General features: G+C 45.2%; 1 protein-coding gene across 7 annotated transcripts; it reads left to right on the forward strand.

The window, feature by feature from the left end:
* Positions 1–114,238: 114,238 nt before the first annotated feature.
* Positions 114,239–238,963, forward strand: SVIL (supervillin). Of its 7 annotated transcripts, XM_040434242.1 has the most exons (42): positions 114,239–114,371; positions 126,336–126,399; positions 131,028–131,119; positions 132,478–132,535; positions 132,629–132,759; positions 134,081–134,708; positions 151,791–151,871; positions 155,131–155,976; positions 156,255–156,425; positions 156,808–156,848; positions 158,404–158,465; positions 160,974–161,110; positions 163,354–163,449; positions 166,955–167,210; positions 171,275–171,869; positions 177,130–177,343; positions 179,175–179,313; positions 189,351–189,398; positions 190,017–190,030; positions 190,501–190,582; positions 191,199–191,267; positions 200,361–200,508; positions 200,960–201,049; positions 205,611–205,697; positions 206,236–206,413; positions 210,441–210,613; positions 211,116–211,271; positions 212,645–212,781; positions 213,543–213,690; positions 214,580–214,725; positions 215,545–215,720; positions 215,949–216,096; positions 217,161–217,437; positions 220,320–220,468; positions 221,499–221,604; positions 222,341–222,548; positions 223,197–223,330; positions 225,495–225,650; positions 226,991–227,134; positions 228,383–228,504; positions 229,509–229,664; positions 237,885–238,963. In XM_040434242.1, the coding sequence occupies exons 1-42, from the start codon at positions 114,311–114,313 to the stop codon at positions 237,969–237,971; spliced, it is 7,011 nt and encodes a 2,336-aa protein (XP_040290176.1). In that variant the 5' UTR covers positions 114,239–114,310; the 3' UTR covers positions 237,972–238,963. The 7 variants fall into 7 exon arrangements, with proteins under 7 accessions (XP_040290176.1, XP_040290178.1, XP_040290180.1 ...); XM_040434244.1 differs by lacking the exons at positions 190,017–190,030; positions 190,501–190,582 and adding an exon at positions 189,939–190,016; XM_040434246.1 differs by lacking the exons at positions 190,017–190,030; positions 190,501–190,582.
* The last annotated feature ends 49,395 nt before the right edge of the window (positions 238,964–288,358 follow it).

Genomic DNA, 288,358 nt, shown 5'->3' on the forward strand with positions numbered 1-288,358 from the left:
GGCCAGACCTGAGAAGGGAAGTATACTTGCTTCCCAACTCCTGCCCACTCCAGCCTCGGCTGCTCTGCTCGGGTCCCTGGATGTAAACTTCTGGTTTGAAGGCGCTCCTGCTGAAGCGGTGAGCAGCTCCTCTTTGTGCCGCGTCACCATCTGTCAGGCCGCAAGGGGAGCAGGTCACCGCTGCGGCCATATCAAAACGGAAGGTTACCTCCAGAGACCTGAGCGGAGAATTGGAGGCCGGAGAGCACAGGAGCCAGCATCAGGAAACAGGTAAGTATCCGTCCTTTCTGCAGGTCTGTCCAGGAGGGGGAGAGTTGGTTTAAAAAACAAAACAAAAAAAAAACCATATGTGCACAGCCCCTTTAAAGAGAAATCTAATATCTCAAACATGGGGGGGAGATTTATCAAAACTGGTGGAGAAATGGCTTAGTTGCCTATAGAAACCAATCAGATTCCACCTAAGACAGGGAATCAACATGCAGTCAATGGGGTCTGAGAATGAACGGACTGAGCTGCAGCACCAAGCAAGGGGGTCCCATGTGTCGAACCCCCGATGAGGACAAATTGATGGCTTATCAATGTACATAACCAGAACCCCCTTGAATCATCAGAAAATTGTTGCAAAAATGTTTCAGATTGTTCTAACTATTCGGTTATTAGGGTCATGTTGACTAAATGCAATAGACCAGGGATCAGCAACCGTCGGCTCTCCAGCTGTTGTGAAACTACAATTCCCAGCATGCTCCATTCATTTCTGTGAGAGTTCTGAGAAGAGCAGAGGAAGTATGCATGCTGGGAGTTGTAGTGCCGGAGGTTGCCTACCCCTGCAATAGACCAAGAAAAACAGAACATAGCACCAAAACGTTAGATCTTACTATTGCTATCCTCCATGCAGGATAATTACCGTGAGGGACCTCAGACAACTTCTTATCATGTGTAATACATGGTGTGTGGTCAGATCTAGTTGAAAACCCAGGTTTCTGTCTTGTTGATGTACATTTTTATTTTGGCAGATCTTGTCGGAAGATAAAACCTACCATCTCCTATCCCACTACCAGGAATATGTATGTCCACATGGGGCAACACAGGAATCGATTACCGTATATCAGGTTTAGGCCTCATGCACGCGACAATATCCTTTTTACCAGCCCACAAATTGCAGATCCGCAGAAACACGGATACTGGCTGTGTGCTTTACTCAATTTCCCGTTCCACTTATCCCGACTTTTGTTGGAAATGACAATTCTTGTCCGCAAAATGGGATGGCAGAACGGAAACACAGTGTGCTGTCCACATTTTTTGCAGCCCCTTTGAAATCAATGGTCCACATCTAATCTGCAAGTAATGCGAATTGGATACGGAGCAAAAGTACGGCAATGTGCATGGGGCCTAAACTGCATGAAGCTCATAAAAGTAGGATCTCAGTCATTCAGACTATTTGGGGCAACATGACATGGCCTCCAAACACCAGCACCAGTAAGAATGATTATTCCATGTGGATTCAGGATGATGCACCCAAAAAACACAGCAGAGTTCACATCAGCGTTCAGCCTTTCCGTTCTCCTGCGCCGTTATAGGAGCAGGAGAATAGAAAGGATGGATTCGGCACATAACGGAGCCTACAGGCCCCATAGACTATAGTGGGGTCCGTTAGGTTTTCGCTCAGAGAAAGATTTTTTAAGCAGAGACAAAAGTCCTGCATGCACTACTTTTGTCTCCTCTTCAAAAATCTTCCACTGAGGAAACCTAACGGATCTCCTTATAGTCTATGGGGCCCCGTAGGCTCCGTTATGTGCCGAATCCGTCCTTTCCATGAGGACAAATGACACACTTTAATACTAACTAGATCGTTAAATAAATAATTGACACTAACAACATAGTGGAAGAAATGGCCGCTGTGCTTTATTAAGGGTCACTTAAAATATTTTACAACCATAAATAAATAAATAAATTAATTTAAAATACCATAATAACCAATACCAGAAGACCAATGATAAATTAACCATATAAGTACCAAGATCCACTCAGCATGAGCTGAGCGACACTACTCCTCTAATAAAGCCCAGCGACAGATGTTACAGCGAAAAAATAAGGGAAGGGGGGGGGGGGTGGGACGCTGGTCAGCTCTTCAGGCACTTCTGAGCCAGCTCCGCCGAACCTGGGAATATAAAGGGGAACAGATTCCCGCCGCTGAACAAACAACAAATCAGGGAGCTGGAAATCTCCCCCAGCAACCAGCAGCAACCAATCAGCTGCCCTCTTGACTCTCAGCAGCTGGAATCTTCTAGAATGCAGGTAAGACGATTTCTGAGGTGATTTTACCTGAAATAGAAAAAAGGGCGGGAAAAGAGATACAGGGAAGAGAAACCAGGCCCCTAAACAACCCCAACTTTAAGCCTACCTAAGGTGTCATAGCCCCATGTCTCCCCCCAAGCTAAACGCTCTGGAGGGGTTAATTCATTCTCCTGCTCCTATAAAGGCGCAGGAAAACGGAAAGGCTGAACGCTGATGTGAACTCTGCCTAAGGCCTTCTGCACACAACCGTATGCCCTCCGAGATATGCGGTCCGTGAGCGGCATTGATCGTGTGCATGGGAGCGCACAGCATCATAGGTTACAATATGATCATAAGAGTGCAGGACAATAGCCCCGCGGGCGGCCCGACGTGCACAGCATCATTGTAATCTATGATGCCGTGTTCTCCCGTGCACACGATCAATGCCGCTCCGGGACATATGGCCGTTCACGGACCGCATATCTCGGAGGGCATACGGTTGCGTGCAAGAGGCCTAAGGGTGCATTCACATCACTGTTTAGCTTTCCATTCTTCTGATCCATCAGAAGAACATAAAAATGTAAAAAAAAAAAAGATCCGTTATTTTGAGCATCAGTTATGACCATTTGTGTCACTTCCGTCAGAGATCAGTTATTATCGGATTCGGCACATAACGGAGCCTACGGGGCCCCATAGACTATAAGCAGGACTTCTTCTCCTGTCAAAAATAACGGATCTGTGACGGAAATCACACAAACGGTTCATAACTGATGCCCAAAATAACGGATGTTTTTCTCTTTATTTTTATGTTCTTCTGATGGATCGTTGTTCGGCCGTGTCCGTATTGCGGCCCGGAAACAGCACAGATGCGGATCCTTTCACTTGAATGGGTCCGCAATCCGGAAGCGCTTCTATGGGGTTTCTCTCCGTGCCTCCGCAGCGCAAAAAAATAGAACATGTTCTATTTTTTTGCAGTGTGGACGGATAATGGACCCATTCAAGTTGCGAACAACGGCCGTGTGAATGAGGGTACATCTCCAATAAAGTCTTTTGAGACAATCTCCTGGAATAATTGTCTATTATGTTTTTAGGGCTTTACAGCCACAGCCAATTGTCTGGGTTCTTGGTGTAAAACCGCAAATACAAGGTCAACTCAATGTTTCCATCTGAAATTTCACAGGATAAGATTGAGGTTGCAGCGATCTCCTGACTTTCTTGTAACTTGGGCGTAATGTTGTGTTGTCTTGGAGCACTTGTCTTCAAGTAAGAAAAACAGTGACACAACAGCGTAGAATGGCCGCGCTGTCTGATCTACTATTGTGTGGTAAGGGTCACACACCTGTTATAGGGAGTGGTAGTTCCTTAAATCCTTTGTTACATCCAGGCCATCGTGCACACTTACATACCTTTGCTTTGATTCAGAGACTACTTGTCACAATAATTAACTGAAGCTGTTTTCCTGAAACAGAATAACAATGGATAAATATGTGGCTTCTGATATTAGGGCGATGGGGGCATCCCATTGTAATCATTCCAATGGTGGGTGCAACTCCTCAAAGAAAGAGCCCCAGTCTAAATTCTAAGGTAATGCCCGGCTCTAGTACACTGTATGTTGCAGCCTGTCAGTATTCTCATACATTGCAGGCTGCTCAGTCCCATTCAGTGTGAAATCCATCTGCCAGCCCAGTCAGTTTCTCTCCTCTCCTGAGCACAAATCTAAGCCGACATCTTTACAATGAAATACAATAGATTTAAAGGGGTTCATTGATGACCTATACTCACCATAGGTCATCAATATGACTTAGTGAGGGTCTTGCACTTGGCACCCTCACCAGTCAGCTGTTTTTGGCAGCTGCGGCACCAGAGACTAACAGTGTATAGCAGAAGCAAAAGGCTCTGTACATTGTGTAGTTTCCAGCACCGCTGTACTGACGTTCAGCTCCCGTTCCCATGAAAGAGAGTTATGCCTCATTCACACGTCAGTATTTGGTCAGTGATTTCCATCAGGGATTCTGAGTCAAAACCAATTGCGGCTCTAAACACAGAACAGGAGCAGATCTTTCCCTTAGGCCTTATGCACACGACCATTGCTTTGGTCCGCATCCGAGCCGCAGTTTTTGCGGCTCGGATGAGGACCCGTTCACTTCAATGGGGCCGCAAAAGATGCGGACAGCAATCCGTGTGCTGTCCGCATCCGTTGCTCCGTTCCGTGGCCCCGCAAAAAAAATATAACATGTCCTATTCTTGTCCGTTTTGCGGACAAGAATAGGCATTTCTACAATAAGCAGCCCATTCCGTTCCGCAAATTGCGGAAGGCACACGGACGGCTTCCGTTTTTTGCGGATCCGCGGACCACAAAAAACAGAACGGTCGTGTGCATGAGGCCTCATACCTTATGTCTGTGGAGGCTCCAATCCTTGCTTTGGCTCACAATCACTGATGGAAATCACTGATGTGTGAATGAGGCTTTAAGCTGCATACCCCAAAACGGCCACTACACAGTGTACGGAGCCGTCTGCTTCCACTCAGTATCCATGTAATACGCAGGTCTTAATAAATGTACCCCCCCCCCGTGTATCAATTCATTCTTCACAGAAACATGCATGCTGTCAGGGAATGAAAACATCCATTGCTTACATTCAGTAGCTGATATCCTGTTCTCTTTGAACTTGACCCAAGCAACTCTGAGCACAGTGGTCAAAATTGGTTTTCAGTCACTGAATGCAAACAGTGTATGAATAATTGGCAGGCAGGAGCAGCAGAAGAGCCAGTAGAGGGATCCCCGCCGATCTAACATTTACCACCTGGATAGGTGTTAAATGCTTTAGGCTGGAATATCCCTTTAAATGGTTTTCCAGGAGTAAGATATTGATGACCCATCTATAAAATAGGCCATCAATGGGGTTTAAACCCCCTTCACCCCACCGATCAGCTGCTCGCGATTCCAGGTAGTAAGTGAGCCAAAACACTACAGCTCCGTACACTGTGTAGTGGCCGTTTTCAGGTACTGCAGCTCAGCTCATATTCACTGCAGTACATGAGAACAACCATTAAGGAGCTGTGGAGTTCTGGTTCTGTAAACCGTTTACTTCCTGGAGATGCGGCTGCAACTCCCACAATCCTGCAAGAACTGCCAGGCAAGTGTGTCTGCTGGGAGTTGTAGTTTCACAGCAGCTGGAGTGCTGAAGGTTGCTGATCTTACATTATGATGAATGGGATCCCTATATCCATGCTTTCCCTCATATCAGAAGATTCTCCGACACCTGAGATATGAGCAGTGCTCCCAGTAATCCTCCGGCAGACACCTCAGTCACCGGGGACTGTAAGCAGCACAGAAGGACTCCTGGGAGCGCCATTCTCAGAAGTGGTTAGCTACTAGTGACTCAGCCGCTATAACTGGAGGCATCCTATCACTATATCAGTATATAGGTGTGTAATCACAGCAGGAATATCTCCAGATGTGCATACAGGCTTTTCAGTGACTCCTCAAGTGCCATTAAATGCAGGTAAATTAAAGGGGTTGTCTGACTTCAGCAAATGGCATTTATCGTGTAGAGAAAGTTAATACAAGGCACTTACTAATGTATTGTGATTGTCCATATTGCCTCCTTTGCTGGCTGGATTCTTTTTTCCATCACATTATACACTGCTCGTATCCAGGGGTTATGACCATCACTGTGCATGCGTGCCTATGGGCGCTCCCCTGGTCCTACTGGATTGCAGGGTGGTCGTAACCATGGAAACGAGCAGTGTATAATGTGGTGGAAAAAAGAATTTAGCCAGCAAAGGAGGCAATATGGACAATCACAATATATTAGTAAGAGCCTTGTATTAACTTTCTCTACATGATAAATGCCATTTGCTGAAGTGACCCTCCAGTTCTAGAATTTTTTTTTTACATTAAGGGCTCTTTCAGACGAGCGGTCCTGTGCGGGGGATTCGATGTTTAGCTATGTTTTAGGCGGAGTTACAGGCGTGGCCTAGTGCAGAAAATATTTGCCGCGGATCGCTTTGCCACTGGGAGGTATGTTATAAATCAGTATAATGTCGTGCACTCCTGCAAAACCATCAGTGTACATAATGGGGAACCCCGCTCACATGCAGAACGTGATTCCCCAGCACTAACTGGGGAACGAACAGGACACTTACGTGGATCCCTCTTTTTCATTTTTTTAGTTCCGGACCCTCTAAGGCTACTTTCACACTAGTGTTTTTACCGGATCCGGCATGGTTCAGCAAAAAGGCTTCCGTTACTGATAATCCAACCGTCTGCATCCGTTCTGAACGGATCCGGTTGTATTATCTTTAAAGGGGTTTTCCCATCTCAGACAATGGGGGCATATCGCTAGGATATGCCCCCATTGTCTAATAGGTGCGGGTCCCAAACCTACAATGAGAACAGAACCGGGAAATGAATGGAGGGCGCCCTCCATTCATTTCTATGGGGCCGTCGAAAATAGCCGAGCGCTGGCTCGGCTATTGCCATCTGCCCCATAGAAAATGATGGGAGCATGGGCCGCGCATGTGCGGTGTGCTCCCATTTACTTATATGGGAGCAGCGCTTGGTGTTGGACGGACCACTGGAAATCCAGGGTCCTCCAGCCACAGCGCTCTCCGCTTCGTTGTAGGTGCGGGTCCCAGCACCTATCAGACAATGGGGGCATATCCTAGCAATATGCCCCCATTGTCTGAGATGGGAATACCCCTTTAACATAGCCAGGATGGTTCAGTCATGAACTCCACTGAAAGTCAATGGGGGAAGGATCAGTTTTCTATTGTGTCAGAGAAAACGGATCTGTCCCCATTGACTTGCATTGTATTCATGACAGATTCGTCTTGCTCCACATTCCCAGGACGGAAAGCATGCTGCGGTTTGCTCTCCGGAATGAGAACGGAATGCATTTCCGTTCTGTTCAGTTACGTTTTGTCCCCATTGACAATGAATTAGGCCAAACGGATTATTAACGCTAGTGTGAAAGTAGCCTAATTCTGGGGCTTCTTTTTTGCCATCCAAGATGGCCTCCGTACTTCCCAGACTCTGTGACCCTTTCTGCTGCCGTTGTATTGGCCAGCACTGCTCATGTGAAGAGGACAGGTCATCAATATCAGATCTTGTGGTTCACCACCCAGCACCTCCACCAATCTGCTGTTTCGGGAGGCCACGGCGGCAATGTCTGCTTCCAGCGCCACAGCTGCTGAGGATACGTCCTCGATATCCGTAGACCGGACAAGCCCTCCAACTTCTGCTTATTTCACACAGATAAATACATTATTATTTTGAGATAAAGGATAAGATTTTATTAGTTGAGATTGTAAACTCCTATCACAGGATATTCCTTATATCTGTCATATTCTAGAACCGATATTATTTCATTCTAAGATTATCAGCGTTAATTGAAAGAATTCCTTATTAGCTGTAAGCTCTCAGGACCAGGATCTATCTCGTCAGTTATATTACAGCGTAAACCTAAAATCTGACTGTACATGACACAGTCTAGTCAACATGTCTGGTGCTCTCCATTCCTCCCATGCCGCCCCGCATTGGACTCCTTTTAAGATAGTCTCTACGGTCTCAAACCCATGAAGAGTTCTGTAGGAGAGTGTATAACCCCAAGTGCTTCCCGGTCTGGATCATGGGGCTGTGTTTCTTAAAGGGTTTGTCCAGGCTACAGATATTGATGCACTATTCTCATGACAGGTCTGACACCTGACAACCCTACTAATCAGGTAATTTTGGCAGCTAAGGATGCCAAAAACTATACAGTGGATGGAGCTGGAAGGAACCAGCAGCTAGAATTGACGTATATGGAAACGGCAAGTTTTCCCATTGAAAAGGCTAGTGAATGGGCAGTCTGAGTCATCTCCTGGGCCCCAAAGTGGAAAGAAGCAAATGGAGCAACATTGAACAACGGCATAGGATTAGTGGAGGGGAGTAATAATTATTTTTATTTTAACCCATTCTAGCCCTTTTATTAATGTATATCTATGGCTTGTTCACATGGCGACAAGATTGCCATCAGTATGCAGAGCTATATTTCCAGTCCAGTTGAAGACCTGGTCAATGAAGCTGGTATCAGTCATCATGGGATGGAGCCTCTATAAAATGTATATGTATATATATATATAATATATAAGTCGTAAGGTTATGGAAATAGAGGAAGTAGCAGGTGTCGCTAAGCTCTGCAAATGATCACATTTTCAAGCACCTAGCTCTAATCTGTGGCGTGTGGGAGGGGCATAAAGGCCAGATTGAAAACAAAGTTTTGTAGCCACATGAAACCTCAAACATTGTGGGATGATTGTGGGATGCCTCCTGTTCATAAACGTGACAGTTATTACCACTTGTTGCAAACTGAGAAGGACAGAATCCTTGAACTGAGAGGCCTTGGTGTCACTCTGGCAGGTCACTACGCGTCTAGGCCGAGGTTTCAGCACTGTTCAACATTGTATGTCCTGAATGATAGCAAAGAGGAGAACCTTTGCATGGACAGATCATCTGATTAGAAGAATGGCACATAGTATTTGCAAGACATTGGGCTACTAGCCAGGTGCTCAACTACAGGTGGTCCATTGACCTCACGCCACTGCTCTCAAAGGCTATCATGGTGCACAACAAGGGAGCAATGGGGGCTGGAATGGAGCTTTTTTTTAACGAGCACTAGGAACAAAATTGACGCTTTTCATCACTACCACTGGAGTGCTGTAATCTACTTTATACTCTATGGGGATCAATTATTAAACAGAAATACACCTAAATTAGGCGCATTTCTGGTGCAGATTATGGTGCGAAGGTCTTTTGTGCCGCAATCTGCGACTTTTCCCCGCTCATGTCAGGTCTAAAAAAGTGGGTGGGGAAGGAGACAGGCTGGCAGGCCCATCTCATTTAACATTTTCTACGCTTGGTTTAGGCCTCCTGCACATGACCGTATGGCTTTTTCAGTGTTTTGCAGTCCGTTTTTCCCGGATCCGTTGTTCCGTTTTTTGTTTCTGTTCGGTTTTTCCGTATGGCATATACAGTATACAGTAATTACATAGATAAAATTGGGCTGGGCATAACATTTTCAATAGATGGTTCAGCAAAAAACGGAACAAAAACGTTTTTTTTGCGGACCCATTGACTTGAATGGAGCCACGGAACGTGATTTGCGGGCAATAATAGGACATGTTCTATGTTAGAACGGAAAAACGGAAATGGAATGCATACGGAGTACATTCCGTTTTTTTTGCGGAACCATTGAAATGAATGGTTCCGTATACGGAACTCAAAAAACGGCCAGTAAACGAAAAAAAAAAACGGCCGTGTGCAGGAGGCCTTAGGCATAGAAAATGGTCTAAAGGAAGGAAGCTGACTTACATTTAGAAGCGGCAGTGGATCCATCGAAGTTATGTAGAGGCCTGTGCCTCTACATAACTGCGGCGGATCCACCACCAGTGCAGGGCTTTATTCAGACCGGCGTCTAAAACGCTGGTTTTAATAAATGGGCATATATATATATCTAGAGAGAGAGAGAAACAAAATATAACGTCCCACTATATATTGTACTTATGTATAATGCACATGTTAGGAAGGCTGAAGCCTCAGCCTGCATTTCTGGGAGGGGCTTGAGCCTATATCAGCCCAACTCACCGCTACCAGGCTGGCGATCCGGTCATCGCTTCCGGGTAGGAGGAGTCGCACCTCTGCTCCCCTCTGACATCCCGTCCACTTCTTCACGCAGCAGCTTCTGCATTTCACGAGGGTAAGTTGGGGCTCCCCCCTCTGATCCTTGCTTGCGGGTTCCCCCGCTGGTCGCGTCCACGGCGGCACCCCAGCTATCGCAGGAAACGCACCGCCGAACCACCAATGCCACGGCCGGCTGAGTGCGTTCCACCGTGGAACGCACACGGCGCTCCGCCTTCACTAAGGAGGGATTCAGGGGCGGGCAGCAGCACTGCCTCCTGACCCCTGTAGTTCTCCTTGTCGAGATGACTCCCAGGGGGGCTCAGGTACCGCGCACCACATTTTGTGCCTGCCGACTTTTCACGGTGGCTGGTGGAACGCATTGCCTCCTTCGGGGGTCATGTTGCGCTGGGTTCTGGGTTGCCACTTTCAGACGTCTGCTGCACGTATCTTGTCAGCAGGTGGCGGCATTGGGCATGTCATTACGCTTATTCACCCTGCTGTCCTGCCTGCTGACAACCCATCATAGGTCAGGGGCAGCAGGTACGAGCTAGTATGCTCCTAGGAGCAATAGCAGCTGCAAGCCATGTAAGCCCGTGTAAGTCATAAAAATAAAATATAATAATTTTGGGGCCAGTTCCGGTAACATTAGCATACCTGCACTCCTCAGGGCCCGGGATGACTCGGCCAGAGGACCGCATTGGGCGTCCCCTTTTTCCTGCCGGATGATATATGGTCTAGCCATGCGGCCTTACTGCCGCTGGTTCCTGAAAAAAACCAAAAAAAGAACTGATACGCTCAGGCCGGCTTTTTTCTACGCCTTTTCTCTCCTCCTGGTCACGCCCAGGCCTGTCATTGTCTGCCTGGTATGCCCAGGTCACTGTTTTCCTTGTGTCCTCAGCCACTTCCTGGGCCCCGGATTGTTCACCAGGCACGGTCGCTTGTCTTGTCATTGTCGTCCCCTGGTTCGCCCAGGGCACAGTTTCGTTCCTGGTACGCCCAGGTCCTCCATGCCTACTCACCTTCAATTGGTACTTGGGTCTCCTCGCACTTCCCCACCTTTCTGCCAGCTGGCAGTCGTGCTTTCTGGTCTAGCACAGCCCACGGGGCCACTTTCCTGCCTGGTCCTCAGGTTCATCCACACTCTTTGTCCGCCTGGCTCACAGGTCCGTTATGTAATGTTGTCCGGCCCTCCGCTACGCGCAGCCTCTGTCTCGTCACATGGCAACGCGCCATCTCTCTCTCCGACCACCTGGTACGCTCAGGTTGCCTTCTTCCGTCAATAGCCAATCTGATGCGCTCAGATCGTTTATTTGGCTCCAGGGGTGTGCCCCATCCTGGCCAGTACGCCTGGCTCAACAGGTCTGGGGTCATTCCTCATACAGCACTCTCATGTTTTCGCTTGTTTCTTAAAAAAAAAAAAAGCTGTCAGCCATCGGGGATTCAGCAGCAGCGGGGGAGTTAATACAGTCCGAAGTAGATAAAGGTTTTCTTATAGGTCCCTTTCCATCCATACCCTTTCATTCGTGGCGCTATCAGTCCTATCGGACTGGTCTCTAAGAAAAACACTAATATAAAAAGGTTGATCTACGACCTGTCTGCCCCTCATGTTTCTGCAATTCCTAGCCTTCATTCACTCATTCCTTCGGAGGAGTTTTCCATGAAATATTCCTCCATAAACGAGGGCATACGAGCCATTCTGTTGTATGGCAGAGGTGCTTGGTTGGCAAAAGCGGATATCGCGGATGCATTCAAGCTCCTCCCCATCCAACCTCAGTTGTGGCAGTACTATGGCATTAAGTGGGCCGGCCGATATTACTTAAAGGGATTCTGTCACCTCCCCTAACCCAAAATCAGATTTTAAAGCAGTCATGCAGCACAGCTTACCTTGAATCGGCTGTGTTCTTCTATCTTGTAATCCGTCCAGTAGTTTATGATAAAAACGACTTTTATGATTATGTAAATTAGCCCTGAAGGTGCCCAGAGGGGCGTTTTATTCCTCTTAGTGTGCCCAGTAACGCCCCTCTTACAGTGCCCAGAACGCCTTCCTTCCGACTGCCTAACCGCCCACAGCCTCTCCTCCCTCTCCTCCCCCTCCCTCACGGCCGAACGAACTCTCGCGCAGGCGCAGTACCCACTGAGGGCTGCGCCAGTGCGATCTGCAGGAGACTGAGGGCAGGAGCTTCATCCTCGTCACTGGGCATGCGCCGAGCCCAGTGACGTCCGATGCTCGCTCTTCCCTCAGTCTCCAGCAAATCGCACTGGCGCAGCCCTCAGTGGGTACTGCGCCTGCGCGAGAGTTCGTTCGGCCGTGAGAGGAGAGGGAGGAGAGGCTGTAGGCGGTTAGGCAGTCGGAAGGAAGGCGTTCTGGGCACTGTAAGAGGGGCGTTACTGGGCACACTAAGAGGAATAAAACGCCCCTCTGGGCACCTTCATGGCTAATTAGCATAATCATAAAAGTCGTTTTTTAATATAAACTACTGGACGGATTACAAGATAGAAGAGCACAGCCGATTCAAGGTAAGCTGTGCTGCATGACTGCTTTAAAATCCGATTTTGGGTTAGGGGAGGTGACAGAATCCCTTTAAACAACATGCTCACTTTCGGCTCTAAAAGCAGCCCTTGGTTGTTCGACCAGTTCGCCAAGGCACTACACTGGATCCTGGTCTATTAAGGTGGACTGCAGACGGTCATCCATTACCTGGATGATTTTCAGATCATTGAGGGCCCACAGGACAGATCAGGCAATCTCGCCACCCTCCTAAAGATATTCGCCAGTCTAGAGGTTCCGGTCGCCCAGGCCAAGACTGAAGGTCCCGCCACTAGGGTCACATTCCTGGGCATTGTTCTAGATCCCATGAGAATGGAAGCCAGCCTCCCAGAAGAGAAGAGCGCCCAATGCAGAGAGGTTATTGCCCACGCTGCCTCCTCCGGGTGCCTCACCAAAATCGAGTTGCAATCTCTTCTGGGCCGGCTCAATTTTGCCTCTAGGATCATGCCCCAGGACAGGATGTTCGTATCGAGGCTACTCCAGCTTCTTCCCTCGGCGCCCGACCAGGACAGCGTCATCCGATTGGACAGCCACGCAATGGCAGACCTGGCCATGTGGGAGTTGTTCCTCTCCCGATGGAACGGCATCTCCCTCTTCGTTCCTCCGTGGTCGCCCTCCTTCCCTACTATCTTATCGGATGCTGGCGCTTCCTGCGGCTACGCAGCCATTTGCGGTCGCCAATTTGCTGGTTGACCATTGGCCCACGTCCGTCCTGGCGGATGCCGAATCCATCAGCACCTCCTCCCTGTTGGAATTGTACTCCATTATCGCAGCCGCACAGGCCTAGGGTCATCAGTGGGCCAACTCGCCCGGTGATGTTCGTCACCAACAATCAGGCCCTAGTGGACATCATAACCAAAGGTAGGGCTAAGTCCCAAAAAATAATGTCACTTTTACGCCGGCTTGTCTGGCTTTCCCTTTCTTACAACTTCCACCTACACTGCAGCCACGTTCCGGGCCAGCAAAACATCGCGGCAGACGCATTGTCCCGATTTAATTTTCCCCTCTTTTTCCAGGTCATGCCCAAAGCCGATCCTCTCAGATGTCCCACCCCTGCATTCAGTTCCCTGACCATGGTCTGAGTGCTCTCGTCTCCTCAGCAAGGGGCCTGGCACTGCAGTCCCTCGCCCCAAATACGGCCAGGAACTACCAATCTGGCCTAAGAACCTACCAGAATTTTTCCAGGCTCCACCCGCAGGGCGATCTAGCTGATATCTCGTACATCATGGCCTTCATCGCTCATTGTCATCATCACCTAAATCTCTCACACAACACCATCAAGTTGTACCTTGTGGGCGTCCAACACCACGCCATGCTCCATAACCCGGGAGGGGGCTCCATTTTTTCAGCGCATGCAGTTAGGGCCACCTTGCGTGGGGTCCAGAAAAGCAGGGTCAACCCCCCTTCCCGCAGACAGGCGGTTGCAGGTGAGATGTTTCGAAGGATTTCATCAGCCCTTGATGGCAACCCTTTTGGGCCCTTCTCCAGCTTGGTCATCAAAGCTGCCATGTACCTGGGCTTCTACGGGTTCCTTAGGCCAGGTGAATTCACTTGCAGCTCAGCCGGGCTCGGCGGCCGGTTAAAGGAACAACTAGTGTGGTACCAGGACCACTATACGCTCAGGTTATTGTCCACTAAGACAAGCCAGTCTGGTCCCCCAGTCGAGGTGAAATTCTTCGAAACTAGCAATAATTGGTGCCCGGTACAAGTCCTCAGGCAGCTCATGAACGCTATCCGTGAAGCTCCTCCTGACAGCCCACTGCTACCTCATCTCAATGGCCCTCTCACCTCTGCACAATTCATATTCCACATCCGTACACTAGCATCAGATATAGGCTTCGACCCTAGCACAATTTCTGGCCATTCCTTCTGTATCGGAGCAGCATCCGCAGCCTCCAAGCACAAGGTCCCCGCACATGTCATCCGGAGAATGGGACGCAGGCGTTCGTCATGCTTCGCCAGGTACATACCAAACCCACAGATAGAAATTTTGCAAGCTTTTCGTTCTCTGGTATTGTGATTCAATAAGTCCTTGCATTAACTGCCTTGGTTTCCTTTTCGCCCCATTATAGGCTGCCCTCGTACCCGGCTCCAGGCACAACTCAGCCGATTAGGTGTCGAGACGGGCACGCCTGCCCGGGCCCAACTTTTAGCCACGACTACAAATATACATTATGAGGCATATTTACTAAGACTGATGTTTTAGACGCCGGTCTTAATAAACCCCATACCCATCGGAGTTATGAAGAGGCACTGGCCTGTACATAACTTCGGTGGATCCTCAGCCACTTCTAAATGTAAGAAAGCCTCCTAGTTGTTTTATATTTAACCATTTTGTACACATAAAACATGGGAGAAGTCGCAGATTGCGGCGCAAAGGACCTTTCCAGTGTAATCTGCGGCAGAAACATGCCTCATTTATATAATGTACGTCTGTATAATGCACACATACATATATGAAGCAAGTCTATAATGTCCATTATACAATGTACTTCTCTATAATACTTATATATAAAATAAATTGAAAGTCTATATAATGTTCCTTTGTATACTGCACATCTATATATTTATAATGCATATCTTGTCCCTTTGTATAATGTAAGACTGTATAATGATCCTCTATACAACGTAATTCTGTATAATGCACATACATAGATTGCAAGCCTATATCTCTCTGTCTATATTGTGTCCTCTTGTATACTGTACATCTATATCATGTCCTCCTGTATACTGTACATCTATATCATGTCCTCCTGTATACTGTACATCTATATCATGTCCTGTATACTGTACATCTATATCATGTCCTCCTGTATACTGTACATCTATATCCTGTCCTCCTATATACTGTACATCTATATCATGTCCTCCTGTATACTGTACATCTATATCATGTCCCCTGTATACTGTACATCTATATCATGTCCTCTGTATACTGTACATCTATATCATGTCCTCCTGTATACTGTACATCTATATCATGTCCCCTGTATACTGTACATCTATATCATGTCCTCCTGTATACTGTACATCTATATCATGTCCTCCTGTATACTGTACATCTATATAATGTCCTCTGTATACTGTACATCTATATCATGTCCTCTGTATACTGTACATCTATATCATGTCCCCTGTATACTGTACATCTATATCGTGTCCTGTATACTGTACATCTATATCATGTCCTCTGTATACTGTACATCTATATCGTGCCCTGTATACTGTACATCTATATCCTGTCCTCCTGTATACTGTACATCTAGATCATGTCCTGTATACTGTACATCTATATCATGTCCTCCTGTATACTGTACATCTATATCATGTCCCCTGTATACTGTACATCTATATCACGTCCTCCTGTATACTGTACATCTATATCATGTCCTGTATACTGTACATCTATATCATGTCCCCCTGTATACTGTACATCTATATCATGTCCTCCTGTATAGTGTACATCTATATCATGTCCTCCTATATACTGTACATCTATATCATGTCCCCCTGTATACTGTACATCTATATCATGTCCCCTGTATACTGTACATCTATATCATGTCCTCCTGTATACTGTACATCTATATAATGTCCTCTGTATACTGTACATCTATATCATGTCCTCCTGTATACTGTACATCTATATAATGTCCTCTGTATACTGTACATCTATATCATGTCCTCCTGTATACTGTACATCTATATAATGTCCTCTGTATACTGTACATCTATATCATGTCCTCTGTATACTGTACATCTATATCATGTCCCCTGTATACTGTACATCTATATCGTGTCCTGTATACTGTACATCTATATCATGTCCTCTGTATACTGTACATCTATATCGTGCCCTGTATACTGTACATCTATATCCTGTCCTCCTGTATACTGTACATCTATATCATGTCCTGTATACTGTACATCTATATCATGTCCTCCTGTATACTGTACATCTATATCATGTCCTGTATACTGTACATCTATATCATGTCCTCCTGTATACTGTACATCTATATCATGTCCTCCTGTATACTGTACATCTATATCATGTCCTGTATACTGTACATCTATATCATGTCCTCTGTATACTGTACATCTATATCATGTCCCCTGTATACTGTACATCTATATCATGTCCTCCTGTATACTGTACATCTATATCATGTCCTCCTGTATACTGTACATCTATATAATGTCCTCTGTATACTGTACATCTATATCATGTCCTCTGTATACTGTACATCTATATCATGTCCCCTGTATACTGTACATCTATATCGTGTCCTGTATACTGTACATCTATATCATGTCCTCTGTATACTGTACATCTATATCATGTCCCCTGTATACTGTACATCTATATCATGTCCCCCTGTATACCGTACATCTATATCATGTCCTGTATACCGTACATCTATATCATGTCCTGTATACTGTACATCTATATCATGTCCCCCTGTATACTGTACATCTATATCATGTCCCCTGTATACTGTACATCTATATCATGTCCTGTATACTGTACATCTATATCATGTCCTCCTGTATACTGTACATCTATATCATGTCCTGTATACTGTACATCTATATCATGTCCCCCTGTATACTGTACATCTATATCATGTCCTGTATACCGTACATCTATATCATGTCCTGTATACTGTACATCTATATCATGTCCCCCTATATACTGTACATCTATATCCTGTCCTCCTGTATACCGTACATCTATATCATGTCCTCCTATATACTGTACATCTATATCATGTCCCCTGTATACTGTACATCTATATCATGTCCTCCTGTATACTGTACATCTATATCATGTCCTCCTATATACTGTACATCTATATCATGTCCCCCTATATACTGTACATCTATATCCTGTCCTCCTGTATACTGTACATCTATATCATGTCCTCCTATATACTGTACATCTATATCATGTCCCCCTGTATACTGTACATCTATATCATGTCCCCTGTATACTGTACATCTATATCATGTCCTCCTGTATACTGTACATCTATATCATGTCCCCTGTATACTGCTCATCTATATCATGTCCCCTGTATACTGTACATCTATATCATGTCCCCCTGTATACTGTACATCTATATCATGTCCCCTGTATACTGTACATCTATATCATGTCCCCCTGTATACTGTACATCTATATCATGTCCTCCTGTATACTGTACATCTATATCATGTCCTCCTGTATACTGTACATCTATATCATGTCCTCCTATATACTGTACATCTATATCATGTCCCCCTGTATACTGTACATCTATATCATGTCCCCTTATATACCGCACATCTTTATCATGTCCTCCTGTATACTGTACATCTATATCATGTCCTCCTGTATACTGTACATCTTTATCATGTCCTCCTGTATACTGTACATCTATATCATGTCCCCCTGTATACTGTACATCTATATCATGTCCTCCTATATACTGTACATCTTTATCATGTCCTCTATATACTGTACATCTATATCATGTCCTCCTGTATACTGTACATCTATATCATGTCCTGTATACTGTACATCTATATCATGTCCTCCTGTATACTGTACATCTTTATCATGTCCTCCTGTATACTGTACATCTATATCCTGTCCTCCTATATACTGTACATCTATATCATGTCCTCCTGTATACTGTACATCTATATCATGTCCTGTATACTGTACATCTATATCATGTCCTGTATACTGTACATCTATATCGTGTCCTGTATACTGTACATCTATATCATGTCCTGTATACTGTACATCTATATCATGTCCTCCTGTATACTGTACATCTATATCATGTCCCCCTGTATACTGTACATCTATATCATGTCCTCCTGTATACTGTACATCTATATCATGTCCTCTGTATACTGTACATCTATATCATGTCCCCCTGTATACTGTACATCTATATAATGTCCTCCTGTATACTGTACATCTATATCATGTCCTCCTGTATACTGTACATCTATATCATGTCCCCTGTATACTGTACATCTATATCATGTCCCCTGTATACTGTACATCTATATCATGTCCTCCTATATACTGTACATCTATATCATGTCCTGTATACTGTACATCTATATCATGTCCTGTATACTGTACATCTATATCATGTCCTCTGTATACTGTACATCTATATCATGTCCCCCTATATACTGTACATCTATATCATGTCCTCCTGTATACTGTACATCTATATCATGTCCTCCTATATACTGTACATCTATATCATGTCCTCTGTATACTGTACATCTATATCCTGTCCTCCTGTATACTGTACATCTATATCATGTCCCCCTGTATACTGTACATCTATATCATGTCCTCCTGTATAGTGTACATCTATATCATGTCCTCCTGTATACTGTACATCTATATCATGTCCTCCTGTATACTGTACATCTATATCATGTCCTGTATACTGTACATCTATATCATGTCCTCCTGTATACTGTACATCTATATCATGTCCCCTGTATACTGTACATCTATATCATGTCCTGTATACTGTACATCTATATCATGTCCTCCTGTATACTGTACATCTATATCATGTCCCCTGTATACTGTACATCTATATCATGTCCTCCTATATACTGTACATCTATATCCTGTCCTCCTGTATACTGTACATCTATATCATGTCCCCCTATATACTGTACATCTATATCCTGTCCTCCTGTATACTGTACATCTATATCCTGTCCTCCTGTATACTGTACATCTATATCATGTCCTGTATACTGTACATCTATATCATGTCCTCTGTATACTGTACATCTATATCATGTCCCCTGTATACTGTACATCTATATCATGTCCTGTATACTGTACATCTATATCATGTCCTGTATACTGTACATCTATATCATGTCCTCCTGTATACTGTACATCTATATCCTGTCCTCCTGTATACTGTACATCTTTATCATGTCCTCCTGTATACTGTACATCTATATCATGTCCCCTGTATACTGTACATCTATATCCTGTCCTCCTGTATACTGTACATCTTTATCATGTCCTCCTGTATACTGTACATCTATATCATGTCCTCTGTATACTGTACATCTATATCATGTCCTGTATACTGTACATCTATATCATGTCCTATATACTGTACATCTATATCCTGTCCTCCTGTATACTGTACATCTATATCATGTCCTCTGTATACTGTACATCTATATCATGTCCTCTGTATACTGTACATCTATATCATGTCCTATATACTGTACATCTATATCCTGTCCTCCTGTATACTGTACATCTATATCATGTCCTCCTGTATACTGTACATCTATATCATGTCCTATATACTGTACATCTATATCCTGTCCTCCTGTATACTGTACATCTATATCATGTCCTCCTGTATACTGTACATCTATATCATGTCCTCCTATATACTGTACATCTATATCATGTCCTCCTGTATACTGTACATCTATATCATGTCCTGTATACTGTACATCTATATCATGTCCTCCTGTATACTGTACATCTATATCATGTCCCCTGTATACTGTACATCTATATCATGTCCTCCTGTATACTGTACATCTATATCATGTCCTCCTATATACCGCACATCTTGCCCCCTGTTCACACACGGCACACTTGCTGTGTATACGGTGGCGGCTCTACGTTACAGGTAATATCACCCTTCAGCCGCTGAACTTGACCTCACCCCGTGACTTTCCCATCATTCGCCCCCCCGCTCTGGTACATGGTTCGCCCCGCCCGCTCTCAGCCTTCACTGGCGGCCCGGAAGCTTCATGGCTCGGGGGCGCGCATGTGAGGACTCCGGCATTACTGCTGCGCGGGCACGGCGTCCGGGAGGATCAGGGGAGGAGGACGGAGCCACAAGTGGGGAGGCAGCGGTGTCACAACGGGGGCAGAGCCGCGGGCAGCATCCAGTCTCCGCCTACAGCCAGTGTGGTGAGTGACGCTACAGACCGGGCAGCATGGGCGCCCGGCAAACTTTCTAGTTGTGGAGTGAGAGGGAGCCCGGTGCAGGTGTGTCCCCAGCAGGTAAGTGCGCGGCGTGCACCCCGCTGACTGCACTGAGGGCTGACGTTTGGGTTCACCTTGCAGCCAGGCTGTTCTTCTAATGTGGTGACATGCTTGGCTGAAGTGGGGGACACCCCACCCTCTGATAGAGGCGGGGCAGTGTGGGGGACCCCCAAAGTCCTGATAGAGGGGCAGTGTGGGGGACCCCCAAAGTCCTGATAGAGGGGCAGTGTGGGGGACCCCCAAAGTCCTGATAGAGGGGCAGTGTGGGGGACCCCCAAAGTCCTGATAGAGGGGCAGTGTGGGGGACCCCCAAAGTCCTGATAGAGGGGCAGTGTGGGGGACCCCCAAAGTCCTGATAGAGGGGCAGTGTGGGGGACCCCCAAAGTCCTGATAGAGGGGGCAGAGTGGGCTTGTCTGGTCCTGAAGCTACATGCCATGAAAGTTGGGTGGTACTTGGGTCTGGTGCTAAAGTGACCTCTAAGTATGCACCCTGGACCTGGGTGGGCATGGTTAGAAGAAGTTGTGGGGGTTTCTTTATTTTCAGTAATGAGGAGCTCTATGCAATTCTTTTGCAGCCTTGTAGACTGACCTACCTTCTTCTTTGCACCATGGAGTGATTGTACAGGGTGTTGGGGTGCAGTAATGGGAATCCAGGCGATAGTAGTAAAGAGGAACCCCTCAACTCCAAGATGTATGGAGTGGGAGCAGCTTTGGTAGCCCTCTTTTCGGTAAGAGGTGCTGTTGGACACCCAATGCTATAAAGAGGTCTGAGGGTCATCATGCTTCACCCAGAAACATGGAAGAGGAGTAGGCTGGTGGACATTTATATTGCAGTACATGTGAGGTAGGTCCCCTTCCCCCGCAAAGTGGGATCAATCATGGGTTTTCTTGGAGCAGGGTTGAGGGCCTATATCTACTCATGACCTAGAACTGTAGTTTTTCTTCACATGTATGGATATACTAATCATACATGGTGATTAGGAGATTCTACTCTAGGGGCTAATAATTGTCCACTTGTCTGACCCATATAGTGTCTAATATACATCTGAAGATCTAAAGGAGCTTTTGACTTTACTTATGGTGTGGGTTTTACTGGTTAACCATGTTTCACGCAGCATGTTTCTGGTTTGTTTGCATTGATGGTGGTCCAATCTTCTTCTATAAGATGACCTACACTACAGATAGATGTTCCTGATGTGTTTGGTGTGCATGTCATGGATGAGGGGGTCCATTTTTCTCCAAGCTTCAAAGTCCTTTCATCCTGTAGCTATGGTAGAACAATCTCTCTCAGGAAGACCTTCTTAAAGGACATCTCTAACCCTATGTGACTTCAGTAGAGTACCTGCACTTTACCCTAAAGGCCCACAAAAATAACAGCCTTGATCCTTCTTCCGGAGCGGATCTCAAAAGTACAGCTGGGACACAATGCCGAATAATAGTGTGTGTGTAATCTGAGTTGTCTGGTCATTTGTAGGTAAGCTTGTTGTCCATGGACATAGAAGGTGGCACTCCCTAGAGATCGTGCTACCTGATGATGTCATGTAAGACAAATCCTGAATGATACCTAATCCTCTGATGTCACTGAAGGTAATACATCTCACCTGGAAGAGTTTCTGGACTGGCAGGACTACAATATGTGCATTGTGCAGGTCCTGAGATAACAATAAAGTCCTTGTGGTTCTCGGCTCGGTGATTGCAGGTTCCTAGATTTACAGTGGATAATTTTCATCAGATGATCCCTTCCTGTCAGGTTATGTGGGTGTTATGGTGGCCATACTCATTAGATGAATGTGGGCTGAAGCTGTGAAATGTGGAGGTGTCCTGACTCTGCCCCTCCCCCCTCTGGTGAGCCTAAGGTTCACGTCTATCAGGGTTGGGGGGGGTCAGGAGGAATAGATTTCTGCACAGCAATGTGACCGCTCTCTTTGGTCTATTGGGCAGATTCATCAATCAGATTCCACCTTTCATTTTTCACAGCTCCTTTGGAAAATGAAAGGTGGAATCTGATTGGTTGCTATGGTCAACTAAGCCAGTTCTTCTTTACACCAATTTGATAAATCTCCCCCTATGTATCCGAGTTCCCATAATAAAACTATTGAGCTTCTTCAGTCTGAATAGAGCTTGCCTCTGTTATTCCTCCTGGAAATCTATGATTATATTACAGTTCCCCTTGTCAGTGGGGCTTCTCCCTATACAGCCGGCCACTGTGTGTTCTAACACTGTTTAGGGCCGAACATCCATACAGGAGCCATTACTGCTCCTCGGTGAGAGATGGCCGCAGTAGTTTCCTGTGCGAGCTGCGGTATGTGTTCCCTAGGGGGCTTCTTGGGTCTCAATCACACTGACTATTTCCAGGGTTGTCTGGTGCTGTTAGGGCTCATGCACACGACCAGGCCTGGTGCGGGAAACACGGTCCGTATGTCATCTGCATCTACCGGATCGGCCATGGCTCCCCTGACCCCACCTGACTGCATCATAGTGATTTATAATGGTTAATTGCTGTCTAATGTCCCCATGTGAGCACAGTACAATAGACCCACAATCAGATAGGAACGGACTATCCTAAACCCCTACGATGCATTCAGTTCTGGTCCAGGAGATGCGGCCGACACACGGACCATGTTTCCCAGGCTGAGCGCGATCGTGTGAATCGGCCCTCTCCTCTCTGGATAGGCCATCGATATATATTTGGTGGAGGTCCAACGCCCCCGCTCCCCTACCAGGCAGCTTTTCTACACTACCTCAGGTGCTGGGACCACCCAGCTTTGTCCATTGTGTAGCGGACATTGCTGGTTACTGCAGCGCTGCTCCCCTTCACCCCAATGAGCTGCAGTAACCAGCGCCATCCACTGCACAACGGACAGAACGGTCTGGTTCAGAAAGCTACTTCTGGTGCTACTGCGGAACGGCTGATCGGCGGGTGTCTCCTGAGGATAGGCTGTCAGTATGAACGGCATTTTATTCCCATAGATATCAGTTAAATGAAAAAAAACAAAAAAACTGTCAGTATGTTTTTTATTTTATTTTTTATTTTTTTGGCACTTTTTGTGCTGGTGTATTTTTCCCCATACTGATCCACAGAGAAATTGAACACTGGTTACAAAGCACGCAAAAAATGTAGTAACATGCCAGGTGATATGTGCGCCCCTGTCCTTGGGCTGCGTTCACATCTCCATCAGAGATGATCCGGCACAAATGCCAGCTGTCGGCGTGACTAAGGGTACTTTCACACTAGCGTTATTCTTTTCCGGCATAGAGTTCCGTCCCAGGGGCTCAATACCGGAAAAGAACAGATCAGTTTATCCCCATGCATTCTGAATGGAGAATAATCCGTTCAGGATGTCTTCAGTTCAGTCGTTTTGACTGATCAGGATGGAGATAATACCGCAGCATGGTGCAGTTTTATCTCCCTCCAAAATTCCGGAACACTTGCCTAAATGCCGGATCCGGCTTTTTTTTCCCATTGACATGCATTAATGCCGGATCCGGCCCGAGTGTTCCGGCGAAACGGATCTGCTCATGCTCAGACCTCATAAAATGTGAAAAAAATAAATGCCGGATGCGTTTTTTTTCCGGATGACACTGGAGAGACTGATCTGGCATTTCAATGCATTTGTCATACAGATCAGGATCCTGATTCCATAAGTTTGCATGCGTTTTTTTACGGATCCGGCAGGCAGTTCCAGCGACGGAACTGCCTGCCGGAATCCTCTGCCGCAAGTGTGAAAGTACCCTTAGGCTGGGTTCACACTTGCGCGTTTTTGTGCGCGTTTGTGTCCATAGTCGTTTGTGTGATTAACAGCAGTGTCCTATGGCTGCAAACGCGCGACAAAACGCCCCAAAGAAGCTCAAGAACTTGTTTGAGCGTAGGGCGTTTTTCAGCGCGTTCAAACGCGCTGTAAAACGCTCAAGTGAGAACCAGGGCCATAGGGAAGCATTGGTTTTCATGTGTTGAGCGTTTTACAGCGCGTTTGAACGCGCTGTAAAACGCTCAAGTGTGAACCCAGCCTTAAGCTGCTGCATGCAGGGGCTGGATCACTACCTGATCCCATTATAGTCAATAGGGATCCCTCGGTGATATGTTAAATCCGGCAGTTCTCTTCCGGATCAGCCTGCTGGAAACGCTCACCGCAGATGGCAGAACGGGGGCCCCTCAAAGTGAAGGGAGAGCGGCTGCACATGCGCGACCACCATCCATTCACAGCTATCGGAGTTAGGGCTCATGCACACCGGCCGTGTGCACCCTGCATCATGCGAACTGTTCACTTGAATGGGTCCGCAAACCTGGAGATGTGGTGCGGAAGCACGGATTGGAACCCTACGGAAGCACTACGGAGTGCTTCCGCACCGCAAAAAAGTAGTGCATGCACTACTTTATTGCGGTGCAGACCGTCTGATGCAGATTGCGGACCCCATTCAAGTGAACTGGTTCTCAATCCACATGCGGCTGCCCCACAGCACGGATCCAGCCAGCACATGGTCGTGTGCATGAGTCCTTATGAAAATATCATCCGTGTACAGGGAGAAGCGGCAGTGCAGGGACCAGGACCGACGCAGGGAGTGGGGTAAGTATATTACCGGAGAGGGGCCCGGCCCATGGGGGGGGGGGATGTTATATGATGTTGGATAACCCCTTTAAGGGTGTGTTCATATGGAGGATTTTGCAGGGGCAGTCTGCACCCCATAAGTCACGGCTTCAGGCCTCATGCACACGACTATCCATTTTGCTGTCCCCAAACCGCGGATCCCGGTTGTGTGCATGGCACATTTTTCTACTAGAACTAGTTATTCTTGGCTGCGAAATGGACAAGTATAGAGCATGGTCTTTAATAATCTGCGGACAGCGAGCGGAGGACATCCATCTGCTGTCCACATTTGTTTTGGACCCATAGAAATGAACAGGTCTGCAAAAATGCGGAATAGACGCAGACCAAAACTACGCTCGTGTTCATGAGACCCTAAACTGCCAAGCGTGACAATGAGAGGAGGCCACCATTCCCTAACCTAAAATTCCTGCATACCATTGACTATAATGGGGACCAGCGGCAGGAGGCTCTTTCTGGCTATGCCATATTCGGAAAACTCTGCCGGAGCAGTGAAGCGAACGCTGGTGTAAAGCTAGCCCTATTATGATGTGTTTTAAGTTTTCTCGAGAATTCAGAAGGATCGTCTTGTGCTTTGATGTTGACCTGGGGTGAACTATGGGGGGGTCTTCTTCTATTCCGTAGCAGTTGCTGGGACGGATGCTTCTGTGTCGTCTTGTGCTCTTCCGTTATTGTACTGAATTGGACAAGTAGGGGATCAAATTCTTTGGAGGCTGATTCACAGCACAAGTATTCGGCAGCGTGGCCTGGTTACTGCTGTAGTCTGTACATGGCACGATTAGCACACCAGGCTGTCCGCGCGCTCTGCAGCCCATTTCATAATAAGGTGTTGCGACATGGCGTCGTCCTACTGCGTGCACATCGGATATCTTTCTGTTTATTTTGTATAAAGTGAGTTTAACTTATTTCCTGAATCCCTTCGTGCTGCAGCAGCTTTCTGGGCTTGTTTTTTTTCTCCCTGTCTTCCTGGATATATATGCTTAAATTTTTCGGGAGGTAGTAGTGACCAAAAAAGTGGCAAATCGGCTTGAATCCCCCCCCCCCATTACGATGTTCATAGTACATGATGAATGAATTTATAGTTTAATAGTTTGGGCATTTTGGGATGCAGCAGTACCAATGATCTTTATTTCTGTTTATTTTTAAAATGGGGAAAGGGGGGGGGGTCATTTAAATTTTTATATATTTAAGACTTTTTTTTAATACTTTTTATATATTTTGTCCGCCTGGTGGACTATAACATGCGATCATATGATGGCTTATGCCATAGACTGCAATGGCTTACCATTGCTGTCTATGGGAAAATCAGTATGTTCCTATTGTGGTCTACCACAGGCTGAGCTTGATAGGAACGTTGTTATGACAGGCCTTAGAGCAGGCATCCTCAAACTGCGGCCCTCCAGCTGTTGTAAAACTACAACTTCCACAATGCCCTGCTGTAGGCTGATACCTGTAGACTGTTCGGGCATGCTGGGAGTTGTAGTTTTGCAACAGCTGGAGGGCCGCAGTTTGAGGATGCCTGCCTTAGAGCCTTCAGAAGTCCTGAGGCTGTCATGACAACTAAACAGCTTCCGGCTCAGGATCTGTGGTCACAGTTGACCGTGACATCTGAGATATTAAGTCTATGATTGCCATTATCGCGGTCTGCTGTGCATGCGGTGCCAGCTCTAAGGACCCATCATCAGGCGTACATGGACTCCTGATGTCACAAATGGCTAAAAGCGTTGACCTATCTATATGGAAAATGTACCTTGTATATTTGTACCTTTTTTTTAAAGGGGTTTCCTGGGAGTTCAATGTTGATATCCCCCCCCCCCCCCCCCCCATTATGGCCTAGTAGGGCATATGGCAAAGATTGTCTCGCTGAGAAAAACCTTTTAGGATGTCACGTCTGCTCCTTAGAGCAAGTAATGTGGTAGAAGATGAGTATAATGATCTAGTGGAACACGTGCACGATGAATAATAGATTAACGCCAATGTAAGGAGGCAGCCTTCATGTATGCGCATGGTTTTATTGTGCTGTGGCTACATCCGGTGTCTACGCTGCTGGCTGATTCTAGAGAACTGGGAAACAATAGAAGTGCCGTTTATTGCTTTTATTATGAATATAGAGCTTTGTTGGCAGCTATTAATATATACTATCAAATAGGTGTTCACGACACGTTTTGAGCTTAGCTTTGGCATGTATGCGTGGAAAAGCTCCCGCCATATGTGCCAAATGTATCCCTTGCTGTCCTATGGATTTAGGCCTGTACAGTGGGATACGTCTGGGGAAATATTTTCCAATGTGAGATCAGTCACTTTAATTAATCTGGTTCCGCTGCGGGGCTGGATCATCTCTGCGGCCGCCTGCTGCGGGGCTGGATCATCTCTGCGGCCGCCTGCTGCGGGGCTGGATCATCTCTGCGGCCGCCTGCTGCGGGGCTGGATCATCTCTGCGGCCGCCTGCTGCGGGGCTGGATCATCTCTGCGGCCGCCTGCTGCGGGGCTGGATCATCTCTGCGGCCGCCTGCTGCGGGGCTGGATCATCTCTGCGGCCGCCTGCTGCGGGGCTGGATCATCTCTGCGGCCGCCTGCTGCGGGGCTGGATCATCTCTGCGGCCGCCTGCTGCGGGGCTGGATCATCTCTGCGGCCGCCTGCTGCGGGGCTGGATCATCTCTGCGGCCGCCTGCTGCGGGGCTGGATCATCTCTGCGGCCGCCTGCTGCGGGGCTGGATCATCTCTGCGGCCGCCTGCTGCGGGGCTGGATCATCTCTGCGGCCGCCTGCTGCGGGGCTGGATCATCTCTGCGGCCGCCTGCTGCGGGGCTGGATCATCTCTGCGGCCGCCTGCTGCGGGGCTGGATCATCTCTGCGGCCGCCTGCTGCGGGGCTGGATCATCTCTGCAGCACACAGAGGATCCGCTGCAGAAATCGGAGCGTGCCGCCCTGGGTTTCTGTATCGTTATTATTATTTATTTAGAATATGTATTATTTCTGTTGCAGGCGTACACATCGGATTTCGGTCCGACGTGAATATTTCTTTAGGCTGCGTCATTTTTCATTAAATAAATAAATAATCTGCTCCAACAGTGTGGACTGGTCCCTACAATACATCTATTGCATAGTACGTGCAGTGGGTTGCTTAGCTCAGCTATACCATGGACCTGTGTGCTCCAAGGGCCACAGTTCTGACGTCTGAACCTTAGGGCCTGTTCACATCTCGTTTTTTTCTGTGCGTCAAGTAAGACTACTTTCACACTAGCGGCAGCCTCTGCGGGTGAACAGTCTGTCGGATCCGTGCTGCCGCTAGTGCACGCGTGCCCCTGGAGTACCGCTCCATTGACTATAATGGGGGCGGCCGGAATAAAACTACGACATAATGAGATGTGATAAATATTCACAATCCCGGCTGAACCTCAAGCCTCTCGTCCAAATCTCAGGCTGCGTCATAGCCGTGCACACGTCTGTCAGCTCCCCGTGTTCCTGGACTGATTATCGGGAGCAGAAATAGAACAGCCTGGGCAATGCTGATAACGCGGAGCCCCTAACGAGACTAGAACCGCTGTCAGTAGTGCCGGGGCCGGCTGCACCCTCCTGGGGAAGAGCATATCCCCTGAAATCTAGAAAATCTGGAACTGTTGGGTGACGACCAGTATAGCTTTTATTGCAGCATCCATAGAGACTGTCCACCAGATATGTGAATGGAAAATCTGTCTATAGTTATTAGGATGTTCTCTTGGTATGGAGGGGGCGCAGAAGGCACCCAGGCATCTACTGGATGTCTTAGTTTTGCTTACATAGGTCTACCTGAAGCGCACACTAAAGGGACGATTTCGTTCACAATTAAAGGGGTTTTCTCACTTCAGCAAATGGCATTTATTATGTAGAGGAAGTTAATACAAGGCACTTACTAATGTATTGTGATTGTCCATATTGCTTCCTTTGCTGGCTTGATACATCTTTCCATCACATTATACAATGCTTGTATTCAGGGGTTACGACCACCCTGTAATCCATCAGTGGTGGTCGTGCTTGTACACTATAGGAAAAAGCACTTTAAAACACCCTAGGGCAGCGCTAAAGACTGCCCATCAGTGCTGTTGACGTCACCGGTGCATTGCTAGGTGGAAGCCTGCGCATAGCAGTGTAAGGCTACATGCACACGACCGTGCGGAAGGGGCGGCCCATTGTAGAAATGCCTATTCTTGTCCGCGAAACGGACAAGAATAGGACATGCTATTTTTTTTTTTTTGCGGGGCCACGGAACGGAGCAACGGATGCGGACAGCACACGGAGTGCTGTCCGCATCTTTTGCGGCCCCGTTGAAATGGATGGGTCCTCACCCAAGCCGCAAAAAATGCGGCTCGGATGTGGACCACAAGAACGGTCGCGTGCATGAGGCCTAAAACTGTAGACAAACAGCCCTTGTCCTGTGCGATGCAGGGCAAGGGAAACCATTGGAGCATGAAATGCGCCGCTGCACCACTCAGAGGTGGCCTACCCTTAGGGCTTTTTCACAAGAGCTGCTCCCGTGCATGGAATCCGCTGCGTGAAAGAGCGCCAAGCCCCGTTCGACAGCAGAGACACGGAGTATTAACACGATTGATAATCCTCCGTGCCACTCTGTGATCTTTTTACTACAAAATCACGGTGACCACTTTATCTCGCCATGAGATCACAGAGAGGCACGGAGGATTATCAATCAGGTTAATGCTCCGCGTCTCTGCGGTCCGGAGTGGGGCTTGGCGCTCTTTCACGCAGCGGATTCCACGCACGGCATCTGCTTGTGTGAAAGAGCCCTTAGACTGGTTGTCTAGCTCTGATTCAGATTGATAACAGGGGCTCAGGCCGGATGATACGTGTGGTGCAGGGATGGACACCTTTCTCCGACTCTCACTATTGGTTGGCTTACTTTTGTACCAGAATTGTGCTGAAATTTGAGAGCAAAATGGCGCTTCTTGGGGCCCGATCCTTTCCTGTGAAGCTCCTCTCCTTTTCCGCTAAGCCCTGCCAACTTGTTGAGCATGTCAGAAAAAAAATGTAGAAACCCTAGATTTGGCAATTTGCAACCCCTTTCTTTGTTTTGTTTTTTTTACATATTTTTTTTGGGGTAGATCATGGGGGTTTAGCAGTACTTGGCCTTGGATACTTCACACGCAGAGATGAATGGGGGATTTAAGGCGGGAGGTGGTTCTAGTGGAAGCAAGTGTAAGACCTCCTTGAGATGAGATGAAAGGACATGAGGCGATTACTAGAAAATTAGCAGAAGTCTCGGAAGTCCATTAACTGCTGTGAGATGATCGTCTTCTTTTCTCCTCTGTTCCTGAGACTTTGGCTTCGTGCACACGACCGTTGTTCTAGTCCGCGTCCGAGCCGCAGTTTTTGCGACTTGGATGCGGACTCATTCACTTCAATGGGACTGCAAAAGATGCGGACAGCACTCCGTGTGCTGTCCGCATCCATTGCTCCGTTCCGTGGTCCGCAAAAAAAATATAACCTGTCCTATTCTTGTCCGTTTTGCTGAGAAGAATAGGCAGTTATATTAATGGCTGTCCGTGCCATTATGCAAATTGCAGAACGCACACGGACGCCATCCGTGTTTTGCGGATCTTCGATTTGCGCACCGCAAAACACACAACGGTCGTGTGCATGTAGCCTTTAGTAACACATGATCAGTCTGTATTCTCGGTTGATGTGGTGTGTAGCTTTTATTATCTTTCGGCAAACCCTATATCTGATGTCCCCAACCTTGTAGCCTATAGTTGGGAGCCACAAAAATGGAGGAGAGACTTTTTAAAGGGGTTGTCTGCAGGGTAGGGGATACGTGAAGATCACTAGAACGGAGGCCATGTTCAACCCCCCCTATTGCAATGAAGCGGCAGACATGCGTGTACACTGCCCGTCCATTCAACTCTATGGGACTGATGGACGCAGCCCAACACAAGCGCTCTGCTGTCTCTGGCGGTCCCATAACATTGAATGGAGGGGCAGCGTGCGTGCGTGCGTGCGTTTCTGGCCTCCGTTCTAGTGATCGGTGGAGGTCTTACCCCTGCTGATCAGACACTTATGCCCTATCCTGTGGATAGGGGGTGAGTTATTTTAATGGGACAACCCCTTTAACTGTGGGGAAACCAGAAAACATGAGATTGCAGACATTAGCAGGTAAGCATGTTGGCGTGAAATTGGGCACTTGGTGCATGTGCCGGCCCAAGGAGCGCCAGGCGTTCAGACCGTATCTTTCCAATCACAAACTGGCTGAAGTGAAGAAAATAATAGAAGCATAAAGTGGGACAAAACTGGTAATTACCATCCAAATGTAACACTATATGGGAGTGGGGGATAGTCTGCAATATGGTTTATGTAGAAGCGGCCATCATGCGCAGTCCATGTCTGATCCACATTCTTTGCAGATCGCACACCGACCCATTATATTCTATGGGTCCAAATAAAAAGGACGGCAAACGGATGTCATCTGTGTGTGGCCGCATCTGTGGAGACGTGCCACTAATTACAGAACCTGTCCTATTCTTGTCCATACAGTGGGAGTGCGGGATGCACACGAATCACATCCGTATTTTGTGGATCCGCAATTTGCGGACTACAAAACGGATACGGTCGTGTGCAGGACGCCCTACATTAAAGTCTGGCAAAACCGATCTAGTGTGTAAGGTGGTGACTAGGGATGAGCGAATAGACTTCGGATGTTTCCTAAAACGTAGTTTCAATGCCAATGGTACCTTGGACCCGAACCAGAGTTCGGGAAGTGTTTTTTCACAGTAGAAATAACCGGCTCATCGGAGCCAATACATTCTAATAGTGTACGGAGTCCTGCTCTGTACAGTATTGAAACAAAGTGTTATGTGAATCAACTGATGTTTCATCCGAAGTCGATTTGCTCATCCCTAGCGGTGACCTGACATCCCCCGAAGTGAGGGGGAAATAAAGATTGGGCACTTTGATTTCAACGAGCCTGATCCTTCTGTTCTCAGGAGATATAAGCTGGGAGCACATGCATGCTCGACCAATTGTGATGGTCTTCGGGATGGTCAGGAGGGATAACGGTCGTCCGAAGGAGCGTTTGACCTCCTCTATGTACAGTGTGGGGGGTGGCCCGTACATATGATCAGATTGTGGGTAGTCAGTCTTGGCTGTATGGCGAGGGCCCGTGTCATGCGTTACATATGACCAGATCTTTGCTGTGACCCATCCCATATTAGGCCTGTGCGGGTTATCAGTTAGTTATTTTCGGCTGGGGGTGCACACAGCCTTTTGCGGTGTGATAGCAGTGATCGACAACCCTTATACAATCGGCGCCCATAGAATACAGCGAGTCCTATGTACAGTCAGGTCTTGCACACAGTATACTCCAGTCATGCAGGGCGCCCAATTATTAAAGGGGCTCTCCAGCCCGGAAGCTAAAATAGCAATAGAAGTTACCAATCTCCTTACCAAACCGGTTGTACCCAGGGCCAGTCTCTGATTCCTCATCCCTCTTTTTCATTTTAACACTTTCCCTGCTTTTAGTGCATTTTAATTTTTTTTATTTTTTTTGCACAGCTTATTTTGTAGTAAGTAGGAGCCACCATTAGACACTTGAATATTTCTTGACTGCTCCTTGGGGCCGGACTGAAGCCTGTCTGTAGACGGCCATTCGTGAAGGATCGACTACATCAGAACAAGGCGGCTTTTGTCTGTCATATTTTCTTTATTGCCTATAAAATTTAACAGCCCCGGACCCCGTGACACAAGTTCATTCTTTAGTTAGCGGTGAGGGGCCCCCGGTACACAACTGCCCATCAGCAGAGAAGAAAACCCCCAGCCTTGTGCCGCCTCTTTGCTTTCTTTAGTTTAACTTTAGCATTGAAAGGATTTGCATGTGTGACATTTGAATACTCGGTGCTGGTGCCGCTCCTTGCAGTGACAAAGTACACATACTGCCTTGTATATTGCTGTCTAGCCCATGAATACTGCATGTGCGGGGGTTGGGTGGCACAGTCCAGGACTTAAAGGGATGCTTCCATCAGAAAGGATTTTCTTTTAAAAGCTCAAATATTTATGGAACTTTTTTTTTTTTTTTTTTTGTATATATAATTTTTGGGCTAGTTTTCTCCATTTCTCGGCAATGCCAAGCCATTGAAAATTACATACAAGTTATTGCCCTCCACTAGCAGTCGGCACCAATGATAAGACCTCCTTTATAGTGAGAAGATGTTATCTGAAGGGTAATCCTTGTGATAATAGTAGGTGTAGAATTGGGATAACAGTATGACAGCTCTATTGTTCTCTTGATAGAACTAGATAAAGATGTCCACAGAAGGGCAGTGCATTGATTGGTGTGATGCTGTCATTGAGTCACTGCAGGGGGGCTCTCTGGTCACAGTGATGGTCTGACTGAGAGAGTTAAGTGAGACTGCTGTCACCCGTGATGCTAGGGAGGCTCGTTCCAGTACAATCTGTGTGAGGGGCCCGCGTTTGGGGGGCTGTTATAGGTCTTGGATAATCCCTTCGGGGTAAATGCTCACGTTTAGGATTTGTGTGCGGACAGTCCGCAGGGAAATATGTGCGGTCAATCCGCATCAATTGGTGTGGATTTGGTGCAGATTTTCTGCTTGCGGATTTTACTCTCCCCATTGAAGTGAATGGAGAAAATCCAGTCAGGAAAAATAAAATAAATTTGATATGCTGCGGATTTTAAAATCCGCGCTGAAAAAATCTATTGTTTTCTCATAGAATACAACATACATGACCTACGCATGTGCATTTAGCCTTAAGAGCCAGGACCGGACGAATACATGGAGTGACTTGGGCTACTTTCACACATGCGATTTCCTTTCCGGTTTTGAGATCCAGCATCCCGAAGATCTTGAAATCTGAGAAAAACACTTCAGTTTGATTTAATACAACCGGCTGCATCCGTTCCGTTCGGATGCAGTTGTATTAAATCGAAAGTGAACAAACCGGATCCGTTTTTGTTTTTTTTCCTGTCTAAAAAAAAAAAAACGGATTCGGCTCCATGGACTTAAATTACTTCTAGTGCCGGATCCGGCTTGTTCAGTTTCGCACAAATCCGCAGTTTGCAGGTTCTCAAAACTGGAAAAGAAAACGCAGATGTGAAAGTAGCCTTAAGAAAACTGATGTCCAGAAAACCATCTGAACATTTCTCATAAAGAAAAAGGCTGTTAATATGTGATTAAAAAAGAATGGCGGAAGTATCCCTTTAAGGGCTCATGCACACAACCGTATGTATTTTGCGGTCTGCAAAAAATGGATCCGCAAAAATTGCGGATGATGTCCGTGTGCATTCCGTATTTTGCGGAACGGAACAGCTGGCCTCTAATAGAGCAGCTCTATCCTTGTCATATTACGGACAAGTTCTATTTTTTTTGCGGAAAGCAAATGCGGACATACGGAAACGGAATGCGCCCTAAAGTTGATGTTTCATCTTTTTTTCTTGTGTATGCCCAATCATCTGTTCCCTCAGGAGATAGGCCGCTGCCCGGCGCCACTTTCCAACGTGAAGAGAAGAAGTCTGAGCAGAATAGATTTCCTGAATACAAATCCTAAACCAGGGTAATGGAGGCAGCAATTCTCTGATCAGTCGGCATAAATTCCTGGCAGCCTGCGGACAATCCCCGTTGGCAGGTCCCACCGGTTTTAATGAGATCTGCCAACCATCTTCGAAAACTGTGCGTCTGCCGACCAGTCATAGGGATGAAATCGTATGTGTACCGTCCGTTTATAGTCTTGCTGGTTTACAAGTCAGATTTTATTTCCTTGTAAACCTATGGGTAAAAATGCTTTTATCTCACTGGATGAAAAGCTGAAGGGGAGATTTTTCCCCGTGTTTGCGACTTCTTTAAGAACCACTGACTAAAGTCAGTAAATGGGGCCATCTATGGGCTGGCGTAGATTTAGTTTTAGATGCATGGACCGCCGGAGGATGCGCTTAATTACAAGGAGGGGCGGATTATGTGTATCATAGGCACAGGGCTGTGTACTCATCTTGGGCCCCGTCCGTTTGCCCGGCCATCCCCTCTTCGTGTTGTGCCCCGGCTCTATAAACATATCACATGACCTAACCCCTCAGATGAACACCGTAAAAAATAAACTCTGCTAAATAAACCATTTTTTTTTGTCACCTTACATCACAAAAAGTACAACAGCAAGCGATCAAAAAGTCATATGCACCCCAAAATAGTGCCAATCAAACGTCATCTCATCCCGCAAAAAATGAGACCCTACCTAAGATAATCGCCCAAAAACTGAAAAAACTATTTCTCTCAGACTATGGAGACACTAAAACATGATTTTTTTATTTTTATTTTCAAAAATATTATTGTGTAAAACTTACATAAATAAAAAAAGTATGCATATTGGGTATCGCTGCGTCCGTATCGACAGGCTCTATAAAAAGATCACATGACCTAACCCCTCAGATGAACACCGTAAAAAATGTAAAATAAAAACTGTGCTAAATAAACCATTTTTTTGTCACCTTACATCACAAAAAGTGCAATAGCAAGCGACCAAAAAGTCACACGCACCCCAAAATAGTGCCAATAAAACAGTCATCTCATCCCACAAAAATCATACCCTACCCAAGGTAATCGCCCAAAAACTGAAAAAATTATGGCTCTCAGAATATGGAGACACTAAAACATGATTTTTTTTTTTGTTTCAAAAAAGAAATCATTGTGTAAAACTTACATAAATAAAAAAAGTATACATATTAGGTATCGCCACATCCGTGACAACCTGGTCTATAAAAATATCACATGATCTAACCTGTCAGATGAACGTTGTAAATAACAAAAAAAAAATCTGTGCCAAAACAGCTATTTCTTGTTACCTTGCCTCACAAAAAGTGTAATATAGAGCAACCAAAAATCATATGTACCCTAAACTAGTACCAACAATACTGCCAACCTATCCCGTAGTTTCTAAAATGGGGTCACTTTTTTGGAGTTTGTACTGTAGGGGTGCATCAGGGGGGCTTCAAATGGGACATGGTGTAAAAAATAAACAGTCCCAGCAAAATCTGCCTTCCAAAAACCGTATGGCATTCCTTTCCTTCTGCGCCCCCCCTGCCGTGTGCCCGTACAGCGGTTTACGACCACATATAGGGTTTTCTGTAAACTACAGAATCAGGGCCATAAATATTGAGTTTGGTTTGGCTGTTAATTGTTAACCCTTGCTTTGTAACTGGAAAAAAATTATTAAAATTGAAAATCTGCCAAAAAAGTGAAATTTTGAAATTGTATCTCTATTTTCCATTAATTCTTGTGGAACACCTAAAGGCCTCTTTCAGACGGGCGTTGCAGGAACACGCGCGATTTTTCCGCTCGAGTGCAAAACATTGTAATGCGTTTTGCACTCGCGTGAGAAAAATCGCGCATGTTTGGTACCCGAACTTCTTCACAGAAGTTCGGGCTTGGGATCGGTGTTCTGTAGATTGTATTTTTTTTCCCCTTATAACATGGTTATAAGGGAAAATAATAGCATTCTGAATACAGAATGCATAGTAAAATAGCGCTGGAGGGGTTAAAAAAAAATAAAAAAATTATTTAACTCACCTTAATCCACTTGATCGCAGAGCCGGCATCTCCTTCTCTCTTCATCTTAGCTGTGTGGAGGAACAGGACCTGTGGTGACGTCACTCCGGTCATCACATGGTCCATCACATGATTTTTTACCATTGTGATGGATCATGTGATGACCGGAGTGACTTCACCACAGGTCCTGTTGCTCCACACAGCTAAGATGAAGACAGAAGGAGATGCCGGCTCCACGATCAAGTGGATTAAGGTGAGTTAAATAAAAAAAATATTTTTAACCCCTTCAGTGCTGTTTTACTATGCATTCTGTATTCAGGATGCTATTATTTTCCCTTATAACCATGTTATAAGGGAAAATAATAATGATCGGGTCTCCATCCCGATGGTCTCCTAGCAACCGTGCGTGATAATCGCACCGCATCCGCACTTGCTTGCGATTTTCACGCAACCCCATTCACTTCTATGGGGCCTGCGTTGCGTGAAAAACGCAGAATATAGAGCATGCTGCGATTTTCACGCAACGCACAAGTGATGCGTGAAAATCACCGCTCATGTGAACAGCCCCATAGAAATGAATGGGTCCGGATTCAGTGCGGGTGCAATGCGTTCACCTCACGCATCGCATCCGCGTGGAATACTCGCCCGTGTGATAGGGGCCAAAGGGTTAACAAAGTTTGTAAAATCAGTTTTGAATACCTGGAGGGGTGTAGTTTATAGAATGGGGTCATTTTTGGGTGGTATCTATTATGTAAGCCTCGCAAAGTGACTTCAGACCTGAACTGGTCCCTAAAAATTGGCTTTTTGAAAATTTCTGAAAAATTTCAAGATTTGCTTCTAAACTTCTAAGCCTTGTAACATCCCCAAAAAATAAAATCATTCCCAAAATGATCCAAACATGAAGTCAACATATGGGGAATGTAAAGTAATAACTATTTTTGGAGGTATTACTATGTATTATAGAAGTAGAGAAATTGAAACTTGGAAATTTGCAATTTTTTACAAATTTTTGGTAATATATATTCGGCGCATGCGCAGTGAATGTCTGACCGCTCCCTGCTCAGACATCTCCACTGCGCCTGCGCCGATGACCTCATAGTGCTGTTCCTCATAGAGGAACAGGCGCAGTGGAGATGTCTGTGCAGAAAGCGGTCAGACATTAACTGCGCCTGTGCCGAATACAGATGCGCACGGCGCATGCACGAGAATTTGTCCGCTGGCTCACAGGGAGGATCGCATTCCGGAGGAGATGGGCGGGCTGAAGGGACGCGCTGGGCGGCGGCATTTTGTGAAGGTAGACCGAGCCTCTGGGTGCTAATGACGCCCCCATAGCACCTAGAGGCTCATTAGCATATCAATATAAGTTAGTTTTTTAGCGAAACGGCAGGACAATAAGCTGTTATATTAGGATTGTTTGGTAGAGCAGACACTAGCGGATCGCTAGTGTCTGAAAGCTAATTATGTGAAAACGAAGTGATAGAAACCCTTTAAAGTTATCAGCACTTAAAGTGACACTGGTCAGATTTGCAAAAAAAGGCTAAGTCCTTAAGGGGTTAAAGGGGTAGTGTCACTTCAGCAAGTGGAATTTATCATGTAGAGGAAGTGAATACAAGGCACTTACTAATGTATTGTGATTAACCATTTTGCCTCCTTTGCTGTCTAGATTAATTTTTCCATCACATGATACACTGCTCGTTTCCATGGTTATGACCACCTCGCAATCCAGCAGCGGTGGTTGTGCTTGTACACTGTAGGAAAAAGCGCCGGCCTCTCTAGTGGCTGGGACCGTGGGAGCTCACAGAGGCTAGTGCTTTTTCCTGTAGTGTGCAAGCACGGCCACCACTGATGGAGTGCAGGGTGGTCTGTAACCATTGAAACGAGCAGTGTATAATGTGATAGAAAACGAATCCAGCCAGCAAAGGAAGCAATAGGGAGAATCACAATACATTAGTAAGAGCCCTGTATTAACTTCCTATACATGATAAATGTCATTTTACTGAACTGAGACGACCCCTTTAATGAAATAGAGGGGTTTTATTATTACAGGATATAGGATAATGTACGGTAAATTGGCGCCTACCGGCCATAAGGTGCACAGTTTTTGCCTACTTAAAGGGGTTATCCTTTGATTAATGTAAAAAAAAAATCAGAAATCAAATACTCCTTTCTGCTGCATCTCTTTCTATCTCGGCTCGGGAGACAGTTGACCTGTGAAACTGAGCATGTGCGTCCATCTCAGTGAGCCGGACAAAGAAATGAGAAAAAAGAAACCAAACAGCAGGTGGCGCTGTACAGATTTCACTGAGCAACTCACTGGCTATGCTACATTTTTAATTACATGCAATTACAAAAGTATTCAGATCCATTTGCTGGATTGAAAACTGTAGAATTTTTATTATTATAATATATATATATATATATATATTTCTATGAAACCCATGACCTAGATCCCCCGTGTGTGGAGGTCTTTCCCTACGGCCTTTTGTAGGTGAAGAATGGATGTGTATGTTGGGAATTAGTTGTGTCCGTGTCCTGTTCAGGGAAGGATTCTTGAAATGCGCTCGTGTGATGTTTCGTAATAAACGTGGAACATAAAATATATATATATATATATATACACACGTGTGCCACACGTAGTACATTGTGCAGCCCTATGTAAATGACTGTGGGGTCAGGTTATCTACAGTGACATGAGAGCTGCACCCCCCTGCTCTTCATTCTTCTCTATGTACCTGTGATGGAACGAGCCAAAAATGTCAGCGATCAGTCATCTCATGTCTCGTGGTTGTTGGTACAAGATCATGACAAGAGATAAAAATTTACCTTTGAGGACCTGTCTCCTCTCATGACCTCTCTGTTGTAGCAACTACCTGCATTCCTCATGTAATAACAATTCTGGAACATCTGTTGTCCCGTTCCTCTGTTATTCCTGCTAGAATGCGTTGGCATCTGGGTGTTACCTGTTGGAGGCGAGTCCCTGTGCAGGCCGAGACTGGCAGTACTGATTGAATAGTGCCAGACTGCGCAGGGACAGGCCCCCAACTGGCAATTCATTCCTAAACTTCTAGTAGGATTAACAGAGAATGGCACAACGTGGTCATAAGAATAGATGCTCCAGAATGGCCACTTAATGTGGAATGCAATTATTTACCATAACGGACATGTCCGGAGAGGTGACCGGTCGTCTTTAAAGGGGTTCACCCATAAGCTACGGTAAGTGATGCCGGCCCCTGGCAGTTTTCCAAGCACAGCGCCGTACATCCTATAGTGGCAGTGCTTGGTATTGCACCTCAGACCTATTCACTTTAATGGGACTGAGCTGCCACCAGACTAATGTATGGTGACGTCATCACGGCCTAGGAAGAGGCTGCAGACCTCCCATGACCAGGACCCCCGCCGATCTGATATTGAGGACCTATCCTGAGAATAGATCATCAATATTAATTACCGGATAACCCTTTTTAAGACAATTTATCCCTTATCCACAGGACAGGGGAGAAGTGCCTGATTGGTGGGGGTCCAACTGCTGGGCCAGTCACGCAAAGGGGTCCCGTGTTCCTCTATTTGAATGGTGTGGCGGTCACATATGTACGCACCGCAGAAGACAGCCGAGCACTTGTACTACAGCTGCAATTTGGCCACGTCCCCACCGCAGCTTGTCTGTGCCACGTGGGCGTCCCCTTACCACCAGGTTTCTTCACGGATCACAGCTGATTGTTGGGGTTCCCAGCAGGGGGACACTTTAGGATCGGCTCATCCCCCACTTGCAGACTATAGCGTGAACCCTGCTGATGACCATCTGCCGAGATGCAGAATTTGTACCCTGGCAGTAAATGTGGATCTTGCAGCTAGTCAGCGCTGTCACTAGCATTATATTCCGGAGAGTAGATCTTAAGACGGTGAAGTGTCACTTTTTCCTTCAGTCGTGGAATGTACTTGCACTTTGCAGCCAAATCTGGGCTCCCGTTATTGGGGCATTGTAAGGTCTCTCTGGGACGGCGACCTGTCCACTTGGGACATCGATCTCCGCGTCGCGCTGATCTGCAACATACAAAGCAGTTATGTGCCAGACAGAATGGGGTGTGCGGCCCTGCCTGCTGACACCCTCCCAGCAGAGCTCCACCAACCAGGATTCGGCCCCCGCTGCTCTGTGATGATACAAGTCGGCAGCTGTGGGTGTCATGTGAGGAATGGCCGCTCCAAGTTGACTGAGCACAAAGTGGAGCGAGCACTTCACAGGAATAGCTCAGCGCGTGAAGGTCACCGGCAAGAATGCGCTCGTCCCTCTAGGTTTGTGCTCTTTATTTTCCAATGGCTTGTGTTTTATTTGTACCTTTTTTATTTTAAATCGGCCGTTGTGGGACTAAAAGTCTCAGCATCTCCTGCAGGCTGCGGGCATGTCCCCGCAGAGAATACTGGAACTTGTAGTTCCACAGTAGCAGGAAAACCAAGCGATGTTTAGTATGTGATGTATTGTGTGCAGCGGTGGGAATCTTTTTTTTTTAGCAGCGTGCTTTTTGTGTAGGAATAATTACTCCCATCGTCCTGTTTTATAGGAATAATTACACCCATCGTCCCATTTTATTTGTAGTAAGAGATACAAATATAAGTGACTCGCATCTTTGCGGAATTTAATGAGATGATAGGTTGTCTGTTCCTGCAGTAAGTAGCGTTTCGATTGCTGCTTCATGCGATGGATTAGTCTGTAATTCGGAATATTTGGGGGCAATAACGCCGTTCGTAAGAACATGGCCGCTAAGATAGGGTTAGAAATAAGTGTGTGTTTTGTGTCTCAGAAAATGTAATATTTGCAAACGCCCTGCAGATCCTCCGATTTATTCTGAGCGGGATCGACCTCAAGTCCTGATTCATGCGTCTGCATTCCGGATATATGTCCATATTAGTAGGAAGTGTCATGGCCGAACTCGCAGCATCATAGGGATCTCTGATAATGTGAGTTCGGGTCAGGCCGTATTCACAAAAACATAGAGCTCATCTTTCGTCTTCAGTTTTTACAATGGATCGCGCACGGACTGATACAAGTCAATGGGGCTTTCCTCACGTCCGTGTCTGTGGCAAGAAACTCGCTGCACGCCCTATTCTGATCAATTTCTGCAGACCAGATTTAAAGTCTATGGGAATGTGGAAAAAATGGGCAGCCCATGGACGTCAGTCATCCTTGGGCTATGCGATTTTCGTGCATTCTTTGCTAAACAATGCTGAACAAAAATTAAGAAACTGGGAAACCGTTTTTTGTGCAAACAAGAAACAAAACCATTGACAAATGGACGTAAAACACAGATATGTGGAAGCCACATGGACAGTAATAGTAATATGGATACCAAGTGGTCGGTTTTCTGGGACGCTAATCGGATGAGTTGGCGTGAATGAGGCTTCAGTTAAAACCTAGGTTGCGATTTGCGGACAAGAATAGGCAGTTATATTAAAGGCTGTCTGTGCCGTTCCGCAAATTGTGGAACGCACGCGGACGCCATCCGTGTTTTGCGGATCCGAGGTTTGCGGACCGCAAAAAATGGAAGGGTCGTGTGCATGTAGCCTAATATAAACATATAATATGTCTGGAAAACGTGGTACTCCAGCCTCACCCCAATCCAGCATGTTAAAATTCTATAAAAACCGATGTATTTAAGTAGAAAAGTGTGATTGGTTATAGTACCCTATCCTCTCCAGAAGAACGGCGCCCCCTGTGGACAGAGCATGGTAATGAAATCTTCCGTTATACTCAGTCCCCAGGTGTTTTTTTGGTAGGTCCCTGTATTTCTGCATGCACTTATGAGTAGGACTAGTCCCTCGGTCTCCGGTCCGGGGTTGGCATGGCGCGTTCAGTGTGACGCGCCTGTTTATCTGCAGACATTTCCCCTATGTGCGCTGTTCTGGGGATTTTCAGCCCGATCAGGAAAGTGATTTTTCTACCTGCTGTACAATAGACTCCACTGGGAAAGGTTTAATTTAGCCCTCAGCTGTTGAGCCCCTGCTGTTTACTCAGCTGCCGGGACGGCTCCTCTCAGTCCTGGCCCTTCTGCATCATCCGAAAACGCTGGAGCTCGTCGTCTACTGCCGACTGGACCATGCCTTCCCCAGGTTGTCAGCCAGTTCTCGCCATTAAAACCAGAACTTTGGTTCTGAAAATCACTTAATTCGTCACCTGTTGCCCCACCTGTAGTATGCCACGACCTGATTCAGAACCTCACTCGGGCTCCACAATTCTATCCACATAATCCACTCGGTCATATTAGTCTTATTCCTGAGGTATTAATACTACTCACTCTTATAAAGCATTACTTGTATTTTTCAGTTCTTTTATTTTTCATATAAATAAATCGCTATAATGCATAGTAACCCTGAGAGCGCTGAACTGATTGCTACCCCACGCTGTGCGCCGTTTCAGGGGTAACGCCCCCTTAATCATGACGCATGGGGTAGCAATCAGTTTGGCGCTCTCAGGATTACTATGCATTATAGCGATTTATTTAGATGAAAAATACAAGCAAAGCATTAAAAAAGCAAGTATTATTTATACCTCAGGAATAACCTTTTAAATAAGACTAATACGACTGAGTGGATTATGTGGATATGATTATGAAAATCACATTCTTGTAAAAATCAAGAAATCGTCTGTGCACAGCTGTCCTGTAGCTGAGGTCCTGGTCGTCAGTGGTCATATGTGCCGCCACCTACTTTCTCCTGGTCCTGAATGCCATGGAATTAGGCTTCACTGCCAGGGATGGACTGGTCCAACAAATGATGCTTTGGCAGTCCCAAATAATGGGCTCTTTAAAGAGGACCTGTCCCCTCTCCTGACATGTCTAATTTAGTAATTACTTGCATTCCCAATGTAATTCTGGAGCATCTATTCTATGACTGTGTTGTGCCATCCCTTATATTTTTTTCTGCTGGAAGTTCTGAAATGCTAGCAGTTTGCAGTAAAGGTCCAGCTCGGTGTTACCAGTTGGAGTTTGTACCTACGCAGTCTGATGTTATCAATCTGTGGGACACACCCCCTAACTGGTAACACGCAGCTGGACCTTTAATGCAAATTGCTAGCATTTCGAAATTTCTAGCGGGAATATTAAAGGAATGGCACATTACAGAGCCAGAAGGGTAGATACTCCAGAATTGTTAATAAATGGGGGATGCAACTAGTTATTAAGGTGGCCGGTAGTGTTGATCGAGCATGCTCGGCAGAACATCAGTTCGCCTCTAGCATCTCGATGCTCGGCACATGGCGGTATTCGGCCGAATACCGCATATGCTCGAGTCTCCTCCCCGCGTGTTTTTTGCCTGCTACGCAGCCAATAAACCTGCAGGTAAGTACTTCCCTTCACTGTAATGCCGTAGCCATGTTGGTTACTGGCATTACAGTGATTAGCTGGCTGGAGCGCGTCATCGGGTGTACCCGATGACTCTTGTTCGGCTCAGTGTTAGGCCTCATGCACACGACCGTGCCTTTATTGCGGTCCGCAAACCGCGGATCCGCAAAAAACGGAAGCCGCCCATGTGCCTTCCGCAATTTGTCGTCAATATAAATGCCTATTCTTGTCCGCAAAGCGACAAGTGAATGGATCCGCATCCGATGCGGACCCAAACAACGGCTGTGTGCATGAGGCCTTAGTCAGGTATAGGGAGTGAAAATTATTTTTTTTAGGTTGAAAAACTTGTGAGAGACCCAAAAGTCCTTTTAAGGACTATTGTGTGTGGCAGCAATATCTATTTTTAGCACATCCTGCGCTAAATAGCGTGCAATAGATGGGCCGCTGCAGATGGCGACATTATCTGCGCCACATCTCCTGTGTAAAGTGTGCGCATCCCAAAAATATCTGTGACATCCAGTGTACTTTTTCCGTAGACGGTGTCTGCTGCAGACAGTGACATTAGCTGCGCTACATCTCCTGTGTAACGTTTCCACATTCCCTGTAATTTTTTATTAGCTGCTGGTGACATCAGCGACATTATCTGTGGGATATCTCATGTGTGACGTTTCCACATCCCAAATACCTTTTTTTATTTTTTTTGCGCATACACTTACAAATCCTACGCTACTGTACGTGTGACATACTTTCAAGCATATATAACATTTAATATAAAGAAGGCGAGCTGTAAGGGACAGGAAAGTGGCCATGCTGCTGATGGTGCATGCAGAGGCCGTGGCCCTGGGCTCGTTGAAACTGTGCCTGCTGCCAGAGCACAAGAAAAACAATCATCCACGATACCTAGCTTCATGTCCCAGTTTGCAGGGCGGCTCAGGACAACGGTCTCGAAGTTAGACCAGTGCGACCAGGTGGTCAGTTGTATTGCAGCAGATAATGCTTCCAGTCGGTTAAGCACCACCCTGTCTTCCACAAAGTCCAGTCTCAGTAGCCAAGAGTCTGGTCAACACAATCCTCACCCTGATCTTCCTTCCTCCTACCATAGAGAGTCTTGCCAAGCAAGTGATCCCACACTCGGATATTCCGAGGAGCTCTTTTCAGCGCCATTCCTTCATTTGGGCCTCTCGACAAGCCCGCTTGAAGAGGGACATGAGATATTGTGCACGGATTCCCAAACTCTTGAGCATCCAGTCACAAGAAGGTGATGGTGGGGAACGGAAATTAGTGTTTCACGAGGTGGATGATATTGGCAACTGTGTCTTATCATTAAGTCAACGGCAATTAGTGTCTCATCCTCATCATCAACCTCTTGAGACACAGTTGTCAATAACTGAGGTTGTTGTTAGGTCAACAAGTCAGGAGGATGAGCAGAAGAGGAAGAGGATGTGGTGGACGGTGAAGTCACTGACCCAACCTGGGATGGTGGCAAGCTGAGCGAGGACAGCAGTACAGAGGGGGAGGGATCCGCAGCACCGCAACAGGCTGGAAGAGGCAGTGGGTTGGCAAAAGGGAGAAGGTAGGCCACACCAAACAGGCCTGCAAATGTTCCCCGGGGCACACCCTTGCGGCAATCTCCCTTGCCAAGGGGTAGGTGTTCCGCAGTCTGGCCCTTTTTTGAGGAAAGTGCGGATGACAAAAGAATTGCAATTTGCAACCTGTGCCATACAAAAATGAGCAGGGGCGTGAACACTAGCAACCTCACCACCACCAGCATGATCCGCCACATGGCATCAAAGCACCATAATAGGTGGGCCGAACGCCTGGATCCACAATCTGACAGCGCTGGTGGCAGAGTACGTAGTTCCTTGGGCAACCAAGGAGGGGATACGAGGGGAACACACAGCAGTTCCAACAGAGGCAGGGCAACACTCTCCAAAGCCTGGGCCAGTTTCATGACACCCCGCCAGCACCCTCACCCTGATGCGTGGCCTAGTGTCACAAGTAGGGGAAAATTTTGGAAGATGGTGAAGGAGTACGTAGCAGACCGTGTCAGCTTCCTCAATGATCCCACTGTGCCTTAAACTATTGGGTGTCCAAGCTGGACACGTGCCACGAACTGGCGCTCTATGCCTTGGAGGTGCTGGCCTGCCTTGCCGCCAGGGTTTTGTCAGAGCGGGTATTTAGTGCTGCTGGGGGCAGAATAACTGATAAGCGCATCCGCCTGTCAACTGAAAATGCTGACAGGTTGACTCTTATCAAAATGAACAAAGCCTGGATTGCCCCTGACTTCTCTACTCCACCAGAGGAAAGCGGCTGAACATAAAGGCACTCTAAATGTGTTTTTTATAATGTACTGAATACACTGTCTTCCCATGCACCCCTTCCACCACAAAAAGGGTATATGGTTCAATCTTCCTTTTCTCTTCCTCCCTCTCCATCATATCAACATGCTTATTACTCTGCCCTCGCTCCTAATGTTGTAGAGGGTCAGCTCACTAGCAGGCCCTCGCCCATAATTTATTTTAATGGTTAGCTAAGCAGCAGGCACTCGCCCATAATTTTTTCAATGGTCAGCTTAGCAGCAGGCCCTCGCCCCTAATGTTTTAGATGGTCAGATCAGCAGCAGGCCCTCGCCCCTAATGTTTTCTAGGGTCACCAGCTGGCCATCAATCATAATTTTTCAAGGGTGTGTATGATGCCCTCCTTTATGTGTAATAAAGGGTGTATTGGAGTGCCAGCCCTTTCACTTAGTGCATAGGCTTTATGAGTGTAGGAGTCCCACTACCTGAACAATTGTACCACAATGTGAATGAGGCCCTCCTTTATGTGATATACAGGTTGTATCGGAGTGCCTCTTCCTTGTAATTTTTGGCAGCACTTGCACTTTATATACAAGTAAATATACAGGAAAGAATGTTTCCTAACCATTTTTCCTCAAATCGATTTTATCTTCGGTTTTGTGCGTATTATTGTACTACTACTCGGACAACATCGTTCACAGCAGCGACTTGGGAGTCCAAGATGCATCCAGACATCCTCCCCATGCTGTCCCCGAACCATTTCAGTGGTGTTTCCATCAATTTCTGACCTTTACCTGTGAACCAGACACACTCCCCTCTTCAGAGCAGGGGGTGCCTGGTTTAATGCTTGGGTTCTCCCATTGACTTCCATTGTGCTCGGGTGCTTGGTAGAGCACCCAAGCATCCCGAGGTGTTCAACACTAGTGACTGGTCATTTTTAATGGGTACAAAAGGTCCAGCACCAGACCCAAATGACCTATTAGACCTTATTGGTTATATGTCCTGTGTGCTCAACTACAGTGTTTAATTATAAAATTAAGTGAATATGTGCACTCTGTATAGACGGAGGGGGCCCTTGCAGCCTCGGTCCAACCCGGTTCCCTACCCGCATCCTCTGTACTACAGGTTTGGATTATTTGGTTGTGTGCGGGGTACAGGCTGACACTTGTATGCAGGTTGTGACTAGGGGAAGCATGTGACAGGTCTGTTGTCACAGCTGATGTAGTCAATCTCGCCAGCGTGTTGCAGCAATGTCTTCCCCGGTAGGGCCGTGTTAACAGCGGCTCATGTTCAGCTTGTTCCTGGATTGCAGTCATTCCTTGCCTGCACGTTAGTATCTGTTTGTTTGAAGAACTGGTCCTGCACTGGACGCATACTGTACATGCTTGAATTAAAGGAACCCTAAAGTGCCTGAAGAGGATGCAAAGTCCTAAAAATGTGCGCCCCCATTGAAGTGAATGTGACTGCAATACTGGGTCCTGTCAGATGTGGTCCTTAATCTAAAAAACAGAACTTTTTTCTTCTAATCTTATGCATTCCCTTTTTAAGGGAGTTCTCCACCTTAGAGTCCCTTGATAATGAGCTGGTTATATAGTGTTCTGCTCATTGATCAGCTCTAATCTGTCAGGGAAACCAAGCGATATATGTTCTGTTTCCCTACAGCGCCACCACAGGGCAAACCAAGTATTACACGGTGTCCTTTCAAGTCAATAGATTGTCTGAGTATTACAGGACTGGTCCTCCAGAGCCTGGTCAAGAGATGAGGCTCCTGAATAGAGGACTCCATGCTAGATTCACCAGGGGGTAAGGAGATCTGACTGTCTTTTCTCCTTACCCACACGTGGATTGTGAATTCTCCTCCCCCCCCCCCCCCCCCCCCCCCCCCCCCAATATGCTGCACCCACCCCCCGGATGGCTGATAGTGCTGGGAGCAAAAGGGGATTTCACAATCCACGCGTGCGCAGTGTGAGGGTAAGGAGGAAAGACCGTCAGATCTCCTTACCCCTGAGGGTGCATGCGCTGTGTCCGTGAGTCAGCGCTCCCTGTAATTTTACCTCACCCGTGCCGTGGTAGTGCGCTTGCGCTGAGGCGCACACCCTCGGAAGTCACGAGGAGTACGTCCCTTTTTTTTGATAGAACACTGGCTTTGCACTGGTATATTTCATCTATTTTCATTTGTGTATGTCATTAAAAGATATCTACAGTATCCCCTATAACAGTGTCATCCCAAGCGCCCCCAGAAACACATTGCCGGCACCCTGCCTCTGACAGGGAGCTGCGATCAGTGGCAGTTAACACCTCAGGGGTTAATTGCCGCGGATCGCAGCCCCGGGTCAGAGGTCGGATGCCGGCAATCTGTTTCTGCCGCTAGCTGTATTTGTATTAAACGTTAATTATCATTGGTGCGCAGTGCGCCCTCCCCCCAGTCCCCCCCCCTCTCCCCAGTAATAAAAACATTAGCTACATTGGCCACAGAGTCCCCTCACCTCCTCTCATTGGTGGCAGCTTCTGATCGGAGCCCCAGCAGTGTAATTTCGGGGCTCCGATCGGTTACCATGGCAGCCAGGACGCTACTTAAGCCCTGGCTGCCATGGTCAGCTCCCTGCTGCTGTGTGTACTATGCACAGGGCAGCAGGGAGAGTGTGAGGTCCTATTCACCCTAATAGAGCTCTATTAGGGTAAATATAAACTGTAAAAAAAAAAAAAAACACCAAAATATTACCGTAAGTATAAATAACCCCCTTTCCCAATTTTACATATAAAATATATAAGCAATAAATAAATAAAATATTACATATCGCCACGTCCAAAAAGTCCAAACTATTAAAATATTAAATATCTCCTATGCGGTAAAAGAAAATAAACTGTGCGATTCGCCATTTTTATTATTCTTTATTTATTTTTTGTCACCTTGTCCCCCCAAAAAATAGGATAGGACTGTTGGATTATGGACCAGACGTTCCATAAAATGCGGAATGCACGCAGCTTTCTTTTGGCATTTCATTTTTTTCGCATGGTATCAAGTATCATACTTTTTTATGGTATCGAAACCGAATCAAAATTTTGGTATCGAGACAACCCTAGTGCCATATTTGCATTTTTTGTGACCCCCCCCCCCACAAGATTTCTTTCCAGGTAGCAACGATACTAAAAACGTGCATGATATTCGGGCAAGGTTGACGTGAGGTGTCAGAGGGTGCTTGGGTGGAGGGCATTACTGCTGTGTATTAGGCCTGATGCGCACGAACATATTTTCTTTCCGTGTCCGTTCCGTTTTTTGCGCACCGTATACGGAACCATTCATTTCAATGGGTCCGCAAAAAAAGCATTCCGTTTCCGTATGTCCATATTTCTGTTCCGCAAAAAAAAAAGAACATGTCCTATTATTGTCAGCGTTACGAACAAGGATAGTACTGTTCTATTAGGGGCCAGCTGTTCCGTTCCGCAAAATCCGTAGTGCACATGGACGTTATCTGTATTTTTTGCAGATCCGTTTTTTGCGGACCGCAAAATTACATACGGTCGTGTGCATGAGGCATTAGAAATAGGACTACTTATTCTGTGTCACCTGTTGGGGTGTCCTACTTTTCCCAACACATTTGGCTGTATATGACTGTTAACTTGCATCTGGATAATTATTCTGTGTACTTTTACAATTTGTACAGTACTTTCAGCAGAAGCCAAAAACGCAGCACCCTCCATTGAATGCAGTATTATGTACGTATTCTTCTTTAGAAACCTTATCTTTGAAGGGTTTGCACTCAGAAAATCTTTGTCTCTTTCCTCCAGAAATAGCACCGTGTCTGGCCTTTTGCAGCTGACCGCTATTGAAAGGGAATGGGCTGAGCTGCAATATCAAACATAACGTGTGGACAGAAGCCATGGTTGTGTTTGGTAGAAAGCATCCCCCCTCCCCCCCTCCTAATTCTTGACAACTCTATAAAGCCTTTGCACAGAATCTATTTTTAATTGCTTCCTATATGCAAAATTAAAGAACTTTCTAAATAAGTTTCATTAAAAATGTCTGACAGTTTAGTTGTAGAGTCTGTGTAACTGCTTCACATAGCTAGCTGTCCTGTTGCTTCTGACATGGCTCTCCCCCTGGCTGTTTCAGCTCTCTGCGTTACCCTTCTCGCAGCGTTAGAGATTACAGCAGGTAGGGGGATAAGATGTGGATGGAGGGGAGGGGGGGACAAAAGTGAGAGGAGATTCTTTGTGCTGTAGAAGCAGAAATCAAAATAATGACGTTGTGTTGATGTAAGAGCTAGTAAAGGCAAGCAGCATCCTGGACAGACTGATCCATGCATTACTGGGATGGACGTGTCCAAGTGAGAAAAGTTTGAAACCAAGAACGGGTTACAAACTGCATTTCATGAATTTGAAAACAAATGATTTACAGACTGAGGCTACATGCACACGACCGTATGTGTTTTGCGGTCCGCCATCCGTTTTTTTTTTTTTTTTTTTTTTGCGGATCCATTGTAACAATGCCTAAAACAGACAATAATAGAACATGTTCTATTTTTTTTTTTTTTTTTTGTGGGGTTACGGATTGGACATAATGATGCGGACAGCACAAATGAATGGGTCCGCATCCTATCCTCAAAAAAAAAAAACTAAAAACTGAACGGACACTGAAACAAACAACGTTCGTGTGCATGTAGCCTGAATCTAAGTGCAACTTTTTAGCTCAAAGTAACTACTAATGTCAAAATAAATATATATCATATTTTTTTTTTTTTTTTTTTTTATACGTCAAAGATGTCCATAGCCTTGTACTGACATGAAACATTTGAGATGTTCATTTCCCCCTGATAGATATCATTATGTTGATTAGGTTTATTTTATATGATTAGACTGAGAGTTATTATTCACATAACCCGCAAAGAAGAATCTTTAGAGCGTTCAACCTTAGATGATTGCTAGAACGTGGAATTTCTAATGGCCGCCAAACAGCGTTCTTCTGTGGAGGGCCTTCTGGAATGACTGTAGACAGCTGGTATAACTAATGAGACTTTTTGTCCTGGATCAGTGGGAATACTCCCATCATTTATCATTGATTACATATACAGGTCCTGCACTATTGAAATATCCCATGTCTTTTGTGCATCGGGCATGTCCAGGGCTGATTCTGGCAGGCACATGCCATCACGTCTCCAATACATAATGACTAGTCCTATTTGGAGACACTTAGTTTATTTTGATATTCAGAGGTTAAGCTCATGCTTTGGATAGAGAAGACAGCCCTGAAGTGTGCGCGCCTGGTCCGCAGCCACTTGTGGGTGGTTGGATGGATGAAGCGCTGAACAGCTGCTCTGCAGGCTGCCGGGAAGACTTACTCAGTCCCTGCCATTGTGCTGGGTATCAACATGTAGCACAATTTGGGATAAAATAGCAGCTTGTTCATACAAGGACCTGCGTTTGCCAGATGTCCCTGTTGGCCGGCCGGCCAGCTGCTCCACACTGTGAGAGGCTGTGAAAGTTGTCTAGAAAGTTGTTCAATGTTCTGGTCTTTTTTGTTATTTGGATACTTTTTTTTTTTTTTTAGTATCCATCATTTAAAAAATAATTAAATGATGGATACTTGATGGGTCCCATTAGACCTCATGCTCATGGCAAAATATGAGCCTTTACAGAAGAAAACATGGTACCTATGGCTCCCTACTGCTGCCTGATGGGGAATACAGTATGTATCCTATTCTCCACTGAAGATGCTGTTAGGAGAGAGCTCCACCTTAATACGGCATCTGATGCCACCACCGTAATCCATATGAATGGAGATTATGGACCAGCCTCTAGACTTCTGTTAGGTCGGGTTCACATCACCGCAATTTTTTTTCCATTCTGCACCATTGGAGGAGCAGAACAATGGAGATAAGTGCTGGACAGGGAATATATCTGACCATCATGGAGGTGAGCAGACTCCATTGACTACAACAGACTCCGTTCAGTCTCCAGTCAGAATCCTGTTTTTTACCGGACAAAAAAAGCCCTGTGTGCAGGAATTTCTTGTCTGGTAAAAAACCAAACCGGATTCCGACTGAAAACCGAACACAGCTTCTGAGGCAGATGTGCAACGTGTCTGTGATATGGCCGTGTGCATAGAAGGCTGGTTTCACACCATGTTGGGATATGCTCTCCATCACCTACAGTAAAGGCCTCCTTCCTGCATCCTGGTGTATGTAAGTTATAGTGATCATCCACTGGAGGATGGCAGCGATTGACGGCTACCTTCTAGCACTAATGACCAGGATCAGAGGAAACTTTGATACCGGTCATTTAACCCTCTCAGCATTATGATCGATGCAATGTTCCCTTTGTCAGTAGTCCATCTGAATTTCTGTTTTTCATTTAATTTCTTTGAAGAACCATAAACCATTGACCCATGACTAAGCTTTCCAATGACGATCCATTGCAGGGAATAATCTAATCCTGCTCCCGGTGGAGAATTGCATTAGTATCCCACCATCTTCAGATCACTGATCTTAACATTAGGCCTCATGCACACGACCGCTGTTTTGGTCCGCATCTGAGCCGCAGTTTTTTGCGGCTTGGATGCGGACCTCTTCACTTCAAAGGGACCGCAAAAGACGCGGACAGCACTCTGTGTGGTGTCCGCACCCGTTGCTCCATTCCGCGGTCCGCAAAAAAAAAAAAAAATATATAACCTGTCCTATTCTTGTCCGTCAGTTATATCAATGGCTGTCCATGCCGTTCCGCAAATTGCGCAACGTACTCAGACGCCATCCGTGTTTTGCGGATACGCAATTTGCGGACCGCAAAACAAACAACGGTCGTGTGCATGAGGCCTTAAGTGCGTATTTCCAGCCGTCGGCACAAGTAGCTCAGTGGTCCCTTTTTGCTTGGTAATTTGGTTGTATTTTTATCTTAATGTATTTTTTCATTTACAACACAATTATATTAAGATGAAAAATAAATTGGCCTCTTATACATTCTTCATTATCTGGTTTATGAAATTCTAGTTAAAACCCAGTACTGGTGGAGTCCGCTCTCCTGGTCCTTACTGGTATTACGCTCCAATATAGCTGACGGGCACCCGATAATGGAGAGTGCGCCATGCATGCGGTGTACTCTCCATTCACTTCTATGGGACTGACTGAAATGGCCAAACCAGCACCCGGCTAAGTTCGGCAGTCCCGTAGAAATGAATGGAGGGCAGCAGCGCATGCGCTACGTCTTTCCTCTCGCTTTGGGGGTCCTGTTCTAGAGGTGGGACCTGCACTTATCTGACATTGGTGGTATATCCCAGCGTCTCAGATGGCACAACCCCTTTAAGTAATTTGGTGAAATAAAGTAAGTTAATCCGGGGGGGCCATGATCTTCACTTGATTCCAGAATTCTACAGTGTCCCCCAGTGCATCTCTTTTTACTCCTCTACGTGATCATGGTCAATCATTGTGCCCTGCTGGGAAACTACATCTCCTAGCATACACACCTATTGTCTATAAAGGGGTTATCTCACTTTAGCAAATGGCAATTAGCATTTAGAGAAAGTTAATACAAGGCACTTACTAATGTACTGTGATGGTCCATATTGCTTCCATTGCTGGCTGGATTATACACATTATACACTGGGGGTTATGTCCAACCTGCAATCCAGCAGTGATGGTCGTGCTTGAACACTATAGGAAGAAGTGCTGGCCTCTGTGGGGGCTGGGACTGTGGAAGTGCTTATAAGCTGACTCTTTTCTCTATAGTTTGCAAGCACGACCACCGCTGCTGGATTGCAGGGTGGTCATAACCCCTGGAAACAAGCAGTGTATAATGGGATGAAAAAATGAATCCAGCCAGCAAAGGAAGCAATATGGACCATCACAGTACATTAGTAAGAGCCCTGTATTAACTTATGCTAAATGCCATTTGCTGAAGTGAGACAACCCCTTTAACTCCCATAGAAGTGAAAAGAGGATTCTGGGAGTTGTAGTTTCAGAACAGCTGGCGTGCCCGGAGGTGGCTGATCCCTGCCCTACACAGTTACAGCCAGACAACTAGTCGACAGCATCTGTCTTTTTCCATCGGAGCCTCCCAGCCAGAACATGGTGGTCGTCAGCTGTTGTTATCTTTGCCAATCTCATACACTTGGCCTAATTTAATTTTTGCTGTCACTCGAGGAAACGTGCTTGTTGTGCTCGGTGAACATTTCCCATGTGGTTCTTCCTTCCTCATACAGGATGCATTTTTAATAGGATATTATTGTGCTTTTTCCTTTTCCTTATTTTTGCTTTTATGCAAAGTTTGCTCATTTTAATTCTCATGCTAAAACCCAAGAGCTCCGCTTCATCTGGCAATATTCCCATATTGATCAAAACGGATTGGATGTATGCAAACCGAGCCCCCCCCCCCCCCCCCCATCACTCATCAGCTGCCATTCTGCAGTGCTGGATGGTATGACCTCTGCTGATGGCATAGTCATTAGTGTTACACGTACAGAATTGTGGTAGACGTTCGGCATGCCTCTACCTGGGGCAAACCTTCATTTTGCTGCGCCCTATACATCCCATGGCTGACACCCCTGTTCCTCTACATCTCTTCTGGTTACAGAATGGGCTGATGCATTTCTATGGATATCTTTATTACAGGTCAGAAAAACACAAATATGTAAAGTAATAATATACGGAAGTCCTAATGTGTGGTTTTGCACTTGGAAGTAGACTGCCGTTTTATGGTGTACATGAGGAAAATTCATAATTAACTGGCATCTGTCAGCAGATTTGTCCCTATGACACTGGCTGCCCTGTTACATGTGCGCTTGGCAGCTGAAGGCATCTGTGTTGGTCCCATGTTCATATGTGTCCACATTGCTGAGGAAAATGAGGTTTTAATAAATGCAAATGAGCCTCTAGGAGCAATGGGGGCGTCGCCATTACACCTAGAGGCTCTGCTCTCTCCAACTGCTGTGCCCTCTGCACTTTGATTGACAGGACCAGGCATGATGACGTGTTTGACCTGACCCTGTCAATCAAAGTGGAGAAGGCTCGGCAGTTGCAGAGAGACCAGAGCGTCTAGGATTAAAAGCCCTATTACATGGAGCAAATATCTGTCACGTTCGGGTGTGGGAGGAAAACACCACACCGAACATAGGAGGGAAAGGGGTGAGGGAATAAGGCCTGGAAACTAGGGGAAAGAGATGGCCTCCTAGTAAATCCCTAATCAAAGTCCTGACTAACTACCAGTATGAACAGACCCCAGAGGAAGGCGAGTTCATACACAGGAATACCTATGTATTGGGTATTGTGTCCTAACTCACCCTATAGGACCCTGGTACTAATGTCAGGACTGAGACAACCTGTTCCTCCAAAAGGAAGGACGAACTGGAGTCTCCCTCATGCCTTAATACAAACGACAGGCAAATGCAACACACAAAATAACCCAAACAAAATACAAAAGGGAAAGAAAACACTCAACTTCAAGTGGCTATGGCAGCACCAGGAACTCAGCGTAGATCCACTCCAGCTGTCCACAACTCAAACTGAAGCTATAAACCGCAAAGCGTAGTGGGAGAAACAACAAAAAATAGAGAAGGTTAAATGACCACAATAGTCACACCTGGGGAAAGAAGGAGTGACGAGCACCAGAAACAACAGACGTCATTTGATCCAAACAGAAAACATGTCAGATCAAACCACATGTTGCCAGTCTCACCGATCTCCTGCCACGGAAACGTCCGTGACAATATCGTGACAATGTGGTTCATGCGAGTGTGAAAGTGGACGAGAATCATGTCATGTAATTGTGAAAGACGAGCGACAAAATCACTTGTTTCTCATCCATCATGATCTTTCAGCAGGCTAAAAAAAAGATCTCTTCTCGTTAATAGATTAGTTCATATAGTATGGAGTCATCTAGTCGCTGAAATTTACATGCTCTTTTCCATTGTCACACCTACCATTCCACCTGAAGACCAACCTCTTGACCAAGCATCTGTCCACCCTCAGCTGTCCATGTAATAACAAACGACTTAAAGGGGTTCTGCTCTTTCATTTAACTGATGATCTATCCTCTGGATAGATCATCAGCTTATGATCGGCGGGGGTCCGACACCCGGGACCCCCGCCGATCAGCTGTTTGAGAAGGCAGCGGCGCCCCAGCAGCGCTGTGGCCTTCTCACTGTTTACCTCCGGACGGCCGGCCCACTGACGTCACGACTAGTATCAACTAGTGTGGGCGGGGCTAAGCTCTGTTCACTTGAATGGAGCTTAGCCCCGCCCACGCTAGTTGATGCTAGTCGTGACGTCAGTGGGCCGGCCGTCTGGAGGTAAACAGTGAGAAGGCCACGGCGCTGCTGGGGCGCCGCTGCCTTCTCAAACAGCTGATCGGCGGGGGTCCCGGGTGTCGGACCCCCGCCGATCATAAGCTGATGATCTATCCAGAGGATAGATCATCAGTTAAATGAAAGTGCAGAACCTCTTTAAAAGCGAACGAGTAATAACCGCGAGTACGAACAATTATCGATGCGTATAATAAGAGAAGTTTTCCTCGCTAACAAGTCGCTACATCTTCAGTCATTTATCGTGATCTGTATGACATCTGCTAGTGTAATAGTACCTTTAGGGTAACGCCCTTGTTGCTCCTAGAGGCTCATTTGCATTTATTAAGACTTTATTTTTCTCAGCAATGTGGACACATATGAACATGGGACCAACACAGATGCCTTCAGATGCCAGGTTCGCATGTAACCGGTCAGCCAGTTTCATAGGTACAAATCTGCTGACAGATGCCCTTTAAAAGCAGTGATTAAGGCTAGAGCTACACGATGACATGTGTCTCGCAACATTGATGTCGCACAGTAATTTTTATAATGATAGTCTATGGTGTCGCACTGCAAGATGCTGCGACAGCCGCAGAAAAATCCATCTTGGATGGATTTTTTGCTACTGTCGTGTCTCAGTCGCAGCTTGTCGCAGTGCGACACCATAGACTATCATAAAAATTACCGTGCGACACATTTCGTTGTGTAGCCTAAGACTAAATCAGCTGTCGGGCCATATACTCCCTATTAGAGTACATTCACATGCGCAAGATCTGTTGCAGACATTTCTGTTACTGAAAAATGTATTCTATACACATGACATTTCTGAAACGGATCAGCTGTGTGTGAACATAGCCTTGTGGTTCGATGGTAGTCGTCCTCCATGGCTGCACCGTATCACTAGTGAAATACAGAAACAGATGCATGCATACAATATAAACATCCTACATAGTTAAAATGCCGTAGGCCAAGCTTCTTTTCATGACAGTCAATTGTCTTGTGCACCCGGGGGGGGGGGGGGAGAAGGTTTTCAGTTGGCAATAATCACACCTCGGACGGACCTCACCATGAATGTTTGCTTCCTGGCAGCCTGCGTCAGCTATCGAGCAGCCATCGGGTGTCACTATTATGACATGGCAGTGTGGTGGGCACTTGGTTTGCTGTCTTAATCTTGCCATCTGAATGGTATACATTTATTTATTTTATTTATTTATTTTTTGTCAACGAAATTTTTTTTTTTTTCCTGTGTTTCTGAACTCTTATAGAAAAGCCTAGGGAAAAATGCTGAAAAAATGGCAAAAAACATCACTGTCTTCAAAATGAAAGCCTGATGCCACAAAACTAAACCATCATGTATGTAGGCACCAGCTGACAAGAGGCTTTAGCAGCTGCCTCCAGTGTTCTTGTCCTTTCAAAATAAATACGCTGTGAAAATGCCAAAGAAAATGTAGCAAAACACAGAGGAAGATTTAGGCCACCTGCACACGTTGCGGAATACGTGCGGTTTTTTCCCAAGTAGTTTCTTGTGAAATACTGCAGCGTAATACAGTACCAGCAACGTGTACACTGAGCGTTTTTGCAAGGAAATTGATCTGCTTTGTGCTTTTCAAATTTAAAAGTTTACACTGTTTTAATTTTAGAACGTATTCGTAAATTTGCCCCTAAATGTGTCGCCACCTGTAACCCCATCAATCTACCACAAGTAATGTATAGTAGAAATGGCTATTTTATGCAAAACTGATAAATATGGGACATGTTCTATTATTTGTGAAATGGAAATATGGATGCGGACAGCACATGGGTGAGTGTCAGTGTGCTTTTGTGTGTGTCGTCTCCCCCCCCCCCCCCCCCCCCCCCTCCCCCTAACCCTAACCCATAGAAAAGCATGGGTCCATGTGCTATCGGCAAAACATTTTGTCTCGGACACAGATGCCAAATGTGTGCACGATGTCTAAATATGTATTTCTTTTAGGTAGACTCTCTTGCATTCCCCTTCAGTTTGCCTGAAAAGGTTCTGAGGACTGCTGAGCTCATGCACATCATTAGGAGGACTCATCAGGACCTGTAAGGGAGGGATGATTGCAGGATCCTAGTGGGGGTTAGAAGGTTTTACAAAATTAATGACCTCTTCAGAATTGGGGCTGTCCCACCTTATACAACTAGGATATTAGCTGGTGGTGCCAATATGTGGTGGGATTCTCTTTTAGGGGCTTCCATAGACCTGATATTTTTTACCTTAAGCGTAGCATTGTCTGCAGAACTGTACTTGGCGTCAAACATGCCAGCAGCAGACTGGAGATAACCCCTATTAACTTTAATGGTACCACATGACGAATGTAAAAAAATGAAAATCGGACATCATATATACATGACGACCTCTTTCTAATAAAGCTAGAACCAGCCCTGTACCTCACATGGATTCAGAGATCTCCCCACTCATTGCTCTGCTAGATTTACAGTATATCAAGCTGACGGCTCAAGGGGAGTGTCCTTTCCGCTGCAGCTCAGGGGGCGTGTCCATGCTCTCCCTATCAGAGCTTAGGAGGCAGTTGAAGGATGAAACTGAGCATGTGCGGCCATCTCAATGAGCGGGACAAAGAAATAATAAAAAAAACTAACATCAGGCGGCGCTATGCAGATACATTTTATTGAAAAACTCAACGGCTATGCTAAATGTTTAATTATATGCAATTGCAAAATTATTCAGATCCAGGTGCTGGTTTGAAACCTACAATATTTTTTGTGGGACAACCCCTTTAACTTCTTGCTACTTGAATGTTGCTACAGTAGTTACGGCTATTGGGCGATTTATTAAGTAACTTCACTGAATCTCGAAGGTTGTTCTGAGACTAGTGCCGACAACTGATATTCATAAAGCTGATATCACTGAGCTTCATATAGAAGATTATGTCATTACTTTCTTAGGAGAACCATCTATTTTTGCAGACATGATGAGTATCGCATGGAAAAACCAGTGACTATTTCTGTTTGTAGGTGTATGGGTGTACACATTGGCGGTATAATTTAAACTCCACGCAGCCTTTTACGTGAAGGATCTGATCTGTGCTCCTTCCATAACACTTCTCTAGTTCTACAAGTTCTTTCTCTTGGCATGCGGTGAAGTTCCAGAGGAGACTCCTTTGTGATGTGGGTAAATAATGCATGCTTTGTATAGTTTTTAGTTTTTTTGTAATCTTTGAGGTGTGTGCTTTTAGTGTCAACTTGACATCTATTGAATATTGGGTGTAGACAGAGGTGTAACGTGAAGCTTCTAAGACCTAGACCAGGGATGTCAAAATCGTGGCCCTCTAGCCGTTGAAAAAGTACAACTTCCATCGTGCTCAGACAGGCTACAGCTTTCAGGGTGTGCTGGGAGTTGTAGTTGTGCAACAGTTTGGGTCTGTTTGTTTCAACCTAAACTAAATCTGTTGGTCATCTTGTGTACGAGTGGAGCCCTGTGAGGCTGCCACCTCTGCTTGCCCCGGTAGGTGGTATGGTGCTAGGCACAGATTTCAACAAAATGAAACAGGTTTTTCTTTGAAATGTCTTCCCTCTAAAAAATCTTTTTATCACGTCTTCACTGAATAGATGATGGATAAATGATCGCTTGGGGTCCGAAGACCAGGACCCTCACCGATCATGAGAACAGGAGCCCTGAGTCTCCTATGGGAATTGAGTGGTAGTAATGTGCATGTGCGACCATTCCTCCATTTACTTCTATGGGACTGACAGATAGCGGAGTGCCGTAGCTATGGTCATACAAGTGCGCTTCTGCTCCGTTCACACAGGCGGACTCTGGTTTACAGGGTCATTGGGGGTTCCGGCAGTCAGACTCCCAGCGATCATACATTTATCACTCATCCTGCGGCTATAAGTGATAAATGATGTTATGGGAAAACCTCTTTAGGGTATGTTCACACAGGGCAGATATGTTGCAGATTTTCCGGCAAGGAATTGTGGCTGGGAAATCCACATCATGTTCCAGTGGCGGCAAAGACTTTACAAAATTCTCCTCCTCCGTATGCAGCAGCAAAGACTTGCAGTGCAGATATTAAATTTGGGGCACATCAAATTATGCAGTGAATTTCTCCCTTTGCAATGCAAATCCACTGCAGATCCGCAGCAAAATACGCAACAGATCCGCATGTAAAGCCCGGCCACGTGTTTTGTTGTGGAATTGCGGCTAAATCCATGACTGAAAATCTACCCTGTGTTTAAAATGACAATTTGTACCTCCTTGCGGGGTTCCGACAAATGCAGATATGAATAGCACAGAGTTCATCTCGGTTATCATAATGACGAAAATCTTGACAGAACTCCAACATTATAGCTGAATGGGGTCCATCCGGCACCATTGGGATCCACCGTATGAGTATCTGACACAGCATCATGGCTTCCATTATTGATAGAAGTATTTCTTTCTCTTGAGTTCTTTCTTCATTATTTATTATTTTTCGTTTATTTTTTGGTAACTTGAAATAGTGAGAAATCTGTCAGTTGGAGGAGAGCGGTGGGGGCACCATATCATAAATAAATCGGACTCCTCGCTGGCTGTGCATAGCAGGGAATAACGTAAGTTCTCCCAAACTATACAACATGTTAGCACCTAATGACAAGCTGCTTAAAGGGGTTATCCTGGAAAAGATATTTTACTTCTCCTCAGACTAGGTCATCAGTATCAGATCTGCGGGGGTGCGACACCCGGAACCCCCTGCTGATCAGTTGTTAGAAGAGGCCTTGAGCGTCGCAGGCTCCTCCTAGGCCTGTGACATCACCGTACATTGGTGCAGAGCTGCAACTAGGCCATGTGACCAATCAAGTCAATAGGGCTGAGCTGCAATACCAAGCACAGCCACTATACGATGTACAGCGCTGTCCTTGGAAAGCTGCTGGGAGCCTGCATCGCTCACCAGAGCTCCGGCTCCCTGAAACAGCTGATCGGTGGGGATGCTGGGACTTGGACCCTCACTGATGTGATGATGACCTATCCTAAGGATAATTCATCATTCTCTTTTCCAGGATATGCCCTTTTTAAAACAGGGTGTCCATCACTGCTTTGCACTGCCCTCGGGATGGATAGCATGAAGGGGGTGGCAGGTCCCTTTTAAAAACATTGCCGAATACAGTAGAAGGTTTGGCCCATGGGAGTGTTAAAGGGGTTTTCGGGAAATTGGATATTGTAGCTTATCCTAATGATAGGTCATCTATATCAGCTTGATGGGGGTCCACAGCACCCCCACCCATCAGCTGTTTCACGCAGTAGAAGGCATTGTCCCCTGTGTGTCCAGTATATTGCAGCTCAGGTCCCATTCACATGACTGGGAGCAGAGCTGCAGTACCTGACATGGACACTACACAGTGGACGGAGACTTCTACTTCTCTTTCCATCCACTGTATAGTGTGCACCACCAGGGCTGCCTGCAACAGCTGAATTTTGGGGGTGCGGAGTGCTGGACCCCCACCGGATCTAATATTAATGATCAATGGGATTATAAGTCCTATCATGCAAAAATTCAAACTGTAAATAACAAACAGACACCACCTTAAGTGGAAAAAATTGGCCACAGCCTTTATTAGTCAACCTTAAATCAAAATTAATTTAAAATTCACCACATAAATTCACCAAACTTTATTAATAATAACAAACTTGAATAAAACCATAATAAGAATAACCATAAAGTATCAATAACTTCAGATAAATAAATAAGCTCAGCCATAAGCTTAAGCTTTATCACAATTCGGGGGGGGCGGGCATGCATCCCAAATTCCAGGATAGGTAAGGCAAATGCCCCTCACATACACCAGAATTTATACTTCGCACATACATCATATGACAAAATATTAACGAATCAGAAGATTGTTGCTGGGCCAGAAAGATAACTCTGTTCTTACCCAGTCACGATTGGACAAGAACAATGACCAATAAAAAGCAGTTACCGTCCTGGGCAGATTCTGCCCAAACCGACAACAATTCTTACCCAATCCCTGACCGTTACCAACCCAGAAAACTTTGCCCAGCGATGGCCTCCCTGTAACCCATCTGACAAAAGTTCTCTCTAAAAGCCAAAAGAATAAAACCCCATGACTGACTATTATCCCATGGGGACCCCTCCTAAAAGTCCGGGCTCCTGTCATTCTGAGGGTAGACTATCAATATCCAAGTACCAGATGTATTAGTTTTCAGTTTGCTTGTTCTGTTCAGTGCCGGCTTCTCAGATCTTAATCTTGTAGGTTTCACTTGGCCGAGCATTTAAGACATGACCACGAAAAAAACCGAAAGACCGATTTTCTAAACAAAATTTAATGAAGAAAATACAAGGCGTGGTTGAATCCGCGGTTACTACCATTGGTGAAACTTTGAGAGGTTTAGTGCTGGAATGTTACAGCTATGTGACGCTTTTCATGGTAGTTGTGTTTTGATAACCTTTTAGTCCTTCTGTTTAAAGCTTTCTGAAAGCAGAAGGAGCCGCTCTGCACCAGTGGAATTACACATTGGCTCCTATGTTATTGGCGTAGAAAGCAGGGTTCAGATTTAGGAGAAACCTGTATATATAAAGCCAGACATGCAAATAAGCTCTCTTCCAGAATGAAGAAACTGGTCTCTTATGCCACTTATATGTCACTAACCTGTAAGGGTACAGCTACACGGTGACACTGGTCACGGCCCAGATCGCAGGGGCATCGCAGCGTAGTGGTGGTCCCATAGAAATGAGTTGGGTCGCAGTGCGAGATGCATATCTGCTGCAACTTTGACCATTGACCCCCAAAAACTCCAACTTCAGTGTAGCCAAACCCTGAGTCTGGGATGGCTAACACCCCATCTGTGGTAAAACTACGACTTCCAAGATGCCCCCTTGCTTGGCTGTTCTCAGAACTCCATAGAAATGAATGCATGCTGGGAGTTGTTTCATCACAGCTGGAGTGCAGAAGGTTAGCCATCACTGCCCTAAGTCTACCCATTAAAGAGCCTTGAAGTATAATTTGGTAGTCTACGAGACGGAGACCCTTTTGGAGACTGTCTCGGGGTGGTTCCCTATGCTGTCTGACTAGAGATGAGCAAATCAAAATTGACGAAGTGGAATTCGAATCTGATTTTTTTCTAAAATGGCTGCTAAACGTGTTCGGAAATGGAGCAAGGAACTCTGGGAATGAGGGATCACCCACAATGCCATGCATGCAGCCAATCAGCAGACAGCCAGCCCTGTGATGTCGCAGCCCTATAAATAGCCTCAGCCATTTTGGATTCTGCCATTTTCCAGTGTACTGCAGGGAGAGACGTCAGCAAGCACTTGCACAAATGGCCTGATGCGTGCTCACTTGCTTACGTAGTGACAGCCGAATTGTCAGCATTCGAGAGAGGGATGACTTCTGGCTCTCCACCTTGTTGGACCCTCGCTACCGGTCCAAAATGGGGGGCCTTTTATATTTATTTATTTTTACACCCGCTGAGAGGGGGGACAAACTGAACTACTATAGAGACCACCTATGTAGTCAGTTTGCCACTGCCTATCTGCGCCATCGTCCATCCTCCAGTTCTGACCTGGGGGGGCCCTCAGCGCTCACGTTCCTCTGCCATGATTTCTGTGGTGGTGGTGGTGGTGGTGGGGTGGGGGCTAGGAGCAGTTCTACTCCCCAGCAGCAGCTAGACCTGGAGCAGGACTACTTGGACAGCACCCTGCCACCCCACATTGAAGATCCGCTGTACTACTGGGCAGCCAAACTAGATTTATGGCTGCAACTGGCAGAGTTTGCGCTGGAAAAGCTGTCCTGCCCGTCCAGTAGTGTGGCATCAGAGTGGGTGTTTAGTGCGGCGGGGGCCATAGTTACCCCAAGAAGAACTCGCCTGTCCACCCAAAATGTGGAGAGTGACATTTGTCAAGATGAATCAGGCGTGGATCAGCCAGGATTTCCACCCACCAATCCCTGATGCATCAGACTAGATCATCCATGGTGCCACACCATCACTTTGTCAAAAGAGACCGGTTATTTCTGGCTACCTGCCTCAGCTACTATTCTGATGCTGCCACCCGCCTGATGCCACACATCTGATGCCAAGTGCTCCTTTCACCCACCATCTTCAGCTGGTACTGGTATTGCCACCCACCTTCCCACTCTGTCAACGGGTCACTCTGTTGGCTCCTGATGGTGCTGCCACCTCACCACTCAGCTCTTCTGATGCTGCTGCCACCACCTCCAGACTCTGTCATTGTGCCACTCTGTGGCCTCCTGATGCTGCTAATGGTACAGAGTAGTAAGCATTACAAATCCCATCATCGGATAAAACATACTAGTGGTCCCGGTACCTAAAAATCAGGTCCAGACAATGGTGCCTTCGGAGAAAAGGTCCAGGCTAGGGGGATCCCTTCAGATAGCAAATTAATAAGGATATCCACAGCACTCTTCAGTTTATGCAAACAAATGGGTTCTTTTTATTCCATCAGCAGCATACAATGCAACGCTTCGACTTAAAGAAGTCTTTATCAAGCAATGAGAGTGGGGTACATAGTGTGCTTAAATAGTTAGTGGGTGTGGAAACGGCCTCCCATTAAATAAGTGTGTTTACACAATTAACATACATACATATTAGTGATATAGCTGCGCAGTCTGGGTCTGAGCACGCCGAGATCTGGCACCTTGTTGCCCTAATGCAGGAGATCATAGGGAGCCACATGGAACCCCACCTTTTTGTAAGTAATCTCTTGGTGATTTGCTGACATTATCACTAATACAGGGAGTGCAGAATTATTAGGCAAGTTGTATTTTTGAGGATCAATTTTATTAATGAACAACAACCATGTTCTCAATGAACCCAAAAAACTCATTAATATCAAAGCTGAATATTTTTGGAAGTAGTTTTTAGTTTGTTTTTAGTTTTAGCTATTTTAGGGGGATATCTGTGTGTGCAGGTGACTATTACTGTGCATAATTATTAGGCAACTTAACAAAAAACAAATATATACCCATTTCAATTATTTTTTACCAGTGAAACCAATATAACATCTCAACATTCACAAATATACATTTCTGACATTCAAAAACAAAGGAAAAACAAATCCGTGACCAATATAGCCACCTTTCTTTGCAAGGACACTCAAAAGCCTGCCATCCATGGATTCTGTCAGTGTTTTGATCTGTTCACCATCAACATTGCGTGCAGCAGCAACCACAGCCTCCCAGACACTGTTCAGAGAGGTGTACTGTATTCCCTCAGATCAGGTGAACAAGGAGGCCATGTCATTAGATTTTCTTCTTTTATACCCTTTCTTGCCAGCCATGCTGTGGAGTACTTGGACGCGTGTGATGGAGCATTGTCCTGCATGAAAATCATGTTTTTCTTGAAGGATGCAGACTTCTTCCTGTACCACTGCTTGAAGAAGGTGTCATCCAGAAACTGGCAGTAGGACTGGGAGTTGAGCTTGACTCCATCCTCAACCCGAAAAGGCCCCACAAGCTCATCTTTGATGATACCAGCCCAAACCAGTACTCCACCTCCACCTTGCTGGCGTCTGAGTCGGACTGGAGCTCTCTGCCCTTTACCAATCCAGCCACGGGCCCATCCATCTGGCCCATCAAGACTCACTCTCATTTCATCAGTCCATAAAACCTTAGAAAAATCAGTCTTGAGATATTTCTTGGCCCAGTCTTGACGTTTCAGCTTGTGTGTCTTGTTCAGTGGTGGTCGTCTTTCAGCCTTTCTTACCTTGGTCAAGTCTCTGAGTATTGCACACATTGTGCTTTTGGGCACTCTTGTGATGTTGCAACTCTGAAATATGGCCAAACTGGTGGCAAGTGGCATCTTGGCAGCTGCACGCTTGACTTTTCTCAGTTCATGGGCAGTTATTTTGCGCCTTGGTTTTTCCACACGCTTCTTGCGACCCTGTTGACTATTTTGAATGAAACGCTTGATTGTTCGATGATCACGCTTCAGAAGCTTTGCAATTTTAAGAGTGCTGCATCCCTCTGCAAGATATCTCACTATTTTTGACTTTTCTGAGCCTGTCAAGTCCTTCTTTTGACCCATTTTGCCAAAGGAAAGGAAGTTGCCTAATAATAATGCACATATGATATAGGGTGTTGATGTCATTAGACCACACCCCTTCTCATTACAGAGATGCACATCACCTAATATGCTTAATTGGTAGTAGGCTTTCGAGCCTATACAGCTTGGAGTAAGACAACATGCATAAAGAGGATGATGTGGTCAAAATACTCATTTGCCTAATAATTCTGCACGCAGTGTATGTATCGATGCATGTTAATTGTATAAAGACACTTATTTGATGGGAGGCTGTTTCAACACCAACCAACTATTTAAGCACACTATGTACCCCACTCTTATTGCTTGATAAAGACTTCTTTAAGTCGAAACGTCGCATTGTATGCTGCTGATGGAATAAAAAGAACCGTTTAATTTTTTTTGTTGCATAAACTGTAGAGTGCTGTGGATATCCTTATTTGCTCCTGATGCTGCTGCTGCCACCTCCACACTGTCATTCTGCCACTCTGTTGCCGCCTCCTGATGCTGCTGCCACCTCACCACTATGTCATAGGGCCACTCTGTGGACTTCTCATGCTGTTCCCACCCTCCCCACTTCATGACTGGGACAGTATTTTGCCTTTCGGCCTGGCTGACCTCATAATTTATTTGACCCTTCTTCTGATCTGAAGAGACGCACAATGGATCCTGTCTGTGTAGCAGCTGTAAGGCCTGTATGACATGGTCCCTATTTTGCATCAGAATCGGCTTATGACTTGGTAGCCAAAAGCAGTGTGTACAGAGTGTGTACAAAACACAGAAGACATACAAATATTCCATTCACGTGTCATCTCTGTTTTGGATTCACTCCTGTTTTTTATTTTATTTTATTTTTTTTAATTACAAATACTGATGGATTACTGACCAAATGCTGACCGAGTGAAGGCGGATGCTCCACAGACGGGATCCGTTTTTTGGGGGTTATTGTTCTGACTGATTAGAGAAGGGGCAAAAAATACAGTGACGTCAGCACAAACTTACTGCTGACACCCTCTCCACTCTGTCGGGGGGACTTTACTTGTTTAAGCGTTTAATAGAACAGGTTCTGTAAAAATCTATGTGGAATCAGTGAATTGGTGTAATAGGAGTGCGCTCTTTCACGCTATAGTAGGATCTTGGGCCTCTGCACGGTGCTTTATACCTGGCGCTAACATTGACCTGTAAGGGTGAGTTCACACTGGAGTCATTTGGTCAGTTTTGGCCCTGTAACTGCGTAAGTGAAGTGTGCAGTGATTCTAAGAGTGACGCCTGTCATCTACATGTCATACTGACTCACAGTATTGAAACAATGAAGTACCAGGTGAGGTACCTGTCAACGCATGTCACCTCGGTAAATAAAGATAGGTATGCAGACAAAGGATAATGGTAAAGATGGAGGTATGCTGCAGACCCAAAAAATTCAATAAATAAACGGAGGAGAACAGCAGAAGACAGGAGCTCACCAGAACAGGAACCGTGTGCCGAGAAGACCCAGGGTGGCGCTACCCCCAACGCGCGTTTCGGCATACCTTCGTCAGGGGGTAGCGCCCTCACTGTGAATAAAGTATAAAAAGACTCCCACAGCCAATAGGTGGATCGGAACTCGCTTGTCCCCAGGTGTGTATGAGGTAAGGGCGCGCGAAGATCCAAACAAAAACCGAGTCCGAGCCCCTCACGGCCGGCGTCCCGTCGGCACGCCCCACCACGTGATAAAATCACATGATCGGGCGGCCCCGACGTAAGAACGCACGGACGCGAGGCGGTGCTGGATGACGCGTGCACACATCACACAGGGGGAGGAGAGTCGGGAAGCCACCATAAAAACATGATTGAAACAGAACAGATAATACAATATAGGTAATATATATACATCGATGCGGCATATATTATATTAGGACAGAAAATACATATAGAGGATAAAAATAAAATAATATAATAAATACATGAATGTATCTGTATATATGTACATTGTATATCAGAGACCCAATGTGAAAACCAAAAAAACATGATTAGAGCAGATGTGATGATGATTAGAAACAGTGATTATAGTTATAATGATTCAAAACATGATTAAATATGGTATAAATAAATATATATAAATAAATATATATAATTGTTTACATGCATGATCGTGGAAGCAATGAATATGGTGCAAGAAAAGCCAAGAGAACAACTTTTTGTTTTCTCTCCTTTTATCTTTTCCCTTCTCCCTCTCTCCTTTTTTCCCTTTCCCTCCCCTTTTTTCACTTGTCCATTCTTCTTTTTCCTTTTCTCTTTCCCCACCCCCTTTTTCCCTCTTTCTTTTCTTTTCCCCCCTCCCCTCCATTCCCAGCCCTTCCCTTCTTTTGTTTGTTCTCCTTTCTCCTTTTACACTTTTTTATTCCTTTCTCCCTTTTTCTCTTTCTTTTTCTTCATCTCCGCACTTCACCTCCTCTTTCACACCATGTTTCATGTAAATTATGCAATGTTTCATGCATATTCCATTGATGAAACTAATCATGAACTTTCTTTAATCTCACCCCCACATTCACAACATGGATTTTTCTTCGCCATGGTTTTTATATGTTGTTCTTCACATTTTGAAGGAATATTCATTCCCCTTTTTGATCATCTTTCCTTCTTTTGCATCCATGAGGGATCATCTACCTCTTATTCACTTGTTCTCACTCATTAACTCACATCTTGAGTACTACATTCTTTTTCACATCATTTTTTCCTCTATTTTTCTCATTTATGGAGATGCCTTGTATGTTCTCTTGGCTTTTCTTGCACCATATTCATTGCTTCCACGATCATGCATGTAAACAATTATATATATTTTTATATTTTTCTATATATATTTATTTATACCATATTTAATCATGTTTTGAATTATCATTATAACTATAATCACTGTTTCTAATCATCATCACCTCTGCTCTAATCATGTTTTTTGGGTTTTCACATTGGGTCTCTGATATACAATGTACATATATACAGATACATTCATGTACAGTCATGTGAAAAAATTAGGACACCCTTTGAAAGCATGTGGTTTTTTGTAACATTTTTAATAAATGGTTATTTAATCTCCGTTTCAACAATACAGAGAGATTAAAGTAATCCAACTAAACAAAGAAAACTGAAGAAAAGTCTTTTCAAGATCTTCTGTAAATGTCATTCTACAAAAATGCCTATTCTAACTGAGGAAAAAGATAGGACACCCTCACATGTATTCCCTCTTAAATTGGCTCAGATCTCACACCAGGTGCACATAATTAGTAGATCGTTACTCTGCATGTTGAATGAGGCTTGCCCTATTTAAACCTCAGACATTTAGTTTGGTGTGCTCCTGACTGTTGAAGTGAGAGTGAGCACCATGGTGAGAGCAAAAGAGCTGTCAGAGGACTTCAGAAAAAAGATTGTAGCAGCCTATGAGTCTGGGAAGGGATTTAAAAAGATCTCAAAAGATTTTGAAATCAGCCATTCCACTGTCCGGAAGATAGTCTACAAGTGGAGGGCTTTCAAAACAACTGCCAACATGCCCAGGACTGGTCGCCCCAGCAAGTTCACCCCAAGAGCAGACCGCAAGATGCTAAAAGAGGTATCCAAAAACCCTAAAGTGTCATCTCGAGAACTACAGCAGGCTCTGGCTACTGTTGATGTAGAAGTACATGCCTCTACAATCAGAAAGAGACTGTACAAGTTTAACTTGCATGGGAGGTGTGCAAGGAGGAAACCTTTGCTTTCCAAGAGAAACATCGAGGCCAGACTGACATTTGCCAGCGATAAAGTTGACAAAGACCAGGACTTCTGGAATAATGTTCTTTGGACAGATGAGTCCAAAATTGAATTATTTGGACACAACAGCAGAGGACATGTTTGGCGTAAACCAAACACAGCATTCCAAGAAAAGAACCTCATACCAACTGTGAAGCATGGAGGTGGAAGTGTCATGGTTTGGGGCTGCTTTGCTGCAGCAGGACCTGGTCAGCTCACCATCATAGAATCCACGATGAATTCTACTGTGTATCAGAAGGTGCTTGAAGAACATGTGAGACCATCAGTTAGAAAATTAAAGCTGAAGCGGAACTGGACCATGCAACATGACAATGACCCAAAACATACTAGTAAATCAACCAAAGATTGGCTGAAAAAGAAGAAATGGAGAGTCCTGGAATGGCCAAGTCAAAGTCCAGATTTGAATCCCATTGAGATGCTGTGGGGTGACTTGAAAAGGGCTGTACGTGCAAGAAACCCCTCAAACATCTCACAGCTGAAAAAGTTCTGCATTGAGGAGTGGGGTAAAATTTCCTCAGACCGATGTCGAAGACTGGTAGATGGCTACAAGAACCGTCTCACTGCAGTTATTTCAGCCAAAGGAGGTAACACTCGCTATTAGGGGCAAGGGTGTCCTATCTTTTTCCTCAGTTAGAATAGGCATTTTTGTAGAATGACATTTACAGAAGATCTTGAAAAGACTTTTCTTCAGTTTTCTTTGTTTAGTCGGATTACTTTAATCTCTCTGTATTGTTGAAACGGAGATGAAATAACCATTTATTAAAAATGTTACAAAAAACCACATGCTTTCAAAGGGTGTCCTAATTTTTTCACAAGACTGTATTTATTATATTATTATATTTTATTTTTATCCTCTATGTATTTTCTGTCCTAATATAATATATGCCGCATCGATGTATATATATTACCTATATTGTATTATCTGTTCTGTTTCAATCATGTTTTTATGGTGGCTTCCCGACTCTCCTCCCCCTGTGTGATGTGTGCGTGCGTCATCCAGCACCGCCTCCGTCGGGGCCGCCCGATCATGTAATTTTATCACGTGGTGGGGGCGTGCCGACGGGACGCCGGCCGTGAGGGGCTCGGACTCGGTTTTTGTTTGGATCTTCGCGCGCCCTTACTCATACACACCTGGGGACAAGTGAGTTCCGATCCCCCTATTGGCTGTGGGAGTCTTTTTATACTTGATTCACAGTGATGGCGCTACCCCCTGACGAAGGTATGCCGAAACGCGCGTTGGGGTAGCGCCACCCTGGGTCTTCTCTGCACACGGTTCCTGTTCTGGTGAGCTCCTGTCTTCTGCTGTTCTCCTCCGTTTATTTATAGAATTTTTTCGGTCTGCAGCATACCTCCATCTTTACCATTATCCTTTGTCTGCATACCTATCTTTATTTACCGAGGTGACATGCGTTGACAGGTACCTCACCTGGTACTTCATTGTTTCAGTACTTTGTACATGGGTGCGATTATTTATTCAGTATTTGATTCCCATGCTACACATATACATTGTACCATGCCTTTTTGATCCATGTGTTCATTTTCCCAGGGTGGCGTTTTTCTTCCTTTTTGTCCCCCGCTCCCTTTTCATCATGTTCTTGGCATCACATTCATTTTTTGCTTCTATCCTTGTTATCTTTTTAACCTTGTCTCAATAAAATATATATGTTTTTGGTATTATGAGCTCCTTTTCCTTTTGTTTTCCCTATTATTTAACTCGGGAGCTTTTACCGAGTCTTACCTCTGTGTCCCTCTCTCTGGGGTTTATATTGGGTGGACACTGGTCTCCCCCTCTTCCCTATAAAGGGACACTTTGGGTCAATTTTTTGTTTTTGTTGACTCACAGTATTATTTCACTACCACAGCAGACTCCTTATGCGTGTTACTGCAAGGAACAGTGTTCTACACCACTATACAGGCTCTCTGCAGCCAGGAAATAGCAGTTTTTTAACACGATTCGCTACGAATAAATTCGGATCGAAGCAAATTTTTTCGGAAAGTTCGGCATACAGGCCGAATTGATTTTTTTAGAAATTCCCTCATCTCTAGTCCTGACAGTGTGTTACAGGGGAGCCAGCAGAACTACTCACTACTCCTGTATAGGGTTGTCACGATACCAAAATTTTGATTCGATTTCGATACCATAAAAAGATATTGCGATACTCGATCCCACGTGAAAAAAAATATAACGCCAAAAAAGCCACGTGCATTTCGCCTTATGGAACGTCCAGCCCATGATAGAACAGTCCTATCCTATTTTTTGAGGGAACAAGGTGACTAAATAATGGCGAATCGCGTGTTTTTTATATTTTTTTCTGTTAGTGTTCGCTGCATAGGAGTTATCTTAATAGTTTGCATTTTTTCTGGCTTGGCGCTATATAATATATTTATTTTTTATTTATTTATATATTTTATATGTAAAATTTGGAAAGGGGGCGATTTAAACTTTTAGTATCTTGGTGTTTTTTACTTACTAACTATTAGCCCCCTTTAGGGGCTAGAACCTGTGATCTTTTAACCCCTTGTCCTATTCACCCTATTAGAGCTCTATTAGGGTGAATAGGACTTTACACTCTCCCTGCTGCCCTGTGCTTTGTGCACACAGCAGCAGGGAGCTTACCATGGCAGCCAGAGCTTCAGTAGCGTACTGGCTGCAATGGTAACCGATCGGAGCCCTGTGATTATACTTCTGAGACTTTGCGAAGCAATAACTTACTAATATTGTACGGAGCTCCTTCTCCGTACAGTATGCGAGTCGACTTCGGATATTTCATCCGAAGTCGATTCGCTCATCCCTAGTAGCTACCTTAGGCTACTTTCACACCTGCGTTTAGGTCAGATCCGTCTGGTATGTGCCCAGACGGATCCGCACCTATAATGCAAACGCTTAGATCCGTTCAGAACGGATCCGTTTGCATTACCATGAACAAAAAAAAATTTGTTCATGATAATGCAAACGGATCCGTTTTGACTTTACATTGAAAGTCAATGGGAGACGGATCCGTTTGAAAATTGAGCCATACTGTGTCATCTTCAAACGGATCCGTCCCCATTGACTTACATTGTAAGTCTGGACGGATCCGTTTGCCTCCGCACGGCCAGGCGGACACCTGAACGCTGCAAGCTGCGTTCAGGTGTCCGCCTGCTGAGCGGAGCGGAGGACAAACGGAGCCAGACTGATGCATTCTGAGCGGATCCGCATCCACTCAGAATGCATTAGGGCTGGACGGATCCGTTCGGGGCCGCTTGTGAGAGCCTTCAAACGGAACTCACAAGCGGAGCCCCGAACGCTAGTGTGAAAGTAGCCTTACCTGTAGGTGTCCTATAGTTTTTTTTTTTTTTTTTTTTATATATATTAAATTTTTTTCTTCTTCTTCTTTGCTTCTATAGGAGAGTATCTCTTGTGTACAGCAGCACAGTGAGAATGAGAACTGGGGACTCTGCACGTCGCCATATAGTCTCCTACACATGGCTCTGCTGTACATTAGGTGTATTCAGGCAGTGTATCACATATACTAATGGGGGGGGGGGGGCGCTTATTTTATTTTTCCTCACGACAGAAAAAACAAATCTTCATTCTTTTGGTGCTGTTGGATAGTGTACCCTCCTAGCAGTACTGTATTACTGTTTCATTGCTTATAATGGACAGTACAGTGCAATATGAGGCACATGATATGGAGCTGTTCTACTACAATATAGGCGACACGTCTGGCCGGCCTCACCCCCTCCCGCCGCGGTCACAAGTCGGATCTACATCGATCAGCTGCTCACGGGGCCCTTACTTGAAAGGGGTTGTCTGTAGTGAGTGGGGAAAAATAAATCCTAAACTGAAATAAATCATCAAATTTTACTTTCCCCCCCCCATGTTTTAAATGACTTCATTCACTAGATGATCTACTACGAACCATCGGCTGCCCTCGCTAAGAAGTCCACAATGTTAACACTTTTCATCTGCAGGAAATCTTGAAACAGAAGGCTCTTTGTAAACTGTAGTAAGAAGAATAGCCCGGAGGTCAAGTGCTGTCATATGTGCTGCGCAAGCGCCTTGCTCAGATCATCCCATGGATGGTTACTTCTACCTATATGTACACCCTACAATCAGAACAAAGCCCGATATATAGCTGTCTATAAGAACATGATCAAATAACCGATACAGAACAGCAAATGTATAATACAAAAGAGAACACATTTTATTAGATTAGTAATTTAAAATATAGTTACATATACATATGTTAGCAGCATTAAAAGTACCCACAGGAAAAAGTACCTACAGGACCACTATCCTCAGTAAATAAAAGTAATATGCTCCTATAATTGAGGGGATAAAAGAAGTCCCAACAGACACAATAAGTAAAGTGCTACAGTACAGACCTATACATATAAAGTGTACAAACCGAAGTAATCCTGAATCCCGACTCGTGTTTTGCTGTTGCTTTCTCAAGGGATCCCTAAGGGCAAACAGCGGGTCCACAATATACGAGCACTGGCCATGTGTGCAATCCAGAAGATACAGTGCGGAGGCACGGAGCGGGAGGCCACAGAAGTGGTACGGAAGGCCCGGTTTTTTTGGCATTGCGAACTGATCACGAACCCATTCAAGTTAAATGGATCTGCATCCATCTGTGCCAGCCACATGGGCGGTGCACGTGCCTTGGGGACCGCCGTTTGCAGTCCCCAATGCATGAAACGAGCGGCACATTTTCCTGTGCCCGAAGAGGAAGAATCTGAGTCCTTGAGCCGAGATTTTGAGTGTCCAGAGTTTTCTGAGCTCTTCAGTCCCACCAGCTGTTCTCTGCCTGTGACCAGTGTTTGGTTAGAAGGGTCTCCATTTGTCCCAAAAATGGCTAAATCTGTATTTCTCATCAATAGTCTCTAGACCTAGCAGTTGTTGTAATTGTTCCACAAGTCTGGACATTGTGGGCATATGCTGAAATATACGCGTCAAGGCTACCAATGTGAATGCCGTGCAGTAATGGCGGGACTTCTAGATCAGATGTGGAGAGAGGAAAAGAAGCCGAAATAGGTCGTTGGGCAAAAATGTCATTTTATGCTAATATTCTGTTACCTAGGAACCAGATACCGTTCCAAAGATCTGTGGAGGGCACTTGGGGCAGGCGATAAGTTATTCAGGATGTGAGAATGACGCTGGGTAGCTGAACCCATATTGCGCTCTGTTTTAGTTTAAGGCCTCATGGTTTGGGTCGGCATCTGAGGCTCACACCGCGGCTCTGATCCATTCACTTCAATGGGGTTGTAAAGGATGCGGACAGCACATGGAGAGCTCCGTTCCATGGCCTGCAAAAAAAACTAGAACATGTCCTATTATCCATTTTTATGGGCAAGAATAGGCATTTCTATAATGGGCGTCCTGTTCCGTTCCTCAAATTGTGAAACGCACTCGGCTGTGTGTGTAGCCTAAAGTATATTTTCTGCCATTTTTCATAGTTTTCTCCCTGCTTCCCAGCCCTCTAGGATTCTCTCTCACGTTGCCTATTCTCCAGCAATTTGTTCCCGTCTCATAGGCTACTTTCACACTTGCGTTGTTGTTGTTTTCTGGTATTGAGATCCATCAGAGGATCTCATTACTGAAAAAAACATTTCCATTTGGTTTTCATGCATTCTGAACGGAAAGAGATCCGATCAGGATGTCTTCCATTCTGGCAGCATTCCGTTTTGTCATAAAAACTGGAAAAAAAAAAAATGGATTTGGCACTAAAAACAATGTAAGCCAATGGTGACAGATCCGTTTTTTTGGGAGCTTAAAAAACTGGATTCGTCACCCCTTGACTTTCAATGTATTTATTGATGGATTCGTTTTTTTCCCATTTTGATTTCACACAACCGCATCGTAACGGATGCATCCTGATGTGCAAAATCAAAACGGATCCGTTTAATCGCGGTATTGAGATTCTTTGCCGGATCTCAATACCGGAATTAACAATGTAAGTGTGAAAGTAGCCTAAGAATTTTTCACAATGAGGAGGTGGTGTGCCTAAAACTCGCTTGCCCCAAGATATTACTGAAAGAGTTAGGGTAATTTCACACTGGCTGCAGCAGTGAAGGAACAGCCTGCCATATCCGTGCTAACGCTAACCCACTGTGCCGCCGGAAGTCCGCTCCGGCCCCATTCACTATAATGGGGGCAGGCCGGAGGTCCAGCCGCAGCACATCAAACAAGCGGAGGCGGACGGACAAAAAAAATGCAGTGTTCTGTAGTTTTTGTCCGGCCGCCTCTTGGCATGTTTGTAGTCAATGGGGCCGGAACGGACTTCCGGTGGCACGGTGGGCTAGCGTTAGCACAGATCTGGCAGACTGTTCCCCCTGCCAGACCCTGCTGCCACAAGTGTGAAAGTAGCCTTAGAGCCCGCTTCCCTCTGAGAAGTCGGACCCCCACTTATTTGATCTTGATGACTTATCCTAATGATGAGTTATCAGTAAGTAAAACCCAAACAGTCCCTTTAAAGCAGGAGTGCACAACCTGCGGCCCGGGGGCCACATGCGGCCCTCGATACCATTCTGTGCGGCCCAAATTATCTGGTAGCAGACATGTATGTCTATGTCTTGTGGCTGCTCACGTATCTTTCATGTAATTTCCCATAAGATGGGAGTACTAGAAGTGTAACTAGACATTTATGATATATACTGCATGTTCAATATGCCATAAAAATAGTATTTCAGTTGGTAATACCCCTTTTAAGTTTTATTTTCGGCCCTTGGAATTGGTTCAGGCTCACAACGTGGTCCCCAACCAGAAAAGGTTGTGCACCCCTGCTTTAAAGAGATTATCCCGTGACTAATGAAAAAAATTAAAATCGGACATCCTATAATACATGACGATCTCTTTCTAACAAAGCTAGAACCAGCCCTGTCCTCACATGGATCCAGAGATCTCCCCATTCATTGCTCTGCTAGATTTATATCCAGCTGACCGCTCAAGGGGAGTGTCTTCTCTGCTGCAGCTCAGGGGGCGTGTCCAGGCTCTCCCTATCACAGCTCAGAAGGCAACTGAAGGATGAAACTGAGCATGTGCGGCCATCTCGGTGAGCAGGATAAAAAAAATTAGAAAAAAAACAAACAGCAGGTGGCGCTGTACAGATAAATTTTACTGACTAACCCAGTGGCTATGCAAAATTTTTAATTACATGCAATTACAAAAGTGTTCAGGTGCTGGTTTTAAAACAGAATGTTTTTTGTGGGACAACCCCTTTAAAGAGGTTGTCCAGGGTTAGAAAATTATAGCTGTTCTGCAAAACAAAGCGTCCATGTTTTTCTAATCCTGTACTACGCCTTTAAGAGGAATGCGGAGAAGCATCATATTGTGTCTACATTTCAGCGATGCTTAAAAAAATGTAACACGTCTTTTGCCACAACTCCAGTCAAGTAGAAAGAATGTTTTCCATTTATAGGAACAACCCACATTGTGTGTTTTCTGTGGCTTTGTACTTTTGTTTGGTACATTTAGTTATGTAATGTTTGTATGATGAAACCGGTATTATGACTACAAGGGAAAACAACAGTCATTGGACTTTAGTTACTATTACATCTAGAGAAGTCCCGTTCATGTGTGTATTATATTGTAAACGACCATTAAAGGGCATCTGTCAGCAGTTTTGCACCTATGAAACCGGCTCACCTTACATGTGCACTTGGTGGCTGAAGGAATCTGTGTTGGTTCCGTGTTCATATGTTTACACTGCCTGGCCCTGTCAATCAAAGTTCAGAGGACGCAGCAGTTGCAGAGAGAGCAGAGCCTCTAGGTGTAACGGCAACTCCCCCATTGCTCTTAGAGGCTTATTTGCATATATAAAAACAGACTGTTCTGCCCTGGAGACCGTCAGTATCATGCTGACTGTCTCCTATCTTGGACTGGGGTTCCCTTAGCTGTGTGAGCCAAGAACACATTCTCACACAGGCAGACAGCAGCAAGATGATTGATTACAGGGGTCCCTGCGGAGAGACCAAGAAGGCGGGTCTCTTGGAAAAGAATATGCAGGTACCTAGAAGTCTCCTCAGCCTCCTGATCATCTATAATAAAAACTGGTTATATAGTTCAATAATCTACCCAATTGTTTTTTATTTGAACACATAGGCTGGTTGAGATGCAGTGTCTGTAGAGCAGTCAGTGTCCTGTGCCAGTTGTCAATGGAGGTGGGGAGACAAGGGGCCCATCCTGGTTCGGGGGCCCACTGGAGAGATTCACCTGTCCAAACTTGCTTGAGATCTCACATATTAAACTGCAGCCCCCCTGAAATGAACAGAGCAGCCGGTCACACATGCGTGCTGCCGCTCCATTCTTCTCTATGTGAGTTCTGGAGATACCCGAGTACAGTGCTTGGCTATCTCCGGAATTCCCATAGAAATGAATGGAGCCGCTACACGCATGTGCAACCGGCTACTCTCTCCATTGGGGGGGTATAGGGGCATCTGTCAGCAGATTTGTTCCATATGCGCACCCATTGTTGAGAAAAATGATGTTTTAATATATGCAAATGAGCCTCTAGGAGCAACGGGGGCGTTGCCGTTACACCAAGAGCATCTTCTCCCTGTATCTGCCACGTACTGTGCACTTAGATTCACAGGGCCAAGTGGTGTTGATATATTTTCATTGCCATTCACTGATTTTGTGTCGCAGAATTTTCTGCCACAATATCTGCCCCGTGTGAAGGTGTCCTTACACTTCTCAGCGTGGTGTAAGTGAATTAAAAAAAATAAGACCTACTCCTCAGCTCCTCTTCCGAGGATGCCCAGTCCCATTTACCTCTTGTACCAATCCAGGGACGTTTAACCGCTGCAGGCAATCGCTGCCGGTGATGGGGACATGTGATCTCTGCAGTCAGTGTCGGGATGTCACTGCTGCAGCAGGAGAGGGAGATCGGGCATCCTCTGTATCGTAGTGGGAAAGGATCCATGAAGAATCCTTTTTTTTCATTTATTTTCCTCCTGCTTATAAGTTTTTTAAATATATTTTTCTTCCTTAGATAACCTAAAGTGTGTCGGCAAAAAAAATATGAAAGCCTTCCTCAATGAAATACGTTGACTTTATAATTGGGCTTAGTAGCCACGGGCAGTAAACATGAGAACAGCTGATTTGATCCCAGCAGTTTGCAGAGCTATTTATGGTAGATTAGCCCGGAGCATGTGTTCTTCTCTCCAAGCCATAAATGGTTGCTCGTCTGGAAGTTACCGCACTGCTTTTGGCTTTGAGTTGTTCTGAGGTTGTAGCAATTCTCTAATTTCACACGGGCAAACCTGGGCATGGATAAAGACAAGACTGGCAAATTCAGCCTGTTCTGCTACTTGAAGCTGAAAACTTTTCTCCCAAAGTTTTTCCTCAGCCAGTTCACAATTTTCCGAGAGAGTGCAGGGCTCGTCATCTGGTCACATGTCTGGTGCGAGTGCGTTTTAGCTGCCGTCTGAAATTACTCCTCTCAGAACCCTCTTGGCAACGGGCAAAGAAAATGTCTGCTTATTAATATTCGCTCATTATCACGCTTCATCTCACGCTGGGATTGACCTCCTTTTTTCTTTTTCTTTTTTCTTTTTTCTTTTATTTGCTTTTGAACCTTTAAGTTTTTTGGCAGTTTTTTTAAAGTTAGAATTACCTTTTTTTCTTTTTTTTTTTTTTTTTTTTTTTTTTCTATCCTCAATGCGGATGGCTGGCATTAAGAATTAATCAAGTAAGTCTTTTTTTTTTAAGTAGATGGGTGCGACTTCTTTGGTTTTCTGCTTTATATTGTTTTGCTGAGAATGAAACTTTTATGCAAATAAGTTGGGAAAGAAATTCATTGAAAGGATATTTCCGGCGTCTGGTTGTGTTTTTATAGTCCTTCGTTTTGGGACCTTGTTTTAAGCAGCCATGTTGTAAGGCTTGAACGACTTGGAGTAGTTTTACAGATATTTTACTATGGTGCTATATTTCGAAGCTTTTCCAGAGTTCAGATTATAAATTGTGTTGTGGTTCAGTATTTTGATGTACTCATGTCAATCAGTTCGTGCCATTTGTTTTATGTGTTTGGTTTATAGCATTAAGATGGCTTTTTCTTTTCTTTTCTTTTTGTTGTATTGTTTTGCTGTTGTTGGCTTTTAGGCATTTATATGGAATTGTTTCCAAGTGAACAAACACTCTCTTAGGTAGTCTTCCATGCTTCAAAGGTGCCAAGTTATCCCCTAGCCAGAGAGTAGAGGAAAAGTAGCTGATGGCTGTGGGTCTGACTGCTCAAACCCCCACCAATTCCGAGAACAGGGGTTCCTGTTTCCCCATTCTAACGGATCAACAGGTCGGGCATCTGCCCTGCTGCGCCATTCATTACCTGTGGTGGGGCCAGAGATGGCTGAGCACTGTATTTGGCTACCTCTGGCGCTCTCATAGAGGATGAATAGAGCAGCATGGTGCATGCTCAACCTGCCACTCCAGTAGAATGGGGGTCGGACCCCGGCACAACCCCTTTAATTCAGTACCCTTATTTCATTGTAAGGGCTTGTTCGCATCACCAATAGTTATTTCCATTGTTCTGTTCTAACAGAAGTGTCAGATAATTGAACTGAATGGCACGGAACAAACCCATTGACTATAATGTAGTCCTCTCAGGAGTCCACTCTTTTAGTGGGGGGAAAAAAGTTCTGCCTGCAGGATTTTTTTGTTCTATTCTATGTTTTTGACAAAATCTACGATGGAGGCCCAAAACCAAGTCTCCCACACAGATGTTAGCAAGCCCGTAGAATGACTTTGAACTGGCAATGTAGATGTGAAGATAATGTTGATTGGACTAGGCCCCAAACCCTGGGCGGGGCTGACTGATTCACGCGCATAACAAAACATAAGGTGCATATTAAAATATATAACACTATATAATGACTATATAAACTGACTATGGTCTCTGCTGCACTGGTCTCTGCTGCACTGTATCGTATTTTTCGCCCTATAAGATGCACCTAGTTTTAGAGGAGAACAATAAGAAAAAAATATTTTTCATTACACCTAAGGTCAGACCAGCAATCAGACCCCCAATGTTAATCAGACCTCAGCTCAGATCAACCCCCAAACCTTTAGCCATCTATCAGCCCCCAATGTCAGCCATAACCCCCCCCTTAATGTCAGCCATAACCCCCCCTTAATGTCAGCCATAACCCCCCCCTTAATGTCAGCCATAACCCCCCCTTAATGTCAGCCATAACCCCCCCCTTAATGTCAGCCATAACCCCCCCCTTAATGTCAGCCATAACCCCCCCCTTAATGTCAGCCATAACCCCCCCCCTTATTGTCAGCCATAACCCCCCCCCTTAATGTCAGCCATAACACCCCCCTTAATGTCAGCCATAACCCCCCCTTAATGTCAGCCATAACCCCCCCTTAATGTCAGCCATAACCCCCCCCTTAATGTCAGCCATAACCCCCCCCTTAATGTCAGCCATAACCCCCCCCTTAATGTCAGCCATAACCCCCCCTTAATGTCAGCCATAACCCCCCCTTAATGTCAGCCATAACCCCCCCTTAATGTCATCCATAACCCCCCCTTAATGTCAGCCATAACCCCCCCCTTAATGTCAGCCATAACCCCCCCCTTAATGTCAGCCATAACCCCCCCTTAATGTCAGCCATAACCCCCCCTAATGTCAGCCATAACCCCCCCTTAATGTCAGCCATAACCCCCCCTTAATGTCAGCCATAACCCCCCCCCTTAATGTCAGCCATAACCCCCCCCTTAATGTCAGCCATAACCCCCCCCTTAATGTCAGCCATAACCCCCCCCCCCATGTCAGCCATAAACCCCCCCCCCCCCCAATGTCGGCCATAAGCCCCCCATTAGCCCCATTATGTCGGCCATAAGCCCCCCATTAGCCCCATTATGTCGGCCATAAGCCCCCCATTAGCCCCATTATGTCGGCCATAAGCCCCCCATTAGCCCCATTATGTCGGCCATAAGCCCCCCATTAGCCCCTCATGTCGGCCATAAGCCCCCCATTAGCCCCTCAAGTCGGCCATAAGCCCCCCATTAGCCCCTCAAGTCGGCCATAAGCCCCCCATTAGCCCCTCAAGTCGGCCATAAGCCCCCCATTAGCCCCATTATGTCGGCCATAAGCCCCCCATTAGCCCCTCATGTCGGCCATAAGCCCCCCATTAGCCCCTCATGTCGGCCATAAGCCCCCCATTAGCCCCTCATGTCGGCCATAAGCCCCCCATTAGCCCCTCATGTCGGCCATAAGCCCCCCATTAGCCCCTCATGTCTGCCATAAGCCCCCCATTAGCCCCTCATGTCTGCCATAAGCCCCCCATTAGCCCCTCATGTCGGCCCCATGTCCCCCAGGTCAGCCATCAGCCCCCAGTGCAAATAAAAAAAAAAACACTTACCTCTCCTGCTCCTGGTCACCATCGCGATCCTCTTCATTCTGCTGTCGGCTGGCTGTGTATAGCGGCGCACAGCGTGAGGTCACAGAGAGACCTCACGCTGTGCGCAGCCCTGCACAGCCGATAGCCGAGCCGAGGACCAGGAAGTGGTGAGTACAGATCCTTCACCGCTCCCTGGTCCTTCTGTACTAATGAAGCGCTTCCATAATGGAAGCGCTTCATTAGTACAGAGTTAAAGACTGCCCTGATCGCTGTGGCCCGGCTAACAATCCTCCACGGCCCGGTCCTGGGTTGGGGACCGCTGTCTTAGATGGTATAAACCCTTTAAGCAAGTGAATCTGCAAAACTATTCAGACCGTGCTGTATATGGCACATTCTGTTGCCTAAAGGGCTTCTAGAGGTCAGCGCATTAAATGGAACACATTTCCTTTTACGTATGTTTTCTTCCAAATGTTGACATCAGCTAAGTGTGCTGTAGGTTGTAGGCCCATTTAAAGATTAGTTATGACGACTGACAGTCACTCCTGGACTCTGTATCTCTTGTCCTTGGATATTTTAAGATGGCATATTGTGGATAATTACCAATTATGGCCTGTAGAAGTATCTAGAAAGGATTATATTTTTATTTTAGATCATTCTTTAAAATGAACTTACTAAATGCCAAATGTGCAGGTAATTAAGGCTGGGGGCCAGGTAGCCAAGTCTGCTGAAACAAGCTGCTGGCACCAAGCCTTTTGTATTTTCTGTTGACATCTATAATGGTTTATATTGTGGGCTACTAAAGTACAACTGGCTTTTTTTCGCCAACTTTTTAATTTTTTCTTAACTTTCTCATAAACCTTGATGAAGATGAGACCTTTTACTGGAACTGGATAGTTGTAGGTCTGTCTTGACTTCTTTGACACCTCTCTTGAGTCCTTATCTGTCTGGCTCCTTAAAATACATCACTGGGTAATAACTAAAACCTTTTAGTCCAGAGTTTTGGACCATTACAAATGACAAAGTTCTACAGTACTTACCTGAACTGTTCTGGAAGTTTTTCACCATCATCTTTAAAGCCTGTTCTTACCTTACTAATCGGCCCTTGATGTGGGTTTTGCGGTAGAGCTCCATGACCAATAAAATAAATTTTCATTTACTGCCTGGAGTTAAGTTTTTGTCACCTAATTATTGTTATTTTTATTAAGATGACAACCATGCTGATAGGATGTTGCATTGACTGGAACAGATGAGTCATGTCTACTGGTCTGGTTGGTAGGGATACACTGAAAAACAAGAACCCAAGTCTGTCCTGCGAGTTTATCAGGTGGCATTTGCTTGGCAACTAGTCAGTCTCTGATTACTTAGGTCGTCAGCACCATGCAGAATTGCTACTGAAATGGGGGTTGAAAGGAGGCAGTGAGACTTGGCATCTGGTATCTACATAGGGTTCTAGACAAGTCTTAAATTATTTCAGTCATTAGAAACTATAATGCTAGATAAATTGTGAACCGCTCCGTGAGGTCCTTCTCCACGGGATCACTATGACATGGAAGACCTAATGCTGCTTTGCAGTGCTCCTGGGAGTCCTGATGACCAACAAAAACTTATCTGTGATGCCATAGAGAAGGTTTTGGAGGCTGAAAGTGGCATCAACAATTCATCCTGTCCTCCCTTTTGAATGATTCAGCCTTTTTGTCTTTAAGCGTGTCACTATATGTCACTTTGCCTGGCTGTGTAGGTCAGATGTTGAGTGACCATGTGGCATGTAGGTTAATTTTAGGCACTGATGCCATACAGGAGCCTTTTGGACACCATGAGACATCATTTTATTTATTTTTTTTCTATCCTAAAATGAGGAAAGTTTTCTAACCTGGCTTATTGTTTTCACCGGTTGCCAGTACTGAGTTGTCGGAGCTGATTTCTTTTCATATATGGAGATTAAAAGCAGATAGGCTTTATTACTGAGGAGATGATCTCATCCCATGCCAGGCATTTCCTAAGTGTGTATTTGGATGATATAAATAACCTCTAACAAGGTTACTAGGAAAGCCGAGGGAACATGTTACACATTGACAGGGATATAGGGATCAGCTCCTGGTGACGTCGGTAAGGCTGAATTCACCTTGCTGTACCTATTTGCTGCAGGCACTATGAAAGCTCTGGGCGCATGCGTCATATGCACCCATGGGCGCCCCCTTTTGTCTGACAAAGGCCAAAAGACTGTCCTTTTGTCCTGCGTTGGGCCTGTATACTTAGATTTTTGTGCTGTATGGAATAGACAGTCTGTTGCACTATTTCATACACCTGCAGTGCTTGGCCGGAGGTGCTGGAATCCGAGTGGCAGCGTCTGTGGACGGAAGTGGGCAGGCAGCAGGTTTCAGGACTGTGTCTGGAAGCGTGACCTGAAAAGGAGGCTAAGGGTACTTTCACACTAGCGTTTTTCTTTTCCGGCACGGAGTTCTGTCAAAAGGGCTCAATGCCGGAAAAGAACTGATCAGGTATATCTCCATTCTGCATGGAGAGTAATCGGTTCAGGATGCATAAGGATATCTTCAGTTCAGTCATTTTGACTGATCAGGCAAAAGATAAAATCGCAGCATGCTACGGTTTTATCTCCGGCAAAAAAAACTGAAGACTTGCCTGAATGCCGGATCCGGCTTTTTTTCCCATAGGAATGTATTAGTTCCGGAATGCCGGATCCATCCTTCCGGTCTGCACATGCGTCGACCGGAAAAAGGTAAATAAAAATAAATGCCGGATCAGTTTTGACGGATGACTCCGGAAAGACTGATCCGGCATTTCAATGCATTTTTCTGACTGATTAGGCATTTTTAAAACTTAACAGGATCCTGATCAGTCTTACTAATGCCATCAGTTGGCATACGTTTTGCCGGATCCGGCAGGCAGTTCTGGCAACGGAACTGCTTGCCCGGATTACTCTGCCGCAAGTGTGAAAGTAGTCCAAGTCTGACTCAATCTGTGTATAATGCCTGTTGAAGATGCCCTCAATCAGGGCTGATTATGTTTGCTCTACTGTTTCAAATTTAATAGTAACCCAAGGGTTTTACGTGCACGGAAAAAAGTAACTGTGACAAGCACACTGGGGTCAAAGCAAATTCTCCTTTATTCAAGGAAGTGAAGCAGTTTATATGTACATCAGAGGGGGGATCCCCCCTGAGGCTCGTGGCATTGTTTCATTGGCAAACATACAAAAACAAGAAAAGAGATAACACTTGGCATCTGTGCATTGTTTTACTAACTCTAGTATGTGAACTATGTAAATATCTAACTACAGGCGCCATCTTGTAATGGAGTCTTCACTAACAGCAGAAAAGCATATATGACGTACCAAGGGGGTGTGTTCTCTTGGGTAGGATGAAACCTTTGTGCTCTGGAGAAGATAAGGGGTTGTCTGAGAGCTGGAGTATATGGGAGCTTTCTTAGCTGTTTCAAAGAATGAAGTCCACATCTCTCAGTCCCCCCTTGGACCTCATTCTTTCCCTAATAAAGCCTAGCACATCTGTCCCATTGCTCCAAATCCTCTTCACCAGCTTCCATGACAACCTATCCTAGTGTATAGCCTCCCATGACACTGGACTTAGCAAGGGGAAGTCAGATGTCTGTCCCTACGGTCGATGAGCTCTAGGTGGCGTTGTAAGCAGGGGGGACCAACAGAACTAAGTGGACTTTGTCTCCCATCCTTATGAAATTCTCTCATGATCATCTCCGGAGTAGCCTCAGCTACAGCTTTGAGAAAGCCTCCTAATGCAGGGGATGACACAACAGACAATTACTGCAAGGATCAATAATACAATGATTATAACCATTCCAAGTTGTAACAAGGTCTGTTTCCAATTTTTAATCCAATTTTCCCATGAACTATCCACCCCAGAATTTCTTTTTAATTCTTCTGAGAGAGAAGTAAGTTCCCTCAGGGCATTCATGACCTGACCATTTGGTCCTAGTTATCGGGAATTACAGTACAGCAGGTTTCACCAATCATTTTGCACACACCACCTTTTTCTGCTATTACCATGTCCAGAGCCATTCTATTTTGCAATGCAATAATAATAGTGGGTCCCATCTGCTCCACTATACCCTTATACCCTTTAATGCATCTCTGGTGTAATTCACAAATCTCTGCTGACTAGAATAGATATAGTTGATCCAATCCACATTTCTCGCCCATATTCCTTGGGGGACACAGGAAACCATGGGTATAGCTCTGCTCCCTAGGAGGCGTGACACTAAGTGAAAGCTGTAAGCCCCTCCTCCATCAGCTATACCCTTCAGCCTGGAGAGAGAGACTCCCAGTTTTTTGCTTAGTGTCCAAGGAGGCAAGACACTCCCTGCTTAGGCAGGGTTGCTTTCCTATAATTTTTTATTTTTTGCGTTATTTGTTGTTTTTAATTTTTTTTTTTTCTACTTGCAGGGACAACAGAGGCGCACTAGACCCCTCTGTTTCTCCCGGGGTTGAGTTGCGCCAGTGCCGGTAATGCCGCACTGCCGCCTCCCCCACAGAAGACAAGGTGGACCAGGGCAGCCTCGCTCCCCTGCGTCCCGCCAGCTCAAGGGTCGCCCGCACGCCAAGTCCCTCCCCCGGCTTCCTGCCACTGCGGTGCCAGTAGCTGAAGGGGCGACCCTGCTGGACGGATTGAGGGTGAAGACAGCGGATGGTGAGAGTGGCTGCTCCAGCCCCCCCCCCCTTTTCCTCTCCCTCCCACCGCTGCTACGTCTACGCTTGAAGACTCAAGCGTTTTTTTCCATACATCATCAACCCCCCCCCCCCCCCCCATAGGCATAACTGGGCCGGCAATTTTTACCGGGCATCATTTGGGGGGGACTTCGGTCTTCTCCAGCGGCAGGGCATCAGGGGGACGGCTGTGGGCAGGAGGCCGTCTGCCACATCCAGGCGCGGCCGGGGCCGCTTACTTGGCGCGAACGGCGCCATTTTAGCTTGGCCGGCACTTCATCCTTCTCGGGGGTTAAATCATTTTGCCGCGCGCGCACGGCTCTGCCTTCTCCTTCAGCGCGGCGGGGGGGGCGGAGCTTCCTACATGCGCTCCGCTGCTTCCTGTTTCGTCGGGCTCCACATCTCTAGTGCTGCGTGGAATCCTCCCTGCCGTCCGATCCTGAAGCTCTTCATCTCCGTGCCTGCTGCCACTCCTCCACAGCCTCCTTCAGTCTGCTGCCCTTACTGCTGCCGCTTGCGCTGTCCGCGGGTCTGGTAGGACTGTTAACTCCCTCCGTGCCACCAGTGCTGCTGCCTGGGTGTAATCACTGGGGCCTCCCCCTTTAAGTGCAACATTTTTTCCACCATGTCAGACCCTTCTGCAGCCGCCAAGCCTTGGTACCATGCCTGTACCGCTTGTAGGGAACCCTTTCCCCGGGGGCAGTCTGATCCGCACTGTCCTGCATGCCGGGCTCCACCGCAGCCTCAGTCGCCCGCTGTGTCGCTCCCTGCTTCCTCTGACCCGCCTGACTGGGCTAGATCCCTGTCCCAGGCCGTGGAAAGCCTCACCCATGTCGTGGGCCGCCTAATAGACAGGCCGCCTACCCCGCAGGATGCCACTCTTACTGTCGCACCCTCCGGGTCCACCGCTTCTGCCGCTGCGGCGGGTTCACCCTCTCTTAGTGACCCTTCCCGAGCTAGGCACTCTCAGAAGCGTTTTAGAGTAGAGCGAGCCTCCTCCTCGGATGCCTCTCTCTCTCCGCCACGCGTGCGCACTCAGACGGGCCTCTCCTCTCCAAAGGATTCGCCCTCTGAAGGTGAATTGGCGGCTTCGGATTTGGAAATGGACTCGGCCCTGCCGTCCAAGCTAGCCTCAGCGATGGGTCAACTCATCTCTGATATTCGTGACACCTTTAATGTGCAAGATGACCCCCCTAGCTCTGACGCAGCTAGCGTCTCCTTTATCAGACCCAAGCAGGCCTCCAAAGTCTTTCCAATCCACTCTGATTTCTCCTCCGTGGTGTCTAAGGCTTGGGCTCGCCCGGACGCCCGTTTTGTCAATCCCAAGAAGCTGGATATTTGCTATCCTTTTCCAGCCGATGTTGTGGCCACCTGGTCGTCCCCACCCAAGGTGGACCCCCCTGTGGCCCGTCTGTCAAAGAACACGGCCATCCCTGTTCCCGACGGGTCCTCTCTTCAGTCAGCGGAGGACCGTCGCATGGAGACCCTTTCCAAGGGCATTTTTGCTGCCTCCGGTTCTGCCCTCAGACCGGTTTTTGCTTCTGCCTGGGCAGGTAAAGCAATCTCTGCTTGGGGTGTGCAGCTGGAGCAGGAGTTGGACTCGGACGTCCCCATCCAGGACCTACGTTCCTTGGCCCAGCTTATTGTTCGGGCTAGGAATTTTGTTTGCGAGGCCTCCCTTGATGCGGGAGCCCTTATAGCACGCTCCTCCGCCCTGGCCGTTTCCGTCAGGAGGGAACTCTGGCTGAAGGTTTGGAAAGCGGACGCTGCCTCCAAACGTTCCTTGGCGGGGCTACCTTTTGCGGGTTCCCGCCTTTTCGGGGTCCGCCTAGACGAGCTTATTTCGGAGGCCACGGGTGGTAAAAGCACCCATCTTCCTCAACCCCAAGCCAGGGGCGCCCCCCGCGGACGCCCTGGTGTGTCTCGTTTTCGGTCCTCCCGCAGGACCTCTGGGCCTCCCCCCGCAGCTGCCGCTTCGGCCCCTCCCCAGGATAAGCGTAGGAAGCCGTTTTTTCGGGCGCAGCCCTCCTGGCGCAGGCCGCAGGCTGCCCGCACACCCGCAGCAAAGCAGTCCTCTGCCTGAAGGTGCGCCCCCACCCACCCGGGTGGGGGGCCGGCTCCTCCTTTTCAGGGACGTCTGGATGGCTCACGTCTCCGACGCCTGGGCTCTCGAAATTGTGTCTTCTGGATACAAAATCGAATTCGCGTCCTTCCCTCCAGATCGGTTCTTTCGCTCCCGCCCGCCGCGGGACCCGAAAAGCGCGGCCGCGTTCTCCGCGGCTGTTCAAGCCTTACTGGACAGGGGGGTGATTACCCCCGTTCCTCTAGAGGAAAGGTTCCAAGGGTTCTATTCGAACCTCTTTGTAGTTCCCAAGAAGGGAGGTTCGGTGCGGCCCATTTTGGACCTCAAAAGGCTCAACCGTTTTCTCCTCCTTCGACGGTTTCGGATGGAGTCCCTCCGTTCCGCGGTGGCTTCCCTGGAGCGGGGAGATTTCATGTCTTCCATCGATATACAGGATGCCTACCTCCATGTTCCGGTAGCCCGGTGTCACCATCGCTTCCTCCAATTCGCCGTGGGGGACCTTCACTTCCAATTTGTCGCCCTTCCCTTTGGGCTGGCAACAGCCCCCCGGGTGTTCACCAAGGTCCTGGCCCCGGTTTTGGCCTTACTCCGCTCCAGGGGTGTTTTTCTGCTACCGTACTTGGATGATATCCTCATCAAGGCTCCGTCCCTTTCTCAAGCGGTTGCCAGCGTGGATCTCACTCTAGAGACCCTGGCGAGGTTCGGTTGGGTCATCAACTTCCCCAAGTCCTCCCTTCCCCCCTCCAGACAACTGGTCTTCCTGGGAATGCTTTTAGACACGGGAGCGGCGGAGGTACGTCTTCCCTCGGAAAAACGACTGACCCTCCATCGGGCGATTCGGGGTCTCCTTCTCCACCGTCGACCGTCCTTCCGCTTCTGCATGCGGGTCTTGGGGCAGATGGTTGCCTGCTTCGAGGCGATCCCATTTGCGCAGTTTCACTCCCGCCCTCTCCAACGGGCGATCCTCTCCTCCTGGGACAAATCGCCGGAGTCTCTGGACCATCCCTTCCGTCTATCGCCTCCGGTGCGGTCATCTCTCCGCTGGTGGTTACAGGCCCCTCTTCTGGGCAAGTCCTTTCTGCCGCTCAACTGGTTGGTGGTTACAACCGATGCCAGTCTCTTGGGCTGGGGAGGCGTGTTTCCTCCCCGATCCGTCCAGGGCATTTGGTCTCCATCGGAGTCCAAACTCTCGATCAATGTCCTGGAGCTGAGAGCGGCCCTTCTGTCTCTGCGACACTGGACTCATCTGCTGAGGGGTCATCCAGTTCGTGTGCAATCGGACAACGCCACGTCCGTGGCGTACATAAACCACCAGGGGGGTACTCGCAGCGCTGCGGGAGGTCACCAGCATTCTCCGTTGGGCGGAAGCCCACGTCCCGGCTCTATCTGCAATTTTTATTCCAGGGGTGGACTATTGGGCGGCGGACTTCCTCAGTCGCACCACCGTCGACCCCGGCGAGTGGTCTCTTCACCCGGAGGTGTTCGAGGCCATTTGCCTTCGTTGGGGCATGCCGGACGTGGACCTCATGGCCTCCAAGTTCAATCACAAGGTCCCCGCCTATCTGTCCAGGGCCAGGGATCCGGGAGCTTGCGGAGCCGACGCCCTCGTTCTTCCTTGGCGAGGCTTCGCGCGTCCATACATATTCCCTCCCATCCCACTCCTGCCCAAGGTCCTTCGGAAGATCGCGGCGGAAGGCGTCTCGGTGATTCTGGTCGCTCCGGACTGGCCCCGCCGGTCTTGGTACGCCGACCTCATGCTGCTCCTGGCAGACGCGCCCTGGCCGCTGCCCGCCAGGGAAGATCTTCTCTCTCAGGGACCGATCTTCCACCCGCGTTTAAGGTCCCTACGTTTGACGGCGTGGTTGTTGAGACCACCGTCCTGACACGTAGGGGTTTTTCTGCGGACGTCGTCCGCACCATGATCCGCGCCCGTAAGCCGTCCTCTTCTAGGATCTATTATAGGACCTGGAGGACCTATTTGGGGTTCTGTGCCGATCTGGGGATTCCTCCGCTCCGCTTTTCTCTCCCCACCGTTTTGTCCTTCCTTCAGAGTGGCCTTGCCCAAGGTCTGGGTCTTAGTTCTTTGAAGGGTCAGGTGTCTGCGCTGTCCATTTTGTTTCAGCGCCCACTGGCCCCCCTTGGTCCTGTCAAGACTTTCCTTCAGGGCGTGGCTCACGCGGTTCCTCCGTACCGCCCTCCAGTACCGCCTTGGGACCTGAACCTGGTTCTCTCAGCGCTCCAGGCTTCTCCTTTCGAGCCTCTGCGGACTGTTTCCTTGCGGCTTCTGTCCTGCAAGGTTATTTTCCTTGTAGCCGTCACCTCTCTTCGGAGGGTGTCCGAATTGGCTGCACTCTCCTGTCTGGAACCTTTCCTAGTGTTCCACCAGGACAAGGTGGTTCTTCGTCCGGTCCCTTCCTTCCTTCCTAAGGTAGTCTCCGCCTTTCATCTGAACGAGGACATCGTTCTTCCCTCCTTGTGTCCTTCCCCTTCCCACCCGGGAGAGGAAGCTTCATCGCCTGGACGTTGTCAGGGCGCTCAAGGTTTACCTGGAGGTAACCAGCTCTTTCAGGCGTACTGACTCGCTCTTTGTGGTTCCGGAGGGGTCGCGCAGAGGGATGGCGGCGTCCAAAGTTGCTATCGCCCGTTTTGTCAAGATGGCTGTTACTGAGGCTTATCTCGCCGAGGGCAAGGTTCCGCCCCTTGGTGTTACCGCTCACTCCACTAGAGCGGTCGGGGCTTCCTGGGCTCAGAGGAATCGGGCTTCTACGGAGCAGATTTGCAAGATTTACTGTATAACTTACCAGTAAAGTCTCTTTCTCGCTCTTCCTTGGGGGACACAGCACCCGCCCTTCATTTGGGTTTACAGTTGTGGTTCCGGCTTGGTTGCCCCCGTTGGGGCTTGACAGTTCTTTTTTCTGGTTGGTGGTTATCTTTCACTACTTGGACACGCAACTGGCAGTCTCTCTCTCCAGGCTGAACGGTATAGCTGATGGAGGAGGGGCTTACAGCTTTCACTTAGTGTCACGCCTCCTAGGGAGCAGAGCTATACCCATGGTTTCCTGTGTCCCCCAAGGAATATGGGCGAGAAAGAGACTTTACTGGTAAGTTATACAAAAGTCTCCTTTTTTGTTTATAGTAACTATAGGGATAAAAGATTCTAATGCTTGAGTCTGGTTCATCAAATGACTTTGATAGGCTTCACCAGTGGCCATTCACCACAGTTCCACAATATCCTTCTGGAAACTTGCCAATGTTTTTCCCTTTTTTGCCCTCTATCCCCCTTTGTATATGTTTATCCCTCCCCAGGTTCAGGAGTTTCTCTTAATATTGGGAACTTCTCCTCCCAAACCTTGCATTCAGTCATATCGGCAGTCTGATTCGTATACATGCTTGTGAAACCTGAATATTGACTAGGACTTAGGAACTGTGCCCCTTCACCTAAGTGTGGTCTGGCTGTGGCACAGGTGATACACCCAGATCTGTTCACCTGTGATGTCGTGTACTTCATCTATTCCAACCAAAAATGACGGTCAGAAAATCCTGTTTCCCATGCCAATGTGTCTCCTTTACAGTAAAGAGGCGTCTAGTTACTTTCCCTGGTAACAAAGGGTTGGGCTCTTGTATTGGCAGTGAACTGGGGGTAGGATTTGGGACAGGTCTGTCTGCAATATCCTTAATGTGGAGCTGTCCCGCGGGCCGATATTTATCAGATGGATATTTCCTCAAAACATACATTCCCAAGTTCGTTGGCTGGGGGATTCTATTATCGGTATTAAAGAGGACCTTTCATCAGAATCAAGTATGTAAACTGAATATACATACATGGAGAGCGGCGCCCAGGGATCCCCCTGCACTTACTGTTATCCCCGGGCGCCGCTCCGTTCTCCGGTTATAGGCTCCGGTAAAGTCATAGTTAGGCTCCACCCATTTGAGCCTGCCGGCGTCTCCTTCTCCTATGTTGTAGCGCTGGCCAATCGCAGCGCTCAGCTCATAGCATGGCTAAGAGCTGAGCGCTGCGATTGGCCAGCGCTACATCATAGGAGAAGGAGACCGCGGCAGGCTCAAATGGGTGGAGCCTAACTATGACTTTACCGGAGCCTATAACCGGAGAACGGAGCGGCGCCCGGGGATAACAGTAAGTGCAGGGGGATCCCTGGGCGCCGCTCTCCATGTATGTATATTCAGTTTACATACTTGATTCTGATGAAAGGTCCTCTTTAAGGGATGACAACCCAGGGGCCCCCCTTGATCAGTGGGATTTTTTCGACCATGTTTTGAGAAGAGTTTTTTTTCCCATATTCTTGGTATTTAAATGCATTCTGGTTACAAGAGGGTTTCCCCTTTTTATCCTTTCTTTGCATCCCCTCAGCTGGTTTGTATCCCCAGCTGACCTCCTGTATTGGTAAATACATCAGACCAGGCCACACAGTACTCATTATTGGTCCTGGTAGCACATACATAGTACTGCAGGAAAGCAAAATCAAACATTGAACTGTCATGACATCTGCAATTAGCAACATCACAGAAGTCAAATTCAAAGACCTGTATTGGCTCTGTGGTATTTACCCAGAAGACCCATGTGCCACTCGAGGCATCTGAGGCCCAGTATGAACATTGGGCCGTATACACTCCCACAAGACCCATACCCCCTCCCAACAAGAACAGCAGGCCTCTGCATGGGGGCCTGGAGCCTTCTTGCAGTGTGAAGTGTGCATCCAGGTCTTCTTCCCCTCGAGTTTCACAGACGTGGGAGTAGTTAGTAGAACCTGGAATGGGCAATCAAATCTGGGCTCTAGAGTCTTTCTGACATGCCTTTTCACCAGAACCCAATCTCCTGGCTGAAGGGTATGACTTCCAGGAATCTGGCTGGGATCTTGAAGTGAAGAAAATACTCGAAAATGTAGGTCAGTCAGATCTTTACACAGAGCAAATACACAGGCAGACAAGCAATCATATTGAAAAGCAAGTTCTTGGGGAAAATACTGTCCTAACTTGGGGGCACTCCCAAACAAAATCTCAAAAGGGGACAGCTTTTCCTTCTCCCTAGGGGTGTGTCTGTCACTGAATAGGGCAATTGGAAGAGTCTCTGGCCATGGTTTACCAGTCTCGAGCCATTTTCATCATTTTTTCGTTTCAATGTGCCGTTCAGTCTTTCGACTTTGCCGCTTTGTGGTCTGTACAGGGTATGGAAAGCAAGGTGAGTCCCCAGTGCAGCCCATATTTCCTAGGCCACTTCAGCTGTGAAGGCAGCTCCTTGATCACTATCACTTCAGGTACCCCAAATCTGCAGACAATCTCATTTAACAGCTTCCTCACGGTTGTCTTCGCTGTCTGATTCTTCACGGGATAGGCTTCAGGCCATCCAGAGAACATGTCTGACCACTATAGCATACTGAAATCCCTGTGCAGGGGGCATCTGTATGTGGTCAATCTGGATTCTTTGGAAAGGGTAGAGAGGTTTTGGTGAACACTTGACAGGGACTTTTTCCATTTTCCCTGGGTTGCATCTGGCACAGACTATTCCGCTATATACATGTCGGGCAGTGTACGTGGAGATGGCTGGAGCCAAGAAGATGGAGGATATGAGGTTATTCATGGCTTCCTTCCTGAGATGAGTAGGGCCATGTGCCCAATTCACAGTCATGGGGTAAAGACTTCAGGGTAGGTATATTAGATGTCCAAGCTTCCACATGTAATCCTTATCTCAGTCTGGTCCTGCTCCCTTCCTACCCAATTCAGCCACTTCATCAGATGCTTCATTCTGCTTGTCTATCAGGAACCATTTGTCCCCATAGAGTCCTTTATGAATTCCTTCAGAAGTTTTCTCCACCTTTCTTGGGCAATGGGCCATTTCTTCGGTAGGGTGAAATCCTAGTGGTATACCGGTCTCATCTCTTATGACCTTTGACTGTGTCTGGGCTACCACCTCCTCTCTTCTCCTCATTGCAGCTTCCTTTGCTGCTCTGTCAGCTCTGGCATTTCCTTGGGTCTCTGGAGTATTTGGTTTTGAGTGTGCCTTGACCTTGAGTATGGCCACCTGGTTGAGAGTGGGAAGGAGGAGGTGCCTGCTTCTGTCTTGGTTGTAAGTGGATAAATCCATGGGACACTCGCACTCTCTGCCCGGGGCGAGTATACAGCTCATCAGCTGGTGGCCCGGGAAGAGGGTAGCAAGCATGTGAAACATTACAAAAAGTTGATGAAGATAGCTGGTGGTCATGAAAATGGAGAGTTAAACTCTGCAATGTGGAGGAAAGTGCTCTCACAGTGCTGTGGAAAATTGTGTGACGAAGGATTACTTTGCTTGGCAGCGAACAGCAGACCGCCTGGCTGCTAACAGAGGCTCAGAGAGATGGGATGAATGTCTGAAAGCTTATGTCTATACGCCACAGAGTGGAACACCAACGCCCTATAATGGCGCAGGTGGAGCAGTATCTGGTGATTTGCGCTCTGAGGGTCTCCGCCCACCAAGTGGTGTGACAGTGAGGGGACCAGCAGGATAGATGTGCGCACATTGTGGGCAGCAGAATCTTGATGCCTGAGATACGTGTCTTGCTTGTGGTGCCCCCCACCCTTCCAGAAGTGGGAGGGCCTCTGTGACGACCCAGCTCCGGTCCGTAGACACACTCCCCCCAATTCAGACGGTCCTCTTCCCTGTCCAACCCCCACCGCAGGGTGACAAACCATCAACTCCGAGTTGCCCCAATCCTCCGTTGATAACATTTGAAGAGACAGTGCAGCCCTGTGAAAACTCAGTCAGTGAGGCTTAAAGGAAAATGCTAAAGCCCATAACCCCCCTGTATCTCATGTTAAATCCAGACGGGCACATATTATGTGCCAGGGGGTCAGGTTGCAGTAGGACGGGCATTCGCTAGGTCAAAGTAAATATGGCAGCCCCATGACATAGTATTGATGAGACCCTGTTTGTCACAGTGGTCACAGATATCCACCAGTCTGACTGCAGACTTGCGTGTGGTAAATTCAGCCTAACGGAGGGGACCCACCACCGTATCGGGAGGGCTGTATCAGTATGTGTTGTAGTGTTGAGTTGATGAAATTTAGAAAGCCACTTTGCTTTTAAGAGGGGTGCCATATTTTCTGAGATTTTGGTCTCATGCACGCCATGTGCTAAAAGTTCCTACTGTTCCTCCATGTGCCTCTGATTTCATATGGAGGCAAAGAGTTCACAATTTGCAGAATCTGGTTCCATTGCATTGCTTCTAGGGGAGACTACAGTGTATCTGATTTGATCCGAGAATTCGCAAGATAATCGCTAACAAAGGAACACTCGTGGAACAAAGGAAGGAATTGCTAACATTACCTTGGAACATTTGTGAGCGATTCTCTGGTAGTGTTACCCAATGATCGAGCGCAACGCTCGTTTAGTAGGTAATAGATCATTCGACACAAAAATTATCATTTACTGTCAGCAGATTGCTCTGTGTGTATGGGGATAAGTGATGGCATTAGTGATCTCTCCTCCCCGTACTGTGGAGGAGATCACAGCATTTTTGAGATCACTGCATGTAAATGCAGTGGTCTCCTCCACTGACGAGCAGGTGATTTTTGTCAACGCTTCCTTCCCGACAAGTGCCTGCTGTATCGCCCCGCCTAAAGGAACCTTTAGAGACTCTGTGTGCAACCAATAATGCTTCATATATAGTCTGGGGTGGCTCGGTAGTGGTTAGCATTGTTACTTTACCACGCTGAGATCCTGGGTTTGAATCTGATGAAGGGCAACATCTGCATGGACTTTGCTCTGGGTAATCTGGTTCCTTCCCACGCTCCAAAAACGTACAGGTCGGTTAGCCCAGAATTTAGATTGAGCAAAGAAAAACAAAAATTACTGGGTGACCTTAAGTTTTAACCTTTACTTTTGTTAAGTCTTAATTGAGGTCACTCATACATTTTTGTTGTTCTTTGCTCAATATTTGGGTACCCATCTGTTTGTGACTTGATATTGACCTTTGATTTCCCCGAATTTAGATTGAGCCACAATGGGGGCAGGAACCATCCGGAATATGTCTATACAGCGCTGCGGAATACAATATAGCAACTGCTATATAAATAAATAAAATGAAAGTTCTAGCTCTACTTGGGGTATTTAGCCAACCCTTCAAATTTACCTCCCTGTATCAGACGCCGAAATAATGCAACAATGGGGTGCGTCAGATAAAACGTGAATGGGAATATCAAGGCCATGCACAATGTATGTTCTAATCCTCATTACTTCTGGAGATTCGGAGCACATACTGTATTTTTGGATGTAGAAATGTTTATTTTGCTACTGTAAATACCACATTCACCTGTGATGGTAACTGTGCAGCAATAATCTAAAAAAAAACATGTCATTATGGTATCCCAAAAGGGACAAATGGTCAGAGCAGGTGTCCTTTTTCCCTTGCGACTGATTTGTCAACAGGTCATGTGCCTAGCTGATAAATGTGTTACATGCTGCTTGGAAGATAGAAGCATGCTGTGTACCATCTGTATGAAGAAGGGGGTTTATCCCTGAAATGCGTCAGTTTTTGGACTAAAGATTCAAGTAGTCCTAATAATCCTGGAGTTTGCAGCTGGTTTTCCTTCTATTCTGTGACAGCAGTACGGTGTAGCATACTGTGCATCATTCAGTGTCGGACCGGGGTGCGTAGGGCCCACCAGAGGAACTGATTCTGGGGGCCCACCCTATAGCTACATGGAAATATTAGGATACGTCCACATGGGACCTAAAGGCAAACCAGAACTCACAGGAGCGCCTCTTAGTGTGATGATGGGCAAGGGCAGTGAACCCCCACTAATCACATTTATGGCCTAAAATCCTACAGCAATGTTGGGAAAGCGGCAATCCTGTGTAACACCAGAGACTGGATCCTCCATCAGCGGCCATGTTCCCAGCACAGCCCCGACATACAGGTCAGGGGTCCAGCGTGTGAACATGAATTAGTCTTATAAACTATCGGACATCAGTGCTAATAGTTTAATAATGCTTATTACTAGCTGCATGTACGTGATGTTCCCACCACATGTGCAACTAGTAATATAAAGTGGCCAAACCCCTTTTCTGGAGATCTCCGGCCCCAGGCAGCAGTAAATCCTGTGACTGTCTTCACACTCTGTCACTCGCTTTATTGCGGAGGCAGCACAGTACTGACATCTGTGAAGGGTACTCCTGTAGCCAATGGTGCCAATGTCGGAATGGCCCATTTCAGTCGCTGAAAGTTGCCCAGCCCATTGTCTGTGTAATATAAGTATAAATAAATCAAAAGCCCAGACTGGGGCAAAAAGGAAGCTAAAATATAACTTTTAATAAATACAATAAAATATCTGGGTAGTACCAGCAAAGTATAAGGATCCATTATTGGAACTACAGGGCACCTGAAGTCCTATAGCACAACAGGCAAGATTTGTGATAAGAAAAAAGGAACAGTCTTACCAGCTTGGAGTGCTGCAGTTGAGGACGATCAGGTATCAATCAGGAAACCCTGAAACAAAGTTTTCTAGTCCAACTCGGTCGTGGAGGACTACAAGTAACTTTGAAGGATGCTCAGTGCAGATAGGAGGGGAACAACTATCCCTAGAATCCCCTAGATCACGGGAGGGGGGCTAGGGTGACCCTACCTACCTACCTACACAGAGCACCTGCCCCAAAAGTGACGACCCCGTCTGGATACCTGTCCCTAGTCCGGATGGAATCCCTGGTAAACCCTATAGGATAGTTCCCAACGTGCCACGTTTCATACAATACTAATCAGGAGAATTATTCCCAGGACTTGATAAGCATGCACAACAATTTCTAAAAATGAAAATAATGTGGTCTTAGGAGGATATCAAGAAATACAGGGAAAAGAAAACCAGGGTAAAAAGTAAACAGGCCTACCTCATGGTCATTTGACCAAGGAGAATGCCGGGGGGTAACTGTGTCCCCTAGTGAAGGTGAGCCCGTCAGTGGTACAGAGCTACCAAATGTGCTGATGCCACACAAGAGAAGAACCCACAGTCCGTGTGGGAAGTCTTGTCCGAGGGCGCCAGTTATAGGCGTGCGACGCTGGTTTTTAAAGGCCCGGTTGCACGCACCAAAAGCCCTAAGGTTCGCCTTGCTGGTCATGTCACCAGTCACATGACCGCAACGTCAGCAGAGGCCGGAACCAACGCGATGTCAGCTAGACGTGGTGCCAATTCCTGCAGAGTGCAGCATCGGGTCACGTTGGGTGGAAGCCATACTCAAAGGGTCGGGAGCGCACATTGCCTAGCAACGATGACGCTCCAGATAGGGAACGCCAGCGTTGCTCGAGGGGCAGTAAGTGTAAACCAACCTTAGGTAGACCACAAATTAAAGCAAAGGGGCTTGTTGACAGGGACACCGAGAAAATTACAGCCGGACAAAAGGTTGGAGGACGGTTTCAGAGATAGAAAAGAGTGAGATAAGGAAAAGAGGAAGAATGCGAGGAGTATATAGTGGCCAGCTACAAGAAAATGGGGGGGGGGGGGGGGATATAAAAGAGAAGGAAATAAACTGGAGGAGAGTGGTGACAAAGAAAACAGAGAAAACTGTATAAGGACAAGAGGAAATTGGACTACACATAGCAGCCGCAAATTCAGCTGCTCATTAAGTCTAAGTGGGGCCACAGTTTTTAGGTAATGGATCCAGCGGACTTCCCTCTGCAAAATGCTCCTGTCCTAGTCACCTCCTCTCACGAGTGGGTGAATCCTATCAATGCCCATAAAAGTAATTCGAGCTCTACTATTGTGTAGATTATGGACATGTTTGGCAACCGGTGTGTCCTTGTTATTAGTGATGTTATTTAAGTGCTCACCCAACCGCCTCCGAAATTCCCAGATCGTCTTCCCAATGTACTCTTTGCCACATTTGCACATAAGTCGGTATATAATACCGCTAGTTTTACAATTAATGTAATCACATTGCTTCTAAAAGTTTTATCAGTTTGGATGTATTTACAAGCTCTGCACCCACTACATCTATAGCATCCATGAATGTTACTGCGGAGCCGTGCACTCCCAGAATGCATCGATGGGGTGAACTGACTGTGCACAAGTCTATCTTGCAGGCTCCTGCCTCGTCTACACATGATATGTGGGTAATCTATAACTTCCTTCAAATCAGAATCCATAGTTAGGATCTGCCAGTATTTCTCTATAATATCATGTATTGGCCTGGCAGATTCATCATAAATGGTGATGAGGCGAATGACTTTATTCGCCTGTTCACCATTTTGGTTTCGTGTGTAAGGAGTGTTGGTCTGTCTGTCTGTCTGTCTGTCTGTCTGTAAAGCTTATCTGAATGCCAATCTGAGGACTTTGTCAGGATAGCCCCTCTGTCTAAACCTTTGTCGCAAGTCTGCAGCCTGAGAAAGAAATTCCTTTTTGGTGGAACAATTTCTTCTGAAGCGCAGGTATTGCCCCTTAGGAATACCTCTTCTGAGTGGGAGCGGGTGTCCACTGTCCCATCTCAGAAGAGTTGGCCAAATTGGTTTCCTGTATACTGAGGTGTCAAATTGCATCTCTAAAACGAGAGGGGTGAAACATCAAGGAAGGCTAAAGACACCCGATCTGACTCGCAGGTGAACCACAGACTTATCCGATTGTTATTAAGCCTCCTGACGAAGGTCTCGAAAGCCAGCTTGGTTCCATTCCAGATGATGAAAATATCATCAATGTACCGTGCCCACAGCCCAATCAGGTCCAAAGGTCCAACGCTTTCTTCAACAAAGACCAACGTAGCTTCCCACCAGCCCAGGAACAGATTACCATACGCTGGAGCGCAGGGGCTCCCCATCGCAGTGCCCCTGAGCTGGTGGTAAAGCCTGTTGTTGAATAGGAATATGTTCCTAGTCAGGGTGAACTCCAGAATGCGAAGGACAAACCGGCTGTGGGCACAGTACTGACAACCTCTGGTTTGTAAGAAATAGTCTATGGCCTGGATGCCTAGATCGTGTGTAATGCTGAAATACAGTGCTTCCACATCGATACTGGCAAGTAATCTGTCCGCCTCCACGTGAACCCCCTCAAGACGTCTCAACAACTTGGTAGTATCTCGTCTCGAGTGAAGGAAGATAGAGAAATAACAAAGGCGGCTAGGATTTGGTCAATATATATCCCCAGATTTTGACAAAGGTTGTGAACTCTTGAGGGGTGAAACCCCCTTATGCAACTTAGGCAAACAGTAAAGGGTAGACATCCGCGGAAAAGAAGGAAACAAAAAATCATATCCGTCCTGTGTAATGAGCTGCTGTTGCTTAGCATCATCCAGAATACCTCTGAGTTTGTAACCCTCCAACGGTTATCTGACAAGATCTCATAAGTATCACTGTCTTTCAGAAGAGACTCGCACATGATTTTATACTGGTCACTATCCATCACTACAGTGTTTTCACCTTTATATGATGGCATAATAACCACTGTATGATCTTGGTCAAGGCAGGAAATGGCATTAATCATGGCAGGATCACAATTAAGATGGTGGGAACAAAAGTTTAATTCCTCAATCTGCGTAGTCACAAGATCAAGAAATACATCAATGCAGGAGATTTCTCCGGTAAGAGGTGGCATCTTAGTGCTTCTGAGCTTAAGATTGGAGAATGGGCCAAGGCCCCTGGTATGATCAGACTCTGTCTCTAAGGCTACTTTCACATTTGCGGCAGAGTGATCCGGCAAGCAGTTCCGTCAAAACGTATGCCAACTGATGGCATTTGTAAGACTGATCAGTATCCTGATCCTGACAGTTTGCGTATAGATGTAAATCCTTTATGATATTAAACCTGTTGAATAGTGGTGTAGGCACAAAAGAGAAGAATCTGGGTCTCAGAAGCACTGAGAGGTCTCGAGGAAAGGTTAACCACTTGGGGGCCATTTATTGGATAAATTGGGGCTTGGTTGAGTTGGCCCTGGCTTGATTGGCCCTGGGCAATTTGGCCTAAAAAAAAGTTGTTCACGTCCCCTGGGCTCTCTCCTATAGCGACCCTGTCCATTGCCCCCTTGTGTCGAGTATTTTTTAGATTTTGGTCCACCCTCCCTCTCAGAATCAGCGCTATTCGTTTCAGTCGAGCATTGGTCAGTATAAACCCCCTTTCGGGGCAGGGGCTCTGTGTAGGTAGTTAGGGTCACCCTAGCCCCCCTCCCGTGATCTAGGGGATTCTAGGGATAGTTGTTCCCCTCCTATCTGCACTGAGCGTCCTTCAAAGTTACTTGTAGTCCTCCACGACCCAGTTGGACTAGAAAACTTTGTTTCAGGGTTTCCTGATTGATACCTGATCGTCCTCAACTGCAGCACTCCAAGCTGGTAAGACTGTTCCTTTTTTCTTGTCAAGAATCTTGCCTGTTGTGCTATAGGAAGGACTTCAGGTGCCCTGTAGTTCCAATAGTGGATTCTTATACTTTGCGTTTAATGTTTTATCCTTTTTTGATCGCTGGTACTACCCAGATATTTTATTGTATTTATTAAGTTATATTTTAGCTTCCTTTTTGCCCCAGTCTGGGCTTTTGATTTATTAATCTTGATTTTTTGGAAGTATACCCCATCTATTTTTGACCATAATATTCATGCAATATAAGTATAACATAGGGTACACTTTGCAGGTAGAAAAGATCTGTCGATGTATCTGCATGAAAATATTTTGCATAAAAAGTTTTAAATTTTTGTTTTCTGTGTGGAGTTCAGGCAAAAAATCCATGCTGAAATCTCTGCAGTAAAATTTCTGGACAACATTCGTGAACCCCTGTATGCCAGAAAACTGGCGCCAAAAAGCTGTGTACCTCTTAATAATTGTGGCACTTCTGACGGCAGTAGGTATAGATTAAAGGACATCTGTCAGCAGACTTGTACCTGACACTGGCTCATCTGTTGCATGTGCGCTTGGCAGCTGAAGGAATCTGTGTTGGTCCTATGTTCATTGGTGCCCGCATTGCTGAGAAAACTGCAGTTTTAATATATGCAAATGAGCCTCTAGGAGCAACGGGGGCGTTACTGTTAAACCTCGAAGCTCTGCTCTCTCTGCATCTGCCGCACCCTCTGCACTTTGACATGATCAGGTGTGATGATGTTTTTTGCTGTCTGACCCTGTCAAAGTGCAGAGGACAAGGTAGTTGCGGAGCCTCTAGGTGTAATGGCAATGCCCCCGTTGCTCTTAGAGCCTCATTTGCATATATTAAAACATCATTTTTCTCAGCAATGCGGACACATATGAACATGGCACCAACACAGATGTCTTCACCTGCCAGGTCAGCCAGTTTCATAGGTACAAATCTACTGACAGATGCCCTTTAACACTTGCGTGTCTTTAAAAAATGACCCCATTTGTGAGCATACCTTTAGGTGCCAGAAGAGCAACTAATAAATGTTCTCATCGAATTGAGATCCAAATAGAAAATGAAAAGGAAATGCATAAGGTTTACAGATACATGGACTGTTACTCTGTTACCGTGTATTACTAGACCCCTGAAGACCTCCCCGTGCTGTTGATGTTCTACAGCATTCCTCTGCAGACGAAACCTCTGTATATAAATAATGGGGGTTATTGGTAATAACTGTATATAAACTAAAGCCGTGAAAACAAAACCCCTCAACGTTTCTGATGGGATTCTGTTTATTGCTTTATCTTCGTCAAATAAACGAAATCCCTTAATTGTTACACAGCTTTACGGTAAACTTAATTTGGATGTAAGCCAGTGTTGGCTCCGGTACAGGTATGTGTTCAGAGTCTTTCTGCTCTGTGATGACGTTTCTACATATAGTGCCTTGCAAAAGTATTCACCCCCCTTGACTTTTTTGGTATTTTGTTACATTACAGCCTTTAATGTTTTGTTAATCTGAATTTTATGTGATGGATCAGAACACAAAAATATAAGTTGGTGAGGTGAAAAAAGAGAAATGTATATAAATAAAACTATTGTTTAGAAATAGAAAACAGAAAATTTACATGTGCATATGTATTCACCCCCTTTGTTAGGAAGCCCATAAAAAGCTCTGGTGCAACCAATTACCTGCAGAAGTCACATAATTCGTAAAATGATGTCCACCTATGTGCAATCTAAGTGTCACATGATCCATCATTACATATAAAACACCTTTTTTGAAAGGCCCCAGAGGCTGCAACACCTAAGCAAGAGGCATCACTAACCAAACACTGCAATGAAGACCAAGGAACTCTCCAAACAAGTAAGGGACAATGTTGTTGAGAAGTACAAATCAGGGTTAGGTTATATAAAAAAAAATATCTTTTGCAAGGGACTGTAGGTTCTTTAGTGCAGAAGATTATAGAGCCAGCGTTAGGCCAGGCCGAACCTAAAAGAAATCTTCAAAATTCAGAGAGAATTGATCCTTCACTTGTGAGACGGTGGCAGACAGTGCATGACGTTGAGGTCATACCCTGCGTACACTGCAATATGCTATGCTGATGCGCTGTATTAGTTTTATCCATCCTAGATGTGGCTTACCACTGGGATATGCCCTGACAGTATCCATCGGAGATCAGTCTTCTGGGACCCTCAGACAAGTTTCCTTCAGCTTTTCTCTTACACAGCTGCACGACATGCGGAGAAATGCAGCACTGGGCCATTAAGGGGAATGGAGCAGTATTGTAGTCCCTCGTGCAGTGGATGGCTGGTAGCAATGCTGTTCAGGGGCATACTAGAAGGACAAATGCACACAACTGAATGTTTGGTCATCATCCGATCCATGTTTTGTTGTTGTTTTTTTTTGCAGATAGAATGCAGACCCACTCATTTTAATGATCCTGCAAAAGATGCAGACAGCACACCGTGTTTGTCTTTACTGTTGGCCAGCAAAAAAAATAAAGTCCTATTCTTGTTCGTTTTTCGGACAAGAATAGTAGTAAAAAATAAATAAAAAAAATATATATATACACTGCGTGCAGAATTATTAGGCAAATGAGTATTTTGACCACATCATCCTCTTTATGCATGTTGTCTTACTCCAAGCTGTATAGGCTCAAAAGCCTACTACCAATTAAGCATATTAGGTGATGTGCATCTCTGTAATGAGAAGGGGTGTGGTCTAATGACATCAACACCCTATATCAGGTGTGCATAATTATTAGGCAACTTCCTTTCCTTTGGCAAAATGGGTCAAAAGAAGTACTTGACAGGCTCAGAAAAGTCAAAAATAGTGAGATATCTTGCAGAGGGATGCAGCACTCTTAAAATTGCAAAGCTTCTGAAGCGTGATCATCGAACAATCAAGCGTTTCATTCAAAATAGTCAACAGGGTCGCAAGAAGCGTGTGGAAAAACCAAGGCGCAAAATAACTGCCCATGAACTGAGAAAAGTCAAGCGTGCAGCTGCCACTTGCCACCAGTTTGGCCATTTTCAGAGCTGCAACATCACTGGAGTGCCCAAAAGCACAAGGTGTGCAATACTCAGAGACATGGCCAAGGTAAGAAAGACTGAAAGACGACCACCACTGAACAAGACACACAAGCTGAAACGTCAAGACTGGGCCAAGAAATATCTCAAGACTGATTTTTCTAAGGTTTTATGGACTGATGAAATGAGAGTGAGTCTTGATGGGCCAGATGGATGGGCCCGTGGCTGGATTGGTAAAGGGCAGAGAGCTCCAGTCCGACTCAGACGCCAGCAAGGTGGAGGTGGAGTACTGGTTTGGGCTGGTATCATCAAAGATGAGCTTGTGGGGCCTTTTTGGGTTGAGGATTGAGTCAAGCTCAACTCCCAGTCCTACTGCCAGTTTCTGGAAGACACCTTCTTCAAGCAGTGGTACAGGAAGAAGTCTGCATCCTTCAAGAAAAACATGATTTTCATGCAGGACAATGCTCCATCACACGCGTCCAAGTACTCCACAGCGTGGCCGGCAAGAAAGGGTATAAAAGAAGAAAATATAATGACATGGCCTCCTTGTTCACCTGATCTGAACCCCATTGAGAACCTGTGGTCCATCATCAAATGTGAGATTTACAAGGAGGGAAAACAGTACACCTCTCTGAACAGTGTCTGGGAGGCTGTGGTTGCTGCTGCACGCAATGTTGATGGTGAACAGATCAAAACACTGACAGAATCCATGGATGGCAGGCTTTTGAGTGTCCTTGCAAAGAAAGGTGGCTATATTGGTCACTGATTTGTTTTTGTTTTGTTTTTGAATGTCAGAAATGTATATTTGTGAATGTTGAGATGTTATATTGGTTTCACTGGTAAAAATAAATAATTGAAATGGGTATATATTTGTTTTTTGTTAAGTTGCCTAATAATTATGCACAGTAATAGTCACCTGCATACACAGATATCCCCCTAAAATAGCTAAAACTAAAAACAAACTAAAAACTACTTCCAAAAATATTCAGCTTTGATATTAATGAGTTTTTTGGGTTCATTGAGAACATGGTTGTTGTTCAATAATAAAATTTATCCTCAAAAATACAACTTGCCTAATAATTCTGCACTCCCTGTATATGTGGCTTGCACCCGGCCAGGATCAGTGTTTTGTGGATCCATTTTTTGCAGACTGCGTTTGCATGAGGTGTAAAGGATCCTCGGCACTAGTTTAGTGCTGTGGTCTTTTTAGGCCTCATGTACATGACCATGTTTTCAGTCCATGTGCGGACCCATTCGTATGTTTGGGACGACAAAAAATGCAAATGTCACGCTGATGTCGTCTGTGTGCTGTCCGCTGCCTTTCTGCAAATGATAGAACATGTCCTATTGTCTGTCATGCAGATAAGAATAGGCATTTCTACAAAGAAGTTGCAGCATGCACACAGCCAGTATCTATATCTTGCGGATCCGCGGTTTGCGGCCTGGACAATACATAGTTATGTCAGAAAGTGATTGCCTATCCTAGGGCTACTTTCACACTTGAAGCAGAGTGATCCGGCAATCTGCATGCAAACGGACAGCATTTGTAGACTGATCCGTCTTACAAATGCATTGCAAGAACGGATCAGTCTCTCCCGATGTCATCTGGAGAAATGGATCCGTTATATATTTTTTGCACATTTTTACCGGTCTGCGCATGTAAATTAATGCCCATTCCGGCAACTGATCCGGAATTTTTGACGGAGATAATACAGCAGCATGCTGCGATATTTCTTCCGTCCAAAACGCCATTCAGTGACTGAACTGAAGACCCCCTGATGCATCCTGAACGGATTTCTCTCCATTCAGAATGCATGGGGTTGAAACTGATCAGTTCTTTTCCGGTATTGAGCCCCTAGGACGGAACTCGGTGTCGGAAAAGAAAAACGCTAGTGTGAAAGTACCTTAACACTGTGCCTTCACTTTCAATGGAAAATCCCTTAAAATAAACTATCCCTAAAATTGCAGAAAGCCGATTTATATCTATGAGATTGGACTGGTAGGCGCTGGTATATTAAGAGTTAATGTTTGTGCTGAAAAATATGAACTGAAGGGTTAAAGGTAGATGATAAAAATATACCTCTTATGTGATTTCCCATGTATGCCTACCCTGGTTAGCTGGATGCCCAAGGGATCTTACTTCATTAAATCCCCTCCACCATGTGACGTGGCCTACAGACCTACTAAAAACCCACAAGTGGGGCTCTACAAAACCGCGCAGCTCTTCATGAGATCCTTCATGAGATCCTTCAGTGTCACTGCCTGCAAATGTCATCAAAGTTAGGATTTTTGTTCAGGCTGTTTGTATGTGTAAACTTGTATGTAATCTGCTTATTATTATGCATTATTCTGATGATGCAGAGGATAAGAAATTAATTTGCATGTATCCGTATTATGAGCCATACGGCACCTATACCAGAGCATGAACCCATACTGTACTGCCATGTGTCAGACTTCATTTTATGGTCGGGTTTCAAGCAAATCTGAGAAAATTAAAAATGGTGACCTGCGGTCTGTGTGCAGGTGTTCTCCCCTAGAAGTATCACCTTGATGGGTGAATAGCTTGGTTCATATGGCGCCTGATGTGTGTATTATGAGAGTCATTTATCAAACTGGTGTAACGTAGAACTGGCTTAGTTGCCCATAGCAACCAATCGGATTCCAACTTTCATTTTGGACAGCGCCTTTGGAAAATGGAAGGAGGAATCTGATTGGTTGCTATGGGCAACTCAGCCAGTTCTACTTTACACCAGTATGAGTTTCAAGACCCTCTGGGCTCCTAATCATATAGGTATTAGGACGAAGCGCCTAGAGGGGCCTGAAGCACGCCAACATTATATGTATGCTATTTTACTTGACCGAAAAACTCCTATTTTAAGGGCTGCCATAGTAGTGGCCTTTTTCTACTTCTTGATGCATTGGAGGTCCACAGCGTCTTCCGAGTCTCGCACTGTTTTTTAAAAGAACCTTGGGTGAGCTGAGAGGCTGAACTGCTTTGTTACCCTACCATGTGTATGAGGTCTAGTACTTAAAGGGGTATCCCATGACTAATGTCAAAATCGGACATCATATTGTACATGTGAAAGCTGGAACCAGCCCTGTACCTGACATGGACCCAGAGATCTCCTCATTCATTTCCCATTCTGCTGCAGCTCTCTCCCTATCACAGCTAAGGAGGCAGTTGAAGGATAAAACTGAGCATGTGCGACCATCTCAGTGATCAGGACAAAGAAGTAAGGAAAAAAACAAGCAGCAGGTGGCGCTATACGGATACATTTAGCTAAATAGTTCAGTAGCTATTCTACATGCAGTTACAAAAGTATTCGGACCCAGATGCTGGTTTGAAAACTGAAATATTTTTGTGGGACAACCCCTTTTTTTTATAGGAGATGGGTTTGGTAACTGACCACATGATCAGTAGGTATCAGCGAATAGACTTCAGATGAAACATCCAAAGTTGATTCGCATAAAACTTAGTTCTAATACTGTATGCAGCAGGAGCTCCGTACAGTATTAGAATGTATTGGCTCCGATGAGCCAAAGTTATTGCTTATTGCTTCTCGAACTCTGAGTACAAATTGATTTATGAAGTTAATACTCGAAGCAGTAACTTCGGCTCATCGGAGCCAATACATTCTAATACTGTACGGAGCTCCTACTCCGTACAGTATTAGAACGTAGTTTTATGCGAATGGACTTTAGCATGTGTAGGCTCCAGGAGAATACATTCACAATCCTTGCAGATTGGATGTGATAGGGACTGGAGCCACTAAAAGCTAAAATGGTGTGTAAGGCAGGGTCAAATAATTCCACTTAAACCTGTCCTTCAGTTGACTTGACAGCAGAAGCAGTGAAGGAGTAGTGGTCTTTCAGAACTGCTGTTTTATCAAGTTTGGGGTCCCCTAGAGCGCCATGGATGTTGTATCCCTGCAAATCGATACAAGTAGTCCTGCAGAGGTCACACACCGACATAGTGGGGGGAGTTCAGATGGTCTTTACCCAAGGTCAGGATGAGAATTGAGACTCCAGCTTGTGGGAGTTGCAAAAGACGTCTAATAGATGACGTACAGCTGAGAGTACAGTTTTGAAGGGTAAGTTGAGAAGTTTGACTATTTTGGACCAACCCAATCAGTGAAGTACAGATAAATTGTCATCTTCTGCAATGGTTTAATGGTTGAATGTACCATATACAGTATTCAGATTCATGAATTGCCACCTACACACCAGACACTTGGTGCGAAGCTTACAAGTTGGAGATCCTGGAGCTCGTTTGTAGGCTTCTCTGAGGTCATTTCTTCTCGAGCATTATTCCTGTAATTTTCATGTTCAGCTTTCTATGTCCTTTGCTTTTCTATTTTGTGTGACTTAATAAAGGGGATTTAAGGTATAAACAGAGCACAAAATGGGTTGTACTGCCAAACCACAAACCCTTGACACTCAGTGATTTACAAATCCAGCCAATTTTAAGAGGAAGCCGAAAAACCACTAGAGTCCTGTCCACCTGGCCGATATAAATGACGACAAATGGAGAATGTTTGTTTATTTTATTGCTGAACATGAGAAATGTCCGTCCACATTAGTGGGGTTGTTTATTACATTCGGACAGATGCATTCTCTCTATTTTAGGATTTTTGCTCTGGGGCCTCTGTTCTTTGATATGCAGAACACCTATATGCAGATTTTAATAAAGGGGCACCACAAATCTATGTATTGCCGTTTTTGTGGGAGCTTGTAGTATGAGATTTGAGAAAATATGGTCTAGTGTTAGGGGCAACAAGATTCCCATTTTCATATAGTGAGTATAGGAGTAATGCAGTTTACATGTATTCTTGTTTTCAATGTTTGCATGTCTTTGTGCATAAAGCAGTGTGCTGATACTTGTAGTCCTTGTTTTTGCTTTGCAGCCATGGTAGTGTGCACCTGCACTCCATTTTATATACAGTTTGAGGTGCTGGTTTAATTTTTTAATTTTTTTTTGCATCGTAGTGAAGCGAATAGAGCTGAGCTGCGATACCAAGCACAGCCACTATACAATGTATGGCGCTGGAGAGCTGAGAGGAGGCTGCAGAGCTACTTCGCGCCCCGGTACATGCTCAGTGTTGGACTCCCACCGATCAGATACCGATGACCTATCCAGAGGCAGTTGTTAAAGGGGTTGTCTACTTTTTGGTTACTGTTGACCAGTGTGTATTTCAGATGATTATATGGTACTTGCTTTGACAGTGTTTGTGGATGTTCTGTGTTTTCTATGTTTTTTAAGCCATGCTTCCTCCTTGGGCAAGTCTTCTGTGCTGTCAGCATAGAGGTCCTGTCCATAAGATGGCCGCTGACGGAGGGTCATGTGACCAGACAAACCACCCTGCCTCTATTCACACATATTGTATCTGCAATGAACTCCCAACAGCGCAAGTGCAGACGGCAGGTGCACTGTTTTTGAATGGAGGACGCAAAGTGTTGTGACCGGAGTTTTTGTTGCTCGGTCACATGACCCTTCATCAGCAGCCATCTACTGACAGGACCTCTGTGCGGACAGCACAAAAGACTTGGTCAACCTAGAATAAAGAAAATGGACATCCTGGGACCGACAATAGGAGTGTGCAGCAGAACATGCGGGGGCCATATCATTTTGAAGTCAATACCTTATTTTACCTGTAAAGCCATACAGGACATTGGCCGCCACATGCTTGCAAGGTTTTGGCCAAATACAATTACCGCAGTGTTTATTTTTTATTTTTTTTACTACTTGGGCATCTTGCACACGGCCATTGTGCCCTCGTGACCGTATTGCGGGCTGCATACTGCAGTTCCGCAATACACGGGGCACCGACCGTGCGCGCTCCGCATCACTGATGCGGACCTATTCACTTGAATGGGTCCGCAAATCTGGAGAGGAGGTGCGGTGCGGAACAGAAGCACGGAACGGAACCCCACAGAAGCACCAGCCTGGAAGCAGTTCTCACCTGGCCCTGTCAGTCAAGGAGAGGGAGGTTCTGGTAGAGGACACAGAAGAAGCAAGTGACTTGGGCCCTCCCTTGGTGCACTTAAAGGGGTTGTCTGCTTTTTTATATGGATGACCTATCCTCATACAAGCGCCTGTAGTTGGTCCCCACCGATCTGATATTGATGACCTATCCTGAGGATAGGTCATCAATATAAAAAAAGCGGACAACCCCTTTAACTGCTCACCGCATATGGATATAGTACTTTTTCTCTAGAACAAAGCTTTAGAGCACTAAGGGTGGGTTCGCACTTGCGTTAGGGTATTCTGTTATAGGTTCCGGTAACGGAATTCGTAAGACTGAATGCAAAACGGAAGCCTTTGAGGCATTCTGTTTTGATCCGTCATAATAGAGATCTATAGGCAAGCCTAACTGGTCCGTCTGGTTTCTGTTATGCTTGCCCATATGCCTCTATTATGACGGATCAAAACGAAATGTCTCTAAAGGTTTCCATTTTGCACTCTGTCTTACGAATTCCGTTATAACGGAACCTATAATGCAGGCATCCCCAAACTGCGGCCCTCCAGCTGTTGCAAAACTACAACTCCCAGCATGCCCTATCAGCCTACAGCAGGGCATTGTGGGAGTTGTAGTTTTACAACAGCTGGAGGGCCGCAGTTTGAGGATGCCTGCTATAACGGAATACCCTAACGCAAGTGCGAACCCGCCCTCCCTGAAAGGTATTGCTACATTCAGCTGAGCTAGCCATACGAGGCATTGTCTGGTTTGGCAGACTCCGTTTTTAATTTATTTATTTTTTGCCATTTTTGCTTCAAGTAGGATTTACTTACTGAGGCTACTTTCACACTAGCATTAAAGTTTTCCGGTATTAAGTTCCGTCACAGGGACTCAATACCGGAAAAAAACGCATTAATTCTATTCAAATGCATTCTGAATGGGAAAGCAATCTGTTCAGTATGCATCAGGATGTCTTCAGTTCAGTCACTTTTACGGTATTTGGCCGGAGAAAATACCGCAGCATGCTGGGGTATTTTCTCCGGCCAAAATTCCCGAACACTTTCCTGATTGCCGGATCCGGCATTCATTTCCATTGAAATGTATTAATGCCGGATCCGGTACCAAGTGTTTCGGAAAACCGAATTCTGTTTCCCGGTCTGCGCATGCGCAGACCTTTTAAAAATGTGAAAAAAATAAATACCGGATCCGTTTTTTCGAATCACTCCGGAGAGACTGATCCGGTATTTCAATGCATTTGTCAGACGGTTCCTCTAACGCAAGTGTGAAAGTACCCTAACACGTCAAGTAAAAAAGAAAGTGCAGCGTGCGTCAAAAGTTGCGTGCTTAATTACTGCAGAGTGTGAATTGGATTGCCAGAAATCCAATAAACATTAAGGCTACTTTCACACTTGCGGCAGGACGGATCCGACAGGCTGATCAACATGTCGGATCCGTCCTTCCGCTATTTTGCCGTGCCGCTGGACCGCCGCTCCGTCCCCACGCCGGTGCACGGCGAAAGCTGCCGGACTAAAAAGTCGGACATGCAGGACTTTTTAGTCCGGCGGCTATCGCCGTGCTGCGCCGGAGCTCCGCCCCCGTCCCCATTATAGTCAATGGGGACGGAGCGGCGGCACGGCGAAATAGCGGCAGGACGGATCCGACATGGTGAACAGCATGTCGGATCCGTCCTGCCGCGAGTGTGAAAGTACCCTAATGCAGATCGTCTCCTTGAATCTTAAATTAGTTACAACTTTGAGTAGGCGATTTATTTATTTTTCACCCCATCTTGTAGTAATATTTGATGTTCTGCATGTAATCCGTGGTGTGGTCGACGAGCAGGTCCAGGTTAAAGCCAAATCAATTATCTGGAGCAGCTGAGCCCACGCATCGTCCTTACATCATTCTCCATGACTACTCCCATCATTTCTGGTATTTTATGAGAGCGATTACGGTCTGATAGTCCACATAATATAAACCACATGTGCTGCAGCGTCCGCTATCGGATGTGTGATACGGCTGGGACACGTGCCTACCTGGCTGCACACCCCTCCGTCCTCCTTAGCGCAGCAATCTTTGCACTGTTCTGACAGCTGATAAGGGGGGGGGGGGGGGGTGACCAGAACGCTCCTGGAAGAGTGCTCTACTTAGTATTTTCTTCCCCGCCTTGGATTTTTACTTCTTTCTGTTGCTTTGGTCTTTTTTACGTTTCTTTATTTCTTTTTACTTCCGTCCTTTTTGAAGCCTATGTTTTAATTTGGCCAAAACGGCACTTTTCAGCATCTTCCCGTCTCTGACCCAATGTGCACTTGAGTGCCTAATTTCTGTTTGTAATCTGATTACTGGCTTGGTTTGCTCCGGCTTCCCAGCCCCATTGCTATGCACTCGCTGTGCTTAGTCTCTCCAGCCTGACATCTTCAGTGCAGGACTGGGACATTGCTGTGTCTCTCTCTCATTCTCTCTTTTTGCTGGAACGGGCCTAAAGCCGGGGTTCTCCTTGCATCTGCACTGCTCCCGGGCTTACTTGAGGGGTAACTGGTGAGAAACAATGTTTAGGAACCGATGGATTTCCAGCTATGTGGGAAGTGTGATTTGCCCTGAGGATCCAGGTTAGTGTCGCAAGCAATTAGCTGAATGAGCCTCCTGCGATTTTTCTTATTAATTTCACTCCGCTCTTTTTGGTTTTTCGTATGTAGCGTGTATTGTATTCTATATTCTTCCTTGCTTTTCCTATACGGCTACAGACAGATTAGATAGATCTGCTAATGCGCTTACACTGACTTTGCCTCATTAACGTTAAATATGTCACAAAGTTTAATCCAGATCTATTTGTGTGATCGGCATTTATTTATTTTTTCCTGCTGGAGTTTTTTTTTTTTTTTGTACGTTCCGGTTTGTGTAAGCAGCAGAAAGAGATTTGTTGTGTGATTTCAGGTAGCGCCCAGTCTGTACTCTGGAGCTGGACTGTGCCCCTTGCAGCTGCCTGCTTGTGTGCATTGCAACCATTAAGCTAACTGCACTCGTTGCGGATTGCACGCGGTTTTTCCATGTGCATTTTCGTGTGGAAAAACCTCAGTGTAATACAGCACAAAGACAAATCTCATGTACACCTTGTTTTTCCCCCTTCTATATGGAAATTGACCTGCAGTATATATTTTGAAATCCACAGCATGTCTATTTTTTGCGCTATTTTTCATTTTTTTTATTTATTTTTATTTATATTTTTTTGTGCGCGGATCTCGCCCTTTGCAATGCAAGGGTGAGCTCTGCGGCAGAACCGCATCAATTTCTGCACGTAACATGCGGTTTATGGTGTGAATTTGATGCAGAAACGCATTCATGCAGAATTTGTTACACAGCCCGCACCCGTGTATCGGTTCCCTACGGCTACGTACACACGTTGCGAATTACACGTGTTTTCTGGCATAATACAGTACCAGCCAAGTTAACAAATCTCATGTTCACTTTGCTTTTTTTCCTGCAGCAAGTCAATTTATTGGGCAGATTTCAGCCTTTGCGATGCAGAGGGTCAGATCTTTGGAAAATTGGCAACAAAAATTACAAGTAGCGTTTGTTTTTAGTGCTGAAGCGCACAGAAATCCACGCAAAAATCCTCTCGGAATTTCTGTTTTGGAACCTTCACCCAGCAGTGTAGTTTAAACGGATTTTCTGCATGCGTGTCTTCACCAAATCTGCACCAAAATCCATAAGTGGATTTTGTTGCGGATTTGCCACAGATCTCCGATGCACTGAAAATCGGCTTGACATGCTCCGAATTTCAAAATCCACACCGCAGATAAATTTCTATACTGTGTAAATGAGATTACCAGCTGGAACGTTGAGTTCAGCACTGCTGGTCTGAAAGCGCCCTTATGTATCGCTCTCTGATTATCGGAGCGTGCAGATCAACCTCCAGAGACTCAAAACTGCACCCATAGACTTTGGGGCCATAATGCGTGTCTCATAACTCATTCACATAGAATCTGAAAGGAATTATGCCACGTGCTATTGGGGTCTGTATTGTGTCTCCATGATATGACGCCTTAATAGCAGCATATGGTGGCATATGAAGCGCCTATAGCTCTGTATTACAGTTCTGCATGTGCCGCCCCGAGGCGTTATAGTACATTTTACACTTCAGTTTGATGGATAGGTTTATGACTTTACAGCTATTCTGTTCTATACACACTCATTGCCCAAAAAATACCGCACCAAGACAGAGTTGTTGGAATGGAGTGAAGCTTTCTATGTATAAATATAATGATAGTATTACAATATTAGAGCATAAGGAGACGTTTATTGGGGAAAACTGTACCATTGAAGGAGGCTCTAGGACCCTGTTGGGCCGCTTCTATCCTGGATACAAGATGAGATACGGTTGGGCATGGATGATACAGGTTCTATATGGTATCCTGTGGCACATTTGCCCACAAATGTTGGAGCTGGGCCTGTACACTCGTAGGCTGCTGAAGCTGGTGTCCCTGTTGGTCCCATAAATCCTCAATTGGTATTAAATCTGGTGACCGGGCAGCCAAGGAAGTGTTGTAATCTGGTGGTGACCTTTCTGGAAAACCCTTGCTTAAAAATGCCAGATGGAAGAGTTGCTATGAGAAGCCACCATATCGCTGAGCTGTTAATGTCCCTTGTATCCTTCCTGAGGGTGACCGTCATACGAGTTGTCCCCCCAGATTATGACACCAGCAGTTGGGATAGTGTGTCCACGACCAAGGCAGGATTTAAGGGCTCATCATGAGGTCTCCATGCTTGAACCCAACCATAGTGGCATCCCAAACACCCTGGATTCATCGCTAAAGACAATTCAGTTCCAGTCCATGGCAGTCCAGGTTTCATGTTCATCTCTGCAAACTAAGGCCACGCTGTCTGGCTGTCGAAAGCATTACTCGTAATGGGCACCGTGACACCAAATTTCCTTCTGTGAAGCACCTGAAAATGGTCCCAGCAGAAATATCTGAATGCTTTGTAGAGGCATGTCTAGTATTCAGTGTTCTCTCGGCAAGAGGTACACTACCCTAAAGTAGCCTCTGAGAGCCTTTTTGTAGGGCAATCTGTTTTGCCATGTGCATGAGGCCGTTTTGCATTACCTGCCTCTGAATGTAGAAGCATTACCTTTTTAATGATTCGTGCGTTCCTTAATGAAGCGAAGGAAACCTCTAAAATCCGATTAGAGCTCTGTCACGTAAGGGAATTGCCTCATGCAGCATTTTCCAAAGAAATATCTAACTGGAAAATTTCTGAATTGTTTCAGAAACCCAAGTGTCGTGTTTCATTTCCAAGTTGTGTTTAATCTGGCTGACCTACAAAGGAAAACCTGACGGCGCATTCTTCTGCCAGGGCTACAGCTCGCAATTGTGCCACTTCATTAAAACTGATATGAATGGCTTGTGACGGTTCCGCACAGCTCCATTGTCTGCATAGAGAAGTTGGATGGGGGAGAAGTCTCCATTCCTCCCCTTCTGCATGAAGCATGGACGTGTAGATGGTGCTGATGGCTGCAGACTCCATGGGTTGCTAATCTGTGAAAGTGACAGGTGACATTGTAAGGTGTTGCATAAGGGCTCACGACCGTTGGTGTTTTGCAGTCCCTGTCAATTAAACTGGAGAGGTCACGGTAGTTGCAGAGAGAACAGAGCCTCTAGGTGTAACGGCAACGCCCTCGTTGCTCCTAGAGGCTCATTTGCATATAACAAAACATCACTTTTCTCAGCAATGCGGGCACATCTGAACATGGGACCAACACAGATGCCTTCAGCTACAAAAGCGCACATGTAACAGGCCAGCCAGTGTCATAGGTGCAAATCTGCTGACAGATGCCCTTTAAGCCATATTTTTATCAGTTTAAAAAGGTTTTAGCTAGCGAGTGTTTGAGGTCAGGAGATCAGGGATAAGGCTTCATATAAGTTGCTAGATGAACTCAGGAATTCTGCAAATAGACTCATTTTTAACTGCATGTAACGCATACTGCAGAAATTTTTTAATGAATAGCAATTTAATTTTTTTTAAACCGAAAATTAGTGTCCATAGCCTTTAAATTCGGGAACACCCATATAAGGAAATGAGCAGGTGATGGCCATTAGGGCTTGGAGTGGTAAAAATGTCTACTGGCATCAGTAGGGCATCTATCAAATAAGCCTTCTGACCATTCCAAAATTACTAAAATTTAAACTCCCATGGGCTTCATAGGCACATAATGTGCAGCTTAGGAGGTCATATTCAATTTTTTTTATTTTAATTTTTTCCTATGTTTGGGCAGAATCTTGTATAGAGCAGAGGCATTGTTGTGGCCAGATAAGAATACCAAAGTCTCTGTAGTGGAAGGAAGTCTTCTGCACACAGGAGGCACTCAGCACTTCAGAGCACTTTACTATTGTGGACCAGTCTCCCAGATAGAAATGCTTTGCAGTCACTTGCTGCTTGGTCATGCATGTATTTATATAGCTAGATTTTATTTCAGATGCCTTCCAATCTAGTTTTTAAAATTTTGTGTCCTTTGACCTTGACTAAGTCCTCCAGATGAATGATTGAGGGGTCGTTGGGTTTAAAGCGTAATTGCCGTTTTATTTGTATTTGTGTAATGTATAGGGGCAGTGATACTGACCATTTATGTAATATACTTTAATTACTGAAATCATACATTTCTATTAGAAAAATAGCCCTAAAGTTGCCCATTTTGAGCCTTAGCAACGCTCCTCTGACCTCTGGGCCACTTTAGAGCTATTTTTCTAATCAAAATGTATGATTTCAGTAATGAAAGTATTTTACAAAAATGATCACCATCACTGCCCCTATACATTACACACATAAAAATAAAACTGCAGTTACACTTTAAAGAAAAATAGTCTCTGTTTTTTTTTATTTTTTTGCCAAGTGATTGAGACGACAAGTCAACTCTCTTGTAGGGTAGAACCAATATGGGACACAGATATTTGTTCTTTGGAGTGAAGCCAAATGGAGGGGCGCTGGGTTGTTGACAAGCTTCTGGGCATCAGCCGTCTACAGGTGAAGGACATAGCAAGAGGTCACAGAGAAAGATTGATGGGCGCAGTGTAAACTAATTATACCCTGAAAATGCCAAACGGAAAGTGCTACTGGGTCACCATATCTTTGATGTCCACTATGTTCTTGGAAGGCCGAAAGGGAAGAGAATGTGCAAAGTTGTTAATCTTCTGTATGTTTTGACGGTGATCTTTTTCATTTTGCTGTCTGTACCAGTGTGTACAGTGCCTGATCAGATTACCGGCCAAAAAGACCTTATTTACCTGGTCATAAACCTGTATAGCAGTGTCTTTAAAAGGGGCGAAAGTTCAAGGTTGCTCAGTTTAACATTTTAACACGCCTTCTCTTAATTTATGACGAGATAGACTGGTCTGCTGGGAATACCACACTGAGATATTGTAGAATTGGCATAATGGTGGGGTTAAAAATAAATTCTCAGTCTGGGCTAATTTTTTTTGATAGATTTAAAGAAGTTATCCCATAATAATAAAAATAAATAAAATAAAACATTCATATAATACAATCTCTTTTTAACATTAACAAAGCTAGAACCAGCCCTGTACCTCACATGGATCCAGAGATCTCCCCATTCATTGCTCCATTTGTTCTGCTAGATTAATTTCAGGCTGTCGGCTCAGGGTGTGTCCATTCTGAGGGATTGTGCCCTTTCTGCTGCAGCCTTCTCCTGATCACAGCTAAGGATGTGTCCTTTTAAGAGGGTGCGTCCTTACTGCTGCGGCTCTTGGCCTGTAACGGTCACAGCGTCTAACAGTCAGGGCCGGACTGGGGATAAAAACCAGCCCTGGAAAAAGTTGCACAGCAGCCCCTCAGCATTGCGTCATTATTTACTTGTTTATACTAGGAGAAAGCATTCATTTTAAAACACGTGTGTAAACACGAATATGCAGAACCCCCATTGTTCATTTCAGTGTTTTCCCAACCAGGATGCCTCTAACTGTTGCAAAACTACAACTCTCAGCATGCTCAGACAGTGTTTTACCACGCCCTTTGACCTGCCCCTTTTTTGTTGGCCACCTATTTAATGATTGTTGCATGCAACATTTTACTTGACCAGATATTTTAGATATTCTACGGCAGTCCTGTTACAATCCCCCCCCCCCCCCCCATGAGCCTTTCGACCAAATAATAAAAATATTTATAAAATCTGCCATGTAAAATCGATAATTAAGATCAACTACAAACATAAACATATTTCACATAAAAACTTAGTTACTTGGCCCTTGGGGATCTCGGACACCACTTCCACACTTTGGCCGGGGGCTCGGCGGAGCTGATGTTGTGTTTTATCCTAATGAGAAAGATTTCATAATAAGGATTTGGAGAAGGGGCAGAGGGATAGCAGAGCAGGGAGAGACTGGTGCTGCTACTAGGGGGTCATACCATGGGGGAGTAAGAAAGCCCACCATAATCCCCCCCCCCCCCCCCCAGTAGTAATAATTCTCCTTATAATGTGCAAAACATACCCCTTTGTAATGCCCCCAGTTGAGCTAATGTTCCCATAATGTGCCAATATAAAATACCCCTTCTCAGTGCCCCTGTAGATGACCCCATAGTGCTCCTCTCCCCCTTCCCCATAGTACCCACCATAATGTATCCCAGTATAAAATGCCCCTATACAGAGCCCCCATATAAAATACCCCTTCTCAGTGCCCCCGTAGATGACCCCATAGTGCTCCTCTCCCCCCTTCCCCATAGTACCCACCATAATGTGTCCCAGTATAAAATGCCCCTATACAGAGCCCCCCATATAAAATACCCCTTCTTTTTTGCCTCAGTAGATGCCCCTATAGTGCCACCCAATAATCTGCCAGTAATAAGTGCCCCAATAGATGCCCCCAATCATGTGCCAGTAAGATGTGCCCTCATGGATGCCCCCATTCATGTGCCAGTAGCCAGAGCCCCCCACCATCATGTGCCAGTAGCCAGAGCCCCCCACCATCATGTGCCAGTAGCCAGAGCCCCCCACCATCATGTGCCAGTAGCCAGAGCCCCCCACCATCATGTGCCAGTAGCCAGAGCCCCCCACCATCATGTGCCAGTAGCCAGAGCCCCCCACCATCATGTGCCAGTAGCCAGAGCCCCCCACCATCATGTGCCAGTAGCCAGAGCCCCCCACCATCATGTGCCAGTAGCCAGAGCCCCCCACCATCATGTGCCAGTAGCCAGAGCCCCCCACCATCATGTGCCAGTAGCCAGAGCCCCCCACCATCATGTGCCAGTAGCCAGAGCCCCCCACCATCATGTGCCAGTAGCCAGAGCCCCCCACCATCATGTGCCAGTAGCCAGAGCCCCCCACCATCATGTGCCAGTAGCCAGAGCCCCCCACCATCATGTGCCAGTAGCCAGAGCCCCCCACCATCATGTGCCAGTAGCCAGAGCCCCCCACCATCATGTGCCAGTAGCCAGAGCCCCCCACCATCATGTGCCAGTAGCCAGAGCCCCCCACCATCATGTGCCAGTAGCCAGAGCCCCCCACCATCATGTGCCAGTAGCCAGAGCCCCCCACCATCATGTGCCAGTAGCCAGAGCCCCCCACCATCATGTGCCAGTAGCCAGAGCCCCCCACCATCATGTGCCAGTAGCCAGAGCCCCCCACCATCATGTGCCAGTAGCCAGAGCCCCCCACCATCATGTGCCAGTAGCCAGAGCCCCCCACCATCATGTGCCAGTAGCCAGAGCCCCCCACCATCATGTGCCAGTAGCCAGAGCCCCCCACCATCATGTGCCAGTAGCCAGAGCCCCCCACCATCATGTGCCAGTAGCCAGAGCCCCCCACCATCATGTGCCAGTAGCCAGAGCCCCCCACCATCATGTGCCAGTAGCCAGAGCCCCCCACCATCATGTGCCAGTAGCCAGAGCCCCCCACCATCATGTGCCAGTAGCCAGAGCCCCCCACCATCATGTGCCAGTAGCCAGAGCCCCCCACCATCATGTGCCAGTAGCCAGAGCCCCCCACCATCATGTGCCAGTAGCCAGAGCCCCCCACCATCATGTGCCAGTAGCCAGAGCCCCCCACCATCATGTGCCAGTAGCCAGAGCCCCCCACCATCATGTGCCAGTAGCCAGAGCCCCCCACCATCATGTGCCAGTAGCCAGAGCCCCCCACCATCATGTGCCAGTAGCCAGAGCCCCCCACCATCATGTGCCAGTAGCCAGAGCCCCCCACCATCATGTGCCAGTAGCCAGAGCCCCCCACCATCATGTGCCAGTAGCCAGAGCCCCCCACCATCATGTGCCAGTAGCCAGAGCCCCCCACCATCATGTGCCAGTAGCCAGAGCCCCCCACCATCATGTGCCAGTAGCCAGAGCCCCCCACCATCATGTGCCAGTAGCCAGAGCCCCCCACCATCATGTGCCAGTAGCCAGAGCCCCCCACCATCATGTGCCAGTAGCCAGAGCCCCCCACCATCATGTGCCAGTAGCCAGAGCCCCCCACCATCATGTGCCAGTAGCCAGAGCCCCCCACCATCATGTGCCAGTAGCCAGAGCCCCCCACCATCATGTGCCAGTAGCCAGAGCCCCCCACCATCATGTGCCAGTAGCCAGAGCCCCCCACCATCATGTGCCAGTAGCCAGAGCCCCCCACCATCATGTGCCAGTAGCCAGAGCCCCCCACCATCATGTGCCAGTAGCCAGAGCCCCCCACCATCATGTGCCAGTAGCCAGAGCCCCCCACCATCATGTGCCAGTAGCCAGAGCCCCCCACCATCATGTGCCAGTAGCCAGAGCCCCCCACCATCATGTGCCAGTAGCCAGAGCCCCCCACCATCATGTGCCAGTAGCCAGAGCCCCCCACCATCATGTGCCAGTAGCCAGAGCCCCCCACCATCATGTGCCAGTAGCCAGAGCCCCCCACCATCATGTGCCAGTAGCCAGAGCCCCCCACCATCATGTGCCAGTAGCCAGAGCCCCCCACCATCATGTGCCAGTAGCCAGAGCCCCCCACCATCATGTGCCAGTAGCCAGAGCCCCCCACCATCATGTGCCAGTAGCCAGAGCCCCCCACCATCATGTGCCAGTAGCCAGAGCCCCCCACCATCATGTGCCAGTAGCCAGAGCCCCCCACCATCATGTGCCAGTAGCCAGAGCCCCCCACCATCATGTGCCAGTAGCCAGAGCCCCCCACCATCATGTGCCAGTAGCCAGAGCCCCCCACCATCATGTGCCAGTAGCCAGAGCCCCCCACCATCATGTGCCAGTAGCCAGAGCCCCCCACCATCATGTGCCAGTAGCCAGAGCCCCCCACCATCATGTGCCAGTAGCCAGAGCCCCCCACCATCATGTGCCAGTAGCCAGAGCCCCCCACCATCATGTGCCAGTAGCCAGAGCCCCCCACCATCATGTGCCAGTAGCCAGAGCCCCCCACCATCATGTGCCAGTAGCCAGAGCCCCCCACCATCATGTGCCAGTAGCCAGAGCCCCCCACCATCATGTGCCAGTAGCCAGAGCCCCCCACCATCATGTGCCAGTAGCCAGAGCCCCCCACCATCATGTGCCAGTAGCCAGAGCCCCCCACCATCATGTGCCAGTAGCCAGAGCCCCCCACCATCATGTGCCAGTAGCCAGAGCCCCCCACCATCATGTGCCAGTAGCCAGAGCCCCCCACCATCATGTGCCAGTAGCCAGAGCCCCCCACCATCATGTGCCAGTAGCCAGAGCCCCCCACCATCATGTGCCAGTAGCCAGAGCCCCCCACCATCATGTGCCAGTAGCCAGAGCCCCCCCACCATCATGTGCCAGTAGCCAGAGCCCCCCACCATCATGTGCCAGTAGCCAGAGCCCCCCACCATCATGTGCCAGTAGCCAGAGCCCCCCACCATCATGTGCCAGTAGCCAGAGCCCCCCACCATCATGTGCCAGTAGCCAGAGCCCCCCACCATCATGTGCCAGTAGCCAGAGCCCCCCACCATCATGTGCCAGTAGCCAGAGCCCCCCACCATCATGTGCCAGTAGCCAGAGCCCCCCATCATCATGTGCCAGTAGCCCCCCATATCATGTGCCAGTAGCCCCCCATATCATGTGCCAGTAGCCCCCCATATCATGTGCCAGTAGCCCCCCATATCATGTGCCAGTAGCCCCCCATATCATGTGCCAGTAGCCCCCCCTTATCATGTGCCAGTAGCCCCCCCTTATCATGTGCCAGTAGCCCCCCCTTATCATGTGCCAGTAGCCCCCCCCTTATCATGTGCCAGTAGCCCCCCCCTTATCATGTGCCAGTAGCCCCCCCCTTATCATGTGCCAGTATTGTACCTATATATATATAAAAAAAAAAAAAAAACACTTCTACTTACCTCCAGCGATGCTATGCAGGCCTCTTCCGGCCTGTGTTCCTCGCTATACGGCTCAGGCAGCGCGATGACATCATCGCGCTACCTGCACCGGCCTCTGATAGGCTGCCAGCACTAGGCCGGCAGCCTATCAGAGGAACAGGAGGGGACACACCTCTCCCTCCCCTGCCGCAGCATAGACATCTGTATTGCCGTCCTGAGGACGGTGATACAGATGACTATGGAGATGAGCGCTTCCACAATGGAAGTGCTCATCTCCTGCTGCTGTGTCCTGCCGCCGGCCACCCCCACTTGTCACCAGGACCGCGGCCTTGCGGCACTCGGGCCTGCCGGCCTAGCGGGAAATTTCCCGGTATCCCGGCAGGCCAGTCCGGCCCTGCTAACAGTAGATATGGCCAGTGGGAGTTGAAGGATGTAACTGAGCATGTGCGTCCAATTTCACAAGGTTAGAGGTGGACGGTGAAATAAGGTAAAGAACAAACTACAGGTGACTCTGTACAGATACAACTATCTCAGTGGGTATACAAAATGTTTCATTGTATGCAATTCAGATCCAAGTGATCCATCAGAATATTTTTCAAGGGACATCCCCTTTAACAACATGTCGATTTACCCTGGAACCCAATATTCCTTTTTTTTTTTAAACCTGTAACTCTTCCCCAATAAAGGGAAAATATCGTCAGAAAATTACTTTGTTTGAATCGGGTCTATATTTTATATATATTTTTAAATATATTTTGGTGTTATTCTATTAATGAGACTCCTAATAGGCTGCAGCTTGCTTTTCTGTAACGATCACTTCTCAGCAGCCAGGACCACATCATTCACACCTGCACAATGACCTCTGCATAGGTCTCTGCCTGCCCACATTATAGGAGTCCGCAGGAGCAGCACATGAGCGGTGGACTGTCTCCTGCGTGGTTGTTTTATTTTTCTGTTCTAAGTAAATGGCTGTAAATAAAAAAAATTTATACTTTTTTGAGTCCTGTTTGGATGTGGTTCTGAGCCTAAAAAGAGCATAAGCATAAAAAAAAAGGAATTTATTATGGGGTTATCCGTGTTAGAAACAGACGGCTCTTTGTTCACTAATGAATTGAGAATTGTATTAGTAGTAGTAGTGGTTTTAGTGGTATTTCTCCTCTTCTGGTAGCAGCCGTTGCTTGGGTATGATTGACATCGGCCTCGGTCCCTGGATTAACTTCCATTCTATAAGCCTGTCGTCATGTTCGGTCACCTCCTAGCTTTTATTGCCAACATTTTAATGTGATGACACAATTGACAGTAAATGAATAAAGTTACCTATTATAAAAACTGAAATCCGCGTTCTCATCATCCAGATATAGCCTATGATGGAACCAGGTCTTGGATAATTTTTTGTTTTTAAGCTAATCATCTCGCCCCAGGGACATGGGATTCAAAAATACTGTTTTCCTTATATACATGTCTTTAGCAAAAATATCTTGTTGTCTTTTCTGTGGTCATTGAATAGATTATAATTCGTGTTGAACGAACTTGTGGTTTCAAGTTCGACGTACAAGTTTTGGGTTCTCTAAGAATTCAGTTGTGGATTCGGCTACCACAACTGTGATAGCGGAATCCATAACGGAATTCTTTGATAACCCGAACCTTGTACGCCGAACTTGAAACCATAAGTTTGCTGAACACTTACGTTTGACATGGGTTTATAGTTAATTTGTATGTGTATATACACATACAAACACGAACAGATACTTTATTTTATTTTTAAATGTATTTTATGCACTTATATAGCGCTGACATATTATGCAGCGCTTTATAGACATTATTGGAGCTCACAATCTAAGTTTCCTATCAGAATGTCTTTGGATTGTGGGAGGAAAACGGAGAACCCGGAGAAAACCCACGCAAACACGGGGAGAACATACAAACTCCATGCAGATGTTGTCTTTGGTCGGATTCAAACCCAAAACCCCAGCGCTGCAAGGCAGCAGTGCTAACCACTGAGCCACCATGCTGCCCAGATATAGAGGAGAGGAAGTCCTTTTAGGATGTTCTCCTGGCTTTGGTTATGAGAATCTGCCTGTGTGAACCTTGTCTAGTTTTTTCTAGCTATGAAAAGGTGTTGGTACTTTGATGGTGAAGACTAATGGGAATTGCAGAGATCTGTAGTTTCATGCATGGTGCTTTTCAGTATTTCAGGTGTTTGGTATGTTGATGATTGTTGGTGATCTTCAGCAAATTATTCTTACCTGATCTTTTTATTTTCCCAAGGTTTTTACGCTGAAGACCCAATCACTCATAGAAATCCAAGACTCCAATTAAGAAAAACCTCAAGGTACAGTAAAAAGTCTACTTGCGTACTCGTGTTAATACTTGCTGTAGGATACTGCTGCTGTAATCTTGATGCTAAAAATACAGGCTTCCAGTTTTTTGGGGGTTCGACCCATATAACAATGACGGTTGCCTCTTCTGACTAGGGGCCACTAGATAGAAGCAGCGCTGAGAAGAGTCCATGAATGTAAGGTGTAATACACTGCCAATGGGTCTAGTGCCGATCAATGTAAGGCAAGATTGGTGTTTGAGTCTGTACCCATTGAGTTGTCTTCTGAAGCCTGTTTTTCACCTTCTCACTCGTGCAGAAGTTTTTATGTTGTACTTGTTCATGCACCTGAGGATAGGCCATCACTTCCAAAGCTGGAATCTTCATCATTATAAGTTGAGTTGGTCCTATACATCCCCAATGTATACTGGCCAAATGTACACATATGGTGCACCACGGACACAATGTGAATAGCGTTTTTTAAAGGGGTTGGACAACTTCTTTTAAGCCAGCGCTGAACCTGTTCATTTACCATTCAGCGCATGCACAGAAGCCTATTCATCCAGGGACAGCGCAGAAAGTGGTGATGTGTATGAATCACGTCACCACCGTCGTCTTCTTGCGCCCTCTTGACTCCAATGCCAAGGATTGTAGGAAGTGAGAACCTAGGGGCCTTCTGCTGCGTGGTGGGTGTAGGTTATGATGTGACCCACAGATGTATGTCACCCAAAAAATAGATTATAGTGTATTGGGAGATATTTTGGGAAACTAAACAACCCCTTTTAATGTTTTTTTTTTTTTTTTTCCTGGTCTTTTATAAAGTAGGTTTCCGGGAAACGGCAACACACTTGTTCGAGGACCCTTTTTGTAATCATGGATAACCTCTTTAACAGTCTAAAAATCCTGAACTGTCCAGATGATCCAAGAGGTTAAGAGGCATTGCAAAAGATAACCAAAAGGAGACTATTTTTTATTTATTTTTATTCAGTTATGCTTGCAAATTTTGAGCACACACCCTTCATTTGATGAGTAAGCAAAGCAAAGCCAGTTCAGAATGTGTGTGGTCACAGCATCCCGAGAGCGCGGAGAGTGCAAGCCAAATCTGTTTCCTTTTCTGAGCAAAAGGGCATTCGATTCGGGGTTTTATCCTCTTCCAACGCACATTCCTCCACCCCACGCCGCCTAGAATCCCGTATATGTGCAAGTTTCTGAGCTAACTTTGTGCCAGGCAGCGTGGAGATTTCCTTTTCATTAGACAAGGGGATCCTGGAGGTTTTTTTTTTCATTCCCCCCCCCCCCCCCCCCCCCTTTTTGAATTCCTTAAAGCCTGAGGCCACGTCGCTTCTAATAAGCCAAGTCTTCCATCAGCATTTACATGAGTGTGCCGTACTTACTCACCAGGGTCTGGTAATCAGCTATGGTTTATTGGAACTGGCGACAAGTTCCCACAGGTTTCCAGGCGTTTAGTTGGTCCCACATTACATTTCTATAAGGTTTGATGACATTTTATTGGATGGAATGTGAGCAGAGAGTACGGTATTTGTAAGCTTTCCACGCCTCGGTCAGCAGTGATGTAATATTTCCTCAGGATACACCACCAGTTTATTTTCATTTAACAGTTCCATTACAGCCATGACCCCGTGCGTGTCTCTGGTGGGTTTTACTATCGGACAGTTAATCTTGTGTCAAATGCCTTTCAAAATGAATTTCCCTGTAAAAGCCTGAAAAATGAGGCTTGGTGTTTTATAATCTCTGTATGTTTAGCAACAGGATAGAATTGGCACAAGCAAAGAGGTTATCAGACATGATGATCAAATGCATACCCACACACACACACACACACACACACACACACACACACACACATACACATTAAAGGGGTTGTTCTAGCTACCTCTATCTACCATATAAGGCCTCATGCACATGGCTGTTGCTCTGCCGTTCCGTGCGTTGGATACCGCAATTGTGGTCCCCAATGCACGAGCACTATCCGTGTGGCTGCTGTGACAGATCCAGACCCATTCAACAAGTTCTATTTGTTTGCAGTGCGGAGGCACGGACAGAAACCCCACGGAAACACTCCGTAGTGGTCCTGTGCGTCCGTTCTGCACTGCACCTTCCGGATTGCGGACACATTCAAGTAAATGGGTCCACATCCATGATGTGGTGAGCATACGGCCGGTGCCTGCATATTGCTGACCCGCAATAGCTAGCTGATCGCTGGGGGTCCAGCCCCTGGGACCCCCACTGACCCTGAAAATGGGGATCCTGTTACTGGCATGCATCCTGCCAGTCCATTCATTCTCTTTGGGTGTGCAGGAGATAGCAGAGCACTGTCCTCGCTCTTTCCTGTGTGCCCATAGAGAATGAATGGTGCGGCAGGGTCCATCAGATTGCGGGAACGAGACCCTCTGGATAAGGGATAACTTGAAAAGTTGGCACAACTGCAGTGAAGAACACTTACCTGGTGCCCATCTTGTCAGCTGCAGATCCAACGGTTCCCAGGCTCCATTTCTGTTATCCAAGATGGTCGCACTTCTTCTCAGACTGCCTGATGCTCACTGTGCATTTGGTAGTCCAGGTCACTTCCTGTTTGTCCAGCCCTGCTCTTGGATTGGCTAGCACTGGTCACATGAGAGGGCAGCAGGCAGTGTCATGGACTACCAAATGCAAAGTGTGCCTCAGTCAGGCTTAGAGGAAGTGCAGCCATCTTGGATGGCAGAAGAAGAGCCCAGGAATAGGTGGGCCGGCAGGTGAAAAGATGAAAAAGAAGGCACCATGATATTGATTTCCAGTTAATGTGAATTTTTTCTCTTGAACTTAAGGGTCTCTTTAAGCAGGTAAATAGTAGTGGCAGAAACAATTCTTAACCAATTTTACCATTAAAGAAATGCTGAAAATGTAAAATTATTCCAACCTTTTCTCCCCTCTTCTGTTTTCCTTCAATCCTATTTTATCTAATTTCACAAATAAAACTGAGAAATATTCTCTATTTGTACTAAGAGATCAGTCGAGTCCCCTCCCTCTTCCTTGTTGCGCTTTGCTATCGATATGGGCGTATAATTTCCATTCGTATTTGAAATCCTCAGCATGCCCTCGTTTTCTGCGTATTTGCTTCCAAATACGTACATTGCAGTCTATGGGAGTGCATAAAAAAATGCAGTAAGGAAAGAATACGCATGTAAATCCAGACGAAATACTGAAGACAGTTCTGATGGTTTAGGGTCCATTCACACGTCCGTTGTTTCTTTCCTGATCTGTTCCGTTTTTTTGCGGAACAGATCTGGACCAGTTCTGTACCCATTCATTTTCAATGGGTCCTGAAAAAAAATCTGACATTGAGCTGTCCGATTTTTTTCAGGACCCATTGAAAATGAATCGTTACAGAACTGGTCCAGATCTGTTCCGCAAAAAACGAAACAGATCAGTAAAGAAACAACGGACGTGTGAATGGATCCATGTGTATTCCAGAGCCAGAATACAGATGGATGTGAAAGCGCCCACAAAGGTGTTTTATCTACTGAAAGGGGTTGCCCAGGATTAGAAAAACTTGGCTGATTTCTTCCAAAAATGGCACCATTCCTGTCCATGGGTTGTGTGAGTTATTGCAGCTCCGTTCCAGTGGCATTAAGGTAGCATAACTGAAATACCACGCACAACCTGTGGACAGGGGTGCTACTGTTTTTAGAAGAAAGCAGCCATTGTTTTCAGACACTAGACAACCCCTTTTCAGTTGCTCTTAATCAAGTGCAATTGTGATAAAGACATTCTGTAATTTACAATAATTACCATTTTTTGCTCGGTTTAGCTGATTTCCGTGTTGGTCTCATGATCCTGTCCACTGTGCGAACCCCCTACTTCCGCTGACATGACAGCCCTGCCTCTGTATTCCTAATTTGATTGTACATCCTGTGGGCGTACCTCCGATCCACTGCCCACTTGTACTGTCGAATCCCCAGGGCCAGCACATGCGCAGCGAGCACCATCCTTCATCAGAACTGCACAGCGCTCAGATGCTTTCCGGAACTTGTTCGCACACCGTTGCAGCTCTGCGGAAGTGATTTCAGCAGACGTAAGGGGTTTGCAGAGAGGACAGGGTCATGTCACCAACATGGGAAACGGCTAAACAAAGCCAAAACGGTAATTATTGTAAATTACAGAATTGTCTAATCACAGTTGTACTTGATGAGAGCAACTTGTTAAACCCTGGACAACCCCTTTAAGTCTAGGTTTTTATGGTAACACAGAGTTGGCCACAGTTCACAAGCGTGACTTCAGTGCTTCTATATAGAAAAGATGCATGTCCTGCAGAACCAGAACCAGGGCCTCAGAGTGAACCTCACTGGAGCCACAGAGTGTGGTGTGTAATGATATATAATTACACTGACGCCTGTATGTTATAACCTAGTACAGCATCTGAATATCTATGTGATGAGGATGGAGGCCGGGGATATACTGCCGCATGCTGGGCAGATTTACCATATTGATATTTATCTAGTAGTCTGTGGTTGTCGCCCAACTTTGCCGGTTATTGTAGTAATGGCAGCCATATTGTATTTTACGGAGCTTGTGCATTTAAAATGTGTAGAAAAGTAGCAGTCACTCATCCGAGATGACATTTATGTTTCGTTTCCCTACCTTAGCTTCCAAAGAAACTTTGGCTGTGGAATTCAAGGAGATTTTGGAAACTACCCCAAGGATATTGATGCACACATACTTGCTGTTCTTCCTAAAGGTAAGTATTTTCCATCTGAATTCAGGCAAAGCCCCCAGTGGAGTTCCGTGTTCCTGATAGAAGAGCCTAGAAGGGGGACTATGACTCGGTTATTATTATAAGTGTTGCAGTGGTTGGCTATTGTGGATTAATATTTCACTCTGACACACATCATGGAAACTCTGAGATATGGAAACCTGGAATCTGTTCCTAGAACACAAGTTCTCAACGTTTTTATTTCCTGGTTACTATAAAGAAAGTCCACATTGCCGTACCCAGTGATCATCTGGCATCACGAGGCAAGGTTAACGTGTGAAACATTTTGTGAAGTTTTATATTAAAGTTATACTTCTTCTCTGTGGTTCTAACTCGTTCCTCGGTGGAAAGTTTTTTTTTTTTTTTTTTAGAGGTGGTGCAGTAGGTTATTTGCTTTTTCCCTGTTTTATGCTCGCATAAAAACATACTAAATCTTTTGAAGAAATATGAAACTCTTACAAAGGACCAGGACTGAATCGGTCAGGTAATGCTGGCTGACTGCTTTATCACTAGGTACGTGAGGGTGGCTTTGGTTGGAACAGTCATGTGAAAACGCCCCTAAAAAGCGTCAGCTGATGATGTCGCAAGTTGACTGGCACTTGTTTACTATGTCTATATGAATGATCGTTCATTCATTTTCACCTCTCATACACTTTCCGTTGGATGTGCTGTGCTGCCGACAAGCAATGCTTTTTATGCCATCCTGAAAAATGGAATCACCGCCAAACTAGTGCACCATTTTTGATAATAATGGCTGCAGTGATCACGAGCGGTATACGGCATATCACTGCCGCGAAAACAGTATGGCTGCAGCTGAGGAGAGAAGCAGCGTCATTGGAACTGGTGGACATTTTATATATTTTTTTTAATCATAGCATTGTCCCTCGCTGCCGATGGGGTTGTCCAAAAACATTTTGGACAACCCCATTAAAATAACTATTGGCCAAATGACAGTTTGCGCCATAATTATTTCTACAGACTATCACCCCACCCGCCCACCCATCGGCCAGGCGTGTGTATGTATATATATATGTGTGTGTGTGTGTATGTGTATGTGTATGTGTATATATATATATATATATATATATATATATATATATATATATATATATATATATCTCATTGATCTGACAACAGACTTTTTAGGGATTTCATAATAATTTCAATTATAAATTCAATTTCAATGACTGCAGTTGTCAATACCTTTTGATGTTTACACTTATTGCAGTTGGAACTTGTGAATTTTCACCTCCGAATTCCCTATTATTCAGTCACTATTAGATTAGATGGCATACTTAGTGGACTGTAATAATTTTCAGATCTTGAACTTATCTTCTCCTTAGTTTCAGAGCTGAGAAAAGTGTTTGAGCCCAGCAGGAGGGTAATTACAGAGATGAAGAGGTAAGTGACCTGTGTTGACAGTAGCTTTCCAGTAAGCCTGGTAGAATGGAATAGCAGTTTTTCATGTTTCTTGAATATCCTCTTCTGTTTCAGAAAAGAAAGAATTGCGAGACGTTTGGAAGGCATTGAAAATGAAGCACCGCCAATTATGTTACAGAGCAGGCTCCTAGAAGAAGACACCCCAAGATACACGCGAGCTACTGATGCATATAGCCCTAATTTAGGTATGAGATGTCTGCATCGTTATCCTCCACTTTCATATGGTAGAGAGATGGACATTGTAGGTTTCAATCTTAATATTTTGAGACCAGATTAAGTCGAGGCTACTGAGCCAGATATTAGGCGGGGGGACCCTCTCCTTTTTTAGGTGGAGGCCTCCCCATCTCATTTCTCGTGGACATGCTATATTGTCACTGATTCTTAACTTGCGCAAGAAAACTAACTTGGGCCACGTTGGTTACCTTCATTTGCCTACCCTGTAATCCAGTCCCTTACTGTAAAGGCTACTTAAGACTTAATGAGGATCATGTCTACTGCATTGTACCTGACAGCAGATTTGTCCCTATGACACTGGCTTACCTGGTACATGTGCTTTTGGCAGCTGAAGGCATCTGTGTTGGTCCCATGTTCATATGTGTCCACATTGCTGAGAAAAACTACGTTTTAAATATATGTGAATGAGCCTCTAGGAGCAACAAGGCTCTGCTCTCTCTGCAACTGCAGCAGCTTCTCCACTTTAATTGACCGTTCCAGGCAGTGAAAACCTCATCACACCTGTCCCTGTCAATCAAAGTGGAGATTGCACAGTAGTTGCAGAGAGAGCAGAGCCTCTAGGCGTAACTGCAACGCCCTCATTGCTCCTAGAGGCTAATTTGCATATATTACAACATCATGTTTCTCGGTAATGCGGACACATATGAACATGGGACCAACACAGATGCCTTCAGCTGCCAAGCGCACATGTAACAGGTCAGCCAGTGTTATAGGTACAAACCTGCTGACAGATGCCCTTTAATGGAAGGGGTAAAAGTACTAAGGGTGTTGGGTGTGACCTAGGAAAGATCCACACCAGATTAAAAGATCCCTATGTATTTGACAGCCTGATGTTATTACCAGTCAGCAGCTGGCCATACACCTTCCATGCCACCCGCCAGCTATTCCTCCTCACCTCCCACATACATGGGTTCTAGCAAGTATGCATGTGTTCTCTTTCAGGAGAGGAAAGGCCACTGCCCAATATTCCCCTGGTGGTAGCTTATCTGTAAGAACAAAAGATTGGGCATGTTGAATTAATCTTTATTTGCGGAATGAACACAAGTCTGGCTGAAATCAGCAGGACTCTATATTATTCTGATGTGTATGGCTTCCTTTAGACTTACTATAGCTCTTCAGTCATCTATATATCACATTTTACGTTTGTTCCTACCTCATAGCAAGTCTTACGTAGGTGATTAATATGAAACATGCGTTGGTTCAGTGACTATTCTGTCCAGACAGGATTGAATTTTTTATTCTTTTATTGCTGAATACCATTTCTTTCCCCAGGACACACAAACGATGATGCAACTTCAGAGTCTTCAGTAGAAACAAATTCAAAGTTAAGGTATCATCCAAAACCAGCAGATATTCAGGCAGAGACTACTAATGTTCTAGGAAATATGAGCGCACAAGAACAGGAATCTAAAGCAGACAGGATAGCTCGATACAAAGCTGAACGTAGGCGCCAGTTGGCTGAAAAGTATGGCCTACCTTTGGACTCTGAAGGAGATTCGGAATACCAGTCCAGGTATACTCGATCAAGGAAGGACAGTGACACGTCCGAGAAGAGGTCAGGCGTTTATGAGGATGATGATTCCAAGGACAGTGTTTCTGATTATTTGTATCCGCCGGAAAGCAGGAAGGCTCGCCTCTCTGATGTGAAACACCATGACATTAATGAAAATGTGTCCACCTGCGATGCTCTGCAAAACCTGGAAAACAATAACAAGTTTCATGGCATCTCACAGCTAGATGGTCCTGCAGATTCTTCATATGGGCTTGGAAACATTGTAGGAGAAGCGCCACAGTCACCCAGGTTCCCTCGTCGTGCATCCCAGACCTCTCCGAAGCGTTCCTCATCTCCTGTTTCCTTATCTGCAGATCAGCAGCAACAGCAGGCAGACATCAGACAAGGGTAAGCAAGAATCTAAATTGGCCTTCCGACACATGATTTTTGGGACCCAGTCTACTGTAGTACCGACGTATTGGAGTTTCGTAAGCTGGTTGTATCTGACCCCAAACTAGCACTGAAATGAGTGGCCTCTAATCGGGATACTCCACTCCATCCTCTCAGTTCCCTTATAAATGGTAGAATTTGGTAACTACTTTGCTGGTTTTATGTCTTGTGTAGAGAACAATAACTTGTCCTTTGACCATGTTAAAGGGGTTCTCCGGGAATTTAGAAAATGAAAATACGTTAATATTACTTTATTATAAATATATTCCGAAATACATTTCATTAGTTATAATGGCTTGTTTTGTCTGGGGAGCAATGATTAGGAGAAACAAAGTGGCCGCTGTCCTATTAGTGCACACAGAACCTGTCCTCATGACACAGGAGGACAAGTTACTTCACAACACTAAGATAAAGAGCTGCTTCATCCTCCTCTCTGGTCTATTTGTCAGGGATACTTCACAGTTGGGATGAGGTTTTGATGTTGGTGTGCTGTGACTCTTTTTCTCCACACATAGTGTTGTGTGTTTCTTCCAAACAACTCAGCTTTGGTTTCATCTGTCCACAGGATATTTTGCCAGTACTGCTGTGGAACATCCAGGTGCTCTTGTGCAAACTGTAAACGTGCAGCAATGGTTTTTTTGGACAGCAGTGGCTTCCTCTGTGGTATCCTCCCATGAAATCCATTCTTGTTTAGTGTATTTAGGTATCGTAGATTCGCTAACAGGGATGTTGGCATATGCCAGAGACTTTTGTAAGTCTTTAGCTGACACTCTAGGATTCTTCTTCACCTCATTGAGCAGTCTGCGCTGTGCTCTTGCAGTCATCTTTACAGGACGGCCACTCCTAGGGAGAGTAGCAGCAGTGCTGAACTTTGGAGATACTTTTATAACCCTTTCCAGCTTTATGCAAGTCAACAATTCTTAATCGTAGGTCTTCTGAGAGCTCTTTTATGCAAGGCATCATTCACATCAGGCAATGCTTCTTGTGAAAAGCAAACCCAGAACTGGTGTGTGTTTTTTTTTTTTTTTTTTTTTTTTTTTTTTTTTTTTTTATAGCTCTTGGAGATGTCATTAGTCTAGGGGTTCACATACTTTTTCCACCTGCCCTGTGAATGTTTACATGGTGTGTTCAATAAAAACATGGTAACATTTAATTATTTGTGTTATTAGTAGGGGTGCACCGAAATTCCGGCGGCCGAAAATATCGGCCGAAAATGGGCCTAATCCTTTTCGGCCGATATTGCTACATATCGGCAGAAAATATGGGGTTTGGGATTTGTGGGATTTGTCACCCGCGCCGGGCGGGCGGTTTACTTTAAGTCACTGCATCTTTATTTTACCTTCCAATCGTGACGCTCCAGTAACAACTCTGCAGGCAGAGCGGAGGGCGGCGTAACGTCACTTACTCACGTGACCCGCCTGCTCCGCCTCCTTCATTCATAAAGTGGGCGGAGCAGGTGCGTCACGTGAGTAAGTGACGTTACGCCGCCCTCCGCTCTGCCTGCAGAGTTGTTACTGGAGCGTCACGATTGTAAGGTAAAATAAAGATGCAGTGAGTGATTAGTCTGCTGTGAGCAGCAGGGCCGGGGCTGTTATGGGTAGGGGGATCGGTCTATGGCACTGCTATGGGGAGGGGGGGATCTGTGCACTGTTATGGGGAAAGGGATCTGTGCACTGTTATGCCCATAACAGTGCACATATCCCCCCCTCCATAACAGCGCCACCCACAGATGAATTTCATTCATGAAAAATAATTATTAATAAAATCATTAAAAAAAAAGTATTTTAAAAGTATTTGGGCAAAAAGGCGGTTTCGGTCAAGGGCATCCTGAATTTTCGGTTTCGGACCAGAATTTTCATTTCGGTGCACCCCTAGTTATTAGCTTAAGCAGACTGTGATTTTCTATTGTTGTGACTTAGATAAAGATCAGATCACATTTTATGACCAATTTGTGCAGAAATCCATATCATTCCAAAGGGTTCACATACTTTTTCTTGCAACTGTATTTATAATGAAGTAATATTTAAGTATTTTCATTTTCTTAATTCCCGGAGAACCCTTTAAGAGGTCTCATTGCCATAGACTCTGACTTAAGGCCCTTTATACTGCTCTAACGTCGGGCAGATGATTATATTACAAGCATTTATACGGACGCTCGTTCGCGATGATCTGCTGGTGTAAAGGTGCTGCCAATTGCCAGAAACACTTGTTCATCACGTACCGTAATTGCATCATTTGCCGGCAGCAGATCATCTTGTCTAATCAGCACTCTGCTGCTGGCAAACTGGTTCTGTATGGGGACGAGCGATGACATTAGTGATTACATACAGTGGAGGTGATCGCTGCATTTAAATGCATCAGTCTCCTTGACAGATGAGCAGCCATGATTCGTTCACTTTTGTAGACTCTTGTAGATCAGCTTCTTCTCAGATGTCATCCCTGAAAGGCATACACTTATTCAATACTATTACTTTTGTGATTATGATGCGTAATGCTACCATACTTCTTTTAGTAAATGGCTGCACGTTCCTGCCCTTCTGAAAGGGGGCACCTGTCTTTGGGTGGTTAGATGCAGCCACTTGCAGCACAAATGCTGGAGCTCATGGCAGGTATTAGAACATATCCAAGGATACTATTCGGGTATATGATTATATGAAATAACATGTAGGAGACATTTCCAGCCTAAGAATTATGTTCATGTCATATAGTTTGTTTTTCTAGGATATCTAGGCATGAGGTTTCATGATACAGTCCTGATCAAAAGTACCACTTGAAAAATGGCCAAAAATCATATTTTACATTGTTGGATCTTAACAAGGTTCCAAGTAGAGCTTCAACATGCAACAAGAAGAAATGAGAGTGAGACGAAACATTTTTTGAGCATTCAATTAATTGAAAATAACGATTAAACTGAAACGGGCTGTTTTTCAGCTGATCCAAATGTTAGGGCCACATGCCTTCAAAAGGCCAAATCTGTGCAAAGATGTGGATTCATTGTCATTTTCTGTCAGGTAGTCACACATTGTGATGGCAAAGGCAAAGAACTCTCCCTTTCTGAATGTGGTTGGGTTGTTGAACTACATAAGCAGGGTCTCTCACAGCGCGCCATCGCTGCTGAGGTGGGACGCAGTAAGACAGTCATTTGGAATTTCTTAAATGATCCTGAGGGTTATAGAACAAAAATGTCAAGTGGAAGACCCCAAAAAATTTCATCAGCACTGAGCCGGAGGATTCAGTTGGCTGTCCGTCAAGACACTGGACGATCCTCGACCCAAATTAAGGCCCTTACTGCTGCTGACTGCAGCCTCATAACCATTAGACGGCATCTGAGACTGAAGGGCTTCAAAAACAAAAAACTTCTTCAAAGACCTCGTCTCCTTGAACGCAACAGAACTGCTTTTTTGGACTTTGCAAGAGAGCACCAAACATGGGACTTTCAAAGGTGGAAGAAAGTTTTATTCTCTGATGAGAAAAAATGTAACCTTGATGGTCCTGATGGTTTCCAACGTTACTGGCATGACAAGCATGTTTTCTACGCGCCACATTGGAGGGGGCGCCATAATGGTCTGGGGTGCTTCTTCCTTTAGTGGAACAATGGAGCTTCAGGAAGTGCAGGGGCGTCAAACGGCCGCTGGCTATGTTCAGATGTTGCAGAGAGCATTCCTCATGACTGAGGGCCCTCGTCTGTGTGGTAACGACTGTGTTTTTCAACCGGACAACGCTACAGTACACAATGCCCGCAGGACAAGGGACTTCTTCCAGGAGAATAACATCACTCTTTTGGCCCATCCTGCGTGTTCTCCTGATCTAAATCCAATTGAGAACCTTTGGGGATGGATGGCAAGGGAAGTTTACAAAAATGGAGAACAGTTCCAGACAGTAGATGGCCTTCGTGCGGCCGTCTTCACCACTTGGAGAAATGTTCCCACTCACCTCATGGAAACGCTTGCATCAAGCATGCCGAAACGAATTTTGGAAGTGATAAACAATAACGGCGGAGCTACTCATTACTGAGTTCATGTTTGGAAGTTGGATTTCTGTTTTGGGGAGGGGGGGGGGGGTTAGTTTTTTGGTTTTTTTTGAGGTGTGGTCCTAAACTTTTGATCAGCTGAAAAACAGCCTGTTTCAGTTTATTCGTTGTTTTCATTAAATTGAATGCTTAAATTTTTTTTTGTCTCGCTCCCATTTCTTCTTCTTGCATGTTGAATCTCTACTTGGAACCTTGTTAAGATCCAGCCATGCTAAACATGATTTTTTGCCATTTTTCAAGTGGTCTTAAACTTTTGATCAGGACTGTATAAATGTGGAGACACTTCCACCCCATGGACTATGTTTATTATGGAATAGTAGTCGGTGTAGTCGTCTTTGTAGATTTCTCTATGGCATGTTCCTTCTCCTATACTGTATTTCCAATCTCTTCAATGCTTTGCTCCTTTATTCTACAAAGAACATTTCCCGATCTACTATATCCCTGACGTTTTAGAAGCCATAAACCTCTGACTTTGACTTGGGCTACTTTTCACACTGGCGTTTTGGCTTTCAGTTTGTCAGATCTGTTCAGGGCTCTCACAAGCGGTCCAAAACGGTCAGTTTTGCCCTAATGCATTCTGAATGGAAAAGGGTCCGCTCAGAATGCATCAGTTTGCCTCCGTTCCGCCTCCATTCCGCTTTGGAGGCGGACACCAAAACGCTGCTGCTTGAAACTGAGCCAAACGTCCTGGCACACAATGTAAGTCAATGGGGACGGATCCGTTTTCTATGACACAATCTGGCACAATAGGGAACTGATCCGTCCTCCATTTACTTTCAATGGTGTTCAAGACGGATTTGTCTTGGCAATGTTAAAGATAATACAAACAGATCCGTTCTGAACAGTTGCAGACGGTTGTATTATCTGAACGGATCATCTGTGCAGATCCGTGACGGATCCGCACCAAACGCGAGTGTGAAAGTAGCCTTAGTTTTCCTTTTGCCGTCTGCAGCTGATAAATTCCCAGTTCACGTATAAAGGGGCACCGGTTGATCATTTTCAGTGTAGCAGGTAGTATTTTAGGATGGGGCTGATTATTTCATGGTTGACCTGCGTATTTATCAGAGGATATGCCATTTATCTACCTGTATCCTCCTTTTGCACTTTCTGCATAATGGCACAGATTCTGGCCAGTAAAAATATAGCCGAGCTGAATGCCCATTTCCTCCTACGGTTTTCTTTTCTGAGCATGGGGATAACATGGAGTTTAGGAATTTCCTCCACAGCCCTGTGTAAAAACACAGATAGTGAAGTGCCCAAAGGAGCAGACTTATTAACACAATGTTGATAAATCTGCCATAGGCTAACCTCAGCGCCGGTTTGGATAGAATAATCAGTTGTTAGGTTTGAATGTTAGGTGGCTTTTACTTTGGGGGAATGTGGTGGATTTCGGGCCAAACACCCCCTATGTAACTGTATTTACTCCATAAAATTGTGCCGTGTGCTCCATTGATTTCTATGAAATAGCAGTTTGCATCCCTATACGAGGTGTGACGTTTAGGGGTAATATATGGGGGAGCTGAACAGACTTTCCAGGAGCCTTATGTACAGTGCATTCTAGGCCATGTATCAGAAACAAATCCATCCGAGCAGCAATCATTTGCTGTGCTTGGTCATTTCCTGGAACTTGGTCCTGATCTCAGACACTCTTTACATATAAACGATCGTATTGATGGTGGATAATGTCCTTGACTTAGGAAAGTTGATCTGCAGAAGCGTTACATCCCTCTTGTAGTTCACCTGTTGAGATGACGCCATCTACGCGCTGTAAAACGCTCAACAGGCAAAAACCAATGATTCCCTATGGGCATGGTTCTCACCTGAGCGTTTTACAGCGCGTACGAACGTGCTGTAAAACGCCCTACGCCCCAAGAAGTACAGGAGCTTCTTTGGGGCGTATTGTCGCGCACATAGACTTAGCGGAAACGCGCGACAATGGGCGTTTGCTTGTTTGATCGCGCATATGTAAACGCCCAATAAAAGCGCCTGTAAAAAGCGCATACAGAGTACGCTCAGGTGTGAACCCAGCGTAAAGGTGGTCACACATTCAAAAACTTCCACGTGTTTATTTCAACAGGGAATGACCTCTCTGGCAAGACCTTCTCTCCTGTGGGAGCAAAAAATCTGGCGTGTTGAAATTCTGCTGTCGGGTGGTCCCCATAGACAAAGGGTTGACGGGTGTTGGAGGTTATAGCCTGTCCCCAGAATATGGTAAAACATTATGATTAGCAAATGTCTGACCTCTGAGACCCCCATCAATCACTAGAACAAAGGGACAGCAGTCTGTTCAATGTTTGTTTGATCAGTGATTTCCATCCGTTAGGGCTCATGCATACTAACATAAAGGCCCGGTACCTGTATTGCGGACCCTAAACAGCCGTTTTGCCATATACGATTACTGGCCGTGGTGCGGATGTGGACCCATTGACTTGAGTGGGTCTGCAATCCACAGGATATGACCGAAGATAGGACTTCACCTATCTTTTGCGGAGCAGAGGCATGGATCAGAAGCCAACAGAAACCCTATGAAACCCTTCCGTGGGCATTCAGGTCCATGCCACCACACCGCAAAAAAAGATTACATTTTTTTTAAAATATATTAAAGGTTTAAATCGCCCCCCCTTTCCCAATTTTACATATAAAAATATATAAACAAAAAAATATATAAACATTTCCAGTATCGCTGTGTCCAAAAAGTTTCTAACTACTAAAATATATATTTATATATATTATATTTTTTAAATCCTGTGTGGTGAACGCCGTAATGTAAAATAAAAAATTGTCAGCCCTAAAAATTTAATGACAGTGATCAAAAAGCTGTACATACCACAAAAATGGTACTAATAAAAACTACAGTTCATACCGCAAAAAACAAGCCCTTATAAATCTCTGTGGACAGAAATCTAAAAAAGTTATGGCTGGCAGAAAACTATACAAGTTTTGTATCGCCGCAGTTTTATTGAGCAGCAGAATAAGAATGTCCATGTCCCTTCCTTTTTTTTTTGAACACCGTGTGAAGACACCAAAATCCTTGGCGGAATTGTTTTTTCTATTTAAAGAGGACCTATCATGGGTCCAGACATTATGAAATAATTGGTACAGAGAGGAGGAGATTGCCCTGTATCTCAATGGGCATCTCCTTCTCCCTGGCTGTAGGGGCTGTCCAATCGCAGCAGAGAGAGTCACAGCCAGGGAGAAGGTGAGTTTTCTCTCCCCCTGGCTGTGACGCACTCTGTTGTGATTGGACCGCGCTACAGCCAGGGAGAAGGAGACGCCCATTGAAAAACCCTGGAGTCTTCTCCTCCCTGTACCGATGATATTCATTACTATACCAGCTGGGACGGGAAACTGCAGGGGGGCACAGCAGGCGAACGGAGCAGCACCCAGAAAAAATAGTAAGCTATATTACATCAGTGCACTATGCCCTACATATCCTGGTAGTTATTTCATAATGTCTGGACCCATGAAAGGTCCTCTTTAAGCACACAATTCCCTTTTTCTCAAAACAGACATGGTAAATTAAATAAGCAACTAATCCCACAAAAAATAAGCCCTTATATGGCTACATTAGCCGAAAATTTAAAAAGTTATGGCTATTGGAACTTGGGAAGGGAAAAATGAAAATGCAAAGTCAAAACTAGGCCCAATACTTAAAGGAGAAATAATAAATCTTCCCCAACAACTTCAACTGGCCCACGACGGCCAATCCACTTTCCAGGTAACTGTTCATCTAGGAATACTCGGACCTGACACCCATAATGTGGTGGTGCACCATCTTGCTGGAAAAACTCAGGGAACGTGCCAGCTAGATGAACAGTTTCCTGGAAAGTGGATTGGTCGTCGTGGGCCAGTTGAATGGCCCCCAAGGTCTCCCGATCTGACCCCCTTAGACTTTTATCTTTGGGGTCATCTGAAGGCAATTGTCTATGCTGTGAAGATACGAGATGTGCAGCACCTGAAACTACGGATACTGGAAGCCTGTGCTAGCATTTCTCCTGCGGTGTTGCTATCAGTGTGTGAAGAGTGGGAGAAGAGGGTTGCATTGACAATCCAACACAATGGGCAGCACATTGAACACATTTTATAAGTGGTCAGAAACTTGTAAATAACTCATGAAAGAATAAAGTTACATTAAAACCAAGCCCACCATTGTTTTTCTTGTGAAATTCCCAATAAGTTTGATGTGTCACATGACCCTCTTCCTATTGAAAAAACAAAAGTTGGATTCAAAATGTCCGACTTCAAAATGGCCGCCATGGTCACCACCCATCTTGAAAAGTTTCCCCCCTCACATATACTAATGTGCCACAAACAGGAAGTTAATATCACCAACCATTCCCATTTTATTAAGGTGTATCCATATAAATGGTCCACCCTGTGTGTGTATATATGTGTGTGTGTGTGTGTGTGTGTGTATATATATATATATATATATGTGTGTGTATATATGTATATATGTATGTGTGTGTGTGTATATATGTATATATGTATATATGTATATATATATATATATATGTATATATACACACACACATTTTAGTCAGGTCCATAAATATTGGGACATTGACAAAATTGTAACGTATTTGGCTCTATACACCACCACAATGGATTTGAAATGAAACAAACAAGATGTACTTTAACTGCAGACTGTCAGCTTAAAGAGGACCTTTCACCGATCCTGACATTGTGAACTAAGTATACAGACATGGAGAGCGGCGCCCGGGGATCTCACTGCACTTACTATTATCCCTGGGCGCCGCTCCGTTCTGCCGCTATGCCCTCCGGTATCTTCGGTCACTAAGTTATAGTAGGCGGAGATAGAAACCTAGAAACATAGAATGTGTCGGCAGATAAGAACCATTTGGCCCATCTAGTCTGCCCAATATATCTGAATACTATGGATAGCCCCTGGCCCTAACTTATATGAAGGATAGCCATATGCGTATCCCATGCACGCTTAAACCCCTTCACTGTATTTGCAGCTACCACTTCTGCAGGAAGGCAATTTTGGGGACTTGGTTATAGTAGGCGGAGTCTGCCCTTGTTCTGCTGAAGCGCTGGCCAATCGCAGCGCAGAGCTCACAGCCTGTGAGGTTCTTTTCTCCCAGGCTGTGAGCTCTGCGATGCGATTGGCCAGCGCTACAGCAGAACAAGGGCAGACTCCGCCTACTATAACTTAGTGACCGAAGATACCGGAGGGCATAGCGGGAGAACGGAGCGGCGCCCAGGGATAATAGTAAGTGCAGTGAGATCCCCGGGCGCCGCTCTCCATGTCTGTATACCTAGTTCACAATGTCAGGATCGGTGAAAGGTCCTCTTTAAATTTGAGGGTATTTACATCCAAATCAGGTGAACGGTGTAGGAATTACAACAGTTTGCATATGTGCCTCCCACTTGTTAAGGAACCAAAAGTAATGGGACAATTGGCTTCTCAACTGTTCCATGGCCAGGTGTGTGTTATTCCCTCATTATCCCAATTACAATGAGCAGATGAAAGGTCCAGAGTTCATTTCCAGTGTGCTATTTGCATTTGGAATCTGTTGCTGTCAACTCTCAAGATGAGATCCAAAGAGCTGTCACTATCAGTGAAGCATACCATTCATTGGGCTGAAAAAACAAAACAAACCCATCAGAAAGATAGCAAAAACATTAGGCCTGGCCAAAACAACTGTTTGGAACGGTCTTAAAAAGAAAAAAAACGCACTGGTAAGCTCAGCAACACCAAAAGACCCGGAAGACCACGGAAAACAACTGTGGTGGATGACCGAAGAATTCTTTCCCTGGTGAAGAAAACACCCTTCATAACAGTTGGCCAGATCAAGAACACTCTCCAGGAGGTAGGTGTATGTGTGTCAAAGTCAACAATCAAGAGAAGACTTCACCAGAGTGAATACATCTTGTGGTGAACCCTCTGTAAACCATTGGTGAGCCTCAAAAACAGGAAGGCCAGATTAGAGTTTGCCAAACGACATCTAAAAAAGCCTTCACAGTTCTGTAACAACATCCTATGGACAGATGAGACCAAGATCAACTTGTACCAGAGTGATGGGAAGAGAAGAGTATGGAGAAGGAAAGGAACTGCTCATGATCCTAAGCATACCACCTCATCAGTGAAGCATGGTGGTGGTAGTGTCATGGCGTGGGCATGTATGACTGCCAATGGAACTGGTTCTCTTGTATTTATTGCTCATGTGACTGCTGAAAAAAGCAGCAGGATGAATTCTGAAGTGTTTCGGGCAATATTATCTGCTCATATTCAGCCAAATGCTTCAGAACTCATTGGACGGCGCTTCACAGTGCAGATGGACAATGACCCAAAGCGTACTGCAAAAGCAACCAAAAAGTTTTTTAAGGGAAAGTGGAATGTTATGCAATGGCCAAGTCAATCACCTGACCTGAATCTGATTGAGCATGCATTTCACTTGCTAAAGACAAAACTGAAGGGAAAATGCCCCAAGAACAAGCAGGAACTGAAGACAGTTGCAGTAGAGGCCTGGCAGAGCATCACCAGGGATGAAACCCAGCGTCTGGTGATGTCTATGCGTTCCAGACTTCAGGCTGTAATTGACTGCAAAGGATTTGCAACCAAGTATTAAAAAGTGAAAGTTTGATTTATGATTATTATTCTGTCCCATTACCTTTTGGTCCCTTAACAAGTGGGAGGCACTTATGCAAACTGTTGTAATTCCTACACCGTTCACCTGATTGGGATATAAATACCATCAAATTAAAGCTAAAAGTCTGCAGTTAAAGCACATCTTGTTCGTTTAATTTAAAATCCATTATGGTGGTGTATAGAGCCAAACATTTTAGAATTGTGTTGATGTCCCAATATTTATGGACCTGACTGTATCTGGCCACTTGTCGGTATTGCATATTGTTGCAGTGGATATCATAGCATTGCTTTCACCCTTGGATCTTTTGAAATCCATACTTAATAATTGGAAAGGTGTTATCTCTCCTATAGCTTTCCTAATAAACACCAAAATGTTGACTTCAGAACTGTACAGATGTTATCTCCAGGCGTCCATACCCCTGGCCGCGTTCGGTTGCTCCTAACTTAGAGCGAAGAGAGGTCGGTGAAGATGGGGGTTGTTTCACAGCTGTGTATAGTCGTGTATATATATATTTTTTTCCCCAAGACCTGTATGTAATCAATCGTATATAAATGTGCAAATTACTGGTCCACTGGGAGACGTGTTATTTGCTTATGTATATTCCTTTTGGGGTATTTTTTGCACGGCTCGAAGGCTCTTACACAATTTGGAGTCTGACTATATAGAGCTGTTTTACCTGTTCTTTTTCCTTGCACTCAGTTTCCGAAGTTAATTGTTTAATTTGTGTATTTTGGGATCTCCGCACTCAGATATGTATATTACATGCAGCCAGGTCAGAATGACTTTGGCGTAAAACCCCATATGTTAATATTTAGCGAGTGGATGTCAGATGGTATTTTAATGGAAAGCATATGTTCCTGATATAATACAAATCCTTGCTGTTTTCCCTCTGCCGTTTTACTTCCCCGGTCTCTTCGTGAGAATCTGGGATAGTCTCCACAAACAGATGATTTAATCCCTGTCACTATAAAACTTCATATAAAGAAAATGCAAGCATGTTGTGTACACAAGACTTAAAGGGTTTCTCCTATTAGGATTCAGCAAGTAGACAAGGGTCACTTTTAGAAAGCCTGAAAGGTCCGAGAGACCTCTCAGGAGTTGTGATCAATAGGGGGTCTAACAATGGGACCTCCACTGATTATTAAAAGTGCCAGGAGACTGCACCCTAAGGCCTGTTTCACACTGCTGATAGTAGCTCCAGCAGGCTGTTCCGGCAGAGAACTTTCTGCTGGAGCTCTCAAATATGCTGGGATTTGGATGGACAAATACCACTGCATAGTATATTTGTTGAGTAGCGGCCGACTTTCCACCGGACCACATTACAGTCAGTTGGGCTGGTGGGCATTCCGGCAATGCTGGTTGCAGAGAGGTCCGGCAGGCTGTTCTCTGCCAAAACAACCTTCAGAGCTACTGTCGGCAGTGGCTCATGCACACAACCATAATCTGCCCAGGAAGAACGGGTGAGTTCAATACAAGACATCCGCAATCAGATATGTACTGACTGCATCATAACATACTAAGATATGGTCAGGTTAGAGGAACAGAGGTCTGCCCCCGAGATCCGGCAGACACACCGAACATGTTTCCCAGGTCGTTCCTGAGATTATGGCAAAAAAATATCTAGGGCCCCAGTTTTCTGTCTGAAAAATAATCTGTTGGGAGCCAGCGGTAGGCTAATAGAGACTGAAACCGCTTTGTTCTTCCAGCGAACGGTGGGGCTCACGCTGTCTAGATCCCAGTCAGACTGACAAAGCCCTCGATGGTGTTTTTCTTTTGCTCTTCATCTGGGCAAATTAAGGAGCATTGAGGTTCAGATACCGCTTTAGTAGGGTTTAGATGCAATCTATTGTAGGATATCGGACAACATAGCCGACCACCGGAGGAATATACTGCTGCCATGATGACCAGACATTAGTTTTCATTTTAAAGCAGTATTTCTATCATATAATGCCATGCCATAACAATCTGATCAGTAGAGGATGTCCAGCCTCTTAGCCCCCAGCTGATCCGACGTTTACACTCCCAACTTTAAACTGCAAATAGAAGTTGAGCTGCAGTAACCTGACATGACCACTACACTGAGAGTGGAGCTGTCTGCTTCCGTTCCATTCTCCGTGCTCGCCCAGATGGCTGCCGCAGACAGCTGATTGGTGGGGTTGTGCTGGGTTGTCAGGCCCTCACTGATCTAATATTGATGTCCTATCCGAAGGATAGGTCATCAGTGTCTGCAACCTGGAAAACCCTTTAAATTGAGAAGTCTGTAATGCTTCATTTCCCCTGTAGTGGCGCGGTGTTTGCTACTGGGCTCATTTAATAATGACTGCTCATTGTTGAGGGTCCCATCAGTGGGTGACCCTTCAAATCTGCCTATATTTGGGACAACCTTGTAACAATTGATTTTTCAGAAGCTGATAGTCCCTTTAAAAGTTGAAGTAGACTTTGAATTGAACGTCAGGGTGCATGTTCAACTACTACTCCATTCAAACTTCTCCTAGCTGTGGACCTTCACTGACGATAGGTGGGGGCATCTGGTGGTCAGACCACTGCGGCTGTAGCATTTATCACATGCTTTTAGGCTGGAATACTCTATTAAGGCCTCGTGCACATGACAGTGTCCGTTTTGCAGTCCACAAAATGCTGATACCCGCTGTGTGCGTTCCACATTTTGCAGAACGGAACGTTCGGTCCACAATAGAGCGGTCCTATTCTTGTGCGTGATACGGACAAGAATAGGACATGTTAATTGTTTTTTTTTTTGTTTATAGTTTTTTTGCGGGGCCATGGAACGGACGTGCGGATGTGTGCTGTCCGCATCTTTTGAGGCCCTGTTAAAGTGAATGGGTCCGCACCCGACCTGCAAAAAATGTGGCCCAGATGCGGACCCAAACCACGGTCATGTGCATGAGGCCTTAGATGAATGTGTTTCATATTAACAGATTGTTGGGTTTTCTTGGTGCCCCAAATTGTGAGCAGTTCATATTTCACCTTTTGAACCATAATATCTATGGAAACTAAAAAGTGTTTTTTGTTATAACTTGCGTGGGAAGAAACGTCTTTCTTTTCGCTCCGGATAGAACTAGTCACTTGTTCTCTGCTATGCTTTTTCTTCATTTTGGGGAAATCTGAGACGTTAATGTTTATTGGACACTAAACTACCTCTTGGAAAAGCTCAGATGGGAGGTAAAGCATTATAAATTCTCACAGTACGCGGCCTCTTCCAAGCCAACCACCACACTGTGATCTGGGTCTCCGTGTTCAAGCAGGTCATGTTACATTGCATAGTTTGACTAATATTAAGCAGTCCAGAGACCACAATACAATTACCTAATATGCAGCTGTTGTTGGCTGCCCCCCGACCAGTTAACAGGTAGAGCAGAGTCTACAATATAGAGTGGAGCGAAAATATATAATTGGCCTGTATAATTCATGGCTATTCATGCTGTGATTAACTGGATTTTTTCAGCTGGCCAAATTACGTTCTTTCCAAATGCATTGGGAGTATTTTTTGAAGGAGACCTCTGGCATCTAGTCGTCTTCCTCGATTCTCCCCCCTCCTCAGCCCTTTCCAAGAGTACACCTCATTCCATTGCATACACTTGTTCCAGCACTGCCTACTACTTTCCCCATGGCTGGAGATCTCCCTGCCGTGGTCATATCTGGGCCACTCCTTGGCATACCACAAGGGAAAACATTCATAAAGGATTCTGAAGGCTATATGACCTTCTTTGCCTGAACTCTGGAAGTGGTCAAAACGTAGGAAACCACCAGTGACAACAGTAGTCCTTCCTTGGCATAGGCCAGCACAAAGATAATGTGGCTGTACATCATGAGGACCTTACCAATCAACTCTTCATGTCTGTTTTCTGGAATCCATAATGCCAGCCATACACATGAGGTAAACTGTTGGCCAAACAGTTAGTCGATATGTCCCACCCTTCTCTCCCCGACTTCTGCCATCAGGGGGAGATTTGGAAGGACCCATAAGACATTAGATCTTCCAATCCTGCCAGATTTAGCATGTATGTCGGACATGCATCTAATGTATGACCAATTTAAAGGCGAACTAAACCTTTGATGAAAATATGAAGGAATAGATGGACTGCTCTGTGCATTATGTCTCTTCAGCTTTCATCAGCTTTGCTCAACTTTTCGAGTATGTAGAGTATGGGTCCATAGAAAGTATGTGGGGTCTGTACGACCACGCTGAAAAAGCCAAGCAGAGTCGGTGAAAGCGAAAGTGGCAGCGCACTAGCTTCCATCTATAAAAATGTCTATTTTCATCTGCAATATGGACCAGAACAGGACATGTTCTATAGTCCACAAAAAACAGATGTGTACTGTACATAGTCCTATAGAAATGAATTGGTTCTTTCATAAACTGCACCACATCTGCCCACAAGGTTGTGTGTGGTATTAAACTTTGCCTGTTTCACTTCAGTGGGGGTGAAATGCGATACCAGACACAACCCATGAGCAGGTGTGGTGGCACTGTTCTGGGAGGAAAGCAGACATATTTCTCTAATCCTGGACAATCCCTTTAATCTGAGTATTGGATGGTTTTGTTATGTTGTCCAGTTTGGACAACTCCTTGAACTAACAGCAGGAATCCTTGCGATAAGGTGTTTATTTATGAAAGTCCTGGTTGAGTCACAGATATCGAGCCAGGTCCTGCAATGAGTTAAGGTGGCCATACCGATTTTAGATGAATGTCAGCCAAACCCACCAATTTCATCAAGATTTACTGATTATCTAATGTGTATGGTGGTGTCCCAACACTCCCCAATTGCATACAATGCATTTGGAAAATCTTCCTACCCTTTCACATGTTACTGTATGTTGTAGCCTTGGTGTGCTAAAAAAAAGTTAAAATTTTTCCTCATTGTTCTGCATTCAATACCCAAAAATGAGAATGTATAATAATTTTAGAAATGTATGCAACTTTATTAAAAAGGAAAAAACTAAAATTTTGCATTGATAAAAGTATTCAGACACTCAATTCGCTACTTAGTTGAAGCCCTTTTGGCAGCGATAACAGCCTCCAGTCTTCTTGGGTAAGATGCCACAAGGTTTGCACACCTGGATTTGGGGATTTTCTGCCCTTCTTCCATACAGATCTGCTCGAGCTCTGTCAAGTTGGATGAGGATCCTCAGACAGCCATTTTCGGGTCTCTCGGGAGATGTTCAATTGGGTTTGTCAGGGCTCTGGCTGGGCCACTCAAGGACATTCATAGAGCTGTCCCTAAACCACTCTTGTGCAGTGATGGCCAGTTCGCATTGTTCGCCCGCGAACATATGCGGGCTGCCATCTTTTTTCACAAGTCCGGCAAAGCACAGGTAAGCCCTTAACTGTGCCTGTGTCGCGAGCCGGTCTGAAAACAAATGCGGTCACCGGGAGCAGGCAGTTCTGAGAACAGCCCGATGAAGGCCCCTCGCGCACAGGCAAGGGTTTACCTGTGACTCGCCGGACTTGTGAAAAAAGATGGCAGCCCGCATATGTTCGCGGGCGAACAATGCGAACTGGCCATCACTGCTCTTGTGTTGTCTTGGCTCCTCTGAATACAATGATACTCTCTACAAACATTTATTTCAGAGTCCGGCTGAGGAGGTCCTGACTATAGTAACGTGCAAACATGAAAAAATGGTTTTGCAATGCCGAGACACCTGTAAAGATAATGTGACTATTTTCCTCAGGACACCTTAGGGGTGTAGACTACAGAAGATGCCGCCTTAAGGGTGTGTTACACATTCCGATTTTTCGGCAGATGATTGCTTTACAAGAGTTGGTAGTAACGCTCGTTCCCAATCTGGCAGTATAATACTGCCGCCGATTGCTCGAGCAAACGCTTGTTTGCAGATGGTAGATCATGGTGTGTAATCACGATCTGCTGCCGACAAGGGAAGAGAGATGACCTAACAATTGCTCTTCGCTATACTGAGGAGGAGATCACTGCATGTAATAGCAGCGGCGCAGACGATGGCAGGGAAGGAATGATGCCTTCCCGACAATCGCCTGTTAAATGCGGCTGTCTCATACAGCCTTTGTGTGTGCTTTGTAGCATCAAGGTCTAGTTTGTCCATCTGCTCGGTCTTTGTTTTGTCTGTGTCTGTCTGTGCATTTGTTCCGTCGCTATACTTTTTCATAAATGGAAAGGCCTATTCCTTTTCCAAAATTCTCCAGTAATAAAACGGAAAATGAGAAGTTATCTGCTCCACACAGCTTTCAGCTAAGTCTTCTTGCCAACAAATACTGTACTTTGGATTTTACAGCACCTGCTCCACTGCTTTTTATGACTTGAAAGTGAGCCGTGGTGCTATTTAGTTGCCGCACAATGTACGGTATACGAGGGTCTGGATTACAGGAACGCTTTTAAGATGATCTCTTTTGTGTAACAGTGCAGGGAAGCAGAAACCAGAGTGGTTCCTTCAGAAAGATTCCGATGGGGACACAGCGTCTCTCATCAGCTGGCCCTCCAGGTACCAGAGCTTGTGGTTTTGTGGCTAATTCTTACATATTTTCATTCAATTGTTCATTTTTTCAAATTTTAACCAAATCCAAATGTAACAACATTCATCCCTTAACCACGGAACTGGAATGGCCTTGTGGCATCACATATGCACCTGTTTGTTTTCCTGCCACAGATTTATTGCACAACTAATTGGCTAGTGGATAAAAAAAACTAAAAAATAATAGTCTAATTTAATAGATACCATGATGGCTAATACAATTTGTAACCTTTTCATTTAAGTACATTAATTCGGCCTTAAATAGGGAATGCTGTGGGGGGTAAATATGCTTTTATGCTTTGTATTAGATCGTCAATTTTTCAGGTACTTTACTTCAGTTCTGCATATTTGGCGACCAGAATGTTGGTGCTTATGTCGCCTCTTATGAAGACGTAGATTTATTTGTGGTGACCACAATTTACGTTTGTCTTCATACGATCAGCTCTTCGAGAAGACCATCTCATTATCCCTATATATTATGCATACTTCTTTGAGAAAGAAAGACCACCACCCCCCCCCCCCCCACCCAGAAGGCCACTTTCCAATGTAATGTTTGGATGGTCCTATCAGAGGTTTCGCTGTATATTTATTTTAGCTCTAGAAACAAACATCCTGCAGTCTTAAGATGAGACGAGGCACATCTTGACATTTACCCCTATGCAACCTGCAAGTGAAAGGGAGGAAGGATCACGTGAAATCTCAAGGTCACGCAACTGGATTCATGCATGGGTGTTTGATGGCTCTAGGCCGACCACAGCTGGCCCCATCAGGGAATAAGATGGGTTTCACTGATACTAATGAAAGAATAGATGTTGGGTTGTTTTGACTGTTAACAAATCTGAAGCGTGTCAGCTGTGGGATTATCGGACAGGAAATTGAGGAATGTAAGGAAAGGTTAGGACTATGTTAATTTAGTGTACTGTCTTTTTTTGGTTTTCGGTTGAAAACTTGAAGTGTTATTAAAAGTTGTATTTTATACCAGGTAATCAGTGCAGCTGGAAATATTGTTTGTATCTATATTATTTGGGTTGTTTTCTATAGAGGATTATGAAAGTCTACAGAGTGCTTTAACTTTTTCAGAATTCTTATTTTTTTATTTTTTTTTATTTTTTTTTACACTATAGTGTCCACTTTTCACCTATGGGTTGTGATGGAACCCGTTCCTGTTCTGTAGCAAATAGTGTTCAATAGAGAATATGTCTCCTCATGAAGAGGAAAACGGTCTATCCTGATTACTGTACAACAGTCCTGCTTAGACTAGGTTTAGAAGTGCAGCAAAATTATAGTTTTCTGGTATGGAAACAGAAAACGGGAATAATTAGATCCGGCAAATGCCCCACCGATGTCCCACAAATCCTATTGACTATAATGGGGACATTCTGCAGGACAAAATCAGCTGTATGGAAGTACCTTTTTAGGAGATATAGTTTTACAACCCACAGGTTTCAGGTAAGACCTGGGAGGCAAAATTGCTTATCAAAGGTTTGTAGGCATTATGGCTCATGCACATAACCATGATTGGCCCTGGAAATGATGTGAGCACATTGCAATAGCCCTGCAACCAAATACAAACTGGCTGTATCACATTAATTTATGCTACAGTCAGGTCAGAGGCCCTGCGGTCAGCCCAGGTCAGTCGGTCACGGGTGTGTGCATGAGCCCTTAAAGGGGTCTTCTTACCAGGACAAATCCATTTCATATGCACAAGCAAGAAGCTGCTAAGTATGAGTGGATCCTGTTCTTGTGTGCCCAACCGGTCTATGTATTTTATCGGTGACCATTCCCTAGAATGGCCTCTGAAAGGGATTGCAATATGGGTAAAATGACAGGTTTTTGTTTGTATATAATTAATTGCTTTTTTTAATATGTGATTTCCACTACGGTTTCTAAGTGAATACACTTCTGTGGAAAATGTTTTACAAATTTCTAAAGGCCCCTTTACACTGGCTGAGCATTGGCCAGATAATCGTAAACCAGTGTTTGTAAGAACGCCCGTTTGTGATAATCTGCCGGTGTAAGGGCTGTTGTGCACGAGCGAGTCCATTGCAGGAATTGCGCTCTGTGTGTGAGCGCGATCCTCTGCTCTGGACTTGCAGGAGCGCACAGCATTATAAATCATGAGAATGCCATGTGCCTCAGCTTGACCATACTTCTACAGAATCGTAGTGACCTAAAACTATATAGCTTGCAGTTTGAAAAGGGCTCAGGCCTGAGCCAAAACTAGTCACTGATGATGCTATTATGCTCTGAATAAATCTCTTCATATAGTCAAAGAAAGTGAGTGTCGGTCTGTCTTCCCTATACACTATTCGGACGCCTTCCCTGGACTCGTGCACCACGTGAAAACCGCCGTGCCGACCCATCATCTTCGATATTTCGTGGCATAAAGCTGTCACTATGATTCTGTAGAAATAAGGTCAAGCAGAGGCACATGGCATTATAAATCCGTATAATGCCGTGCGCTCCTGCAAGTCCAAAACGCTCGCACGCATGCGAAGCCCGATTCCTGCAATGGACTTGCTTGTGTGACACAGCCCTAAAGGTGCCGCCAATTACCTGATGAAACACTTATTGATTGCTGTCACCTAAATCATCTTTTGCCGGCAGCAGATCATACCGTCTAAACGACGTTCTGGTGCCAGCAAACAATGATCTGTATGAGGATAAGCGATGACATTAGCCATGTAAATCCAGTAATCTCCCTGACTGACGAACAGAGCAGATGATTGTCGGGAAGGAAGCGTTCCTTCCCAGCAAATGCCCATCTTGCAGTGTAAAGGGGTCATTAGTGTCATCTAATTAATACTTTTTGTCATAACACTAATTCTGGCACGAGATCATCTAGAAGGGATAAGCAGTGAGTTTGCAATTGACCTTTGGTAAAATGGTGGGGGTTGTAAATCCATATTAAAACTAAAAAATTTGTTCCCAAGTTAAGAATCTTTGCCCTTCTACATGACAAACTCTGCTGCTATGTCTTGTTGTTAAGAGGGACTTGGAAATTAAAGAATATTTCTGAGATTGTCTCATCTATCCTAAGGTTTTTGTAGATGATTGTGCCTTTAAAGAACTTTACAACTTACTAGATTTGTGTTGCCCCTGCCTTTTTCTAGTTACTTCTCTTTAAACTTTTTCTTTGACTTGTGTCTTTTTGTTCTTTTATGTTGTTGATGTAAATTCCTTACAGTATAATATAGTTTGGTATTCTAATAACTTTTTTTTCTTAAAGAGTTAAAGTTAGAGAGAGACTTGTGCGAGATGAGAACATGCATGGGAATCCAAAATATGACACAGAGATCCCTACCCAAAAGATGCATCATGCTGCCCCGGTCTACTATAAGCCCTTTCAGTCTGAGAACTCTGCATTTGATAGAGTCTATAAGCAGCCAACCCCAGGCCGTCAACCCATCCACGGTTATGTCCAACCAGCTAATTTTGCTCACACACCCAAGGTTGTTTCACATACAGAGTCTGACAGCGTTATGGTGTCTGCCTTTACTACCTCACTAAGAAATCCACGGGCAATCAAGGAGATGAATCCTGAGAAATCACATCAAATCCATCAAGATCTGACCAGTACAATTGCGCCCTACAAAACCGAGATTAGTAATGGTAAGCTTCATGACTCCTTTGAGGAAAGTCCGAGATTTATATCCTCCTATGTCGACAAGCAGAAAAGTGATGAAGTAGCACCTCCTAAGGATACTCTTCCATACATGTCACAAAATGTTCTACCCCAGAACAAGCCAAACGACAACTTGGGAAAAGCCGAAGCCATTATGCATCTGCAGAGCGGATTAACCCCCGATCCATTCAGACCACCAGGGCAGCCCAAGGAAGTTTCAACGATGAAGCATAAAATGTTTGTGCGCTCACTGTCAGACTCTGGCACGCAAAAATCAGAGATTTTGCAAGTTAAAGTTTCAGATGTACAAAAAGAGATGGTATTTTTGGGCACTGAAGAAGATTCTCACATTGCTAATGGAGAAGCTGGACTGGTAAACACTAAGGTGTCTGTGGCCCAGCTTAGGACTGCATTTTTGGAGGCAACGAATTCAAGCAAAAAAGCAGACCCGTGGGTGATGTTCGCACATTTTTTTTCCCCCCCGTTAACCGTGTGTGACCCCTGCACGTCCTCAACTTACTGCACAATATATTCACTTGTTTGGTGACCAAAATAGAACACTCACACCTTGTCAGCACCAAGCTACCTCTGTTTTGGAATGTTTTTGTCTGTCCTCTTGCATGGTTTTGATATTTGAAATGTTTGATGTGCTGTTTACTTTCATCCTTATCTTTCTCTTTCTCTCTCCCCCTCTTTTCTTTCCAATAACTTTCATCTTGGTTACAAAGTGAACCCAAGGCTGACATGCCAACATCAAGTGTTAATCTTGGTGCCACCCATGAGCGGGAAAGAGGCCCGCGAAGGCCAAGACTTTATATCTCTCCTGGGGACAATAGAAAGACTTCTGAGAGATTTAGAACCCAACCTGTAACTTCAGCTGAACGAAAAGAAACAGATAGGTAGGAGCTAGAGGCCACACATTCGAGGCCAGTGTTTGAATGGCATGACCATGTGTTTTAGGCAGCAGCCCAATAGATCACGCTTCATTTGTTTTGCTTGGCATCTTGAGCCTATGGCCGAAATTTAAAAACCGCTTTACTTGTTTTTGGACTTAGTTCTGTACTTTTATTTTATAATATGGAATCGGTGCTTTAGTTTTTTCTAGTTTGTAGCTTTATACAGAAGCATAAAAACCTTAAAATGCCTATTGTTGCACTTTTGTGTTATTTTGTGAGCTTGCTGTGAAGTGAATTTATTCACACTTTGCATGAGTTTTACATTATCAGAACATCAGAGTTTAAAAAATAAAAGTCTGGTTAAAGATTGTGTTATCTTCCACAGGACCACATTTCATCCATCTCCACCCGAGCAGACAGCTGAAGGCAAGTATACTTCTTAAAACTGTGCAGTTATTATTTTTTATTTTGCTAGTTTTCATTTTTATAGGGTGGTATTGTTTTTTTTTTTTTTTTGAAAAGTGATTCCTATAAATGTCGTTAATGGCACGATAAATGTAGAAAATGCGCAAAAAAATCCAAGCAAATCTTTCAGTTAAAACTGATAATTACAAGTATGTAAAGACCTCTTGTCTGTTCCAGGATGTTAGCAATTTACCACCACTTCCTCACAATTCTGTGCCTGACTGTAAGACAACTGGCTGCAGCAGTAACCTCCCCTTCTGTTCTGTCTGAAGTAGATCAATATGTCCCACCACTGGACTAGACCCTGCCCATTTCCATGGTGGACATGCAACAGATCAGTAAGAGAACATGCTGCAGCCTTGCAACCAGTTGTGATAAATTATTTTCTAGGTTAAAGAGGTTATGCGACCCCTGAAATGCCCGGGCCCCTCACATAAAATGTACTTACCTCACCCATATGCCCTGGCACCTCACATAGAATGTACTTACTTCACTCCCCGGCACCCGCATGAGAAATTTGCGTCAATATTTTTTTTATGCCAGCCCGTTTGTAAAATGCACATTTTTGTGTTTTCTGGGCTCAGAGTAAGTAATTTTTTTCCCTGCGTAAATTCTGCACAAAGATCATGTGGTACAGTCCCTAAACTTGTCATCCACTGCCCATTGCCAAATGAATTTAGTTTCCGTCTCCAGTGACTATGTAGATGACTTTTAAGCTAGTGTGGGCGGCTCCAGCAAGAAGGGCTTGTCCCCACCACGGTCATATCTTCCCAGTTCCATCCCGTCATAGATGCAGTTGAGAGAGCGCAGGTATACCATGTGACCATATGTTACTGGGAACAGGTGATCGTAGCTGGGACAAGCGCTCCTTGCTAGAGCCGCCCACACTAGTCCTTGGAGACGGAGACTAAATTAATTTGGCAACGTGCAGTGGGTGACAAGTCTCGGGACTGTGCCACATAATCTTTGTGCAGAATTTACACAGGGAGAAAAACAAAAAATGAAGTATATTAGTTATAACTATGCACTTACACAGTCTGAGTGAAGAAAAAAAATTAAAGTTATTCTTTAAATCATAGCCTTTTTGCTCAATTATATTAGCAGTCCCTCTGTTCCTGTTCAAATTCTATATTTCAACACCACTTGCGTTCCATCCTATCAAGTTCATACATGGAGGGGTCATTTATTAGAGACGCCGGTCTTAATAAGGCACTGCACTGGCGGTGGATTTGCCGAATGCGCCAGCCTCTACATAACTTCGCTCGTACACCACTGCTTCTAAATCTATTCCTGCTGGGATAGACTTAGACCATTTTCTACGCCTAAAACAGCCGTAGAAAATGATGGTTGAAATGGGCCTGCCAGCCCCTTCCAACGCCCACTTGTGTAGACCTGGCGTGAGCGGGGAAACGTCGCAGATTGCGGTGCAAAGAACCTTGCAAAGACTTATTTCTGTTAATGAATACTGTTTACTAATTCATTGAATTTGGTTCCTTGAATTTCTTTCCCCTCACAGAAGAAGCAAAGGTGGATGAAAGGGCAAAACTTAGCGTCGCTGCAAAGAGGCTTTTGTTTAGGGTAAGTAAAATGCTACCTTTTTACACAAACAGAATTAGCTCCTTTCCATGGCTGTCCATCTTTATTCTGAAGACCGTATTATTACGGGCTGAATCATTTTTGGGCAGTATTCCAATATAGAAGAGAAGTTGATTATTGCTTCCCACGACTCAATAGTTTTATTCATCTACCAGTGATTGCTTTAATAGAAGACCTTGTTTTTTCTATCCAGGTACAGTTTAATTCGCATTAAGCCTATTACGTATTTGATTGCTTTGATTGCTGCTATTGAATATTTTTTTCTTTTGTCATCTCTAATTTTTATGCCTGGCTGCTCTCCATTTAATAATGAGCGACACAAAAACTCAATCTCTTGTTGAGCAGGATTATTAGTAATAATATACTGTATTTCCCGCACCATAAGACGCACCTAGGTTTTAGAGGAGGAAAAAACTGTTTTCACTAGACCTCAGATCAGACCCTCAATCTTCATGAGACCCCTAATTCTGATCAGACCATCAATTTTCATCAGACCTCAGATCAGAACCCTAAATTAGACCCCCATTGCTATTCAGATCTTTATCCGATCTCTGATCAGACCCCTGTTTTTCATCAGACTTCAGATCAGACCCCCATTCCTCATCAAACCTCAGATCAGATGCCCAAATTAGCCCCCCATTGCTTGTCGGACCTTGGATCAGACCCCCAATCAGACATAAATAAATTAACTTGCCTCTCCTTCTATGGACGGCGCAGCCACTAGCATATCCAGCACGCCCTTCCTGCACTCCATTGTCTTCTGCCGACGCTTCGCTGCAATATGACCTGATGTGTGGGGGAGAGTGTCTTATGGTGTAAGAAATACAGTATATTGCTGTCATCCATGGAGCCAGACAATGTGAAACATAAAGCTTCATGCACATATGACCGTATTATTAATCCTTCTGCTATCTGCATTTTTTTTGCCGGTAGCACACTAGCCTATTCTGTTTTTCTATTCCGCAAATTTCTGGTCCGTTTTATGAACAGGAATATCTTTCTATTGATGGAAGTAAGAAGAAAACAAATGCACGAAGAAGACATCCCTGTTTTGTGGATCTGTTTGTGGACCGAAATACGGACACTGCTGCGTGCATGAGGCCTTAAGGCTGTATTACACCTGGCGATTTTTCGGCAGATGATGGCTAACGAGCATTCGTAACTAATACTGCCGCCGATTGCCTGATGAATGAGCAAACGCTTGTTAATCTGTCAATTGAACCACTAGACGGCATGGGAACAAGCAATGGAATAATGTTCGCTCCTTCCCATGCTGCGGAGGAGATTGCTGCGTGTAATAGCAGTGGTCTTCCGCTAGCGAGCAGGCGATTGCCAAGAGGGAACACCTCCCTCCTGACAATCGCTTGCTCAGTCGGCCTGTGTAATGCAGGCTTTAGGGTGAAGAGCAAGGACAATAAAGCTCACTTAGATTTGCAAGCTCTTATTACTGTAGTTGAAAAGAATCGTAAAAAAAACAACAACTTTCTTTCTTGAAATAGTGCCACTTGTATCCAAAGGTCATGCCTGGTAGAATGGTGTTGTGGACCCTGTTTTCTATACCTAGATTATCCCGTTTAAAGGGAACCTGCACTAACCACAGGCAGCAGGAAATACTGACAGGCTGTCTCTTTCTAAAGACAGAACCTGAAAATACTACCAAAATATTAGGTGCCTTTAAAGATTAGAAGACTCCTACTGATAAGTAAAGGCATGACATGTGGTATAATAATAAATAAAATAAAAAATCTTAATAGGACCATGACTATACCGATAGCAAATGCTCATCAGACACGCATGTAAAAAGTATAGGGCTGCAAACCAAAAGCACAGGAAGAACACATAACCAAGAACATATGTCTGACCCTCCCAAAATGTAAAAGATAATATATAGTAAATAATACACAGTGCCTCAGAAATTAGACTGGGAATTCTAAGCCTGATTCATAGGCTCACTACACTGTAATGGCAACTAGAAGCAATCTGTGGTAGAGGAGAGGTGCAGGAGCGGAGCCACTCGGTGGACACTTTTCCCCATGCCCAGCTTTGTAATGAGGGAGCCAGTGGTTAGGGCAGCACGAATGTTCTGACAGGTTCCCCTTAATCCGCTCTGTTACAATTGGAATTTTTTTAATGGTTTTTATTTTCTCCTTTGCTTATTCTTATATCGCCAAAGGGCTCCATTATTGTTTTTGGCATTGCTGCTAGCAAAATGCAACTTGTTTCCTGCCAACAGTATCTCAAGACACTTTTAATCCTAGCTTTGTGTGTTCCTTGATATCACAGTCATGTACTTACAAGAAACATGTTTTATCCCTTTTTACCAGTCGTATATTTTGTTGTGCCAACATTTCCTACGCTAATGCGTGGAATATATTCCGACGAATGCCCTCGGACCTGTCCTTCTGCCAGTATTTGCATGTATAATTACAGAAGTAAACTGACCTGTAGGCTGAGCAGTAATTAATCTTGGTGAAATCTGTTGCGTTTCAGGAACTGGAAAAAACTGTGGACCCGAAAGCCCCCAGGCCACGTTCTAAAAATGCGGCCGTGGAGAGGAGGCTCCGGCGCATGCAGGACCGGTCGCACACTCAGCCCGTCACCACCGAAGAAGTAGTGATTGCTGTGACGTAAGTGCTGGCACGGCCCTTGCTTGTTGTAGTGAAGGGGGCTGGGCTGTGTTCCCAGTTTATTAGCTGGGAAGGGGGGGGGGGGATTAAGTACTTGTAGCTTAGGGACCGGGGCACTTTACAGCACGTCTGCCAATATGATGGATACTGAGCGAGATGCACTGTGTTTCCAAAGGGAATTGAGACATGAATCATTTGAACTGCACTGCGTTAGGCTTTTCCAGGAAAAAATAGGTCATTATTTCATCCCTCTAGCACCGAGTAGTGTGCGCTGCGTGTCCTGAAATGTGAGCCGGTGATACTTTTAGCTACATAGCAATTAACGAAAAGATGACGTGAAGCTGGAACAATGATGCTTTCCTGGTTACAATGAGAATTGTAGCCATTCGGTTATTTGTGCAAAGTCAGGGGCTTTTCTATGGGGCGGAGAGGTAGCGGGTGCACCTAGGCTCCTAAGGCCTCAATTACACATAACACAGGAATATATTGACAAGCACATGGTAGGTGGGGGGGGGGGGGTCAGGTTCAGTGGAGCCATTTTGGGAACATACCCGCCTGCTATGCACAATAATGCACCCCTTTACCTTACAGTTGACTCCTTCTACATGGCTGCTTTCTCCTCTGCAGCTGCAATCCATGGCTGTATGTAATTATATTTGTCATATTAGAGGTTAGCCGATAAAATTGATGACCTATCCTCAGAATAGGTAATAAATATCAGATCGATGGGGGTCCAACACCCGGGACCCCTGCCAATCAGATGTTAAAATAGGCTGGCGCTCCGTCAGTGCTGCGGCCTCTTCCTAGGCTATGTAACGTCCCGTACATCAGTCACATGGCCTAGTTTCAGCTCAGCCCCATTGAAGTGAATGGGGCTGAGCAGCAATACCAACCAGGACCCCACTGTGCTTGGAGAGCTGCCCGGATCCGACTGCGCTCACCAGACTTCTGGGGAGCACGGTAGCTCCCTGAAAAAGCTGATTGGCGAGGGTGCCGGGACTCGGACCTCCACCAATGTGATGATAATTAACTATCCTGAGGATAGGTCATCGTTATCCATTCCTGATAACCCCTTAAAAGGCTATTTGAACACCTTTTTGAGGGCAATACAATTTAATTTTATTCATTTTGGGTTACACTTTGTTTTAGGGCTCATGCACGCAAATCTATTTTATGTCCCTGTCTGCAAAAAAAAATGGAAATGAAGGTGTGCCTTACATATCCGTATGTCCGCAAGTCCGTTCCGCAAAAAAATAGAACATGTCCTATACTTGTCCGTTTTGCAGACACTGTTACAATGGATCCTCAAAAAAAAATAAAAATGAATGCAACACGGATGTCACACTTATTCTTTTTTTTTTTTGGGCATCAAAATAAATATGGTCCTGTTTACGGAGTCCTGTGATGTTGCTGTTGAGACAGCTCATGTGTAGTCCTCATATCTGAACTCCTAACAGCTTATAAACATACATTTCAGTCCTGTTTTTATATAAGCACGGCTCGGCTGCTATACTGTAAGCTGTAAGGAGGCTGCAGCACTCACTGGAGCACCACGGCCTCCTCAAGCAGATGATCGGCAGGAGTCCCAGGAGCCGGAAGCCCACCAATCTCATATTATTCTGAGGATAGGTCATCAGTGTGTAATTCCCAGAGAACCCCTTTAAGCTTGCAGGTCAGTCTTTATAGACTATACCAGGGATCAGGAACCTTCAGCACCCCAGCTGTTGTGAAACTACAATTCCCAGCATGCCCCATTAATTTTTATGAGGGTTCTGAGAAGCGTAGAGGAAGTATGCATGCTGGGAGTTGTAGTTTCACAACAGCTGCAGTGCCGAAGGTTGCCTACCCCTGGACTATACCATGGCCATCAACAGAGTTGACATACTAAGTACGTAAATAAGAGCTTGACACATCCGCCTGGTTATGCATTAATGGATATACACTCACATATATACACTCCATTATGCAGATTTAAAGACCTACAGTAAAAGCTTCAGTTCTCTGTTTCATGTAATATCATGCCATTCGATTTCTATAGGACTCTGCTGCTTATCTTTGGTTTGCCTTTGTGTAATGTACTATTTGGGGAGCTCTTCATATGTTCATACAGTTTTCCCTCGCCCGCACAGCTATTAATATTACATGCTACTTTTTTTTTCCTTTTGCATTTTACCATTTTTTTTTTCCCCCTTTCCTCTTGGCTCATTTGCAATTCTTCTCTCTTCCTTTTTGCAATGTTAAAGCAAGCCTAGCCCTGCCGCACACACAGTGACCACACACACTGTAACCCCAAGAGTCCCTAGTCCCACTGTAACTAAGAGTTGTGTGCATCATATCAGGTACTAGGGGGGACGTGTCTTGCATGCCAAACAGAACGACGGTCAAATGTGGCAGATGCCCCATTAATTATTAACCTTGGTTTTTAACACCAACTGTTGCAGTTACACTGACTCCATAACGGTGTGCACGGTGTGGACGCATGACTTCTAATATGGCAGAAAACGACTCTCACTAAAAAGTATTCCTTCTGTGTTTCCATTTGGAAAATGACGTCTGGATTTCTACTGCATAAAAATTAATCTGCTGTCGTCAGTTGTAATGATGGAGGTTGTTTGCAAGATAACAAAATGCTTGTCGTTTTCCAGTCTGTTAAAAATTTTATTTTGCACCAATTGTTTGCAGCTGAACACATCAGTTTTAGGGTGCATTCACAAGGCCGTGTTTTCGGTCAAGGACCGATCACCTCTTCATTCATTTCTATGTGGCTGCAAAAAATGCAGACAAGAATAGGCATTTTTTGAATTGGGCCAATTTTTTGAATTTCATGCACACGGACCACATCCGTATTTTGCAGATCTGATATGGTTGCGTGAATGCACCCTTATCCAGTTCCCCATTGATTTTAACATGATTAAAAGTGGTCTAAAAATGGATGGCTGACGAAAAACCGTTGACGGCTAATAGCTACATTAGATTTTTCATCAGTTGCAGACTATCGGAGTTACAGTATCCGGCATAGTCTGGCATCTATGACACTGGCTGACCTGTTACATGTGCACTTGACAGCTGAAAGCATCTTTGTTGGTCCCATGTTTATATGTGCAAATAAATGCAAATGAGCCTCTAGGAGCAACGGGGGCATTGCCGTTACACCTAGAGGCTCTGCTCTCTCTGCAACTTCCATTGCCACTCCCTCGGCTCTTTGATTGGCAGTGCCAGGCAGTGAAAACGTCAGAATAGGGGGCTGCAGTTGCAGAGAGAGCAGAGCCTCTAGGTGTAACGCCCTCGTTGCTCCTAGAGGCTCATTTGCATATAGTAAGACATCATGTTTCTCAGCAATGCGGACACATGAACATGGGACCAACACAGATGCCTTCAGCTGCCAAGTGCACATGTAACAGGTCAGCCAGTGTCATAGGGACAAATCTGCTGATAGATGCCATTTAAGGACATAATTACAAGAATACACATTTACTAACATTATTACGCTGTAGTAGGGTGGCTCTGCAGTGGATTTTGTCAAAGGGAAGGGGAAAATACTACGGGTGTACTCTATGGGTTGTCCCATTTTAGACAGCTGAGACTTCTACTCTAGTGGGTGGTGATCCTTGCTGAAGTTAAGTGAGTTCTCTATAATTAAAAATTTAAATATTAAAATATATCTTTTTTTTATAAATCTATTCCCAAATACCTTTCATTAGTTATAATGGCTCATTTTGTCCAGGAGACAATCATTAGGAGAAATAAAATGGCCGCCGTCCTATTGGTACACACACAACCTGTCCTAATCACACAGCCGGATAAGTTACTTCACAATACTGAGCTAAAGAGGGGGACTTAAACATGCGACTGTTTGATAGTTTCTCCGGTAGACTGCAATGAGTTACCATTGCGGCCTAGGGGAGATTTACTGTGCTCCTTTGGAGTCCTGTTGCAGGCTGCGCTCCATAAAACCAATGCTGTGGCAGGTCTCAGATCCTTCAGAGGGCCTGAAACTGCCATGGCAAAGGAATGGCTCCCTCAATCCATGTGCGGGAGAGCTCTTTGAGCCTGGGGAGTGCAGCTTTTCCGGGGTTTCAACGCTCAGATGTCATGACTGGAATTCATCGTGGCATCTGAGGAGTTAAATGTCCATCATTGACTCCGACCATAGACATTGCTTCCGAGTGTACTGTCCGGCGGCTACAGCGCCCGCTCAGTTTCTGAACAGGCGCTATGTTTAAACACCATCCTTAACAGGTTTTTGCAGGATTTATATGAGCCTTTCATGTGCTGGAGATTTGGATAAAATATACAATCCCATTCACATACCATAGTTGCAGTACAGTGATGATGCAGCCTTCCATAGACACATTTTTTGCCATATTTTCCTAGAGATCAGTCCAATTGACATAAATCCAAAACTAAAGCAAGAAACAACCTCCTGGAAACAAATACATAGTTTTTTTTTTAATATTTCATAACTCCCAGACCATGTCATGCTTACCTTGGTTGACATCTTATAATCCATAAAGTGGATAGATATAGGTCTCCGCAGCATCTCGCCCATTTGTGAAAAAGATGGATGTTCCTCTAGTGATATGCTATCAATTCTTATGATGGCAAATGCATCTTTAAAGAAGCACTCCCACAAAAAATGTTATTCTCTGACCTGTTAGAAAGATACATGATGTAAACTGTAGTGAATGTAATCTTCTTACCAGTGGCTGTATTTGGTACCTTGGAACCGAAGTACAAATTAATTTATGAAGTTATTACCCAAAGTTTTGCGAGACTTCGGGAAGCAATAACTTCAGCTCATCGGAGCCAATACAGTCTAATACTATATGGAGCTCCTGCTCCGTACAGTATTAGAACAGAGTTTTATGCGAATCGACTTCGGATGTTTAATCCGAAGTCAAATCGCTCATCCCTAGTTATAACCTCTCTTCTGATTCTCAGCTGTGTCATGTGACCGACACACTCTCTGATCGCCAACTGACACAGGAGAGGTCAGTTACTTCTCTATTGATTCCCATAAGGGCTCATGCACACAAACTTATTTTTTTTTGTCCGCATCCAATCCCCATTTGTGGCCGGTTGGATGCGGACCCATTCACTTGAGTGGTTCCGTTTGTCCGTTCTGTGGCATCCGCACAAATATAGAACATGTCCTATTCTTGTTTGCATTATGGACAAGGATAGGAATGTTCTATTTTGGGCCGAACATTTTGTGGAACGGACACTGCCGGTATCCGTTTCTTGCGGATCCATCATTTGGGGGCCCGCAAAAACAGCTACGGCCGTATGCATGATCCCTAAGACTGACATTGAGGCTCCCATAGGAATACATAGAGAAACTGACTTCCTTTCCACTCATAAGATTGCCGTGTTATTTGTAAAGACTGAGTGTTGGTCACGTGACACAGCTGAGGATCAGAAGGGAGGGGATAGCTCAAAAATAGTCACTAGTAAGAAGATTACCTTCAATACAGTTTATATCATGTACCTCTCCAACAGGTCAGAGAATAAAAACTTTTGTGGGACTGCTTCAAGTTTAGGGCAAAAGTGAACGTCTTGAGATATTCGATATTTAAGTGACTTTGCTGAATACTACTTTAGCAAGCCTTAAATATATTATTTTTGTGTAAATCAGACCTGCAAACCAACGTTAAATGGTATGTAATAAATGTAAGCCCAGCTTTGCTTGCGTCAGAATGTGTACACACTTATGACATTTTTAAAGCTTTATGTGATTGGTTCAGCATGTCTCGTGTCTTGGAGCATGTGGTTTTATGATGGTGGTGGACAGCTGTCTTTGTAGACATGTTATTTATGCGCCTTCACTCCTTTGGCCTATTTTAGTTTACAGGCATCCGCGCATCAGAAAGCTGCTTCTAAGGCAGAACCAGAAATTGCTAAGGAAACCAAGGCAGAACCTAGTACCCCCGAGGAACCAGATTCTTCTTCTCTGTCCTTGGCTGAAAAGATGGCCTTATTCAATAAACTCTCCCAACCGGTCAGCAGAGAGAAATCGACTCGGAGCAGGATGGATGTCCGACTGAGGAGGATGAACGCCCGCTATCAGACTCAGCCGGTTACTCTGGTCGAAGTTGAACAGGTATCTCCCCCTTTATTTATAGCACTGTAGACCTTCTCCTATGTATATATTCATTGCCTACTTCCTTGTGGCTTCTGTAGCAGACAGCAAATCCTGGGAAAGGAACTGTCTTACAGAGATGGATGTTGCCACATAGACATTTGTGCCACTGACAAGACTGGCAACGTCTGAATCAACCAATCTGTTCACATGGTCATAAACAGTATGAACACTAGTGAAACATTATAAGAGGTCGTCCATTGAATGAAGTTAGAGATCATCTCAGATACTCTTAGGAGCACATTTATTAAGACCGGTGTTACAGGGTTATGTAGAGTCACCGATAAACAGGCCTTGAGACATAACTTGGATAATAAGTAATTATTATAGACGTGGAAGAACACACTTTGACAAGAATGTTACAAAACTTGACCACCGTGCAATGTTTTGGGGGATGTTGAAAAGGCACATGCTGGTGGTCACCTCCTTGGAATATTGAATATAAATGGAAGATAACATTTGCAGATCTGGTGACAGATCTAATTGGGCAGCTATTCCAGCATTCCAACTATTAAAAGTGACAGTGATTGTGAAAAGAAATATGAAGTAAAGCTTTTTCTACTGAAACACAGTGTTATGACCAGGAAAAGAAATTGCAGGTCTAAAAGGTCCAACTATTGTAAGAAGTCAATACCATTCCCTCAAGATATCTTTATTTATTTTATGCACTTATATAACGCTACTATATTCCGCAGCGCTTTACAGACATTAGCATCCAACTGTCCCCAATGGGGCTCACAATCTAAGTTCCCTATCAGTATGTCTTTGGAGTGTGGGAGGAAACCGGAGAACCCGGAGGAAACCCAAACGATCATGGGGAGAACATACAAACTCCATGCAGATGTTGCCCTTGGTCGGATTCGAACCTACGACCCCAGCGCTGCAAGGCACCAGTGCTAACCAGATATCTTATTTGTCACCCTAGTGTAGACAAGGATAGTCCCTCAGTGGCCAGGATTAGTATCCTTGAATATGTTAACTGATTTCCATATTAAGAATGAAATCTGTAATGTAGAATAGTTAAATCTTTAAGGATACAGCACCTTTTAAAATGTGGCCTCTAAGACAATCGGCTGATCATCCCTCGTCCTCCTCCCCGCATCCCCAGCAAACAGCAAATTTTGCTAATTGAAGTCAACCAGGCATTTCCCCTGAAGAGGCCATTTCAGGGAAAATAAAGTATTCTGTAATGACCATTCAGATCAGTGATTGTCCTTGAAATATAAGGATTTCTTGAGTCCTATGGAACAGGGGCGGCTTGTATAGTTTTGGGTCATATGGCGTCCAGAGAAGGGGATCCACTTCTATGCACTAGTATGGCATCTGGGCTTGGACTGTCTTCTTGCAACAACCCTTTTTAAATTCTAAATATGCATAGTTTCAAAAATGGACAACTGGAATAATTTTCGGGACCATAATACAATACTAGTACTGTACCCTCGTGACTAGGAAACCATATGCAGTGGTCCCTCAAGGTATGATATCAATTGGTTCCTGGACGACCATTGTATATTAAACCATTGAAACTAGAGTCCATATCTCAATTGAAAACTAATAATTGGTTCCAAAGACCCAAAATATCACCCTAGCATAAGAGAAAATGAAGATTTAAGAAAAATAAGCAGATAACAAAGATTGATAAAGCAAGTTCTTACATGTAACAGATAGGGATAAGTGATGGAAGCTGTAAATCACCTTCTATGATGAGGACAGGAGCTTCTTCAGGGTCCTGTACAGCACTCATTGTACCAGCCACACTTCTCTGGTGCCAGAAGGAGCAGACAGGGGGCAGTACAGGACGTGTAGTACTGCTGAGGAGCTACTAGACAACCAATATAGATGTTTTACCAGAGAAATAGGCAAATTGATTCTTTGGATCGTACTCTGAGGCATTGTATTTTGTTTAGTTTCAACTTATGGTAGTCCAGGAAAGACTATTGTATGTTGAAAATATTGTATCCTAAGGCCCTTGTATGTTTAGGGACTGCTGTACATACCTTGAGCTATGTAGATGTACAGTTGTGTTCAAAATAATAGCAGTCAGACATCACTAACCTGATCAATCACTGTTTTTAGTAGAAATTATATTTCTACATGGCAAATAATTTACTAGCAGGGTATTAGAGTAATAGAAATCCAACAGACCCAACAGTCATGACATGCATGCTGCTGATTCTGTGTAATTGAATCAATAATTGAAAGGGGCATGTTCAAAATATTATCAGTGTGGAGTTCAATGAGTGAGGTCATTCATTCTTTGAAAAACAGGTGGCAGTTATTGCCCTTATTTAAGGAAGGAAGGCAGCAGAATTCTGAGGAAAATGTGTAGTTCCAGACATTGTTTAGAAGAACAGCGTACCTTGATTAAAAAGTTGATTTGGAGAGGGGAAAACACATGAAGTACAGAAAATGATAGGCTGCTCAGCTAAAATGATGGCAAATGCTTAAAAATGGCAACCAAAACCTTAAAGACTTGGAAGAAAGCGAAAAACTACCATTTGAATTGATAGATTAGCCGAAATGGCAAGGCCTCGGCAAACAATCAGCTCCAGGAAGATCAAAGAAGGTATAAAGTTACCTGTACTGTTACAATTAGAAGACGCCTATGTGAAGCCACGCTATCTGCAAGAAGCCCCCACAGAGTCCCACTGTTGAAAAAAAGACGTGTGCTGAAGAGGTTACAATTTGCCAAAGAGCACATTGACTGGCCTAAAGAGACATTTTGTGGACTGATGAAAGTAGGGCCTCATGCACACGACCGTGCCGTTTTTTGTGGTCCGCAAACCGCGGATCCGCAAAAAACTGAAGCCGCCAGTGTGCCTTCTGCAATTTACGGAACGGGCGGCCCTTTTAGACATGCCTATTCTTGTCCGCAAAACAGACAAGAATAGGACATGCTATATTTTTTTTGCGGGGCCTCGGAACGGAGCATAGGATGCGGACAGCACATGGAGTGCTTTCCGCATCTTTTGCGGCCCTATTGAAGTGAATGGGTCTGCATCCGAGCCACAAAAACTGCGGCTCGGATGCGGACCAGAACTACGGTCGTGTGCATGAGGCCTAAGATTGTTCTTTTTGGGTCTAGTGGCCGGAGACAGTTTGTCAGACGACCCCTAAACACTGAATTCAAGCCACAGTACACTGTGAAGACAGTGAAGCATGGTGGTGCAAGCATCATGATATGGGGATGTTTCTCATACTAAGGTGTTGGGCCTATTTATCACATACCAGGGATCATTGATCAGTTTGAATACATCAGAATACTTGAAGAGGTCATGCTGCCTTATGCTGAAGAGGACATGCCCTTGAAATGGGTGTTCCAACAAGACAACGACCCCAAACACACCAGTAAAAGTGCAACACCTTGGTTCCAGACCAACAAGATTGACGTTATGGAGTGGTCAGCCCAATCCCCGGATCTTAATCCAATACAAAACTTGTGGGGTGACATCAAAAATGCAGTTTCTGAGGCAAAACCAAGAAATAGAGAAGAACTGTGGAATGTAGTCCAATCATTCTGGGCTGGAATACCTGTTCACAGGGGCCCGAAGTTGGCTGACTCCATGCAACACAGATGTCCAGCAGTTCTCCGAAACAGCGGTTATACAACTAAATATGATTAGTGATTCAAGCAAAATCTTCAAACATTTTTCCCTTTATATAGTGAATGTTTGAGTTTCTAAAGAAGAATACAAACACTGATATTTTTTTGAACAGGCTAATCACTTTTCTTCAATTTTTTTTTTTTTTAGAGGAACAACACAAATTTTATATTTTTCTTCACGTTTTGTTTTTGGAATAGAATGTGTAGTGTTCCCAATGCATTTGTGAGTATGGAAATAGAAGCTATTATAAGGATTTTGAGCTTTATTCACTTTTTTTAAACACACTGCTATTATTTTGAACACAACTGTATGAAATGTTTTTTATTATCTTGTCCAGTTTGTTTGTTTGGTTTTTATCCATCTTCTCCATTAAGCGGTGTCCGCCGGCTGACATGTGTTTTTGGTTTGTTGTCTGTGCAGTTCAAGAACGGAGGTGAAAAGATCGCTCCATTATCTCCTACTGTGGTAACATCTGTGGCGACTTTAACGTCTCGGTCGTCTCCTGTCTATCCCGGGGACATGAATGTCACAAAGTCATTTAATTATGACGAGAGACTATCAGGTGTCTCCAGCTCTTCCACCCTTCACACTTCAATGGAGACAGGAAACACTACAGAGCGAAGCCTGTTGCTCTCCGAATCGTGGAGTTCTCCTGCTGCCGATAAAGTCAAAGACAAAGAATTGAGGAAACCGGTGTTTGACGAGAGCAGAGCGTCTGTGGCAGAAGATAGCAGCAGCCTGAGAAAATCTAGCTTTGTTCAGAAGGAAGCTGCTCATCCTGCTCTGGATGTTGCAAGGGAGGAGGAACCTGCAAGAGACCAGAAGATGCATGGACATGTTATCTCAAGTAAGAGCACGGCAGAGGTATTCAGCCAAAAGACAGTGTTACAACCTGCTGTACGCAGAGATCAGCCAACAGGAGACAGCGCCCTGCAGGTACAGGTGGATGATATGCAAGACGAGAAGAGCAATCTGCAGTCAGAAGGAACCACGTGGAGCGTGAAGACTGCTCTGGGTAAGAGGCTGCTGGATTTTAATAGATTTGTGTGCGAAACATGTTTTTTTGCTACAAAATGTTGCCCTAGAACAGTGATAGGCAAACTGCGGCTCTCCAGCTGTTGCAGAACTACAACTCCCAGCATGCAAAGACTGCCTACAGCTTTCAGCCTACAGCAGGGCATGGTGGGAGTTGTAGTTTTGCAACAGCTGGAGAGCCGCAGTTTGCCTATCACTGCCCTAGAAGATAGGTGATAATGTACTGTATACTATTAAAGCCATTCCTGCTCCCTAGTAGTCACAGCGTTTTTGCAGGGTCCTTGCTGTGCAGCTGCTTTTGGTGTTCATGTAGTATTGGCTTGAAAAGTGCAAAATGACCGGAGGCAAATTTACATAAAGTAATTATCTGTTTGATCCAAACGATTATCTGCGCACACATTTTGGTCATCGAACATATGATCAACGCCATGTTCAGTGTATATAAAGGTGGTGACGGAGGTGTACCCGCGATGTCATCTCTGTAGACACGGGGACAACTTCAGTAGCCGTTCGTATATACAGACTTTATTATATTACTATTCCTGCCGGTCTGTGTCTTAGTAAATGGGTTACAATTGTTATATCCAGCGTTACCCTGCAATCCGTCACTTCCGGCTGAATGTGCATGTTCCCTGTGGAGTCGGGAGAATCTGCTGTCAGTTCGGCAAGGTGTACGGGTGGCCTAAAGCTGGTCATTCGCATTGACATGTGCTCCTGGCTGTCCATCTGATGTGTATGGGGGTCTCGAGAGTATTCCTGGACGTTAAATGTCTTGCTCCTTCGTTCCCCAGGTACATGTCGAGGACAGTTCAGGTGTTTTGTTCCCCCTTCCCCTTTAGTTCGGGAGCTGTATGTGTTTTTGTTTAGCAGTACTTGAGTTGTATCTATGCTCAGACGTCGTTCTCCAGGGGTAATGTTTTATGCTTGGCACTTGGATGTTGTGAAGATTTCAACTATGGGTGGCCAGCAGATAGCCCAAGATCAGCTGTGGTCTTTGGCGTCTTCCTAGAGGATATAAAGAAAGTACTAACGCCACTTTTGTTTCGGTAATCAGCCGGGTTGGGATCCCAGAGGCCGTGGTTGAAAGGTATAACTTTCTTCCAGCCCTGAGGGCTTAGGGAGCTTAGATGAGTTTCCAGGATTTTGGTATTGATGGCCTATCCTCAGGATAGATGGGGATACAGCCCCCCATAACCTCAGTCTACACAGCTCTGTCCGTTGTATAGTAGATGGAGCTGCTCCCATTGAACTGAATGTAGAGCAGATCTGCAGTCACAAGCTTCATCCACTATACAATGGACAGCACCTGAACGGCAAGGAAACGGCTGATCATCAGGGGTACAGGATGTCTGACCGCTGCTGATCTGCTATTGGCGGCCATCAGTATAAAAATCCGGGACCCTGTTAAAGTGTACCAGTATTATAAATGGCACATGATAGTTGGAGGAGGGGAAGGCTGTTACAGATTTTGCTTTGGAGCCCAGGAACTTCAATTTACTCCCCTGCCGGATCCTAGGTTTATTAAAGGGGTCCATTCAGTGAACACGCGACCACATTCAGCATTTTTCCTGCAGCAGCAACGTGTTGTCACACGGTGGACACGCAGATGAATGTCTGTCCATGTAATACCAGGACGGGCAGGAGCTGTCTGCATGAGACAACCCCCTTTAAGTTCATGTCAATCAGTACATGGTGCACAGATCTCTGCAGCGTTGTCGTCGCAGCATATTTACCACCGCCTTTTTCACCATCTTGTCTTATATCCTGGACTTTGATCCTAATTGAAGAGCGAGCCGGCCTCTTAGTCATTGTCCTGGAAGCATTGCATTGTGTTAGCAACTAGGAAACACCTTACAGTTCGGAGATTTACGGGTAACGTCCGGATTGCTGTAGAAAGGGGTATTCTGGTCTGAAGCATTTATCACCTATTGAGTGGCTAAGCTGGGACTCCGACTGATTGCCGGAATGGGGGACCCTGGTTCCCATTAGCTGCAAGGTAAGAGGAGTTTGAAGGGCATCTGTCAGCAGATTTGTCCCTAGGACACTGGCTGACCTGTTACATGTGCGCTTGGAAGCTGAAGACATCTGTGTTGGTCCCATGTTCATATTCCCTGCAGTACTAAGAAAAATGATGTTTTAATATATGCAAACGAGCCTTTAGGAGCAACGGGGGCGTTGCCTTTGCACCTAGAAGCTCCACTTTTATTGACCATGCCTGGCATGACGACGTTTACACTGCCTGACCCTGTCAAAGTGCAGAGGGTGCAGCAGTTGCAGAGAGAGCAGAGCCTGTAGAGGTAATGACAACGCCCCCATTTTCTCCTAGAGGATCATTTGCATATATTAAAACATCATCATGTTTCTCAGCAATGCGGGCACATATGAACATGGAACCAATGTGCTGCCAAGCGCACATGTAACAGGTCAGCCAGTGTCATAGGGACAAATCTGCTGACAGATGCCCTTTAAGTGGAGCGGCAGTTGCGTATGTGCCCTTCAAAGTGTATGGCACCGATGGTCGAACCCCCTCAGATCTGGAGCTTATCCAGTGCGCAGGTGATAAATATGTGTGACTGGAATGGAGTATGTATTTGACTGGGAATTACAATGGGCAGATGCGTGGTCCTTCATGATTCCGAGCGTTCTGGACTACAACCCCTGTCGGAGCTGCGATGCTTTGTATATTGGTTGTCATTGTCACCCAGCTTATCTAGAAACTGATATAACTGTGACACTGGACAGACGGCACAATGTGCTCATTGGGGCTTTTGAATGGCTGGGGTACAAATCCAGTGGTCTGCAATCTTCCACTATTCAAGCGGTTTAACACTACAACTCCCAGGATTCCCTGACAGCCTGTGTCTGTCAGAGCATGCTTCAAGTTGTAGTTTTGTGAGAGCTGAAGTGCCGCAGGTCGCTCTTCTTTCAGTGTGGACGCCATTTTATTGTGCCATTGCCCAGTGTCCCTTGTGGCATACCAGGCGCCATGATATTTTTACCGGCGACTGAAGTGTTGCTGGTTCTGTCACTGAGCCGTGATGGTAATAGGCAATGTACAGACGGTCAGGGTAATTGTCACCTCAGGCCACCGCATTTTGATGGATTGGGGTCACCGCTGACGAGTGGTCGAGCTCAGACATTCTTTAGTGCATCTTTTGCTCCCCCTGGTGGAGAGTACAATTAGTTGCCGTCAGGTTACTGTTGGACTTATACCTGTGAAGGAGGGTTATGATAAGGTGGGTTTTAGGACGCCCCCTGTATATTATACACTATTTACCTGGTGTCTCATAGATTATATTCCAAACCCTGATTGTACATCTCATCTGCCCTTCTGTGTGTTCCTAGATGGAAGGGGCCTTCAGTAGTATCCACGTCCCCTTCTCATGCCCTGCATTAGTACATGTAGCATTATAAGGGAGGGGTCCCATGATCAGGACCTACCTCTGTTAGCTCATGCTGAGAGTGGCGCCCTCTTACATTTAGTTTCCATGTAATGGGATTGCAAAGAATTGTGATCACCTACTGATCACTGCTAATTACCGGAGTGTAAGAGACCCCCCCCATCCCCTCTATAAAGGGTAAATCCCTTTCAGAGAGCACCTACTACTTCTGAACTTATATAAGCCATGAATAATGTCATTGACTGACCGTCCTCACTTCTCTGGGGCCTCCTGTCAGCAGAATAGAGGCCGTCTTGCAATGGCGGTCAGTACGGTGCTGGGGCAGCTCATGGCAGGCTTTTAGTAATACTATATTGGATAATCTAGATTGAACATATTTTTTAAGGACTTGAATAGGCTGAACTGCAGTACCAGACACTGCCAATGATCAAAGGTGGCGCTGTTACTGGATAAAGAGACTCGAGACCCTTTGTCTAAACCCAGAAAATCCTAACTCCTAAAGTGAGCGCTCTGCCCCCTCCCCTGTATTAAAGGGGTATTTTCAATCACTTTAAGGGTCCATTCACACGTCCGTAGTGTATTGCGGATCTGCAATACACCCGGCCAGCACCCCCACAATTGCGGACAAGAATAGGACATGTTCTATTTTTTTTCCGGAGCTGCGGACTGGAAGATCGGGGCATAGTGTGCTCTCCGCATCTATTCCTGCCCCATTGAGAATGAATGGGTCCGCACCCGTTCCGGATATTGCAGAACGGATGTGGACCCATTCCACGGACGTGTGAATGGACCCTAAAGAGGATCTGTCTCTGATCCTGACATGTCTGTTTAGGTAACTAATTGTAATAAAAATCTTTTATTTATCTAGCGCCAACATATTTTACAGTCAGATTGTATTCCACATGGAATGACCATTCTAGAGCATCTATCCTTCTGGCTCTATGTTGTGCTGTTCCTCTCTTATTACTGCTTGAAGTTTAGGGAGAAAGCTATAGATGGGTGCTACCAGTTGGGGGTGTCCCTGCACAGTCTCACATCATCCAGTAAGTGTTGCTAGTGGCGGACTGTGCAGGGACACCCTCCACCTGCTAACTCCCACCTTTACTTTCATCCATACACTTCTAGCAGGAATAATAGAGGAATGGCACAACATACAGTTCTATGCAAAGATGCTCCAGAATTGTTTTCCCATGGAGAATGCAAGTAGTTAACAAAACGGACATGTCGGGAGAAGTGGATCGATGGAAATACCCCCTTTAATGTGAGATATTAGATAGATAATGGGATATAACCTAGCCATTATTTACTATTGACCGCCCCCGGAGCTGCCGTCCTGTAGGTGGACGGTTCGCCCCTCGCCCGTTTGTGTCTGCCCTCGGCAAGCCTTTCCTTCTCCATACAGTACAATAACAACATCCTGTACTCTGCAACAATGCGGCCGTCCTGCCCCGGTGCCCCGAGGGAAAGGTTATGGCCGTTGCCACCTCCCGTGAGTCATCCAGCCTGCATTCACCAGCACTCGGCATTATGCATATGTTCGGCTGCTATTTGCTAAGACCCTGCTGAAATGTATGTGCCAGGAAGAGGTGAGCGGATAAGACGCTTATTTGCCTGCAAACAACAGGCTCGACGGCATTAAATCTCCATAATGACAGCCGTTGCGGCGGTGACATGTCTGCACGGCCGGCCCTCGATGCCTATAAATGATAGAATTTTTAGGAAACACATGTGTAACCAGGGGGATGAGCTCAGCTGGCAGATTACAGCGGTGGAGGGGGGGTCTACGAGTCTGCGAGCCATGTGACTGCTCACTAACGCTGGGCTTTTCTTCACAATAAGCAGAGATTGTGGAGCCGGCCTCTGAACCTCTTGGCACCGTCACAACATCACAAGCAGTTTCTCACACTTCGTCTGCGGTATCCAGCAGACCACAAGCAGAAGAGCTAGAGGAGAGGAAGACCCCCGAGAGGACAACAGAGATTTCCCCCGACGCCGAGACCTATTCCGCGGAGGATTTTGACATTTCTGACAAAGGCATGTCTATCCGAGACAGGTAATTCTTAGTAATTTTGTGCAGCGTTTAATGCATGAGACGTACAGCAAACCCCTGATGCATTATCTGTAGGGAGAAGGTTGTACACTTGTTGGGTGAAATATAGTGCGGGGACCACCTAGAAGACGTGCTGTCCTCCAGTTATTATTAATGATTAGATTTAAGAGGACAGAACCCGTCATTCTATGTCTAAGCCAGGCAGGTGAGATGTGGACAAGAAGGGAAAGGCATATTATGGATTATTACAGTACATGTTATATTGCTGTCAGTGCACTTTATTGTACTTGGAGAAGTCGGTGAGACTGAGCCGGGGGACTGGTAACTTTGAATCATCTTCTAGTCTGAATCATATGTTTCCCATTACACTTTCATTGCTCGCTTAGTGAATAGCTGCAGAGCTGTGCCCATCGGATCGCACTGTCCTGGGCTTCCAGGTTGTCCTATTATTTGTTGTGACCCTACGTTCTTCTCTCCGCAGCCCTAGGGGATACAATGAGTTTCTGTCTCTCTTTTTAGAACTTTCAGGGTCTGAGCGCTAATCTTATTAAAATGTAAGTAGTCTCTGGACTTGGTAGACGACTATTTCATCCTCCATCTCAGATGTCCGGAAATGGTGTAAATGTTTGGTGTCCTATTGTTGACCATCATTACGTCTCATGAATTGTTTCCTGTTCATAGCTATAGTATCGTGTGTAGCTTTAAGAGACAAAGCATCAACACAAATAATATTAATTTTATTGTTGAGTATCATAATAAAAAAATTACAAATTATTTTCGTAAAAAAATGGCAGTAAGATATATTGGGTATACAGCACCCTCTGCACCCATTCTGATGAATGACATTTCTGCTTAAAAATAAAGATCTGAGAAAGTTGGAGGATGGTTGTTGAATAGATCAATAAGAGAGTCCTACATAATAGAAGAATGTTAGAAAAACCTTAGTTTCGGCAAGACTAGCCAGCCCGCCATCTAATGCGGTGTCGCAGCCCTTCTCCAATGCCAGAGAAGAGAATGGTTGGGCATATTGGCCATCATGATGCCCAATCCTTTGTTCTGAAACCAAGCATGCCAAGGGTTTGGAGGTCATGAGGAATACCTATCTAAAGTGTATAGTTGACCATCTAATGCTGTGTCCCAACTCTTCTCCAATGGCAGGTGTCAGATAAACGAATGGTCGGGCATATTGGCCACCAACATGCCTGATCCTTTGTTCTCAAGCCGAGGGTGCAAGGCTATGGGGGTCATAGGAATAGCTATCTAAAGTGTATAGTTGACCATCTAATGTGGTGTCCCAACTCTTCTCCAGCGACAGATGTCAGAGGAAAGAATGGTCGGGCATATTGGCCACCAACATGCCTGATCCTTTGTTCTCAAGCCGAGGGTGCAAGGGTATGGGGGTCATGAGGAATACCTATCTAAAGTGTATAGCCATCTTTAAGACCAGGCACTCCCATTTCCGCAGTGTCCATCATCCGTACTGATCATTGGTAAGCAGAGAGGATCACACATTGTGGTTGCAGGGATCTGGATCCTCTGTCTAATGTACTTGAGAAAAAACATTTTTGTCTTCTCTCCAGTCACTAGCAGGGCAAGTCTCGACTTATGACTGATGGCACTACCATTTGCTAACATTGCCTAAATTCTGTTGCCTTGCATAAAGCCAATGCCAGGAGTCTAGACAATTGCTTTTGCGGAGTAGGGCATCGTTTGCTGTCGACAGCAATAAGGCTGTTGTCCAAAATCCATAGTAAAATGTTCTTTCGGGTCTCTGTGGACAGCATGACTTGCTAAGAATGTCTCCCAAACAATGTGGCATATTCTTCCTTCTTAGGCTGGCTCTGTTGAAGAAGAGCGGGGAGGAAGACTGGAGGAACAGGCTTAACAAAAAGCAGGACTACACCAAAGTGTCTGTCATAGAGCGCAGCTCGCTCACCCAGCTGCAAGAAATTGAGCAGTCGCTGAAAAAGAAGGTAAAGAGAACCATGTTAGGTATAAACTGTCCACCTTGTCCCAGCACGGTGACATCTAACAGTCCTGCTTGATGCTAGCTAATTGCTGCTGAGAGCTGAAGCGCAGGACGCGTACAGTACTTAACCCTGACCACAAGGTTTCTAAACCCAGCCATGTTCACCTCCTAGGAGCTCTGCACCCGCGTGCCTAATGCACATGAAGTTTTATGTGTGTTTGGTTTAAAGGTTCTTGGAAAAGCAAAATGGGTTTGAAGGCAATAAAATGGGTGCATAGTTCTTTGTGATCTCTATATTACTTGGTTAAAGGTTTATGTTGTTTTTATAAGTACACAGGAACCATAGTTGTAATTTTCAGCATTTGCGAGCATTTATCTTTTAAGTATTTTGGTTCTCAAAGGAAATGGGCATTTTCCAGGTAGGTGTTGATCGATGTTCTTGCCACGTAGCATTGGCAAATATGCTTATTATTTGATATACATTATTATTGAAGGTAGAATCAGGTAAAGTCTAGGCACATAATCATCTGATCCCACCCCAGCCTAAAATGAATAGGCTTGGTTTCCTCCTTGAGGTTTTTTTGGTGCTGTTTTGGACACCAAATCAAGAAATGAGTCATAAATGGAGGACAAGTTTAAAGGAAAGACTGAGTTGTCCTCTTTTTGAATCCACCCCTAGCTTTGGCTTCAAAAACGACACCAAAAAATTGTGGAGGCCCAGCCATTTTTTGATGTCTGCAGCTCATTGTGATTTCTGGCAATTTGCAGTTTACTGCGACCAGACTCATGTTGCATCCAGGTAAAATCTAAATCGTCAGGTGGTGCTGTCCTTGTAGCACAACAGGCTGTCCAGCTGCTGAGGGCCAACATCAATTCCACTTTTTGTGCTTCAAATAACTTCAATTCGTCTGCATCAAATATGCTGACTTTAATGATTCCTAAACCATTTGTGTGTCCTAAGTGACCATTGGCTAGCCCAACAAACTATGAAACTATGGCCATTTTGAATAGGGTTTTCTCAGACATATGTATTATGATTTCATCTTGTAGCACCAAAAATGTCTCTCTATTCCTTCAGCAAAAAAATTATAAAATGGAAGACCCTTTTGCAATGAAGAATCTTTAGAAAATGTTCCTTCTCCCCCTTAACAAGATCTTTTCTTTTGCCACTAATTATTCTGCTCTTAGGCTGGATTTAGACGGGCCGAGGGGAAGCAGATTGTCAGGAAGAAAGTGCCCCTTTCTATCAGTCGGCTGCCCGTTCAACGGGGTTGAAGCTCTGGATTTACATGCAGCGATCACCTCCACAGTATGAGGACGAGTGGTCGCTATTGCGATCTCTCTTCCTCATACATCTCTGTTGTATCTGGGCAGCAGATCGCTGTTTAGACGCCACAATCTGCTGCCCAGAAACTATAGTATATGTGCCTACACATATATATTACACAGAGAAGCAATATGTATAGCTATATGTGTGAGCTATAGTGGATAGTGAACACTTGTTCTAACTTTTGGTCCAACTTTATTTTTTTCCTCTTTGCATTTTGTACCACATATATGTGTACTATCTTATGGGGTGCTGCAGTATTGCCAGAGACCGTGATCATATATGCAATTTGTTAAACAGGCTTCTTCAGTCAGTAGAGTAAGGGAAACCAGCCACACTTTACCTATCCACATAGCCGTCCGCATGTTGTGCTTTTTGCATTGTTCTGCTTCTGTATTGTCTACAGTATATGATTTGACCCTTTGCAGCTGAGGTCAAGGGCCATGCAACATACTAGATTCACTATATCCTGCTGTCCCCGAGTGACTGGCACGAAGGGAAGTTGCTGCCAGAAAGCACAAAATTTATGTATATCCTTCATTAGCTGTAGACCTTTTCAGAGACCGTTCCTCTTCTATCGGCAGAAAAATATATATTTCTAAAGTTGCAGGCCTGTAATTAGAAAGTATTATGAGGAGACTTTTACAGTGGAATTTGTTGGCTTAACCAACATTGATTGCATTACTGTTTGTGGATGAGTAGAGCTCCCCCAGACTGGAACTTGTCATGGTATCCATATTCTTCAAAAATTGTTCTACTGGATTTGTTTGCCGGTACTCTATCACTTTTATAGTGGGCATCCTGCAGGTTAAGAGAAGGGATGTCCACTTCCACCCTTGCTCAGTTTAGCCAAGAGTAAATACTTTGAAAATTAGAAGATAAGAAACCTCCATCATAGCTGAGCATTCCGGTTTAGTGCAGTTATAAGTAATACCGAGGTACAGATCCTGAGGTTGGGCAAAAAGTAAGGAACTGAAGTGAGCATTCATCTTTAGGTTTGGGTAGACTCATAGCAGTGTTTCTTTGGCGTTGGGAAGCCAATGCGCCTAAATAACCTGCTATTGGCATGTGCATCTTGAGGTGGTTTTGTATTGATGACCATAAAACTACCTTTGTATGACAGGAAGTATTCATGTTGGCCCTTGAATTAGTAAAAGTAGTTCCCAAAGTCACCAGTGCTATGTCAGCCCTGCCCGTATATATGAGGCTAGGGTAATGTCTCTCTATTCAGGACCTCCACCAATTAGCGGTAGCAGAGAACGGCTTTAAAGATCAGCTCTCTGTGTTGAGGACCTCTTTGCACAGACGGACTATTGATTTCAGTGTAGTGTTTAAACTTCCATGTGGCGGCACCGCTAATGCTTACTGTTAGGTTTCCCACAGATTTCAGCAAATCTCCAGGATTTCTAGCACTGATTCCCTTTCATCAGTTTGTCAGGGGAACCTGATAATCCAAAACGGACACCCCCTTTAGCTGCTACCATATAAGGGTTTGTGCCACCTGTTTTAATCTAATTTATCATGAAAAACCACTTCTGTAATCTGCTTTCTGCTACAAAAATGCTCCAGTTGTGTACGTCATTATATTGGCGCCCCCTAGTGTTTAATCTGTATAGCAGGGTGAATGTTCACCTACTCAGGTGGTCGCGAGCTTGAATTCAACAACTGGAGCAATGACTGTAAAGATCTCTGGATCCATGTGAGGTAGCTTAGTGTGTCTAGCTTTGGTAAAGAAAAGTTTGTCTAGTACTGTGTTATGTCATTTATGGCTTCAATCATGGGTTAACCCCTTTAAACTTTCCTAGTTCTAAGCAGATCTGAAGTCATTGCTGACATCACCCTGGTCATTAAAAGAAATAGTGACGCATTCGGCTTATAATATTGGACAGTATAGGTGCAGTTCACATGGTTGCTGGGGTAATGTCCAGTATTATGCCCGTCTGTCACATATATTATATGTTATAATATCCATTACTGTTTTGCTGCTTATGAAGCATTATATTACCAGGGTTGCCTATTATACTGTATCCAATGCTCGTCTGGGCTGTGAATGAGGAGAATAGGAGGGTGCAGTATGTGGTTCTGATGGCGGTTTTTCCAATCCTTCATATAAACAGTGAATAGTTTATGTCTTAGAGCCTTTTCTCCATCACAAATTAAATTATAAGCCGTCAGCAGGGTTTACATGTGGAATATCGTATGCCCACTGGTCTCATAAAGGGGGATCTTTTAAGTCAACAGTATGTTAAAAATGTACCTTTCCCTCCCAGTGACAGATTCCTGCTCACTTTAACATCAAAGGGTCTGTGGAGGTCCGGTAATGGGTCCCAGGTGCACCCACCAATGTATACCTTAGAAGATGAAGTATCTTAAGAAATGGCCCTATACAGTATCCGCTCCTATACTGTTCTCACAGCTGATAGCCATATGTGGTGTGGAGTTCTCCTTACAGGAGATGAAAGCAGATGAAAGACATGTGTTCTTGTAATGAAGAACACACTTTATGAAAGTCATTATTGTCTTCTGCTAGGAGGCTAATGCAAAAGCGTCATTTTCTTTTCTGGCCTTAGGGTTTTTTTTTTTGTTTTTTATGAAAAAAAAATTATAGTTAAAACTGCTGTTCAAAAAACAAAACACCACATACACCTCCCGATCCAGCAATGACATTCCAACACAGGAGCATGTGATTACTGCAGCCAATCAGCAGCTGTAACAGGTCACCTCTGTGTCATATACCGCCCCCTCAGGCCTGCACTAGGCATAACACACGGTACCAGTTTCTCCTGGAGTGTTCCCTTTAAAGCCTTGTTCAAACATGGAATTTGAGGCTGAAATGTTCAAAGGGATTCTGTGGCAGAAATCCGAGACTGACACCGCGGATGAGCAGGCGGATAACCAAATGGCGCTAATCCTCTCTGGGGTAATCTGCCGTAATAAGGTGACCTGTGACTTCCTTTTTACTCTGATATAGAACTGAAATCTGGGTGGGAAAAAAAACAAAACTGTACCATTAGAACAGCAAAACAGATTTCTCATTGAATTCAATGGGAGGCAGTTTGGGTGGATTTCGCGCACATTTCATTTCTGTTACATGTGTCAAAATCTGCATGAAAATTACAACTTCTAAGCATAGCTTAAAGGGTTTTCTAAGTGTTTTTTTCTTTTTTTTTAAAAAATTTAACTGATGACCTGTGCTCATAGTTGCATCGCGGCCTTCTCTTACCAAGCCCAGCGCCGTACATTGTATAGGGGCTGTGCTTGGAATCTCAGCTCAGCCCCATTCTATTCAATGGGGCTCCACTGCTACGGCACTTGACTGAAGAACGTGACATTACAGCGCCTAGGAAAAGCTGTAGAAGGCTGTGGCGCTACTATGGGCGCCGGTGTCTTCTCAAACAGCTGATCGACGGGGTTCCCAGGTGTAGGACAGATCTGTGGTCTGGAGTACCATTGGCGTAGTAATAAGATGTTTCCTGTAGGGCTCTTTCACACAGTAGTAGTCCTTTTTAGAGTTTTAAAAATGTGTGAAAAAATGCTCTACTGTTGTTTTTTTTTGTTTTTTTTCGGTTAGATGTTGCCTAAAGCTTTCATAGTGATTTTAATTTACGGTCACCTTGCATATGTGTTTTTCAAGCCTTATCAAGAAGCCTATGGGAAAATGCCAGAAAAAGCAGCATACTGACCCAAAAAAGTCACAGAATGCTCCCAAACCAACACGCATTGTATGCAGTGTGCTTAGTATTTTAACTTTTAAGCAAGATATAGCTGCAGTGTTTTTAGCCAAGTAAAAATGCCATGGGAAAATTTACCTTTTTCACTAAAATGTTGTATGTCACGCATGCTCAACCTGCGGCCCTCCAGCTGTTGTAAAACTACAACTCCCACAATGCCCTGCTGCAGGCTGATACCTGTAGGCTGTTCGGGCATGCTGGGAGTTGTAGTTTTGCAACAGCTGAAGGGCCGCAGGTTGAGCATGCCTGTTGTATACCAGTATATGTCTTGCACTCATGGTCGGAAACATTATCTGTATAGATTGTCACTAGCTTTAACCTATGAGGGAACTCTGCATTAGTAGAGATGCCCTTCGCTGGTATGCAGAGAGGGTCTCTGAGGGACCCCACACATCCATGGGCACCATGTAATGCTCTCATTTTCCAGATTCTAGCTCCTCTCTGGGTGTCTGCACATCCTGTGATCAGGTTGTCATCTGGGTCCTTTCATATACAAGAAAAAAATGCCCTTTAAAGGTGTTGTCCGGTTTAAGGAGGAAACCAGACAACCCTTGGGAACGGACTGCAATAACGAGGTGATATGTACTTCCCTGACAGATCCCGTCCCATTGCTCTTGGTCTCTCAGATGGGCTCCGTTGACATCACATTAACTACACATGACCACTGCAGCCAATCACTGGCCTCAGCAGTGCACCCAAAGGTTGCTGTGGTGATGTGATGTCACTGCTGGAACCCCTGGGTTACCGCTTAATAGGAAACCTTTCTAAAACGCAAGAAATTAATATCGCCGCGTTAGAGTGTAGTGCTGTACTATGTGACACCTTCATTAAACAGTAATTATTTTATATTCTATTTACTATGTTCTTTGCTTCCAGACTTATGAAGAGACCTGTCTGATTTGTGCACTTAGTGGTAGGACTGCCCAGTGACCATATCGGGTTAGGTTTACATGGCGGGCACACCTACCTACATGGCAGTGTATAATTAGAAGCAATTATTCAAGTAATCTCTAAAATTCTGTCCCGTTATCCCAAGCATGTCCTGACACTTATTTAGGCTTTCAAGCACAGGAGGGTAGCGGATCTACAGCTAGCTCCAGGGCGTACGCTATGCTATTTTACACCTAGGAATCTCAGGACTTTCCACTGACGTTTCAGAATTACCCTCTGCAGTTTCGTTAGCAGCAGAAGTTAAATGGACTCAATTAGCAATTGCAATAAACTCTATTATAAAAAAAAAAAAAGTAATCGTTAAAGGCTTAATGCCATGCATTTTGATGTTAAAAATGAAAATCAGACATCATATAGTACATGACGACCTAATAAAGCTGGAACCAGCCCTGTACCTCACATGGATCCAAAGATCTCCCCATTCACTGCTCTGCTAGATTCTCTTCAGGCTGGCAGCCCATGTATGTATCCTTTCTCAGCAAGGCATGCCCTTTCTGCTGCAGCTCTCACCATCACAGCTCAGAGGGTGATCCCTTTCTGCTGCAGCTCTCACCATCACAGCTCAGAGGGTGATCCCTTTCTGCTGCAGCTCTCACCATCACAGCTCAGAGGGTGATCCTTTTCTGCTGCAGCTCTCACCATCACAGCTCAGAGGGTGAGTCCTTTCTGCTGCAGCTCTCTCCATCACAGCTCAGAGGGTGAGCTCTTTCTGCTGCAGCTCTCACCATCACAGCTCAGAGGGTGAGTCCTTTCTGCTGCAGCTCTCTCCATCACAGCTCAGAGGGTGAGCTCTTTCTGCTGCAGCTCTCTCCATCACAGCTCAGAGGGTGAGCTCTTTCTGCTGCAGCTCTCACCATCACAGCTCAGAGGGTGAGTCCTTTCTGCTGCAGCTCTCACCATCACAGCTCAGAGGGTGAGCTCTTTGTGCTGCAGCTCTCTCACCATCACAGCTCAGAGGGTGAGTCCTTTCTGCTGCAGCGCTCTCCCTGTAACGCTAGGGCTACACAGCAACATGTGTCGTAGAAAAGTCGTGCAACATTTTTTATAATGAGTCAGTGGTGCTGCACTGTGACAAGATGGATTTCTGCGCGAATGTCGCGTCGCCCACACCATTGACTATCATTATAATAGATGTTGTGCGGCACACGTTGCAATGTAGTTGTACCCTTTTTGTCGTGCGACATGTCGTTGTGAAGCCCTAACCTTACGGTCACACATTCTAACAGTAGATATGGCTGGCGGCAGTTGAAGGATGCAAGGGAGCATGTGTGTCCACCCCAGTAGATGGACATGCTCATTATTATACAGATTAAGGCTCCATACAGACGTCCGTAGAATGTGTCCGCACGCGTTCTGCAATTATCCGGAATGGTAATAGCGGACAAGAATAGGCAATTCTATGGGCGTGCCGGTCGGGTGTATTGTGGATTCGCAATACACTATGGACATGTGAATGGACCCTAGACACCAAGGGGTACCATTATATTGAATTTAATGGAATATCTGACAACCAAAGCATTAAGACTTACAAAAGTAATTTCTTTTTCTTGCTGAATTATATTTAAATAACCTTTTTATTGTTGGTGCAGCCCCTTTTAATACATCTCAGGGCATCCTGTATGTGCTGCGAACAGGATAGGCAGCTCCCATAGACTTCTGCATCTCCTTTTATCTTAGAAGTTCACTTGAGTTTCTTCGAGCAGGAAACTTATCAAGCAAATGTTTATAAAGCTCTTCCAGAAATGGAACCGCTGGATGGTGAATTGAGGTGAATCCATTAAATGCTGCAGCATGATATTATTTGTGCCGTTCTCTTGGGTTATGGGGGGGAAGGGGGAAATCACCTCTCTCCAGATGTGCCTTAAGACATTTGCAGAAGTGTTAGCTTAGTTCACGTTTGGCTCCCTTCATCTTGGATGAGATTATCGTTAAATATCATTGGCACAGGCTTTAATGGGAATACGCTCCTAAAGGAATATATATGGTTTAGAATTACTGGCATTTTTTTTCCTTTTTCCTTTATATTTTAATCCTGCATTTACACAGTTCAGCTGCATAGTCACTTTGTGCAGCCTTTTTGGCCAATGTATGTCAAATGGATTGTCCATCATTTGAAGAAGCAGGGATTTATTTTCCAGAAACTGCTCCATTTTTGGAGGTCATCTCTAGTCAACTGAAATGCAGTACTAGTCCATACATAGCAGTGGTACTTTGTCTGAAGAGGCCAAAAAATCTCTATTTTATCCATTTTATTTTTCTCAAATACTAGACAACCCTAATAGTCCTATGACCCAACTCATGCTCTCCTCAGAGATGGTTTTATATGGGGTAGCCAACTTTCGTAATAATTTGAAGTTAAGATGGGAGATTTTAGGGTTGACATATATTGTATCCTACTTTAATTAGAAAATGTACTAATGTACTTTAATTGTGAAATTAATGGTGTCCCGATTTCAGTGTAGCTTCTTCTGTCGTTCTGCTACTGGCAGATAGCTTCTTGCCCCCCCCCCCCCCTCGGTCAGTGACTTGATAGTGCTGACCTTCAGCTTTTGGGCATTAGCTAAGCCAGCACCCTTCTCTGTCATGACCAATGCAGAGACCCAGAAGATTGCTGCTTAGCTAATAAACTGCTATAGACAGTCAGTGCTTTCATCACATCCCCGATACAGCGAGTGGGAGGAAGCTCTGACTGTGTCGGGACACGAGCAGAATCTACATTTTCAGGATCGGCACTGGAATCAGGACATCAATAAAGTATGCATTTGGAAGTTTAATTAAATAATTTACAAACCAATGGAAAACCTTTTGTGTCGTCAGAAACCCCTTTTAAATACAAGGTTGATTTTAAAGGGATAAGTTCCCTGTGTTTTGAGACGTGGTTATAAGGTGATTTGCCTAGTGTGGAAGAACTGTACAACTTGGGTCACATAAAGTGACTTATTGGATTTGCCCCGATTTCAATAGAGTTTAATGAAAATGTGATCCAACAACTCCTTTGAGGCACATTAGCTCTGCAGGTGACATTAGGAAAAGCTAAGAGTAGATTGGTGGTTTGAGTAAATGTGCTTAAAGCGTACAGGAGTTCTCAAAGAGTTTACATAATGGCTGTTTTTGTACAATCATAGCTGTAAAGGAAAGGGCATTTTGGGTTTCCCTTATGTCTCTTTTAGTCATATTATTCCCGGTTTCAGCTGCACAGCTAGATGCATTTCACTCAGAAGCAGGGGCCATCACCCTTCTTTGGACTGTACTGCTGCAAGGTCCTTTCCCTTACTTACAACTATGTTTTCAACTTCGGAGCTCACAGAACAGATAGATGGGGAAATCACACTTACAGACACACAGGAGGGTTCTATAATCTTCAAAAGCTGTGTAGAAGTAGTTCTTTTATCAGGCTCAGGGTCTCTGCTAGCTCTGACACGACCCCACTTCCTGTCTGCCATCTTTTTTGTCTGTTACTAGGATCTTGCCAAACAGGCAGCGGACTGCAAATTAGATGGAGGGAGACCCCTAGTGGCCATGACTCTAACACTTAATTGCACTTAGAAGATGTATTTTTGCTACATATTTTGTACTTTTGTGTCATGTTACTTAGTTTTTACCATTTTCCAGGCAGTATAGGTTTGTAATCCTTTCCTTGTCCAAAAATTCTGTCATGTCCCTGGTTTAGCCATCAGACTTCATGGCTAATGAGAAGGTTACGTGTAAAAGTCTAGTGCCATTATTTTATGGCACATAACCTGATTATACATCTATAAATGGTCAGGTTTTCCAAAGGTTTAAAGAAAACCGTCAACGCATTTACTATACCGTATGGCTTGTAGAATCTGAAATTGCTGGTAGTAGGGAGTAAACACGATGTCGTCCTGAGAATTTTAGTGAGTAACCCGCTTGCGCCCCACAATGCCATAGCAGTCATGACCTCTACTGACTAGCGGTACCCTTATTAGTGCTGGCTATAGCCCATGGTTTATGAAGTATTGCTCGACTTGGGTCTTTCTACTTCATCAATCTGTTTGTTTTAACCTGTAGGAAGAAGGAGATATTAAAGATGATTATGTCCTGTCTAATCAGCTGTGGGTAAGCCGGACTGTTCCACAACGGCTTGGACGAAGTGTTTCTAATATTGGCTGTGCGCTGTCATCCGCTTCTTTGTGCAGCTTTGACGTGATGTCACCAGATGTTGCTAGGTCTACTCTTGAGTTGTTGGTGCTGATAAATGCCATGCTTTCTGTTCCTACTGAGGTCGTTGCATACTGCAAGCTCTGTGAATGTGTCCTCTCCAGTCTTGGTTGTGCATCTTACACACTTTTGACATGTATAGTTTGTGGCAATTTGATTCTTGAAGGACTGGATTTAGGAATATACAGGAACATTTCATATATAGGAACATTGCTTGGGCTCTGCTGAATACATTGCATGGGTTTTGTATGGCTTTTGAAAGCACATAATGAATGATCATATCTGCATATGCCAGTGTTTTGTCCCCTGCCTGTCCTGTTGCCCAATGCCGCTTCTTAAGTTATCCATCTATGCTTCAGTTTTTTCATTATTTTTCTTTTCTTTTATCACCACGCCTTTCTTCTAATTTTCTTGCTTTGCTTCTGCCTCTATCCATAGGAACCTGTCTATGCTTCTATTTACACTCCTGCTATACCTGCCGCCTATAAATGCCAGTATTTTGTTCCCATACATCAGGTGAGGAAACCGTGTGCAGCAGCAAGTAATATCTCTATTGCTTCTTATGGAGAAACAAGCCCCTGGGTATTGCAGAAATAGTGGGTACAACTGAATAGATGGTGGGCACCATGTATAACAAATAATTTATTCGAAAGCCTTAATTTCTAAAGCTGTACGGTCAGATGCATCTTATAATCCAAATGATATAAACCTTGTGCAGGTTGAGGGTTTTATATATTGTATTTCCTCCTGAAAGTCATTGAGTTCTCATCTTCTATCAACCTCTATCAACCTCTTGGTTATTTCTGGCAAAGCAGTCCACTCCACCCAGGTTTTCTAGACCAAGGAATAGCTATGGAGAATTTAAAGGGTTTTTCGCTATCCCATGCCATAACTTAGTTTGTGGGTCCAGCTATCCATACCCCCATGATCCTCAGGGGTGTGGCTCCTTCAAAGTTTATCCCAGTGCACAGCCATACTCGTGTGAATAAAGCTGTGGCACTGTTCCCTGTTCAGAAAATGGCTGGGAGAGTAGCTGGACAGGAGAAAAGCTGGAAGAACCTCAGTCCCTTCTTTCTTGGGAGGGACAGGGGTCCCAGGATTGGTCAATTTGCCAGACAAGGAAAACATAAAGGGATATTCCTTTTACATCAAGTCATCCCCTATCCCATAGGATAGGTGATTACTTAGATCTGTCGGGATCCTACCACTAGGTTGCCCACCAAATCATGAACAGTAGTGTCCTATGTCCCCCATTTGAATAAAACAGCGGTCAAGCATGCACACTGCCACGTCATTCGAACGGGACGGACCGAGATAGCCGAGCGATTGTTCAGTAGTTTGGCCTTTGCTCTATATACAATACAAGGTATGAGCTTAACATGTTGATGCCCTGAGTGCATTTATCAGTAAGTCGGTACTAGGCAAGCGTTAAAACTAAGCCTTTTTTTGTTTTTCATTATAACTTTGCTCTTTGTAAATTTTAACTTGCCCGTATTGCCTTTAACCGCTTCTTATCCACCTTTAGCGTGCCTGTGTGAGTCTTATTACTGGTGCCAGAGTGCCTTTCCCCATTGGTTTCCCCTGTGAAATACACGTGGTTCGGGCTGATACTAGCGGGGTGCTGCTTGGTGTGTGATACTTCCCCATAGTTCCTTTTTTCTTTTCTTTTCTTTTTACATTTGTTTCTCTGCCTTCAAGGTCAGTAATGATAGAGTGAGAGAGTCAAGTCCGGGGATGTTTGCTGAACGTCATCCTTGGAGATGGAAGGTGAATTTAGATAAATAGAAGATCTCTGGGGTGTATTTTATTAGGTCTTTGTGAAATCCTATATGAAGATTTATATGTCGTAGGCCATACCAATGACCTAGATGTTTGTGTAAGTGCTCTGAGAAGAGAAAGGGATTCATACTGGACTTGTAGGACAACAGCTGGAAAACATTACAGTCCTAGATGCTCGAAAAGGTGTTTTCATATTAAAATGCTCATTCAAGGGCATTGGACCTCTATGAATGACCAGAATGGTGGGGCCCTACACATGGTAAATGGTTATACAGTTTCATTCCTGATCGGAGGTTTCCCTAACTTGAACCTTTTCATTAGGCATTGACTTCAGAAGTGTCCTCACTCGTTCAGGTCATGGACTCTTCTCATGGACCACTCCCTAGGCCATCTTATAAAATGATATGAAAATGCATGAACTCTATAATGAAATCTATAATCTTTATAAGTTTATTGGTTTAAAGACCTACTTTATGTATCATCAATAATCAAGAAAGTTTCAAATGCCCTAGCACAAATTGGAGAAATAATTACTTGCCTTGTCATGAATTGTGACGGTTTCTCCACGCGTTGATTCAGCGTGCCTTATTTGAGATGTGTAAATACCTCTGGCCTTAGGCCATCTCATATAATCCAGTTTCTAGTGGGTTTGGCACAGGTAGAACATCTTGTCGTTTGGAACAGATTCTGAAAATCACAGATTAGCCATTTCCATCTCTCTCACTAAGCTAGACGAGAGCAATAAAGGTCAGATGCCATATGTCTAGACTGTAAAGGGCTCATCGCCATCTGCTAGTGACCATTTGGGGAGGGCAGGGTAGAGTTTATAATAATACGAACATATTTGCAGATAAAATGATGTCTGAGCACAGTCCATAACGTTCATCCTCAGGCATACAGTTCATTATGACATGGATATTTTACCGCGTTTAGCTCAAACAAGCAAGTGCGTTGATTTATATTCAAGCTTTGGAGGATCTACCAGACACCTCTAAGGTTGCTTATTTTGGAATGACTTTTTCTTTTGCCATTATAAAATTGCACAAGATAGGTCCAATCTGTTTCTTTTGCTATCAGACGTGTAAAGGGTCTGCCAGCTGAACAATAGACATGGATCCCAATGAAGATATTGGCGAAATATCAATAATAATGTATAGACAAGATGTTGCCAGGCAGTGGGATGTAATGCCATGACGTTGCGTTAATGGCATGACATTTACAACAGGCTGCAGTATTCTAGGCATGATGCTGGATGACCTCTGGTGTACCTCTGGGTATGATGCAGCTCCTTTTAGTTTTTCTTGGTCAGAGTTGTATGAATAGAGCAAAGTTGCCATTTCCAGCTCTAGATCAGACCCTGGTGACATGAGCTCCCTGCCTGTACTGACCTGAGTGCACTAGAGAGGAAGCAGGCAGAGAGCTGCTTCTCCAGAACACTCATTTATTTCCATACACCAGTTAGATATTTGATACACTGCAGTGGTTTACAAGTGGTGGGAATACTCTCAGCTAAGCTTGTGAGAAGATAGGACTTTGGGCTGAACTCCTCTGCCTCTTTGTTTTAGGGTTTGGTGAAGGTTTCAGAATCCGGTTCAGTCCTTGTGAATGGGTCCTTACTTGTGACATTTCTAGGACCACTGTTAATTTTTGCACACAGATGTTGCTTGAAGCTCCTGAGCCCCATGGAATACTTGTGTCCTACTTATGACACGTTGTGTTCAATGTATGCGCAGTCCACTATATATTCTAGAGATTTTGTCGTCATACACCTTCTGCATCGTGGATTCTGCCTCTTCACCCCCTTTGTCCCTATTTCAAGATGGTAATTGTGTTTTGGAAGAAGCATTCTACCAGACTCCTTTATACACTGCTCAACAAAATAAAGGGAACACTTAAACAACACAATGTAACTCCAAGTCAATCACACTTCTGTGAAATCAAACTGTCCACTTAGGAAGCAACACTGAGTGACAATCAATTTCACATGCTGTTGTGCAAATGGGATAGACAACAGGTGGAAATTATAGGCAATTAGCAAGACACCCCCAATAACAGACCACTTCTCAGTTCCTATGCTTCCTGGCTGATGTTTTGGTCACTTTTGAATGCTGGCGGTGCTTTCACTCTAGTGGTAGCATGAGACGGAGTCTACAACCCACACAAGTGGCTCAGGTAGTGCAGCTTATCCAGGATGGCACATCAATGTGAGCTGTGGCAAGAAGGTTTGCTGTGTCTGTCAGCGTAGTGTCCAGAGCATGGAGGCGCTACCAGGAGACAGGCCAGTACATCAGGAGACGTGGAGGAGGCCGTAGGAGGGCAACAACCCAGCAGCAGGACCGATACCTCCGCCTTTGTGCAAGGAGCAACAGGAGGAGCACTGCCAGAGCCCTGCAAAATGACCTCCAGCAGGCCACAAATGTGCATGTCTGCTCAAACGGTCAGAAACAGACTCCATGAGGGTGATATGAGGGCCCGACGTCCACAGGTGGGGGTTGTGCTTACAACCCAACACCGTGCAGGACGTTTGGCATTTGCCAGAGAACACAAAGATTGCAAATTCGCCACTGGCGCCCTGTGCTCTTCACAGATGAAAGCAGGTTCACACTGGGCACATGTGACAGATGTGACAGAGTCTGGAGACGCCGTGGAGAATGTTCTGCTGCCTGCAACATCCTCCAGCATGACCGGTTTGGCATTGGGTCAGTAATGGTGTGGGGTGGCATTTCTTTGGAGGGCCGCACAGCCCTCCATGTGCTCGCCAGAGGTAGCCTGACTTCCATTAGGTACCGAGATGAGATTCTCAGACCCCTTGTGAGACCATATGCTGGTGCGGTTGGCCCTGGGTTCCTCCTAATGCAAGACAATGCTAGACCTCATGTGGCTGGAGTGTGTCAGCAGTTCCTGCAAGACGAAGGCATTGATGCTATGGACTGGCCCGCCCGTTCACCAGACCTGAATCCAATTGAGCACATCTGGGACATCATGTCTCGCTCGATCCACCAACGTTACGTTGCACCACAGACTGTCCAGGAGTTGGCAGATGCTTTAGTCCAGGTCTGGGAGGAGGTCCCTCAAGAGACCGTCCGCCACCTCATCAGGAGCATGCACAGGCGTTGTAGGGAGGTCATACAGGCACGTGGAGGCCACACACACTACTGAGCCTCATTTCGACTTGTTTTAAGGACATTACATCAAAGTTGGATCAGCCTGTAGTGTGGTTTTCCACTTTAATTTTGAGTGTGACTCCAAATCCAGACCTCCAAGGGTTAAAAAACTTGACTTCATTTTTTAATTTTTGTGTGATTTTGTTGTCAGCACATTCAACTATGTAAAGAACAAAGTATTTCAGAAGAATATTTAATTCAGATCTAGGATGTCTTATTTTTGTGTTCCCTTTATTTTTTTGAGCAGTGTAGATCCTAGATCAGACATGCTCAACCTGCGCCCCTCCAGCTGTTGTAAAACTAAAACTCCCACCATGCTTTGCTGTAGGCTGTCCGGGCATGCTGGGAGTTGTAGTTTTGTAACAGCTGGATGTCCGCAGGTTGGGCATCCCTGTCCTAGAGTAGTTTGCAACATGGGCAGATTATGGGTTCCAAGACGGCATCTATTGAATGCTAGGTTTATGATTCAGTCTCTTAACTAGCCTTTGGAATACATCTCCCCAAAAATTATTAAACCTTTTTATCAAAAATGGGCCATGCAGCAGAACAATGGGAAATTTCACAAGTTTTTTTCACTTTTTTGCCACGCTTTCTGGACCAACAGATTTACTTTAATTCACCCCAGAAACGGGTGTAAATTATAGCACAAATTGGAGGCTACATATATTTGCTTCTCTGGTGCACGGACAGGCGTAGTCGTGGCATATTTATTAAGAGGATTGCGCAAGCGGCAGATTCTTAGTAAATTCTGCCCTTTGTGACATTTAAGACCTTTCAGCATGTAAAGCTAGTGAGCAGTGCTGTCTATCAACTTCCCATACGAGTTCAGTTTTCTTGGTGAGATTTTCCATATTGGGTCCAAAGATGGGTTTGATACAAAGGGTATGATTTCATTCCATATCTCGTGAGGGTGAAACGGTATTCCACCTATTACAACCTATTACCACCTATTCAAACACAAAAAGCCCACAGAAGGACTAGCAATGAGGAAATGGTCATCATGGCTGGAACTGTAATCAACTCAATGCGTTTTGAAACCATTAAAGGGGACCTATCTTTACGTTTTAGGATTGTGATCGGGATGTTTAACTTCACCTCTACAAATGATGACCCCCAAATTTCTCTCATATTAGGTCTAGTGCCTCTGATTTTATACAGTCATACAAAAGTTTTTGCAGTGTATTTTTTCACTTTTTTTTGCTGTTTTCTTTACGAACTTGGGAAACAGCAGCCATAGTTTTGCAAAAAAAAAAAAGGTTTTATTTTGAACTTATTTTTTAGACACCTTTTTATTTTGCACCCTACATCTCCATCAGCAGGTATATAGTGAGTGTGAATGAAGGGCACAGGTGCTCCGTCCAGTGACCCCCACATTGTGCCCTATGTAGGATCCTTTTGTCTTCTCACTGAACTGCCTTTTGAGAAGCGGAGAGCAAGGGAAGTTTCCTTCCTGTCATGGTTCTCATCACAACTTTGCCTTACAGTGTCTTTCTGGGTGAGAGATCACTGACGGTAAGGGAGTAGCGGCGGGGGAGGGGTGCCGTATTTCTGTAGTCATAAAAAACAATCTGGAAATAGTGGGAATTAGAATTGCTGGAATGATAGAAATGCAATTGTTAATATCCCAGATCTGCACAAATTTGTGTGCAATGGATCTTTTTACTGTAGACCTTAAAGGAATGTCCACCATTTAACACTGTCATTTTTAGGTCCAACATTCTCTGCGTATCATATTATATATTGGTCAGTGACTGATTTGTCTGGTTGCAAATTTCAAACTGTGAATGGTAATATATATTTGGTGCCTCCAGTCACCACTAGGGGGCTTAGGAGCTTTTTCCAGACTGTTTTATTAGAACCTGTAAGGCTGGGTTCACATCACGTTTTTACCATCCTTTTAACATATCCAAAAATCGTATCTGTTAAACAGATGCCTCAGACTGATGCCATACAGTGGCATCCTTTCACCGTAGCGTTCCATTGTAAAAGTAACGTACGTATATGTCAAACGGAGTCCTAAAACGTGATATGAACCCAGCCTTAGTGATGCCTTTTTTTTTTACAGCGGCCACTAATGGGCAACTGGGTCGCTGTCTTTTTACTTCAACCTAGCCTAAGTGCTGCACAGGTCTCATATCTCAGTCGGGCTCCTGTTCTAACAGTCCAGATCGGCCAAAGCACCGGTTCAGGCCGCTTAACCCCTTAGATGCCAGGGTCAATAGTGACTGTGGCATCTAAGTGGATTAGAGCGAGGGGCTCCCCCTCCCAAGCTTTGGCACTGCTGCGAATGAGATTATGGGATGTCAGTGTCTTAGCATGGCATGGCCGGGGGCTTAATCAAGGACCCTAGGCCTGCTGTGTAAGCCTATCGGGCTGTGCCAGTGTCCTACTAACAGTATATAGTACACTGTACTACATATATAGTACAGTGTACTGTATGAGCGATTATAAGATCGATGATCAAAGTCCCCATGTAGGATTAATAAATAGTAAAAATAAGTTTGTTTTATTTAAAAAAGGGGTAAAAAATGCACCCGTTCCATTAAAAATGATTTCCAAAGAAAAAAGAAAAAACCTTCAATATATTTGGTATCGCTGCCTCTGTAAAGACCCTCACTATACAATTATCACATAATTATAATTTATCCCGCATGGTGAACACCGTTTATAAAAAAAAGACATTGCCAGCATTGCTGTTTTGCTGTTTTTTGGCTTATTTGCCACACAAAAAAAAGCGCAAATAAAGCACAATCAAAAACTACAGGTCATTGTACAAAAATCAAGCCTTCAAACAGCTTTGTAGAAACAAAAAATAGTTATGGGAATTGTGCAAAAGTGGTATAAAAATACCATATATGTATTTAGTATGACTGTAATTGTACTGACCCAGAGAATAAAGTTATTTATGCTGAAAAATGAACGCCTCAAAGTTAATAACCTAAAAACTTAATGACAATGTGGTTGTTTTTGTTTCCCAGGCCTGACGACCCCCCTTCCTCCCCAAGAAAGAGGCAATAAAAGTTAATCAGCAAGTTATGGTGGCATTAAAAACTACAACTTGTTCTGCAAAAAACAATCCCTAAGGCTACTTTCACACTGGCGTTTCTGGGCCCGCCTGTGAGATCCATTTCAGGGCTCTCACAAGCGGCCCAAAACGGATCAGTTCAGAATGCATCAGTTTGCCTCCGTTCCGCTCTGGAGGCGGACACCAAAACGCAGCGTTTTGATGTCCGCCTGACGATGCAGAGCCAAACGGATCCGTCCTGACTTACAATGTAAGTCAATGGGGACGGATCCGTTTTCACTGACACAATATGGTGCAATTGAAAATGGATCCGCCTCCAATAGACTTTCAGTGTAAGTCAAAACTGATCAGTTTGCATTATCATGAAAAAAAAAAAAAGTTTTTTATTTTGTTCATGGTAATGCAAGCGGATCCGTTCTGAACGGATACAAGCGTTTGCATTATAGGTGTGGATCCGTCTGTGCAGATACCAGACGGATCCACACCTAGGCTACTTTCACACTAGCGTTTTTCTTTTCCGGCATAGAGTTCCGTCACAGGGGCTCTATACTGGAAAATAACTGATCAGGCATATCCCCATACATTCTGAATGGAGAATAATCCGTTCAGGAGGTCTTCAGTTCAGTCATTTTGACTGATCAGGCTAAAGATAAAACCGGTTTGATCTCCGGCGAAAAAAAACTGAAGACTTGCCTGAATGCCGGGTCCGGCATTTTTTTCCATAGGAATGTATTAGTGCGCATGCGCAGACCTTTAAAAATGAGAAAAAAATAAATAGCGGATCCGTTTTGCCTGATGACACCGGAAAAAACGGATCCGGTATTGCAATGCATTTTTCTGACTGATCAGGCATTTTTCTGACTGATCAGGATGCTGATCAGTCTGAAAAATGCCTGATCAGTCAGAAAAAATGACATGTGTTTGCATACAGTTTTCCTGATCAGGCAGGCAGTTCAGGCAAAGGAACTGCCTGCCGGAATCAAACAACGCAAGTGTGAAAGTACCCCAACGCAGGAGTGAAAGTAGCCTTAGGCTACTTTCACACTTGCGGTAGAGAGATCCGGCAAGCAGTTCCGTCGCCGGAACTGCCTGCCGGATCAGGCAAAATGTATGCTAACTGATGGCATTAGTAAGACTGATCAGGATCCTGATCAGTCTTAAAAATGCCTGATCAGTCGAAAAAATGCATTGAAATGCCGGATCCGTCTTTCCGGTGTCATCCGGCAAAAACGGATCCGGCATTTATTTTTTCACCTTTTTTTCAGTCTGCGCATGCGCATACCGGAACGACGGATCCGGCATTCCGGTATTCTGAATGCCGGATCCGGCACTAATACATTCCTATGGGAAAAAATGCCTGATCCGGCATTCAGGCAAGTCTTCAGTTTTTTTAGCCGGAGATAAAACCGTAGCATGCTACGGTTTTCTCTTTTGCCTGATCAGTCAAAACGACTGAACTGAAGACATCCTGATGCAAACTGAACGGATTACTCTCCATTCAGAATGCATGGGGACATACCTGATCAGTTCTTTTCCGGTATTGAGCCCCTAGGACGGAACTCTATGCCGGAAAAGAATAACGCAAGTGTGAAAGTAGCCTTATATGGCTACATCGGCAGAAAAATAAAGGTTGTAGCTTTTGGAATTGCTTGGTCACCAAAGGGATAAACCACATGCAACTCTCTCCTAAGCTCCCTCTAGTGGTGACTACAGGCAGACAGAATTTTATCATTTGGCTAGGTCTAAAAAAACTAGTAAAAATAAATTAGTTTGCACCTAATGTTGGAACAATTTGTTCAAGAGCTTGGATTCTTTTAATGTCCTGCTATTCGGTAAATGGACAGTTTCCTGGAATTGTAGCAAATGCATTCCTAGATGTTACTGCAGCTCCCAGACCACAGAGCATACTATGATTTAAAAAAAAAAAAAAAAGTCTCTCTTGACCCAAAAGGCACACCTTTTAAAGGTGAAAAATGCAACAGCAAAAAACCAGTTTGTCCTTTTATTTAATCATTTATTTAAACCACCCCCCCCCCCCAAAAAAAAAAAAAACACTACAACCAGCTGTTTGCTGAAAGGTATTCATAAGATCTAAAACACACTACAAACTATTTTTATTTGTACTATTCTCTTCAGTTTTTGGTGTGCTTTTGGGTCTGTGGTGTCTTATTAAACCCAGCAGCCATGGTGGTATTTTTGTAGGGCATATACATATTGGCCTCTTTATAGGATGTTGAAAACATCATAGGTCGGAATCAAAAACCTCAAGCTGAAAATGCAGCTTTGTATTGAACACCCATTGGTTAAAAAAAAAAAAGCATAAAAACCCCACAAATGTGAAAATTTTTTCAGATTTTTTTTTTTAGTGTTTATCAAAATCGGTTGTGTGACCTGGCCCGTAGATGAACAGTGGCTGATGCTGGATGATAAATCTGGTGCACCTTTAGACTGTCAGTCTAACCTTTTACACCACATCATTTTCGACTTGCTATACTCCAAAAAAAAAAGTGTCAAATTTTTTGGTGCATTAAAACCACACTGTCCTTTCCAGCAAAGCCATACCCACTTTCCAGTAAATCACTCTCTTTTTAGACGAGTCAGAAAAGGTGTCTATAAGCGTCTAAACCAGCAAGGCATATACCGTACTCAGTTTTTTTTTGTGCAAATTGTGCCAAAATTCTGGAACTTTTACACAGTAAATCTTCCCCTACTTGTAAAGGAAAGGAGCTGTGGTCATTTACAGTGTTTCACAGAAGCTTCCGCCTTGTACGTGGGGCTCGTGTCCGGGTTGTCTTATGCTGATAATTTCGGGCTTTGATCACATACAGTATGCTGGGAATATGCTGTAAAATAATTTTTATCCCCTCACTAATGGACTTTTTCTCTCCATAGCAAAGGGTCACTGATGGTGATGCACGTATGACCATCGAGGAGAGGAAGCAACAGATTACTGTTAGAGAAGAGGCCTGGAAGTCGAAGGGCATTGGAGCCGCCAATGACTCCACTCAGTTTTCTGTTGCCGGGCGAATGGTAAAAAAAGGTTTGTGGCCTTAGTTTATTTCGCTGGATTTATTATACAGGTTTTCTTTGGAACTACACTTTATAGCTCACATGATGTGAAGATATGGTTGGGGGGTTACGCACAACTGCAATGTCCAATTATTTTCCTGCATGGCTCCTGATGGTTAGATTGTTGGGTGGGACAGTAACACTGGAGGACATGTTAGCAGCTTGTTGTCATCCCAGGATAGGACATTTTTGCTGAAGTAAAAAAAAAAAAAAAAGTCTGCATGCACACAGCTGGTATCCATGGTAACCAGCACTTACCGCCTGTGCATGAGCCCTTAACATCATGATATGTTGATCCTGAAAGAAGCAGACTGTCATGTAGGGATTTTTTTTCTATTTCTTCTTTTTTTTTTTTTTTTTTGTAATTACTGTAATTTTCTAATTTTCTGTAATTGTACTTTCTCTTACTGTTTCAATTGTAGGCTTGGCTTCACCTACCGCCATAACGCCGATATCATCACCATTGGCTCTTAAACCCAAGTCTGTCAATGTCGTTACGAAGCCCTCTGAAGGTCTGTAGATTTCTGTGCTAACATTGGTCCTACTTTTCTATCTGATATGCTTAGTAAGGCTAGTTTTACATACCCCGCGAGAGATCTGGCAGAGAACAGCCTGCTGGAGCTTTCTGGATCCAGCATTGCCAGACGTTACCTGAATGTCTGCTGAACTATTATGAGGTTCAGTGGAGATCTGGCCGCTACCCTGCTAACATTACGAGAGTCGGCCGGTGCGTGTATGGGAAACTAGCCGTAACTGGGTGGTGTATACAGTCATGTGAAAAAATTAGGACACCCTTTGAAAGCATGTGGTTTTTTGTAACATTTTTAATAAATGGTTATTTCATCTCCGTTTCAACAATACAGAGAGATTAAAGTAATCCAACTAAACAAAGAAAACTGAAGAAAAGTCTTTTCAAGATCTTCTGTAAATGTCATTCTACAAAAATGCCTATTCTAACTGAGGAAAAAGATAGGACACCCTCACATGTATTCCCTCTTAAATTGGCTCAGATCTCACACAGGTATATCACACCAGGTGCACATAATTAGTAGATCGTTACTCTGCATGTTGAATGAGGCTTGCCCTATTTAAACCTCAGACATTTAGTTTGGTGTGCTCCTGACTGTTGAAGTGAGAGTGAGCACCATGGTGAGAGCAAAAGAGCTGTCAGAGGACTTCAGAAAAAAGATTGTAGCAGCCTATGAGTCTGGGAAGGGATTTAAAAAGATCTCAAAAGATTTTGAAATCAGCCATTCCACTGTCCGGAAGATAGTCTACAAGTGGAGGGCTTTCAAAACAACTGCCAACATGCCCAGGACTGGTCGCCCCAGCAAGTTCACCCCAAGAGCAGACCGCAAGATGCTAAAAGAGGTATCCAAAAACCCTAAAGTGTCATCTCGAGAACTACAGCAGGCTCTGGCTACTGTTGATGTAGAAGTACATGCCTCTACAATCAGAAAGAGACTGTACAAGTTTAACTTGCATGGGAGGTGTGCAAGGAGGAAACCTTTGCTTTCCAAGAGAAACATCGAGGCCAGACTGACATTTGCCAGCGATAAAGTTGACAAAGACCAGGACTTCTGGAATAATGTTCTTTGGACAGATGAGTCCAAAATTGAATTATTTGGACACAACAGCAGAGGACATGTTTGGCGTAAACCAAACACAGCATTCCAAGAAAAGAACCTCATACCAACTGTGAAGCATGGAGGTGGAAGTGTCATGGTTTGGGGCTGCTTTGCTGCAGCAGGACCTGGTCAGCTCACCATCATAGAATCCACGATGAATTCTACTGTGTATCAGAAGGTGCTTGAAGAACATGTGAGACCATCAGTTAGAAAATTAAAGCTGAAGCGGAACTGGACCATGCAACATGACAATGACCCAAAACATACTAGTAAATCAACCAAAGATTGGCTGAAAAAGAAGAAATGGAGAGTCCTGGAATGGCCAAGTCAAAGTCCAGATTTGAATCCCATTGAGATGCTGTGGGGTGACTTGAAAAGGGCTGTACGTGCAAGAAACCCCTCAAACATCTCACAGCTGAAAAAGTTCTGCATTGAGGAGTGGGGTAAAATTTCCTCAGACCGATGTCGAAGACTGGTAGATGGCTACAAGAACCGTCTCACTGCAGTTATTTCAGCCAAAGGAGGTAACACTCGCTATTAGGGGCAAGGGTGTCCTATCTTTTTCCTCAGTTAGAATAGGCATTTTTGTAGAATGACATTTACAGAAGATCTTGAAAAGACTTTTCTTCAGTTTTCTTTGTTTAGTCGGATTACTTTAATCTCTCTGTATTGTTGAAACGGAGATGAAATAACCATTTATTAAAAATGTTACAAAAAACCACATGCTTTCAAAGGGTGTCCTAATTTTTTCACAAGACTGTACATCTAGACGGCCTAAAATGCAGATATGCAATATCTGTGCTCTTCGAGCAGGGTCACACAGGGGTTCCTCTGATCCACAACAGGAAATTATTCCACCTTTCCTCTATACAGAACATAAACTTACATAATTGCATCATAATATGCAGGATATATCAGTGAGGCTTTTTTGGTTATCAACCCATCTCTAGTGACAAGTGATTGGCTTCAAATGGGTTTGTCTTTTGCTGCACCTTTGGGGTCCATCATTGTGTCAGAACCTGAGTCCGCTGGAGGATACTATTGTAATCTGGGAGGCCCATCTATGGACCTTGTTACAACTGCCAGAAGTGGTTGTCCGTCAGCACTGTTTACATGTCAATATTTTATCTGCCAGTTCCTTCCAGTACATGTGCCTTAATGGGCAGAGGGGAGTAAGGTGTGTGTAGACACCTCAGGCAAGTGTATTCCAAGATTCCCGACTTTTCTTTCCCCCGCCATCTGCCATTGGACCATATACATTAGATGGTTAGCCGGCCGTGCCAAAATCAGCAAGTTGGGCAGACATTCATCTAATGTGTATGGCCAGGGAAAATACACATGGGAAAATAGTCGCCACAACCCCAGGGAGCCTCATTTCATCAGCCGTCTCTTCTTCCCACATTCTTATTATGGTGACATGTGCAGTACCCATGTTTATAGTACAGTAACTGTGCACTGAAACAAATGCTATGCTTTGCTCTTGCAAATTTGCTGAGCTTGGGCCTGTAGAGAGCAGTACACACATACCTTTTGTTATCAGGAGTAGTGAGAATATGAACTTTTATTTTTCCAGATTCTGTCCCTGTAAGTGTAGGGGAGGCAGAACCTCACTGTACAGTGCTCTCTGCATTAATGCCCTATGAAGTCGCTCAATATAGAGTGCTTCACAGTTGAGCTCCGCCTCCTATGCCTTTTCAAAAGTGGAAAAATAATTCATATTCACACTGCTCCTGATAAAAGCTCCACGAAAGGCATGTATGTCCTAGTTTACCCAGCCCCTACGTAGTATGCTTAGTTTAGCATGGTTAGAATTGCTGACAGGTACACTCGCATTTTTTATTTTTTTTTGCAAAAAAATAAAAAATATTTGGATGGCGGTTTTTGTTCTGGCATTTTTCCCCTATAGAGATGGGGATAAAAAAAAAATCCTGACAAAAATGCCAACAGCTTCAACATGCTGTATTTTAAAAAAAAGTCAGAGATAAAAAAAATACACCACTAATTATAAACCATTAAGCAAAAAACTATTTTCTGCCCTCTATATCGTATTTCTCATAGATTTTTAGCTGACCTCTTGAGTTCATAAAGGAGAAACGACACCATAAATTGCATGTGCAAAAAACACAGCTAAAATCGCAGACGTGCAGAAAAACACAACTAAATACCTGGGTGTTTTCAGCCATAGAGGAACACGAAGGATAGAAAACTGTAAACTGAGAGAGAGTGAGCAAGTTTGTCTGTCTGCAGAGTTTTCTGTAGGGGATGTTCACACAGCAGTTTATGCCAGAGGAATTTCGGCACAGACTCCGCACTAAAATTCAGGGGGCTAATGCGTGGTGTTCCGACATTGAATTCAATGGGAGAAAGAGCTAAGACTGCGCCCTATTTAGCGCGGTGTCTGGACCAACCCAGCTTGAAGCCGTGGCGGGTGGTTGCTCACCATTTTATCTCCATTCAGTGAAGCAAATTCCATGGAGCAAAGCGGTGAGCGCGTCCACCGCATCCAAAGTGAACTGTAGCGCATTTTGACAGCATCAAAATCTGCAGTGTGAACATACCCTTATAGAGACGCAGGTGATCTTCCTTGTCTCCTCCATTTTTGACTAGCAGAAGAATTAGGGGAGTTTTTACTAAAGGATCGGGGATTAACATAGTCTTCTATTGCAGATAGAGATGGGCAGGGGGGGGGGGGGGGGGGGGGTCTCCTCCTGTTTGTTGGATTTTACACTAGATTCAGGTCATTACCTAATCCATGTCGGAGAGTAAATAGCTGGCAAGACATTGCTCAACTGTTGCTGTAGTCGGTGTATTCACTCTTAAGGCCGTTGTGTTCTTTTTCTATGGTGTCCCTGTTGAACTTCTAGCATTTTTCGATGTGTCTTCTTAGCCCCCCTCTTGTTTTCTCCTGGTGCAATTAAAAGGGTTATCCCACCATTAATGTAAAAATCTGATTATTTTATAGTACACGACAGTCTCTTTCTAGCAAACTTATAACCAGCCCTGTACCTCACGTGGATCCAGAGATCTGCCCATTCATTGCTCCAATTGTGCTGCTAGATTTATTTCAAGCTGGCAGCTTAGTGGGCGTGCACTTTGTGATAGGGGTGTGTCCTTTCTACTGCAGCTGCTGGCAGTTGAAGGATGGAACGGAGTATGTGCTTCCATCTCAGTGAGCAGGACAGAGAAATTAGAAATGGAGCAAACAGCAGGTGGCGCTGTACTAATAGATTTCCGTGAATAACTCACTTGCTATACAAAATTTTATTTACATGCAATTACAAAAGTATTCAGATCCAGGTGCTGTTTGAAAAATATGTTGAATATTATTTGTGAGACAACCCCTTTAATTTTCTCATTGTTTGCATTTCTATGCACAACCCCCACAGTGATGCAGGTCATATTGTGCCCTGATTAAATATTATCAATCGTCCTATTTTCGTTCTAGAAATCGAAGCCAAGCCTGAAATGCAGTTGGAATCTGATAGAAAACTGGATAAACTGGAGTCCTTTTTGGGAAGATTACACAATAAAGGTGAGTGTTAACAGATTCAGGGAAAGTTTTTTTCTATTTCAGTAATTATTAAAATGTATTCCAGCAACAACTGTGACTGGCTACTCTCAGCAACCAGTAGAGGGCGCTTGCTGCGTAGGGTTAATACATAGACCACACACAGTAACAATGCTTTTAAGTCGGGGATCAGCAACCTTCGGCACTCCAGCTGCTGTGAAACTACAACTCCCAGCATGCAAACATGCTCGTCAGCTCTTTTAACTCCCTTAGGAGTGAATGAAGCATTCTGGGAGTAGTAGTTTCTGAACAGCCGCAGGTTGCTGATCCCTGCTTTATGTAGTTAGCCCCCTCTAGTGGTGGCTGCGGGCAGCCGCCATGTTATCTTGTAAATCTCTATGTATGCAGGGGATTTGGAGCTCTGCCCCTCCAATCACTAAAGTTATGCCTCATGCAGCTAATACTGATAAAAGGTGGACATTCATTTTAAAGCTACTGTGTTGTTTGCTTCATGCAAAATTTTGGGTATAAATGCCATTTATTTTTTATTTTTTTTATTCAGTTGGGGGTCTGCAGGACACAACACTTACAGTCACCAGTAAATCGGTGAAAGAAGTTATGAAACTGGATGACGAGGAGACGTTCTCTCGCTTTTACCGGCCATTGGAGTTCCAGGCCAGCCCTGCGCCATTCTTCTTTGATGATGATTTTGATCTTTTGTTCAACACTGAAGAACCAAAGTGAGTCAATGTAATCATTCTCTGGGCAAGTCCGTTTAAGTCTGTGACTACACAGCATACGTCGCCTCAAGAAGACCAAGTATCACTAGAACTTCACTGCCCGCTCTCATGGCTGAGCCTCTTGCAGTCCTACAGGTCTGTTCTGAGGCTGTGGGTTTGCAAGCGACCAAGTCGACGTTATATTGTGCAGATAATCGGTCACCTCTTACTCGAGTGCCTCCATGGTTTTGACGTTGCTTCCCTTGTGATTCCACTCTACAGTCAGGCATGAGCTGAACCAGTTCTTCTGATTTTCGAAATGAGCTGGATGCTAAGTGGACATGAATGACTATAGACGGTGAATTATTTTAGAATAATCGAGGATGTTCTAGTGTTTCAGCCATTCTTCATTCCTGCTTCCAGCCCCGGGCCCCATATAGATTGTTTATATTCGGAGTGGTCTCGCAGTATAATAATACCCATAGCTGGCTTGTTTTCTCAGTTGGCTTTTCCTTTTTACTTTCCCATGCATTTCTGACCCATGGGTATCGTGTTGCGGTACCTTAGATGGATCAATGTGTTCACCATCATTCCTTATTTCACCTCTGTGGCTCGCAGCAGATATATACACAGCCTTCAGAACATGATTTTCTAGACTGTAGAGGAATGACCAAATGCTCGGGTGGTCTGTGGGGTAGTCATGTTTAATAATTCTGCTGGAAAAAGCAGAATTCACTGGAGTAGAGGGGGTTTATATGGAACGCTTGTGTTCTGGGTAATGGAGGTTCAGCTGTGGGTCGTAGAAATCAAGGATGTTCACATAGGTCACTTGTGTATTTTTTTGTGTTTTAGCTTTACTTTTTTTTTATTCCATTGTTGGTGGATCATCTGCAGTAGTATAGTGCTGGTACACAAGTGCAAAGTGCACATCTTGATGAAATTGTATGAGCCTACCTGCCAGAACAAGGCAGTTGCAGCAATTTACGGTAATATATTAGTGTAACGCAACTTAGTAAAATATGATGTCAAAGGGGTTCTCCTTAGGATAGGTCATCAATATGACTCCTGGCACCCCCGCCGACGGGCTGTTTGAGGAGGCAGCTTTCCAAATGCAGCCCCATGCGTTGTATAGCAGATGTGCTTGGCATTCACTTCAATGGGGCTGAGCTGCGCCTAGTCCTGTGATGGCGAACCTTCGGCACTACAACTCCCAAGATGCACACTTGCTTGGCTGTTCTCATAACTCCGTAGAAATGAATGGAGCATGCTGGGAGTCGTAGTTTCACCACAGCCGGAGCGCCAGAGGTTCGCCATCACTGTAACCAGGCCAGGTTACCGATGAACATGGCTTCACATTAGGAAGAGGCCTAACTGTGTCGTGCGCCGTGACCTATTCGGACAGCTGAGTGGTGGGGGTGCCGGCAGTTGGACCCCCGCCATTCTCATATTAATGGCTTATCCTCACAATAGGTCAGCAATACATTAATCCTGGAGAACCCCTTAAATCTGGCGCTTGTGGGGGCTGCTGCATATTTATTGCATTGTTCCTTTTGCAATCAAAAGATAATAGAAGTAAAAAAATATATATATATATATATATATCTGTTCACCATTCAACATGCTTGAACTTTAAATTCTTCTTTTAGCCATGGCGCTCGAGAGTGACGCCATATTGACCCTGAATTCCTCACATAAAGAAACAGTAATCAAGCACTCGGTGGCAGTTTCTTCCCATAAAATCTTCACTCTCATCCTTGAGATATGTCCAATGCACAGAAGCCACCCTGTATGGGTTCCTACTCATTTACCTGAATATACGTAGCGGAGGAGGCTGCTTGGTAAATGTGCCTTCAGGCCGAGAGTGAGAACCCGTGCAGTGCGGCCCGAAACGCAGAAGCATCTTTTATGTATTGGACATATGTCCTGGTTTTAGGCATGTGTGTACAGAGTGAAGATTTTTTGAGTGGCGAATCACTGTTGCTTTTGCATTAGTCACAGCAGATTTGCACCTGACCATTGATTTCACTGTGTTAGGAGGTGATGACTACAGTAGACTTGTCATTTGCACTGCTTTTTACAGCGAGTTTGTTCTGGATTCATTTTGTATTGGCAATTACCAGCTGTTGTGAAACTACAATTCCCAGAATGCCTCATGTGGGAGTTAGAAGAGCTGAGCATGTTTGCATGCTGGGAGTTGTAGTTTCACAACAGCTGGAGTGCCGAAAGTTGCTGATCTTTGACCTGACAATACTAGATACCCACATCACACCATGCTAAGCTTCTGGGGGTGGGTTCTTTAGTCAAGACAAGTAACCCAAGAGCCAGGTTAATTTTGGATGAATCCAAGGTCCTCCAATGTCCATTAAATCCAGCTTTCATATCCAGTTAGTATGACATTTAGGTCCTGTGCTGGCCTGAATATAGATTGTGGTATTGCAATATAAAGGCCAAAGGGGTCATCCTAAATCCATCCTCTTCAGGTGAACTCTATTTCCCATGACCCCCTCAGCACCAAAGAACATTCCTCGTTGCGGTATTTTGTGGCCAGCACTGTGACCCTTTGTTTGTACAGTATAAGGTTGTCACTGGGATTTCAGCTAACCCTTTGTTTCATCAAAGAGGGTTAAGTATTTGCCCCTTTCATGTGGTAGACCCGTTTATGAGCCGCGCTTCTGTGTTTCCATCCCTGCTGGGAGTAAATGATGAAAGGTCAGTGACATGAAACAGATCTGGAAAACTGCAACATCCCCTTTAAGGTCGGATTCACGTGTCACTGATTAGCTGTGGATTTGCAGCAAGTACGCCGCGTTATACCGTACCAGCAAAGTGGGTGAGAATTGAGGTCTTCAAAAATGCACCAAAAAACGCCGCAGATTTTTCCGCTGTATTTTCAGTCCCGTTTGAACCCAGCCTAAATCAGGAACGCTATAGTTTCCTATAACATAAGAATTATGCATCACCACTTTATATGTGATCCACGGCCAGTGGTCGTGTCCTTTTTGACCTGGAGTCATAACTTTTGGGGTGAAAAGCATCAGGAACTGTACTTTATTAGCATGTTTCTCAGCGTAAATACAGCTCCTGTGCCTTCCTGATGTGCGCACTCCAGCCGCGCTGAGCCGGTGGGAATCGCATTAATGGATATTAAATGTCAGGCGTGTTTTATTGCTTGTTTGGACTTGAGGTTTTTTGTCTCTGCAGAAATGTCCAGGGCGTTCTTCTCCTCTGTTTACAGGCGCTCAGTGTAATCATTAGGCCATATAATTCATGCCTTACCTTAAATGGATTATATTCCCTGATGTCAGCACAGGCCAGGAGCGTGGAGGAGGGGCGCCGATCTATCGGGACAGATTTGCCTCCATTCATCTGGCCATGTGTTGTCAGAGGGAAGCGCTTCTCCGCTGCTCTGCAGAGAACTAGTTATCATTGATTAGGAAAATGGCCACAAAAATAAGTTCTCGTTTCCGTCTCTCAGGTTGCGTAAGAATTGTGTTCAGACATTTTGCTGGGCGACAACCTGTATGGTCACCATTGCTTTTCGCTCCAAGGTTGTCACCTAGTTTTCTGAGATACACATCAAGGGATACACATCTAGAAGTATCGGTTCAATAATCTGCAAGACATGGGTTGGATAGCAACAATGCGTCCATATTATCACTCTACTTTCCCAAAAGCAGATGGCATAGAATGTTTAGTAATTTCTTACAAGAGGAAAGTTATATTTCCTTTTATTTTGTCTTTTTTGATCTTTATTTGCGTATTAAATTGTTGCTCTTTGCATCTAGCTTGTACAGGATAAAAAAAATAAAAAAAGCATGGCTGCTTTTTTATTTTTTTTCTCTCTCCCAAAACGGCACCATACCTGTCCACAGGCTGTGTGTAGTATTGCAGGTCACCGCCATTTCATTCAGTGGAGTTGCACTACCAGGTGCAACCTGTGAACACATGGTGCAGTTTCCTGGTGAAAGCAGCCATCGTTTTCTAATTCTGTAAAAGCCCTTTAAATTACCATTTTTATTAATTTTATTTTTTTTTGCTGTAAATTCAGGTTGACCTCCGCTGTCACAGAGCACAAGCGGGCAGTGAGACCTGTACGAAAGGTCCAGGCTTCAGGGAACCCACTTAAAATGCTTGCGGCTCGTGATGACCTCCTGCAGGAGTACACGGAGACCAGGCTAAATGTGGCATTTATGGAATCCAAGAGGATGAAGGTGGAAAAGAGTACGTATAGCATCGGTGCTTGGGCCGTTCACAAACCGGCACATCACCTTACAAAGTGGTCAGCTGTAAATGAATAAAAAAAGGTTATCCTTTCACCCTAAGGGTCTATTCACACGTCCGTTTTTTCTTTCCTGATCTGTTCCGTTTTTTCAGGAACAGATCTGGACCAGATCTGGACCCATTCATTTTCAATGGGTCCTGGAAAAAAACGGACAACTCAATGTCTGATTTTTTTCTAGGACCCATTGAAAATGAATGGGTCCAGATCTGGTCCAGATCTGTTCCTGAAAAAAACGGAACAGATCAGGAAAGAAAAAACGGACGTGTGAATGGACCCTAAATCTATTGATCCTGTGTAACAGGCGGGGGATGGTGCCTTTTTGTTCACACGCTCCTTTTACATTGGCTCCTGCAAAATTGAATGAACGGTTGACTATTACTGACAGTCCTATGAGGATTGTGACTTTACCCACAAATAACCTTTTTTTTTTTTTTCTTCTAGTGTCAAAAAATTCTAACTTTTCAGAAGTGGCGCTGGCTGGGCTGGCGAGTAAAGAGAACTTCAGCAGTGTCAGTTTACGCAGTGTTAACCTTACGGAGCAGCACTCCAACAACAGCGCAGTGCCATATAAGAAGCTTATGTTAATACAAATTAAAGGTATGTAAGGACGCTGAGCCAAGTGCACGTGAGCATTGTGTAATGTGTCTGCAATGCACGTCCCTGTATTATCTATATATTACCACAAATCCGCTGTGATTAGTGTTAAAAAATGAAAATCGGACATCACATGACAGTCTTTCTATCAAAGCTAGAACCATCCAGAGATCTCACAATCTATTGCTCCATTTCTGCTAAATTTATGTCAAGCTGGCAGCTCAGGGCGTAACTGCTAGGAGTGACCATTACAGGACACGCGCCCTGAGCTGCCAGCTTGACATGAATCTAGCAGAAATGGAGCAATAGGTTGTGAGATCTCTGGATGGTTCTAGCTTTGATAGAAAGACTGTCATGTGATTAACACTAATCACAGTGGATTTGTGGTATAACCGGGCTGTTGGCAGTTGAACTGAGCATGTGCGGCCACCTCGGCAAGGTGGACAGAGATGAGGAAAAGTACAAACAGCTGGTATCTTATACGGATGCATTTTATTGAATACCTTGGTGGCTCTACGAAATGTTTAATTATCTGCAGTTTCAAATGCTGGTTTGTAGAATATTTTTAGTTTTTTTGGGTGACAACCCCTGTGACAAGGTCTTAATATGTGACTGTGACAAGATTCCAGCCATATTCATTCATTATTTCAGTGGGGCTCGTCGGTACACACGATATTGCAGGGATGGCCAACCGGAGGCTCTCCAACAGTTGCAAAACTACAACTCCCAGCGTGCCCACACTGCCTACAGCAGGGCATGGTGGGAGTTGTAGTTTTACTCAGGTTGGCCATCTCCGCCCTATTGAGTGTATTAAAAGAACTATAAAATAGGGGATGTAGTGAAGCGCCAGCTCAGTCCATACTCAATGCAAATTAAGTATCGGTGGTACTCGCTCTACCAGGGAAGGGGGTTTGCAAGATAAGCTCAAGACACTTGCAAACCTATTCCGCCCCCGCCAAGGTTGCTTGTAGATGTTACAGACTCCGTTCTGGATGTGGCGCATGGACTTCAGTATCAATAAATGCAGTTTATTGAACAAGCTCAACGCGTTTCGGAGAGTATTCAGATCCCCTTCATCAGGAGCACAGTATACACATTGCAAATATTGCAATACAATATTCAATCATATAGAGGAAGTCACCATCTCCACAACAGGTGATTATATGGATTGTATAATGTCGTTCCATAGGGAATAAGATCTTTTAGGGGAGCTGATATGTCGCAATAGAGGAAATCTTTCTTGTGTTATATTGTGAGGGGGGAATTTTCTTTTACATCCCGTTTGCAGTTACAGATTCTTAGTCTCCTCAGTAAATCACATCCGTCGCACACGTCTCCGAATTCTTTTTTCAAATCTCCACCAATGTTTTGTTTAGGACGTAGACACGTTCAGTCAAGGCTGGTTGAACCCCGGGCTTCCTCCCTGAACAGCGGTGACTGTTTCCTGCTGATCTCCCCGCACTACTGCTTCCTGTGGGTCGGAGAGTTTGCAAACGTCATCGAAAAAGCAAAGGTTGGTGAGCTGAGATGTTGACATGATGTTCCCCTGCTGCAGAGTGGTGGGACTTGTTCTGGCACAGGTATGCAAGTGTAAGGGGAGGCAGTGTCCTAGAAAACACTACATAAGGCCCGCAGGAGACGGATATACAGTTATATGCCTGCACCCTTTAAAAATATTGGTTCAGGGTGATGGCGTGCCAATCTTTTGAAGTGAGCCTGATTGCAAAGCCAGGAAATCCTCTGGAAAGGAGCTTACATGCCATTAGTGTTGAGCAGTTGTTTTGTTCCTTTCGTAACTGTGTTTGTGGGGGGAGCGTTTTAAAGCTAAAGATACTACGCCAAAGATACGAGCGTCTGGCGTCGTTCCATCCCAGTGCAGTCTGCTGGACCTCTTGTTCCCTTTCCTGCCTTCTTGCAGTACATTGACACTATGTCTTGCAGAGAACGCAGCACAGTAATGGTCTGTTGCCTTTGCTTGCACAACCTCCTGCAGATTCTGTACAGGAAATTCCCACATTTTATGGAATAATCTTTTTAGACCTATAATTCAATTTTACAATTGGTTTGAATGTAATGAGTTGTTGATCTACACCCATGCAGCCATGGAGGAAATAATGAGGGCCATATGAGCAGATGATAAAAAAAATAAAGGGTGAGGTCCATGTGAGGACAGATATGTTTGTGGCATGGGCGGCCATCATTCTAGCTGCTTACACAAAGTTGATTTTGTTTTCGTACCCTTTATATGCTTAAGCCCGGTAAATCTATCCTCAGGCTTCAGAGCTGGCTTCCATAATTCAGACAAAGAGGGAAGTGGGATGTAGAGCGTCATATGTGCAGACGATCGAGGAGGGAATAAACACCCATACGCACTCGGCCCGGGAATTCTGGAAACTTTTGAGTGGACAGACTGAATATCAAGGTAAGTCTTGTGTAAAGTTCCCGCTATACTCTCGCCCATTGCTTTTTGTTTTATGGCGCTTTTACACGTGATTACTGAACTGGCATTGATAAATGCCTGCTAGTCAGAAAAGGTGAGAGCTGCATTTAAATGCTACAATCGCCTCCATTGTATAGGGACGAGCGATGGCTACTGCAGTCACTCATCCCCATACAGATACATTATTTCTGGGCAGCAGGTCCCTGTTTACACAGGATGATCTGCTGCCCAGAAATGATGATGTTTTGGTGTCCACATAAACCATGTTTTCACCCCATGAATGAGTGTTTGCCTATTCATCGGGTGATCGGCGGCACCTTTACACAGGGCAGTTATCTGGAACAAGCGTTCATAAGCACACTCGTTCATAATAATCTGCTCGATAATGGTTAAATGTACCAGTTGACAAACGTTTCTGCCTCAAAGTCAGCCTCCCATTTATTTCAGTGGTTTCACTTGATTTTTTTCCCACGTGGAAAAAGGAGCAGCATGCTCTATCTTGGTGCCAAATCCTCTCTGAATCTTTTATTGAAATGAATAGGAGACGTGTAAAAAATAAAAATAAAAACGCTCCAAAAGTATCTACGCACTTTTTGCGTGGTTTTGGAACAGATCTGTGCCATAAAGCTCAAGCTGAAGATGCAGTTTTGTATTGTAGTAAACTCTTAGTGGTTAAAAAAAAAGTCAAAAAACAGTATCAAAAATGCCCTAAAAATAGAAAAAGGGCAGATTTCATGATGAATTTTGTAGGCGGATTTTCTAAATCCATCATGTGAACATACCGTTAGTTTGCTGACCGATTACGCTAGAGGTGAATGTGTGAAACCAAGAATAATAGCGTCATATTCTATGTTTCATTCTGTATTTGCAGATGCTGGAACCCCAGAAGAAGATGAACGCTATGAAAATGCAATCATTGAAACAAACTGTATGTACCGTTTGGTGGATGATAAGCTGATCCCTGTGGATGAATTTTGGGGTAAAATCCCCAAGTGTTCCCTTCTGAAGTCTAAAGAGGTAAGTGCGATGTATCTAGGCATACAATATTGTAAAAGCAGCCCCCTATAGAGAGATCTCCCGATGGCAGCAGGTCAACTGGCTCATGTGCTCCAATACACTTCTCAAACATTCAAGTGGTGACGGCACATGTACTCCATAATGAAGGTGAATAAAGCTCCTTTAATCCATCGTGCTTGAAAAGCTTCAAAACATTCCTTGGTGTTGGCTTAAAGGAGCATTATTCCCGTCATAGGTGTTCTGTCAGCAATTGATCGTTTGTGAAATTTTTCTATAGGCTGTTGTATATGCCGGTTTAGACATGATACTTGGCTCCAACCAAAACACGAGTCTACTGGAGTTTGATTCAGTTAAAGGGCGGACATGCACTTGTCATGTAACTAGTTGGTGGGTGCTCAGTCTTCTCTTTCATGGTGGACTTAAGGTAGTTCATTCCAACTTGACCCTGATTTTATGTAGGGGTTTTTGTACATACAGTATATCATATGTACCATAGCGGCAGCTGCTGCCACTGTGAGGTCCATGATGGACCATGGCTAGTGTGATCCTACCCAGGGCTTCTCTGTGAAGAGTGCATAAGGAGAAAACAAGACTGGAAGAACATACCCTAAAGTCCTGAGACCATTATCTCCTATACGGGTTGTGAGGGGGAGGAAACCAAGGTGCAGAGACATCTCCTGGGACTGAATGCACCACTCTGCTTTGAACCTAGCCTTGGGAGTAGTATGGAGAAGGGTCCAATTTTTTTTGCCAACCATTTCTTAGTACATTTTATGACACCAGGTATAAAATAAATGTTATGCGCTATTCTATTTGCAGGTCCTGGTATTTGATTTTGGCAGCGAGGTGTACGTGTGGCATGGAAAAGAGGTGACGCTGTCCCAGAGGAAGGTGGCATTCCAACTAGCAAAACACCTCTGGAACGGGGTCTTTGACTATGAGAACTGCGATATTAATCCTCTAGATCCCGGGGAATGCAATTCTCTTATACCAAGGTAGGATATTTTAGACATTTTTGCACAGAAAATCTCTATGAAATACTAGTAACCAAAATATTTGTGAGTTGAGCCAGTGTTCAAGATGATGCAGCCCATCTGTTCGCTAGAGAAGGCGTTCTGCATTAGCACATGGCCAAAACATGGCAATTTACGTGGATCCTGTGTGTAAATATGTAAGAGAGTCCTTGAGTACAGCAGTCTAACATTCATTGTGTTGTTCTTTAGGAAAGGACATGGTCGTCCAGACTGGGCTATATTCGGACGACTGACTGAGCACAACGAAACGATATTGTTTAAAGAAAAGTTCCTGGACTGGACAGAAATGAAGAAACCCATTGAGAAGACTTTGTGTGAGGAACTCCCAAAGCAAAAGGCAAAAGCGCTAGATTTATATAATGTGTTCAGCACTTTAACCATCTACCTGCTACACTAAGTGACCATATGGGAATGGGGGGATAGTATCACAGTATCTGCCATTCAGAGAGAAAAAAGGCATCGCGTTGGTTTATATCTTGGTGTCTTTTTGTTATGTTTTTCAATGAAATGCAGTTTTAAACCTTTTAAATCAGAATATGCACATCACATGAGTGCAGACTCCAGATGTGATATGCCTGATCCTGCTTTTATGTATTCCCTGGGTGTCAGATGCGTAAAGAAAAAAAATTTGCTTGGAGTCTAACTGCATGACACCAGTGATAAAAATCTGCACGTATCTTAGGGGGATACTGTTCTTCACTCGTACATTGTCTTGTAAGGGACACATTTACCTTTTTATGTACAAGAAAGAAGAGCAGTAGATTCTAGCGGGTAGAGGAAACGGCAACCTAAAGCATAGGCTCACCTCTGAGGACCCGTGAACGTACAGTCATAATGTATATGGCAAGTTGAGTGACTTTATAGACACTTGGCATTCCTGAGTTACAGCTGATATTGCAGTCCAGATCTGGATTCAGAAATCTGCTGGTTGCCAAATCATAAAAACAAGCTCTGAGCCGATGCTGAACAAGCAGGGAATTTTGTGAGATTGGAGCGATGACTGGGGGTGTAGATGAGAATGGGGTGTGAACCATGATGTAACTCGGGATCAGTACAAAATAAGTGACTTATTGCCATGGATATGCCATGATTTTGGACCCCCTTCCAATCCTGAGAATGACGGAGCTGCAGCGCTGGTGTCGTGTTGTGTCCCCTTCATTGCATTACGGCCCTGCATGGGATTATGCAGATCCAGCCTTTCATTTTCAGGATCGGTGGAGGCCTCAGAGGTTGGACAACATATCCGATCACTTTGCAAGAAGAGAATATCCCCTAAACTATAGCCCAGTTGACTCGGTTGATGAAAAGATGGTTCCATATTGGACTGAAATCTCATTAATTGCAGCACCGGCGGTCTCTTGGAACCTAATAAATGTTCTAAACATCCACTTCTTCTGACAGGTTGAAAAGCAGGAAGATGTCAAGGGCTATGACGTGATGTTGATGGTCCCAGTCTCTCAGGCAGCTGTGGCGACAATATTAGATGGATTTAATGTGTGCCGCGGTTATGGGACTATTGAAGGAGATGATAGGAGGCAGTATGAACTGTCTACTGTCTCTGTGGACGTCTGGCATATTTTGGAATTTGACTACAGTAGGTTACCCAAGCAGAGCATTGGTCAGTTCCATGAAGGCGATGCGTATGTGGTGAAATGGAAATACATGGTGAGCACAACAGGTAAGAAGTTTGACACACGTGCAGCGCTAGTATGACAACTCTTCCATGCTGCATGTTTTTTCTTCATACTTGCTCTCCATGTATCTGCTTGGAGGAAGGCATGGCCTACTGCAAGTTTGATTTTAGTAATAAGTAGGGACGAGCGAACTTCTGTTTTAGAAGCTCGGATTCTGGTTACCACAGAATTGCGCTATGGACCCGGTGACCACAAACCTATGGTCTGTGGTCACGGGATCCATAACGCAATTCTGCGGAAGTTCGCTCATCCCTACTTTATAAGCATTGTTGGAACATTTCCTAAAACTTCCCTCTTGAAGCCATGCCATTGTGCTCCCTTTGATGGCCCTGCATGCTACTGCATGGACATACAGATGTAGTAGAGTTAACGCACATGCTTTATGAGACGTGTTAAACTAAATGCGTTAAGCAAACACCTTCAATTGCTTTTCAATGGCTTTTGTTTCAAGATAACGCGATGAGTTAAGAAATTTGAGTTATGTTTGTGTGTTAACCCTGCTGCATCTGTATTAGGGCTCGTTCACACGAACTTGTGCTACCCATTGCTGTATATTGCGGACCCGCAATACACGGGCACTGTTCCATGTGCATTCTGCATCACAGATCCAGACCCGTGCCTCCACACCGCAAAAAGATAGAACATGCTCTATCTTTTTGCGGAACAGAGGGATCGCAGACCCATTCAAGTGAATGGGTCCACGATCCCCATGCGGCTGGGCCACGGTCGGTGCCCATGCATTGAGGACCGCAATTTGAGGTCGACAGCACGGGCTTCACACGGTCATGTGAACGAGCTCTTAACAGGTTGGACATGTGCTGTGGTTTCAGATGCAAAAGCTGCTGCCTCGGCATTTGGGAGGTTCCTGTGACCTCATTGACGACACCACAGGAATCCCCCTAGGAAGAGGGGGACGCAGGCTTAAGGAAACACAAGCGATGATCGTCCTAGACTGTTACACCATTACAAGTTATACAATATTCTACCATCTATATAGGTTAAGACCCTTTTATGCAGGTCAATAATCTGCCAAAGGAATGGTCATTCCCGATCGCCACCCCATGTAAGCATGTCCACTGATCACCCAACAGACGAGCCAACTCTCGTTTGTCGGCTGGTCACACAGGAATGTGCTGGCAACTAAAGCAAACTGTGTGTGAAATGAACAGTCGTACGAACCGTCATTCTTCCTCATACAGGACGGTGATCTGCTACATTCGATCGATATGCTATACTGTGTATTGGCCATCATTCAGGGCACATTATTGTCCCTAAGGGCCAAAACTCCCACGTTTGAGAGAAGGGTTCATTGAGAATTGCAACTAAACTACATGTATTCAGTACAGGTTTCTGTATGGCTTCTATCATGCGTATGTGAACATGGCCAAGTAAGATAGGCTAATGTCTATGGCCTGCTGTATGTAGGAGGGGATGCCTGTCGCTGTATGTGGTTGTCTCTGCCCCTATAAACAGATGACGTTCAGGGCAGAGTAGTGCAGGATTGTACGATTCTATTCCTCTGCAGCCTGGATAGTGCCCAGCCTCATGTAATATGGTCCATCTCCTCTGTAATTACCTGCTCAGAGTTCCTTCCTTTCACCAATTGGCTTTGATTTGTGGTGACGTAGATCCATTACTTTCATCTCTCGGTTATGCTCTCCGAATGTCACAAACCTGCTGTCAGAGCCACAGCTTTACCGTTAATTGCTGATCATTGCTGCATAAATGCAACGGTGTTCATTTCAGCCTTATTTTTCTTAAAGGGACCTTGAACACACTTTTGCAGTTTATAAATGGACTTCACCTACATGAAAAGTGGACTTGCTTTGTAAATACATTATTTATTTTGTACTTGTCATGAGTTACAAGTCATTTTAAAACTCCAGAGCTGCATTCACAATTCTGCTGGTTCTCTGAGTCTGACGACAGTCTTATTGTCAGACACCGCTCTAAACACTTAGATAAACTCCAGTAACACAGTGGGATGGTTGGCTTTACATTACTGTGCAGTGTCAGTGCAAAAATGAACTTTCCCAGAAGGCAGATGACAAAGGTTTTCAGTTCTGAAACCAGCATAATGGTGAATGCAGTGTAATACAGGCTGGAGCGCTGGATCAGCACTACATAAGAAATACAAAGGGCCTAATTTATCCTATATTTTCTCCAGTTTTCTGGCGTGAAAGTTGCAAACTGCGTGTTTGCGACTTTTTTTTTTAAGTCTACTTGCTCCGCCACCTTCACCTCTTTCCAGAAAAGGGGGCGGGGAAATGTCGGGGTCAGCCCCCCCCCCCCACACATTTATCTTCTTTTATGACCGTTTTCTGAAGTAGAAGACGACTGACTATCTGGCTGGCAAGACTTCAGGAGCACAGACTGCCGAAGGCTGCGCCTGATTTATGACAAGACGTGTCCGGCAATATGTGGGGTTTTTCTCAATCGGCGTACGCCACTGGTCTATGACAAATCAGGGCCAGTGTAATTACTTAGTTACTCAACTTTAGATGTAGATGATTTCTGTGTATAAATTGTAAAATGTTGCATGAAGGTGGATATACCCTTTAACAAACTTTTTGAGTTTCAAAACAAATTTAAAGAGGTTCTCCAGGACATATTGACGACCCATCACTAGGATAGGTCATCAGTATCCTATTGATGGTGGTCCGAGTCTTTCAGTCATTTCCATGAGCTGCACAGCTCGGTCCGCTGTGTAGTAGTCCTGCCTGGTTACTGCAGCGCTGCTACTAAGCATACACTGTAGGCCCTGGAGAACCCCTTTAAGTACAAAGGTTTGAACTGCTAAATTATATAAATACCAAAATCCTATCTGTATTCTTCTCAGTCCAATTCCTTTCTTTGTCTGATGTAGTTGGACATCGGCAAAAGACAGAACATGTAAGAGTAGCTGGGAAGGAAAAGTGCGCCTACTTCTTCTGGCAGGGTCGCAATTCACCTGTCAGTGAAAAGGGCACCTCAGCGTTAATGACCATCGAGCTGGATGAGGAGCGAGGAGCACAGGCAAGTGACATTTATTGGAATACGACTTTCACCATTTTAAAGTGACCGTCTGAGAAAAAGCTGAAACTGCCCAAAGGGAAGGGCAAAGTTATACTTACCTGGTACCATCCCCCTACACATGAGCAAAGGGTTAATCTCCTGTACAGGTGCTCGGCATAGGGAGAGCTTGTATACAGGCCGAGACCAGGCAAGTATAACTTTGGAAGGAGGCTGGGAACATTTTCTCTGAATAAATGCAGTGAATTCATTATATATATTTTTTTTTATTCCAACAAATTATTATGTGCAATGTCCCACATTTATTTTATGGTAGTCATCAAATTGGATAATCTGCAAGATTTGCTTCAATTTATGGCCAATTTAATGCAAAAAAAAAAAAAGATGTTATAAACACATTGAGTGTGCTCCATTGTGTATATCCATGGTCATGGACAACCCCTTGAACCGTATGATTGACTGATAGTAAGTACAGTAGTAGTCAGCAGGTTCTAAAGGTGGATTTAGACGTGCAGATTATCGGAAATCAACATTCCTGCCATTGCTCGTTCCCGACAATCTACCCGTGTAAAGGTGCAGCGGATCATCCGATGAATGAACGATATGCTCGTTCATCGGGTGAAACTGTCGTTCATTCAGGCACATAAAGTATCATTTCTGGGCAGCAGATCGTGAGGTCTAAACAGTGATCTGCTGCCCAGAAACTGCAGATGTATGAGGACAATTGATGGCAATAGCGACCACTGTGGAGGTGGTCACTGCAGGTAAATGCAGCGCTTCACCTCCACTTAATGAGCAGCCGACTGTCAAGAAGGAACGCTTTCTTCCTGACAATCTGCTGCTCGTCTACCCGTGTAAATCCACCTTAAGCATCAATCATACAATCTGCAATCAGACTATCGCTGGTAGGAAAATGAAATGTTTGGTTGTCAGGTCCCCGAATGTTGAGTGCCCGGAAGGTGGCCGCTGCAGGCTGCACACGTCTTCAAGACTTTAACAAGCTTTTTGAAAAACTAAGTCTCTAATCTTCCAGGTCCAAGTCCTTCAGGGGAAGGAGCCGCCATGTTTCCTTCAGTGTTTTGAAGGGAGTATGATTGTGCATGCTGGGAGGAGAGAAGAGGAAGAAGAAAATGCCCAAAGTATGTCCTGATTTTATGCTGGTTCATGAATGTAGCGAATCGGTTATTGTTCTGACTGTAATAATAGCTTGTAGCAATAGTTCATTCTCGTTATTCCTTTACGTCAGATGTCTTGAAAAAAGTCATAGTTGTTCTTGCTTTATATTAATCTGAATAAGGCTACTTTCACACTGGCGTTTGGGGTTCCGCTTGTGAGATCCGTTTGAGGGCTCTCACAAGCGGCCCCGAACGGATCCATTCATCCCCAAAGCATTCTGAATGGGTAAGGATCCGCTCAGAATGCATCAGTTTGGCTCCGTTCCGCCTCCATTCCGCTCTAGAGGCGGACACCAAAACGCTGCTTGCAGCATTTTGGTGTCCGCCTGGCCGTGCGGAGCCGAACAGATCCGTCCTGACTTACAATGCAAGTCAATGGGGACGGATCCGTTTGACGTTGACACAATATGGTGCAATTGCAGACGGATCCGTCCCCCATTGACTTTCAATGCCAAGTCAGGACGGATCTGTCTGACTAACAATTAGACTTAGACTTTTTTTTTTTACATAGAATGCAGACGGATCCGTTCTGAACGGATACCATAGTTTGCATTTATAGGTGCGGATCAGTCTGTGCAGATACCAGACGGATCCGCACCTAACGCAAGTGTGAAAGTAGCCTAAAGTGTCCTGCGTGTGCTAGATACCAGTGACCTGCAGCGATGTGACCCTGATCATGGACTCCTCTGTTCCCCTGCAGGTGACTGGAGACTGTATTGTGTTCGGGGAGAGGTTCCCACGGAGGGCAATCTCATTGAGGTGGCTTGTCACTGCAGCAGCCTCCGGTCCAGGACCTCTATGATACTGCTTAATGTGAATAAAGCGGTCATTTACCTTTGGCATGGATGCAAAGCACAGAGTCACACAAATGAAGTAGGGAGGACGGCGGCCAACAAAATCAAAGAAGAGTGAGTATGTGGTCTGCCGGGAATATTATACACTTATTAAACTGACGAGTTCTTGTATAGGGCATGAGAATGTGTAGGAATTATTGAGATCCAAACATTTTAGGGCCTATTTAGAGACACTGTCAGAAAAAGGCGTGAATCGCTTAATTTTTTTTTTTCCATGGTTAATACATACATGAATAGTAAATGTACAGAACACAGCTGAAAGGGGTTGTACAGGGCTAGAAAAATATGGCCTTTTTTGTTTATTTTTAAACTAGGAACAGTGCCACCCCTGCCCACAGGTTGGGTGTGGTATTGCAGCTCAGCTCCAGTCAATTCGATGGAGCTTAACTGCAGTAACGGACAGATTGGGCACTGTTACTGGGTAAAAAGCATGTTTTTCATCTTGTACAACCTCTTTAACAATTAATGTGGATGAAATATTTATATTCTTCGACTATCCACAGTCAGAGGATGGTATTGGTGGGGTCCCGGTGATAAGACCCCCTGCTGACTGCTGGAACGAAGCCTGAGGAATCTTCAGGCTTGTAGGAACCCAAAATATAGCTCTGCTATAAATTTAAATATATTTTACTCAAAAATATAATTGTTTTTAATTTTCCCTGAAATTCAGGCCCCCTTTTGATCATTATATTGTTTCTACAGATGTCCTTTAGAAGCCGGGTTGCATAGCAGCAGCAAGGTGACTATATATGAATGTGATGAAGGTTCAGAACCCATAGGATTCTGGGATGCACTTGGCAGGAGAGACCGTAAAGCCTATGACTGCATGCTACAAGGTAAATCTCCAGCCTTACAGATGTTACTACTGGTGCACTTAGAGGACCTATCACCAATGCAATGCTATCTGCAGGCAGGAGGAGCTGAGCCGACTAATATATAGACTTATGGGGAAAGATTCAGTAAAACTTTCTACACTTAAAGGGGTATTCCGGTTATAGAAAGTTATCCTCTTTCCACAGGATAGGGGATAACTTTTATATCCGTGGAGGTCCTAAGGCTGGAGGCTCCAGCGGATTTTATTTAGTGTTGGTCCCAGCCCACCACAGATCTAATATTTATCCCTTATCCTGTGGATAGGGGATAACTTTATCTAACCGTTATACCCCTTTAAGTTTCCTGCGAGTACAACGATCAGTGGCTGACAGCTATCTCTGTATACACTTGTACAACTGAAGAGAAAAACAGAAAAAGCAGAGAGATAAAGTATAAATTACAGGGTTTACTGAATCTTTTCCCACAAATCTATATCAACCTGCTCTGCTCCTCCTGCTGTATAGCATGCTCTGTAACCGAACAGGTTCCACTGTATGTTGTGGTGACTCGGATCGAACTTCTACCAGTTTTGTAGTGTTTCTAGTCAAATGCTTGGGTTGTTAAATGGAGTGATTCAGATTGCTTCATAGGACTTGCCACCTATGGTGGTCCAATATTCATGGGATGGCCATTAATACAGTATATATGACCACCGGTAGCTAGAGAGCAATCCACATACAGGTGACCACAGTACCAGTTGTCTGACATGACGTGAGTGAGAACATCTGTAAGGACACATTCAAGTTGGTTACCTTCTAGAAAAGGATGTAAAACGTCATATTCACTGCCATGATGTACAGGTTGGGAGAATTTTAGGATCGATACCTCTGAAGTTTGCCACTGAATAGCCATGTGTTGGCCTTGGACCTGTGGGTACATAGAAAGCTTATCAATAAAGTGCAGTCTTTGGGCTTGGGCTCCCATATTGTTGAATGGATTAGGCAGTGGCTGAGGGACAGACAGCAGAGGGTTGTAGTCAATGGAGTATATTCAGACCAAGGTCTTGTTACTAGTGGGGTGCCTCAGGGATCTGTTCTGGGACCCATATTGTTTAATATCTTTATCAGCGAAATTGCAGAAGGCCTCGATGATAAGGTTTGTCTTTTTGCTGATGACACAAAGATTTGTAACAGGGTTGATGTTCCTGGAGGGATACACCAAATGGAAAAGGATTTAGGAAAACTAGAGGAATGGTCAAAAATCTGGCAACTAAAATTTAATGATAAGTGCAAGATAATGCACCTGGGGCATAAAAACCCAAGAGCAGAATATAAAATCAGTGATACAGTCCTAACCTCAGTATCTGAGGAAAGGGATTTAGGGATCATTATTTCAGAAGACTTAAAGGTAGGCAGACAATGTCATAGAGCAGCAGGAAATGCTAGCAGAATGCTTGGGTGTATAGGGAGAGGCATTAACAGTAGAAAGAGGGAGGTGCTCATGCCGCTCTACAGAGCACTAGTGAGACCTCATTTGGAGTATTGTGCGCAGTACTGGAGACCATATCTTCAGAAGGATATTGATACTTTGGAGAGAGTTCAGAGAAGAGCTACTAAACTAGTACATGGATCGCAGGATAAAACTTACCAGGAAAGGTTAAAGGACCTTAATATGTATAGCTTGGAAGAAAGACGAGACAGAGGGGATATGATAGAAACTTTTAAATACATAAAGGGAATCAACAAGGTAAAAGAGGAGAGAATATTTAAAAGAAGAAAAACTGCTACAAGAGGACATAGTTTTAAATTAGAGGGGCAAAGGTTTAAAAGTAATATCAGGAAGTATTACTTTACTGAGAGAGTAGTGGATGCATGGAATAGCCTTCCTGCAGAAGTGGTAGCTGCAAATACAGTGAAGGAGTTTAAGCATGCATGGGATAGGCATAATGCCATCCTTCATAAAAGATAGGGCCAGGGGCTATTCATAGTATTCAGTATATTGGGCAGACTAGATGGGCCAAATGGTTCTTATCTGCCGACACATTCTATGTTTCTATGACCTCTCCACCAAGTGCTTTCCTGCCGTGCAAAGATTTACCTTTGCAGTATTATTTATAGGACTACTAGAGCAGTTGGAATGATTTCTAATCCTGCAGTAATGATTCCTTTCTTTTTCATGTTTTAACAGATCCTGGGAAATTTAACTTTACTCCACGGTTGTTCAGTCTCAGTAGTTCATCTGGAGAGTTTACAGCTACCGAATTCATGTATCCGTCCAGGTTGCCGTCAGTGGTAAATTCAATGCCATTCTTACAGGAGGACCTGTACACAGCCTCCCAGCCAGGTAAGTACGCTCACCTATCGTAGCTTTGTAGAGGATCTGTCACAGGATAAGACAGATAACTGATAAGAATATGGCTAAGGCTACTTTCACACTAACGTTTTTGCTGGATCCGGCAGGGTCCAGCAAAAACGCTTCCGTTACTGATAATACAACCGTCTGCATCCGTTATAAACGGATCCGGTTGTATTATCTTTAACGTATCTAACATATCTTTAACATTGCTAAGACGGATCCGTCATTAACTCCATTGAAAGTCAAGGGGGGGGACGGATCCGTTTTCTATTGTGGCAGACAAAGCGGATCCGTCCCCATTGACTTGCATTCAGGTAATGCCGGATCCGTTTTCTATTGTGGCAGACAAAGCATCCCAGGACGGAAAGCAAAATACAACATGTTGCAGTTTGCTTTCCGGTCTGGGAACGCAACTAAACGGAATGCATTTTGGAGCATTCAGTTCATTTCAGTTTTGTCCCCATTGACAATGAATGGGGACAAAACTGAAGCGTTTTTTTCCGGTATTGAGCCCCTATGATGGAACTCAATACCGGAAAACTTAAACGCTACTGTGAAAGTACCCTTAAAGGGGTTATCAGGCAATTTATACTGATGAACTATCCTCAGGATAGGTCATCAATATCAGATTGGCGGGGGTCCATCATCCGGGACAGCTGCCGATCAGCTCTTCTGAGAAACCTGCAGCCTCTTCCTAGGCCATGTGGCATCACTGCACATCAGTTACATAGCCTTGCCGCAACTCATCTCCATTGTCGTGCATGGGGCTGAGCTGCGATATCAAGCACAGCCAATGTACATTGTGCAGCGGTGTACTTGGAAAGCTGCGGGAGCCGCTTGTGCTCACCAGAGCTCCGGTGAATGTAGCAGCTCCATGAAACGGCTGATTGGCAGGGTTGCCAGGACTCGGACCACTGCCAATGTGATAATGATGACCTATCCTGAGGATAGGTCATAGTTATCAATACCTGGATAAGCCCTTTAAGTAAGTGTTTATGAGGTCAAGAGATCAGGCTTAAGGGCAGCACACAAGCCATCAGATGATGGGATTAAAATGAAACAGAAACTGACAGTCTGCAAACAGACTGATGTTTAACCCTGTATCTCAGGAATAGCTGAACATTTTTAATAAAGAGCCACCGACAAAAAATTATTTATTTGCTGAAATGAGTAAAATGCAATCATAAAAAAAATTGCCTGAAGGTGTACATAGCCTTTAAGTAGTAAAAACGTTTTATTACATAACGAATTCCATATGGAAGGACGGATCTGCATGTGCTGCAGTTTAGGTGGCAGACGTTCAACATTTTTATTTCTTTTTCATGCAGCTCTATTCCTTGTTGACAATCATCACGAGGTTTACCTCTGGCAGGGCTGGTGGCCCACAGAAGATGACATCCCTGGATCAGCACGGATACGATGGGATGCAGACAGAAAAAGTGCCATGGAGACCGTGCTGCAGTATTGCAAAGGTAGTAGGAACGTGATGCAAGTACAGTAAATCGCCAGTTTGCTGGCCTCGGATAAGATTATGGGGGGAGATTGAGGGGAGTCAGTTTAGCTTTAGTCTGCGTTGCTCATCATTTGATAAATTTGACAAGATGTTACGTTTTTACACCATAAAAAAAAGACATACACATGCTTATGTAGCTGGGCACTCCTACTTTCCCACCCACTAATCACAAATAGTCATAAGTTGTTTCTGTCCCAAAATGTGCCTTTTTTTTTTTTAATGCCAGAAAACCGGTGTACGGAGCGTCGTAAATTCTTCCTTGGTATCTAAAATCCCATCCCTTTCCCTAAACTATTGCCCACTGCACACCGTGTGCAGTCCGCATCCATGTGGCACTTCCACGGCCCCACAAAAAGATAGAAAATGACCTTTTCTTGACCAGGACAGTTCTATTATGGGCTGGGTGTTCCATAAAATGTGGAATGCACACAGCCTGTATCTGTGTTTTACGGATCCGAAATTTGCAGACCGCAAAATAGGCTATGGTCTTGTGCCTGAGCCCTAACACCAATGTATTTTGGGTGCGTCCTGCACAGGTACTTGTATACCTGCAGTGGAAATCTAGCAGCACTGCCCTTTCCATAAAGATAAGGGAGTTAGCTGTGCTCGATACAGAGCTGGGATATTTACATCGTCCAAAGGACGAAAGCCACCGAAAGTGTGCAGCCCCTTTTACTTCTATTACTTGCCTTTAACTCATCTGACAACAAAGACGTTACTTGTGTTACTTCCCCCTGATTATGGGTACTGGCTCTTTTAAATAAATTGCCTCATTATCCTTTACACCAGTTGTCTCTGCATGCTGAGAGTAGTGTTGCAGCCACTAGAAAGCCGCTGGTTGGAGACCACTGCTTTACACTGCAGTCTCCAGTCTTCCATAGAGGCTCATTTAAGCAGTACAGAGTCATCCGTGTCCCAGCATAATGAGGCAAATTCTATTGTACTGGACTTTGATATGGGAAGAAATATTCCCTGTGATTTATAACTGCTGCTCAGACAGCTGGGGTAATCCCTTGGCACAGGATCAGACTGCACTGTCACATTCACTTCCCCATAGAACCAGTTCTTGTTCTGTCTATTATCCTTCTACCCTAAATCATTCACGAGCTCGTCCTCGCCTCCAGTTTTATAAGACAGATGTGTGTTCACATGTGTATTGCACGTGTATTATAATCTCATTATGTTTCGATTTTGTTCTGTCTTTTAGGCAAGAACAGTAAAAAACCACCCAAGTCCTACCTAATTCACGCCGGTCTAGAACCTCTAACCTTTACAAACATGTTCCCAAGCTGGGAGCACAGAGAAGACATTGCCCAGATCACAGAAAAGGTAAGTATTGGGGTTGTTTCCCACTGCATCTTTTTTTGTTTTTTTGTGTGAAAATGAAGCCTCTATCTTTACAATGTACAAAAAAACAACAACAAAGTATGGCAGTACCCGTAACCAGGTTTATGGGATCACAGTATTGATAGGCCATCCGTATCAGATTGATGGTGGGCCCTCTAACTGAGCACTGTCTGCTTAGAGGGTCAATGAATAGTCCAGCAATAAAATCAAAAATTCTGTGTTGAATATTAAAATCCATCAACATACAACAAAGTATCTACCAAAAAGGGAACCCTTGTGGAACTGGCTGCCTATGAGTAAAAATCTGACTTTCCAACGAGCCCTGGGATTTCAGAAGGGAATATAGCCAGCCGGATATATAATATAGCCAGATGGATATGGTCTGGCTAGATTCCCTTGTCAAATCCCAAGGCTTAGGGAGCTACTTCCACAAGGTGGCGCTGGTGAGATGATTCTTTTACTTGGGAGATAACTCTTTGCAAATTCGTTTCCCATGGAGCATTGCCAATAAGTCTCCATCGCATGGAGCACTTCCAGTAAGTCTCCATACAGGACTGGTCTCTTTAAGGAGATTCAGCACCCTGCCTAAGCAAAATCCACCAACATGAGCTGTAAAATAAGTGACAAATGCATTCCATTTGAAACGCGTAAGTGGTCATGTAAAATAAGTGACAAATGCATTCCATTTGAAACGCGTAAGTGGTCATGTATTTTACATCTTCTGTTGGTGGATTTTAATAAAAGGTTTGTGGTGTTTTGATGGACCATTCATGATCCTTGTCACCACAATTTGTACTGGAATGGAGTCCATGCAACTGAACCCTACACTGCCTGTCTGGTGAGCTAGATCTTGTTTGGTCCCCTACGCTTTCTACTTGTTAGGTATTTCAGCTCCGCCTCGTTCATTTATCGTCTTAACCTAAACATATGTAACTTATGTATTTGCTGCTTGGTTGATTTACCTTGTATACTTTGTGTTTGGACAGGATGCTGACGTCTCCAATCAGATCATCCTTGTAGAAGATGTTCTGGCCAAACTCTGTAAAAAGATTTACCCCTTGGAGGAACTCCTTGCTCGCCCTTTACCCGAGGGAGTGGATCCATTAAACCTTGAAATTTATCTTTCCGATAAAGATTTTGAGGTAAACCTCATTCATTGACATCTAAAAGGGGCGTTCTGACCCTAGGCTTTTGGATAATTCATAAATGTCTGAACAGTGGAGGGGGAGCACGATTTCTGTTCAGCGCTCCAAAGTGACGGAGGAGAGCTGGAGAGTATGCTGTTAAAGTCCAGTGGCGCCTGCGCGGCCTGGTCTCCTCTTGCCTTCTCTGCAGCTGACGTTCACTTTACAGTTTCCTATTATGCCATAAACATGATTGACAACCTATAACACTATGTGCAAACCCAGATCACCAAAGAAAAAGCGACCATATGTAAGCAAAAAATATATACTTTATTACAACAACATAATAAAACACATACAATGGAGTCTTACGTCATTGGGTGGAGCAAAACGGGTATAAAAGAGGGACACGGGGGGGGGGGGGGGGGGGGACCGATAAATGTGACTACATGTAATTAAATCAATAAATACACAAGTGTAAACGTTGCCCCAAATTAGTAACAGGAAATGGATACTACAGCAGGTTTCCACACACAGGCAAAGAGCCTAGTAGTAAGGCAACATTCACACGACCGCATGTGTTTTGCAGTCCGCAAATTGCGGATCAGCAAAACACGGATACCGGCCGTGTGAATGTAGCCGGCCCTATGATAGAAATGCCTATTCTTGTCCTCGATTGCGGACAAGGATAGGATATGCTCTATCTTTTTTGCGGGGCCGGATCCGGATCTACGGATGCGAACAGCACATTGTGTGCTGTCCGCATCTTTTGCGGCCCCATTGAAATTAATGAGTCCACACCCGTTCCGCAAAATTGCGGAACGGATGCGGAGCCAAAAATACGGTTGTGTGAATGCACCCTAAAGTACATAGCAATAGTGCCTCAGGTAGACAACCACACATAATGGCTCATTCAAATGTAAACATTCGGCAAAATGCGTAGGACAAGTGGGGGACACTGGATGGGTGATGTGACCGTTAATACGTTCGCTGCTATATGTGGTTCCTGCTCTACCGGAGGCACTTACTGCCATGTACTTTACTAGGCTCTTTGCCTGTGTGTGGGAACCTGCTGTAGTATCCATTTCCTTCATTTTCTGTTAGTAACTTGGGGCAACGTTTACACTTGTGCATTTATTGATTTAATCACATTTGCTGCTTCCCCTATATGTAGTGACATTTATCGGTCCCCTCCCCCCGTGTCCCTCTTTTATACCCGTTTTACTCCACCCAATGACGTAAGACTCCATTGTATGTGTTTTATTGTGTTATTCTAATAAAGTATATATTTTTTGCTTACATATGGTCGCTTTTTCTTTGGTGATCTGGGTATGCACATAGTGTTATAGGTTGTCATTTAATCATTATATGTGGCCCTCATAGGTCGTCTGTAATTTATTTTTTATTTCTTCATAAACCTGAATGGGCAGAAAATTTTCTTTTCTTTTTAGTCTCCACATAATATGTCTTAATGCAAACTACCAATGAAAAGAGTGTAGCATTTCTGACCTGTTGATCGCTGCCCTAATTTGTGATTTTCTTTATAGTGGATTATATAAAACGGTAGAAAAGTAAAACAAGGCTCCTACATAACCTCATTTCTCGCCCAGTTTCCTTGGGGGACACAGAAGACCTTGGGTATAGCTCATCTCCATAGGAGGCGTGACACTAAGTGAAGACTGTTAAGCCCCTCCTCCACAGCTATACCCTCAGCCTGGAGAGAGAGACTGCCAGTTTTTGCTTAGTGTCCAAGGAGGCAAGACACTCCCTGCTCTGCAGGGCTGCTTTCTCCTTGTTTCAATTTTAGTTTTTTACTTTTTTATTTTATTTTTGTTCCAGATCATCAGGGATAACAGAGACGCACTAGACCTCTCTGTTCTCCCGGGGTTGAGCTGCGCCAGTGCCGGTCACCCGCACTGCTGCCTCCCCCACAGAAGGCAAGGTGGATCAGGGCAGCCTCGCTCCCCTACATCCCGCCAGCGCAAGGGTCGCCCGCACGCCAAGTCCCTCTCCCAGCGTCCTGCCACTACGGTGCCAGTAGCTGAAGGGGCGACCCTGCTGGAACGGACCGAGGGTGAAGACGACTATGGTGAGAGAGAGGCTTCTCCAGCCCTACGTCCCCCGTCCCCCCCCGGTCTCCTGCGTGCCTGACCCTATACTGGGCCTATGGACCCTTCTGCCCATGCTAGACCTAGGCTGGCTCCTGGGCTGTCGCAGGGCGACATTCTGCTCCCTCTCTCCTGGCCTCCAGGACATTGGCACCCTTCTCCCTACAAGAAGAATGCCTAGGGAGCTGCGGAGGTCCGCAACTAGCTGCCCCTGATGGAGGGGTTATGCAGGCGTCCACCCTCACAGACCCGGTCTCAGGGTCCCCCTCCCTCTTACCGGCCACTACTTCAGGGCCAGAGGGCCCGCGCCTTGCTGCCACTGACCCTCCCTACTCTCACGGACACCGTTCCAGGGGAAAGGAGGTTGTAGCTGCCGGCCATATGGAGCGCTGTTCTAGGCAGGTGCCCGCTCCAGGGGTGAAATGGCTGCCGGGTGCAGGGTCCTCACTTCCGGACAGCTGGGTGGGCACCGTGGCCTGCAAAATGAGCGCTTCAACAGCCCCGGCCGACCGTCGGAACAAAACTTGTGTTCCACTTCAAGGCCGCGATCCCGCTCTATCCGGGTCCCCGGCTCGCGGGGTGGGCACCCGCGGCCGGTATGTGCCGCTCCGTAGGCCCGGCTGGTACTTTAAGTACTGTGCGGCCCCGGTCATCCGGGCGCCGCTAAAAATTTAGGCCCCGGCTCTTACGGCCCGCGGGGTGGGCACCCGCGGCCGGTATGTGCCGCTCCGTAGGCCGGCCGGTACTTTAAATACTGTGCGGCCCCGGTCAGCCGGGCGCCGCTAAAAATTTAGGCCCCAGCTTCACGCTACTAGGCCGCAAATTCAGGCCTCTGTTGGAGGGGGCTGGAACTTCTCCAGGCGCGAATTCTTCCCGCCTGGAGGTTCCCCCGCCCCCAGAGGATCGCAGTGCCGCCCCCCAGGCCGGATCCCTGTTAACCCTTTGGGTACAGGCCGGCTTCCGATGAGCCTGTATGGGTGGATCTGTGCCCTGTAGGTGGCCCCCCCTTTTATTTTATTTTTTTCTGCCTCAGTGAGGCTGTGTGTTAAAAAAAAAAAAAAAAAAAAAAGAAAGTTTTTATTATATATATGACTTGTGGGCTGCGCAGGACGCTGCAGCCTCATCTCAGAGTGCTGCCTGTATACATGCCCCCCTTCCATAGGCGGCATGGTGTCGCGCCCCCCGGCTGCGGCGCTGCCAGGGTCTTTTTTCCCCTTCTAGGTGGTTTTCTTGCCCTTTCCGCGCTACGGCGCTGGTCAAGTGCATGCCTTTTCTGTAGGCAACATTCGTCACCCTCTCCAGTTATGGTGCCTGCCATGTGCAGGACCCCCCTCCTGGGCGGGATACTGCACTCTCCCTAACTGCGGGTTGGCCTTGTGCAACTGGGTTCGCTGCTGGCCATGTGCGTGCCCCCCCTTCCATAGGTGGAACACGGCACTCTCACTGGATTCGCTGCCTGCCATAGGCATGACTCCCTTCTGTGGACGGCATTCGGCACTCTCACTGGATTCACTGTCAGCCATGTGCATGACCACCTTACATAGGCGGTATGATGTACTCTCATTGGATTCACTGCCGGCCTTGGGTATGCCTCCTTCCCGGGTGGCGGCATACATACACTCCCTCGGTCGGTGGTTGTTCTCTCGCCGGTACATTGTTGGCCATGTGCATGACCCCTATACATAGCGGGGTGCTTGCACTCTCTCTGGATCCGCGGCCGGCCATATGCATGACCCCTCTTCTGTGGGCGGTGTACGCACTCTCACTGGATTCGCTGCCGGCCATGGGCATGCCTCCTTCGGTGGCATACACACTTTCTCACCGACTGCTCGCATTCTCCCTGGATGCGATGCTGGACATGTGCATGACCCCCCCCCCCCCCCCTTCCTTTTCTGGGCGGCATACTACACTCTCACCAGATACGTTGCTGGCCTTGAGCATGGCCTCTAACATGGGTGGAACGCTTGCGCTTCCATTGGATACGGTGCTGGCCTTGTGCGTGACCACCCCTCATTCCATGGGTGGAATTTTGCACGCTCACAAGATTCAAGGCTGTCCTTGTATGTGCTGTACTGGACTTGCACATGTTCCCCTTCATTGGCGGAGTAGTTACACTCTCACGAAATTTCGGGTTGGGTGAATTGTTGCACACTCACTTAATGCTAAGATAGCCCTGTGCATGCCCCCCTTTTTCACTAGGTGGACCTCCTGCGTTCCTGCTGGATACTGTGTGGCCATGTGCATGGCGCCTTTCTGGGCGAAGTATGGTATGCCCTACTTCTCTGACGTAGGTACGGCCTTGGGCATCACCCCCTTTTTGGGGCAGGCCTTTGCATTCTTGCCCACTGCAGTTTGCCAGGTACATTTCCCCCCTTTTTCGGGGCGGTCAGTTTGCGTTCCATCGCATACCATACTAGTCTTGTGCATAACTCCTTTCAGTTTGCACTCCCGTAGATACTGTGGCACTCTGTGGCTGGCCCTCTTCGCTGAGTGATATATTTTTGCAGTGAGCGGACGTTCTTGTGCGTTGTTTCCTTCTCGTCCCGTAGGTGGGTTGGCCTTCTCACTGCTTACGGGGCTACTCGTACGTATGCCTCCTTTCCTCCTGCGACATACTTTTTCTCTTGGGATACGATGATTGCCGCAAGCCTTGCACTATTCTCTAAGGAGATCATTCTGTCCATCTGTGTAAGCCTAAGGTGTTGTCCAATAAACAACAAATGAATACCTTATATTTAAGTAGACGGGCTCTACTGTTCGCTACTGCACAGAGCTGGGTGGTACTCATTCATTTCGTTGGCCCATTTGTCCTTCCGCGGCATTGTTTCCCTGTGCTAGTGGTCACATGGTCGAGAGCGCTGTCTGCAGCGCCCTTCGCATTTTATGTTGGCTCTGGCGGGACTACGGTCCCCTCGCCTAATACCATTTCCTCCTCTTCGGGTGCAGTGTGGTATGATTCTTTCCGGATTGGCGCCCTCGGTGCTTCAGTCTGATCTGCTACCAGGTTCGGGCCGCTATTCTTGGGAAGGTCACCCAACTTCTCTTGGGTGCTCGCTTATACAGGTCTGGGGGACCTCCACCTTGGGTTCTTCAGGGTATTCGCCTTCTGCGAGGCGGTGAACCGGGCGTCTCTGTGTAGCGGTGTTCTGCTTTTGAGCTGTCCTATGGCCTCTCTGTTGCCCACTCCCCCTTTCGGTTGGAGGGTGTTATACCGGCCTCTGTCTCGCCTGCCTTTTCTCGCCGGCTCTGTTTGGCTCCCACTCGGTACAGATCATTCCGATGTGGCGTCTGTTCCGGCCACGCTTCAGAGGCTGTTCCTTCACTGCCCTTCCCTCTGGGGAAAGCATGGTTGTTCATGTGGATGGTTCTGGTGTTCCTTTTGAGTCTCCCTTGTCCACACTGGCTGTACTAGCTGTGTGCCTAGTTACCGGGTCTACCGTTTTCTGTCCTCCCGCTGGGTGCAGATTGCGTTTTTTCCATTTTAGGCAATGTTTCTGCTTTGGATTCACCTTCTCGGTAACTTGGGAGGACTACCATTTGGTCAGGATTGTCTTTTAAATCTCCCACACCGGAACCGTAGTCCGTCTTCCTGTGGTGGCTACATTGGCTTCGGCTTTAGCCTGTCTTGTCCTGGCGGTTGCTGGGCGGACCCTTCGGTTCCTGTCCGTTTGTCCTTCTGCTTCCCCACTCTGGGGGGATACGGGACAACCTTGCTCGGGGGCCGACGGGACCAGTTCTACCGACTGTTCTACCCGTGTTACGGGTCTGCGCCTGATCATTGGGTTTTCACCCGCTTGCCCAGGCAACTCTAGTGGGCTCGCTAGTGTTCGCTTCTAGCCGAGTTTTTCGTCCAGGATCTGTGGTAGGACTTAGGGTTTTACCTGGGGTTCTGTGGGAAGCTGGGCGTTCCCCCACTCTGCCTTTCTCCATGGTTCTGTCTTTCTCCAGTCCGGCCTGGACCTGGGGCTGGGACTCTGTTGCTTGAAGTATCAAGTGTCATTCCTGTCCTTCCTCTTTCAGCGTTCCCAGGCCCTCTGGGCCTGTCAGGAACTTCTTCCATGGAGCGGCTCTTGGGTTCCTTTGTACTGTCCTCCGGTACCGTCCTGGGAACTACATACTAGGCTCTTGGCGCTCCAATTTTTCCTTGGAGCCGTTACAGAAGTTCCCTCTACTAACAGTTGGGTTTCTGTAGCCATCGTGTCTCTGATGGGTGCCTGAGTGGCGGCCCTTCTTGTTCCGAGCCTTCTGTCTTCCCCCAGGACAGGGCTGTTCTCCATTCCGTCTCTTCCTTCCTTCTGAAGATGGTGTTTGTCTTTCATTTCATTGAGGCAGTCGTCCTCCCCTTCCCACCCCAGGGAACGTTGGAGATCTCCGACTCTTGTCGACATTCGGTCTCTTGTGTTTCCAGGAGGTCCATGCAAAGGGTTGACGGCCTCCAGGGTGGTTTTCCTCCGCTTTCTCAGAGTGGCTCTTGTTGTGGTTGCCGCACCAAGGGCAGGGTTCTGCTTTTGGTGTCACCATTCTTTTGGCCAGAGTTGTCGGTTTTTTCCTGGGCCCAAGGCATTAGGCTTCGGCCATGCATTTGTGCAAGGCGGTCACTGGTCTTCCTTGCACACCTTACCGAGTTCTACAGGGTGCATACTCGGGCTTCGGCGTATGCTGTTTCGGGCCGCCTGGTCTGCAGGCGGCGGGTTTTTTGATGCCTTCGGGTGCTTCGCCTTGGTGCTGTGGTCCCTCCCCCTTTGGACTGCTTTTGAACGTCCCAAGGTCTTCTGTGTCCCCCAAGGAAACTGGGCGAGAAAACGAGATTTTTGTATAACTTACCAGTAAAATCTCTTTCTCGCTCTTTCCTTGGGGGACACAGCACCCACCCATTCTTTGTTCTTCTCTGACTGTTTCCGAGTTTGTTTACCCTTTGGGTAGTTGGCTTGTTGGTTCCAATTTTTGGACTTTGCCTTTTCTCACTACTTGGACACGCAACTGGCAGTCTCTCTCTCCAGGCTGAGGGTATAGCTGTGGAGGAGGGGCTTAACAGTCTTCACTTAGTGTCACGCCTCCTAGGGAGATGAGCTATACCCAAGGTCTTCTGTGTCCCCCAAGGAAAGAGCGAGAAAGAGATTTTACTGGTAAGTTATACAAAAATCTCGTTTTTCCTGTATGAAAGAAATGCATGTTGAGCGGGCTACTTCCTTTCGGACAAGTATGTGGTTCCAGAAGGCCTAGGTATAAGGGGCTGATTGGTACCAGGAAGTCCTGTCCTTGGCACAAGTCAAGTGCCCATTCCAGTTACCCTCGGGGCTGTCACCGCCTGCATTTGAACTATGCTCTGTACATATTACATGGGAGGCTAGCACTCCAATGATCCTCTTTATCTCGCCTTCAAAGCGGAGCACCTAGAATAGGAACCTTCTGACTAGGGATGGTCGAACTTGTGTTCCCAGTTCAGCATACAGGGTTCACATTTGGGTCATCTAAGAATTCCGCGTCCACGGACCATAAGTTATAATCCATGGTAGCGGAATCCATAACTGAATTTTTCGATAACCCAAACCTTGTACGCCGAACTTGAAACACAATTTCGCTCATCCCTACTTCTGACGAGTCCTCAAAGAGAGATTCCTGCTTACTCTTGCACATGCTTTCTCATGCACACTCGCATACACTGTGTCTCTAACAGTTTTGGTATATTGCTTGCTTTAAATGGCACCTGTAAGTAGGAGCAGCCCTATTAATCCAGGTATGGTGCCTGGTAGGGATGATCCTGCTGATTATAATGAAACCAGCCTTGTAAAAAAAAAAACAAAAAAAAAAACAGCTGCAGCATGCCTGCCCAAAAAAATATTTTAGGCTCTATGCAAGCGAGGGCTTCAGAGAACCGGGGGGTTCACTGGGAAGCTGAGGTAGCCCCGCCCCTCGACACACTAAAGCCCTTAGTTGTATAAAGAATTTTTTATTTTTTTTTTCCGGGAACTCCGCAGCCACGGGTATCATTTTCATGAGCAGGATCAGCACTTCCAGACAGTATTCCTGGCTTAATAGAGTTGAGCCTGCTGAAAGGTGCACTTTAAAATGCAGTAAACCTTTAGAAAACTTCAGAATTGTGTTTTTTATAAAAATCATTTTCTTACAGATTGCTTTAGAAATGTCTAGAGAAGAATACAACACGCTGCCATCCTGGAAACAAGTCAATGTCAAAAAATCTAAAGGACTTTTCTAAAGAAGGAAATCTCGTCGCCTGGACCTTCCCTCTCGGTTTGCTGGATGAGCCCGCCGTTGTCTTCCAGCCGCCTCTCCACTGTGCTACAGCTGAATTTTGCACTTGCTGTCATTACATTTGTGCACAATTCAATGGTCTGTCTTCTAGCCCTGTGTGGATAGGACAGTGAAGGACATTAGCCACATCCAGTGTGAGATCTGATGACGGTGATTACTGCGCTGCCTGTTGACCCCTGTCCTATTATAAATGTACTGAAGGAGCCTTTGAAAAGATGAATGTTTCTCCAAGGAAACCCCCACAGATATCGATATCTACCGTGCACTTAAGCTAAATGCAAACTTATTCCTTGGCTGCAAAACGTAACCTTTTTGGATTAGGTTCTCTCTTGTAAATGTTGTGTTTGTCAGACCCAGTAGAATGTATTTATATCAGCACTGTGTATTTGACTATGCAATATAATCACTGTGTAAGATTTGTGTGTTATTACACAAACCATCAAATTCAATGCCATGCTAACAGCGGATAACCTCAGGTTGTCTCTGTACCATATGCATTTGTGACGTTTTTGTTTTGTTTTGTTTTTTGTTTTTCTTTGCATGTGATGGTAAGGAACAAAGTGTGGGTGCACTTCTTCTTTCCACAGTGCCCTCTGGTGGTACAGAAGTGAAAAGGCCGAGCTAGCTGTCCGAACCATTATGCTTCTGGGTGCGAGGCGACCTGCGTGCTCGCCCCCACAAAGCACTGCTGGTGTTATTCACAGATATGTTTGTATTATTTTTTTTTTTCCCTCGTGCTTATATGGGGCTCGTAACCAACTGTATAGTGCCTTGTTTTTGTGTACAGTTTATATACAGGAAAAATGTAGTCTGCATTTTGGAAGCAGTTATAAAAAGCATCTGATCTTTGTACTTTATAATAGAAGACATCTCAGTTTCTAATACCCGGTGTAAACTTTAAACATGTATTTTGTGATATAAGATCCCAAATAAAATATAAAAAAAAGCTTCACAAAATGTTGTCACGTGCAACTTAATGGTGGCATGGGGCTGTTTTCCCTAAAAGGGGTGTTCCCATCTTAGACGTTTATTGCATATCCACAGTGTATGTCTGATAGTTATGGCTTCTATCTCTAGGTTCTGCAGGCTGCCCCTATGATAGGTGACCCCCACCTGGCCTAGTAAAGAGGCACTGCTGTGTGCAAGGTGTGAATGAATGGAAAACTATTTTTACGCACTTAGCTGTTTCTGTATCGCCCATAAAAGCAAACGGACAAAGTTGCACGTGCGGCCACATCTCGATTCATTCTATGCTTGCATGTTGTGATCAGTACCTCGTTATTGACTTAGGAGCTGGCGCTCACCTTTATTGGATAGATTAATGTCCCTTTACACAAGGTAAATCTATTTGGTTAAAGGCTATGTACACCTTTGCAGGCAATTTTTGTTTGATTGCATTTTTCTCATATTTGGCAAAAAAAATTATTTTCATTTGGCCATTAGTAAAAATATTGAGCCATTCTGTCACAAAGGGTTAATTGTTTTTCCAACTGTGTGACTAGTACTTTCACTTTGTGCCAGTCATGTAATAACCCTTATCTCCAAACTACTAAGAGGTCATAAATACTTATTTTAGCCACATTCTTATCAGTAAGAACTGAGCTATAATGAGTGTATATAATGTCAGAGAAAAGGAGTCTGTCTGCTCCCCAGATGACGGAAAAGACAGAAAATCCACAGGCAGCTACAGCAGCATGTCAGCTCTGTACACAAAAAAGGATTCCATATTTTTAATAAAGACCAATTGAAAAAATGATTTTTAGCTCAAAAAAAGTACTTTGCAATAATGTAAAAAATAATTGCCCCAAAGGTGTACATAGCCTTTAATGTTTGCTACAGTAACCAGCTCCATCCACTACACAATTGATGGAGTTGTGTAGTTTCAGCGTCAGAACTACAGCAGAATAGTGGATCCGTGCTGTCAGACCCCTGCTGATCAGATATTGATGGTCTATCCTGAAGATAACCCTTCAAAGGGAACCTGTCACCGGGATTTTGTGTATAGAGCTGAGGACATGGGTTGCTAGATGGCCGCTAGCACATCCGCAATACCCAGTCCCCATAGCTCTGTGTGCTTTTATTGTGTAAAAAAAAATTATTTGATACATATGCAAATTAACCTGAGATGAGTCTTGTCCCTGACTCATCTCAGATTTTTTATTTTTTTTGTAAATTCTCTTTATTAATTTTAAAATTAATGTATCACAAAAGGAGGACGCCTCGGGACGCAGCCCAAGAGATACCTCCATAAGACAGGTGTGATACAGTAGAAAACACATCTCAGACTAATTTGCATATGTATCAAATCATTTTTTTTACACAATAAAAGCACAGAGAGCTATGGGGACTGGGTATTGCAGATGTGCTAGCGGCCATCTAGCAACCCATGTCCTCAGCTCTATTCGCAAAATCCCGGTGACAGGTTCCCTTTAAAGCTAAATTACAAAGCTGGAGCTTTATACAACCTGAATTCATGAGCTGCTGTATGCATTTGTACCTGGAGGTTCTCAGAACTTGAGATATGACATAAAATAGTGATCACGAAGTCTGGGATTTTCCTAAACTTTTTTTATGGGCAGAACCTTCTGACTGAACACACACAATGGATCAGATTTACTAATACTATAGATGGTGTAAGCTTAGACCGGCTGTCGGGATCTGCACCAGATTTATCACTGGGGCTCAGGCTGGATGATAAATCTGGTGCAGGGACAGACACGTTTATGTAACTAAGAAAAAGACACAAATGCAATAGCATTCTGCCCTGCCTCTATGCTGAATGAGGCATTGGTGTACATTTTGGCCAAAGCGTAATAAGCCACTCACCACGTCAAGGTCGCCTCTGAGTGGTCTCTAACACTAGTTCCTACCTGTTTATGGGCCATGACAGCCACACAAAGTCCAGGGAATGCAGGTGCAGCATGCACGCCAAGCACACTAGAGGCGACCTTGACGTGGTGAGTGGCTTATTACGCTTTGGCCAAAATGTACACCAATGCCTCATCCAGCATATGAAGAAAATTGAGAACCGCACACTACTAATATTTTGGTGCCGATCAAGGGCTGCAAGCAGCCAATATACATGAAAGTAAAATTGAGGCACACGATTTTTGGTATTTGCAATTCAGGCGATTTATTCTTTGTATCATATAGTGATATCATCCATTTGCCCAATCTGTTTCATGATAGGAACATTTTCATAAACCGGACGTTTCGGTCGCACAGGACCTTCATCTGCGGTTTTATCTGTTCAGACGGGTGTGTGAGCTTGTGGGGCGCCCCACAAGCTCACACACCCGTCTGAACAGATAAAACCGCAGATGAAGGTCCTGTGCGACCGAAACGTCCGGTTTATGAAAATGTTCCTATCATGAAACAGATTGGGCAAATGGATGATATCACTATATGATACAAAGAATAAATCGCCTGAATTGCAAATACCAAAAATTGTGTGCCTCAATTTTACTTTCATCATCCAGCATAGAGGCAGGGCAGAGTGCTATTGCATTTGTGTCTTTTTCTTTGTATATGTATTTCGCCATAGCGATGTGCACCTGCATATAGGGTTGTGCTGATTGAATCCCCCACATTTTTTCTTTGTAGTATATATTGGAGGCGTGGCGATCTCCATGCAGTCATGCACACCTGACCAGTCAATCTGTCCTGGAGGCTGGTTTTAAAGTCAGTATAAAACTGAGTCTGCTTATATGGCACCTACCAGTAGCCATTTGGCTCCAGGAGAAGTATATGGTGGGCTCAGCATGCATGTTGGTACTTGCATCTCTGGATCCGATGAAAGCTGTAATGGCACCAGACGGGGTTAAAAGCAGAGTGTGCTTGGCGTGCATGCTGCACCTGCATTCCCTGGACTTTGTGTGGCTGTCATGGCCCATAAACAGGTAGGAACTAGTGTTAGGGACCACTTCATAGAGGCGACCTTGACGTGGTGAGTGGCTTATTACGCTTTGGCCAAAATGAACACCAATGCCTCATCCAGCATAGAGGCAGGGCAGAATGCTGGTTGCAGAGTGCTATTGCATTTGTGTCTTTTTCTTTGTATATGTATTTCGCCATAGCGATGTGCACCTGCATATAGGGTTGTGCTGATTGAATCCCCCACACTTTTATGTAACTATTGGTTGATATTCTTTGAGACAGACAGAATTGTGGCGCAATTTCTGTACAAAATATTGCATCTTCGGTTGCCCCTCTTTCATGTTAAGCCTCACCCCTTTCCCACTAAGCCACATTGCCTTATCAAGCAATTCGGGGAAAAAGTGCATAAAACCTTAAAGGTATGTTCAGACCATGTATTTTCTGAGCTAAAGGAGACCTGATGTGGGAAATTTTATAGCGGCTGTGCTTAGTATTGCAGCTCAGTCACTTCTACTACCGCTCCCAGGCCATGTGACCGATGAATGTGTCATCACTGGCCTAGGGAAAGCGGAGAGAAGGTCACAGCGCTACTTTGAGCGCTGCTGTCTTCTCGACCACCTGATCGGCGGGGGTCCCAGGTGTCGGACCCCCACCGATTAGATACCAATGACCTATCCAGAGGATAGGTCATCTATATTAGAGTCTCTGAAAACCCCTTTATGGTATATTCACATGATATGGTCAAATCACGTTTTCATGATTTATCCAACAATTAGCAGTTTTTCGAAAACTGCAGCAGGAACATTCACTGCAGCATGGAAGTGGAACCCTCAGGGTTTCTCAACTCCGGTCCTCGGGACCCACCTACCGGTCAGGATTTGAGAATATCCCACAGAATGAATACCTGTGGTAAGTCTTGATGCATGGACACGAATTATATCATCTGCTCTATACTAAGGAAATCCTGAAAATATGACTAGTAGGTGGGTCCCGAGGACCGGAGTTGAGAAACCCTGCATAGTCACTGCAGACAAGTACTAGGATGTCATTTTCCTCTAGCAGTCACACATATGTTTAGTTCCACTTCTATGTGACTGTGTTTTATTTGGCATTGAAACAGACTAGCCTTGCCCAGTTCTACATTGTCATGACAGGCAGAGCCCATTTGTGGTCCTAAGAGAAGAAAATAGCAACTGCCCCAGAATGGCCCATACCTTGTTGTGGGGGCCCACAGTTGGGTGCATTAAAGGGACTTTTTATGTTCCGGATATTGATAACGTATCCTCAAGTCTCTGGTCCTGGGACTAGCCCTATAAATGGAACAGGAAGCACAGCTCTGCTGAAAGTGTAGTGGCCGTGCTGGGTTACTGCAGTTCAGCTTCCATTCACTTCAATGGGAGTTGAGCTGTGCTTCCTTCTCAATTCAAAGTTCTAGTTCCAGCGCTGTAGACTGCAGGGAACAGCTGATCTGTGTGTGTGGTATCGGACCCTCACCGATCAGATATTCATGACCTATCTTGAGGATCAGTCATCAACATCTGGAGCCTGGAAATACTCTTTAATGATATTCTGACTCTGGGAGGACTAGTGTGTCTATATTGTGCCTTCCATCAGTATTAGTAAAAAAAAATAAAAAAAAATGTTCATCTCCAAGGTTATTGGGTGATTTCCTTGCGACAGACATGATGGATTTATTTGATCCTTTGCTAAACTTGATTCTTCATGAGACCTTTAATATACTGTATGTCTTAGTGTTAGTGGCACCGATCATGCACCCCACCCCACCCCTCCCAAAGTAGCCAATTGAGGAGGTCATTTAGTCACTGTTTGACACTGAGCCATTTGACCACCCAAAAAAAATATTTAAACAACCAGGGTCATATATAGAAGTGTTCCTCAACTCCAGTCCTCAAGGCCCACCTATTGGTCAGGTTTTCAGGATTACCTTAGTATTGAGCAGGTAATCTAATTAGTGTCAGTGCATCAGGACTTAACACAGGTATTCATTCTGTGGGATACTCTCAAATCATGACCGGCAGGTTGGACCCTGAGGACCGGAGTTGAGGAACACTGATATATAGCATAGGGGCAGAACATGCTTCTGCTCTGGTCGGGTGAGCAACACTCAAGCTGTTGTGAAACTATAACTCCCAGCATGCTCCATTAACTATGGATGTTAGGATGCATGCTTGGAGTTGTAGTTTCACCAGCAACCTCCAGCATTCCAGATCTCTTCCTGGCTACTCTGTGCTTCTCGAGTGGCAAGAACTTGTGCAGGTATTCTTTCTTTCTTAGGAACTGACCTACCATAGTGACATGTCAAAAGTTTTGATTGGAGGGGGGGGGCGTCTGGGTGCTGAGACCCTCATTGATTGCTTAAACGAGGAGAGCGAATCACTGAGACAGCAATTCTCCTTCCTCTTTATTGGTGGGAGTTTCTGCGCCCAAACCCCTAATGGTTATTTTTTTTTATTTTTTAGTATGGCTTCACTTTAACGTAGGGGGAAATATATCAAAACTGATGTAAAGGAAAACTGGCTCTCTAAGGTGGAATATGGTTGCTATGGGGAATTAAGCCAGTTTTCCTTTACTCCAGTTTTGAGTTGTGAGTTAGGTCCAAGGGTCATGGAAAGGAGAAAGTGTGGAGGGAGAAATAAACACCAGTTCCTTCTGCCCCAAGTGATAAAACAAGGTCCATCTCTGCTGTGGGTTTTCCTCTGTTCTATGTATGCCTATCGTCAGTTTAGGGGGTTACAAACTGCCTCCAAAGAATATGAAGCCCAGAAGCAACCTGAGAAAGGAGCTAAAACACCCTTTTGCAACATGGTCAGTTCCAGTATACGGACAAAGAGTTCATTTACACTAAGGCCTAATTCATTTCCTTTGGTGATTGCGAGCCAAAACCATGAGTGAAGCCTCCACATAGATGAGGTATAATGGAAATATTTGATCCTGAATTTGGCTCACAATCAGAGAACAGTGAATTGACTTGTATGCAGTCTTGTCACTCGATAGTTAAAGTCAAGGCTTATTTTATGTTTGAAAAAGCATTTATTGGATTTTAGAATAAACCAAAACAAGTACAATGGGTAACCACATTATGAGGTTACAAAGAAATTTGAGAAAAGCTGGATAACAAACTCCGTAAGTACCACTGGTCAGACATACGTAAGAGCAATGTAAGGGCAAGAAAATCGGACAAGCTCCACCAAGAAAATAAAAGCTACAATGTAATACAGTATTGAAAATCGGTGGAATAGGAGGACGACAGTAGGGGCTCCCAAAGCTTCTCAAAGGCAGTAAATGTATTGGTGCGGATAGCGCTCAGTTTTTCATATAGAAGCCTCCACAGAGATGAGGTATGATGGAAAGATCCTGGTTTTGGCTTAAAATCACTGATCAATCATTGATCCTCTCTAGGACTGCTTAGAAACAAAGAGTAGTAGAGCGCTACTTGAAAGCTATATGAATTCTGGTGGCTAATAGTATGCATTGTGAAAGCTGAAATTTGGCAAACGTCAACCAGAAGGGTTTGTTTCTATAAAAGACAGAGGGGCAATGATGCGGGATATGTACACCCAAATACAGAGGACAACAGGGTACAAACTCTATTCCAAAACCTCCTCACCACTGGGCATGTCCACCATATATGGAGCATTGTACCCTCCTTGTCACAATCTCGGAAACTGAGGGGTAAATAAAAAGCAGTGGGGCTGGGACTATATAGGTCCTATGAAGGACCTTGATCGAGGTTTCTGCTAGGGTAGGAATGACCAACCTGCGTCCCTCCAGCTGTTGCAAAACTACAACTCCCAACATGCCCTGATAGCTGTAGGCTGTCTTGGCATGCTGGGAGTTGTAGTTTTGCAACAGCTGGAGGGCCATGGGTTGGGCATCCCTGTGCTAAGGCATTTTGACAACTGCCCTTGGTCAAAGTGTGGGAGTGCAGGAGCCATCTAGAGGCTGAGAAAACGAGACCCAAGTCGTCCTCCCATTTCTTCATATATAGCAGTTTAGCTCCCTCTGGATCTGCATTTAATAGACCATGGGGGGGGGGGGGGGGGGATTTACCTTTTATAGGCCTTGTCAAATCTATTTTGCAATGAGATGCCCAAATAGTGAGTTTGATCTGGAATGGAAACTTTGGAAGTGGAAATCTCATTTGACATTACAGAGAAGCAGCTCTGATTTCGAGTGATTTATGGAAAGTCCTGAGACCGTGTAAAAAGAGTCCAACTTTCCTTCAACAGGTTAGGAGCGACATGATGGGTTTAATGAGGGAAAGAACTACAGTAGATCATCAGCTTAACTTAAACTCAGAATTACCCAAGGAAAACCCAGAAATATTGGGGTCGGATCTTATTTTTTATGACAAGGGGTTCCATTGCAAGGGCAAATAAGGCGGGGGCCAAGGGACACCCTTGAAGAGTACCAAGTTGGATTTGAATAGGTGAAAAATTAGTGGCCGGTAATTTCAAATAGGCTTCCGGTGTGGTATACAGGGACTGGACTGCCATTACAAAAAGGTCCCCTGATGCCCATATTGACCAGAACTTGCGAGAAATATTCTCAAGAGACGTATCAAAGGCCGTTTCTATATCAAGGGCCAAAAGCGCCAGTGGGGTGAGGGACTTGTTAGCAGCATGAACTAAGTTCAAGATTTTTTGAATGTTATCTGGTGCTTCCCGACCTGCTTTGAAACAGACTTGTATCCGATCCAGGAGAAATCTATTAAGTCGGCAAGCCAGGATAGAGGTAAAGATTTTGTTGTCTAGATTAAGGAGCGAGATCGGCCTATAACTAGAGGGCACCAGGGGATCTCTATTTGTTTTAGGAATAACAGTAATTTTAACGGAGAGAAAATCAGAGGGGGGCTGGGTACCGTGTAATAGATGGTTACAATAGTTAACAATGTGTGGGGTAAGAAGGGGTGCTATTTTATTTTTTATAATAGCCGATAAGCCATCGAATGCAGGGGCTTTCATAATATCAGGGCTTTGATAGTATATTCCACCTCATCAACAGTAACATCTCTGTAAAGGGAATTAAACGCATTGGAGGATACCTGAGGGATATGAATAGATGAGAAGAAGTCTTCCTCCACTGTCCCAGGGGCAGCAGAAGGCTTGGTGTAAAGCTTTTGGTAGAACTTCTGGAAAACATCATAAATAGAGTTAGAGGTGACGTCACCAGGTCGCGTCTGAATCTGAAAAACCTGGTTAATTCTCTGTCTAGATTTTAGTTGACGAGCGAACATCTTTTCCGGTTTGTTGGCATACTTAGGCTACTTTCACACTAGCGTTTTTGCTGGATCCGGCAGGGCTCAGCAAAAACGCTTCCGTTACTGATAATAAAACCGTCTGCATCCGTTATGAACGGATCGTTTGTATTATCTTTAACATAGCCAAGACAGATCCGTCATGAACTCCACTGAAAGTCAATGGGGGACGGATCAGTTTTCAGAGTTAAACAGATCCGTCCCCATTGATTTGCATTGTGGGTCATGACGGATCCGTTTTTCTCTTCATCCCATGACAGAAAGAAAACAGCAGCTTGTTGCGGTGTGCTCTCCGGTATTGGAACGCAACCAAACGGTTGTTCAGTTACGTTTTGTCCCCATTGACAATGAATTGGGACAAAACGGAAGAGTTTTTGTCCGGTATTGAGATCCTATGACTGATCTCAATACCGGAAAATAGAAACACTAGTGTGAAAATAGCCTTACAATAGTAAGATGCAGTCCATCGAAGTGCCTTCTCGCTTTCAGGAGATACAACGGTGGGGTTTAAGGGGTTCCCAGGGCTTTTAATATTGATGACCTATCCTTAGGACACCCGGTGCCCGCGCTGATCAGCTGTATGGAGGGAAGGCGCGCGCAATGCACCCTTGCCATCTCCCTTCTCTCATCCTGCACGCCATAGACATAGCAGCAGCAAGCAGTAAAAGAGAATGGAGATGGCATGCGCGCATTCAGCTGATCCACCGGGATCCTGAGGATAGGTCATCATCAATATTAAAAGTCTGGAGAACCCATTTAATTAAGGCTAATTTCACACTAGAGTATTCAGTCCGTGAAACACTCCATGTGTCCGAGGTATTTCCCTGGCTGAACACTGCTCCTGTGAAACAATCTCACGGTATTATAATGATTTATAATTCTGTGTGTTCCTGCCCAAACTCGGCTGTACCGACGGCATTGGGTCAGTACAATTCAGTACAGCCGAGGTTAGGCAGGGACACACAGTGGAGGAGATTTATCAAACTGGTGTAAAGTAGAACTGGCTTAGCTGCCCATAGCAACCAATCAGATTCCACCTTCCATTTTTCAGAGCTCCTTTGGAAAACGAAAGGTGGAGTCTGATTGGTTGCTATGGACAACCCTTTACACCAGTGTTGTCAAATGTCCCCTACTGTATTGCACAGACTGAATGCGCTAGTGTGAAATTAGCCTAAAAGTGTCACAAAAAGTCTAGGAGTAGCCCCAGCCTTAGGGGGGTATTCCAACCTTTTTATATTGATCACCTATCCTCTGGATAGGTAATAAATATCACCCCAGTGGCACCCCCACTGATCAGCTGTTTTTGGCAGGTGTCGGACCCCCACCAATATGATATTGAAGCTGGAAACGGGTTGTCTATCTTGGACATTGGGGGCATAACACTAGGATATGCCCCTAATGTCTGATAGGTGTGGAACCCGCACCTATCCTTAGAATGAAGCTCGCAAAGTGACGGAGGGTGCACCATGCATTCGCAGCTGCCCTCCATTCATTCCTACAGGACTGCCTCAAACAGCCGAGCACTGGCTCTGCTATTTCCGTAAGCCTTATAGAAGTGAACGCAGCGGTGGCTTCACAATCGTTGAAGCGCATCTCAGCTCCCCTGCAACCACTTGGGGAGGCACGGATCATCCTGGAGTATAATCCAAAACAAGGAGAGACGTCCAGCTTCCCATAACAAAGTGATGGCCTTTATTCTTTAAAGCGATAAAATATCTAATGACGCAGTACAGACACACATGACCAAGAGTAAGGGTCATATTTTAATATCTGAAACATATAGACGATAATACTATGTGTCTGTACTGTGTCATTGGATATTTTATCGCTTTAAATAATAAAGGCTATCACTTTTTTTATGGGAAGCTGGAAGTCTCTTCTTGTTTTAGATATGCCCACAATTAGAGATGGGCTGCATAATGGATCCGTCCCTGCCTGATGAGTGTAACTACAATATAACTGAGAAAGGAAGGCTAATAGATAACACAATTCTCATGCACGGTGCAGCGTCCCAAGAGGATGCACAAAGAGTTGACCGTTTTCTATATAGTCTCCAATGTGTCCAAATATACATCATACAGTATTTCTAAATGTTGAGGAGTGATCATATAATTTTCAGTTTTGCGCAGTTCTGCTTTTCACCAGTAGATGGCGTGTTAGCCTTGCATGTAATTCGATTACGCTATGTACTTCACTGGGTCATTCTCTCATGTCTTACAGGTGAGAGAATTTCTATTCAATTCATGTAGAAATTAAAGCATGGACAAATGTTTGCTTAAGAGATCTATTTTAAAATCCTAAATTATATATTTCCTCTCTTCTGCCCTTGTAAATTCCATATGACAAATAATTATTTACCAGTGGACGCCCGCACTTCTAAACTGCACACGGTCACTGCTAGGGGCGTAGCTATAGGGGGTGCAGAGGTAGCAGTCGCTACCGGGCCCAGGAGCCTGAGGGGGCCCAAAGACCCTTGTGGTGCATAAGAAGACACCAGTATTATAGAAAGTGCGTGCTGGTCAAGTTACACCTCTGGCTCAAGGGGGTGCCGTTTCAATTTTTGCCTCGGGCAGCACGAAGGCCTTGTGCTCCCCTGGCCACAAAGCACTGAGGGAAGGGGGGCCCCAAGCTGAACTCTTGCACTAGGGTCCATGAGCCATTAGCTACGCTCCTGGTCACTGCCAACCTGACCATCCTTTCCCTGTCCTTGTACTAGCAACAACACAAATATCTAATATTCTCAATAATTGACCCCATATTAATATTTAGGGTTTAAGATACCTTGTAAGATCTCATTCACATTTCTGTGTCCGTTTGACATCCATGGAAAATCCATCCATGTTTCATCCTTGAATATATCCGTGAAGAAACCATGTTTGGGCCGTGAATCTATTTTTTACCCTCCTTGTGTCATCTGTATTCAATAGATTCTGCTCAGCTAAAAATTAAAGGGGTTGTTCCTCTTCAGCAAATGAAATTTATCATGTAGAGAAAGTTAATGCAAGGCACTTACTAAGGCCTCTTTCACACGGGCATCACGTTTTGGCTCAGGATGCGGCAAACCTGCGCGAGTAGTTTTGACTGCGATTGTGTTCCGTTGTTCAGTTTTTATCGCGCGGGTGCAATGCGTTTTCCACGCGCATAATAAAAAACAATGTGGTACCCAGACCAGAACTTCTTCACTGAAGTTCAGGTTTGGGTTCAAGGTTGTGTAGATGTAATTATTTTCCCTTATAACATGGTTATAAGGGAAAATAATAGCATTCTTAATACAGAATTCTTAGTAAAATAGGGCTGGAGGGGTTAAAAAAAAATTAAAAATAATTTAACTCACCTTAATTCACTTGTTCGCTCAGCCCGGCTTCTCTTCATTCTTCATTCTTCAGGACCTGGGTAAAGGACCTTTGATGACATCACTGCGCTCATCACATGGTCCATCCCATGATCCATTACCATGGTGATGAATCATGTGACGGACCATGTGATGATTGCAGTGACGTCACGACAGGTCCTTTTCCTCAAAGAAGAAGAAAAAAGAGAAGCCGGGCTGCGCGAACAAGTGGATTAAGGTGAGTTCAATTTTTTTTTTAATCCCTCCAGCCCTATTGTACTATGCATTCTGTATTAGGAATGCTATTATTTTCCCTTATAACCATGTTATAAGGGAAAATAATAATGATCGGGTCTCCATCCCGATCGTCTCCTAGCAACCGTGCGTGAAAATCGCACCACATCCGCACTTGCTTGATTTTCACGCTGCCCCATTTACTTCTTTAGGGCCTGCCTTCCGTGAAAAACACACAAAATAGAGCATGCTGCGATTTTCACGCAACGCACAAGTGATGCATGAAAATCACCGCTCATGTGCACAGCCCCATAGAGATGAATGGGTCTGGATTCAGTGCGGGTGCAATGCGTTCACCTCATGCATCGCACCCACGCAGAAATCTCGCCCGTATGAAAGAGGCCTAATGTATTTTGATTGTCCATATTGTCTCCTTTGCTGGCTGGATCCATTTTTCTATCACGTTATACACTGCTCATTTCCATGGTTACGACCACCCTTTAATCCAGCAGTCGTGCTTGCACACTATAGGAAAAGGCGCCAGTCTTTGTGGTGGCCGGGACCATGGGACACATGCGTAGCAGCTCCCGCCCTGGCCACCTTGTAACCCCCGGATACGAGCAGTGTATAATGTGATGGAAAAATGAATCCAGCCTGGAAAGGAGGCAATATGGACAGTCGTAAGCCGTGTACCGGGGTGAGTTCCCCAGGATACAGCGAAGTCACGAACGAGGAAAGCAACCACAACACCAGCTTTTGCCAAAACAGTATTTTACTTAGGCCTCATGCACACGACCGTTGTGTTCCGTTCCGCAAAATGGGGTTCCGTGATCCGTTTCCGTTTTTGTTTCCGTGTGTCTTCCTTTATTTTTGGAGGATCACCAGACATGAAGGAAAGTAAAAAAAAGTCTGTCAAGTTTGCCATGCAAATGATAGGAAAAAAACGCATGCGGATGACAATCTTGTGTGCCTCTGTGTTTTTTCACGGTCCCATTGACTTGAATGGGTCCGCAAACCGTTTTCCGTGAAAAAAATAGGACAGGTTATATTTTTTGGATGGACTGGAACCACGGACGCGGATGACAAGCGGTGCATTAGCCGAGTTTACAACGGACCCATTGAAAGTCAATGGGTCCGCAGAAAATCACGAGGAACGGACACAGAATAAAACAACGGTCATGTGCATGAGGCCTTAAACGTGGCAATGACCACAACCACAAATGCTGGGAACATAATACATTTACATACACCCAGATCGAAGGCTGAGACCCTTGTGCTACACAGTGTGGCGCCGGAGGAAAGTGCGGTAATTTACCTACAGGCGTGCACAACTAAACTGCCACATCTTACCCATTATTACCCTAAAAAAATTAAAAATTGGGAAAAACTGTATGGGTGTGTGGTGTGGGCTAGCCTGCCGTACAGCACAACAGCTTACAATCTTACAAAGCTCTACAGTATTCCCCCTCTCTTAACTGGTCTTGTAGCACGTGCCTAAGTGTTCCTTCTGAGCAAAATGCAAGCCTGGCTTGAGTTTGTTGGGAAGTTTATCAGCTCTCCAGTGTGAACTGTCACTTTAAATTGTGGAGTCCTTGCAATGAACAGCCAGCAACACTTGACACAAACAGAAACCCTATCTAACTAACTACAGACCTGGTCTCAGTCTCTAGGATCCTAGAGGAGTGTGTGCACGATCAGTCTTAACGACCCGGGTCTGCTCTGCATCCGCTGGTAGCTGTGGACCGAACAAAACCTTCTCCAACAAGCATGCGGTGCTGCAGTGTATGTTGCTTTGCTCCTCAGCTCTCATTAGGGTTCCTGGAAGCAATCCTAGTTCCTCTGGACAGGATCAGGGCCTTCGACACAATCAGCTTCAGTGGGCTGCAGTTCTAGCCACCGAAGGGTGCTCCCACACCTGGACAGGGCCAGTGTTGGGGGGGGGGGGCAAACTGTGCAATTGCCCAGGGCCCCGATCCTCTAAGGGGCCCCCTGCTTCAGTCCCGGCAGATCGCCAAACAGTTGGGACTACAGAGTGGGGAATTTCCCGACTTAGGAGTCCCTGCTCTGACTCCTTATATGTGTCCATATATGGAGTCAGTGTTATGCACATGAAAGGGGTATTCCCAAGCATGGTCACTATACTTGGGGACACCCTGTGTATATAAATCTAATCTACACTCACCTAAAGAATTATTAGGAACACCATACTAATACGGTGTTGGACCCCCTTTTGCCTTCAGAACTGCCTTAATTCTACGTGGCATTGATTCCACAAGGTGCTGATAGCATTCTTTAGAAATGTTGGCCCATATTGATAGGATAGCATCTTGCAGTTGATGGAGATTTGAGGGATGCACATCCAGGGCTCGAAGCTCCCGTTCCACCACATCCCAAAGATGTTCTATTGGGTTGAGATCTGGTGACTGTGGGGGCCATTTTAGTACAGTGAACTCATTGTCATGTTCAAGAAACCAATTTGAAATGATTAGAGCTTTGTGACATGGTGCATCATCCTGCTGGAAGTAGCCATCAGAGGATGGATACATGTTCTCATTCTGTTTACGCCAAATTCGGACTCTACCATTTGAATGTCTCAACAGAAATCGAGACTCACCAGACCAGGCAAAATTTTTCCAGTCTTCAACAGTCCAATTTTGGTGAGCTCGTGCAAATTGTAGCCTCTTTTTCCTATTTGTAGTGGAGATGAGTGGTACCCGGTAGGGTCTTCTGCTGTTGTAGCCCATCCGCCTCAAGGTTGTGCGTGTTGTGGCTTTACAAATGCTTTGCTGCATACCTCGGTTGTAACGAGCGGTTATTTCAGTCAACGTTGCTCTTCTATCAGCTTGAATCAGTCGGCCCATTCTCCTCTGACCTCTAGCATCCACAAGGCATTTTTGCCCACAGGACTGCCGCATACTGGATGTTTTTCCCTTTTCACACCATTCTTTGTAAACCCTAGAAATGGTTGTGCGTGAAAATCCCAGTAACTGAGCAGAATGTGAAATACTCAGACCGGCCCGTCTGGCACCAACAACCATGCCACGCTCAAAATTGCTTAAATCACCTTTCTTTCCCATTCTGACATTCAATTTGGAGTTCAGGAGATTGTCTTGACCAGGACCACCCCCCTAAATGCATTGAAGCAACTGCCATGTGATTGGTTGACTAGATAATTGCATTGATGAGAAATAGAACAGGTGTTCCTAATAATTCTTTAGGTGAGTGTACATTAAAGGCAAAAACCTTAACCACTGGGCTATAGAGCTCAATGCTAAGTCACTGCTGAAAAACCTCATAGAAGTTTCTCTTGTATAATACAAGAGAAACTTCTATGAGGTTTTTAACACAAGAGAAACTTCTATGAGGTTTGTCCACAATGGCTCAGCATTGAGCTCTATAGCCCAGTGGATAAGGTTCTTGCCTTAAGGCCTCAGGCACACGACCGTTGTGTGTTTTGCGGTCTGCAATCCGCGGATCCGCAAATCACGGATGGCGTCCGTGTGCGTCCCACAATTTGCGGAACGGCACGGACAGCCTTTAATTGCGCGGACCACGGAACAGAGCAACGGAAGCGGACAGCACACGGAGTGCTGTCCGCATCTTTTGCAGCCCCATTGAAGTGAATGGGTCCGCATCCAAAACTGCGGCTCGGATGCGGACCAAAACAACTGCCGCTTGCATGAGGCCTAAATGTAGATGGTTGTGAGTTCTAAATCCCCATAGAAACATTTTAAAAATAGAGGCTGAATAAAACTTAAATACAAAGGGTGTCCCCAACAGTTAAAAGTTTGATTTTATTGAGAGAAAAAAATGGAGCAAAACGTAAAATATGATCAAATAACATTAACCCACACCAACCTTTTTAACTTGTGTAACCAATATTTTTTTTTGTTGGGAAGGGTGGCAACTAGGGTCGAGCGAATTTCAGATTTTAAAATTTGTTTTTGGTTCAGGTTGTGGTATAATGTGAATTGCGTTATGGATTCCATTACCACGGACCATAACGCAATTCCATGACGGAATGCCTTTAAAGGCATTCCGTTATTCATTCCATCATAATAGAAGTCTATTGCCTATTATAACGGATCCATCCGGTTTCCGTTACGCTGGAGTACATTATTACAAGATTTGGGGCTCCACTTTTGATTTTGCCCAGGGCCACATTTTGTCTAAAACCGGCCCTGCACCTGGCTGGCGACTAGGGTTGCCACCTTTCCCAACAAAAAATACCTGCCAAGTTAAGCCCCACCTCAAAGGGTGTGTGGTTGTGGAAGCGTGGCTTAGCATGTAGTGTTAAGTCGCTGTCATACTGTGGCTCCCAATAATGTTAATGCCCCCAGTAATATTATAGACCCCATTAGTGCCCCAGCCCTCAGCATTAATAATGCCCCAATTAGTGCCGCCCAGAATTAATAATGCCCCCATTAGTGCCCCCAGTAATAGTAATGCTCCAATTAGCGCCCCCAGAATTAATACTGTCCCCATTAGTGCCCCCAGTAACAGTAACGCCCTCATTAGTGCCCCCTAGCATTAATAATGCCCCCGTTAGTGTCCCCAGTAATGGCAATGCCCCCATTAGTGCCTCCCAGAATTAATACTGTCCCCATTAGTGCCCCCAGTAACAGTAACGTCCTCATTAGTGTCCCCAGTAAAAATAATGCCCCCATTAGTGCACCCAGTAAGAATAATGCCCCCATTAGTGCTCTCCTGTAAGAATAATGTCCCCCTTAGTGCCCCCCAATAAGAATAATGCCCCCCATTAGTGTGCCCCAGTAAGAATAATGACCCCCATTAGTGCCCCCCAGGAAGAATAATGCCCCCATTAGTGCCCCCCTTAGTGCCCCGCAGTAAGAATAATGCCCTCATTAGTGCCTCCCAAGAAGAATAATACCCCCATTAGCGCCTCCCATGAAAAATAATGCCCCCATTAGTGCCCCCCAGGAAGAATAATGCCCCCATTAGTGCCCCCCAGGAAGAATAATGTCCCCATTACTGCCCCCCAGGAAAAAAATAATTAGTGCCCCCCATTAGTGTTCCCTTCTCTTCTTCTGCCCCCCCCCCCCCCCCCCCCCAAAAAAAAGCACTCATCTCCTACATTCCTCCATTTGCTCGCGCTCGCTGCTGACTGGAAGCTCAGGACAGGACCCGCGTGATGACGTCTCACAGGTCCTGTCAAGAGCTTCCAGTGAGCAGTGCGAGCAAATGAAGTAGGTGAGTGTTTTTTATTTTTATTTTTTATTAACACGGTGGGGGAGGGGGGAAGTAAGGGCTGCACTAATGAGCGCTCCGCAATGGAACCTCTCATTAGTAGCAGTCCTTGTAGGTGCAGTGACCACAAAGATGAGCGACACATAACCAAACTGGAAGCGGAGCCTCCATTATCAAAACTGCCCAACCCCAGCACAACTTTACAGGCTCAGGTAAATGTAAAGTGAGCTGTGATTGGTTACTCTTTTTTTTTTTTTAGCTTAAAGGGGTTTTCCCATCTTCCTAATTCGTCCTCACCTGCAGCCAGCTCTGCTGTTCACTTCCTAGATTCATGCTTCTAAGGCCGAATGCACACGGCCATGGAACACGAACTTGAGCGGTCCGTGGTATCCCGGCCTGGCATCCTGCCGAGAGCAGGAGCGCACGGCGTCATTGTTTGCTATGACGCCGTGCGCTTCATGCCACCGCTGCACTACAGATCATACGAGTGTATTACTGTAGTAGAGCGGAGGCATGAAGCACACGGCGTCATAGCAAACAATGACGCCGTGCGCTCCTGCTCTCAGCAGGATGCCAGGCCGGGATACCACGGACCGCTCACGTCCGTGTACCATGGCCGTGTGCATTCGGCCTAAGGCTGGGCGGGCTTAGGCAGTTTGAGTGAAGCCCTGCCACGCCGCGCTGCATACAGGGCATGCACGGCATGAGACGCGGCACTGAAGAAATAAACCACGTTCAGGACTGCAATGAGCGGCTGGCTGGGTGAAAATAAAGTGTCTTCTGCACAAGTGCGGCCCATGAATTCGGGAGGCGAGCGGTGGCCGTATCTATGGGATACCATATAACAACAATGAGGTAAAAGGGAAAGAATTTTATCAAGAAGGGTGGGAATTTGCCAATAAAATATATTTACAAAAATGATCACTGGCACATCATTAACAGATTAAACAGTGATCATTGTGATTGGAATACCCTTTTAAGAATCTTTCTTGCCCATGGCCACTAGAGATGAGCGAATTTCATATTTTGAAATTTGTTCACGCCTCGTTTGGTGGTAAAAGCTGAATTGCGTTATGGATTCCGTTACCATGGACCATAACTCAATTCTATGACAGAATGCATAACGGAATTCCTTTAGAGGCATTCAGTTATTCATTCCGTCATAAAAGAAGTCTATGGCCTGCATAACGGATCCTGTTTAACATGAAATTCACTAATCTCTAATGGCAACCAATAAGAGCTCAGCTTTCATTTCTAAACCAGCTGAGGTAAAACAAAAGCTAGTGCCCCACGATTCCTAATGTGGGCTTCTAAATGTGATCTGTAGCCTTATTTTGCTAAAAAACAGCTTTTACTAACCTGTCAGTCAAAAAAATAAGGTGCCCAAGGGGATGTGAAGTGATGCAAGGTGCCGGCCGCACCCGCCGCCGTTCGTGCCCAGCGCCGCCTTTCCAGACTTCTGCGCCACCTCCTAATCCTCTGTGCCGCCTCTCGCTCTCCCTCCCTCCCTCCCCCCCTCCTGCTGTAAGATCTCGTGCGTGCGCACAGGGCTCTGCCTGATGCGCCCGTGCAGACTTCTCCATTTGGCTTCTTACAGCGAAGTGCGCATGCGCCGGCACTTCGCTTAACCCCCTGTATAACCTGCACTCTGGCGCCAGCCTCTCAGAGCCCTGTGCGCACGCGCGAGATCTTACAGCAGGAGGAGGAGGGAGGGAGGGAGATCGAGAGGGGGCACAGAGGATTAGGAGGCGGCGCAGAAGTCTGGAAAGGTGGCGCTGGGCACGAACGGCGGCGGGTGCGGCCGGCACCTTGCATCACTTCACATCCCCTTGGGCACCTTATTTCTTTGACTGACAGGTTAGTAAAAGCAGTTTTTTAGCAAAATAAGGCTACAGATCACATTTAGAAGCCCACATTAGGAATCGTGATGAGGCCCTGAACATCAGCATATGTTTAGCTGAAAGGGGTGAAACCTGGTGACAGAATCCCTTTAAGGACTCAGGTTGTACCGGTACGTCCTAACTTTAAATCGCGATTGCGGTGCGGCAGGGGTTAATCGCAACAGGATGTCCGCTGAAATCATTCAACGGGCATCCTGTCACAATGCCGGGAAGGGGGGGGGGGTCATGTGACCCCCCCACATCGGCGATCGCAGCAAACTGCAGGTCAATTCAGTCCTGTGGTTTGCTGCGTTTCCGGTCCATTCAGGTCTCCGGTGACCCGATGAACCGGAAAAGGACTATGATCGGTGGTGTGATTACACACCACCAATCACAGTCCGAGCATTTGGGAGAGGCGGTGCTGGCCGAGGTGCTGATTAGGGGTGGCGGTGCTGTCCAAGGTGCGGATTGATGCGGGGAGAGAGGCGGGAGATTCAAACTCCCGGCCCTCCTCTCTCCCTCCCCTCCTCTTCGTGTTTCAGCACCTGCACCGTCCAGCACCGTCCTCCCCAGCTCCTGCGATCCCCCCGTCGTCGGCACCCATCACCCTCCTGCACCCATCACCCTCCAGGTAGGTTAGGGTCAGTGAGGGAGAGGCCCCGTTAGGCAGGGATAGAAGGGAAAAGTTAGTTCGAAAAAAAAAAAAAAAAAAAAAACTTTATCTAAATTTATTGTTTTCTAGCTTTGAGACCCTAGACCACCCCCTGCCACTTGACCCCCCCCCCCCCCCCCCCCCCCAACCAGCTCACCACCACTTTTTTTTTTTTTTGGCGTGCGCTGACTGGCCAGCACTCTTAGCGTCCGGCCACTGTTAGCGCATCACCCACCCCACCGCTGATCAGCGTTGTACCGCTGATCAGCAAGTTTGAACTTTTTTTTTTCTAACACTTGTCCATTTTTTTTTTTTTTACTTTTTAGTACGTGAACACACGTGCCCCCACACACACGCACATACAATAAAGATTTACACACACGCACACACACATACCCATGGCCCGGCGGATGTTCTCGGTGGAGGAGGCATACGCCCAGCTTGCCTCCGACTCCGAGAGCCCCAGTGAGGATGAGGATGACCCCACGTTCCTCTTGTCATCCGCATCCTCCTCATCATCATCTGATGACGATGAGCCCCCAAGGCGGCGGAGACGCCGCCAGGCGAAGCCAGGGGCCCCACATGCTAGGGACCCTGTGGCCCACCCTAGTACGAGCCGCCCTGGGGCTCGTACTGGTTTCCCGTCCCACCAAATAAGCCCGCCGGAGCCCCCTGCTGGTGAACTTAGCTGGTGTCCCCCAGTGGATTTTGAGCCCGAGATTCCGGATTTTGTTGGCAATCCAGGAATCCAGATTCCCACAGTGGGGTTCATTGAAATTGACTTTTTTAGTTTTTTTTTCAGTGACCCATTTGTGAATCTGATGGTGGAGCAGACGAACCTGTACGCCCAACAGTTCGTTGCTCGGAACCCGGGCTCCTTTTTGGCTAGACCCGGTGGCTGGACGCCGGTCAGTGCAGCCGAGATGAGGACTTTTTGGGGCCTCGTGCAGCACATGGGTCTAGTGCAAAAACCCAGTGTCAGGCAATACTGGAGTGGGGACGTCCTCTACCAGACCCCACTCTACAGTATGGCCATGACAGGCCCCCGGTTTGAGGCCATCCGGGAATGTCTGCATTATTCAGATAATGCAGCATGCCCCCCCCCCCCCGAGGTGATCCTGCCCATGACCGTCTGTATAAGATATGGCCGGTCATCAATCACTTCGGGGCCAAATTTGCGCAGGCCTACGTACCTGGAAAGGAGGTCGCGGTTGATGAGTCTCTCGTTGCTTTCAAGGGGAGACTCAGTTTCCGCCAATACATTCCCACTAAGCGGGCGAGGTATGGTGTGAAAATGTACAAAATTTGTGAGAGTACCTCAGGGTACACTTACAAATTTCGTGTGTACGGGGGGCGAGATTCCCGTATTGAACCCCCAGAATGTCCCCCCACTCTGAGTGTTAGCGGGAAACTCGTGTGGGACCTTATGTACCCACTGCTAGATAAGGGTTACCACTTGTACATGGATAACTTTTATACTAGCATTCCCTTGTTCAGGTCCCTTGCTGCCAGATCTACGTCCGCTTGTGGGACCGTGCGGAAAAATCAACGCGGCCTCCCTACCTACCCCCTCCAGGTACCTATCCCCAGGGGTGAGACCCGTGCCCTTACCAGTGGAAACCTGTTGCTGTTCAGGTATAAGGACAAGAGGGATGTCCTTATACTGTCCACAATCCACGGTAACAGCACCACCCCTGTCCCTGTGCGAGGTACCGCGGCAACGGTCCTCAAGCCCGATTGTATCGTCGACTACAATCGGTATATGGGAGGAGTTGATCTCTCTGATCAAGTCCTCAAGCCAAATAATGCCATGCACAAAACCCGGGCATGGTACAAAAAAGTTGCGGTCTACTTGGTACAGGTTGCCTTGTACAACTCTTTTGTACTATCCCGAAGCGCTGGCAGCACAGGGACATTCCTCCAATTCTATGAGGCAGTCCTCAAGGACCTGATCTTTTCTGACCGGGAAAGAGCAGGCCGGAGTACCTCGGGAACTGGAGGCGCCCGGATCGTCCCTGGCCAACACTTTCCAGGTGTGGTCCCCCATACTGGAAAGAAGGGACGGACCCCAAAAAGGTGCAGAGTGTGTCACAGGAGGGGGATACGGAAGGAGACCACTACTCAGTGTGACACGTGCCCCGATCATCCGGGCCTCTGCATTATTGGTTGCTTCAGGGAGTACCACACTTCCATGGAGTACTAAATTTATATCCCAATTTAGCCACTGACAATCGGTTAAAAAATTATGGTTCTTAAACTTGAGACACTAAAACAAAATATTAGTAAAACTAAAATAAATAAAAAAGTAGACATATTAGGTATCGCCGCGTCCGTAAGAATCTGCTCTATTAAATTACCTCATGACCTAACCCCTCAGATGAACACAGTCAAAAAAATTAAATAAAAACGGTGCAAAAAAAGTATTTTATTACATTACAAAAATTGTAATAGCAAGCGATCAAAAACTCATATGCCCCCACAAATATTGCCAATAAAACAGTCCTCTTATCCCGCAAAAAATGAGCCCCTACCTAAAATAATTGGCTAAAAACAAAAAAAAAAGATAATATAGTGTAAAACATAAATAAAATAAAAAATTTAACTTATTAGGTATCGCCGCGTCCGTAAGAATCTGTTCTATAAAAATACCCTATGACCTAACCCCTCAGATGGACACGGTCAAAAAAATAAAATAAAAACGGTGCCAAAACAGCAAACAAAACTTAATATTTATTACCCTGATTCTGCAGTTTACAGAAACACCCCATATGTGGTCGTAAACTACTGTATGACCAAACGGCAGGGCGCAGAAGGAAAGGAACGCCGTATGGTTTCTGGAAGGCAGATTTTGATGGCTTTTTTTTTTTTTTGGCACCATGTACCATTTGAAGCCCCCCTGATGCACCCCTAGAGTAGAAACTCCATAAAAGCGATGCAATCTAAGATACTACACCCCTCAAGGTATTCAAAACTGATTTTACAAACTTTATTAACTCTTTAGGTGATCCTCAACAGTTTATGGCAAATGGAGATGAAATCTCAGAATTTCTATTTTTGGTAACCTTGCCTCACAAAAATGTAATATAGATAAATTAAAAATCATATGTACCCTAAAAAAGTCCCAACAAAACTGCCACCTTATCCCGTAGTTTCCAAAATGGGGTCACTTCTATGGAGTTTCTACTATAGGGGTGCATCAGGGGGGCTTCAAATGGGACATGGTGTAAATAAACCAGTCCAGCAAAATCTGCCTTCCAAAAACCACACGGCGCACCTTTCCCTCTATGCCCTACTGTGTGCCCGTACAGTAGTTTACGGCCACATATGGGGTGTTTCTGCAAACGAAAGAATCGCTGCAATAAATATAGCATTTTGTTTGGCTGTTAACTCTTGCTTTGTTACTGGAAAAAATTTATTAAAATGAAATTTGAGAATTACAATTTTCTGCCAAATGTTTCATCTCCATTTGCCAATAACTCTTGTGTAACACCTAAAGGGTTAACAAAGTTTGTAAAATCAGTTTTGAATACCTTGAGGGGTGTAGTTTCTTAGATGGGGTCACTTTTATGGAGTTTCTACTCTAGGGGTGCCTCAGGGGGGCTTCAAATGGGACATGGTGTAAATAAACCAGTCCAGCAAAATCTGGCTTCCAAAAACCACACGGTGCACCTTTCCTTCTACGCCCTACTGTATGCCCGTACAGTAGTTTACGGCCACATATGGGGTGTTTCTGCAAACTACAGAATCGCGGCAATAAATATAGCATTTTGTTTGGCTGTTAACCCTTGCTTTGTTACTGGAAAAAATGGATTAAAATGGAAAATTTGCCCAAAAATTAGAATTCTCAAATTTCATCTCCATTTGCCAATAACTCTTGTGCAACACCTAAAGGGTTAACAAAGTTTCTAAAATCAGTTTTGAATACCTTGAGGGGTGTAGTTTCTTAGATGGGGTCACTTTTATGGAGTTTCTACTCTAGGGTGCATCAGGGGGGCTTCAAATGGGACATGGTGTAAATAAACCCTTGCTTTGTTATTGGAAAAATTGATTAAAATGAAAAAATTTGCCCAAAAATCTAAATTTTATTTCCATTTGCCATTAACTCTTGTGGAACACCTAAAGGGTTAACGACGTTTGTAAAATCAGTTTTGAATACCTTGAGGGGTGTAGTTTCCAGAATGGGGTCATTATTGGGTGGTTTCTATTATGAATGGCCTGGATAAGTCAAAGCGTTTTAAAGTTATCACCTCTTAAAGTGACACTGGTCAGATTTGCAAAAAATGGCCTGGTCCTTAAAATGAAATATGGCTGTGTCCTTAAGGACATCAAGAACCTGCTAAGCAGTAAATAAATCTAAGGGAAGAATCAATGAATATATACTGGAACACCTTCCCAATTAAAATATACCTTTTAATGATTATTTATTAAAATCTGGCCTACAGCCGGACTACAAGTACAAGGAAGGTCGACATATAAAACAATTGCTGTCATATAATGGCAAGAAGGTATATTGGATGTGACTACAGTTACATCTATCAGAGTTAAAGATAGACGCATATGCAGTACTGGTGAGCAATCCGTGGAATTAGGATTACCCCCATATGAGTGACTCTATGTGTGGAAAACAGCTGAAAACAAAAACATAGAGAACAGTATATTAAAGTTCACAAATGACCTTATTACGTGGGTTCACATAATATATGTTCCGTGAAAATTCACGGTTAGCTGAAATACTGGATATGTATATCGTGATTATTCACACATTGTTGAGCCACTATAAACAGGTTATTTAGTTACTCACGGTTTGCTGAGATACCAGTAGAAATGGAGTAAGATGGTTAGCTCAGAAATGGATGTAACGCTCCATGGCTAGATAGAGATCTAGTGCTGGTAAGAAAAGCGTTCAGATGGTTACTTGGCCCTAATGATAACCATGGTGGTCTAGAGGTCGTGATAACAATCATATAACTCAATGGTAAAATATATCATAGTAAGAGAGACAATCCTATCCTACAGAAATCCCTTCATGACCCTGAAAAGACTCAGCCCAGGGACACCCCTTGAAGGTAGAGGTTCCCTGTCCTCGTGCCTAGACTAACTCTCCCTATATCACCCTATCCTACTTGACCAAAAAATATATATAACATGACAGACACACTGGAAAAACACATACATATACAAAAAACACAAATCCCAACGTTACGTTTCCCCAGTCAGTATAACTTCTGACTGGTTCGTCAGGGGAAGTGGAGATCAATACTCCAACAGCAGTGTCTCATAATAGAGATTTTTCAAATTTGGCGTCCCTCAATCGAGACCCTCCAGGAGTAGAAGCCCAGATGTAGGCAATAGATGACCGGTGTCCCCCGTGTGTCCTTAACCACTTCAGCCCCCAGTGCTTAAACACCCTGAAAGACCAGGCCACTTTTTACACTTCTGACCTACACTACTTTCACCGTTTATTGCTCGGTCATGCAACTTACCACCCAAATGAATTTTACCTCCTTTTCTTCTCACTAATAGAGCTTTCATTTGGTGGTATTTCATTGCTGCTGACATTTTTACTTTTTTTGTTATTAATCGAAATTTAACGATTTTTTTGCAAAAAAATGACATTTTTCACTTTCAGTTGTAAAATTTTGCAAAAAAAACGACATCCATATAGAAATTTTGCTCTAAATTTATAGTTCTACATGTCTTTGATAAAAAAAAAATGTTTGGGTAAAAAAAAAATGGTTTGGGTAAAAGTTATAGCGTTTACAAACTATGGTACAAAAATGTGAATTTCCGCTTTTTGAAGCAGCTCTGACTTTCTGAGCACCTGTCATGTTTCCTGAGGTTCTACAATGCCCAGACAGTACAAACACCCCACAAATGACCCCATTTCTGAAAGTACACACCCTAAGGTATTCGCTGATGGGCATAGTGAGTTCATAGAACTTTTTATTTTTTGTCACAAGTTAGCGGAAAATTATGATTTATTTATTTTTATTTTTTTTTCTTACAAAGTCTCATATTCCACTAACTTGTGACAAAAAATAAAAAGTTCTATGAACTCACTATGCCCATCAGCGAATACCTTGGGGTCTCTTCTTTCCAAAATGGGGTCACTTGTGGGGTAGTTATACTGCCCTGGCATTCTAGGGGCCCAAATGTGTGGTAAGGAGTTTTAAATCAAATTCTGTAAAAAATTACCTGTGAAATCCGAAAGGTGCTCTTTGGAATATGGGCCCCTTTTCCCACCTAGGCTGCAAAAAAGTGTCACACATCTGGTATCTCCGTACTCAGGAGAAGGTGGGGAATGTGTTTTGGGGTGTCATTTTATATATACCCATGCTGGGTGAGAGAAATATCTTGGCAAAAGACAACTTTTCCCATTTTCTTATACAAAGTTGTCATTTGACCAAGATATTTATCTCACCCAGCATGGGTATATGTAAAAAGACACCCCAAAACACATTCCTCAACTTCTCCTGAGTACGAGGATACCAGATGTGTGACACTTTTTTGCAGCCTAGGTGGGCAAAGGGGCCCATATTCCAAAGAGCACCTTTCGGATTTCACTCCTCATTTTTTCCTGAATTTGATTTCAAACTCCTTACCACACATTTGGGCCCCTAGAATACCAGGGCAGTATAACTACCCCACAAGTGACCCCATTTTGGAAAGAAGACACCCCAAGGTATTCCGTGAGGGGCATGGCGAGTTCCTAGAATTTTTTATTTTTTGTCACAAGTTAGTGGAAAATGATGATTTTTTTTTATTTTATTTTTTTCATACAAAGTCTCATATTCCACAAACTTGTGACAAAAAATAAAAACTTCCATGAACTCGCCATGCCCATCAGCGAATACCTTGGGGTCTCTTCTTTCCAAAATGGGGTCACTTGTGGGGTAGTTATACTGCCCTGGCATTCTAGGGGCCCAAATGTGTGGTAAGTAGGTAAATGACCTGTGAAATCCGAAAGGTGCTCTTTGGAATGTGGGCCCCTTTGCCCACCTAGGCTGCAAAAAAGTGTCACACATCTGGTATCTCCGTACTCAGGAGAAGGTGGGGAATGTGTTTTGGGGTGTCTTTTTACATATACCCATGCTGGGTGAGATAAATATCTTGGTCAAATGCCAACTTTGTATAAAAAAATGGGAAAAGTTGTCTTTTGCCAAGATATTTCTCTCACCCAGCATGGGTATATGTAAAATGACACCCCAAAACACATTCCCCAACTTCTCCCGATTACGGAGATACCAGATGTGTGACACTTTTTTGCAGCCTAGGTGGGCAAAGGGGCCCATATTCAAAAGAGCACCTTTCGGATTTCACAGGTCATTTTTTACAGAATTTGATTTCAAACTCCTTACCACACATTTGGGCCCCTAGAATGCCAGGGCAGTATAACTACCCCACAAGTGACCCCATTTTGGAAAGAAGAGACCCCAAGGTATTCGCTGATGGGCATAGTGAGTTCATGGAACTTTTTATTTTTTGTCACAAGTTAGTGGAATATGAGACTTTGTATGAAAAAAAAAATAAAAAAAAAAATAAGCATTTTCCACTAACTTGTGACAAAAAATAAAAAATTCTAGGAACTCGCCATGCCCCTCACGGAATACCTTGGGGTGTCTTCTTTCCAAAATGGGGTCACTTGTGGGGTAGTTATACTGCCCTGGCATTTTCCATGGGCCCTAATGTGTGGTAAGTAGGTAAATGACCTGTGAAATCCTAAAGGTGCTCTTTGGAATATGGGCCCCTTTGCCCACCTAGGCTGCAAAAAAGTGTCACACATGTGGTATCGCCGTATTCAGGAGAAGTTGGGGAATGTGTTTTGGGGTGTCATTTTACATATACCCATGCTGGGTGAGAGAAATATCTTGGCAAAAGACAACTTTTCCCATTTTTTTATACAAAGTTGGCATTTGACCAAGATATTTCTCTCACCCAGCATGGGTATATGTAAAATGACACCACAAAACACATTCCCCAACTTCTCCTGAGTACGGCGATACCAGATGTGTGACACTTTTTTGCAGCCTAGATGCGCAAAGGTGCCCAAATTCCTTTTAGGAGGGCATTTTTAGACATTTGGATACCAGACTTCTTCTCACGCTTTGGGGCCCCTAGAATGCCAGGGCAGTATAAATACCCCACATGTGACCCCATTTTGGAAAGAAGACACCCCAAGGTATTCAATGAGGGGCATGGCGAGTTCATAGAAATTTTTTTTTTTTGGCACAAGTTAGCGGAAATTGATATTTTTAATTTTTTTCTCACAAAGTCTCCCGTTCCGCTAACTTGGGACAAAAATTTCAATCTTTCATGGACTCAATATGCCCCTCACGGAATACCTGGGGGTGTCTTCTTTCCGAAATGGGGTCACATGTGGGGTATTTATACTGCCCTGGCATTCTAGGGGCCCTAAAGCGTGAGAAGAAGTCTGGAATATAAATGTCTAAAAAATTTTACGCATTTGGATTCCGTGAGGGGTATGGTGAGTTCATGTGAGATTTTATTTTTTGACACAAGTTAGTGGAATATGAGACTTTGTAAGAAAAAAAAAAAAAAATTCCGCTAACTTGGGCCAAAAAAATATCTGAATGGAGCCTTACAGAGGGGTGATCAATGACAGGGGGGTGATCAATGACAGGGGGGTGATCAATGACAGGGGGGTTGATCAATGACAGGGGGGTGATCAATGACAGGGGGGTGATCAGGGAGTCTATATGGGGTGATCACCACAGTCATTGATCACGCCCCTGTAAGGCTTCATTCAGACGTCCGGATGCGTTTTGCGGATCCGATCCATCTATCAGTGGATCCGTAAAAATCATGCGGACGTCTGAATGGAGCTTTACAGGGGGGTAATCAATGACAGGGGGGTGATCAGGGAGTCTATATGGGGTGATCACCACAGTCATTGATCACGCCCCTGTAAGGCTTCATTCAGACGTCCGGATGCGTTTTGCGGATCCGATCCATCTATCAGTGCATCCGTAAAAATCATGCGGACATCTGAATGGAGCTTTACAGGGGGGTAATCAATGACAGGGGGGTGATCAGGGAGTCTATATGGGGTGATCACCACAGTCATTGATCATGCCCCTGTAAGGCTTCATTCAGACGTCCGGATGCGTTTTGCGGATCGGATCCATCTATCAGTGCATCCGTAAAAATCATGCGGACATCTGAATGGAGCTTTACAGGGGGGTGATCAGGGAGTCTATATGGGGTGATCACCACAGTCATTGATCATGCCCCTGTAAGGCTTCATTCAGACGTCCGGATGCGTTTTGCGGATAGGATCCATCTATCAGTGCATCCGTAAAAATCATGCGGACATCTGAATGGAGCTTTACAGGGGGGTGATCAGGGAGTCTATATGGGGTGATCACCACAGTCATTGATCATGCCCCTGTAAGGCTTCATTCAGACGTCCGGATGCGTTTTGCGGATCGGATCCATCTATCAGTGCATCCGTAAAAATCATGCGGACATCTGAATGGAGCTTTACAGGGGGGTGATCAGGGAGTCTATATGGGGTGATCACCACAGTCATTGATCATGCCCTGTAAGGCTTCATTCAGACGTCCGGATGCGTTTTGCGGATCGGATCCATCTATCAGTGCATCCGTAAAAATCATGCGGACATCTGAATGGAGCTTTACAGGGGGGTGATCAGGGAGTCTATATGGGGTGATCACCACAGTCATTGATCACGCCCCTGTAAGGCTTCATTCAGACGTCCGGATGCGTTTTGCGGATCCGATCCATCTATCAGTGGATCCGTAAAAATCATGCGGACGTCTGAATGGAGCTTTACAGGGGGTTGATCAATGACAGGGGTGTAATCAATGACAGGGGGGGTGATCAGGGAGTCTATATGGGGTGATAACCACAGTCATTGATCACGCCCCTGTAAGGCTTCATTCAGACGTCCGGATGCGTTTTGCGGATCCGATCCATCTATCAGTGGATCCGTAAAAATCATGCGGACATCTGAATGGAGCTTTACAGGGGGGTAATCAATGACAGGGGGGTGATCAATGACAGGGGGGTGATCAGGGAGTCTATATGGGGTGATCAGGGGTGATCAGGGGCTAATAAGGGGTTAATAAGTGACGGGGGGGGGGTGTAGTGTAGTGTAGTGGTGCTTGGTGGGACTTTACTGAGCTACCTGTGTCCTCTGGTGGTCGATCCAAACAAATGGGACCACCAGAGGACCAGGTAGCAGGTATATTAGACGCTGTTATCAAAACAGCGTCTAATATACCTGTTAGGGGTTAAAAAAAAACACATCTCCAGCCTGCCAGCGAATGATCGCCGCTGGCAGGCTGGAGATCAACTCTCTTACCTTCCGTTCCTGTGAGCGCGCGCGCCTGTGTGCGCGCGTTCACAGGAAATCTCGGCCATCGCGAGATGACGCATATATGCGTGACTCTGCGCAGGGCTGCCACCTCCGGAACGCGATCCTGCGTTAGGCGGTCCGGAGGTGGTTAAGGAGTTAAGTTTCATGTAATTAACATCACTGCACCTAACTGTCCCATGTAAATAACTTCCCTCCCTTCAGCCCTAATATACAGTGCCAATTAAATAACTAAAACTGCCAACATTGCTCTGCCTCTCACACTGAGTAATCTTTACTTACCTCTCCTCATGTAGCAGACCTCACCTCAGCCTCTTCCGAGGGCTTCTCTTCACTGCTGAGCTGTCCTCTCCTGCACTGGTCACATGATGGTCATCTTCGCATGTCCTTTTCAGCTACTGCATTCAGAACTGATCACATGACCTGTGATGTCATCACAGGTCCTTTAGCTCTTGCAGTGCATTCGATTCAATTGCATTGCTGTCCTGAGGATGGCAATACAGTTATATCTAACAGGCAGGCAGTACCTTCGGGGCCTGGGACAAAACATCAGTGGCCCAGGCCCCGAATGTTTTGACCTAGCAACGCCCCTGGCCAGGAATCTATTGGTAGCTGTCTTTATGTCAGTTTAGGTATGTGTATTTTCATGCAGCACTTAAATTTTTTCCTGGTATCCTTAGAACATACCCTATGCACAAGCCGAGGGCGGCTTGGTTTTTAAGTAAGGGGGTATGTAACGCCCCAGAGTGGCATTACCACTTCTGCACCCTCCTACTATCTTTAATGGGCTAATATAGTGTCATCCTATGTATTTATTTCCAGGTCCTATATAATGTGCATTTCCTATTTTGCAACTGTTATGTTCAAACGTAGTGTGCCTGGTTCACCAGCAGAGCTACAGTTAGGTGGAATGGAGCTTTTCATTCCATTCTAACACCCCCTCTGTGGAGGAGTGGGGGAGTGCAACTTCCTACAGCAAGGGAGGAGTCCTAGTTTCTAGTCAGTTCAGCTTACCCCCTCCTAGGGCTTAGGTGTGCAGCAGGTGCACGTCCCTGTTGGACAAGCCCTGTCTAGACCAGCTAGAGCACCTTCAGCTCTGCTGGATATGGAGGCCACAGCTTGAAGCCTCTGAAACCAGGAGTTAAGTTTCCTGTACCAGTTAAGAGTCAAACTACAGAGAGAAGTTGCATCCTACAGCTAAAGCTAAGTTATACAGCCAGCCTGTCACCACAGCAGAGTCAGAGAGCAACAGATGTAGTAGAGAGGAGTTTGCCTGCCACAGTTTTAATGCTAACGCCTGTTGAAACCAAGATAAAGTCTGTGAACTGTTGGAGAAACATTTATTCAAGTAAAGCTCAATTTATTCCATCTCCCCCTTCATCAAAAACCCACCCTTTAATTGCTTCGGAGCCAGCGCCTGAGGTCCAGTGTATCCAAGTAGCAGCACCGTGACACGTGCACCAACATTAAGGGACATTTAGGCCACCCTACACCACTCTGACATTCCTACACCTGGGTACCGTCCACTATATTACTAAAAAGGGCCCTGTGCCCTTATTGCTTCACTGCAACTGGCGTCACGAAAATAAGTACTTTTTCCTCTTAAAGGGCCATGGCAGGGGATCGCGCAGTAAAACAGAGGGCACAGCACATGTGCGAGACTTCGGGAAAGCGAAGCCGAATTGCGGGCTGTCACTCAAAGGCAAGAGGGGGGCGTGCTTACCTTGACTTGAAGCAAGGAGGCCGCTGCCCCCTTGACTTCAAGCTGGCATGCAAATTAGCGCAGACGGAGGATAAAAGATCGTTTTCTGACCTTATGCAGCATCGGACTGCAGGATGAAAAGTACAGTATGAATGTGAACACGACCAAGTAATAAGTATTTTCATTAGGGCAACACTATTATGTCCATTCTGACAGTTGTTTTGATGGTAAATCATTTAACCTTATGATCGCCATTACTTACCGCCAAAAACACGTACAATTAATAATCATTTTTAGGTTATGTTTGAGCGTTTTTGATATTTTGCTAAAATATTTGATAATTTCTAACAGTACGCAGAAGACTCTTGGAAGGTGGAAGAAAAGCCATGAGGCCACAGAAAAAACAACTCTTGACTGCCCCTATGATGGAAAAAGAGACTGAATTGGGCCAAAAAATAGGCCAATTGGACCAAAAATGACTGGAGAAAGGTGCTGTTCTCAGACGAGACACACATTCTAGTGCAGGGCTAGCGATCAAAATTTGTTCGTAAGAGGGTGGATGAAAAACTTACTGCAGCCCATATTGTTCAATCTGTCAAACATCCAGTTATGAAGATGTTCTGGGGCTGTTTTTCATACTCGGGACCTGGCAAACTTATTCCAGTAGAAGGAATTATGAATAGTGAAAAATATAAAGTAATGCTAGATTGATGTTTGGCTCAGGAGTTGGAGAAAGTTCAAGCCAACGGCAATGCAATGTTCCAACAAGACTCAGCTCCATGCAATATTTCCAAGACTATAGTGAAAAGGACAAGAAGATTTGCATTTTGGACTGGCCTGGAAATTCGCCAGATCTCAATCCTATTGAGAATTTATGGGCGATCTGCAAGGCAAAATTAAAAAAGATGGACTGTACGACGAAAAACAAGATGGTGGAAATAGTAATTCAGGTGTGGTTTCGAGAGGAGGCAATCAAGAATAATTTTAAAAATCTAGTTGACTCCATGCCGAGCTGAGTTCAAGCCATGATTACAGCAAAGGGAGGACATATTTCATATTAAATAATAGTACAGTTGCAAGAAAAAGTATGTGAACCCTTTGGAATGATATGGATTTCTGCACAAATTGGTCATAAAATGTGATCTGATCTTCATCTAAGTCACAACAATAGACAATCACAGTCTGCTTAAACTAATAACACACAAAGAATTAAATGTTACCATGTTTTTATTGAACACACCATGTAAACATTCACAGTGCAGGTGGAAAAAGTATGTGAACCCTTGGTTTAATAACTGGTTGAACCTCCTTTGGCAGCAATAACTTCAACCAAACGTTTCCTGTAGTTGCAGATCAGACGTGCACAACGGTCAGGAGTAATTCCAGGAAGAATGCCCCCATTAGTGCCCCCCATAAGAATAATGCCTCCCATTAGTGGCCCCCAGGAAGAATAATGCCCCCATTAGAACCCCCAGTAAAAGTAATGCCCCCATTAGTGCGCCCCAGCAAGAATAATGTCCTTATTAGTGCGCCGCAGAAAAAATAATGCCCCTCATTAGTGTTCCCTTCACTGCTTCTGCCCCCTAAAAAAAACACCTCCTCCATTTGCTCGAGCTTCGGTGAACGCTCACTGCTAACTGGAAGCTCAGGACAGGACCTGCGCTCCAGCGTGATGACGTCTCACAGTTCCTGTCCTCAGCTTCCAGTGAGCAGACCGAGGAGGAGGTGAGTGTTTTTTTTATTAACATGGGGGAGAGGGGGTTTGGGCTGCACCAATGAGTGCTCCGCAATGGAACCTCTCATTAGTAGCAGTCCTTGTAGGAAAATACCGCCAGTTAACATTCCCAGTAGAAAAAAATTAACGCCACCGGCAGAACCACTAAAATACCAGCCTTGGCGGTGAGATACCGGTCTGGTGGCAACCCTGATGGCGACAGATCCTGCTCACACACAGCTCCTGGATCCTCTTGTAAGCTCTCCCCAATATAGTTGCTCTCTCTCTTCCTCTCCATGCTTTGTAACTCCACCTCTCATGAATATAAAAAATATGCAGTCTGTTAGCTGTTTAGGAAACAGCGGCATCTTGTGGCCAAACAGTAGAATGTCAGTCCAGATCATTTAACTTAATTTACACAAACAGTGTTCAGACAATGAGAGCCGTTTCCCCATCTGACCCAATCACAATACATTAGTAAGTGTCTTGTATTAACTTTCTCTACATGATAAAGTCCATTTGCTGAAGTGACACAACCCTTTTAATTTCCAGACCATTTTCTACCAACGGTTCATGAAAAGCCATTGAAAGAACACGGGTGCCATCTGTGTTGTGTCAGTGGTTTTTCACAAACCCATAGGAGGATATTTATGAAAACTGGTGTAAAGGAAAACTGGCTGAGTTGCCCATAGGAACTAATCAGATTCCACCTTTTATTTTCCAAAGAAGCTGTTAAAAATAAAAGGTGGAATCTGATTGGTTGCTATGGGCAACTCAGCCAATTCTACTTTACACCAGTTTTCATAAATCTTTCCCATAGACTTCAATGGTCAGCATCCCATACTAAAGTGGTGCATGTGTCCGTGCCACTGAGGAAAACTAGAAGAATGGTCAGAACTCTGGAAACTGAAATTTAATGTGGATAAGTGCAAGATAATGCACCTGGGGCGTAAAAACCCAAGGGCAGAATATAGAATATTTGACACAGTCCTGAACTCAGTATCTGAGAAAAGGGATTTAGGAGTAATTATTTCAGAAGACTTAAAGGTGGGAAGACAATGTAATAGAGCAGCACGAAATGCCAGCAGAATGCTTGGATGTATAGGGAGAGGTATAAGCAGTAGAAAGAGTGAAGTGCTTATGCCGCTGTACAGAACACTGGTGAGACCTCACTTGGAGTATTGTGCGCAGTACTGGAGGCCATATCTCCAGAAGGATATAGATACTCTAGAGAGAGTTCAGAGAAGAGCTACTAAACTAGTACATGGATTGCAGGATAAAACTTACCAGGAAAGGTTAAAGGACCTTAATATGTATAGCTTGGAAGAAAGAAGAGACAGAGGGGATATGATAGAAACTTTTAAATACATAAAGGGAATCAACTCGGTAAAGGAAGAGAGCATATTTAAAAGAAGAAAAACTACCACAAGAGGACACAGTTTTAAATTAGAGGGGCAAAGGTTTAAAAGTAATATAAGGAAGTATTACTTTACTGAGAGAGTAGTGGATGCATGGAATAGCCTTCCTGCAGAAGTGGTAGCTGCAAATACAGTGAAGGGGTTTAAGCATGCATGGGATAGGCATAAGGCCATCCTTCATATAAGATAGGGCCGGGGGCTATCCATAGTATTCAGTATATTGGGCAGACTAACTGTTTTCAATCGTCGACATTGCAGCAGCTAGAAGTGTAATTACCACTTAGCCGTCCCATTCACTTCAATGGGATGGCTCTGTAGTATTCACTTATTAGACAATATTTTATTGCACTAGCGTTTTTACACTAAGTATGATGGATGGGATGGAGCAGGGGCATGTCAGGGGCCGTGCTGATCCCAGCCTCTGCAAATTTACTACTTTTTTTGCTTGTAAGCAGATGAAAGAGTAGATGAAAAAGAACACCAGCCATGTACTGAAGTAGTTTTTTCAGACAGTTGCACGGACAGTGATATATGCGCCTAATTTTACTCATCATAAATTAGCCATAGGGCAGGGGGAAACAACGAAGACCGGCATAAAAAGCTAGTAAATGTCTCCCATTGTGTTGTCCGTATGTTCAGTGCAGCAGCGGGCCTACCTTGTGGAAGCTGCAGTCAATGGATGGTAATTAACAGAGAAACCTCATGAACTATTAGGCCCCTTTCACACGGGCGAGATTTCCCCGCGGGTGCAATGCGTGAGGTGAACGCATTGCACCCGCACTGAATCCGGACCCATTCATTTCTATGGGGCTCTGCACATGAGCGGTGATTTTCACGCATCACTTGTGTGTTGCGTGAAAATCGCAGCATGCTTCCTCTTTGTGCGTTTTCTACGCATCGCAGGCCCCATAGAAGTGAATGGGGCTGCGTGAAAATCGCAAGCATTCGCAAGCAAGTGCGGATACGGTGCGATTTTCACGCACGGTTGCTAGGAGACGATCGGGATGGGGACCCGATCTTTATTATTTTCCCTTATAACATGGTTATAAGGGAAAATAATAGCATTCTGAATACAGAATGCATAGTACAATAGGGCTGGAGGGGTTAAAAAAAAAAATAATTTAACTCACCTTAATCCACTTGCTCGCACAGCCCGGCTTCTCTTCTGTTTTCATCTTTGCTGTGCACAGGAAAAGGACCTGTGGTGACGTCACTGCGGTCATCACATGGTCCGTCACATGATCCATCACCAGTGACGTCATCAAAGGTCCTATTCCTCAAAGAAGAAGACAGAAGAGATTAAGGTGAGTTAAATTATTTATTTATTTATTTTAATCCCTCCAGCCCTATTGTACTATGCATTCTGTATTAAGAATGCTATTATTTTCCCTTATAACCATGTTATAAGGGAAAATAATAAAGATCTACACAACACCGAAACCAAACCTGAACTTCTGTGAAGAAGTCCGGGTTTGGGTTTGGGTGCCAAACATGCCGATTTTTCTCATGCGCGTGCAAAACGCATTACAATGTTTTGCACTTGCGCGGAAAAATCGCACATTTTCCCGCAACGCACCCGCATCTTATCCGGGCCAAAAATATGACGCCCGTTTGAAAGAGGCCTTACAGCCTCTAGGGAGTGATGGAGCACAGTCCCTTCTGCTAGGGACCAGGACATAAGTACATCTTGCCTTATCTGGGTCTCCAACAGTACAACAGGGGTATTCTGGACTACAGCATTTCACACCTATCCACATGATAAGTGGTCATTTGACTGCTGGGGCACCCACCAATCATTAGAATGAAGGGCCCCATTCCCCCTCACCCAGGAAGACTTTCAATGGAATGGCCAGAGCTATATCGAGGACTGTCTTCACCCAGGGAAAAGGTAACTGTGGCCCTGGAAAAAAAAACTGAAAGTGGCCCCATGTTGTAGGCGGGTCAAATATGACAGAAGGTGGGACAACAGAAGTAGGATGGGCCTGCAATACCATAGTGCAGCACAAAATACTGCCACGCGCAGTATGAAACTGTATCCTTATCCTGAGGACGGCATTACAGTTGACTTCAGGAGGACACCTGCGGCCGATGGCCAAGTGTATAAGTGCTTGATGCGCCTACTTTAATTAATGCTGAGAGCATCAGATCTTTATGTACCTGGCTGGCGGCTATGAGGCATGCTTAGGTGGACCTCTGTGCATAGGCCCACTGGCTCTATGGCCAGTCTGCCCTGTTTCTAAGCCTGCATACAGCGGGTCCACAATACACGGGCACCGGCCATGTGTGTAACGCCCCAGAGTGGCATCAAACATGGCAGAGCTGCAGTTAGGTAGCTAACCCCCCCCCCCCCCCCCCCTCTGTGGACGAGTGGGCGAGTCCCACTTCCTTCAGGAAGGGTAGGGACCAAATTCAAGTTAGTCTAGCTTACCCCCTGCTAGGGGACAGGTGTGCAGGGCACGTCTCTCATGGACGTGCACACACCAGCCAGAGCACCCTAAGCTCTGCTGGCCATGGAGGCCAAATCTTAAAGCCTCAGAAGCCAGGAGCATAGTTCCCTAGCATAACTTAAGAGTCAGGCTACAGAGAGAAGTGCAGCAGACAGAAGAACCTGAGTCATACAGTCAGCCTGTCAGTACAGCAGTGCCAGGAGATCAGAGAGGCTGGCAACACGTGAGTTAATCTGAATGGTTCCTTGTGGATCATTTGTGTCTGTGTTGTTTTGGTAATGACCACACCTCTGGCAGGTGTTGTCGGATTGGTCATTTAACCTCCCCTATTTATTACTGCTTACCAGGGGCGTAACCATTGCGGTCTCAGAGGGTGTGACCGCGACCGGGCCCGGCAAGGGGAGGGGGCCCACTGCATTCATATGTAATGGGAGTGCTCTGACGTGGCCCGGCATGAAGTACAGTGACAATGCCGGGCCCCGTCAGAGCGCTCTTCAAACATGCGTAATATGCACCCCGGCGGCAGAGACAAGAGGGGGCGCAGAGACAAGGAAGGGGGGGGGGCGCGCACTCATCCTACAGTTCTTGTCACTGCCAGGCTGTTGTCTCCAGAGTGAAGCAGGGAGCCCTCTCCACTCCCTGCTTCACTGTTCTTCTGAGCTCCGGCGCTCCCCCTGCAGGCCACACATAGCGATGCTGGCTGTGGGAGGAGTGCTGAAAGCCCAGGAATCGGCCTTCAGCACAGCCAGCAGAGCGATGTGAGTGTGGTAGCACGTAATCAGGGAAAAAGGTAAGTGTGTGTTTTTTTTTTTTTTCATAAAGCTGCAGACTGGAGGAAAAGGGGGGCAACAACTAGAGTGAGGGGGCACAGAAGTGCGCATCTTTACTGAGGGGGAGCGTAATCTGGCATAACTGCTGTAAGGGGGCACATATGTGGACATGACTATTGTGAGGGGGCACATATGTGAGCATAACTACTGTAAGGGGACACATATCTGGCCATCACCACTGTGAGGGGTCACATATCTGGCCATAACTACAGTGAGGGGGCACATAATCTGGCATAACTACTGTGAGGGGGCACATAATCTGGCATAACTACTGTGAGGGAGGCACATATATGGGCATAACTACTGTGAGGGGGAACATATCTGGGCATAACTACTGTATGGGGGCACATATCTGGGCATAACTACTGTGAGGGGGCACATATCTGGGCATAACTACAGTGAGGGAGCACAAAAGTGGGCATAACTACTGTGACAGGAAGAAAGGTGGGCATAACTGCTGTGAGGGGCCACAAGGAGGACATAACTATTTTGAAGGGGCCACAAGGTGGGCATTGGTACTGTGAGGGGCCACAATGTGGGCATTAGTACTGTGTGGTAGCACTTAGGTGAAATGTCCTAGATTACCCTGCTATACATTGGCATGGCTCAGTCTTAAAGGCCAGCACAGTGCCCCCTGCTGGTGATTTCACAGGGGCAATCACCATCCCTTCCTTATGTGATTATTCTTTTTTTCTCACCACAGGGACCTTGTTCTGGATCTAGTGGACATCACGCCGACGCCAGCGACACCCTGGATGAGGTAGGACAAGATTTTATTAGTTAGGACTGAGTGAGTGTAGCCATGCATTGGGCTTAGTGTAGGGAAAATCTGCCTCCTCTTTGTAAAAGGAAGAGGGGGGGAGGTGATCCAAAGTTTGCACTGGGGCCTATAACACTCTAGTTACGCCACTGCTGTGTCACGAGTTGGAGGTCCCAGGAGAGACCACCGCATCGTCAAGCAATAAACAAACAGAAATCAGGTACAGACACACAAGAGTTTATTGCACAAACCAAAACCAGGTAAGGCAGCACAGACAAAACAAGAGCTCTATGTACCGCCAGCACAGTGGGAGAAAACTCCCACTGCGCCACTGTCTAGTAATACTCCAGAGGGGCGTGACTAAGCAACTCCTGGTATTCACTAGGGCCCCAGAAGGTAGGGTTAGGCTTTGCCGCAGGAAGTTGCCAGGGTCCACTCTGGAGCGTGAACTAGGCAGTGACAGCAGGAACGAATGGACAACAGGTACCAGAAGGTACCGACAGCACATAGGCAAACATAACAGACAGGCAAATACAAAACAGGGCAACTAATAATACAAGAAGGAGTTCACGCAAGGGAGCAGGAGTGGCAATGAGCAGAGAAGGACTTGCTCCACCAGTAGTAAGCTGCATGGCCTTGCGCATGCCACTCTGCTGCAAAGGCTTGCTGAACACAGACATATGAAAACACACAAAGTAACTAAAACATAAATGGCAGAACAGATAACAGAAAGACAGGAAAGAGGACGTCAAAGAGGACGGGAAAGGACGTAAATGAACAAGTAGGGAAACCCACAGAGCACAGGCAGACAGACACGGATTCCATGGGTCAGCAGCATGGGAGAGAGAGTACAAACCAGGAGCAGGACAGGACAAGACAACACACACCAGGAGAGCTGACACAGAACTGAGGAAACCTCAGCCTTATATACAGGTTCCATGGGTGCACCAGAGAAGCCACACCCATGGAGCAGACAGAGGATTAACTCCTAATAGGAACACAGGGGAGTTAACCCATACAGAACCACAAATAACACGCAGTAACGAAACTTCAGCGAGGAGCGCCGAACGAGCAAGGACGGAAGGTCAAAGTCAGAGGTAACGACTGTGACATGCTGCTTACCCCTTCTGGGGGTGCAGTTTATAGCTTCAGCTTCTGGGCTCTGACCTGCTGTCTGTTGGATCTCAGTTGAACTCCTGGCACTGCCTTTGCTCCAGATGAAGTTAAGTTTCGTCTTCCGTATTTATATTTTGTTTGTTGCATTTCTCTGTCTTTTGTATCTAGGCCTGAGGGGGACTCCTGTTCATTCTTCTGGTGGAGAAATAGGTTGTCTCAAGTCCTGTCACTATACCAGGGCCCTACAGGGTGTGTTAGGGCTCTAGGTTCCTGTGTATGAACTTTCCTACTATCGAGGTCAGTTCATACTGATAGGTAGTCAGGACTTGGATTAGGCTTGTTCTAGGAGGTGACCTTCTCCTTTAACCTAGTTTCCAGGCCTAGTTCCTGTCCCTTTTCCTCCTGTGCTCGGTGTCGAGTTTTTCACCCACACCGCATCTGTGACAGAGAGAAACAGATGTAGCAGTGTCGAGTTTGCCTGCCAGTTTTAATGCTAAAGCCTGCTGGGACCAAGACAAAGCTTGAAGAGCTTGTTTTCTGATGAATGTTTATGCAAAGTAAAGCTGCTGTTCAACTACATACAAGGTCTGGACTCAATATTTCTTTCAAAATCCTCTAATATTCCCCCTATTTATTGCTTCAGAGCCAAAGCCTGGGGTCCAGCCGTATGCAGGTAGGAGCACAGTGACACACATAGAGAGACATTTTAGGCTGCACTATACCACTTGGCATTCCTACACATGGGTCGCGTTTTATATATAGGGCCCTAGGGGGAGGAGCCCGTCGCATGTGCACTCCGCATCATGGATGCGGACCCATTCACTTGAATGAGTCCGCAATCCGGGAGATGCGGTGCAGAACGGAGGCACGAATCAGAAGCCCACGGAAGTACTATGGAGTACTTCCGTGGGTTTTCTGTCCATGCCTCCACACCACAAAAAAGTAGTTTTTTGCAGTGCAGACCGTTGGATGTGGATCGCGGACCCCATTCAAGTGAATGGGTCCACAATCCGCATGCGGCGGTCCCATGGTCGGAGCCAATTTGCGGTCCGCAGCATGGGCCCGGCCAACACACTGTTGTGTCTTATTGGTGCCCATTCCCATGCCCTGGTTGCCACCACCTGCTCACTACACCCCTCGGCATATTTACTGGGTTGCGGCTGGATTTCCGCTGGCCCCCATTATAGTGAATGGGGCCGGACGGAATGCCGGCAGTGCCCGGCAAGGACGGATCCAACAGGCTGTTCCCGGCTGGAACAACATGCCGGATCTGTTTCACGCAAGTGTGAAACAAGCCTTAGCCAATATATTTTAGTAGCCAATATATTTTTAGTGCTTGGTTTAAACTGGACATTTTTCATATTTTATTGATTGATGATATTAAAATAAATGAAATCATTACCCATCAGTATGATAAATCCATCATTATGGGCCTCCATCTGCATAAATTGTGAAGAACCTTCTACATCCGAGTAAGGATCCGAAGAAGAAGCTAGAGCCGGTACATTCCTCAATCATCAGTTTTATATTATAATCAGGTAGAACATCAGAGGGAAGGGATCCATTATACATAATGAAGATGAGGAGACTGGCAGCCGATCTGAGTCTTTTGGTACACTTCAGATGTTCTTTAAGTATGATGAATGAAGTAATTAGAAAGTAGGAGCCTTATTGGGGACATTTCTGAAAGTGATAACTGAAGATGATGCAGCAGATACATACTGTATATTAGGCTAGGGCTACACGACGACATGTGTCGCGCGACATTTTGTCGCACCAATGTCGCGCAACAATTTTTATAATGATAGTCTATGGTGTCGCACTGCAACATGCGACATGTTGCTACTGCGACACGACAGTAGCAAAAACTCCATCCAAGATCGATTTTTCTGCGACTGTCGTGTCACAGTCGCAGCATGTCGCAGTGCGACACCATAGACTATCATTATAAAAATTGTCACGTGACATTGGTGGGACATCAATGTCGCGCGACACATGTTGCAGTGTAGTTGTGCACTATGTGTTGCGCGACACATGTCGTTATGTAGCCCTAATCTAAAAGCCCAAGAAGGTATAATAGCAGCGGCATGCTACACACACCTCGGCATATTATTTTTTTTTTACACTAACCCTGGGTTCACACCTGAGCGTTCTGAAAGGAGCGCTCTGTATGCGCGATTGTACGGGCGTTTACAAGCGTGCATACAGAGACAAGTGAACGCCCATTCTCGCGCGTTCCCGAAAGTCTATGTACGGGAACGCGCGACAAAACGCCCCAAAGAAGCTCAAGTACTTGTTTGAGCGTCGGGCGTTTTACAGCGCGATCGTACACGCTGTAAAACGCCCAGGTGAGAACCATTCCCATAGGGAAGCATTGGTTTCTCCTTGTTGTGCGTTTTACAGCGCGTAGGAACGCGCTGTAAAACGCTCAGGTGTGAACTTAGGGTAAGTGACACTACTAAACTCATCCCAATATGTATCTATACACACCCAACCCCATCACAGTTCCCTTAGTGCCCCACACAGTCGTGCTCTTAAAATAATGTTGCCCGTTTCTTCCCTTGCCCTCCTTACTGGAAGGCTACATTCACACAAACGTATTTTTGGCCCACGTTCAATCCACATTGCTTGTAAAATTCTAATCAATTCAAATAAAAATAAATAACCACTACAAAAATAAATATCAAGAGTGTTTCCGTGTCCCAAAATGCCCAAACCATCAAAAAATATTTTAGCATTTAGTCCATACGGTGAACCCTGTAATGGAAAATTTTTTAAATTGCCCTGCAAAAAATGAGCGCTCACACAATTGTAGATAGTGCTAAAGAAACAAAAACTACATAAATTTGGCCTTACTGTAATCACAGTGACCTGCAGAATTTAGTTAATATGTCATTTTTACAGCACAGTGAACGCTCTGAAATCGAAGTCTGTAAAACCATGGCACAGATACATTTTTTCCAGTGCCACCCCCAGAATTCCAGGTTCTCAACACAATGTATGTCATTTTAAGAGCTGTGAAGCTTATGGGAAATATCTGCTTTGGCCCACAGATGAAGAAGAATTCAAACCCACGCCTATGATGGCCAGCCAACTGTGCCAAGACCTGAAGGACGGAGGTCAAGAAAGAGCAAAAAGAGACCAAGAATTACTGGGAGCAAGAAGAGCAGGTAGACGAGGAGGAAGATAAAGAGAGTATTGATGAGAGGCCCAACAATAAGGTGGAGGAAGAAAAGAGAGGATAGGTCAAAAAAGTCTCAGAAAACCCCTTTAAGAATGGTAATAGTGTTATAAAATAGTGTGATAAAATAGTACTATTATAAACAACAATAATAATAATTTCATAATATAACTTTTTCTGATACACAGCGCCATATGCCTTGCATAGTAATTGTCACCGCCAGCTCTCTGAGAAGGTCTGGCAGACGTTCTTCTGTACCTCTTGCATGATGTTCTTTGTTTTGGTTTCACTTTGTCATCTCCTTTCCTTCTCCCAGCTGTCACCTATTTACACTAATTGCCTTCCTTTATATTCCCTCCCATACTGCCTCACTTTGCAGTTTATACTACTACCTGGATTTATGTGTTCACTGCTGGAGACTTCTGTTACTGCTTGTTAAGATTAGTCCTTTCATGTATTGTTTCCTTGCTGGTTTGATTCTAGGTGACCCTGACTCCCTCCGTATTAAGTGCAGGGAGCCGGTGGTCATGTCCTCTCACTATTATAGGGTTTTTAGGTGTCACACAGTCTAGGTACGAGGGCATGCAATCGTCTACCTCTGAGACCCTTGTATGTGCTTAGCAGTCAGGGTGAGCTCTTAGGGTTTTATAGGGGTCACCTTTATGCTCCTTAGTTTGGGATCAAGCCAGTCGGATGTTTATCCATAACTTCCAGCTATCTGCAACATCATCCGTGACATTATAAACCGCCATTACCGTTTTAAGCATGGATCCGGTTTCAGCCTTGATTGACCACATGCAGGGTCTTTCACTGGGAGGTAGCAGATCTCCGTAAAACTGTGTCTCAGTTTCAGGTGACCGGTTCTGCTTGCGTTCATGGAGTTTGTTCCGAGCCTAAGATCTTGCTTCCGGATACGTTCTCCGGGGGTAGTGAGAATTTTGTTCACTTTAGAGAGGCTTGCAAACTCCATTTTCGCCTATTTCCCCATTCCTCTGGTGATGAGGAGCAGAGGGTGGGGATCAGCATCTCTCTGCTCAGGGATAACGCTCAGTCTTGGGCATTTTCGCTGCCGGTGGGGGGCCCGGCCCCTCCGATCGGTGGATGAATTTTTTGTAGCCCTGGGGCAGATATATGATGAGCCGGATCGTATTGCTCTGGCTAAATCTAAACTGCGTCTTTTATGCCAGGGTAAACAGTCCGCAGAGATATATTGTTCTGAATTTCGGAGATGGGCAGCTGATACTGGTTGGAATGATGCTGCACTCCGAAGTCAATTTTGCCCTGGTCTTTTGGAGGGATTGAAAGATGCATTTTCTTTTCATGAGAGACCTGCCTCATTGGAGTCTGCCATGTCTCTAGCTGTTCGTATTGACAGGCGTCTTAGAGAGAGGAGAGACCACTCCTTCCTGTCATATTCAGTCCAAGGACAGTGGGGCGGTCTCATTCAGTGCGCAGGGGCCTCAGTCTCTCTCAATCCCCTCTGAGCAGGAGGCCATGCAGCTGGGGTTGCTTCCCTCTGATAGTAGAGGATTCAGCTCTCAGAGGAGGGTTTGTTTCTGTTGTGGGGGTATAAATCATTTGGCTAATGTTTGCCCCTCTAGGAGATTCAGGGAGTTTTCTGAGGGTAATAAAGAAACAAAAAGAAAAAAACCCTCTAAAAACTTTCCATTTGCTACTATTGGCAAGGTTGATGCGGAAATTGAAGGTTTGCCGTTTGCTTGTAGTTCCCGTTTTGTCCTACCTGCCAGGGTGGCGCTAGATAGCAAGAACATTGTTTGTGAGATTTTTGTAGATAGTGAAGCAGCTGTCAATCTCATTGATAATCAATTTGCTATAACACATGGTTTCCAGGTATGCACTTTGGAAAAGGATATACCTGTTTTTGCTATTGATTCCGCTCCACTTTCTCAAAAATCGTTAAAGGGCATAGTTCACAATATCCGTTTGACTGTGGGTGTTGCTCATGTTGAGGATATGTCATGTTTCGTCCTAAGCGGATTACCTACTCCTCTAGTGTTGGGGCTACCCTGGCTGACTAAACATAACCCCACCATTGATTGGCAAGCAAGGGAAATAAATGGTTGGAGTGACTTTTGCAGAGAGAATTGCCTCACGGCGTCTCTTTCAGAGGTTTCTACCAAGACTGGTACCATCTTTTCTCTCTGAATTTTCGGATGTGTTTTCCGAGAGTGGTGTCCAGGAGCTGCCCCCTCACCGGGAGTACGATTGCCCTATTAATCTCATCCCAGGCGCCAAGCTGCCAAAATCACGTTTATACAATCTCTCCCAACCTGAAAGAGTTGCTATGCGTACTTATATATCTGGGAGCCTAAGAAAGGGACACATCCGACCCTCGAAGTCACCTGTTGCCGCTGTTTGTTTTTTTTGTTAAGAAAAAAGATGGTTCTTTAAGACCTTGTCTGGATTTCAGGGAGCTGAACTGTATCACAATTCGTGACCCATATCCGCTTCCTCTGATCCCGGACCTGTTTAACCAGATTGTTGGGGCTAAAGTTTTTTCTAAGTTGGATTTAAGAGGGTCATACAACCTAGTCAGGGTCAGGGAAGGGGACGAATGGAAGACGGCCTTCAATACCCCTGAGGGTCATTTCGAGAATTTGGTTATGCCCTTTGGTTTGATGAATGCTCCGGCCGTCTTCCAACATTTTGTGAACAGCATTTTTTATCATTTAATGGGGAAATTTGTACTGGTGTATCTAGATGACATTTAGATTTTTTCTCCTGATTTCAAAACTCATAGGGACCACCTACATCAGGTCTTGCTCATTCTGCGGGAGAATAAATTGTACGCTAAACTGGAAAAATGTGTGTTTGCGGTTCCGGAGATTCAATTTCTTGGTTTTCTTCTCTCCGCTTCTGGTTTTCGCATGGACCCTGAGAAGGTCCATGTTGTGCTTGATTGGGAGCTTCCTGAGAATCAGAAGGCGCTGATGCGGTTTTTGGGTTTTGCCAATTATTACAGAAAGTTCATTTTGAATTATTCCTCTGTTGTTAAGCCACTCACTGATATGACTAAAAAGGGGGTAGATTTTTCCTCGTGGTCGGTAGATGCGCTTAAGGCCTTTTCTAGTATCAAAGAGAGTTTTGCTTCCGCTCCCATTTTGGTACAACCTGATGTCTCTCTACCTTTCATTGTTGAGGTGGACGCTTCTGAGGTGGGTGTGGGTGCGGTCTTATCTCAGGGTCCCTCTCCTGCCAAATGGCGACCGTGTGCCTTTTTCTCAAGGAAACTCTCCTCCGCAGAGAGAAATTACGATGTGGGAGATAGGGAGTTGTTGGCCATCAAATTAGCTTTTGAGGAATGGCGCCATTGGCTAGAGGGAGCCAGACACCCTATTACCGTGTTTACTGACCATAAGAATCTGGCCTACTTGGAATCAGCCAAGCGTCTGAACCCGAGACAGGCCAGATGGTCTTTATTTTTTTCTAGGTTTAATTTTGTTGTCACGTTCCGCCCTGGGGTTAAAAATGTGAAGGCTGATGCCCTGTCACGTTGTTTTCCGGGAGGGGGGAACTTTGAAGACCCGGGTCCCATTTTGGCTGAAGGGGTGGTCGTCTCTGCTCTTTATCCTGATTTGGAGGCAGAGGTTCAGGCAGCCCAGGCAGAGGCTCCTGATCTTTGTCCTCCTGGGAGGTTGCTTGTGCCTCTTGCTTTACGACACAAGGTTTTTAAGGAGCAACACGATACTGTCCTTGCTGGGCACCCGGGGAGTAGAGCCACAGTGGATCTCATTGCTCAGAGATTCTGGTGGCCGGCTCTTCGTAAGATGGTTGAGGGTTTTGTGGCAGCCTGCGAGACCTGCGCTCGTGCCAAGGTCCCTCATTCACGGCCATCGGGTTCTCTCCTCCCATTACCTATTCCTTCCTGTCCTTGGACGCATCTGTCCATGGACTTCATTACGGACCTGCCTCGTTCCTCAGGGAAGACTGTGATTCTGGTGGTAGTGGACCGTTTTAGCAAAATGGCGCATTTCATTCCCTTTCCTGGGTTACCCAATGCTAAGACGCTGGCGCAAGCATTTGTTGATCACATTGTCAAATTGCATGGCATTCCTTCAGAAATCGTTTCTGATAGGGGCACGCAATTTGTTTCCAGATTCTGGAAGGTCTTCTGTTCTCGCTTGGGGGTTCGGTTGTTGTTTTTCTTCAGCTTTTCACCCGCAGTCGAATGGTCAGACCAAACGCGTCAATCAGAATCTGGAGACATATCTGCGCTGTTTTGTGGCAGAGAATCAGGAGGATTGGTGTTCTTTTTTTGTCCCTTGCTGAGTTTGCTTTAAATAACCGTCGCCAGGAGTCGTCTAATAAGTCACCATTTTTTGGTGCATATGGGTTTCATCCGCAGTTTGGGACATTCTCTGGAGAGGGGTCTTCTGGTTTACCTGATGAGGAGAGATTTTCCTCGTCTTTGTCATTTATTTGGCAAAAGATTCAGGGTAATCTGAAGAGAATGAGTGAGAGATATAAGCGTGTGGCGGATAAGAGACGTGTGCCTGGTCCGGACCTGAATGTGGGTGATCTGGTGTGGTTGTCTACAAAGAATATCAAACTGAAGGTTCCCTCCTGGAAGTTAGGTCCTAAGTTTATTGGGCCTTACAAGATCTTGTCCGTCATCAATCCCGTCTTGATCTTCCTCAGACTTGGAAGATCCATAATGTTTTTCACAGGTCCCTATTAAAACCTTATGTCCAACCCACTTTACCCTCCTCTTTGCCTCCTCCTCCGATTGTTGTTGATGGTAATCTTGAATTTCAGGTCTCTAGGATTGTGGATTCTTGCATTATCCGCGGTTCTCTCCAGTACCTCGTTCATTGGGAGGGTTATGGTCCTAAGGAGAGGATGTGGGTCCCAGTGGCGGACATTAAGGCCACTCGTCTCATCAGGGCTTTCCATAGCTCCCATCCTGAGAAGGTCTGGCAGACGTTCTTCTGTACCTCTTGCATGATGTTCTTTGTTTTGGTTTCACTTTGTCATCTCCTTTCCTTCTCCCAGCTGTCACCTATTTACACTAATTGCCTCCCTTTATATTCCCTCCCATACTGCCTCACTTTGCAGTTTATACTACTTCCTGGTTTGATGTGTTCACTGCTGGAGACTTCTGTTACTGCTTGTTCAGATTAGTCCTTTCATGTATTGTGTTTCCTTGCTGGCTTGATTCTATGTGACCCTGACTCCCTCCGTATTAAGTGCAGGGAGCCAATGGTCGTGTCCCCTCACTATTATAGGGTTTTCAGGTGTCACACAGTCTAGGTACGAGGGCATGCAATCGTCTACCTCTGAGACCCTTGTATGTGCTTAGCAGTCAGGGTGAGCTCTTAGGGTTTTATGCTCCTTAGGCCGAGTTCACACGAACTGTGCTGCGGGCCGCAATGCACGATCGCCGGCCGTAGGTCAGCCGCATCGGATCGCTGACCCATTCACTTTAATGGGTCCGCGATCCGGCCGTTCCGCTAAAAGATAGGACTTGTTCTATCTTTTAGCGGAACGGAAGTACGGGACGTAACCCCACGGAGGCACTCCATAGTGCTTCCGAGGGGTCCCGTCCCGTGCGGCCGTTCCGCGATTCCGGATTTGCGGACCCATTGAAGTGAATGGGTCCGCATCCGTGATGCGGAATTCCCACGGAACTGTGGCCGTGTATTGCGGCCCGCGATTTGTGGGCCGCAATACGGCCACAGATCACACACGTTCGTGTGAACTTAGCCTTAGTTTGGGATCAAGCCAGTCGGATGTTTATCCATAACTTCCAGCTATCTGCAACATCATCCGTGACAGTAATACAGGTACTACTTTCACACCTGCGTTCAGGTGTCCGCTCGTGAGCTCCGTTTGAAGGGGCTCACAAGCGGCCCTGAACGCAGCCGTCTGGCCCTAATGCATTCTCAGTGGAGGCGGATCCACTGAGAATGCATCCGCCTGCCAGCGTTCAGCCTCCGCTCAGTGAGCGGACACCTGAACGCTGCTTGCAGCGTTCGGGTGTCCGCCTGGCCTTGCGGAGGCGAGCGGATCCGTCCAGACTTATAATGGAAGTCAATGGGGACGGATCCGCTTGAAGATGACACCATATGGCTCAATCTTCAAGCGGATCCGTCTCCCATTGACTTTCAATGTAAAGTCTGAACGGATCCGCTCAGGCTACTTTCAAACTTAGAAATTTTTCTAAGTTATAATGCAGACGGATCCGTTCTGAACGGATGCAAACGTCTGCATTATAGGAGCGGATCATGTGTTCGGCTCCAAACGCTAGTGTGAAAGTAGCCTAAATTATACAATTTTGGCTGCCTTCAGCTGCCACTAGGGGGAGCCTAATGTAAATGGTTTACCTA

This window comes from Bufo bufo, chromosome 5, assembly GCF_905171765.1.
Source record: "Bufo bufo chromosome 5, aBufBuf1.1, whole genome shotgun sequence".
NCBI classification, from domain to species: Eukaryota; Metazoa; Chordata; class Amphibia; order Anura; family Bufonidae; genus Bufo; species Bufo bufo.

Bases quoted from the DNA above. Each gene is read 5' to 3' on its own strand.
- SVIL (XM_040434242.1), top strand. From the start codon at position 114,311: ATGTTTAGGAACCGATGGATTTCCAGCTATGTGGGAAGTGTGATTTGC. The intron at 190,583-191,198 runs GGACAGGGGTCC...TCTGCCTTCAAG, and splicing joins AGTCCCTTCTTTCTTGGGAG to GTCAGTAATGATAGAGTGAG. The intron at 206,414-210,440 runs GTGAGTCAATGT...CTGTAAATTCAG, and splicing joins TTCAACACTGAAGAACCAAA to GTTGACCTCCGCTGTCACAG.